At 41.7% G+C, this 288,358-nt stretch overlaps 1 long non-coding RNA gene across 1 annotated transcript; it reads right to left on the bottom strand.

Moving 5' to 3' along the window:
- Positions 1–106,087: 106,087 nt before the first annotated feature.
- Positions 106,088–230,630, bottom strand: LOC131406095 (uncharacterized). Its single transcript, XR_009220056.1, has 3 exons — positions 228,991–230,630; positions 149,459–149,646; positions 106,088–106,114 (listed from the first exon to the last, which is right to left on the bottom strand). It is a non-coding gene; the product is annotated as an uncharacterized LOC131406095 (long non-coding RNA).
- Between the last annotated feature and the right edge of the window lie 57,728 nt (positions 230,631–288,358).

Raw genomic sequence — 288,358 nt, 5'->3', positions numbered from 1 at the left:
ACTCAGGTTTAAAAAAATTAAAAATTTAGTTTGAGTTTTAAAACAAACATTGTAAATACTTCTAGTAGACTAGCTTCAATGCTAGAAGTCAATGCTAATTAGCCAGAGTCAACGCTAATTAAAAATGCATTAAAATGGAGGGAAAATTTAAAGAAGATGGAGAAGTAGAGAGAGGAATGAGTAGTTATACTATGCCAACACTGCCACCATATGCAAATAAAAAGATACGCATAACAAGGTTTTATTAGAGCAATGAAGAAGATGTAAATTTTCCTCTTTTTTTCTGTTTCTGATTTAAAATAGGACACTTTAGGGGCTGGCCTGGTGGCATAGTGGTTAAGTTTGCACGCTCCGCTTCGGCGGCCTGGTGTTCACGGGTTCGGATCCCAAGCGTGGACCTGTGCACCGCTTATCAAGCCATGTGGTCGCAGGTATCCCGCATATAAAGCAGAGGAAGATGGGCACGGATGTTAGCCCAGGGATGATCTTCCTCAGCAAAAAAAAGGAGGATTGGCAACGGACGTTAGCTCAGGGCTAACCTTCCTCACAAAAAATAAATAAATAAATAAATAAATAAATAAATAAATAAATAAATAAATAAATAAATAAAATAAAATAGGAGACTTTGTGACTGAAAGATTATTTTTGAAACCCAACTTGGAGAAAGAGATCTTCAGCCAAGGCAGACTTAGTAATAAGAGGTCCACGCTGAGAAATTAAGTCTGCCAAGGCAGCGCAGAGGAGGTGATGTCTAAGCTAGAATTTGAAGGATGAATGAGACATTTCCAGACAGAGAAGACAGAGGGGAACGAAGAGAAAGGCATCCCAAGAAGAGAGAATGACACGCGCAAGGCAAAGATGTGTGCAATCGCGTGGCGTATTTATGTCCTTGTATCATGCTGCTGATGTGAAGAAGAAAGGGACATGGGAGCCTTAAAAATAGGAGTGGGCCCCCATATGTCAAGTACTACAGAAAAGCTGACATAAGACAAGGACAGAATATTCCTCAGAGCATCTGGTGATGTGGAAGTCACCAGTGACCTTCGTCTGAAAAATGTCAGTGGCGAAGGTCAGGTTGCTGTGAGTTTAGTAAATGGGATATTGAGGCATAAAAAGAATGAGCTATGATGGGAAAAAAGACACTGTCTAAAACTCAAAAGCATCATAGAATAAAAGGAAGGTTTTGTTCTGGTTTTGTGTAGAATGGGAGAACTTGATCATAGGTTAGTCTAAGGGAAGGAGCAGAAGAGAGAAAGAAGCTGAAGACACAGTAGAAAAGGGAGTTTGTTGATAAAGCAAGGTCCAGATGAGAGAGGAGGAACAGAAAGAGAGAGGATAATGCCTCTTTTGGGTCTGGAGAATGGATACAGAGGTAAATAAGTTTGCAGACAAGACATTAAAGAGTTCCCAGTTAATCTCAAACTTCTCAAAAGCAGAAACCAAGGCTATTTATTCACATTTAAACACCATTATGTTTCATACATGATTTACGGTAGCTAAATGGGGTCAACCATCTACTAAGAGGGATTAGGACAGGCATTGGAGAGAGGACAGAGCTATTGAGGGAAATGGAAATGCTGACCAGAAAAGAAAGAAAGAGAAGTGCTAGGGAACCTTGATGCCCAAAGGATACTAGAAGCCATGAATTTGCACTGACACAAATATGCACAATTTGTGACTTTCTCCAACAGTATTCAACAGACTGGCTGTGCAGCTAGAATTGTGTAGGAGACTTGTCAAAAAGGTCAGCAGGAGAGAGCTATAAAGGGATTGGTGAGAGAGTAATCACGATGAAGAGCAGCAATTTAAGACTGGTGCAGAAAGAAGTCAGAAGAAGATTGACAAACTTGGAAGCTTGAGGAGTAGGTACTGTTGGAGAGACAGAGAGAGCAGGAAGGATGGGAAGTTGCCATCCTAAAGAAAGGTCATTGATCTTGAGATTTCAGGTATGGAACAGTCTGCATGATGGTAAGATGTTGCTATAGATGAGAACCGATGTGCAGATGAAAGACATTGACATTGAAGAGATCAAGGAATTAGAAAGAGGGTGCTAAATGCATTGCCTACCTGATGTAAGAATTCACTCAGGTGTTGATAGAAGTTGGAAAGGAGAACAGTCTCTCACAAGGAGAGGATCAGAGGGGGAAGAGGCTACAGAAACAGCATGGAGAGGAATATAGCAAGCTCAATGTGAGCTTTCAAACAAGGGGAATATTTGCTGAATCAAGAGAAATGATATCAAAGAAGCTGTGGTGAGTGAGAGATGCCATGAACAAGGAGAAGTGCAGAATCACCCAGAGGGCCACAAGTGATGTCTTCAGAGGAGAAATAGGTCATGGTTAGGGCCAGAAGATAGTAGTGTTGTGAGACAAGGCTGCAGTACCAGAGACACAGTGGAAAAGATGAAGAGGAGGGTCTGAGGTGTGAATAGGAGTCAAGGGAGAGGACACCTCAGGGAAACATGGAGGCAAAAGATTGAGGGAGGATTAGTAATAGAGAGTCAGCATATCTATGATGTCCAAGATCTTGGACTTGGATTAACTGGACTCAAGTTTTCCAGTTTCTGGGTAATGCAGTTAAGACCCAGAAAAGGTCAAGGGTCAGAGGGGTCTGGAGCCCTGCCTGCAGCAGCCCCCCACTCTAGCCCTGTGCAGAAACTGCACAAGAGCCCCTGGTAATATCTGGCCCAGTGGCCTGGGCATCTCAATTGCTCTGGTCAATTTCATTAAGGTTAGCTGTTACCAGTAAGTATCATGCAACTTTTTTTTCTCATTTAACTCTGGCATGTTGGTACATTTTCTGCTGAGTTGTAGTTTATCTTTCCCAGCTTTAGTGTAAACTCTGTAAAACTGTGATTGGTTTTACTGACCAATTTAGTTAGGTTACAACCCGGCTAGTAGTTCTTCTCTTTCGTAATCTGGGAAGGAAATAAGTTTTAGATACCAATTTCCCTTCTTCCACTATCTGCTTATGGTCAAGTGACCCAGGTAAACTGGGCCACTAATATTCACATCTTATGTGCAATGGCATCTAGATATTTGGTCCACAATTAAATAGAGTTATTAAAACTGGTACTATAAGTATTTATCATCTTAATTTCCCTGCCTATTCCAATGTAAGTTTACCTATTTTTGCCACTTGTGAACCAAATGTTTTCTATGGGTTTTCTTTCATTGCTTTATGGTTAACCGTCTCAATTACAATAAGACCAGATATTTATAGACTTCCTTGTTCTCTTCATTAATTTGATCTTTAATCCTTTAAACCTATCTGTCACAACTGTCATAGTAACCCAGAGAATATGTCATCTCCCCCATTCCGTAAAATGCCTAGATGAAAATTTCCACCATAATTATATTTATTCACATCTATTTTCCCTAACATATCCTCTGCCACATACACATTTTAAAAAAATAAATCAAGAGAAAGATTTGTCTCTCACATTTCCCACATACACAGCTTTAATTGGGTTTCTGTCCGCTTGTTCAGAACTATAATCACTGCTACCAGCAGACGTGGGTCTATGTACAGAAACTTTAGGCTTGCTGTGCTAGACGAAGGATTAAATTAAAAGACCAGCCAGCAATTGCAGATAGAAAGAAAGGTGTAGGACCCTACATGGCCCCCTCTCCACTCCTGACCTCTGTGTTCTTCATGAATACAAAGTCATCTTCATGTGAAGTAGTTTCTCAACCTCAGCACTATTGATATTTGAGGCTGGAATTTTGCTTGTAGGCAGCTTCCCTGTGCATTGAAGGATGTTTGGCAGTATCACTGGCCCCTACCCAGTGTCCTCTACTGGGGGATTCCTGGAGCACCATGCCCCATGCCTCGCCCCCGCCGAGTTGTGATAACCAAAAAGATCTCCAAACATTGCCAAATGTCCCTTGAGAGGTAAAATTGCCTCTAGATGAGAACCACTGATTTAAAAGACCATCCTCCCTCCACCACCAACCCCACTCCCCAGAAAAATTGCTAGAGAAGAAGGAAGGAAGGGAGGGAGGGCGGGAGGGAGGGAAGGAGGAAGGAAGGAAGGAAGGAAGGGAGGAAGAGAGGGAGGGAGGAAGGGAGGGAGGATGGAAGGAAGGAAGGAGGGAAAGAGGCAAAGAAAAAGGAAGAAGAGAGGTAAAGAAAACAAAATATGAGAAGAGAAAATAAAGGAACAAAAGAGGAGATGCTTAGGAAGAAATTTAGACCTTGAGTCCAAGAAGGAAGTGCATTTGTTTACGTTCCTCTAGGCCTAATCCTAATTTCAAAGATGAGTGTTTTATTGCAAAATCCTTAAACCCTATCCCTTCCCCCAAAAAAAGACTTGAGTTGTTGAATTTACATATATAAGGGAATTGGAGAGAGAGAATATGAATCAGATTCTGATAGGTTCATTAATTAGAAACCAACCTCGCTGAAAATATTCACCCCAAATAGCTGACTGGTAATTGTTGGGAGAAGGCTGGAGGTGCAGAGGGCTTTGCTCATCTGAATCAACTATTTCTCCTTTGTAAGTTTGCTTAGCTTTGTTTGTTTTCTGATCATTATTTTAATATTCAGTGCTATGGATAAAGAATTTGGAACTTAGTCCATTGTTCTTATCTGAGGTTAGGATGGGAGCCTGTGGTCAGAGGGAGCTGGTGTGAATGGCATTTGGAAGTGCTGGACAATGGCTGTAGACAGCTACTAGTGGATCTCTTAAGGAGTTTAGTACAGATGAATACTAAGGAAATCCAAAAGTCCATCCATAGCTTCAGCAAGTTCATTAATTAGCAGCATGTATATAGTTTTATGAGAATGTCATTCCTATGCTTTAATAAAATTGAGCTCCTCCTAAAATATTTAAGAATTTTCAAACTCACTCAATTTAGGAATATTGTGTGATGGCAAATAGGTAGAAATTATAAAATAAAGTAACCTCATTTGAGACTAACAAGTGATTTAAATTGTTCATAAACAACTATAACCTAATTTAACTAAATTGGCACTAGATAGCTCTCCATATATCACTAGCCTATTAGCTTACAGATACAAATGGGATCATGTGAATGATAATGCCCGTATGTCACTGGCTCTTGCTCCCAACATGTCACAAAGACCCAGCCTCCTGGCAAATGCCTCCTAAGTTTGACTGGAATCCCAGGAATTCTCCTAAGAATAGGTGCAATCAACCTGTTATCTTAATCAGGCCTCTTCTGCTGGCAATAGCCGATGCCCATGAGGACCAAAGAGCCACTGTGTTCCGAGGTTGAGAGGAGACAATAGCTGTCTCCTATCTACGTATTATGCTTTCTTGGAGAGAATTCAAAATACAGCTGCTTGAGTTTCAAACAGGCCTTTCCAATTTCACCTATGTCTTCTTCTCCAGTGGGGCCCTGACCTGACAATAAGCCATGCTGAAAGACTGTGAGTGAGTAACAGTCACCACACGGTTTGCCCCTCCAACGGCCCCACTTGGTCAGGTGTCACATGCTTGGCTCCCACTTACCTTAAGAGAAACTCCCTCTCTGGCGGCCCTTCAGGTCCTCATGCAAACAGATCTTTAGCTGCCCTTCCCTACCAGCCTGCCAGACATGTGGAAGGGCCAACTCAAGAGCCTTAGAGAGTTTTGCTCTTTATCAGACAGACTCTGAGGGACTGCCCTGTCTGTGTCTCTTCTCAGGGAATCTGATGCCACCTACAGCCTTTGCTAAGTGGGTGGTAGGTCATGCAGCTTCCTTCCCAGCCCGTAACACAGTCGATTGGACGAAGGGTGAACACCTGATCTGCAGAGGGGGCTGCCCAAGGCTAGTTATAGCAGCCTGTGGCTTGGAATAAAAAGGCCAGCTGGGCCAATTAGATTCCTGACCTGGAAACAAGTAGTGGCAGAAGAGAAACAAACAAACACGCAGTGGATTTATATTATTGGTGGTAAATCCACAGACTGCTGCTGCCCTTGTCTTAACTCTTGGAGGCCTACACATTCAATGCAGCCTCTCGGTATCATTATAACCAAACTTCCTTTAAGTTTGGCTGGTTAAACAGGATTTGTGCTCCGTGACACCAAATTCTGATTAAAACAACTATATAGAAATGCTATTCCCAAAATATGTAATTTTGGCCTCTAGTTAAGTCCTACCTGGGTCATCCAGAGAAAAGAAAGGTACTCTCTGAACACAATAGAGGCTAGCCCATCACATGCCTGCAGGGAAGAAGTGCACACAATTGTAAGTCATTCGGGAATATAAGATCTGGCATAGGACCTCTGAATTCAGGGGCACAAGCAACAGTCAGAAGTAAGCAAATGGGGAACTCAGGTCCCGGTCATCTTTGCTTCTCTGCGACACCTTCCAAGAAACAGGCTGCGCTATCTCTTGTAAGACACTGAAATGTTGTTCTGTATCTAGCCAATCTGTGAATATCATTCAATTTTAAAACCCGTGATCAAAGTTTCTAAGGGCAAAAAGTCAGTGGGATGATGCAAGAGAGCTCTCTCATTTCTGGCTGCCACTGATTTTGTTAACCTGTCTCCCCATTTTGGTAATTTTCTGCATTATGGATTATGCTTTTCCCAAGGAGAATCCAAAAACTTCTATTTCAAGCATCCCTTGCATGTGACTAGTTTCAACCAAGCAGACTCACCCTATAAGACTTGGAAGAGCAAGGTGGATTCTGTGAGGCCACAGCCACCTTCTGGCAAGCACGGTCCTGAAGGTACTGAGTTCATCTGCAGCAGCCGTAGCACGGGTTCTGCCATTCGGGTGGCGGTTTTATGAGTGTTGAGTGACGGGTGGAAGCAACAGTGGACTTTCTGCTGGAACAGCCCGGTGGAATGATTGAGCATTCCTCCCGGCTGCTCACTTCTGCTGTGTGGCATCCAAGCTTGGTTCTCTGACTGCCCCCAAAAATCTGTAAGCTGCCTGATACCCTGTAATAAATCCTTTTCTGCTTAATCTAACTTGACTGGGCTTTTGCAGACTGCAATTGAACCCTGGCTGATAGAAAGGCGGTGAGGAAAGCCTCGTCCATACCGGCAACGGAAGCTGCTCTAGCAGGGCTGAGCTGGACAAGAGATACAGAGAAAAAGAAAATGTGTCTGTGATGACCCACAAAGTCCCAAGTGGATAGTTTATGAGTGGAAACAGAGAAGAACATTGTCAATGAAATGCAACAGAGTTTGCCATATGATAGACAATTGCAGGATCTCATCCTTCCCTCTTCTCCTCCCCAAGCACTTATTTTGCTGTTTTTACATTCACTGGCTATTTGTGTGTCTGTCCCTCCACTAGGCTCTGAGCTCCTTAAGAATAGAAACGGTGTTTATCTTTTTGCCACCCACATCAGTGTCTGAGCACAGAGCTTTGGACTTAGTATGTGCTCTAACAATCCTTACTGGGTGTATGGTTGTTGGTTGCAAGAAGCTCTTTGTTCCTCCTCTCGTGGACAATGGAATAGACAGAAAAAAAGCGTCCCTTGATTCTTTTTACTTCAGGATATGGCCTCAAAAAGTCCATGTACGGGGTGAGGTCGAGTGGATCCCTCCAGCCAGGAGTCTTACTGACAGCTAGCGCCGGGCCTGGTGGTTTTTCAATTTGTATTTATATCTACACACGCCTCTTCCATCAAAATATGCCATACGCAACTAAAAGATATTGAATCAAATATTAATGTCCAAGATGCCCACGCATTTTTATAATGCCTTCAACCTTCTTTACAAAGGATTTTAATGCACTCTCGTAATTTTACTTTAGCACAGTGCAATCAGCAAATATCAATTTCTCTCTGGGACCACAAAGACTTGTTAACTGTAGCTCTACTCTGTACATCCTAGTCAGGGAGAGAGTTCCTGTGTCAGAATCTCAGAAATTATCTCATTTCTGTAGATCTTGGCATAAGAAAACCATAGAGCATGAGAAATAAGTTCATTCGCCAGGCTCCTGGTGGATTGTTCTTAAGAGGTGACTTGAAAGCATTCTGTCGTTAAGTGCCCACACCTTTTCTCCGCCCGTTAAATTCCTACCCATTCTGTGAGGCTAAGTTTAGACGAGATCGGGCGAGTTCAGGGTGGTATGGCCGTAGACTGAGGCTAAGTTTATTTTATTTATTTTATTTTTTTGTGTGTGAGGAAGGTCAGCCCTGCGCTAACATCTGCCAATCCTCCTCTTTTTTTTTTTTTTTTGTGCTAGGAAGACTGGCCCTGGGCTAACATCTGTGCCCATCTTCCTCTACTTTATATGGGACGCTGCTACAGCATGGCTTGCCAAGCAGTGCGTCGGTGCGTGCCCGGGATCCGAACCAGCGAACCCCGGGCCACCACAGTGGAGCGCACTCACTTAACCGCTCGCACCACCAGGCCGGCCCCCGAGGCTAAGTTTAAATGCCACCTCCACAAAGCCTTGATCATCCCAACCAGAAATGCTTGCAGTGTACTTTACTTCCATTTCACTTATCAAAAACTCCTTTGTCTACTAATTATTTACGTCTTATATGACATACCAGAAAAGAAGCTTGAGGGTAAGGACTAGATATTTTTCATCTTTGCATCCCAGGACGTTGCAAGTCATGAAATATTTGTTAACTGGACAAATGGTGAAATTTGTCACTTCTACTACCAGGGTTAAGATGGAGGGGTCCTGAGAGTTTAGGAAAATATTGCTGAAATAGCTTTTGTAGTCTAGCTTAGAGACGAATCACTTTTTAAAAACATTGTCTTGTGGGGAAAAAAATCTGATTTACAAGAAACTTACGTATGAATTAGGATTGATGAATGCATACTGACTTAGAAATAGCTTGCTGTAGCTTGAAATTCTGGATCCCTAAATGAAAAGTAAGGCCTTTTCTGAGTTTTCAATGACAGAATAATCAGAGTCCTTGTTCTTCATAAGCACTTCTTATGTCCAGGCAGAGGGAAAATAGAGCAGGCTGCTGGGGGGAGCTGTTTCTCTTTTCCTCTCACTCCAGCCCACTCTTCCTTGTCTTTTCCCATCTTCCTTGCAGAATCAGAATTAACTCTCAGCAAAATGAGTCACCAATATTCAGCAAGTAGTTCTATGGCATTGTCAAATTTCAACTCTATGCACCCAGAAATGTTCATGGAGTGTGAACATTTCATAAATACGTAGATACCCTGATAGACAGTGCTCATTTCTGCTCCACACAAGAAACTGGCATAGTTTCTCCAGGGATATTAGCAAAGATTTTCATGGCAATTTAAGGTTGAGGTTTTTAGTTTCAGATCTATAAAAACTCAGTATTTCCTCTTGGTTCTATGTCTACAAAACTGGCAGATTCCCCCCAGGAGGAAAGTGACGTCTTAGATCAACTTTTCCCAGTGTTTCAGGAATGTTAACAAGTGATATGTGGAATGCAGATCCTGTGGTCAAATAAATTTGGAAAATACTGAGTTTAACAAAATTAGACAAATTAATTTACTCAGGGACTTTGCAGAGCCTTTAACATGATAGCATACACTGTGAATCTCACAGGATTTCTCTAAGGACTTGTGTTTTGAACATACATTTGAGAAATGCTGCCTTATGTTCTGACTCTCTAGGCTTTCCTGCTAACCTACCAAACATCAGTGACAGAGAAAGCGAGGGTGAGGGATGCTGATACCATTTTAATGTTTTTTCTATAAATAATATCATAAAATGTAGTGACTCTCTCATTATAAACATTTATAGAACAAACTTTAACACTTCAAAAAGAAACAGACTCCTAGGCACTAAAAAAATTCTCTAACCACCATCAACTTTTGTTCATCAAGCTTAACCTAACTTTCTCCCTAAATCTTTTTTTAGAGTGAACAATAATTATTGTGTCTATCCTGTAGGGAGTTTTTAATATACGAGGGACTGTGCTAAATGCAGTTCTTCATTTAATCCTCAAACCTTACGTGCTGGGAATGATTACTAAAGAAACTGAGACTTAGAGAACTTAAATAACTCACTCAGGTAAGTGGCAGAGCCAAGATTCCAGGCCACATCTCCAGGCTCCAGGGTCCGTGCCATAGCCACTGGGGGCACGTCCTCATTGCTATGACTATCCAGATGTATGTGCTGCTCTCAGAGGCTGCCCCGTCTTGGCTGCCTCTGTTTTCATGTAAGCATTTTACCAACCAAAGCCCTCCAAGAGGCTAGATTCTGATTCCTTCTTTGACTACTTAGAGCTAATGAGAGGAGAAGGTGATAATTGGCTAATTAATTGTCCACTTCCCTCTCAGCCGATGTCTTTTACTATTTTCATGGACTCCTTCAAGCTCATTGGAATCAGAGAGAGGATTCTTCATGCTCTTTCAAAGAAAGACAATCTGGAATTTAGTCCCCAGTTTTAACTTTGCATCTCCTGCGTTCTCTCTTGTGAACAGCAGAGAGGAGGAGAAAAATTGCAGAGACAAAGTGCTGTGTTCCTGAGGTCAGATTCTCCACTGCATTCTCCCTGCTTGGGCTTCCGTCCCTATCCATCCCGACAGGTAAGCATCAGTCCCTAGTACAGGTCCATGTTCAATAGTTGCCCAAGTGCTGTGGCATTTTACCATCTGCTTTCACTAGCACCCTGTTTGTCTTTTTTGTTTTTTTTTTAGGAAGATCAGCCCTGAGCTAACATCCATGCTAATCCTCTTTTTTTTTTTCGCTAAGGAAGACCGGCTCTGAGCTAACATCTATTGCCAATCCTCCTCCTTTTTTTTTCCCCAAAGCCCCAGTAGATAGTTGTATGTCGTAGTTGCACATCCTTCTAGTTGCTGTACGTGGGACGTGGCCTCAGCATGGCCGGAGAAGCGGTGCTTCGGTGCGCGCCCGGGATCCGAACCCGAGCTGCCAGTAGCGGAGCACGCGCATTTAACTGCTAAGCCACCAGGCCGGCCCCACCCTGTTTGTCTTTTTTCCTGAACATTTTAAAGAGCATTTGAACAAAGAGGACAGTGTTTCTCTTGAGACACCTGGGCATTTCTCCACTGCTTTGTTTGCAGGTTATTCTTTAATCAACAAGGTTGTGGGACAGCCATGTCATCATCCTATTGTGCTTGTGAGGAGGTAAGGCACAGAAGGCCCCACAGGGGCCACGGTAGTGGTGATGTCTCAGGCCGTTCAAGCACAGGAAGTGGGGAATTAAATATCCACAGCCATGTTAGACCTGCCTCTTCTGTGTCCGCATGGTAGAGTCTCATTTTCAACTCGTAGGTGGATTTTTGCAACTGCCTGAGCCCCATTGAAAGATTACAGGCAGGACTTCGATACAAACTGTTTCTACAAAAACAAAGTGACTTTAACTCAGTGTTGACTAGGAGCTTTAGGTACATGAGCTAATAGCACAAACTTGAAAGAGTGAGTTAGCTTACATGTCTTTGGGATTAAACCACTTCCTTGAGCCCTGCTCCCCCCCCCTCCTGATTCCAGCAGCATGGTTCCACTAAATCTTCTTTGGAGAATTCCAGACATTGTGGTCCCCTATGAGGCAGAGAATAACAACATGGGTCTTCAATCCATGAGTCCTCACATCTCCATCTACCCAATACTGTCAGGGTCAAATATCTTGAGAGCTGAGTGCTCATAAGACAGTGGTGAGACAAACACTCTGAAGGATAAGACAAAGCATCTAAATGTGGATGGGATTCGCTCTTTCTCGTGGGCAACATAGTTGAGTGAAAACAGACCCACTTAGGAACAAAGCAGACCTGGTTACTTTTAACCCAACTCCACCACATACTAGCTCTGTGACCTTGAGCAAACTATTTAACCTTTCTGAGTCTTAGATTCCTCACCTAATATGCAACTGAAAGAGTTTTAAGAATAAAATTAAATAACACGTGAAAATTCCAGTCATATTGCCTGACATATAGGAGATATTCAATAAACATTCACTTCCTTCCTGCCGTTTGGCTTTTTGATTGTAAAGTAACTAAGTAATAATAATGTTTTGTCTCAAAGGAACTTTTGAGAAAATATTGTGGGAATATCAAAAACCTAGCAAATGGTCAATTATGATAAAAATAATAACGTTAGCAGCTACCGTCACCATCATTACCTGTAATTATTATTTTTATTAAAATGTCTTCAAGGCACAACAATCTGATGACCTGATTCAATTTTGTCTGTGACATGTGTGTCCCCACGTGTTTATGCGCAGGGGAGGGAATGGGCAGGCAGGTAAGGGGGCCACGGTTATCTCAACACCGCTTAAGTCTCAGGAGACTTTCCCTCCTAGAGCTTGTTCCACTCCCAGCCTAGTTTCTAATCAAGTAAATTGGAAAATCAGGATAAGGAATTTTTAAGCCTGATGTCTGAACACAAAAGCCTAGAGTGTTTTCTTTGCTTTGCTTCTAGAGATCATTAAGAATGGGAACACTCGATCTAGACGTGGAGGTTGTGACCCATCTCCCCCGCCCGCATTTCCTTAGGATAGTTTGGCCTTCTGGGGCTTGCACAACCAAAGGCCCTGGGGTCATGTGGCTTCCCTTAGGTCCCAAGATACTGTGCTTGATTTGATTCATCTGCTACACACAAGTGAGTTAATTTAGTCTCTGTCTTACTCTATACATACATGTTGTAATAGATAAAATTCATTTACACTGTTAATTTTAAAATTAATGTTTTCTCTGGTAGTTTATTTGTTAGCACAAGAAATGCATTTGCATGGACCAGTCATACTATATTTTTTTTGTAGATTTAGTCACAAAAGAGTAAAATATCTTAAATGTACATTCACCTGAAAAATTCACCACCTTACCCATAGATCCTATCATCGTTAGACAATTATTGTGTGTGCTAATGTCATCATGTATCTTTCTGTATGTTCTCTCTGCAACAGAACTACACACAGGACTCTCTTCTGGAGCTCAGATGAAAATGTAGCATTATTTTATCCAAGATTTTATATGCCTAGAGATATTGATCCAGCCTGCTAGCCTGCTCAGAAAGATGCCCCACTCGCTGCCTTGTGCTTAGAGACAATCTAATAAAAGCTTGCTGAATAATAAACAATGGGAGCCCACCAATTCTAAAAATTTAGATTGACAGGAATAATCCCCTCCCTGGAAAAGACAGACCAGCGGGCGCTTCCCATAAACCCATTACTGCCCACTCACCCATAAGCCAATAGAAGACGTTGGATTATTGGAACTTTAGCTTTAAGAGAAATTGCTTTCCTAAATTTGACCTCCCACACTAAATATAAAATATGGACCATCTGTAATGAAGGGATTGCAGCCCAAACAGCCATCATCTCTCTGAGGCAAAGGTTAGAAGGTTGATGCACATTGGTTCCAAAGGGATGGGGATGAAGATGACCTTTTGCCTTGAAAATGGTCACTCGGAGCTGTAATGCGAGAGAAAGGGGTCAGGTATTAGCCAGTAAAGAGTCTCTGAGGCTTCTGCCTTTTAGACTCTTACATAGGGTGGGGTGGAGGAAGCCACAAAAGCAATATGAGCAAACAGCATTAATTCTCATAAACATGAGAATATAATACAGAGAGAATGTGAAACTGGATATACTTCAGATGGGGAATATGTTTCCAAGGCTTTCAAAATAAACAAGTAACTGTATATAAAAGACGGGGTTTGGAAAGGAAAATATCTTCTTTTTACTTCCGACACAGTTTTGACCATTTCATTGACATGTCAGTGTTGCTACTTGCCCCATACCTATAGGCAAAGTACAATTTCTTCCAGACTGATTCTTTTAAGAAAAAATACTTTATAAAAATAACGTATGGAGTTCAGTGAAATTCCTGTTGTCCATGTCCTGAGTTTGGCTTAATTCTGACAAAAGACTCTGACAGCAACGGAAAGGTGGCCCCAAAATATTGGATGCTCTGTCTGCAGCAGCTTTTAGCCAAAAAAAAAAAAAAAAATAGGCTGCAGATCAAAGATTTCATCTGAGAGCAGAGTGCCCCACTCAAGGGGCGGCAACATTAAGCAAGCAACCGCACTGCATAGAGAAGAGTAGGACAAACAGACTGATGGGAAGAATCCAAAGATTCAAAGAGGCACACGTTGACGCTAGAACAGATCAGGAAGATGGTTCTAATAAACACGTAGGAACACGAACACCCGTCAGCCACATGGGGGCAATTAGCAGGTTTCTTGGTTATAGTTTCAACATACAAGTGAGAGGAAATGGAGGCCTGACTTTCGACTTTGCCATGATTGGTATTTTGGGAAGGTAAGATTCACCTGATGAATCAGGAATAAAAAATTAAATGTGATCCCGCTCTCTTTTATCTCAAAGAAGTCTTTCCCACTCAGCTCTCTTTCTCAGGCCATCTCTTCGAGGCCACTGTCTAGCAGAACCATTCTCAATGCATGGTAAACACATGGAAATTAAACTTCAAAGAAAGAAGAAACAATTAATAGCTGTTCCAGTTAGTAGTACCTTCATCAGCTTGGTATGAGAAAGAAAAATGACAGAGTAATATTGCCACTAGCAGTTCCTAAGTCATGTGATTTTTTTTTTTGGGGGACAGATCAATGTTGGTTGCCAAGCAACACACACACAAAAGAAAAGAAAAAGAAAAAGGAAGGGAAGCATTGTTATGTTTTGATAAATGTCTTTTTTTCTAGAAAATTCATGGATTTCATACTGATATTCTCATTATAATTATTTTCAAGCTCTATGTTACTTTATTTATTTTTTTTTTTGTGAGGAAGATCAGCCCTCAGCTAACATCCATGCTAATCCTCCTCTTTTTGCTGAGGAAGACCGGCTCTGAGCTAACATCCATTGCCGATCCTCCTCTTTTTTTTTCCCCAAAGCCCCCCAGTAGATAGCTGTACGTCATAGTTGCACATCCTTCTAGTTGCTGTATGTGGGACGCAGCCATAGCATGGCCGGAGAAGCGGTGCGTCGGTGCGCGCCCGGGATCTGAACCCGGGCCGCCAGTAGCGGAACGCGCGCACTTAACCGCCAAGCCACGGGGCCGGCCCCTCTATGTTACTTTAAAGGAAAGTCAGCCTCATTAATTGTGAATAACTTTTCTGAACAATGGGCAACACGCAAAATACACTTGGTAAATGAATAGTAAACTTTAGGAATAAGGGCTGAAAATTCATAGCTGCCATCTTGGAATGTTTTATTAATGACATGTGTGTGTTTATTAATGAGTTTATTGCCTGTGTGTCATACTTATGTCACCATCAAATATTAATGTTTTCTATATTATAATAATATCTATTGATATAACTGAAATTTGCTTCCCAGTAGGTGTCACCATGAATAATACTTCTGAAATACTAAAATCAATAACAAGAATATTAGGGGGGCATTATAGTATGTCAATAAAATGAATTCCACTTAAATGCTGCATGTAAAATAAACTGACTAAATATAACAAGTTATCATTTTAAATATATGAATATACAGTTATGGATCTTGTAATAAGCAAGAATATGTTGTCTAAAATAATAGAATAAAGATAGTAAACAAATGAAAAGAGGTCCTGTGGATTCTCTGATTTAAAGTCAAGATGCTACTCATTAATGGAATTAATAAGCATCAGTTTCTTTCAATGTGACACAAGATCATGTAGACAAGAGGTGGACAAAGTGGTTCAAATAAATCCTAAATTCATTTACCCTTGGATAAGATGGCTGCTGTTCTCCCTTCACTCCCTTCTCCTGTAATTGTAAGCTCTTGGTCAGGAGCCATTTTTTTCACTCCACATTGCTCGGGATTGGACAGTGTCTGTGCGAGCAAGAGACTTTCCTGGTGAATATCAAGGCAGCAGTGTTCGCCTGGCTCCTGGGCTCTGAGCGGAGGCGACTGTCAGGCCAGCTGGGATCCTGGCTGTGCTATGTGGAGATCAATAGAGGACTTCAGCCTAGTGCTGTATGGAGCTACTAATAGAGACAGAGGGACACAGACTTCCTTAACCAGGGAAGAAAAACCATGAGTTTTCAACAGGGACACAAACCCACCGAGATTCTGGTTAAATGTCAGAATACCTCTGTCACTGTTCTTTGATTTCTCTCATAGGCAAGGCTGGCTGGAGGAGGCAAAATAGAAAGCATGCTCCCCTCCTCACATCTTACTCCATGCATCGTTGGGCTGCCCACAGAGGTCCTCACCTTGGTGTGTCTGCTGAAACTTTCTTGAATTGCTCATACTCACGCTAATCTAAGGGTCCCTCTGGGCCTGGCTATCTCATCTGACAAAGCCAAAGAGTATCTCAATGTAATGGCTTCACATGTGCTCCTCCTGAATCATAGTCCACAATTCTAGAATTGCTATTATCTTAACCCAGAGTATCAACAGTAGTAATTCCAGGCCCCATTGTTACTCAGCAGGAGTGAGGCCTGGGGATCCCTCAAGCCCCACATCAAAGGCAGTTGCCTGTTTTACTATAGGCAGAGTAGGGTTAACCGAAATACATTCAGTAATAGTGCCAGGAGCTGTCCTAGGCACTTTACACATATTACTCTTCTGATCTTCATAACAACCCTGCAAGTTAGGTCTTCTCTTTATCTCCATTTTACAGGTGGGGAAACTGCTCAGTGTTCCACAGCTTGGAAGTTTGGGGCAGGACTGTGAACCCCAAGCAGTCTGGCTTCCAAGCGTAGACTCTCAACCACTGCTTTGCAGCCACCTCTTGTAAACCATCACAGTGTAAGGGGCTCTGGGTTCATATGCACGGAGAGTTTCCAGCAGGAAGCCAAGTGTGAAGCTGCCCCAAGGTGGACACTCCTGTAATGACTTTTTATTTTGGGGACCACCTAATTCAGAGATTATTGATTTACACTACCTGAAGGATATCTCTCACTCTGAATGTTGGAAAAGCCACAACATGAATTAGTGGGGAGAGTCTAAAACAATACTTAGGGTAACTCCATACATACATATGTGGGAAGAGGAGAGATCAAATTGCACATGATGTAGACACAGGGGGTCTTGTGCCAACGACGCCTTGCTGAGCTCTATAGTGCTCCAGCCATGGAAGCTACAGGCAGGATCTCAACTTGGCTGGCTGGCTGCAGGGTCCCTGAGGCCCTGGGACAGACTTACAGAACACATATTGCCACATCTTACTGCAGGAAGGAGCTAAGGCACCACTGGCATTGCTCTGCCCTCTATTTTCCATGACCCTGACCTAGGGTCTATCTCCCTTAGCCTCCCACCGGATGCTGGTCCCTGTCTTCACTCTCCATGTTAACTCCATATTACAACACTTCACCATCTCTTTAAAGATCATCTCCCAGAGCCAGGTCTCAGGCCCAGGACCTTCTAAGCAAGCTCCACCCTCCTTATCATTTGATCAGAATCCTCTAGGAACCCTCTTGAGAGTCAAAGGGGTCCTTCGTGTCCCTGGGCACCCTGGCCAGCCTAGCCTCATGACCTATACAGGGTACTTCCTAACCATTATCACTCTAGAAGGGGCTAGGGATTATGCCCATGTTTTCTGTAAGAAAGACTAATTTTTGTATGTGGTTTTTAAAAGATTGTGTTCAGGGAAATAGAATGTTTATATGTTTATCTCATAGAAGTGGTTCTTAAATTTCAGTGAGCATTGGAATTACCTCAGGTGCTTGTTAGAATTACAGATCCACCTCACTTCCATGCCCTCCTAGGAAGTTTTTCCTTCAAATGATAAGGCCTACGGATTTCCATTGTTTAAAAGATAGTCTAATGACTGTACTTCCAGAAAGACTGTTCTGTGGTTTTTCCTAGTTTCCAATTCAACACTTGCCCCCGACTAATGAGTCTGTGTCCTTGGGCCCAGAACAGACTAAAAAGACAAAACAAAACAACAAATTTTTAACTCAAACTTGTTCTTTACACATTATCTACTTGAACTGCCTTGGGGAAACTGAGGCCAGAGAAAGCAAGTGATTTGCTCAAGTTTTCAAAGTTGGTGGTAGATCTTAGACTAGAACACATTATCTCCCATATTCTAGTTCTTTCCTCTACCACACACCACCTTCCTCCTCTGAGGCATTTTGAATAAGACAATAGGTGGTCAGAACAATGAAACTTGTATATTTGCATATAAAAAGGCACCAGTTATTGAAAAATTAGAAAATATTATAAAAGGCAGGTTTTTACACAATTCAAAGAATCATAGCTTTTTTAAAAATATAACACAGAAGTAATAAAGGCATCTATTTGGTGGCTTAAAATTAGCTGTCTTGATATCTAAGCCTAGTTTTCCATTGTGTAGGAGGCCCCCCAGAATCATCTGTGCCTCATTTCCCTTATGTGTCATTAACCCAGATAAACATGGTAAAAACAATTAAAGATTATAATCAGCATTCAAAAAATTCAAAATACAAACATATTCTTACCTTCAACAAATGAAAATGAAAGGTATTCAGGAGACGTAAATTGAAGTGATTCTTTCCTTTACAAAAAGACTTAAATGTCCCCAGTATTATTTATCTTATAGAAATGTTCCTTTAGAGCAGCTAATCCCAGGATTACATTTTACATTATGGCAAACTAGAAAGTGACAGTATTCTTCTTGGCAATCTTAGCCACAAGAAAGGCACAGAGACTATCCTTATGTAATACGAAACAGCCAGATGAAAATTATAAAAATTCAGCCATGTATCCAAATAGTTGTTATACACTATATCATCACCTAATATTTTAAGAGAATTCAAAAATTCACTTATTTCATTCAGATTGAATTAGAAATAATCACTAAGTATTTTCTATGAACAAACCATTGTGCTAAGAAATTTGGTATTTGACATAGGATCTCACTCATAAATAGAAGATAAAAACAACAACAAACAGTCACATAGAGACAGAGATTGGATTGGTGGTTACCAGAGGGGAAGGGGGGAGGGAGGACGGCAAAAGGGGTGATTAGGCACATGTGTGTGGTGATGGGTGGTAATTAGTCTTTGGGTGGTGAACATGATGTAATCTACACAGAAATCAAAATATAATGATGTACATCTGAAATTACATAATGTTATAAACCAATGTTGCCTCAATTAAAAAATAAATAAATAAAATTAAAACTTAAAAAAAAAATTTAGTATTTGACAGACTCAGCAATTAAAGGCCAACCAGGAACCACACATTTTAAAGTTTGGTGAGTGGATGGGGAAGGAGAAAAATGGGAGTCAAACTATTTTTACCTAGAAACTAATGTGGTACTAGACCCAGAAAGACATAATCATTGCTTAAGAATTACATGACGAGAACGACATTCAATGACTAAAGAAAAAGAGAGACCAATGCATTATTAAATACAGAATTTTCTAGTTAGCATTTCTCTGCAGACAAGATGCAGAAGGGTCCATCCAGAAGATTAGGATCCCTCAGTAGATCTCAAAGTCTTCTTTAGTGGGTTGCTTAACAGTCCTCTTCATTGCCTCCTTGTCCTAATTCTGTCTCCATCACCTTTCTCCATCATCTCCCTCCCCCTTCACCCATTTATCATTCAGCCCCCGTAGGGATCTTAAAGTTTGGGAGAAGTATCAGCTTTTTACAGGAAGATTAGAAATCCCTGTGTAGGGCAATGCTCTCAGTTAAAAACAAAATAGATTTTGTTATTAAAAAGACAATCACAATTATAAAGTTGTTTCAATAACATTATAAATCATAACAATTATATTTGCAGAGATTTTTATTATGCTGTTTCTTGACCCTAAAAAAAAATTTTAAGGAAATTAAGATTTATTTGGTCAAAACATATGACATTTACTTCATTACTCAGTGCACTAAATTCACTCTAAATAAATCCCATACTGATCTGACTTTCCCCATGAAAATCTGTACAGTGAACTCCTAGTTTATTATGCCTACTTGAAAAGGGTAATTTAATAAGGCATCAGTACAAATACTTAATTGTGCAATGGCTATTGACAATGCCTTTAAACAGTTGCATATTTGCCAGATTTAGCTAATGGAAGTAGAATTGCCACTTAATGTCTCAGCTTGCACTGGTGGAAAATAAATTGTATCTGACATTCCTTTGGCTTTTAAAGGACATACTTAGATAATATTTACAGTCAAATTGATCTATTGTTGCATTTATGTTTTCTTGGGTTAAAAAAAGGGATCAAATGGGTTCTAAAGGATAATATTTCTTTGTATTTGCTCAGTTTGGAATGCTTTTGCACACACATGCCTCATTTAGTGGGTGTCTAACCAAAGTCTAAATATCTGAATGGAGAACAGACATTTCAATCAGGCAAATAGCTATTTTAGCTACAGCTCAAAGACCCAGATATGTGGAAGATCAGTTGGTCAGTGAGCTGGATTGTTCACTTTTCATGGAGGTCATGTAGACAGAACTTGCTTCATTAAACTGCTTGATACGTTAAGTATTGCAATATCTTCTTCAGTTGTCATGACTAGGAATAAGAAAGAGCTAGGAGAAGAGATCTAATATTTCCACATCCATTACTTGTCAGGCACTATGAAATTCACGAAAAGGCAAGTCTTATTTTGATGGTGTTAAAAAATCAAGACAGTGTTTACCTTGGGAGGTAGTAACTAGAAGCAAGAACAAGAAGATGGTTCAGATACACCACGATGTTCCATGTCCTGATTAGGGTGCTGGTTACATTGATGTCTTTACACATACACCTGTCTAACTCAAACCACTATCAAGATAGAGAACATGACCATCATCCCAGAAAGTTCCTTGTGCCCCTTCCTAGTTAATACCTGATCCTACCCACTCCCAGACCTCTGTTCTGATTTTTTTTTTTTACACCAGAGATTAGTTTCAACTGTTCTAGAATGGAATCATACAGTAGGTACTCTTTTGTATAAGACTTCTTTCATTCAGTACGTTTTCGTGTTGTGCGTGGTAGTTTCTTCATTTTTATGGCTGAGTAGTATTCCATTGTATTCGTATACTACATTGTGTTTATCCATTCTCCAATTAATGGGCACAGGGGTCGTTTCCAGTTTGGGGCTATTTTGAGTAAACCTTCTATGAACATTCTTGTACAAGTCTTTTAGTAGACATTTTTTCATTTCTCTTGGGTAAATACCTACAAGTGGAATTGCTGGGCCATGAATAGGTATAGGGTATTATTTTCTTGATTTTAGTATAATATATGATGGATTTTTATACATCCTATGAAAGATAAAGAGGTTAGGGATTATGACAGTATAGTTAGGAAAACTTATGTCTGAACAAACATCTTTGCCCAAAGTGGTGATCAGAATCAAAATCAACCAGGAAAGGAATCTTTAATGATATGAGTGGGGCCTAGGCCATGTCCTTCACCCTATTGTAATCAATATTTTTGTCATCAACATTGATGAAGACATTTTAGACATATTCAACTAATATTCATATTAGAAATACTCAACACGGTCTTGAACTTCATATAAATGGAATTACACATTATTTAGTCCTTTGCATCTAGCTCTTTTCACCTAGCAAAATGCTTTTGAGGTTATCCATATTGTTGAGTTTATCAGTAGTTTATGCTTATTCACACTGGGTGGTATTCATCACATTTTATCCATTCTGGATATTTAGATTCTGGTGCTGGATATTTAGATTACTTTCAATATTTGTGCATTATGGGTGGAAAACTGATATAAGTAAATACTTAGGAGAGTAATTAATAGGTCAAAAGTTGGGTGTACATTTAAGTTTATAAGATAATACCAAACTTTTTCCAAGTGATTGTAACATTTTACGGTATCTGAAAGTTCTACTTGCCTCAAATCTTCTCCAACATTTGGTATAGTCAGTCTTTATAATTTTAGCCACTCTAGTGGATGTGAAGTAGTATTTCAATGTAGTTTAAATTTGCATTTAAGATAACTACTGATATAAGCATCTTTTAATATGTGTATTTGTCATTCAAATATCTTCTTTCATAAAGTGACTTCAAAAAAAAAAAAAAAGAAATACTCAACAAATCTGTAACAGAATGAAAGGAATTGTCAATTCAGTCAATGCAGTAGCCATAGTGTTCCCTGAACACACCATGGACTCTCACCCACAAGCCTTCTTGCAGTCTTTTCTCTGCTTGAAAAATGTCCTTTCTAAGAGCCGAGGTAACTATAAGTGCAATGTGGGCCATTACTCTGGCATAGAAAAATTTTTTAAATGCCTAATGCATATTTAGAACTGCAGGAGATATATCAAAGTTGCAAATAGTTCCTCTGGTTTCTGCATCAAGTCACATCTACAATATTATGTCCCATATGGGACACCTCGCCCTAGGAGAAACATTAGCAAGCCATGGTGAATCTGGCAAAGAAAAGACTTCCAGAATAAAGAGGAAACTGGAGAAGTAAAATAAGAAGAGATTAAGAGATCCAGAATATCCATCCCTCCACCTGAGAAGAACCTGTGCAGACACATTACCTCTGGAATCCTTAAGTCTTACCCTTGTCCCTTCAGCCTTCCTCCATTATTTTTGGAACACACAACTACAACACAAGATATAAACCCTGAGTAGGAGAGGGGAGAAATTAAAAGATTAAAGATTAAACGATTGCATGACTTTATTGTACTCACAAGAAAATTTTGTGATTGATTGAATGTTTGTAAACTTTCTTTTTGCTTTATTTTGGGAAAAATATTTGTAAGTAAATGTCCTTTATATTTTAATTCTCTAAGATCCAAACGAGTTAATATTTATGAAAGCAATTTTAAAGCACTTTTAATTGTATGAAGAGGCATCCAAATGCAAGGAAAAATTGAGAGAAGGCATTTTAAGAATTTTCTCTGGAAAGAATATACAACGCAGAGTAGAATCTGAAATGTTTTTGGTAAATTCCCTTCACAAGCCCTGACCCGTGTAGTCCAATAGGACTCTTTACCACTGAGCTCCTAGGCCAAGAGCTGAGTGAGAAGAGAAAGGTTAGTCTTGCTCTGAACCTTTATGACCTCAAAATTCAGTTTTTTAACATTTAAGAATTGAAGCTATTTTTATTTCATCCTTATATTTGGGATCACATTTCTCCACAAGTCCAGCTAGCCTTTGCCAAGGCCTTGACGAAGAAAGGGAAAGTAGCAGATCTTTCTCCACACCATCCAGGCAGGGACACTTCTCACTCCTTTCACCCTCCCCTATGCCAGAATAACAAAGGGGAAGATGTGAAATACACAGGCTCAAAGTCTGTTCCTTTCAGGTAATTGTAAGAATATGTAAAATGTGTATCTAGAAATAGGTGTTTTGCTCACATGGGTTCACATTCTATATCCCCAATTAAGCAGTAAAATTTCAATTAAAAAAACTGATCGCCCTAGAGTTAAAAGGCAGTCTCAACAAAAGGCTTTGATAAGGCATTTCAAACTTAAAAATATTCCAGACAAAACCTCGGGAATCGGTTAGCCCAACTATCCCAAGTTAATATGGTAATGAAACTAATGCCTTAGGTTTAACTACCATGTCTGCCACCATCTTCAGAATGTTCTGGGGTCCCACATAGCTCACCTAACTCTAAGGAGCCTTCCTATCTAAAGCATGACACTGGACAACAAGGAATATCAAAGAAGACTCAACAAAGTTAATTACTGTTCCTGACAAATCAACTCACAGCACCTGCTTAGCATGATGGAGGATCTAAAGCCTTAGGTTCTCGTACGCAGTTTTATTTATTTGGGCTCAGAAATTGGAGGAGCAGCCCAAGGCCTATATTCATGCATTCATTCATTTCTTCATTCAATACTACAAATACTTTTTGAGTACTAACAATATGCCAACACATGCTCTACTAGACCCTGACTTACACATTTTCTTGTCAATTAGGACAAATCTTTGAGCAGCTAATTAAAAGCCATTTACTTTTATCCAATTTTATTTTGGGGAAAAGTTTTAGATAAATGGGCTCTTTGGTTTGCAAAATAATGCACTCAAATACTTCAGAAAAAGGAAGATTAACTCTAAGGATATACAGGGTGTGAAACTGACAAGTTGTTGAGAACCAAAGTGGCTCTGAGGACCAGCCGTTCTTGCCATCTCTCATTGGGAACATGATCCTCTGCTTCTTCATCAATATGATGCATTCCCCTCTCTCTTTTGGCCCAGTTCCTTTCCTTCCCCATAGTTCTTGCTCCCTCACAACTTTGCTATGTGACCACTGTGCTACATTGCATGATATCAATTTTGCTAAGCCTAAGAGAGACATTGCTCAGAACTTCCTTCCCTGTGTGGGTCTGAGTAAGATTTGGAAGGAAGAAGTGACATAGAAGCCATTACTCTTGGAGGCCCACCACAGTCAGACATCATGCAGAGGTGCCCAGTGTGATCCAGAATGTTCTTGCTCTCCTCTGTAACACATCTAACTCATCTTCCCAGCTGCTGGTCCTGCTGACCAACAGCAGCCCCAGAGTGTCCCATTACCAGGAACTTGGCTGAGGACTCACAGCTTCCCCAGAGTGGCCTTTCCATAGACCTCTCCACAGACTTCCCCATCACAGCCCACTCTACAGCCAGAGGGACTTACCCTCTCTGACTTCTCTGCAAGCCTTGGTTTGTCTGCCCTCACCAGTGCTTCAGGTCAACTACTTAGTGACTGTTTCTCTGACTATCCAACTTCTCCTTCCAAGCTTCACTTTCTCAGTTCCTCCCACACTTGTGTAAGGTCCAATTCCTATGATAGATCCCTTGTTTCGATAATATTTATGGAAGCTCTGCCTCAGTGTCCATGTTTTCTGGATCATGTTCCCAAGAACAAGAATTTAACTAATCCAACACATTTGTCATGTTGGGGCTATATCCTCAAGGCACAGCCTCACCCTAGAGTTTCCAATTCAGTACTTCTTTGGGAAGGTCTTACTATTTGTACTTTTTAAAATCTGCATATGTGAATCTGTTATACAATTCTATTGGGAACCACTAATTTAAAAGTCACAAGAAAGTAAATTAGAAGTTAAATCCAGGAGGATTTCAGAATTTAATATATGTCCTCATGGCTTAGAATATCTGCAAATGTAAAAAACAAAAAAACAAACAAAAAAACACCTGCATAACCAGGTGGCACATCTACATTGTGACTTTATAAATTCCCACAATAATAATAATAATGTCCAACCCCTTTAAGCATCCAGATTATAAAACAGAGATCAGGCATCAGGAAACAAGAATGGGTAAATTCAGACCCAGGCAGCAAAGGAAAAAAGCCAAGTGAGTGTAAGCCAGGTGTGTTTTGAAAAGGGCAATTTAAAGTCATTGAAAAAGAGAGACAATCTAAACTGCACTTCATTTCTCTTCCCTAAGGCTGCCCTAATGTCAAGGCTCATGGAAGAAGAATTAAGACATTTTGAGTCCTCAAGAACAAAGAGGAGGAATGGAGGACATTCTTGGCCACTGGAAACAAACTGGATGGCCTTCCTTCAGAAATGGAGGAAAACTACCTAAAACTATATTAGCTCTTTGTAGTGAAAAAATGATCAGGGATAAATTTATACAAAGGAGTCTGCATTTTTGGAACTCTTGTTTAGGCAGTGATTCTAAGTATTTAAGTCTATTCTTTCCATTTAAAAATTAATATTTTTGTAGGGAAAAAAATGCAAATAATGGACCATGTGCTTTGGCCCTCCTTCTCCTTATTTGGACTAAAGGACGTCAATATCTTTTATCTCAAGAACTGATGCCACAGTTTACCTAGTGACAAGTAACCACAGTGGCTGTTTAATTCACTCCTGCAGAGTGTACCCCCACCCATTAAAACAACTGATCGCAAGTTTTACAAATACCAAATACTATAGCCAACGTATGCAACAGCTTAGCAGACTTGACTTCGGCTAAATTGATTATTTTACACAATTACACACAATTGATACCTGAAGGTGAAAATTAGGTTGTTACATAACTCAAAGAAAAGGCTTTTTTCAACATATCTTATCTTCATATTATGTTTCTAGATAGGCAGACAGGATAAATTTTATCCTTAGTATGCTAAAGGGCATTCTTAAAATTCAATAATACACCAGAAGAATCAAAAGTGCCAAGTGTTTACATAATTGAGTTGAACAACCGTTATTAAATCAGTGGCAAAGGTTACCTTTTTCAATAGGAGGTAGTTTGGATACATAGTAAAACTATTTCAAATTCCCATGGAGTCTCCACCAATAGTTAAACTTCCATTCCCGTAACTAAGAAATGCCTGAGGGGATGACAACAATTTTCTCTTCCTCCTTCTGTTTTGTTAAAAACTAATAATAAAAAAAATCACAACAAGGAGTAATGAAAATCTACAGAATGAGGTCCCATGTACACACTGTAAGAAGGCAGGGTTTATGAGGATCTTGTTATTCCAATTGGGGATTGTTCAAAGTGGTGGATTCAGTGGTAAATCATATTGGAAAGAGACAGGTTTAGAGTAACAAAATTTCATCCTAATTCAAAAGATCAGATCATGAAATGAACAGGTCAGAAAAATCTGATGGAGGTTAAGGAAGGATAAAAAGAAAAGAGAAAGAAAAATACGTGTTATTAGGCCAAGTTTATGCTGTCAAAATAAATAAGGAAGAACAATTATTCTGGGGCATTCATTATTGTGGGTAATAAACACAATCAAGATAATTTAAATCAATCATTTTTCAACCCGAATTTATTTTAACCAGCTAACTGGACTAACTATCCTGATCACAAATTCACAAAGCGACTGATTCAAGAAGGCCATTTGGGATCATTTACTCCATTCTTTTTGTTTTACAAGACGAAACTACAACCCAGGAAAGTGGTTTCCCCAAGAATGCCCAGCTCCTGATGGGCAGAGCTGGGTCTGGAACCCAGACCTCCAGACTAACGCTCTTTATGCTACACTCCAGATCCTCTTCCCCAAAGAAAAACAACTAACAGTTATTGAGGACATCCTATGTACCAACAACTACTCCAAGGAGATTTCTGCAGATTCGCTCTTTTAATCCTCACAACAATAATAAGAGTTAGGATCTGTTACTGTCTCCATTTAATTGTACATTGCCCATAGTTTTTAACCTTGACATCCTGTTCAGACATCATAATTTTCACATCTGCTTAATCTTGGTTCTAAATTTTAAGCGGATTCAAAACTCACCTCTGAGATTTGCCCTCTTTTTGTCACTTCTGAGGTCGGATACATTAATTTGATGGGATTTTATCAAGATGTAGGGTTATTTTAAATCAAAGAGTCTATGGATGTTGGATTTCCTTCATTCATTGCTTGCTCTTACAGATGCAGCCACTTTCCAGGGTGGTTCCAATATCCACCACCTCTCAGACCCAGAACTCCATGCTACCTTCTCTCTCCATCTACCCATAGAAAAGCAGTTTAAAATTTTTTTATTGAGATATATTTTACCTATTATGAAATTCATCCACTTCAGCTATATAATTCAATGATTCTTAGTAACTCTTCAGTCATGCAACCATCACCATAAATCAGTTTTAGAACATTTTCATTCCCTCAATAAAATTCCTCATGCCCGTTTATAGCTAATACTTATTTATACCCCCAGACTCAGGCAACCACTCATCTACTTTCTATCTCTATAAATTTGCCTTTTCATGTAAATAGAAACATATAATACATGGTCTCTTGTGGCTGGCTTCTTTCACTTAGCACTTAGCATTTTCATCTATGGCGTAGCTTTTGTCAGTAGTCTTTTCTTTTTTTATTACTCAGTAGTGTTCCACTCTATGGGTATTCTGCATTTGGTTTATCCAGTCACCAGCTGGTGGATGTTTAGGTTGTTTTCAATGTTAGGTTCTCACCCAGTAATGCTGCTATGAACATTCATGTGCAAGTTTTTGTGTGGACATGTTTTCATTTCTCTTGAGTATATTCTCTTAATTTTACTAGGAGTAAAATTACTGAGCCACATGGTAGTTTTAGGTTTAACTTTTTAAGAAAATACCAAACTGTTATCAAAGTGTATGCATCATTTTACATTCTCATTAATAATGTATGAGGGTTCCTATTTCTCCACATCCTCACCAACATTTGTTATTCTTTTCTTATTTATTATAGCCATTCTAGTGGATGTGAATCATTTCCCTAATGATTAATGATAAGTAAGCTTTTCATGTGCTTATTGTTGTTGTTAGTGCCATCCAGGCAATTCCGACTTCTAGCAACCCAGTGTGCAGCAGAGCATAACCCTGCCCAGTCTGTTTTGCACCATCCTCTCACCTTCCAGCGCTATATTAGAGTTATATCAGATGATGCTCTGCTGCTATTCATAGAGTTTTCATGGCCAATTTTTTTGAAAGTGGGTGGCTATGTCCTTCTTTCTAGTCTGTCTTAGTCTGGAAGCTCTGCTAAAACCTGTCCACCATGGGTGACCCTGCTAGTATTTGAAATAGCAGTGGCATAGCTTTCAGCATCACAGCAACATGCAGCGATCACAGTATGAAAACTGACAGATGGTGGTGCAGTTCCTTGACTGGGAAATGAACTCAGGCTGTGGCAGTGACAGCGCCAAATCTTAACCACTAGACCACCAGGGCAGTCTTCCATGTGCTTATTAGGCATTCATATATCTTTGGTTAAATGTCTGTTCATATCTTTTGCCCATTTTTGTCTGGGTTATTTGTCTTCTTATTATTGAGTTCTAAGAGTTCTTTGTAAATTCTATATACAAGTTCTATATTATGTAAGTGTTTTGCAAATACCTTCTCCCAGTTTATTGCTTGTCTTTTCATTTTCTTAATGGTGTCTTTTGAAGAGCAAAAGTCTTTAATTTAATGAGGCCCACATTATCAACATTTTCTTTCATGGACGGTGCTTTTGGTGTTATATCTAAGAAATCTTTGCCTACCTCAAAGTCTCAAAGATTTTTTTTCTGTTTTCTTCCAAAAGTTTTTTGTTTCAACTTTTAAGTCTATGATCCACTTTGAGACAATTTTTTTGTATCATATGAGCTGAGGGTCCAAACTCATCTTTTCATATGTAAATATAAATGTAAATGAAATGGAGTCTGGCAGAGGTGCTGCTGGCTTCTACTTGCATGTCTCAAACCCAGACGAAAGAATGAGGGAAAATTTGAGAAATCCTGTAATTTTACTTTGCTAGATCAGCAGTCCAGTTGCCAGTCCAGAAAGGAGACAGAGAGCTATACTCCACCACTAGGTCAAAGAGTCTTCTCTGTGTTTGTCGAGGCAGCTTGAAGGTTGTTAATACAAGGTCCCCACTCTATACTGCCACGCCCACTCTCACTGGAGCCCTCAAGAAACGTCACTGCTTGATTCCCACCCCAGCAGGGCCAAATAGAACTGAATATACATGATCCAGTCCACAGTATCTCCACGCTGTTTGGACCCCAGGACATCATGCCTTTCTCTAAGATGTTCTTAAGATCAAGACCCCTAACAAATGCTTCCAGGCCCACCTTCACCTGCAGCCTCTGCCACTCTGAGATACATGTTCCAGTGGCATCTACTGGAGGATTCCTTCCAGTTGTTTCCCAGGCCAATCACAGATTAATCATATTTCTCCTCAATCCAGTAATACCAGCATGGCTTGAAGAAACTCCTTAAAGATTCCAGCCTTTCCTTTACTTCCAATGGTATTGACACACACACCTCCATTTTTGGATTCTTTTGGCCATTTTCATGGAAATTGGGATTGGAAGAGTTAAATAACAGACTTATGTCTTCATCTTAAACAGCTTGCTTTTTAATCATAATTTTAGAAGAGTGGTATGTAGAAAAAGAGACAAATAATGACATTGATATTGATCTAGTTTATAGGAACTACAGCCAAAAAAGTTGATTGTGGTTGTGTCATTGTGTAGCATTGCCTTTGCCTCAATCAAAATGATGTCCAAATTTCGCTTGGGGCAAATCATTTCCCTAAAGCAGGCTATCCGCTCACAGAGTCATGGTTGACTAAAAGCCAGCACATGGAGGCCAACTCCAATTTTTATCCTTTTTTCGGGAAATATACTGGTGTCTAAAAGCAAGCCATTGAGATGAACTGGTCAGCACCAGTAGGAACAGAAGCAGCTTTCTTCAAAGCCAAGCTAGGCCACCTGGCTATATGTTCCAGTAAATTGTTTGATTTGAACTGATCTGTTCCGTCATAAGGTAAGAGGTTTCTAGCTGATCTGTTTGCTGATCTGGTGAATTACTCTCATGGAACAATAGAAACACCATAGAGAGATATAGCTGTAGCTACCCCCTTACAAACACAACCTGCCTGTGACTACTGAGCATGCTCAGCCCAGACTGCATAAATATTTTATTAGAGAATTAAAAAGGCAAGTATGAGAAGAGAAGACAAGAGGGAGACTTTACAAAGTGATTGAGCCTGGAAAAGGAAAAGGCACATCAGAGAGCATGGCAGAGATGGAGGACCAGGACAGGGATGAAACATGAGGGCAGCAGCCGCAAAGATCAGATGTGTCCTAGGAGAACCCCATCCACCACCCCCCATTTTTTTTTTTTTTTGGTAAGGAAGATTGGCCCTGAGCTAACAACCTTGCCAGTCTTCCTCTATTTTGTATGTGGGACACCGCCACAGCATAGCTTGATGTGCAGTGTATAGGTCTGCACCCAGAATCCAAACCCATGTACGCCAGGTCACCAAAGCAGAGTGCTCAAACTTAACTACTATGCCACAAGCCAGCCCCAAGAACCCCTTTAATTTCTGATCAATCCTTCCAGTGTTTTCTCTGCAGGGTAAACTCACTTCTCTCCATGAAAGCCCGGAGAGTCTTGGAGTTCCTTTTCAAGTTAGTAAAAGTAAGCTGGTTGCTGCTAGGATGTCCCTTTCAAGTGGCTGAATTCTGACCATCCCATCGCTGAGACAGGCGACCCCCGCTCCATCAACCGTGTACCTGCTTTCTCAAAGTAGTTCGGTAGAGGTCACAAAGCCAACACCAACACAGTGGAAGATGACCCAGGGCAGGAACAAGGCAGGGGGACACTTTCACCATAGGTAGCCCTGGGCTCGGTCTCAGCTCAAATCGGATTTCCTATTGTGGGATCATGAAGGAAGACAGAAAAACTCAATGATAAAGCTCTTTGCTGGAGCCCAGACCTGGTCATTCAGGCATTAGCTCAGGTCCCACAGATACTTACAAAAGGAGCATGGGATTCAGAGTCAAATCTCCCCAGGCCAAGGCCACTCTCTGCCTCTTTAGAGATATGTGTGGCATCCAGGGAGCTACTCAGGCAGTAAATAACCCACAAAGCCCACTGGTATTAAGGGCATTGTGAGAGAGAGACTGATGATTCATGCCCCATCACCTTGTTTCAAAATTTCAATTGAAAGATGTTTATAGCTATAATTCTCCACTAAAGTGCAGCATAACTGGGTGAAAACCCTGGATTTCAATGTGCCTAGTTGTTATAACTGAACATGCTTAACTGGGCAAATGCATTCAGATCATAATACTAAGAAGCACATCACAGTACTTAAAAGAAATACTTTCCACAGACAGTGGAGTCTCATCATAAGTGTATTTAAATGAAATTATATTATATAAGTTAGGGAGAGAGAAATCATTATTTAAACGGTGTCATTCTGCTTGAAAACATGCTCCTGTTAGGAATGAGATGGGAGATGTAAACCCACTGTTCCTTCAGTTGACTAAGGGACAACATATGCATACATACACACACGCACGCACACACACACCCCCAACCATCCGCTCGTGGTATGTGGATGATTTTAGGGCCATTCATTTAGGGATAATTTTTTGGTTTTGTTTTTTTTTTTTGGTGAGGGAGATTGGCCATGAGCTAACATCCATGCCCATCTTCCTCTATTGTATATGTGGGACGCCGCCACAACATGGCTTGATAAGCAGTGTGTAGGTCCACATCTGGGATCCAAACCCGCGAACCCTGGGCCGCCGAAGCAGAGTGTGCGAACTTAACCACTATGCCACCAGGCTGGCTCTTAGGGATAATTTTGACCACTCACAATTGTCACCTCATGTGCAGACTCTACACCTAAACTCATTATAATAGGGTTTGAACGATTAGAAACTAGGTGCGGCATAGCTTATTGCAAAATGTCTCAAACTTGCACGAGCCTGCTAACCACCTGGGGATCTTGTTAAAATCTTGTTAAAATTCTGCTTCAGTAGGTCTGGCATGGGGCCCAAGATTCTGCATTTCTAACAAATTCCCAGGCAATGTCAATGCTGCTGAACCACAGACGACACTTTGAGAGCAAGGGCTTATTCTATGGATTCAGATATACAACAGTCAACATTCAGCAAATATTTATTGAGCATCTGCTACGTGCCAAGCACTATGCTATCTGTTGTTGATAGAGAGATGAAAGACACTAGTCCTCATTGTCAATGCATTCACAGTCTAGTTTGATATGAGTAACGATCTAAGCGCTGCATGAAATAGAAATGTGCCTCCAAAACAGTGTGCCTTAAAATAACTTTTAACTCTAACACGGATATAGTACCTTTTTTTAAACCTTGTCCCATTTAATGCCTCAAACACAGGATCTCGCCTTTCCCTCACTTGTAAGCATTTTTTATGTTGGCATTGCTGCGTATATACTCCCAGTGATAAGAAGGATTTCCTCACTACCCTATTTCACGGATCGTTGAATACTAAAATTAGGTTAAATAAAACCTATTCACTGATGAACCTATTGCATGCACACACATGTGCGATCTAATAAAGAAAGCAAATTTTGATTTTTTATATAACCTATGTAGAGTAGTGGAAAGCCCAGGAGGACACATCTCTTTTTCTAGTCCAGGGTCCTCTGCTGACTAGCTGTGTAACCACATGCATGTTAGTTAACCTCTGAGGACCTCAATTTCCTCATCCTTAAGAAAGGAGCTGGACAAGGCCACCTCTGAGGTCCTTTCCAGCTCTACAATCCTATGATTCTATGACCCGCCCACCTTGAATTAGCTGTAATCTGTGTTTTAGATCCCAAAGACAAACCTTTTCAACAGCATCAGTACAATCACTCCTCCCCTCGAGCCTTGGTTATGCTGGTTTGCACAGCAAAGCTTTGAAATTCCCAAATACTGTAAGCTCAGGCCTGCCAGAGCCTCGTGGAGCTGCTGCTTCACAATTCAAGTAGTCAGCTATTGACTCGTGGCAATCTATATCTGCATTAAAATGGGGAGTTTTGGATTAATGTGGAGCTGAAAGCCGGACTGAGGCTCTTTGCTGCCAGCCTGTCTTTGTAATTGCAGCATGGATTTCACCAACCACAAAGGGCAAAATGAATGGGATCATCTCCAGTAGTCGATGGCCCATCGATTTTTTCTTTTGACTGTATGATTCGCACAAATATCGAAGCTCATTTTTTAAGCAAGGAGGCTTATTAATCTACATTCTTCAAAACTAGTGGCCCCTTCAATGAGGTGAATTCTGAAGTTTACTTAACATGCAAGACATGGGTAGGTTAGTCACATTAAACTAACTTTTTCTTAATTCTTTTTCACATACACATTGCACACACACTCGTGTCCTCACTCTTATTTAAAATTGGCATTCCACATAGACATTAGAACTTCATGCTCATTATCACACCATTATGGGTCTGATTGTGCAAGAATGATTAGGAAGGAAATGTTGGCAAATCTCTTTCCGGTCCGCAGTTGCTGTTTCCTTGGTTAGGTTTGGCTTTTCACTCGCTCCTAAGGTTATAAACAAAATGTGTACAAGAACACCTGTGGTTCCTAAAATGGAGCAATGATCCAGTGCCATTTCTTCCCCGAAAGGAGTCTATTAATCTACAGTAACAAATACATGTTAAGGTAGAGACACGAAGGCAGCTCCTGCAGAGTTCAATTGTGGTTGCTCCAAACCATACCAGTTCTTTTAATTTCTTGTGATGCATTTTCCATTTTATGTTGCTTCTGGTTGTTATATCCTCTGATATTTCTTTAGTCTATTGCCTTCCTAATTTTGCTAGAAATTAGGACTCTGAATGGTTTGAAACCACATTTGTCAGATTTGTTTTTGTGTGGTTTGCTGTAAAATGTAGTGGCCTTCTCTCTTCCAATAATTCTAGCTTTTGAGAATAATCAATAATGATAAAAATTGGTCATCAAATTCCATCAGCTTTTTTCCTCAGGGAAATTACCCAAATTTGGTTCCTACTCTCAACCTCAATTTTTGGTTGCAAGGAACAGAATATAATTTGGTTTACTTCAGGCAAAGAGGATTTGGGGGATCACATGTAGAAAAAAAGATGATAAGAATCTTGATCGTGGAGATTTGGCCACACAGCAAGACTCAAAGTGATCAGAACTGGCTTGGGGAACTTGAAGTTCATTCAGGATCCAATAGGACTCTAGAGACCAAGATATCTTGCCATCAGAAGTGTATTGGTCACAGCCGTACTGTTCCACCACAGTGATTCTGCTTCACTCTGTGTCCTCTCAACTTTCACTCTGGCTTATGACTATTTAACTTTTTCTGTATTTGTCAGGTTCAAATACCTCAAGTCACAAGATCTAATTGTTCAGCCACCTCCCAGGCCATGGCTTTTGTGCCAGACTATCCCATTAGCCACTAGTCAAGTCTATAGATGGGCTGTTCTTAGATTAAGCACCCATTCTTTTTTTAAACCACTTTATTGAGTTTACTGACATATACAAAACTGTATATATTTAACATATGCAACTTGATGAATTTGGAGATAAGTATACATCTGTAAAACCATCATCACAATCTATGCCATAAACATACCCATCACTTTGAAAAGTGTTCTCTCACCTTCTTTATTTATGATTATTTGCGTGTAAGATAACACCTAACCTAGATCTACTCTCTTAGCAAATTTTTAAATATACAATACAGTATTATTAACTATAGACACTATGCTGTACAATAGATCTCTAGGACTTATTCATCTTGCATAACTGAAACTTTGTACCCTTTGACTAATACCTCTCCATTTTCCCTTCCCCCTAACCCCTGGCAACCACCATTCTACTCTCTGCTTCTCTCAGTTTGAGTATTTTAGATTCCTCTTATAAGCAGTGTCATGTAGCATTTGTCCTCTGTGTCTGGCCTATTTCACCTAACTTAATGTCCTCCGGGTTCATCCATGTTGTTGCAAATGTTAAGCATCCATTCTTGATCCAATAAATAACGGTCTGTATCAACACAATAATTTGTATGAAAGAGAATTGTAGCAGGAACCCTTTAAAAGGGAAACACAGGCAAGGCAGCATATTGAGGCTTGTTCTATCCATCATACCCATGGCATCTGCTGAATTCAAACCCACACCATTACCTACCTAGACCTTTGCAATAATTTCCATACTAGGACCGCAGTGCCTAATGTCTATCCCATTTAATTCATTCTTAATAGTGGTAATGACCTTGGGAAAGTCTCTAACCTCTCTGAGCCTTAGTTTCCTTATCTATCTCATCTATTAAATGGGTATAATTTTTGAGAGGACTTGAAGAGAGAATGCATGTAAAGTACTCGGTCGTTTTTATCACTGCCCTATGAATATCCTAACCTGGTTCTAAGGGTTACATTTGTTTATAATAATCTCTCTCCCACAAGTATGTGGGCTCCTTGATATCAGGGATCAAGTCTTATTTACCTCTTTAACCCCAGGTCCCTGGCACAGAGCCTAGCACAATTACCCACTCAAGATGTATTGAATGAATGAAAGCATCATTCAAGTCCTAGGAATTCCATAGCAAGCCTAAGATGAAAAAAATGAAACTTATGCCTCCTACAAATCAACTTTTCTTAATTTTCTTTAAAACAAAATGAATTTTCACCTCTTCATATAAGACAGTCTAGAACTGAGAACATTGGTTATGCATCTCTCCGTGCTGGGGAAATGGGATGGGACCCTTTATAAACAGACTACTCAGCTATAGGAAGTGTCTCATGTCCCCTAAAATCACAGAATGCCAAACCCAGAGGGGACCCCAGAAACAATATCTTCCAACTGTTTATCTTAAAAAGGAAGAGCCTGAGGCCCAGACAGGTAACATGACTCACATGGATTTACTCAACAAGGTTGAGCTAAGAACATGTTTGAAAGTAAAGTCATGTGTGTGGACTCCCGAGTGTGCACTTTACCAGAGACTGGGGCATTTCCCAGCATTCTCCAAGATGGCGTGCATCTGATACAGAGTAACCACTCACTCAACAAGTCTGAAATGGGCCTGAAGAACAATCTCTGGGCAAACATAATTCCACTCTATTCACATCCAGTGAAATAAAGATACCACATTTTCCCTCTCGGTAAGTGAGTCTAGAGTCTAGGCAGGTTTCCTCCTTCCATCACTGGCCTAGGAGTAAGAAAACCTAGGTTTGAGTTGTGGCTCACTTGCCTTCTTTGGATCCTAGTTTCTGCATCTGTAAAATGAGAGGGTTAGGCTTGGTCACTGGTTTTCACACTATGTTGCCCAGAGCCCTTGGGTTCATCAGGAATGTCACAGGGCCCACCTCAGGAGTGAGAGGAAGGAGGCCCAGTTAGGGTCCTCGTCTTTCCCATCTATTTTTAGCATTTTGGTCATTTTTCAAATTTGGACATTTAAAATTTCTAACTCTTTTTCAATCAAAGGTAGCTCTGCTGGCTTGGAAATGTCTTAATTGTATAACTCTTGTGTATGGCTAAAATTTAATTTCTCAATAGAAATAGGGCAAAAGAATGGTTCCAATGTTTCCAACTACTAGATCATATATTTAAAATTTTGCTGCACCCAAAAAGGATTTTAAATCTGCAACACAAAGTTGTAAGAATTCTTCAAAATTCACAAAACCGACCGACAACCCCTGAAAATTACTGAATATGAATTATAATGCTTAAAAGTATATGCAATATTGCAATATTATCTACATGGTGCACAAAATTTTGTCAATATGTAAAATTCCAATGAACTGACATTTTCTTTTTTTTGGACATGTGGTCAATTTTAACCAATTTGTTACTTTGTCCACTGTGTTTTCAACTAATCCATTTTTTACCAAATTGTCTGCTTCTGGAGAGCCAGAATCTTTTGCTTCTATCCCTACAGAAAAACTTACATGGAATTAATGGGAGCTGATCCAGGACTCAAAGATTCCTTCTCCCTTACAATTCTCACTCCATCACTAAGAAGCCATCAAGAAAGTCAGATTTAGCTGGTACGCTACCTTAGTTCATTCATTTATTCATTCAGGAACCTGAATGGACCAGCCTTCTAGGTACAGAGAAAAGAAGGCAAGGTCCTTGCTCTATAAGCAGACAGGCACATAAATCATTAAAATATCCTGGGATAAGTGCTAGTAGAGATATATTCTACCAGGGACCAAGGGTGAAGGAAATAGTATAACATAAAGAGAGGGTCAAAAAAAAGCTCAGAGGAGACAACCGTCAAGACTTCCAGGTTACATAGGAATTCACAGAGAGGGACAATGCCCCAGTGGGATCAGGTGAGGAAGGAATTTATGTCTGCAGAACAAAGGAAGAAGAGGGTCCTGGAAGTAATTCCAGGCAGATAGATAACCTGAAAGGGTATGGTGTTTGCAGGGAACCTCAAATAATTCAGAATGGCAGTAGTATGGTTCCCATTGAGAGAGGAGGGATGAGAAGGATCAGGCAATAAGGTGGAAATGTGGTCAGCAGTCAGGGAAATGCAGAGTTCCTGACAAGGTCATGAGAGAGGCCTTGTGAGAAGACTAAATGGAGAGAGAGAAGGAGGTGGTCTGGAGAATTATGTTCCACAGAAGAGGCAGGAAACTAGAGAAATTCTTTAAAGATAGATGATTCTATATATCAAAATAAAAGATGTCACTGTAAAGTGTGCAAGAATAAAAACCCAAACACAAGTAGGTCACTCTGGAATCAGAGTTATGAATGACAGAAGGAAGAGCTGGGAATGAAGGAAAGGGCAGGGAAATGTCAAGTCAGCGGATAGAGAGCGTGAACTCCCTCCAGAAGAAGACAGAGCTCAGAGTAGGTAACAAAATAACTCAAACTCTAAAATAAACTGACTATGCTCAGGGTGCTTTGCCAGCTGCTATCTTAGACCTAATCAAGTGCTCCTTGACCTGCCCCAGGAAACATCATGATCCCGGAAAAGACAAGGCATGCAAAAGCTGAAGATGGCTGGCTAAGGTAGGAGATTGAATGGGAAACGAAGAGTGGAGTCTTTCTTTGGTATTCCAGGAAGGAAAAAATAATCACAGGTACTAAAAAATGACTCCACCCTATACTTCCCATTCACTCCCTTACTTAGCCAGCAACAGGTCAAGAAATTTTAATTGCGAAGGATGAGAGGGCCATAAGAAAGCCAAACCATGATCCAAAAGGGAAACCCTCTTTTGTCAGAGAAAGTAGTCACCTACAGATTTAAATTCAGAAATTGCAGAAAGATTCCTTCTCTGGCTATCCTGTGCAGCTGTCTTTCCCACATTACATCCACACACCACCACCCCCAAAAGAAAAACATTGCTGATAGCTGAAATTCCCATAACTGTCACTCCATTCTGTGCGCCTGAATTTTCACCAATTAAAATGTGAATATCCTGGGGGAGGGGAAATTGGAGGAAGGTGGTCAAAAGGTACAAACCTCCAATTATAAGATAAATAAGTCCTGGGGATGTAATTTACAACATGGTGACTATAGTTAACACTGCTGTATGGTATATAGGAAAGTTGTTATGAGAGTAGATTCTAAGAGTTCTCATCACAAGGAGAATTTCTTTCTTTTTTTTTTATTATATCTGTGTGAGATGATGAATGTTAACTAAACCTATGTGGTAATCATTTTACAACATTTGTAAATCAAACCATCATGCTGTGCACCTTAAATTTATACAGTGATGTATGTCAATTATTTCTCAATAAAACTGGGGAAAAAATTTAAATGTGAACATCCTGAAGGAGGGAGGGGTGCATAAAGGAATTTTATCTGTCATTGTAGATCATTAGAAATAATGTATCTGCTTTTTCCTTAGGATAAGCAGAGATGGATAGAAAGGAGGTTGCAAAAGCACACTCCTCGTTGGAGAGAACTGTTCCCCTCACACAGCTAGGATAAACACTTCTGTTCTGGTGAGGAAGAGCTCCTTCAGGGATGGCTGGTCACTAGAGATGCAATGCAACACCATCATGTTTCTGTCTTAAAGTGTCCTTGGTCCTGTCTGTACACCAAGGATGACCAAGTGCCGCACTCTAAGCCAAATCTCCAGGTAGTGACCCCCAGCAAATGCGAGACATTAGGTCAGGCAATGTTGGTGAGATCAAAAGAGAAGAGTCTGTGCTCTTCAAGAGCTTGGAATCTAGCTGTGAAGATATGAATGTCTTGAGGGAAATCCACCAGGCCAAGCTGTCAACGTTAGGTGAGGGATGGAGACTTGAGCTCCAGGATCAGGAGAGGGAGCAGTCATTTCCTTCAAGGATGATGCCCCACTTCTCAAAAATAGGCCAGGCTCAGCTTTAGGATTTGTGGCCCTGGCTCAAGACCGGAGACTGAGTTGACCTAGAAAACAGCTGGAAATGTAGCTGAGAAATTCAAATGGCTGTTGCTCAGGTCAGTCAACCTTTAGACAGATGATGGAGAGAGAGAGAAGCAAGAGAAAGAGGAGCCGTAGAAGGAAGCACTGACAAATACTCCTTTTCTTCTCCAACAGAGGCAATGATTTTCACATGTTCGTTCATCCCCTGCTGTGACAGATGTGGAATCACTAGTGTAATTTGGGAGATTTTCAATGAAAGCCTATTGTGGAGGTTTATATCATTTTTGGATCTTTACAATGGTTCGCTTTTACTCGTACTTGCACTTTCATTTGGAGGACTGGGCTAATTATTCATCTTTTGCTGCTGTAGATATTCATTTGCTCTAGCATAGAGGTCTATATATGCTCTAGCATACAGGTCTATATATGCTCTAGCATAGAGGACAGAGGAGGTTTCCCCACACCACTAACAGCAGTGTTGAAATCTCACCACAGATGAAGCTGTGGGATGGTATAATTAGAGCAAGCTCCAGACTGGTAACCAGCAAAGCTTGTTTACAGTTTCTAGACGTTGATCTGCCTCTACCTCAATCATCTCAAAGGTTTCTCTAGGTTCTGTTCTATGATTGTATTCAATAGCCCTTTTCTGGTAATAATATAGAAAGCCACTGTTTACTGAACACCTACTATAGGCTGAGTAAGTGAGTCAAGCCCTTAACATACATTATCTCATATACATCTCATCATGACTTCATATGGTCACATAAGGAACTTGATACTCAGGTAGTGATGTCCAAGATCACAGAGCCAGTAAGGGGCAAAGACAGAATTCAGACCCAGAATTGTCTACTTTCAGAGCCTTGTACTTAACCACTGCATGATATTGCCTGCCTGGACAGCTGACCAACTACTAGGGGTTGGGGTGAGGCAAAGTGAGAAGCTACAGGCAGAAAAAGACCTGTAACTCTGCCTAGCCCATGGTCCCAAATTTGACCTGCCCTAAAACTAAGGAATACAGCCAAATTAAAGCCTCCTAAAGCCTTTTGTATAAGAATAAATTATAAAAAGAAGATAAATTCTATTTTTTAAAAAGAAAGAAAATGAGTGGACTGTAAAGCAATTCAAGTTACCTCCCTTCTCTGATGTACGTCAAATAGTGCTTCACAAAAGCCTAAGCAAATGAATGGATGAGTGAATTAATCAATGAACAAATGTACCTGGGGAGTGTGATTAGGAAGAAGGAAAGAAGCATCACAAGCAGCAATAATATTACCACAAATTAGATAGCTGTGTTAGACAATAGAAGCAACTGGTTTTTATTAATGGTCTCAACACTGTCTAACACTCGTGGTCCCAACCACAAAACTGCTCCCAACCCAAATTTCTGGTTTTCTGTACCCTGAGGCAGTGGATAGGCTTTCCTTCCACTCCAGCCAAATAAACTCCTCACTCTCCTTATACTGTATTTTCTCTGCATTTGGGCTTCATATATTTCCTATAAAGAGCTTGTCTTTTCCCTCCTTCTCCCTACTCAAAAACCCTACCTACCCTCCAAAGTCTAACTGAAATTCTCTTTCTTCCCTGCCACACAAAGAACAGGGCAGTGGGGCTTCCAGGATCCTGCCACTGGTTACAGCAGTCAATAGGGACCTTTGGCAAGAATTGCTCCCAGATGTAAACGAGTGGTTTCTGTTAATTTTTGATGCTGGGGCAAATGAGGGCCACCCATGAAGGCTCAATCTGTCTCACTAACTCATCTGGATTTAAAAGCGCTTTTGCATGTTCCTAATGAGATGTTAATGTCCTGGTCTCAGGCTAAGCATGATCCACGAGAGAAGATGAACACACCATTAATGATAAAAACAGATCTTCCCTGCTGCCAAGATGAGCTCACTTAACCCTCCACATCTTATAAGTCTTGCTCCAAAAACATCTTACATTCACTCTGTGCTGTTTTTGCCTTTTAGCCACTGCATTTGCTGCTCCCCTGTCTGCAATGCCCTTGTTTCTCTCCCTGCTACTTCCCCTTTCTTTCTCTGGATAACTCTTCTCATTCTTTATGACACACCACTCAGGTATCACTCCCTCCAGGAAACCATCTATGACCACCTTTCAGGATTATGTGTAACCCCCATGTGCTCCCATAATTTATTACATACACCTCTGTCACTGCCCTTATGATACTGATTTTTATTAATTTTTTTAGGTGTCTACCTCCCCCCAAAACTGCTACCTCCTGTTTAAAGGCTGTATTTCATTTATTGTTATATCTTTTGCAGCCAGGAGAGGGCCTGGCACATAGTGGAATTTAATAATTTTGCTGAATATGAATGAATGAATGAGCAAACAAATTGGAGAACTCTCTGTCAGGCCAGAAGATGTGGCTTCTTTCTTCTAGGGTGGAGCTTGAGAGTAATGAGAGTAATTATCTGAAGACAAGCCCTTGTCTTGTCTAAACAAGAAGTCTAATATAAAGCCTCTATAACAATCAGGAAGAGGATGGAGCTGCAGAGGGAACTGGCAAGAGACCTGCATCTAGGAGCTGTCCAGGGTACTGGGCTGGCTGGTCTGTCTCCATAACTAACCCAGAAAGGCTCTCTGCCCAGCGCATGTCTGGTCTGTCACCTCAGCCAGACTGGAGCTTTGCCCTCTGACAGTGACCCCCACCCCTGCACCAGCTGCCTCTGCTCACTTGACATTCCTGTCATTGCCATTCTGCAGTCACTGCCCTGACTTAACTGGCTTGATCTTAGCAGCTCCAGGCTAGCTCCCTGCCTCAGATTTTGCCTAATCTGACCACTAACACCTGTTGTATCTCCTTCTACTCCCTGATCCAAGAACCAGTTCCCTAGTAAGTTTCCCATCAGGCCCCTTACTGCCTGTGCTGGATAGCAGGGCCACAGCCTCAGCCTGGACAAGAGAACACATAGATAAGGGAATAGCAGCCTCCCTGCAAAGGACACCCTCATGCTGTACAAGGCAGAGTGTGACATAGGTGGCTTTTATGATGCTCCATCTTCCCTATTCCATCCCCACAACAGTTACATAGAGGACAGAGAATGAAAGGGAGCTCAGCACTCCTGGACCGTGATGTCAAAGGTAAAAGGAATCGAGCTGTTGTAGTTCAGGTGGGACCTCTTGCCTCTCGTTAGCTATGAGTGAGTCCAGGGGGTATCTTGTATATAGGATAAGCATTAAATTGCATCTGGTATCACAGCTAAATATAGATAACAATAAATTAACAATGAAAATAAGAAAAAAATTAAAAGATTGGTTGAACAATATTATTTTATATCTGTTATAGGAACCACCTACCACTTAAGCTAAATTACTCTCAGCAGATTAAGGATTTTGAAAATTCTAACTCATGTAAGTTTAAATGTTCCAGGCTTTATCTGATGACAATCCTAAACACCATTCACATTTGCTCACTAGGCATAGCTTCTTGATGACGTAATGTAGTTTTCCATAAACAATTTTCAAATAATGGACCACGCCCCATCCCACTATACTGAAGTTTTCCAAGTACCTTCCTTATCCACCATGTTGTTTCTATTGAGGAGTTCCCACTGACACAGACTTTCCAAGCCTGAATCTCCCCATCATTACCTCATGCCAAGTGGCTTGCGTGGGGAGCGGTGAGGGCAACACTTCTCCTCTCTCACCCACTGGAGTTGAAGCTCCACAAATGCTGGACCAGTGAATCCCCAGGAACTGAAACTCCTTTCAAAAGCAGATTGCAAGCCCACCTGCATTTCTTGGGCTCCTTGCTCTCACCAAGCCCTTAGATCCAGCCATAACAAAAGTCTCTCACAGAAAATCCTTCCCAGCTCAACAGTCCTCACTCTCACTCTAAGCATCCTTTGAACTAGGGCATTAGGCTTTCTCAGAAAAGTCCTGCTGCCACCTTAGAAGCTCCTAGCATATAAATACCATTCCCTTTTTCTATCTCATGAATATATACATATATTCATATATACACACACACTACACACACATACATGCACACACACACACACTGTGTGTATGTATGTATAAGTCATCTGGGAGCAACTACTGGTTTGTTGGTCAGAGAAGGTAAGAGAACCCTAAGTACTTAGCCTAAGGTCTTAACGGCCTGGTAATTGTATACTCAGGGGCCAGCAAAACTTGCAGTCTTCTCCCCTTCTCTGCTTATCTTTGGAAGTGTAACAACCACAGAGTTCAAAGGACACCCTGGCCACAGAGGAATTAAGGGATGCCGTTAGGAAGCTGATGACCTCAGCAGCTGTCAGAGCCGGAAATGGGCTGCCTTGAGCCTCTTGACCAGCCTCCATCACATCTGTGAAAGAAGCTGCTCACACTTGAATCACTCCTCTTTTGTCTTCATGGTTTTTAATCTTTCCTCCAAACCTTGGGGTGTTTAAAAGGATATCAGAGAAAGGGAAGGAAAATATGGTCGGTATCTCCTTGCCCACACATCTCACTCCCATGTTCTACTACCAAACAATTCAGCCAAGGCCGAAAGCTGGAATCAGATATTTTCTATGTCTAGAGTCTGTCACCCTCAAACATTGACTTACTGGTAAAAAGTTGTTGCTGCTAATAGCCAAGAACATTTCCAATCCAAAATTGAGAGCAGGTGGAGCCCATTTTAAGGAGAATGCTTTGTTTCACTGGATAATTCTGGGCATCTTCTCTTTCCTTATCCCCTCTTTCTGCAACCCCTGGACCCTGGTTCTCCCATGTAAACTACCCAGTCCTCCCTTCACCTGAATGGCCCAGGCCTCTCCTGAGCATTTTCTCACTACATCCACTCTCCTTCCAGTTCCTAACACCTGTTTCTTTCACCTCTTAAGCAGCTTCAGAAAACTCACCTCAAGCCTTCCCAGATGGATTAGGAAAGAGACTGAGCTCCCACACACCTGGTAGAGGAGAAGGAAACCTGGCAGAGGAGAAGGAGGCCACGACTCAAAAGAGAGTCTAGGAGTTGTCTCTGCCATTAACTATCTGTGCCTCCTCTGCAAGCCTCTCAGATGCCACCACCCACAAAACGAGAAACTTGAACCCCAAAGACCTTTCCAACTGCAAACCTTCATGCTCTACGGCCCCACTCTAAACATGTATTTTCCACTGACTATTCTACAAATTTGAAAAATCTCTACCTAGTGCTCATACCTAGTATACATACCCTTTGCCTTATTTTAGTGTTTATTTCTGTGGCCTTTTAAAATGCTATTGTTAATATAATTTTTTAATTAAAAAAGAATATGACTAAAGCAGTTGCCTCCACTTGCATCTATACGACATCCAGATGAATTCTGAACATTTTAGCCAAATAGCCTGTCTATAACACTGAGCACGTGGATATACTTAAATATATAGATATTTTACCATGAAGAAACAAAACATTCAGAGCATGACCCATTGGAGGTTTTGCCATCAGGCAGACACCCTAATTGAACTTTGAACATCCGCCTACCACAGTATTTGCTGCTGCTGAAATAATTTCCAATGGCAAATATTCTTGATTATAATAAATTGTCCCGTTGCCCTCAGAGATGGCTCAGTTTTGAAAATCCATCGAGACCCTAGTGAAATACAAAACTTAACGTTCCTATTATCTTTGTCTTCCAGACCCTGAAACTGAAATTTTCTAAGCTTTATTCTGTGATGTTAGCACATTCTTAAAATTGCCATTTTTTCCATAAATGCCAAGCTTACCTTTGCATGGTGAAAATTAACAAGATAATGATTAGCTGAGTTAAGGCAAGAAAGCAAACTGAGTACCAAGTAACAAAATGTTTAAGGGAGATATCTCCTTTTAGATCTCTAAAATTACATTTCTAATTTTTCTTTATGTTATCCTTTCTTACAGACAGAGATTTTAAGAAAATAATATTAACCAAAGTTATGTAATAAATTAGCTACCATGTGTGCTTTTAGAATCCAGAATCCATAACTCAGTTTTTAAAAATACTTGGCTTTTTCTACTATCCTGCCTTGTATCCCTGTAGGATAGGAAAAACTTTGGCAAGCATTCTGAAATCACCAGGTGGTAGGCAGCAGAATGTGCTTCCAACCACTGAAATACTCTCATTGTTCACGCACTAGCCACACCACAGAGAGAGTGACCTCTTTCCAACACTGACAAGTGAACATGAACAGCCCTGCCAACTTTGATTGGTGGTTCACTGGGTCTCTGACCTTGAATGACATTGCTGGCAGATTTTGATTGGCAGGCTGCAACACAGCAGACCACCTCCAGTACACATGCCCACTCTCCAGAAATTTGCCCTTATCTTTTCAAATACACTCTCGTGTTTGGACTAAACGTATTTGGACTAAACTAAACATACATGGACTAAACATGAACCAAAATGCGACTGCAGACTTCAAACACAGACTGAGAAAAAAAGCATGATTTTTAATTTACAACCCTCAGATCCCACTGCAATTGACACATCCAGTGATGCAGTTGGTCAGCCTTTGGCTGCATTTCCATGAGGCCAGACATCAAAATCAGATGAGAGACATTCAGGCAGTCATACAGATATGTTGTCTACAGGGCATCAAACATTCAGATACTTAGGCACCTCTGGATGGTTCTTGACATGCAGATAAAACATCTGGGTGACTGAGCAAAGGTTTCATTTTCTCTGGATGCTTAGGCATACTGATGGGAAATCTCAGTCTTGGCCAGGGGCCCTCATCCTGCATGTGCTTGGCTGAGACAGGGCTGGATGATGCCCTTCCCACTATTCGAGTGAATGAAAATATGCTGACATTAACCCAGTACTCCATATAGCATCCAAATTTTTCCCCTAATAAATAAAAATATTTTTTCAAATAAAATGCCATGTATGTCTTAAGAAACCATTGCCTTACTTTTAAAATAAAATCAAGATACTCCAAAGTTGGCAATAAACTGTAAACCTCCCATAATCCTGGTTAATCAGGGCATGTTTTACACCCATGCTCAACCCTGATTCCTCCAAATGCTTCACTGAAGTGAAAGTGAAAGAATGTAAAAATTACAAAACTTCAAGTGTAAAGAAAACGAGAAGGAGACAGTAGCAAGTGAGAGATAGCAAGAAATTTTTGGAAATCAGAAAATAGTTGAGGAATTAACAGAGCTGAAAATTTGATAACTAAATATCTGCAGAGAAGAATAAGAAAAAAACCAGTTCCCCAGCATCCTGGGAAGGCTCGGGAATTAGAGACCCCTAGTGCCATGAAGAAAGGGGAGGTGGGCCTGAAAACAGGACAAGTGGACAAACGTCAATATAAGAGGCGTTCAGATTCCCAGGCTCCCACCAAGCCGCCATGCAACCAGCCGTCTCTTATCCCACAGAGAGGTTTAGTCTATGGAGAAACTGAACCAAAGAACATCCAAACTTGTGAGACAGAGATGAGGCAAGATCACTGTCATGAAAACAGAGGAGAATAAGAAAGAGCCCACATCCTAAACGGTAAGCCCCCAGCCTCCTGCTACTCAACTGAGATACTGCTGGCAGCCAATGGTAGACCTCCTCGTCACAGGTCAGGCTCCCTGGGAAACAAATGCTGAAGGGAAGATTTGTGTGCAGAAAGCATATTGGAAGTGCTGGATGTTGAAAAGAGATACAGTGACAACAAAGGACTCTGTCAATCCCATGGGAAGCTCTGGAGCTGGGATGGCCCTTCAGAGTTGTCCTAAATTGAAGCAAGCAGCCAGACCTTTGTATGCCCACACTGACCAATCACTGGATGTGGGCTACTCTCTTCAGCTACAGGCAATTCAAGAAGAGGGACTCAGCTGAGAGCTGTCAATCACAACACCCCCTGCAAAGGGAGGAATGATTGACCTAGTCCTAGGAGGAGATCTGGAGTTGCAGTTCAGAGACGAGTCGGATGCCACCATTCTCCTTGGCAAACTCACACTCGTCAACAAGTCAGAATTAAAGATTTACTCTATCAGGAAGACAGGCTGGTAACTAAATGATAATACAATGAGTCACGTGCTCACCAAAGTTACAGGATGAAGATTTAGTCCTATGAGAGGGAAAATGAAAGTTTGGAGGTTCTGGGTGGTTTTTCCAGGTTAAAGACATAGGAAGTGGATGTGGAAGGATGCATTGAAATGTATCAGCTGGGATAGGCAGGGACGACTACACCAGAAGGAAGAAAGAGCACAAACCCAGAAATGGAAGTATGTACACAAAACTGAGTAAGTCCAATAGGGGTAGGTGGTGAAGCAGAAAGAGGTTAGGAGATATGTCTGTAAGAAGTCTTGACTGGAATTAATTTCTCTGTGCACTGGGGAGCCACTGAAGATTTTTGAACAGGGAAAGAAACTGACAAATGTCATGTTTCCAGATTTTACTGTCAATGATTATAAAAAAGATTGAAACTAGGAATGGTTCCAGGTAGAAAAATGAATTGGAAGAAAGTTCAAAGAAGCACTGTAAAAGGGTTTTTAAGAAAGCACACTGTGGACTCAGATAGGCCTGGGTTTTAATTCTCATTATGCTACTTACCGGCTAGGAAACCTTGTACAGATCACTTAACCTCTCTAAACCTCAGTTTCTCAACTGTAAAATTAGGATAATAATACCTGCTTTAAGAATTTTGGGGGAAAAATAAATGAGATAATATATGTAAAGTACTTAGTACAGCACCTAGCACAGAGGAAGTGCTTATTAAATGAAATCTGATCCAAAGCAGCAGCAATAGCCAAGTGCTGTGGGCTGGGATTATCATGTATGCAGGAGGAATGGGGAGGAACAGAGGAAGGGAGCGCTGTGAAAAAAGCTTTTAAAAAAGAACCAAGAGGAGTTGGTTCCTTTCTATGAAAAGGAAAGAAAATGGGTAGATTCAATGATTCCTTCACAGTTTTGAGCCTGGGTGCCTGGAACAATGGTGACACCATTGCATGAATTATGGACAACTAAAGGGTAGGAAATTTGGTACGATTTTGAGATGTTTGATTTTAATAGGACTAAGGTTTACTTCCTCAGTGTCAAGTTAGGGATGGAGATGGACCCAAGGATGTGTGAGGGAGGGAGAGTGTCGAGGAACGATTTCAAGAGGAAGAAGAGAGGGGGGTAACTTCAACTCTGAAGAATATCCACATTTAGGAATGAGAATAAAAATAAAGTTGTGGAGAAAAAAACAGAAAAGTAGCTAAGACAGAATGTGATTGTTAATTTTATGTGTCATCTTGAGTAGGCCACCCAGATATTTGGTCAAACATTATTCTGGATGGGTCTGTGAGGGTGTTTCTGGAAGAGATTAACATTTGAATTAGTAGACTGAGTAAAGCAGATTCCCCTTCCTAGGGTGGAGTCCCTCATTCAATTAATTGAAGGCTTGAATAGAAAAAAACACTGACCCTCCTGCAAGTAAAAGGGAGCTCCTCTTGCCTGATTGCCTTGAGCTGGGACATCAGTTCTTTCCTGCCTTCAGATAGGAACTGAAACATCAGCACTTTCTGGGTTTCCAGCATGCCAGTATCCAGACTGGAACTACACCATCAGCTCTGCCGGGTGTCCAGCTTACTGACTGCAGATCTTGGGATTTGTCAGCCTCTATAATCATGTGAGCCAATTTCTTATAATAAATGTGAATATTTATATCATATATATATAACTAAATTATATATATATTACTAAATTGTATAGATATATAGACTTGGAAGGGCAGCAATGAAAGAAAACATCATCAATGTAAGGAACTTTCATTAAAGACTAATGCCAAGATCATGCACACCCTCATATTCCCAATTACTATGTGCAGGTGTGAAAGCTGGACAGTGAAGAAGATTGACAGGAAAATAATTGATTCATTGGAAATATGGCATTGGAGGAGAACTCTACGGATACGCTGGACTGCCAGAAAGACGAACAAGTGGGTCCTAGAGCAAATTAAGCCTGAACTATCGCTGGAGGCAAAAATGACAAAACTGAGGCTGTCCTACTTTGGGCACATCATGAGAAGGCAGGACTCTTTGGAAAAGACAATAATGCTGGGAAAAGTAGAAGGCAGCAGGAAAAGAGGAAGACCAAATATGAGATGTATTAACTCCGTAAAGGAAGCCATAGACATGAATCTACAGAAGCTGAGTGAGGCTGTTGAGGACAGGACATTGTAGACATCACTCATTCATGGGGTCGCCAGGAGTGGGAGCTGACTTGATGCACATAACAACAAAACTAGATAGATAGATAGATAGATAGATAGATAGATAGATAGATAGATAGATAGAAAGATTAGATAGATAGATAGATAGATAGATAGATAGATAGATAGATAGATAGATAGACAGACAGATAGATATCCTATTGGTTCTGTTTCTCTGGAGAACACTGACTAATACAAAGAATGACGTTCCAAGAAAGGGGAGAATCTCAAGAGGGAGCAGGTAAGTGATGTTCTAAGTGTCCACATAGCTAAATGAAAATGAGGGTCAATAAGTAACCTCAGGGTTGGGTGACCTTGATATAGTTTTAACAGACCAAGGAAATGAGATTGCTGCATGGGAGGTTTATAAAGGCTCTCATTTAACTCAACAAATCTCATCAAATATTTTCAGACCATATCTCAGATGAAGGTTGAAGGTCAAAAATCACATTCAATATTATTCTTGAAAACACCAGTGTAGATAAATACATGAGGAATAGCATGGCTGGTATCAATCAATCTGCAAAGTATATTTCTCAGAACCATGGACCAGGGATGGTCATGTTTGATGCATAAGTTTTCCTGTGGCTGTTGTAATAAGTTACCTCAAATTTGATACAACAGAATTTATTCTCTCACAGCTCTGGAGGCCAGACGTCCACAATCAGTTTCACTGGACCCAAACCAAGTTGTCGCCAGGGCCACCACGCTCCCTCCAAAGGCTCTCAGGAAGAATCTGTTTTCTTGCCTTTTCCAGCTTATGGAGCTGCATTCCTCGGCTCACAACCTCTTTCTCCATCTTCAAACCCAGTGGCCAGCATCTTCTTTCTCTAACTCTTCCTTCTGTTTCCTTTACATGGTTTTCTTCTTTTTTGGGTCTGTATCAAATCTCCCTCTTATAAGGATACATGTGATTGCGGTTAGGGCCCACCTAGACAACCTAGGATAATCTCCCCATCTCAAGATCTTTAGGTTAATCACATCGTCAAAGTCCTTTTTTGCCATATAAGGTAATACTCACAGGTTCCAGAGATTAAGACATGAATATCTTTTGTGGGACCTTTATTCAGCCTGCCACAGTTGGTAATCCAAGGAGTGTGTCAAAATGTGCACCCTAGCCACCCAGCTAACTCATCACTCAGCATGGGTCCTAACCTCAAACACCCAAACTCAAGTACTTGAAAGAGAAATGCCCTAAAACCCAAGCCTAAGCATAACCAGAAAAAATACAGGCATTTTAAAGAGAGAACAGGAGATAAGATCCTTTTAAGAAAGATAATCCGCAGTTGTAGAAGGCCTGTCACTTAGCAAGAGCTGTGAGCCAATCAGATGCTCTGTCAGGAGGCAAAGCAAGAGAAAACCTGCCTAATTGGATTGGCTGCCTTAATGGGCCAGAAGTCAACAAGTCAGAATGAAAAATATACTCAATTCAGCCACCTGGAATTGGTTGTAAAAAGGATGCAATAAAATAGGTCAATTTTCCGGGACTAGTAGGAGGGTCCATACCCAAATGGACTGAATGCTTCTGTCTTTATGTGCCTGTTTGTCACTTTGTGACTATAGCCTTAAACCACTCAAGATGGGTGAATCTGTCTTGTTTTTAAAGTGTTAAAAACCAGTATAGAATTTATTCATTTTAAGCATCCTTCCCAACTACTGCCAGTCAACTAAATTTGTTATGAATTTGATCAATTACAATGGTTCTCTCCCTGCTCAATGACACAGTTCATCCTTTTTCATATGTTAATACTCCTTTAGTGCATGTTTTCACTAAGGTATATCTGGATGTCCCCTCTTCTCGGAATCCCACCACACTGCTTGCAATCCTGTTTTCATCTGCCTCCAACAGGGAAATTGGTTTTGTAGTGGGTTAAATATTTGTGATCCAAATGGTCCACCCAGCCACACAAGTGGACTCACACTTTTGATTATTCACAGAACATTAAAATGGTTGTGGAAAAGGTGGAAACTGATACTTCTAAGAATGGCTTTATCCTCAGGGTCCTTCTCTTGATCCTGATCTTCCATCCCTGATTTGCTCTTTCAGAAAATAACTACTGAGTACTTGCCATGCAAGCCTCTCGACACGAGTCCCTGCTCCTAAGGCTCTCACAGTACAATGGAACAGAGGCAGGAAGAGAGAGACTTATACTGCCCAGGTTCTGGATTTTCGTCTTATATTGGAGCTGTATCAAGCCTACTGGCCCTGTGTGCTGTAACAGGTTGAATAGCATCCCCCTAAATTCACGACCGCCCACGACATCAGAATGTGACCTTATTGGGAAATAGGGTCTTTGAAGATGTAATTAGTTAAGGATCTTGAGATGAAATCATTCTAGATTTAGGGTAGTCCCTAAAACAAATGACATATTGAGATTATTATCTCCTTTGCTAATATAAAGTAAGAGCATATCCCTTTGTCCACACCTTGTAGTAAACACATCTCCAGGATATTTTTCTAGTTCTCCGTTAGGTTTTTGCAAGTTGACAGTTTATTCCTGTTTTAGTGGTGTTGACCTTATTCCTACAAGCCTTTGCTTTGTCTTTCATTTTCTTCCCTAGCTGATGTCTTAGCGGCATTCCCACATGGGTGTCTGCTTATAAGACATGCATTCCTCTTACTTTTCTTTGGCCAATAGGTCTTTAGGTCTATTAAAGCTGAAGACCATGTTTACAGAAAACCACCATTTAGACAACTAACAAAACAGACTATATGGCATTTTCTTACACTCACACCTGATTGTGTGTTTGAGTGAAGACACAATGCTGAACAACTGTTTTGACATCAGTTTAATTCAATGCCTTCAGTTCCACATGAAACACAGCCTTGACCACCTAGCCAGGTTTAAATATGAAGGGTAAAAAAAAAAAGGACATTGGCCCATTACAGGCTGATACATCTGCTAACTCAGGGCGGTTAGCTGATTTGTCCTCCATAGGTCAGATCAAGGGAGCACCTGGCTGTTACTGAGCGGTGGATAGAGTAGGCGAGAAATGCCAACACTGGGAGCTAAACAAGGGCTGAGGAAAGAGATGCCTCAGCTGCGCTGCAGACAGAGGCAAGATACGGCCTCAGCAGTGCTAGACCCAAAGTCCTGCTGGCCAAGGAAAGGCAAGGGAAACTCTAGTCCGCAAAGCTGCTCAGAGACCCGACCCAGGTGTGGGAATGCCACCAGCATGTCACTGAGGGCAGATAACTAGAAGAAAGAGTGAAGGCTTGTAGGAATAAGGTCAACCTTATCTAAACAGGCAAGTGTTTACAAGGGGATAGTAAAAGCAGGTGCAGTTCAGACAGGTAATCAACAATGGGCATGAGCAAGGAAGGAGAAGTTAAGACAATCTAATTCCAACAGAGTGTAAAATTTTCTAGAGTCCAAGAAGGCAAATTGAATCAGGGAAGGGGATGGGAACTTTAGCATTTATGGAGCACATTCTAGGCATCAGGCACTGTGCTAAACACTTCGGATACATTATTCGTTCACCAGTCCATTTTACAGTTGAGGTTCAGAGGGATTAAATGACTTGCCCGTATAAATGTAGTGGATAAGCAAATTCAAACCAGATAAGCTCTTTCTACGTATCAACGTTTCTCACAGTGTAAACTGAGGCCACCTGCATCCAAGTCCCCTGAGATACCTGTAAAAACACAGGCCCAGCTCTCCTCAATCAAGTTCTCTGAGTGAGTCCATGTAGAACTGAAGTTCTAGAACCACTGTACCCACCACAGTGCTTCCTCTCTGAGGGAAGCCTGTCCTCTGAGCATGAAGTACATTTGCTTCAAGTTGAACGATAGTCCTAGGTTCTGGATAGGGCTGAGCCCGTGATGAGGATAAGTGCCCCAGCTACTCAAAGGCAGGGGTTGAAAATCCAGACTGATTCCCCACAGAGCATGGTGAGTCCAGCAGCCCCGCCAATCAGCAACCTCGGGTTTCACCCCAGAGCCTCCACACCCAAGACAACAAGGAACCAACCAAGCGGTCAAGGCCGCATGGTCAGAATTGTGGCAGCAATCAGGAGGCCAGCTGTGGCACTGGACCCAAAATCCCTAATACTGAAAGTCAGTTCTTTCTTCCTCTGTGTGAACTTCCCTGTGTTTCTTAACACTCCCCCGACACACACCAGTCTCAGCTTCCCTGTCTATAATCATAGAAATAGCTGACATTTACTGAGACTTTCCCATGTACCAGGCCCTGTTGTAGGACTTTTATACGTATTTATTCATGTGAACCTACAACCACTTGAAGAAATAGATACAATTTCTATCCCCATTTTACAGATGAGAAAACTAAAGAGCCAAGAAATTAGGCAACTTGTCCAGGGTCACCCAGCTGGCAAATGCTAAGGTTGGGATTCTAATATAGAAAGAAGCCATATTCTTAGTCATGACACTATTCTTTCTCTCTTACAATGGCTATGGTGCCACCTTCCATGCTGGTGCTCATTAGGAAGTTTTAGGTGCCATCTTGGGACTCAGATTAGGAGTTAAACACTGCCCTGAGCACATGTATCTGACCAGCTGAGATGAGGAGGCAGAGAGATCTCAGCAAATTTGATCCAGTCACACCAGATTCTGCTGTGACATTGTGGATGGACATGACCTGAGACTGTAAGCCAAATGGGCAGAGTGGCCAAACTCCAGGAGATGCATGCAATCCTGTTTTATTCACCATGAGTCCAGAAAGCATTATGACATCTCCAAAAGGCCTAATTTGGAATCCTAAAAAGAAGAGAAAAAAATACTCTGCCTTGGAAACAGAGAGATAAAATCAATAGGAAAGTGGATCTTTCAAGAGTTCCTGGGTACAAAAACAAAAGACAGCAGGACATGCTAGAGGGCTGTCTTCAGTGGCTGAAGTGTCTACAACTGCCCAACAAGGTAAATCAAATCTGCTGCCAATACATCCTTCTGCTGTCCAGATAAAACGGCAGACTAAGCTGGTGAACTTTCACCCTTCACCCGCGCTCTTCAAGCCAAAGTACAGATTAAAAAAAATCAATAACCCCAATCGATGGGAAAATATTTTTAGTCTCTAACTGAACGATATGTTTTGACAAGGCCAAAGAGGAGCACAAAAGAATGGCAAAAGATAAAAGACAGAAAATTAGGAATTTGCTTTATTGGGAGAGGTGGAATCACCAATCACTTTCTTTTTCCCTCGCTGACATTCGTCTAAATTATCTCACAGCAAGGAAATAAAGTGTAAGGAGAGGAATTTATAAAATGGCATGATTCACCGCCAAGCACCTTAAAACCTATTATTGCTACCATTCTTCGTTGCCATTTCCAAGAAAGCAATCTAGAGAAATGCTCGTGTTCAGAACAGGGTGGGAGGAAGGAGCATTTCCCCAAAGTGGAAAGAGCAAACAATAGGATGGAGCCTCCCACCCCCACCCCAACCTGGAAATCGCATCCAATACTAAACACGTCGGAAAGTGTTTAAAATCCACCCAATTTGGCTCCATTTTCTCTCAAAATAACCATTGTTTTTCATAACCCAATACCCTGGAGGTTCTTTCATAACTGAGCAAATTAAACACATAATATCACCTTGTCTTCTGGCCCCTTAAGCAGTAATTTATTTTTGTACATAGACCCAAGCCTGCTATATTTCCAAAAATTATTTCACATTTCTTCCTCTGTTTAATAAAGGTGATAAAGAAACATGAGACCCTGAATAAAATAAACAGAAATTATCCAGCACTTGTTTGCTTTTTTTGCCCAAGAAAATCTTGGACATAGAGAATTGTTTTATCAATCAATTAACATTTTCAATTGTTTATAGCAGTAACAACAATTGGTGAATAGATAGATTTATGGGATTCAAAAATCGATATAAATCCAGTAGACTGATAGTTGGAATGGCAGCAACCTATTTTACTTATTAATGTATTTCCTTTTCTTTTTTTTTCCCCAATATCAATGCCCCATCTGTTATTTGATAAGCCTTTGGTGTGAATTTAAGAATTATAGTTTTGCTACACTTACTTATTTGTCCCTCTACTGTAAGTTTAAATACAACACTTCTTATACAAATAAATACCCAAGTTGATGGCTACATCTATGTAATGGCAGCCAATTCAACCCACAAAAATCAGTCAATTAAGTAAAAAAGGTCGCCAAACCCATGGTTTGGCATCGTATATTTTGGCAGTCAAAACATCTTCAATATCTATCTGATCAGCCAACTTCTTACACTGTTAGTAAGTTGCTTTGTTGTTGAGATTGACGTAGACTATATAATGGCAATCATTCTGGCTGGATGCAGAGATTTGGATGGTCCAGTTCCCTGGGACTCTTCAGTAAGATCCCGGGATCACTCTTGTGCACTCAGGTTCTGTTTAAGCAAGTGGTAGAAAACATCACAGACTATTGCTATCCTCACTTCACAGATTTCGCAGTATTCTTTGATCTACTCACACTTTCATAATAGGAATGATGTACTTCTCTGTCTCTAGTAATAAAAATCATATAATACTTGCTTCTCTTTCCTGAGAATTTACTATACACCATGCTGTCTGTGCTTAACATTTTTTACAAACCTCATCTCGTTTATCCTCACAACAAACCTACGACATAGGTAGTATTATCCCCACATTACAGAAGAGAAAAAAGTTTAGGGAGATGAGATAATTGTGCAAGGCCACATCAGCTAAGTGGTAGAGCCAGGATATAAACCCATCTCTCTCCAATTCTGATACATACACCCTTGGCTCATTCAGTTGATGGTACCACCACCTAGATGGAATGGAGCTGATCAGATTCACTATTGGCAGTAGTTGGAATGACCAGAAAATTACACTCAATCGAGTCTTTAGTTCACAAACCATTCTATCATATTCAAACTGGCATGAAAGTCACTTTTAATTTATTAAGTCCTTAGTTACAATCCACTTATTAAGCATCTTTAATTATGGGATATTTATGTAGATACAGTTTGTTAATAAATGCCCAACAGGTCCCCTGGTTAAGGAATACTGCACAGTGAAATATCAATGCATTATAAGCACATTATAAATACATTATCATTACATCCTGTGTGTACTTCATAAGCAGGTGGTATGTCAAAACCAAGATATATGTCACCCATGAAGACTCATTTCCTTAGAATCTTCAAAGATAATTTTGCAATATCGAATTGCCTCATTTCACACATTTTCCCAAATGTCAATAAAATGTCATGCTTCAGGTTGCTCCTTTGTTTACCTTGTTTTCACAAAATGCCCAGAGAACTTAGGACAATGTGCTCCCTCTTTGTAAAATTTCCCAGAAATAGTTACCACGGTGGTTGATTGTTGAAGGACTAGTGATTGAAATCAGTAGGTAATTATGATGTTGAAGGCTTTCAACCCGCCCAGGGAAGTGTGATGACTACTTCAATTAGCTAACAAAAACATGTCAAGTCACTGCCAAAAGGTCTATCACAAAAATCCATTATTTGCAGTTGGAAAGTTACCAACAATGTGAAAAACTGTGATGACTGCTTATAACTGACTAGATGATCTGTCACTCCATCATTTGCAAGTGAAACTGGGTGTCCATGTGAACCCCAAAATGTTTTCAGAATTTGAAGACATGCAGGACTCAGTGACTCATTGGTCATTACAATGTTCAAAACATTCTATTTCAACTTTTCTTAGCAAAATTGATTTAGATAACTCCCTTTCTCTTTCCCATAAACCCCAAAGCTTGTCCCAGATTAATAAAACAACATTAATAGGAATAAAGCTGCTGACACTAAGGCTTACTGTGTACAAGGCACTTTACTAAGAGCTTTACATTTATTAACTGTATTTAATTCTCACCAAAAACCTATCAGTTAGCTAATATCATTCTCCTTATTTTAAAGATGAGCACTGAGATTAAGTAATTTGTCCAAAGGCATGAAGCTAGTAAGCAATATAGCCAGGGTTCATTTCCTTACACGTCACCCACGTACAGGCACCAGGGCCAGCCCTCTTGGAAAACCGTAACGACAGACTTCAACTCAACCAAATTTTGTATTAAGCCAATTTGACTATGCTTAACCTATACACTCAGGTCCCCCTGTTCGGGGGAAGATGACTGCTCCTTAGTAATCCTTGCCTCAGGGACTTCTGCAAAATCCCAAAATACAGGAAGACAATGGCTCTTCCCTTCTATGGCAAAATCCTCAACTCATCAAAGTGATAATGCACTGAGCCTTTGAGGGTAACCAAAGAAAAGAGAGATTTCCCTCCAGGAACAATGCTAGGAGGGGAGAACAGAGGCCCACATTCTGTGGGGAAGCATCCAAGGAAGGTAGCAAGATCTCAGTGGCCTTGAAGGCACATTTAAAGAGATGAAACCACACGGTTGGATACCCCAAATGTGGCAGCAAAGCAGAGCCACCTGACGTCAAGGCTTGCCCACTGAGGGTCTCAGTGGCAACAAGAATGGGCTGGACATAAAAGACCCTGGTCCCATTTTCCACAGAGCTTCCTGGGTTACTTAGAGAGGGGAGAGCTCCAGGTAATTATTAAGGCTGAATTTTCCAGCAGTCTATCAAGATGGAGGTTTTGAGTCTGATTCACTTGAGTTCAGGAAAATTAAGACGCGGACATTTTCTTTCACGCCTGAAAGTAGGGACTGAGGCTCCGACATGCTGCAAAGTCCTCCACTGATCAGTGTGGCCTGAGCCAGGAATGCCTCCAGCCTTCCTTTCATCTTTTTAAGGGAGAAACTGGCTGGGATAGTGTTCTTCAGCTTACTTTTTCCCGATGGAAAAGGAGAGTTTATAGATACACACAGGGTGCCACAAGCCTAGGAGTCAGATTCGAATCCTGGAGCTACGTGGCCTTGGACAACTCACCAAATCTCCCTGAGCCCCAAATTAACAAGATGCCATCACCTCACAGGGCTATGCAGAAGATGAAAGAAAGTCATGTGTATGAAAATGCTATGTGAAATGAAAAGTCCTAACATTAACACTTTCTTCCCGTGAAGGGGAGAAAAGAATCAAAAATAATTTCAATTTTATTTTCTAGCTCTGGCTATAAAATCAGCTCAGAGTGAGCCATAAAGATATCTGTTTATCAATGTATATGCTCAATATCATGCAGGGGATGAAAGCTCCTTCCCCTCATCCCTGTAGTTCTCATAGTAATGAAGCCAACTTGATGCAAAGCACCTGGGGCAAACCAGCTCCAAACTACATCCGCCATGCTCCCATTCCCATTTCTCCTTTATAGGTACTGTATTATGTACAGTAGGCCAACATCTGGGACACACCAATCCCAAACTTTTAGTGGATTAACACAGCAGAAGCTTATTTCTTGATCATGTAATCACCCAATGAGGGTCCAGGCAGGAGGAGAGTGGAGTGGATGGGTGCTACCTGTGCTCTAGGTAGTCATTCGGGGACCCAAGCTACCCGTGGCTCTGCCATCTTCAACATGTAGCTTCCAACTACACAGCATTGATATCCAGTTGGCAGATAAGAGAGTTAGAGAGAGGATAAGACACCTCTCAACCTGGAAGTGATACACACATCCCTTCTACTCACATTCTGTAGGTGACTCTTAAACATCTCAACCTGGAAGTGATATATACATCCCTTCTACTCATATTCTCTAGGTGAGATCTAGTGATATGGTCCCACCGAGATGGGCAAGGGGGTGGGTAGATCAAGATATGTAGTCCTTGATTTCCCAGCTACTTTCCAGGAACAAATTTATACTGTGAAAGGGGAGTATGGGAGCAAAAACTCTTGGTGGATAGCTAACCATCTCTGCCACTCACTCAAAAATCTCATCTACTGACGTGGCACTTTAGATTCTTCTTGGCATTCTCCAAATATACCATATCCTCCCTCCCATTTTCCCACTCCTGTGCCTTCGATTTTACTACTCCATCTATGTCGAGTACCTATCAGTACAACCCCTTAAAGCCCAGCTCAGTTCTGACCTCGTCCGTGAAGTCTTCCCTGAACCGTTCTGTGGGAAGTAATCTTTCCCACCTCTGACTTCCATGTGTTTCCATACCTTCCGTTATGGTACTGGTGGTATACTTGTCATTTTGTTCCTATTTATCCAAATCAACCCCCTTACTAGATCTTGGAGAGTTGTGCCCATGTCTCATCACCTGTGTGTCCTTTGCGGTATACAGTGTCAAGCGTGGCATGTAGCGGATGCTCAATACATGATGGCTAAAGTGAGCCTTCATGGGCATGAAACCACATTTATACCTTATTGCTTGAGGGAAGATCCTTGCCTGTGAAGAAATGAGGGGAACAATGGCTATCCCTTCACCACTCAAAAGAATTTAATAAAAACCTTGTAAATTCCATCTCAGCTATTTCTATTTTTTCCACTCAAAGCAGCAGGTGCTTCCTGCCATGCAATTCAACCCTGCTTTGTATGGGGTATAATGGGAGCATTTTGAGTGACTAGGCTTCTATTCTATTCTATCACAGATGCCCAGACCTCAAGACCTCAAGACAGCCTCAAGACCACCAAACAGTCAAACTCAGCGTCAGTAGCCTGTGCAGGAGGATTGCACGAGCCATCCTCTGGAGCACAGCTCCCAACACGTTTGTCCAGGAATATAAGATTTCTTTTATTTGTTCAGAAAAGTAATTTGTGAAGTCCTGATTGGCCATATTTTTAACATTTAAATAAATGCACTAAATCAACAGAGAATTTGATAAATAAGTTGTCGTATATCCCCAGGATAGAATATTCTGCTGTTATGTAAAAAGATGATGTATTTACACCTCAAGGAACTAGAAAAAGAAGAATAAACTAAACCCAAAGTGAGCAAATGGAAGAAAATAATAAAGATTAGAGCAGAAACAAATGAAATAGAGAATAGAAAAACAATAGAAAAAAATCAAACTTAAGAGTTGGTTTTTTGAAAAGATCAACAAAATTGACAAATCCTTAGCTACACTACCTAAGAAAAAAGAGAAGAGACTTAAATAATAAAAACCAGAAATGAGAGAGGAGACATTTTAACTGATGCCACAGAAATAAAAAGAATCATAAAGGACTACTATGAACATTTATCCACCAACAAATCGGACAACCTGGAAGAAATGGATAAGTTCCTAGAAACATACAACCTACCACGGCTGAATCATGAAGAAATAGAAAATCTGAACAGACCAATAATGAGTAAAGAGATGGAATCAGTAATCAAAAACTCCCCAAAAACAAAAGTTCAGGACCAGACTGCTTCACTGGTAAATTTTACCAAACATTTAAACAAGAATTAATACTAATCCTTCTCAAACTCTCTCATAAAATTGAAGAGAAGGGAACACTCTCAAAGTCATTTTAGAAGGCTAGCATTACCCTGATACGAAAGCCAAAGACACTACAAGAAAAGAAAATTACACGCCCATACCCCTGATGAACATAGATGTAAAAATCCTCAACAAAATACTAGCAAATCAAATTCAACAGCACATTAAAAGGGATTTATCCTTGGGATACAAGGATAGGTTAACTTACACAGATCAATAAATGTAAAACATCACATTAAAGGAATGGAGGACAAAAGCCACAGATCATCTCAGTTGATAGAGAATAAATATTTGACAAAATTCAACACTTTCATGGTTAAAAAAAAAAACTCAACAACCTAGGAATAGAAGGAAATTACCTCAACATAATAAAGTCCATATATGAAAAGCCCACACCTAACATCATACTAAATAGTGAAAAACTGAAAGCTTTCCTTCTAAGATCAGGAACAAGGCAAGAATGCCCACTCTCACCACTTCTGTGCAGCATAGTACTGCAAGTCCTAGTTAGAGCAATTAAGCAAGAAAAAGAAAGAAAAGGCATCCAAATTGGAAAGAAAGAAGTAAAATTCAGGATGCTTTGAGATTCCATATGAATTTTTCTCTGTTCACAGATGACATGATCTTATATGTAGAAAACCCTAAAGATACCACACACAAAAAAAACTATTAGAAATAATAAATGAATTCAGCAAAGTTGCAGGATTCAAAATCAGCACACAAAAATCATTTGCATTTCTGTACACTAACAATGAACATTCTGAGAGGGAAATTAAGAAAACAATCCCATTTACAGTGGCACCAAAAAGAATAAAATACCTAGAAATAAACTTAACCAAAGAGGTAAAAGACTTATATACCACAACCACAAAACATTCCTGAAAAAATTAAAGAGTACACAAATAAATTTTTAAAATCCTATATTCAGGGATTAGAAGACTCAATATTGTTAAAATATCCATATAACCCAAAGCAATCTATGGATTTAATACAATCCTTACCAAAATCCTAAAAGCATTTTTTGCAAAAGTAGAAAAAAAATCCTACAATTCATATGGAATCTCAAAGGACCCTGAATAGCCAAAACAATCTCGAGAAAGAAAAATTAAGCTGGTGGCCTCATGATTCCTGATTTAAAATGCATTATAAAGCTACAGTAATCAAAACAGGATAGTACAGGCATAAATAAAGACATATAGATCAATGGAACAGAGGAGATCCCAGAAATAAGTCCTCACATATGTGGTGAAATGATCTTTGACAGGGGTGCCTAGGATGCACAATGGGGAAAGGATAGTCTTTTCAAAAAATGGCGCTGGGAAAACTGGATATCCACATGCAAAAGAATAAAGCTGGACCCTTACCTTACATCATATACAAAAATTAACTCAAAATGAATTAAAGACCAAAACATAAGACCTAAAACTATAAAACACCCAGAAGAAAACATATGGAAAAAGCTCCATGACATTGGATTTGACAATTAGTTCTTGGATACAACACCAAAAGCACAGGCAATAAAAGCAAAAATAAACAAAAAGGACTACATCAAACTTACAAACGTCTCTGCAGAGAGGAAACATCAACAGAATTAAAAGGCACCCTACAGAATGAGAGAAATTATTTGCAAACTATGTATCTGATAAAGAGTTAATAGCAAGAATATATCAAGAACTCCCACAACTCAACAACAAAAAGCAAATAATACTTGAATAGACATTTCTCCAAGAAGATATAATTTTTATATTATATCTTCTATCTTCTATTATATCTTCTATTATGGCCCACAAGCATATGAAAACATGCTCAACATCACTAATTATCAGGAAAATGCAAATCAAAACCACAATTAAGATATGCTCTCACACCACATTAGGATGGCCATTATCAAAAACAAAACAAAACAGAAAACAACAAGTGTTGGCAGGAATGCAGAGAAATTGGAAACCTTGTGCACTGTTGATGAGAATGTAAAATGGTGTGGCTGCTATGGAAAACAGTATAGAGGTTCCTCAAAAAATTAAAAATACATTTATCAGATGAACTAGCAATCTCACTTCTTGTATATAGCCAAAAGAATTGAAGACAGGATCTCAAAGAGATATTTGCACTCCCATGTTCATTGCAGCACTACTCACAATACCCAAGAGGTGGAATGGATGCCCATTGACAGATGAACGGATGAAGAAAATATGGTATGAACATACAACGAAATATTATTCAGCCTTTAAAAAGAAGGAAATCCTGTCAGCTGCTGCAACATGGATGAATCTTGCGGACAGTATGTTAAGTGAAAGAAACCAATCACAAAAAGAAAAAGGCTGCATGATCCCTTTTAGATGAGGTATCTAAAATAGTCAAACTGTTAGAAACAGAGAGGAGAGTGATGGTTGCCAGAGGCTTGTGGGAGGGAGAAAAGGGTCTATGTTGTTTAATGGGTACAGAGTTTCAGTTTTGCGAGATGAAAATGTTCTAGAGATCTGTTGCACAAGGTGCATATAGTTACCACTACTTTACTCTACACTTAAAAATGGTTAAGATAGTAAGGAAAAAAAGGTGAGGTATATGTATACTTATTGATATTGATGTTGATATATTATTACAAAAAGAAAGTTACAAAATGGGATGTGTAATACCATATCACTTTTGTAAATATATGTATATGCTATATATATAATACATATATTGTATTTATATACATATATTGCTTATGTATTTGTATACATATATGTGTATATGTGCATTTTACATTGATATATTTCATACATATCTTTGTATATTATATACAATGGAATATCAACACAACCTGGCAGATTTCATGTGTATCTGATCTGTCATTTTATCCCTAGTGCTCAGCACATAGACGGTTAGGAATATCTGATAAATGACTAAGAATATGTGCCATGAAAAAAGACTGGAAAGTTATGCTCACCAAATATTAACAACAATCATCTCTGTGCTGTAAGATTTTTTGTATTTACTAATCCGTATTTCTAGAATCTTTTATAATGAACAGTATTGTTTGTACTCAAAAAAAAAAATTGAAGGTAATGGATGGAGAGGAAATGCTCTGAGTCTAGATGTATATGTGAAATGGTGAAATTTAGCCCAAATATGTTTTACTTAAAATTCCCTGATAAAGTACTTAAAATTCCCTTTTTACTTGGGGGGAGAAGGAGAGCCCTAGAGACACAAAGTATGATGATGAGAGAGAGGGGTAGTGCCTAGATGGTAAGGTCAGGAGAGCTTCAAGAAGAGATCTGCTGGAGACAGGTCTAGAAGGACGTGTGCACTTTCAATGAGTAAACACTAAGAAAAATTCGTTTCAAAGGGGAGACAAGACAAATAATGGCATGAACATTGGGGTGTATGAGGTGGGGTTTAGGTGACAATTAGTTAGGGTAGGCTTGGGCCTTCAAAAGAAATGAGATTAGAGAGAGGGTCTGGTCTGATTGCAGGTGGTTCTGCCTGTGGAAGGTTAGATGAGGGGACTTTGTCCCATGGGTGGTAGAGCGCCATCCTTATTTTGTTAGCAGAGGTGCGGCATGGCCAAAGTGCTGTTTTACCGAGATTTACCAGCCAGCTACTTGTACGTGGCCTCGAATTGGAGAGACTGGTTAGAAACTCAGGCAATATCCCAGGTTTGAGGTGATAGAGACCTAGACCAGGGGAGAGAGTGGCAGAGCAGAAAGAGACAGCAAAGACAGATGTAAGAGACTACGAAGAAAGAATCAATCGGACTTAGAGATCGACTGCAGCAGCCCAATGAGGCTGCAGGCCCACGGAAAGCGTGGTGTATCCTTGCTTTTTTTTTTTTCACTGAGGTGAAATCAAGTTAACATAAACATCCAGAGCATCTTTCAGGGGGGAATGCAATTTCAAAAGGAAGTCTGTGTAGACAGAAAGTTCAGCCAAGGACTTTGGGTTTTTGGTGGGGAAGTATTTTTTGTTTTCCAATTTTTTGGAGGGAGTGCTGTGGGGGATCTGAAGGTAGAAAAGAATTGGTCAATGGGGAGAGGAAGACTGAAGATGGAAAAGTGGGATGACTGAGATGGATCTCCCAGGAGGGAGGAGAGGAGGGGATCCAGAGTAAGGCAGAGGAAAGGAAAGACACCCCATCTCTGAGACTGAAAGAAAGAGGAGAGGGTACAATGTTCTGAGATACACAGAAGTGGGGACTGTGAGCTCACATGCCATCACATCATCTCTGGTTCTGCTGTAAAGGAGTTATAGGGATCGCCCACCTTGCAAGTAGCAGGGAAAGATTGAGCAGAAAAGAATACATCTGAAACACCAGTGTGGAAAGAGTCTCAGAGAAACAGAGGATGAATCAAGGGTCAGACAGCTAGATTTGGCTTTGAGTCAGGCTCACAGGGCTCAGCAACTGGTTCTGCTAATGTCATGGAGCCCAGTCCCTTAGCAAGGAGGGCTCAGGGCTGGGAAATAAATGCCTGACAAGCCAGTAGAAAGTCATGGTAGGCTCAGGACACAGAGAGGGCTGTTGAGGCCGAGATGGACACATGAGAGGGGATCCAAGGCTCAGATGAGGTGGGAGAGGAAGTCGGATCTGCTTTCAAATCCCAATCATAACCTTTGGTAATTTGGGGTGACAGTGTCTCGTGCACATGTCCTCGAGCGGGACCATGGGGGGGTGGGGGATAGGCCTTTGAGAAAATGATAAAGAGGCCCTGAGGAGGGCTGGCTAGGCACACTGAGGAGAGCAGTGGTCTCATCAGAAATAGGGAACAGCATCACTTGTTGGAGTGGATTCTCCTCTGCCTTCCAGGAGCCTCAGGAAGAACCAGTAAACATATATGACAGTGGGAACCCAGAGGGATGAAACATGTAGCGACCAGGAATATGTTTAGGCAAAGTTAATATAAAGTGTTGAAGAAAAAGAAGGCACTGGAGTGACTTACTAGCAAAGAGTTGAGGAAGAGTCAAGCCAGAGATCTGAGCATGCAGACTGACAGAGGCTCAGGACAAAAGAGAATCCTTATGTTTCACCCACTGTCCAAGAGTGGTCTCGGGAGGGACGTGTGAGGCATGTGTGATTCTTGGATCTCAAATTCATTAGATCTCAGGTCTAATGATAGCTAAGGTTAGACTATATGTTATATTAAACTCAAGTGGATATTATTATATTATTGATATTATTATATTATTATATATATTACCAAGTTGATATTATATTATAATATTATTATTAATGATAATGAGTTAACATCTCTTGAGTGTTTTCTATTTGCCAGGATCTTTAAAGGCATCATCTCCTTAAATTCTCACAACTATCCATTTTCAGGGTAAGGAAATTGCGATTTAGAAAAATTAAAATTAACTTTTGCAAGATCAGAGAGCTAATAAGTGGGAAGTCAGGATTTGATCCCAAGTCTCTGCAGAACCAGAGCCCAAACTCTAAGACAGTTGGCTTTTCTGGGGTGATTGCAAGAAGGAAGCACCAGGAAGAGGTGAGGGCTTTCCAGATAATTATGTGATAATTCAGGAGCCTTCTTGCCAGGGGCATCTGCAACAGTCAGGTTACCCAGATAGAGACCTAAAAGCAGTTTCTAAATCAGCTACAACTAAAAAGAAAAATCGAGCGAAAAGCCTATGCTTGGTAGAATAACTCTAGCAACACACCCAGCATCAAAGACAGCCCAGATCAAAAGGAGGCAACATGTAAAGGGCTTCCCAGACACCCCGGCAACCCCCACAAAGCCAGGTGGAACACGCTTCAAGGTGATTCCATTTATGACCTTTCTCAAGAGATCCTGGTGTAGACTTCCTAATATCATCACATCCTGGGGACTATAGGTTCCTAGGTCACCACCTTTAATATTGGTCATGACTGGGAGTTATTTGGAGCATGTAACACCTTGTATCAGCTGGGACTAGAGGACAGCAGGAGAGATAGATATGGGTTCAAATGGCATTTTCCAGCAGCTTCTTACATATGTATACTCTCCATCTGGCTGCTTCCACTTCCTGCTCTCCATGAGCAACGTAGAGTAGCTGTCCCCATCCACAGACCTCTTGTTAGGAGCAGGAGACCAGGATTTTAGGTAGGGACGCAAGCTGACATTTCATACCAGCGAACAGACTAAGAATATTGCACGCCAAGGTCTGACCTTAAGCCAGTGTGTCTCCGTCTGTATAGGTAAGGAGGTAAGTAGGGAGGGGCAGCCATAATGGGCTGAAACAAGGCAACGAGGCTCTGACATCTTTATGTAGATTTTTAGATGGATCAGCTCTGTATTTAGTGTACCTGGATCAAATATCCTCAATTATTTACATTTTTGAATACAACTTTTTTTCCTGAATTCAGTTAAATAGTTCTGTGAGGACAGAATCGTAGTCTGATTCATCTTTTCCTCCCTCACCTACCAAGCTCAATACCTGGCACACAGATATTGATAAATGAGAAACCTATTAGTGTTTCTAAATGCAGCCTGTTGCCTACTTCTTCCTTTTTTTTTTTTTTCTTCAACCAGAAATTGCAGTGTGGTCATCAAACCTCACATCTGAATCACACACAATCTAATCTACCATTGTCCTTCTCCACGGCCCCATGAGTTGTTTGGACTAGGACTCAGACCATCATCTTTAGGGCCATAGTAAGAAACCATGGTAAATAGCACTACCTAAGTGCTACCTAACTGTTTTCCTTATGGCTTGTTCCACTGAGATTGTAGAGCAACAACCACAACTCTGTATTCTTTTGGAAATAATTTGAATCACTCCTGAGAAAGCTATTTCTAACGGACTTAGCCTTCATGTAAATGGACCCTTTTAAAGAGTCATAATACTTCAGAGCCAAAAGCCTTCATATAAATTATCTAGTTCACCACCCTATTTGACAGATGGGAAAGCACGGGCCCAGGAAGACAGGGGTCTTGCCTGCAGTCACATGTCTGGTTGGTGACAGAACCGGGATGAGAGGCCCAGCCCGTGTCCCCACTTTTCTCCACTCTAACTCCTTCTCCTCCTTCAGCTCTTAACTTAAAGGCTTTGCTGACCTCCACCCCCATTTAAATCAGATCCCCCTCCTCACAGTCCTCTATACCTTTGTCCCATTGTTTATGGGACTCCATGCTGAATGTCTGCTCTTCACCAGGACTATCCATATCAGTACCTTGCCGGGCACAGAATAGTCACAAATACGCAGAGTAGTCAAATATGCATTTGTAGAATAAATGAGTAGATGAATGAATGAATGAATGAGTGAACAAATCCTCTCCAATGCATTTCCCATTTGCACCATACAGCCCTCATTTATTGATGTATCTAATATTATCATTTTGACTTTTTTTGCCTATCACAAAAAAATTGCCTTTTCTGTCTATCCGGAAACATTGATAAGGAAACCTTAAAGATTAAAAAAAAAAGTCTTTTTATAAAAATAAATAAGAGTTTCTAGACATACTAGAAACAGAAGTTTTATAAATCATTTTCAGGGACCCTTCATTTCTTAAGGGGTAGGACCATATTTTCTTGATCTCCCAACACATAGTGGGAACAGTTAGTAGTAGGAAATCAAAAAGCATTTATTGAATAAAAGAATAAAGAAATGAGTAAGAGATGTATACTGTACATGTGTCCAGATGTTGGTAAATTATCTGAATGATAAGCTGAAATACCACCCAGAATTTTTCTTTTTTTTTTTTTTTACATTTTCTCCAGGATGAGCATTTGTGTCTTCTGGACAGAGCCACATTGTAAGCACTAAGCAGGAGGTTGACGGCACAGCATTTGAACCCAAAGGGACTACTCAATGTCTGTTACAAGAGGTTAGGAGTCCTGTGTCCTCAAAAGTGAGAATAAGTTGGGGTCACAAAGAAGACAAGGAATACACCATCCCCTGCCCGCCACAGTAGCAGGGACTCTGGAGCCAGGCTGTCCCTTGCTCTTTATCGAAACCCAGCCAACGCTGCAGCCCGCTGGCCAAGCAGCAGCTGAAGAGAAGCCACCCACCGCTCCAATAGAGCCCCCACACAGCCAGGAGGGCAGCAGTGACCGCCCCCACACAACCAGGCTGGCCTGACCTAAATGCCCTTCAAACAGAAGCACTTTTCTGAATTTCAGAGAGACCAACTGCAGCCACCTCTGTGGTAGCCTCAGGTTAAGTCCACGAAAGCAAGGGTTAACACAGTGCTGTGCAGTGAAAGCATCGCCTGTATTATGTTAAACCCTCTTTATGTAAAAGGAAAAATCCAACTGTTGTGCAGAAAATCCCTACCCTTTCCGATCGATGCTTCCTACCACTAGGGCATCTAGTAATTTCTGATTCAGTCTCCTGTAGCCTTTACTTCAATGACAGGGCACAGCAGGCCAGGGGCAGACAGTGGCCAGGCTCGGCATGGCAAGCCATCAGCCCTGCCATGAGGTGTGAGTGTTGGGGAGTGATGCGCAAAGCACAGGGGTTGTCACTGTGGGTCGCGCTGGGACTGTTTTAAGCCCTGCCCAGGTCCTCAATCATAGACTCAGAGTTCAAAGGGCTGTTAGGCTCTTGGTCACTGATCTCATCTCAAGGTGATAGCCACCTCTGGCCTTTCGGCAGACAGTAAGCCCGCTGTCCATCCATCTTGGAGCAGCTTGACACTGGATTCTCTACCCATTTTACAGCCAGTGAACATTCCCTATTGATTTATTGATCCGTGTCTGCATGTGGAGGGAGCTCGGAACAGACTCTGTGTGCACTCACAGCCTCCCGCTTGGATTTTTTTCCCCTCTTTTCTTTTCTCCTTTTTATCAAGGCGTGTTAGCAGTCCGGGGTGCAGCAGGAATTAGAGCATGCAGGAACCCAATTTACCGGTTGTGAATGTGCCCAGCTCCCGTTGGTCAGTCGAGTCTGCTTATCTTTTCTTTCCTTTTCCCTTTTTTTAATTTTGTCCCAAACTCTCTGAAATACCCGTCCCTCACTCATTCTTGTTTTGTCCTGTGAGTCCCTCCTTTCCCTTACCTTTATTTGAGACAGTTCCTAAATCCAATACAGAACAAGCAGATAGAAGGGGGCGAGGACTGCTAACATAGTCCGCTTTTCCCTATTGTCTGCAGGCTGTCACATCCCATTACAGGCAGCGCCTCATTTCCAAAAACAAGAGTTCCTCCTCAACCTTGGTTTTGAATACTCAATATTCAATTGCTTTGAATCATTTATAACTCAATTCTGAGTCATTCTGATTGCACTGGTTTCCCTTCTAGAAAAATAAATTTTTTTCAGCACATTCATCCTTACTGGAATTTCATGAACGAGCATTCTAATGTCATGAAATCTGTGTGGTCCTTAAGCTTTTTAATCAGCAGAGCAAGGTTAAGAAAGTGCCTATGAAGCAAATCCCTTTCTTCAAGGGAGAGACAGAAAGTGCAAAATCCTTATAAACACCACACATCTACCAGCTATAAGGTGCAACAATAGAAATCATTGGAACAACAGCTAGTGTGTCTTATAAGCAGACCACATGGCTATGCTTAGTGGTAATTACTTCCAAGGCATCTCAGACGGGATCTACAAATCACACCTCCAGATCCCACGGTTCTTCACTGCCTTCGGAGTTTTCAGTGAAAGGAATCATTTATCTCTGATAGTAATTAGATGGAAAGATGACCATCATGTCTTATGAGTAAAATATTGCATTGATCTGGACATTGGATACCCAGATCACATTTTATTCACAAATATATTTTCTCAAAAAATAATAATTTGTTTTGCTTGAAATAAACAAATCATCCTTGCAAAAGCAAAATTTCCCAAATAGACACACTGGAGAGTAAGGCTGCTTCAAATGCCTACTATCCAGCCTCAGTGTTCTAAAAATTTCTGAAAGTATATGGAGTAATTGCAACCCCCAGTAGCTCCATTTTAATCCACACCCCCAAAATAAACCTACTTTTTCCACTTGGAGCTATCAGTTGTCCGAGAGACCTAACTTGATCAATATAAGTTAATTTTCTATGTTTCCATCTGCTTATTTAATCATACCTGTGTTACAGATTTTTAAGTGTTTTCTAATTGCCTGTATTTAATCTTTTTTTAATTTAATTCAACTTAAGTTTCCAGAGATAAACCAAGTAAGGAAAGACAATTACAAGCAAAATCAAAAAATGCAAATTAAAACAGGTTATCATTTCTTAGCTATTAATTATCAAAAAAAATTTAACAATAATTCATAAGACTGGTGAAATAAACATACTGTAGGCAGTTTAAGTTGGTAAAACCATTTTAAAAAATGATTGAACGGCATATATCAATAGTCTTTAGAATGAATACATCTTTTTGATCTAATCTAAAGAAATAATTTTACATAATAAAAAAGTATTCATGTTTAAAGAGATTCACAGCGGTATTACATGCAAATAGCACAAAAAAAGAAGAAACAATCTAAATTTCAAAAATATGGAATGATTAAGTTGTGGTATAGTTACTCAAGGTAATGAACCATTACAAAGCATGGACAGCTATGAAGAATACGTAATAAGGAGAAATTCCTCTACTGTAATACTAGGTGGAGGGGACTACCAAATATCATCAATAATATAATTATAACTAGATGGAGAGAAGTGGGTACAGAGAAAATATAACAGAAAGTTCTGTAAATACCAGTAATAATGTCAGGTTGGAACTATGAGATTATAAATAATCATTTTTTCCCATACCCAAATTTCTTTGGACTGGTACATATGTTTCTAATAAAAACAAACATTAAAACTTGGAAAAAGTGGAATAATAACTTGTTTTGAAATCATTTGGGATGGTTTTCAAACACGTAATGAAAGTTTCGTATTTTGATTTTCCTAACTGAGAAGTCACCTATGGAACAGAGGCAAGGAACTGAGCTCTTTGCTTTAGTAAAACAGTTTTGAAAGTAGCTGAACTTTTTTTCCTGTAAGGTGTTGAAAGCTTTTCAGCAGCAAAGAGCCAGCAAACCAACAATAAGACAGGAATGACTAGATATCTTGAGATTGTGTGGTGTGGTGGAAAAAGGCTTTTGGTCAAATGCTCTGGATTCAAGATCCAATACTGCCATTAACTAATGGGAAAAAAAGCCCACTGAACTCCTTCATACTTCAGTATTTTTTGCATTCAAACAGATAAAAATCACTTTTTTTTTTTTTTTTGGTGAGGAAGATTGGCCCTGAGCTAACATCTGTTGCCAATCTTCTTCTACTTTGTATCTGGGACGCTGCCACAGTGTGGTTTGATGAGCGGTGTGCAGGTCTGTGCCAGGGATCTGAACCTGCAAACCCCAGGCCACTGAACTGGAGCACACGAACTTAACCACTATGCCACTGGGCCGGCCCCCAGATAAAGTCACTTTTAACCAATAAAACTAAAAAGTAATGATGGTCCATTGGACAAAATACCTGACATTGGGCAAAATACCTGACATCAGTTCTAGCTCTCAGTTATCCCTCTAGCATAATGATTATTTAATTTTTTTTCACCCTTCTTCTAGTTGGACTGGCCACTTTAAATGCAGCCGCACAGTTTCGTCATCTAGAATGGTGTCAATGTAGATGTCACTCACCCCTGTAGAAGGATGATTGTCCTGATTTCCACTGCATACACCTAGGCTGATAGTGAGCCCCCTCCTTCTGAGGGAAGTACTGACCAATAGCACAGGCTCCTAGCGGGGTGTGGCAGGAGGACAGGCTAAGCGAGTCCATTGACCTGCATATATCCCGGAGCTGGGCTGCAAGAACAAACAAAAGCGAACCGTAAGCCCAGATGTCCCAGCAAGAGAACAAAGGTTGAAGCTAGGCATACCTTTAACAAGAGTAAGTCAACAGTTGGACAGAATTTTCTACCTGGGTTTCTTTTATGATGGAGAGTCACAGGCATCAGATCCAAGCATTACGTGAACACATTCTCCACAAAAATGGCCAGAAGTCTAAGCGACCATCTTCCTTGCTAAGAACAAATACCAATGCTTTTCCCTGAGCTACTAGAAGAGTCTAGATGGTCAAGTCATTTGTAAGACCTACAGAGGCAGGTCTTGAAATGATTCCTTTATTCAACTAGCATCGATCAAGCTCCACAATGTACAAAGCAAAGAGGACGGAAAAAAGAATAGGCACAATTCTGCTCTCTGAGGGGTTTGCAGTCCGCTGGAAATCATAAGCAAATGTTACACACTTAGCATCCTGTACAAGATCTGGTGCTTTCCATGCAGTGTTGCATTTAGCCTCCCAGCAGCCCTGTTATTCTCGCTATGCAAAAATGTAGCGGTCCATGATGGGCATAGGCTGCCAGACCTGTGCCAGAAAGGACACAATTATGATTAAAAGAGCCTCCTGTGTCCATGTTTGGGATAGGCAAATGCCCAAAGAGCAAGGAGAAAATGGGCACGGAATGCAGCAGGCCCACAAAATTGAAAGAGTATGTAAGAATTAGAATGGATCAACCACAGCATGCCATTCTCTTGTGCAAAGGAGCAAAGAAACACCTTTGCATGTTCTCCACCACAGTGTGCCCTGAGGGTCCCAGGTAGGAGTGTTAAGGAGAAGCAAAATTCCTTGGGACCCTCCATTCAGAAGGTAGGGACCCAGTAATTCCCACGTGTACTTCTTGCCCAACTCCTCTGACTGTGGCCATCAGTCCCCATCCTGAGGTCCAGAGAACTGGGAGTTAGTAAGAGGAAGCTCCAGGGAAGAGCCGTGGAGTTGACCCACCCAGCTACAAGTTTGGTGCTTATTTTTCCCATCAAGTAGTCCAGAATTCACACACCAGGAAACTATTTTCCCAGGAGGCAGAGAGCCCTTCACCACCTCCCTTCTGCTCAAACCAATCCCCTATCTTGCTGCCTCAATCTTCCTGCCCCTGAGTAAAACGTATGGGAAAAAAAGCATACTATGTCAGAACTGGAATGAACCTTGGAAATCATTTTGTCCTGTCTTTCTTTTTATAAGTAGAAAAATGGGAGCCCATACTTTGCCTAAGAGCTCACATCTTGCCTAAGACCACTCAGCCAACCTCCAAACTTTTTGTGACATGGGCCAAGGAAGACCTATCTACTCATATATCTCCATGTATCCGTTCATACATGCAATCCTAGAGCAAGCGAGTAGCACACATAGAAGCCACTTGCCTAGACTACGTATTTGTCATGTTTAGGACCACCTGTACTAGGTGTAACTATAGTTTGTACTGCAAAGGAAATACAGTTGGGTAGATGCTTCTTTCCCATCTCTGTATTGTGAATATGAACTTGGGGATAAAAGCAAACACAAATGTAGACACTAAAGTTATCTTAAAATGGTTTCACCAATGTTGGTATTGGTATTCTTCCTTAATTAGAACCTGCTTTTGACCTATGCATAGCTCAATGTTGCTCATTAAAGAAAATAAATCAGACTCCTAACCATCCAACACACCTGAGGTGTGATACTTGCCACTTTCAACATGTACTGGTTAGATAAGCTGACAATGATACAAGATCATTCCTTCTTGCCACCTTTCTGCCAGACTATTCCTGTGCACATACACCCCAGCCCTCTGGCCCCCTCTACCCTGCAACTTGCTGATGCTATTTGCCAGAGAGTGAAGGTGTCTGTGAGCTCTGAAAATTGGATCACAGGGACAGCTCCACGCTGGCCCCAGTCATGCTGGCGGCAAGACTGATCAATCAATACCCTGCGTGACACTTTCAGAATTCATTGGAAATGATGCCCTTTTCAAATGACACCCACATTTTATTGAGGGCAGCTCTAGTGGGGGAAAAACACCACACAAATGTGTTTTTCTTAGATAGACTTGGTTCCAGTAATCTTTGCTGGTTAGGACCAATGATTCTGTATCTCCAAGCTCCCCTCTCCCATCTCAAAGCCTTTGAACAGGAAGAGATACAACATTGAGGCCGCATTGCAAGCTGACATTTTTCTGAGCCCCCAAATCTCGTATATAGCACATAAGATGGTCACACTTCTTTCAATGCAATGGGTCTTTAAAGTTCTAGGTTTGTTGTTGACTTCCAGAACACAAGGCACATAGAGAAAACAAATGGAAATTTTCTTCCAGAGTGAAAGCTTAAAATTTCCTGGCTGCTGTTCTAAATAGTTTGAGGGGTTTGACCCTCACCTCTCCCCTATGATGCCAGGGTGACACAAAGCTAATAGTCTGCTTTCTTTGCAGTAAGTAAGGCCAGCCCAGAAGGTTAGCAGTGCTGCTTAACCAAACCAGAGGGGAAGCTCTGGTTTAATTGCTAAGTTCTAATGAGTTGACAGGTGGAGTGTTCCCAGCACATCCTAACATCAGGCAGCCCACCCAGGCCCCCGGACTACAGGTTTCAAAGAGCCTTAAGGGACTGAGGAACCAGAGAAGTGACTTTGACCCTGGAAGACTTGGGAGGAGAGGGTGAGAGAAGTGAGCAGACAGAATTATGATCCCAGCAGCCACCGTCTGAATAAAACCCCAGACGCTGAGTTAACAGCAGTGATTCCCAGCTTGAGTAGCATCAGGGTCACCTGGAGGGCTTGTTCAAACACAGGTTGCTGGGCTGCACCCCCAGAGTTTCGGGTTCAGTTGGTCTAGGGAGGGGCCCCAGCCTGCATTTCTAGCAAGTTGGCATGTGGTGCTGCCGCTGCTGCTCTGGGAACCACATTTTGAGGACTACTGGTTTAGAGCATCTTTAAATTATATACAAACAAAATAAACCCAGTGGTGTAAATAGTACTAGAATTTTTCTTATTTTATTGTGCTTATCAGGGTAGATATGATGAAGCATCTCTTTAATGGAACCAATTTCTCAAAACATTGTGGGGTTTTTGTTTTTCATTTCTGTTTTTTGTTTTGTTTGTTTTTTCTGCCTGGTACCATGAAAGAACAAAGGTGGACTGTGAGTTTTCTCCTCGGACAATGACACTTCTGCAAACAAGCAAGCATGTGACTAGCCTTTGGCAGTTCAAGCTCCCCTTCAGGATCAGGGAGCAATCGCTGGAGCCTTGGGTATCCAGGTCAACTGAGCTAACCAGACGCTGGTCAGTCAGGGGCTTGGGGCTGTCACAATGAATGGGCAATCAATGGGCCATCCCGTTCTGTTGTTGAAACGCAAAATCTAATGGCTGACCATTTCGGCATCTGGTTATCCTGAAATCCGAGTGAGCTATCTTTAAATGGCCAAGTTCTCAAATAGGAAGCAATTTGATTGGTCTCTCAGCAATTTTCTCCCTCAGCCAATCAGGTTAATTATCAAGAACTGCCAAAAAGTCCCTAAAATAAAGCAATTGAGATAAACTTTACCTTTCTAACAGGAGTTCAAGAAGATTTTATGAGGAGCTGCTATCGTCTTTGTTTAGGATTTCAATTGGAGGCAAATCTATGAGCACACGAATATTAAAATTGGGTATCGAGTATCCCTCTCCAGCCCTGAGCATACTATACAGAATTCCAGTATCTGTGGATTTGCTTCCGGGCTGCTTTGCAGAAACTAGGAGAATTTCAGTTCCAGTGTATGAGATTTATGCATCCTTCTGACTGGGGATAATTAGAAAAAGAGAAAGTGGTGTAGGGAACAGAGAAAGGAGGGGAAAAAAAGACAGCAGAACATGCATGGGAGTTTTGGCAATGTTTCTCTCTGTCTCTCCCAGGACACTGAGAGAAGGTAAAACCTGGCCTCAGACTTGCACTCCTGTGCCTGTTCGAAGGCAGGAAGCAGAAAGATGAGTGTGGGGGCTGAGCACGCTTTGTCATGAAGCTAGCTGAGCAGAGAGAGGTTCCAAATCTCTGTGTGTTAGAGATAAGAGGTGAGAAATACCTACTCAGTGAGAACAAATAGGTTAAACAAAATTTTCCCAGAGGCTTAGGGTTTGTTTATTTGTTAGTTTTTAAATCTCTGTCTGTCTTTTTTTTCCCCATCTTTAACATCCAAGTCACTCTGCATTTCTGAATACAAGTAAGACTTGAGAGGCAGCAACTCTAATCCATGACATTGGAAAAGGCACTAAATATTTGAATAGTGGAGAAGACGCAAAGAAAACCCCTTTCAACATGAATATCATCTGGAAGAAAGACGAAAGAGATGAACTCATTTTTTAAAAAGTGTTAAAACAATGGCAGAAGGAATCCTAAAATATTTTGCAGTTACCAAAGAGTAGCAAATAGAAATTAACTATGATGTAACTTTTATAACCAACTAATAATGAGTAATATGTCACTGGTGTTCTCTTTATTTAGTGGATTACTCTTACTCTTTTATTTTCATCTCATTAAATACTTAAAATGATTTTTTGTGTGCCCATCCTCTTCATCAGTCCCCAACTCTTTTGCCTATAAGATCATCTGATTCTCAACCATGAATCCTCCTATCTGGGTACTTTCAATAACCTAATGCTTATGGATTTAGAAGCAACTCCTATGCTGTAGACGCAAGTCAATAAGCTCAAATCAATTACTAGAGCTGTGCACAGCAACATATGCAGCAGGAGGTAGGGGAACAGGAAAGGACAGGAAAAATAGTTAAGACATGTTCCTTGACCTTAAAGAGCTCACAATCTACTGGTGGGGCAGATGAACAAACAACAAAGTATAATATAAGTGGGAAGTAAAGAAAGTGTCCACAGTGTTTCAGGACCACTGCAAGAAGGAAGGTTCTAGAAATTTTCACAATGGAAAACACATTTAAATTGAACTTTGAAAAACACACAAGACTTTGCCATGCTGGAAATGAGGTAAGGAGAAGGGAGTGTTCTGGTCAAAGTCTGTGGCCTATTCAAAAAACCTCCCTGTATCAGTCAGGGTTCACAGCCACCATGCGTATTATGGAAATAAGGGATTTATCTTAGGAATTAAACCTTACACAAATGTGGGAGGACTTGGAGAAGTGAAGCTCTGGTGGGGAGAGTCAGGAGATTGAGGAAAAGTCATTAAGCAGTCGACCTGGAGCACTGGCAAGGGAGGACAAGTCATCGTTTACCGGGAAAAGCAAGAAACAAATCCAGCCAGCCACCAGACTGAAACCACAGAGGAGGAGTTTGTGGGGGGACTAAGGGAAGCTACTGCCTCTTAAAGAGCCAACACATCTGCACATCCATAGGAAAGAGTCTGATAGTGGGCTTGAGTCCATTGTGGGTCAACAGAGCTGCAATTGGGAAGACGAGCTAGACACAGAATGGCAGACAGCAAGGACCAGTTAGAACCCATCAGGCTCTGCATCTGACCAAGACAAACTTCCAAGAGAAATACCTGCTGCTTCTCTCCTACCTCCCAAATATCATTCAAGTTCTTCTTCTGAACAACTCTAGCTGGGAACCATATATGAAGGGATTTCTGAGAAATATAGTTCCTAGCTTAACCAAGTTGGTGTAGCCTAATCCCAAAACACAGTAGTAAGAAGGAAAACTGGAAAGAGTGCTTTAAGACCACATAATTTGTCCTCTGTTCTGAAAAACTGGGGAGTCATTAAAGGTTGTAACTGCCGATCGCGTATCCAGTTTCTCTTTATAAAAAATAAGTTGAGTGGCTGTATGCCACATATCACAGATGGGGAATGAAGAGAAGTTTCTTTCATATCTCCCTGACTTTACTCAAGTTAGTTCTTCTCACTGAATTGCAACTCTTCTTGTCCATCCAGTGAAAAACTCTTCCTCCCCACAGATTCCACTCAAACATCACAACATTCACTCCTCTGTGAAGCCTTCCCTGACTTCCCACCCAGAATTCTTCATTTCCCTCTCTGGGCTCCCATGATATCTTGTACCTACTTCTTTTGAAGCACTTTTCATGTTATGCTATAATTTTCTGGTTTCATGTTTCTTCCTCTTCAGTTAACCATAAGGTCCTTGAGAAGAGGCACCATGTTTTACTAATCATTGAATACCCAAGATCTGGCTCATGGTAAGTGCTCAGTAAACAGGGAGTGAATAAATGAATGAATAAATGAAACCCAGTGAGGAGAGTAATGCGATAGTCCAGGCTAAAGACCCAGAAGGCTTGGAGTAGAAGAGTGGCAAGAGGGAGGCAGAGAGTGGGGAATATCCAAATAACATTTTTAGAACAGAATGGCTAGAATTTGGTACCAACTGTGGAGGATGTAGGAGACAGATTCTGATAAATGCTATGAGTGAAATAAAGTGTAAGCTTGTAGAGGGGTTATGGTTAAGTTTCATCAAAGACATGGAATTATTATAACATTAAAAAAATGATATGCCTATAAAGAAAAATACAGTCAAAGCACTATCCAACAAATGGCCCCAATTTATCAGGTAGTCAGACAACTAAGAGAGGTAAATAGTATTATATATCAGAATTTTGTATAGGAAATCTTAATTTCTATATTTCCACCTCTATTTTCAGTTTGTTTCACTTGGCAGTTCTCACCAGGCAACTTTAATGGAATCAAAAGAACTATAAAACACATAATGACTTTTAATGCAATTTTAGCATGAAGCATCTGGCATTGTTGGCTCATTACAGATTTCCAAAATGGCCCCACATTCAGCTAAACAAGCCAGCAAGAGCCTTTTTTATTTTATTTTATGTGTTTATTTTTCAGTAGGCTGAATCTCCTTTCACCCAGGCTTGGGACTGATTTTCAGCTCTACTCCATGTTAGCTGAATGATCTCAAACAAGTCTCTTCACGTTCTAAGTCTTTTTTCATATCTGTAAAACTATCTAGCCTGTGGAGTGGAGTGATTCTTGTTTGTTTGTGTTTTCAATATTTTATTTTATTTAAAAATTTTGAGACTAAGTAATACATATATACAGTGAAAAATTCAAAATGTATATAAAGGGGTATTCACTGAAAAGAAATTCTTCTTCCCTCCCTGTCTTCTAGCCACATAGTTCTCTCTCCAAAGGAAATCACTGTTATTAGTTTTAGAAATATACAATGCATTTTTCCTACACACAAATATTGCACTCTATATACTATTCTGGACCCTGTTTTTTTCATTCACTTAACTTTGAAGAGCTTTCCAGATAAGTATATATTGCACTGTACATTCCTTTTTTAACAGCTGTTTTATATTTTATTGTATGGATCCTTCATAAATTATTTAACTGGTCTCTATTAAAAAACATTTCAATTGGTTCTAATCTTTTGATATTGCAAATAATGTTGCAAAGAGTGTGCTAAGACATACATTATTTCACTCACATACAATTGTATCTGTGAAATAAATAACTAAAAGTGGAAATGTTGGGTGAAAGGATATACATATATATTTTTTCTTTCTTAATCATTTTCAAAAATGTGCACAAAATAAAATTGCACATCTCAATAAATTATCACAATGACATACCATGCAATCACTGCCCCAGCCAAGAAACAGAACAATGCCAAAATCCCAGAAGCCCCCTCTTCCTAATCACCAACAATTATATCCCCTCAAAGACAACCTCTATCCTGGTTTCCTCGGAAATCTCTTCTTACAAGACTCACCACCAAGAATGCTTCACCAAACACCACAGCCCACGCTTGCCTGTTCTTTGAACTCTGCGCAAATGCTGTCACAATGCAGGTATGCTTTCAAATCCAGCTTCATTCACTGAAAATTATACTTACAAGTGGCATCCACGTTGTTACACTTCCACGTAGTTCATTCATTTTCATAGCTGCATGATATTTCATTAAATGAATATACTACAATTTATGTATCCATTCTAGATAGGACATCTGGGTTGTTTTCAGTTTTGGCTACTGGAATAACACTGCTATGAACATTCTTGTATCTGTCTCCCGGTGTACATATGCTCACATTAATATGGGTATATATCTAGGACTATAATTGCTGAGCCATAGAATACATGTATCTTTGACTTTAATAGATAATACCAAATGGTTTTCCAAAGTGATCATACCAATATACACTTCAGTGTATGTGAGTTCCCCTTGCTCCATATCTCCAACAACACTAGGCATTTGTCAGTCCTATTAATTTTAGCCATTCAGAAAAATGATGAGTAGTATTTTCTTATGGTTTTAATTTGCTTTTCCCTGACTACTAAGGAAATTAAGAATATTTCATATATGTTTTGGCCATTTGAATTTTATATTTTGTAGACTGCCTGTCCAAGCCTCTTACTTATATTTATTAGGTTATTTTAAAGTGTCTTTTTCTTACATTTTAAATATAAGTTCTTCATAAGTAATATTTGTTGCAAATACTTTCTTGCCATTTAACCCTCTTATAATGAAAAGAAGTTCTGAATTTTAATGTGGCCATATTTGTCTTTTTCTTCTATAGTTAGTGCTTTTCCTACTCTGGACCATAAAGACATTCTCCTATGTTATCTCCTAGAATGTTATTGTTTACCTCCTACATGTGCATCTACAATCTACCAGGAACTGATTTTTGTGTATGGTGTAATGTAAGAGTGAAGTATCCTTTATTCCATGTCTTTTTAATCCATCTGTCCCAGTATAATTTATTGATAAGACTGAGCTCCCCAACTATTTGGGGGTGCCATCTTTGTTATAAATTTAATGTTCATATACGTGTGGTCTATTTCTGAACTTTCTGTTATATCCCACCATTCTATGTGCTTATACCACATTGACTTCTGACTTCTTCCTCAAGAGTGCCTCGACTATTCTTGACCCTTTGAATTTTCATGTAAACTGTAGAATCAGCTTATTTCCACCAAAAAAAATGGACTTTTTATTGAGATTGGGATTTTTATTTGGGAATGAATTCAAAAGATGAATTTGAGGAGCATTAACATCTTTATTTATATTGAGTCTTCCAATCTATACACATAGTTTTTCCTCTATTTGTATATTCTTTTTAATTTTGATCACACGTTTTATAGTTTTCTACATAGATGTCTTACACATCGTTTCTTAGATTTGTTCCTTGAAAATTGACATTTTTGATGCCATTGTAAATGATACATTTTTATTCATTTTCTAGCTGCTTATTGCAGGTATATATAGACATACAACTGATATTTCAGTATTGACCTTACAACCAGTAGCCTCGCTAAATTATTTATTAACTATAATAATTTATGTAGATCTTTCTGGACTTTTTACATACAATCAAATCATCTTTGAATAACACCTTTATTTCTCCCTTTCCAATCTGTATATTTTTTTTTCCTTATTTTTCCTGACTTTTTGCACTGGATAGCATTTCCAATACAATGTTGAAAGAAGTGGTGATGCTAGGGATCTTTATATTATTCCTGATCTCAAAGGGAGAGCTTCTAACCATGAAGTGTACTTTTATAGCTACCCTTGATAATATTAAGGAAGTCTTCATCTAGTTCCAATTTGCTAAGAGTTTTTCTTATGAACCAGTATTAAATTTTATCAGATGTAATTTCTAAATCTATTGAGGTGGTCACATTTTCTATCACTTATTCTAAGTGAACTACATTGATTTCAAATGTTAAACTGATATTTCATTCCTTTTTATATATTTCTAAGTTTGATTTGCTAATATTTTGATTAGATCATTTTAAAATTTCTATGCATGAGTGAGATAGGCCTTATACTCAACTTAAAAATTGTGTTGATCTCTCTTTTGTGTAAGATTGGAGTTATTGCCTTCCTAAATGTTTGATATAATTTACTGACTAACAATCTGATCTGGAGTTTTCTTTGTGAGAAAAGTTTTTACTATGGATCTGATTTCCTCAGCAGTTAATAAACTATCCAGATTTTCTCTTTCTTCTGAAGTCTTTTTTAACAAATTGTATTTCTTTAAGAATGTATCCATTTCACCTAAAGTTTCTAATGTATTGCTGTAATGTTATTTATAATAGCTTCTTCTTATTGTTTTTGTGTGTGTGAGGAAGATCGGCCCTGAGCTCACATCTGCCAATCCTCCTCTTTTTGCTGAGGAAGACTGGCCCTGGGCTAACATCCATGCCCATCTTCCTCCACTTTATATGGGACGCCGCCACAGCATGGCTTGACAAGCAGCGCATCGGTGCGCCCCCGGGATCCGAACCATCAAACCCCGGGCTGCCGCAGCAAAGCGCGTGCACTTAACCACTTGTGCCACCGGGCCGGCCCCTTATTATTGTTTTAATATCTGTGGGATCTGAGATAATCACTTTTTTATTCTTGACATTGATATCTCTGTCTTTCTCTCTCTCTCTCTCTGTGCCTCAGTAGGGACTTCTCAGTTCTGTTAGACTTTTCTAAAACCAACTTTTAGCTGTGTTGATCCTCTCTGTTATGTGTTTGTTTTTTGTTTTCCTCTTCATTACTTTCTACTCTTATCTTTATTATATCCTTCCTTCTGTTTTCTTTGGTTTAAGCTGCTGTTATTTCTCAACTTCTAAGATAGATGCTTAGCTCATTGATTTCAGCCTCCCGTCTTTTCTAACATACGCACTTAAGGCTACAAATTTCCTGACAAGCAAAGCTTTGGTTATATTCCACAAGTTTTTTTTTATTGAAGTATAATTGACATACAATATTTTATTAATTTCAGATGTACATCATAGTGATTCAATATTTATATACATTATCAAATGATCACCAAGATAAGTCTAGCTACCATCTGTCACCATACAAAGTCATTACAATATTATTGACTACATTCCCTATGTTGTACATCACACCCCATGACTTATTTATTTTATAACTGGAAGTTTGTACCTCTTAATCCCCTTCACCTATTTTGCCCAACCCCATACCCCTCTCCCATATCGGTAACCACCAGTTTGTTTCCTGTATCTGTGAGTTTGTCTCTGTTTTGTTTTGTTTTGTCTTTGTGATTTTTTTTTTTTTTTTTTTTTTGGTGAGGGAGACTGGCCATGAGCTAACATTCATTGCCAATCTCCCCCTTTTCGCTGAGGAAGATTGGCCCTGAGCTAATATCTGTGCCCATCTTCCTCTATTTTCTACATGGGACGCTGCCACAGCATGACTTGGTGAGCGGTGCATAGGTCCACGCTGGGATCCAAACCCACAAACCCTGGGCCTCCAAAGCGGAGTGTGTGAACTTAACCACTATGCCACAGGGCCAGCCTCTGTTTGTTATGTTTTCTAGATTTCACATATAAGTGAAATCATAGGGTATTTGTCTTTCTCTGTTTGACTTATTTCATTTAGCATAATACCCTCTAGGTCCATCCATGTTGTTGCGAATGGCAAGATTTCATTCTCTTTTATGGCTGAGTAATATTCCATTGTATATATATATACCACATCTTCTTTATCTACTCATCTGTTGATGGACACTTAGGTTCTTCTATACCTTGGCTATTGTAAATAATGCTGCAATGAACATAGGGGTGCTTATATCTCTTTGAATTAGTGTTTTCATTTTCTTTGGATAAATACACAGAAGTGGAACTGATGAATTGTATGGTAGTTCTATTTTTTTTTTACTGTGGTAACATTGGTTTATAACATTGTATAAATTTCAGGTGTACATCATTACACTTCTATTTCTTCATAGAAGTAGTTCTATTTTTAACTTTTTGAGGAACCCCTATATTGTTTTTCATTGTGGCTGCACCAATTTACGTTCCTACCCACAGTGTATGAGGGTTCTCTTTTTTCCACATCCTCACCAACACTTGTTATAGTTTGTCTTTTTGACAATAGCCATTCTGACAGGTGTGAGGTGGCATCTCATTGTGGTTTTGATTTGCATTTCCCTGATGGTTAGTGATGCTGAGCATCTTTCCATGTACTTGTTGGCCATCTGTATGTCTTCTTTGGAAAAATGTTTTTTTAAGTGTTTTGCCCATTTTTTAATTGGGTTATTTGTTGTTTTGATATTGAGTTGTGTATGTTATTTATATATTTTGGATATTAACCCCTTATCAGATGTATGATTTGCAAATATCTTCTCCCATTCAGTAGGTTGCCTTTTTGTTTTGTTGATGGTGCCCTTTGCTGTGCAAAAGTTTTTAGTTTGATGCAATCCTGTTTGTTTATTTTTGCTTTTGTTGCCCTTGCCTGAGGTAACTGGTCCAAAAATATATTCCTAAGACTGATATCAAAGAGCTGACTGCCTATGTTTTCTTCTAGGAGTTTTATGGTTTCAGGTCTTACATTCAAGTCTTTAATCCATTTTGAATTTATTTTTGTGTATGGTGTAAGATAGTGGTCCAGTTTCATTCTTTTGCATGTAGCTGTCCAGTTTTCTCAACACCATTTATTGAAAAGACTGTCTTTCCCCATTGTATATTCTTGCCTCCTTTGCCATAGATTCATGTATCCCAGTTTTGATATGTAAAATTTCCAAAGTCAATCAATTCAAAATACTTTCAAATTTCCACCACAATTTCTTCTTTAACTCATGGGTTCTTCAGAAGCATATGTCTTAACTTTCCAAATATTTGGAAATTTTCTAGCTCCATTTTTGGTATTGATTTCTAGCTGTGATTTTTTTCTTGTTTCACTTAGTGAATTGTTTCCAGTTCAGAACAAGTTTTTGTACTTCCTGACTCACTGTCCAAATAATTCATGGGTAGAGCCAAGTCACAGGTAAAATTCAACTTTTGAGTCACATTTCAAAGCTGGCACTGAAGCCAGCATACTTCCCTACCTCAGAGTTACCCTAATAAATGGCAACCCCCATTATGTACAGGCTTCTGTTGTTCAGAACAGAAACTATCTCTCCTACTCTAACTCCACCCACAAATGATTTCCTGGAACTAGACCAAAAACTCCAACAACCTCTTGTTTCAAACCAGTCACAGAGGTCCCTCTGTGAATGGTCTCAAACACTGCCTAGGCCTCAATATGATGGCCTTGCTAAAGTTGACCTGCTTTCACCAGCAGCGTCTCCTCCTTCAGAACAGCTAAGACACAATGAGTTGAGACCCAAAGTCACTCACTCTCCATGAATGTGGTCATTAGAGCTATATCATCCGTCACCTTTGGGTGGTAATTAGAAAAGGGAAGTCAATAACAATAGTACATAACACTACTTTACCAAGATTTAAGCAAGTTGTAATATGTTGAACATCTATTGATGAGTCCAAATGTGCCACAGGCTATTGAGCACAAGAAGGGCTTCGATGGGAGGCTTTTCATTATTAATTTGATGGGGTGAGGTTTACAGACATCACAGCATACATTTTTGTTTGTTACATGAGCTCCAGCCTCCCCTAGTCATCAGATCTAATCAGCGTCTTGTGGGGTGAGGGGAGGGAATGCCTCAGAGGTCTGAATCTGGGACTTGCAACCCCATGAAGGAAAAGAGCCAAGCTTTGTTGACTTTATAAGGCTCTTTCCTCAGTGCAGGAAATACCCTAGGGAAGCAAAAAAGGGATCACTTTTTACCTGTGATCCTTGGCAAAAAGAACCTCTGGGCTGGGAATCAAAAAGACTAGGTTTAAGTTAAAGCCTGCTAATAACTAGTTCTGTGCCCTTAGGTACAGGCCTAATGTCACTTTACCTCTCTGGGTTGGAGTTTCTTCATCTATTAAATGATAATCTCTTAAAGTGAATTTCAAGCCCAATATTCTATGATTTTTCTATCTTGGGTTATCTCTTCCAGTCTTACGGTTTAAATATGCTGGTACTTCCTATTTTTATCTCCATCCCCAAGCTCTCTCCTCAACTCCAGACTTATATATACAACAGCCTCCTTGAAAAATTCTCTTGGATTGCATCTCAAACTTCACATATTCAAAACCACTCTTGCCTTCTTCCTAAAGCCTGCTTCTCCCCACCCTACACTGTCCATACCCCAGTCTTCTCATCACAGTAAATGGCAACTGCATTTTGGAGCTTTCCTTTGAATCTTCTTCCTCTCACACTGCAAATCCAATCCTTCAGCAAATTTTGTTAGTCCTATCTTTGAAATATGTCCATAATCTGGGTGCCCTCCACCACAACATCCTAGTCCAAATGTCCATCTTCTCTCAACCTAACTGGTGCCTCCTCCTTTGTTTGTGCCCATCCCTGGACTATTCTCCACACATCAACAAGAATAATCTCTCCTCTGTTCTTCCCTTAGATATCCTTATAATTTGCTCCTCACTTCCTTCAAGTCTACAATCAAACTCACTAAAGAGAGGACTTTCCTAACCATCCCATTTAAAACAGTATTTTTATTAGTTTTTTATGCTGTGTAACAAATTACCACAAACATAGTGGCTTAAAACAGCATGGATTTATTTTATCACAGTTTCTGTGGGTCAGAAATCTGGGTACAGCTTATTCTCTCAAGGCTGCAATCAAAGTGTTGCCTGGGCTGTGTTCTCATCTGAAGGCCTGATTAGGGAAGAATTTGCTTCCAAACTCATTCATGTTTTTGACAAAATTCATTTCCTTATGGCTGTATGACTGAGATTCATATTTTCTTACCAGTTGAAAGCTGGGGGCTGCTCTCAGCTCTTAGAGATTGCCCTCAAGTCCTTGCTATGTGGTCCCTTCCATAGGCAGTTCACAACATGGCTGCCTGCTTCTTCAAGGCCAACAGGAGAATTTCTCTCTAACCTCAGGTAGGGTCCAGTTCCTCTTTTAAGGGTTTTTATCTGATTAAGTCAGGCCCACCCAGGATAATCACCCTTTTGATTAATTAGAATCAACTGATTTGGGACTTTAGTTACATCTTCAAAATCCCTCCACCTTTGCCGTATAACATAACCTAATCACAGAAGTGGCATTCCATGATATTCACAGGTCCCATTCCCACTTAAGTTGGAGGAGTGGGTGAGGGGTGATTATACAGGGAGTGTAACCAGGAACAGGAATCTTAGGGCCCATATTAGAATTCTGCCTATCACAGCATTCCACCATAACATTTACCCCATTTCTTTTTATATCCTTTGTCCCCAACATGTGATTTGTTTGTTTATTTATTATTCTACTTCCCCTGAGTAGAATGAAAGATTCCTGAGAGCAAGAACTTTATATTGCTCACTATCATTTCTCAGGCAACTAGAACAGTGTCTGGCATATAATCAAAGCTCAATATATATTTGTTGAATGAACAAATGATTGAATGAATTTAAACATAAGTCTCTTTGACCCCTTCTCATCCCAGGAAGTCCAATATATTATCTCCCATAGTTTATTATTCCTCTATCAGACCCTGGTCACATGCAAGTCAGCTTCAGTGAATATTTATTGAGCACTTACTCTTTACCAGCCTCTTGAACACACTGTAGTTAATCCTCACAATAATCCTCTCTAAATCTCACAATCTCTTCTGAGCCTGGCTGGTGGGAAATTGAATTTCAGGCATACTTTTGGGAGCCCTATACTCCTGTAGTGGGTACTAAATATTTATCTGTTCTCTCCTTCTTCTGTTTAGTAATAAAACTCTTTAGTTTTAGCTGGGCAAATGGCCACCCGATTATAGAACCCCTAACGCAATTTCTCTAGAAGTTAGTTGTGGCCATAAGACTAGATTCCAAGCCAGTGGAATGTGAGAAGTGATGGGCACAACTTCATCTCCATAAAGACAAGATCACTTGCCCTGGACTTCTCTTTTTCTCTTTTGTTAGGGCTGGAGCAAGAGATGCAGGTGAGCCAGCTTCAACACACCAGAACAGGGTCTTTAACCTAGGACTGACAAATCTTCAAAGGGTCCATGGACAGAATTCAGGGGGTCCAGAAACTTGGATGGGAAGTTACATGTTTATTTTCAGTAACCTCTAATTGAAATTCAGCATTTTCTTTCATTGAAAGTAGGCAACAAACCACAGTGGTATTCACAGTATCTGTGGCCTTGTCACCATCAGAAACCATAGATATTTTCATATCACACTACATTTATACAGTTATCATGAAATAACAGTTTATGCTCACCACTATTTTGAAACTAAAATATTTTATTGGGCACATCAACGGATCTTGCTAATAATTAATAAAGAATCATATGCATTAGTAAATCACAAATTGTCTTTTTAATATTGCAATAGTTATATTTCATTATAACTTACATCCTTTATAATCCTCCTATGTATTTTTTTTTCATTTAAAACCATTTTTTTGAGACAGAGTCCACACACTTCACCAGATTTCCCAAAAGAGCCAGGGCATAAGATTTTAAAATCCCATTCTAGGAGATGGTAAGGTACCCAGATAAAGGAACATGGAATCCTAAATGTCCTTGTGGTGCAGAGCTCCTTACCAGACCTGGACAGCTCACTTATTTCCACACTGTTAGAAGAGAGAGAAAAAAACTTCTAACTTGTTTGAGCCTCTGTGTTTTGACGTCTCTGTGTTACAGCAGCTAAGCTTATTCCCTAGTTAACATCCCTTCCCTAAAGTCAAGCCAGAGTCCTGGGGGGGCCCTATGCCGTACACAGCACTTTGTAGGGGAAGGACTCTCCAGTCTTCAGACTGCCCTGTTACAACTGATGAGCTCATTGTCCAAACCTGCATGGTTCCCAGAAGACAGGCAACAGTGGGCACTGGGACTTTTTTTTTTAATTTATTTTTTTCCCCCAAAGCCCCAGTAGATAGTTGTACATCATAGCTGCACATCCTTCTAGTTGCTGTATGTGGGACGTGGCCTCAGCATGGCCGGAGAAGCGGTGCGTCTGTTCGCGCCTGGGATCTGAACCAGGGCCACCAGCAGCGGAGCGTGTTCACCTAACTGCTAAGCCATGGGGCCGGTGCGGCACTAGGACTTTTTAATGACTGCTGGTCCTAGGGCAATTGCTTCTAATGTTTGGCCCATCCATCACCCCAGCCTTACCCATCAGAAGTCCCAGTAACTCCACTGTAAGGGAGCACAGTGATGTTCCTGACTCCATGAAACTTACCAAACCCCACTCTCTTCCTTATCTCATAAGGAATTCTCCAAAAAACCTCCCTCCTCTTTAGCTTGGCCCACTTCTTCCTCCCAAATTTAATCATTCACTTCTATCTCCCCTACCCCTAGGAATAATCCAAAATAATTCTCCTCAGTGAGCTTAGGCTTTTGCAAACAAAATCCTAGTTGGATGTTATCTGAAAACTTCTCTTCTTGCCATATCTACTCCCCTTCACAAAATTTCCAGAGGCAGAGAATATAAAAACTAGGTTGCCATCTTGTTATGGGAGAAAGAACAACTCCTGTAGCAGTGAGGAAAACGTTATTATCTCAGCAGGTTATGTTATAGCTATGGCAACAAAACAAATATGAGGTCGTAAGAGCCAATTTTGAAAGGTAGTGAGAGTGGAAAGTGAAAGGAGAGTGGAGATTATAGAGAATTTATGGAGGTAGAATAAAAACAAATAGTGACTGGTTAGATATGGGAAGACCATGGAAAAAGAACAACCAAAGTTGGCTGCAAGATTGAAGTTTAAGTAAGCAAAAGAATGATAAATGAAAGAAAAACATAGGGAGGAAAATCATTTTGGAGAAGACAACAGCTTTTAGGTAAGTTGAGTTTGAAAATCCAAATGGAAATTCCCAAGAGGTATGGAATGAGCGCTCTGAGATCAGTATCGAGAGAGAGATGTTGAGAGAGGCCAGGAGAATGAAGGAGGGGCCGGCCCGGTGGCGCAAGTGGTTAAGTGTGCGCACTCCGCTGTGGCGGCCCGGAGTTGGCCGGTTCCGATCCCCAGAACGCACCAACGCACCGCTTGTCAGGCCATGCTGTGGCGGCGTCCCATATAAAGTGGAGGAAGATGGGCATGGATGTTAGCCCAGGGCCAGTCTTCCTCAGCAAAAAGAGGAGGATTGGCAGATGTTAGCTCAGGGCCAAACTTCCTCACAAAAAAAAAAAAAAAAGAGAGAGAGAGAATGAAGGAGCTCACTGAGGCAGAGAATTAAGAAGGGAAAAGGCAGAAGAAGGCCTCCTCTGATCCTTGAGGAATGCTCACATTTAGTGAACAGAAGAAACCATCAAAGGAGACAGAGAAGAAATGATTAAAAAAAGAGGAATAAAGTTAGGATAATGCAATGTCACGGAAAGCATGGGCTTCAAGCAAAATGCATTGAGAAACTAAGGATAAGAACTGAGCAAAGGCTAGCAGATTATGCAATGAAAAGATAGTTGGTTAGTAGATAGCTTACTAATAATAGGTATCCACATAAATAAGACACCCTGAGGTACAGATATTACCAGAGACAGAGGCTGTCCAGATTCTTTTCAGGACTATAATAGAGCCACAATCTTCTCTTAACAACTTTTTCACAATTTCTAGCAAACTCACTACAAAAAAATATGTCTACTTTCCATTTACAATCATAAAATGTTCCTGGTTTGAAAAATATCTATATCCCAGATGTCATCATTCAAAAGCAAATGAGTTTGGAATTATCAAATGTATTCCATTGGATCAATATCATGGAGAATACTTATTTTCATTTCACTTATCAGAAAACTACATATATTACATGTAGCAGCTCTTAATATGTGAAACATTTTCCCCCAAGCTGTTCAGATGAAGATATTTCCCTCCATTTTTATCCTATATTGAAGGAATAATGTAAGTCCTATTTAGGACACTCGCTAGTGCTTGCCTAAGCCCTGCAAATGTTCACCCACGATGGAATCAATAGACAGAATACAGAATTCATCTCACAGATGAATGACGCCTAATGGACCCTAGATTTTAATTCTGAGACATGAGCCCAAACTGAAGAGCTAAAAGAAAAGAAAAGAAAGAACAAGTTCTTCTCCAAGTCAGAAATAAACAGAAGTGTATGTATTTAGACAAAGGAAAAATTATGCAATTAACAATGGCCTCATAACCTCTCTGGTGAGCATGAATAAAACATTAACAGGAATTATACAGGTCAAATATTGAGGTGCTGGATGCTGGCACTAACCACAAGTAATAAGAGCTTTTACACTGATCAGTTATTTACTTATTAAAAGATCTGTGAAACTCAGAAAGAACCGTGATCAGAGAGAAATTAAAGAAGGGTCTTTTCCCTACCATTAGCCCTGAAAGAAAAGGAAAATGACAAATTTAGGTTATGCTCAACTTGCCTAACATTTGATAATTTAAAGCATTCTCATGGTTGCGTGAATTTTTCAATTTCCCTTCAGACATCTGACAGCATGTGGATGCAGGCTTGTGTTTGGTCTCCACGTTCTGTTTTCATTCAAATCAATTGTGTTGTTGCTGGCTACGGGGTCAGACCATCAGCAGTAGATGGCACTGGGCAGGCTCTGATCTGATTCAAGTTTCAAGAAGCTGAAATGAAGGGATCTTGGTGACGTCTCTAATGATGGTTCCCCTAGTGGTTATTGTACATTCTTCTCCCACACCCAATCGCAGGATCTCCTCCACCCTCTTGGCCACTGATCTACTTTGCTGAAATTGGGATTCCTAGCGCACATTTCCTCACCAACCCTTGCCTCCATCTGTCTTTGTACCCATCCTCCCCTCCAGTCTCATGAAAAAATGTGCCTCCCTCTCCCCCATGGTAAATCCTCCCACCATTCAGCTTCTCTTTTTCCCTTTGTCCATTCTAGGAGACGGCAATCGTGGAATCATCAATCCTTTTCAAGCATCTCCACTCCATCGCCTTACCCTCAGCCACAAATATCCATTGGCTTCTCCCATTTTGGTTTTGGGGAAGGAAAGACTCACCTTCATTTGCAGGGAGGCCTCATTATCAATGCATATTTCCATAGACCTCCTTTTCTTCTCTGTCAACCTTTTCTAATAAGTCATCTACAGTGAGAAGCAAAATAAATCTGCAGCAGTTAACAGAAAATAAAAAGGAAAAAAAAATGCCATTCACAAAATCAAAAAAAAAAATTAAATATAAGGAAAAATTTAACAAGAAAATGTGCCTTTAGGAAGAACATCACAATACTGACAGACATAAATTTTTAATGAATGAACAGTGTTCTGCATAGGAAAACTGACTATCAAAAAATGTCCCCAAAAAATGATGGAATATAAATTGGAGCAGTTGTCCTGGAGTACCTTTTGTTTATGCCCATCAAGAACCTTAAAAAATTGACCATGTCTTTTCAATTCAGTAATACTATTTCTAGGAATCTACCTGACAGAATTACAGATCAAAATGTATGCACATTTTGTATGTTTATGTATATGGTCATTTCAGTTTTATTTATGATGGTGGAACCTTTTGTTCCAACAACAGATGAACGATTAAAAAATTTATGGCACATCTAAACAATAAAATGTTTGCCACTATTAAAGTTCAGGTTGACTAAGTGCACAGGGAAATGATTATTTTGTACCATTAAGGCAAACGCTGATATGAACTAGCGAAAATTCAACTATGTGAAACACCGTACAAGATATTAGGGGAACATAGGCCAACATTTTAACAAGAATGGCCTCTGAAGAATGGATTTATGATAAATTTTTTTCTGTTCCTTATACTTTTCTATACCTTCAACTTGTCTAAAATGAGCATGTTATTTTTAGAATATGAAGTTAAGAAGTTGGATGAAAAATTCAAAGGAGGGGGTGAGGAGCTCCCAAAACAGTAGAGCTTTGTGTTAGGTACATGGTTTTGGCATCAAGCAAACTTAGTTTCAAGTGCTAGTTCTGTCCTTTGTAGTTTTGTGACTTTGGGTAAGACACTTCACCCTCTGGAGCTCAGTTTCCTCCTTGGAAAAGGGACGATAACAGTACTAATCCACAGGGTTACTGGAATGATTAAATTATATCATTCATACCCTGGCTGCATATAGTAAGCCTCAAAATAGGCTATTATTACTGCTAATCCTCTAATTCCCCTGCTGTAAGAACAGTCTCTTTCCTGCAAGGATCTGTCCCCTTTCCCCCCTGCCAAACCCCCACCACTCCTCTTCCAGAAAAAAACTCTCGTAAAGAGCAAGAGAGCAGATCACCTTTACAGAAGGAAAAAGACAGATGCCCTCCCCATATTGACAGGAGGTAGGCTTCTGGGGTTTGAGCAGCAGGTAGAAAAGAACTGAGAAGGCAAGCAAAGAGGCCTGAACTGTGAGCTTCACCACCATTTCACACGGCTGCATAGGGCTGACCCTTCAAGGGAGAATGTACAGACAGACTCTATAGTCAGCCTGGACAGGAATCCAGATTGACTGTGGCTGAAACAGTCGTGGGCCCACACTCTCATTTTCCAAAGAGAAAATTAGTTCCCATTCGTATGACCTACCATAGTCCTTCCACTCTCTGAGTGTTTGTTCACAGACTTCCTCCTGCTAGGGGCACCCCCCTTAGTCTCTACCTGATGCCATCACCCTTTAGGGACCAGCTCCAGAACCGCTTTCCCTGGAGATCCTTCCCAGTCACCCAATTCACTGGACTCCCACTTCCTTCACCTCTTGCTGTAGGCACTGTGGCCCCACCCTTGGACCATGGCTTGCTCCCTGCTCTTGCTTACCAATGAACTACTCCTCATGGCCTTGTCTCATCTCCCTGCTGGATCACAAGAAGTGGTCTTCACTGTCCTATTGTAACTTTGTGACACACAAAACAGGTGTTCAGGAAGACTTTGAATGAATAAATTAGTTTCCTGTTCAGGCTGGGATTAATAAAACCTGTTCCATGGGTAACTTCTCTTTTCTTCAATTTCCCAGTTATAAGAGAACACAGGAGTAAGCCACCTTCTCCTCTGTTTTTCATTCCAACAAAGAATCAGGACACTGGTGCAGGTAGTATGCTCCTTTTTGTGACCTACAGCCCTGCAGTGGCCGTCTTGAATTGTGGCTGACTGTATGGATTTTTAGTTTTGAATCTGCAGTACATACAGTCTCATCTCTCAGAAATCAGATATTGATCCTTGTCTCACTCGGTCTGCACAAACTGGATTGCCTGAATTCAGAGATTGTTTTTTAAGGAACAAATTCAGTAAATTAAATGGAGTGGGGTTTTTTCCCTACACTGTGCCAAATAGCAAGTTCAACTGTCTTTTGCATTTTATCTAGCTTTTCTGGTGACACAGAAATCTACAACACAGAATGGTTATAGGGAAGCCATTTTTTCACGGCTTATCAAAAAATGAACCATGGGTATAATTTTTGCCAACTTTGCCATAGGAGTAATTGTGCCCCAATCAAGCCCCAGAATCAAGGGACACATATACCAATAGAAGAGTTAAAGAGGACAAAGGCCAATCCAGTGGCTGATTCACAGATCACAACAAAACAACACAGATGTTGCCTCCATGGTGAGCCAGTCATAGAGTCTGCAAATATTTATTGTGCACCGCATGATGTGTCAGACACCGGAAACAAGGTGGACATGGTACCTGTCCTCAGAGGCTTTCAGTCTAGTGGGAAAGACAGACCTTAAACTAGTTACTACAGCTATGATGGCAGGAGCCTAGAAGAAGTAAAAAGTGCTGTAAACACTTGGCCAGATCTAACCTAGCCTGAAAAGTAGTCCTTAAGGACTTATCACTTAAACAGAACCCTGAAATATGGGTAGAAGTTGACTAGGTTAATTGGGGCCTGAAGGTGGGTGGGGGTTCAAAGGGAGAAAGGTCATTCCAGACAGAAGGAGCAGCATGCACCAGGGTCCTGGGATAAAAGAAAGCATGGCCTGTTTGAGAAACTGAGAGATGTCCTCGATGGCCAAAGGTACAAAAACAAGAGGGAAGCCATGAGAGTTGATGTTGGAAACATAAGTGATTCAGAGCCTAGAAGGCCAGGTAAAGATTCTGAACTTCTTCCTACACACAATGAGAAGATATTTATGAGTTTTTAGTTTGGTTGCTTTGGTTGCAATAAAGAGAACTGTTTGGAAAGGCAAGGATAGAGTGAGGGAGAGGATTTAGGAGGCTGCAGCTACAGCCCAAACAAGAGAAGGTGATGGCCTGGGTAGCATAGTGACAGTGGGCATGGAAAAGAGGACAGATTGGAGGAAGAGTTTCAAAACAGAGTCAGTCCTCAGAATCACACTGCTGCCTCCTTTTATTGAGTCACCACTCAACTCATCCCCCACTGCCAACCTCCTGTATCCAACCATCCACTCATATCCTGAGAATATGAAAGCAGGGAGACAAAGTGCCCTTCTCTTCAGCCAAGAAGCGTTTTTGAGAACTTATCTATCACATTTCCAATATCAATTGAAAAGAGGCCCTTTGCCACTAAAAGTGCATATCCCCATTTCCATCTCAAATTAACCAATGGTGACCGCCAGTTTTTTAAAAGGGAAGATATCAGTCCCAGTATAGTCACTAGGAACCAGAAGTGAGCCTAAAATTGAATCTTCCATCTCCTCCCCACCCAGGATTCTGTCCACTTGACTGTCCAAAAAGATGGTGATCAGCATCAGGCTGCCCTGAGGAGGCAGGAGACTAACTGCCCTTCCCTTCTGCTTTCATAAGGCTCCCACCACTTCAGGACTGAAATGGATGTTGATCACGGATTAAGAGGATTTTTAAAAGGAAACAAGTAATATGTTCCCTCCTCTATTGTGTATTTTCCCTAGAAACCTCCTATGAAAGGTTTTTATTATCCAAGGTTGCTTTTTAGATGTCGCTCCAGCCCTAAGTGTATTTGCATTAAGATGCAGCTTATTTCTTGCGTCTCCCAGAACATTGCCCTCTCGCTATTAGTACATTCACAACCCCTCACACTCACAACAGAACAAGAGAAGTCAAAGTAGATGAAAGGGACCAGATCCATTTGCTCCTAACCAGGTCCCTTAAGAGGCTCTTAGAGGATCCCAGGTTACAAATATGTTCATCTTTTCCATTCACGAATACCTTTTTGAAGGCAAAGATGGGTCTATAAAATGGGACAAGAGTAAAGTCTCTTTTTCCCACTGCCCCTTCTAGCATCCTTTCTTTAAAATGTTTTTATCTGCTCTCCACAAGACTGGCTTTAGATGTAAACCATTTGGTCCCAAATATGTTTTAAACATACACCTCTTTCCTCGAGATTATGGGTGTCTGTGGCAATCAACCTCCTGAAAGGTGTGAACAGGGAAAGAACTTGACACTCTTGTTTTGAAGGACAGAGAAACCGGGGCTTTATGACCACATCTCTGCCAGCAGAATTGCGTGCACTTTAACAGAAACTTTCTATCGACTTCAAAACCTTCGCAGGGACAACTGCTGGTTTCCATGACAACCATGTCTATAGCATCTAGCTTTCCCCCTGCATATTGGTGACACAAGACAGAGGAAGCCACATGTGACAGGTTCAGTTATGCATCAGTTGCAGCCGTGGATGTTCAAGAAAGACCACAATATACCGCATACCCAGAGAGTTTAAGATATTATGGAGCCGACATGATGCTGTGGCCAAAGCACGAGGGCATGTAAAAATATAGATCTGCTATATGCTTGGCTCTGAGCCTTGAATGTGGCTCGATTTGTGTCTCACATCAGAATGCGTTTTTCAGTGAGCCCTGGTGCCTGGATGCAAAATACACGAGAGCTTAATTTCCTTTGATTTTTTTTTCCCTTCTTTTTCTCAAAGGCATTTTTCACTTTTAGAATGGAGCAATGATGAAAAATACATTAAATATGAGCATGAGAATCCTAATCTGAACTATCCTTCCAGCCATCCTACTTGAGATGCTTACACTATGAATTAGAGCATTTCTCACGAAAAACATCTTTATGAGAAAGATAAAATAGGTTCTAGGAAAATTATTCTCTCCCAGGGATTTGACTGTTGATGTTTGTCCTGGTCATACAGAAAGTGCTGCTCAGTGGTTAGACACAGACACTCTTGAGTCGGGCAGAGCTGTGCTTCCTCTGGCTCTGTCATATACAGCTATGAAGCCTTTGCAAGTTGCTTAACATATAAGTTCCAGTTTCTTTTACTAAAAACTGGGAATAATAACTACTTCATAGGATTGTTGGGCTTAAGATAATGTGCAGAAACAGCTTAGCATTGTGCCTGACAGATGTATTATTCATATTCATGTTAACTATTATTGTATTTATAGTACTTCAGTTCAGTACAAGGAGTCATCTTCATGTTCTTTTAGGCTAGTATGATGAAATGTTAAGGTATAACTAGCATACCCATAATCCAGGACCTAATTTTTTATGATACCCTATTAGTAAGTGAATAAAATATTTTTCTTAAATTCAATCCAAAAATATTATTTTAATTAAATTTCCTGGATAATCTCTCAAAATCATATTTCACTTAAATAATCCAAACAATGGCTTCGGTTATCCACATTCCATTTCAAGAGATTTTATATGTGTCAATGGCATTCTAAACTCTTGCTCTAAATTAGTATTTTTAAAAACTGGTCTATTTGGACAAACTTTGACAGAGCCATACTGAGACCTCTACTAGTCCTGGGGAAATTTTGACTATCCACCCCCTGAAATCCCTTTAGACTTCCTTCATGAATTTAAAAATATTTTTTAATGCCATAAAAGTAAAATAAGGATCTGATTCAAAAATGTCGTTCCTTAAAACATAAACCTGTTATTGAAAGAGAATCACGCCCTCCCTCCGAAACACTATGAACTGTCATTTGCTCAATTCAATTACTGAGAAGATTTCACTAGACTAAATCTGAATGCAAACTCAACAGCATTAACTGTGACCTCTCCCCTCTGGCCAGAGTTAAGACTGAGCAGCTAGGCAGTCAAACCAGATTTATCACTAGATCTCAACCTTTGTTGAAAGCAGTACCTACCACCAAACCAGTTGTTTGTTTGTTTAGAATAATCTGGGCTTCAATTGATTTGCTTTGACCACCAAAACTGTCTTTCAATGCCTGCTGGATGCCCTCTGCCTGCCAAGGCTCAGCTGATAGACAGCATGCAAGCCCTCCCTCAACTCTGCCGTTTGGTTGCCGTGGAATATACTGAAGTCCCTTCTGCCCTGTGTCTAGAGCACTTAGGTGCTCTGTCCTTGCTGAGAAAATCACCTTTTCCTTTTCTATCAGTCAAAACGGGGGAACTGAAAGACTTGAAGGAAGGAACTGTTTATAAGAGTGTGGGCAACTTAAGGAAATCATCAGGGGATAGACCATTAATAGCCCAAGGCCTGACAGAGCAAGGAAAGGAGGCCAATTCCAGAACAGGAGCTATAGCTGTAGCTTTGAAATGCTCCCTGATAGGCGATATGGACTTCAATAAAGACAAACCAGGGCTGTCAACCCAATGCCCCAACAATAAGAGAGCAGAGTAATAATACCCCAACCTTTCTCTCTCTCCTCCTACTCTTTCCTCTTTTGATAGTGTCTTTCATTGACCAAATTCAACCAGAAGCCACAGGGCAAGAGAACCAGACGGATGCAACTCACGGAGGTCAGGTTTTTGGAGCAAAGTCCAAGGTAAAGAAAATTGATCTGGAAGGGAAAATGGAAAATATCCAGCACAAACCTCTTAGGATCCTCTCTAGCTGTCCACTTTCCCATGAGAACATCATTTGCGAGCAAGCCAAGTTTTCAGAATCCAAACCAATTTTGCAAGCATCTATAAAGGTGATATAATAGGCCACAGTTGCCCTGCCCCCACGTCTGTGATGATGACCTTCCCTAATTTAGTGCTTGAAACAAAGTACAGAGACCTTAGAGGTATCCCCTTCATGCCTCAGTCCAATTACTCAAATAGGAGAAATGGAATTCAGGCAGGTGTACGGGGCAGGGGCAGGGGTAGTGATGAAACTGAGGAACCACGCAGGTAGATTGCTGAGAGTGGATAAAAGAAGCCAAAGAGGAAACTGCACGTTTCTAGCAGCAAAAGGGGACAGAGACGCATGTAATCTGCCAGGTGTCCAGGAAACATGGGTGAATCTAGCAGTAGAGGACATCCAGGACTGGGACAGGCCACATGGGCAGGGGTCCAAGACGAAGACCTGGGAAGATGAGCTGGCTCAGTGAGCAATAATCAAGTAGTTTGGGGGGAAAAATTCTTCTTTATGTATAGCTGGCCAGTATTTTTCATAGATCAAGTGATGAATATAATCACGCCTTTTAAATATGCCATGGGAAACAACATTTGCTGTCAATTTTTGAGTGCCCACTATGTGTCATTTGCTATATTGGACAAGTTAAACACATTATCTCATTTGCCCCTCACAAGTCTCACACGAGATTATCTTAACTTTAGAGATGACAATGCAGGATCCCAAAGATTAAGTAACACGTTCAAGGATATGCAGCTAATAAATAGTGACACTTGGATTCCGTCTCAGCTTTGTTGACTCCAAGCCATGTGCCCTTTCTATTATGCTTTCAACAATCTTAATAAGATGTATTACTCTATATTACCTTCCTGTACTCTCCGTATGGCAAGTTCCTTCCCTTTAAATTTGATATGAAAAGAGATTATCTTTTATAATAAAAATACCATGATCAGGGCCGGCACCGTGGCTTAGCGGTTAAGAGCACGCGCTCCGCTGCTGGCGGCCCGGGGTTCAGATCCTGGGCGTGCACCTACGCACCACTTGTCTGGCCATGCTGAGACCGCGTCCCACATACAGCAACTAGAAGGATGTGCAGCTATGACATACAACTATCTACTGGGGCTTTGGGGGAAAGATAAATAAATAAATAAAATTATAAAAATACCATGATCATTAGCAACTAGTCCTTTAGAATAGACATCCACAGCAAGAGAAAGTAATTAATTTACTAATTGTGCTTTTACTTGTATAATTACACTCAAAGTTAATTATTTCTTTAATTAACATACCTTCCCACTCTCTACATTAATTAGACATATTAGCACATGGAAATGCATCGATGCAGGAGAAATTGTCTCATCTGATGAGAGATTAAGCAACTTTCTGCAGAGATCTCTCTATTTCTGCCTCCCTAAGAAGTGTGTAGAAACTATTCATGTCTTCCAAGAAATTCTGAGTCAGTAGCTCAAACCCTTATTCCATTTCATAAGGAAGTTTAGAAAGTACTTAGGAAATCAATATGCATATGCCACTAGACTTCAGGAAGATATATTGTTGTGCAGAATTAAATGCAATGAAAGATTTAGGACAAAATTCAAAAAGGAAAATAGAATAAAACCTTCGTGTATGGATCCCCCCAAGGAACACTTGGACCTGATCTGAAGAGGAATGAGACCACTATGCACGAGCAAAATGATTTATAAGAGAGAACACAGGCATCATTCATATTAAGAGAGACAAACCGATGTGACCTTTTATTTTTTCCTTGGAACTAGGTTTTAACTGGTTTCCACTTCAAACTAACCCACTGGATATGTGTGAAATGATTGACAGGTAAGACCAATCATGCCCCAGTAGCCCCTTATAAAGAGAATCAATGACTATTCAAATATAGTTCAAATTTTATTTGTATCTAGCTCCAAGCCCAGAACCATCTCTCTCCATCCTGCTCCCACCCCACCCAGATTGTTTCTTGAGGTATCATTGCTTAAACCAGGGCCCTGAAAAGCATGAGACCTAAATTAAATATTTGCAACTCATAGTTGTTTCCTCTAGTTTTAAAAACTGTGTTTTGTGCCTGAAAATGTATCCCTGTGAGATGAGGGCCAAAGAAAGACTTTAGTTGAAAAGAGAGAGTGAATATGTCAATGTAGACTTAATACGAGAGGCCATTTATAATTTAATTTTTTCCTTTCAATTAGAATCATGGCTACATCATCATTACACCACCTCCATGTAGAATTAGAAGACTTGCCAGTCGTGTGAGCATTTTTTGGTTAGGCTATACAATGCTCATGGAAGAAAGTAGATCTAACATCTGCTCAGTTGATCTTTAAGCATATGAATTCTTCCTTAATCAGCAACTCACAGTATATGCACACCAAGTTTCAGCCAAAGCATATAACTGTGAACTTCCAACCAATAAACTTTTATGACAAGCCCAATTATGAGACATTGCGCTTCCTTCGCTTTTAGCATTGTGTCACCTCCACTGAATTATAAGCCATCCCACCATGAATCTAGCTATTCAGGATTGCATCCTTGGGTTAAGCCACACTATCTAAAAGTTACTTTTCTTAACTTCTTAGCCTCTCACAGAATTGCTTTCACTGAATTTTGCTACAGCCTTTGCCTTTGGCTTAAATAAAGACATATTATAAAAAACAAGTTTATGAAATATATTACTTTTTTCCCAGAAAGTCATTGAAGACATTATCTATTTAATCACTCTGTGACTCCTATATGTAGACAAGAATGAGAACTATCTTGGAGACATAAATAAGAAAAAGCTTTGTTTCCTCTAAGGAACAAATGTGTTCTACCCTCCCCACTCTCAATCTTTCCTCTCCATGGGCAATGTGAGCATGTAACTGATGAAGTATCTCTTTGCCACAGCTTCTAGGAAGCTTAATGTCAGCTTCAGTGAGCAAGTACAATATTTATATATAACTCTAAGATCTACATGTTTGTACACTAACTTTCACTCACTCTTTATTTTCCATTGTATTAATATATAGGGTAATTTTATTAAATTTTTTGTAAGCCACATCAAATCTCAGAAAAGTGAAGTAAAAAGTAAGAAAGTTAGGAAGAAATGAAAAATTAACCAATATTTATCAAACACCTTTAGTGTAAAGGTAAGTGTTACGAATTTATACCAACAGAAGACTTGTCATTCTGGTTCTCCACAGCCTGTCCACATAACCCTGAAAGTGAGAACACTCTGAAGCTGTGACTATTCAACTCTTCCTATATCTTAAACTTTACAGTTGTAAAGGCATACACTAATCTTTACTGGCAGACACCTTCATCCAGCAACACTTACTGAGCACAAGCTATTTGCAGTGCAAGTATTGCAAAGAACAGAAAGCAAGCAGAGTGTTTCAAAGCACAGACTCTGGAGCCAAACTGCCTGGGTGTGAATCCTGGATCTACCACTAACAAGCTCTGTGACCTTGAGCAAGTTATTCACCCTCTCTGTGCTTCATTTCCTCATCTGTATAATGAGCTTAATAATAGCACTCATTTCACAGTGTTGTTATGAGAATCAAGTGAGCTGATAACTGTACATCAGTGCCTGGCAATAGCAGATACTCTGTTAGTTACTATTGCGATCAAGAACAAAAAAGAAGACACAGTTCTTGGTCCCAAGAATCTCAGTGTCTCATAAGAAGACAGATACATAAACAGTTTTTTTTTTTAAGAGAAATAAGTGCTACACAAAGAGAAGTACAAACTCTCAAGGGTGCAAAGGATAGTGTCATTGCTACTGTGTTTGACAACCAGCTCATTCAAAAATACTGCACTGCCCATATATTTACATTCTTGTCGTTTTCTATATGTAATGTGCATCCAAGAGAATTCTCTTCCTCAAATTCCCATCTAACAACATGTGGTAGTTAATACTTCACTGACATTTAATCTAATTGCCCATACATAATAGCAACGATTATAGTATTTTGTCCCTGACATTCATGTTGCCCGAACACTATGGCTTAAATTGGCCCACAAGCTGTAACTGTCTTCAATTGCTGTCTGTCTTCAATTTTCCCAAGTTGAAAACATAATTTTAGCAAAATAGTACACATTCTTTCACATGCAAACAAACCACACGCACAAGCACATATGTACACACAAAGGAAGTGCTTGGTGCCATAACTGAATCCACCCCAGCCCAGTCAATCTGCAATTATTTTTCATCATTTCAATCGACTGTGCAGCAATCGACTGGACTGATCATGTGGCAACCCAACCTGGTCATTAAGACAGCTGTGATAATCAGATCAGCTGGGAGACAGTTACTTTGTTCATCTGGAGATGCCAGGATTCTCCACGTCAACAAATTTTGCAACCCTCCAGGTGGATTTATTGTGTTAAACCAGCATTTGTTTTTCAGGCCACTCACATAATTGCGATTTAATTATCAAGTTTATTTAAAGCATCACTTTTTGAAATGAGCACACAGGATATGCAATAGAAACTTGGACTGTATGTGCTACGTCAACAGAGACTCTCCTGTTAAATAATACTGTTAGAAAGAGGCGCCACTGAGACAAGAAGGCTTTTTGGCTCTTGCGTAAAGGGCTGAATTCTTATAGTGCTTAATTTCCCAATTCATAATTCCAAAGTCTGTGCAGCGGCAATGTCTAGTTAGCTACGTCTTCATGTCCTGCAGGGTGGTGGGTGCAGCTGGAGAGCAGCAGACTGCTGGCTCAGTTTGATTGTGTGGCCCAGCCTGAAGAGCCTCCTGGGACCAGCAGTGTTCTGCAAATTAAAGTCGGCCTGGCCTGAAGGTCAGCAGCCATCCCCCAGCAGTCACTGGCTGTCCCAGCCCACTGCCCTTGAGAAATTGGTGCACTGCAAAACATATTTGCTCAGATACGGAGAGAAAGCGATTCTTCCCCTAATTACATCCATTTGGCTCTGAACAGATAGATCAGGTCTCTTTGAGGGAGGAACAAAGCAAGAAGGAAAGGAATGTTTATGTTTATCTGTTTGTTAAATCTCTTCAAAATTTTTGTAGGGAAGCTATATAGCTAAAATTAGATAATGAATGTTTATGCTTTGTGAATTGTACACACTATGTAAAAGAGGGAAAGAGAGAGCCGGAGAAGGATGGGGAGAGAGAGGGTGAGAGTATGCAACCCACTGTCGGACCATCTTACAGAAATGGCCACAGTAAATCCCCATCGACAAAGAGCTCCCAACCACAGATGCCTTCTCTCTAGTCTCTGGCAAAATGACAGTCATTCTCTAGCATTCAAGGGCCTCTCTGAGCGCTGCTATCCAATCTTTCTCGGCCCTTGCAATGTCTTTACTCATTTGCAAAGAGAGCTGAGTTTTAGCCAGGCGTATAACGTGTAAGCTGCTTTGCTAACTAAGGGTTAAATCAAGGGACAGAGAAGCCCAGAGGAATGTTCCAAAAGTACCCATGCAGCAGCTTGAGAACCACCCAACACTGGTGTGCTAGCCCATGGAGGCAGGGCTGATTGACCCCAAGTCTATTTGGGCAAAATTGCAAAGTAGGGTACATTCTCTTTGACCAAAGAGGCTTCCAGAGCCTTTACCCACTATCTTCTCTCTCAGCTGGTGTTCAGAATGAGTTCCCTCATTCTTTATCTATTCCTTCCCCATCTCCACCCTCACTATCGTCACTCCCTTAATTTTGTCCTCTTAGACCATTTATTCACACTAAAATATATGACAGTTCTCCTGAGTTCAGTTCTATTTTAATTGGGGTCAACATCAAAGAGATGAAACTCTGAATGGAATCTCAGGCCTTGATCAGGGAAGGATTTAGGGTCATGTGCGCCTTTCTGACATCCCTAAACATCCCACCCTGCTGGAGGTCACTACGTTCCCTGTTTTTTGCTGTGCCCCCAGAATCATCCCCTCATGGCTGAAGAATTTTCTGCATTTTCAGTCAGGCAGAGGGCTGACTTGCAAATTATCTTGAGCACAATATTTGGCCCAGGAGCCCTGTGAAAACATGGCCCTGGAGAAATAAGGCAGGTAAAAGAGCTGGGGTGAGAGCCAACTTTCACTCCCAACTCCACCAAACTCATCTGAAAAATGAGGATGTTCATTACCAACACTTTATCACGCAGGCCCCTGCAGAAGGCAGTGGAAGCTTGCCTCACAAAGGCTTTGAAACCCTCAGATTACAGGGATTGTACAGTTTAAGAACACAGGGATACAAAGCCCTAATGTACAGTTTAAAACATTGTTACCGTCCTGGTTTCTAGTCTTTGAGAGAAAGCCACAGCTTTTCTAGTTATTTTATCTTAATTTGCAAGCAGTCCTGGCTGAATTGTTCATTTATTTCCAAGATCATGCTGTTAGTCACAAGGTTAAGATTCAAATGGGCAGGGGAAAAGAAAAAGAAACAAGGTGGTGGTAAGAAAAATGGACCTCTTGATCTTTAGTAAGTATTTTGTTGGCAAAGCACGCGTTTCATTCCAGCTAATGGTGAAAACAAACAGACGTAGGGAATGATCTCTTCACTTTCAGCTGTTCAGCATCCCAACGTTTAGGGTCTGTCCAACTTTCCTACCCTGGCTTGGGCTGAACACCTTTGGGGTCCTGTTCTGGAAGCACTCTCTCTGTTAGACTGACCATGTGGAATGCCCTATTCTTGGTGAATCCATGGGAAACCCTGAAAATGGACGTTTGTCTTGGAGATTTACAAATTTTGCCTTAAGAAAAAAACAAAATTTGATTCAAAAAACAAACCATAGTTATATTCAGCTCAGAAAACTCCACACTAAGAGAGGAAGAAATAAGGAAAGAAGTAAAAAAGACAAACAATGTGAAAGTGTGTCATGAAGATCAACAGTTAATATACTTAGTTGAAGTATATTAACCAGTCTTCTTTTCCATCTCCTATTGGTGGATCCATAGCTCAATCCAAAATTGTATTCAATTTCTAAAAAGAAAAGAGAAAGAAAAGAACACGACTGACTTTTTTGATTCTGTCATTAACTGTGGTAAAGGGATGGTTTTTCAGCCTCTAGATAGCTAAGGGCACTTCATAATAGAATCCATCGCCTTTCACCCCTAAATCACTGATTTGAATCCAACCTAGGTCACTATTGACAGAATGTTATTACCTCTAGGTGCTGTCTGGTGGCCCATGTGAAATGAGTTGATGGTCTCTGTCCTGTTCCATATGGACAGTTGCCCACATCACCTCATTGTCAGTTTCAAACGAGAAGCCAAGGAGTTAATGGATGTGGAGCCCAAACCCCACCCCGATCACCACGCCATGAGGTGGTGCCCTCCAGGTCGGAGTGAAGGGCGCTGACTGCGACTTGTGAAGCCGGGCCCCGATCTCCCTCATCGCTTTCCGGGACATCAGTCCATCTCGTTCTTCCACAGTCACCTTTGCTAGGGACAAAGAATAAAAAACATGGCTGGGGTTTTAGCCAGGATTTGTTTCCATTTTTCCTGGCACAGAAGGCTCCCAGTGATGAAAGCCACCTCTATCAACTTTCAGTTCTCAACTTTTCGGTTCAGAAAAACAGGAATTTGTAACACCAAAGCAAAGCCATATGAATATTCAGTTTGCAAATCAAATGTTATTGAATTACGTTTCCTTCTTGCTTGGATGTAATAGATTTTGCTGCAGAATAAATGATCGAATTCAACCAGAGCCACAGGCACAATACTGGAATATCTATTCAAGAGGACAAAGCCATACACGTTTGAGAAAGAATGGCCGTGTGTACTCCATACTCTGACTGTATATATTCCTACCCAGATGAAACTTTAGAGATCGTATCATTCAACCCCCTCTTTTATTTTCAATGAGAAAACTGACACCCACATCGGCGAAGTGTCTTGTTCAAGGTCACACAGTAAGAAAATAATGTGACTAAGATTGATGAGGAAGTCCCTGGACCTGTACTGCAGTGCTCTTTCACAGAGGCATTCCATTTCTCTTCATTTAGCAGGTGTTTGCAGAGCACTTCCTGTGAGCCAGGCGCTCTGCCAGGCCCTGTGGTGGTGTTAGCAGTAGTGGTGGTAATGGAAGCGGGGGAGTGGGTGCAAGGAAAAGAAAGAGAAACTCTCCCAGCTCAGCATCTAGCATAGAGCCTGGTATAGTGAGATGCCAATAAACAAGAATGGATGTATGAACAAAAGTTTACATATAAGGGTTATTTTCTGTGTGGTTTTGCCAGAGACATCCTAGAAAAAGATTTGAGAGTAGTTTATTTGGGAGGTGATGCCAGAAGCAGTGATAGAGAAGGGAAGTGAGAGAGGGAAGGGAAAGAATGGCATGCAGAGTGCGCTAGTGAGCAGGTTGCTCACTGGGGCTCAGTCTCACTGGGGACGTGTGGAAGATGGTGAGAACACATCTCAGGGTTGTTCCACTAAGAGGTGAGGAAGCTGAGGTATCCAGCTGCCAACTCCCATCCATCACTGGTTGAGAGCCACACAAGCAGCATCTCTGGCCTGCTCGTGTGGCAACCAAGCACACTCCTGCAGCCATAGATGGCCCTCAGATAGAGGGTCACAGGTGCTGGCAGCAGGAAACCATCAGCCTTTCCAGAAACTGTGAGTGTGGAGAGGGAGGGAGTGGGGCACCGACAGCCTCTGCCATAAGGGTTTATGATCTTGTTAAGAACAAATCTAACATTAGAATATGGTCAATAACACAGAACAAAGATGGTGGGTTTAGAGAAGAAATACACCATGGGACGTGTTTGCTGTGTGTACTCAATACAGGCGCAGGTACAGAAGAATGTGCTGCTCCCTGTGCCGATGGCCTTAGCTCTCAGCACTCTCTGTTCCCCTGTTTCCCATTCACAGTCAGCAACTCAATATGCTCTACCCCCTCCACCCCTTAGCCTCTCTGTTCTGCCACCTTCTTAGGTTGCCTCCTCCCTAATGGCTCCTCTGCAGAATTTCTTTCTTCCAAAGTCCCTCCCTGGCCCTTAATGCCCACCTTCCAACCCCCATCAAAGCAGCTCACTCCATCTTATTGTCTCATTCTCAGAGCTCCCAAAACTGGAGTTCCTGTCTCATAGCCCATCCTCCAAATATCTTCCTATTTTTCCATCTCCTCCCCAACATCCATGGTAATAACTTGGGATTTGTGTCTGAATAACAACAGAGAACAGTTGCTTGAGAGATTCAGTGAACCAATGAATCACCACATGACTAAGTCAAGCTGCCGGAAGTGCTCATAGGAGAACAGGCCAGACACCGAACTGAGAATTTCCTAGCAACTTTCAGTCCATTTCCTCAGGAAAATTAAGACAGACACCACAGCCCTCAGGAATCAGCTGAGTTCCAACAATGTTTGCTGTTAAAACTAGAGAAAAAGCCCCTTGGAATTCTCATGCCCAAGCACTGTGCAGTTCCCAGAACCTTCCTCCAGCTCCAATTTCCCGCAAAGAAACTATCTCAGTAATGTACACAGGGCAGCAAGATTGCTTCAGTGCACAGTTGCGCAGACATTGAAATAAGGTGCTGGGGAGGAAATCTGTCTCCAAAGATGTCAGGGGAAATGAGAAATCATCTTCCATTTCCCTCTTGGGCAGACTGTAAGGATTTTGGAAGGGAGAGGTCATGCAGAAATGGTTATAAGAATTTTTTTAATTATCTTTTCTTTTGGGGGGGCTGCCTAATAGTTAAGAAGTGCCTGTTGTGTACAAAGAGCTATGCCAAGTGCTTTATACAGTATCTCATTTAATTCTAATAAAACCTCATGAATAATAATAATAACAAGTGGCAATATTTATTGAGGCAGTACTCTGGGCACTGTGCTAACAACTTTAATATACTATCTCGCTCAATCCTCACAACACCTTGTGGGTTGGGTACAATTATTGTCCTCATTTTACTCACGCATAAACTGAGGCTTAGAAATGTTCTATATCTGCCCAGTGGCGCAGCTCACTTGGAACTGCTGGATCTTGGATCCACCTACCACTTGTCTGACTGTATAAGCCATTCTGTTTCTACTGCACCACACTGTCATGGGAGCAGCCCAGTGATCTTCCACCCAGAATCTTCCTTATCTGGTGGCTCCAATGTCATGAGGTAAGGGGGCATACGGTTACCCTCAAAAATGTCCACTTCAAAAAGTTTGAGACACATGTCTACAAGGCCTCACTCCTATATTAATCCATGGATCTGGCACCCATGAATATCTAAGGCTTTGAGACTGTACACACAGGAAAGCCACCTCTTGTCTTCACTGTCACTTTTGCAATCCCACCAGGGCCAAGAATCAGTGAGAAGAAATAATTTCCTCCACTTCTGCAAACCACAATCTCCTGCTGGAGGCAGGCTGAGGTCTGTAGAATCAGGACTAACTTTGTGCCTAGCTCCCAACACTGGGCCCAAGTCAGCAGAGACTGGGAAAAAAGAGCAGCACGAGAAGGCCAAGGTGCACATCCATCTTAGGAGAGACATACTCATTTGAGGGACCGATGGCTAAGGCTGCTTTGTATTGACCCCTGAGAAAGCCCTGACTCTAATCGGTAGAGCCCACAAATGCCAGAAGGTAAGCAGGTGGCACACAACTTAAGAAAGAATCGTCCAAAGAGCATTATTGGGTCAAAAATTCAAAAACAAAGCTTTCTGGCTCCTTACTAGACTCATGGCCTCGATCATGGTGGTCATCACCAGCTTACGACCCTAGTCGTTTGAACCATTCTCTTGGTTGTAATTTAATGCAGACCCCAAGTTGCAATCTGGCTGGACTTAAAAGGGCCTCAAGAGGTGATTCAGAACTTGCATTTCCTGGGGACACAGAGTTAAGAGGAAAGGTCTCCAGGGCAGCCCATGAAAGCCACTTTAACCCATCGTGTATTGTACTTCCATTGGGGATGATGAGCACCTGCCTTCCACTGACCCTTCTCCCAGAACAGAAATGCACTGAACAGACGCAGGGTCAGGTTTTGGGGGTGGCCCTGAGGGAAGTGGGATGGGACTTGGGCACTATGGTTAGAAGTCCCATGCGATACCACCCCAAGGAGATCTGACCCTGGACTGAGGTTCACCAGTGGGTCCATCAGCGGCACCTTCTGCGAGAACAAACACTGGAAGCAGAGCAGGGCGTGGGGAGCAACTGCCCCTGGCACATGGTAAGGAGGCACTTGAGGGGCCATAAAAAGAGTCCTGAATTGGGAGACGCATGACAGGAGCTGGGTAACTTCAACTCTCATCCACAAACCATGGGCAATGACTAATATCTCACCCACAGGCTGCTGTGAGGTTTCAATGAGAAAGTAGAGCTGAGAGTGCCTAGCATGGCGTGTGGCACTTGGTATACACAAACACATGTTTGATAAGAGCATATTTGCATTGTAAAAGGAAAACTTTGTATTATAATCATGATCATAACACTTTAGATATGCACATGATTTCTCATTTCATAAAGCAGTTTTGAATATCTGAACTCTGATCCTTGCAACAGTCTGAAGGTGAGTATAAATATTGTTCTCATTTTGCAAACGAGAAACAGGCTCAAGACAATTCAATGGCGTACCCACAGTCACACACAGAGAAAGTGGTAGAGTGAGGCCTTCTGACTCTACTCTATAGGGGAGTCAGTCATAGACTTCTTGGCTCACTATTCAATATCTGGAAACAGTGACATGGAACCTCACAGCGTCAAAGCGAGGATGGGGTGGGCCATCACCATCCTCCTGAGTCCCACAAATTTACCTTGTGGACAAAGCAGACATAAGTAAGAACAATGACAAAGTGGAACAAAGACATCTGCGAGACCCTGGCCCTCTGACTTCTGTTTTTCATCTACCCCAATTCTCTACATAGGGGTCAAGACAACTAGCTCTGACACGCCCCTCACTGGCCTCCTGTTTGCTCCCAGGAACAACCCAACTCATTATCTGAGAACCCTCACCCCTTCCTTCCATTTCCCAGCAAGCTAAATCTTCAGAAAAGGGACCATTGGCTAGTCCAATCCTTCCCCACTTTCTGAAAGTCAGCAAAGCCTGCCAAATTTCTCCAAGAGCAAACTCTCATCTTACTTTTTCCAGTGGCACAGGGCAGACGTGGTTGAGGAGGGGGTCAGGGATGAGCACAGCCTGCGGTCGTCATTCCAGCCCACACTCCACAGCCTGGCCATTGCCTCTAGTCGTGCACACATTTTAAAGCCCAGGCTCTTTTTTATCTGTTTGACCTTTCTTTTCCCAACAGCCTCTGACATTACCACCCCTAGACACACATTTACAGAAGAGAGAAGCAGGAGCCTCTTTTGTCTGTTTGTTTTATCAAACTGCAGTCACAAAAAGTCCACTCAGAACAAAGATGTTCTCTGTATCCTTCACCTGGCACACAGCCTTCGCAAGAAAAAGTGTATTTAATGGTGAGACAGGAAGAAAGAGAGCAGGAAGGTGTAGCCCTGCATGAACGCCATGCCACTTCCCTTTCCAGCTCCTTCCCACAGCTGCCCTGTAACAATGGACAACACGTTCAACAGGGAAAAATTATTTCAGGGGCTAAACATTAAAACAAAGGCAGCCCAGAGCTAGTTAATTCTTCGAATGGGACAAACATAAATGGTGCGTGGATGTGCAATAAGGTGTAAAAGAGGAAGTGAGATGCATTAGAACCAGGAGTGCATAATGTATTATCAACAGCTCTGCGGCTTTGATGGGCGAAGGCTTTTATATAGACGCCGTATTGATAGGTATTTCAACCAGTAGTAAAAAACCGTTCTTGACATTCATCTATAGGGAAAAATATCCATGTACTCTTGGCTGTAGGACCAATTAGTCTGTGAAAGCAGCGGGGAGGGGGCACAGAATATAAATGCAGGATGCATCCGCACTTGATTACTCTAATGAAATGTCCATTGATTCCTATAGATTAATGTGAGAAGAACAGCAGCTGCAGAGTGGCTAACACCTCCAGGTCAGCAGCTGTGTGTGGCGGGGGGTGTGCGCGTGTGTATGTGTGCACACACCCCCGAGTCTTGTGCTGAGGAAAAGAGAAATGAGAGGATCATGTGTGTGTGTGTGTCGGGGTGAGAATGATTATGCTGGACAGAATCGAGGAAAGGAAGGGTCTGGCGCCTTTAGGGATTGAGGGGTGGCTGTGCGCAGCAGTGGACAATAGGAATTCAGCTCAGCCACTTGCAGGGACCAGGACTGAGCACTCCATTTCCCTTTCCTCTCCCCTCTCCCTGCTCACATTTGACCTTGCTGTGAGGGGGACAGAGAGCTCACAGGTCACCTAGTTTGGTTCAATTAATTTCATACAGCCTTTAACCACCCAGAGCAAATGTGGAGCTCACAGATGGCTCTCTGCCCACTCACTGGTGCCCAGCCTCCCCCCTCCCACCCCAAAGTTGATGTTGCTTGCCCAAGCCAGTATTGTGCCTTAGGTAAATGTGCCAAACCAAGTGGTACTCTCCTAAGCTTAAAGAACCCACGCACACTGTGAAATTACCAGGGAACTATTCTAGCCCTCCTGGACCTGGCATCAACTTAAATTCTCCATCTCAAGAGGAAGAGTGTTTAAAGGACGCTCTCTTCATTGCCAAGTAAACAACTCTCCCATGGCTGCAAGGGCCTCTTTTAGCAAATGCTATCTACACAGCCCTGCAACAGAAGGCCTGGGGTCTGCTCAGGGTTTTACCTAAAATTTCTACTATTGGTATGAGTGCACAAAAAATCATTTCTATGAAAATTTCAATTAGCTAGTATATCTTTGCTCCACCTGGTTCACAACAATTTCTACTTACAGGAAAGGAAGTGGGGGAACAGTCTGGGAAACAGGAGTGCCTGCAAGAGAGCATACAGGCATCCAGCAGCTGCAGAGGTGCTCTGAGAAAGAGCGAGTCCACTGCACCTGCCCCAGAAAGGAGAACTCAGAGGTTCCTGGGGATATCTGCAGAGGTGTCTGCAGAGGAGCAAAGACAGGAAAGCTAGTGAGAAGCAGCCAGCTCTGGAAATCTTTTCACACTCAGAGAAGAACTTATGCTCCAGCAGGAGAACTCAGCACCCAACAAACATGAACCCCAGCTAAGCCCAATAAGATAGGAAACAACAGCCTTTAGTGTTCAAAGCCATTTCCTTCTTACTTCCTCAGAGGACCCCAATGGCTAATCAAAACATGCTGATCACTCTTAGTTCTTTGTCTCTGAATCACTGTTTGTTAAAGACCAGCAGGAAAGGTACCCTTCACTGGAGAGTCAAGAAAATGGATGATCAGGACAGAATGCATTAGTAATGCTGCTAGTTATGTATTTAGCACGGTGAGAGAACCCTGCACACTTTACTGAAAAATACATACATTCAGCCATCCATGTATTTGCTCAGCTCATTATCATTAACTTGGTTTTAGATATGGTTCGAGACAGAACCATCAACCAGAATTTTTTGGAAATATATATGCATTTCTAAATATACTGATACTATATGCACCAAACCTGATAGATAGATAGATAGATAGATAGATAGATAGATAGATAGATAGATAGATAGATAGATACCTAATTTTAAATGTAAATAGACCATATTCCTGATTTCTCTCCAATTAAGACAAGGCTTTCCAAGTCTCCTTCGCTTGTTGGCACCATATAAGTCTGTGTTTTAAGGAGTATAGGCCCAACGCTCTTTTTTTATTGAGAAGCTGCAGAACTCTAACCGGTGGTTCAATAAATTGTATTACATCTCCCTCGCACTGAATGCCCTACACGCTTTGGCTTTCCATGTGTAATTGCAAGCTGTTATTAGCCCTGAGCTGTGTCCGTTACTGGCCACACTCTTGCTGAGCGGTCAATTTTTTCCCCTGCCATTTCCTTTGCTCACACCATGCTGACCACGTTGGCCAGAGGCGGCCCGAGGTTTATAGTGCAGCATTGATTTTTCTTTTCTCTCAATACTGACAGAATCATAGATCCAAGGCAAATAAAGAAATGCATTCTGGGGTGATGAAATGTCTTTCATTCAGACTGGATTGAATCAAAGCCCATCTCAGAAATGTAGGGCTCTGAAATGCTAGGGAAGCTCATGCCTCAAATTGTGGAAAAATAAATTTTATGTTTTCTCCACTTTGCTTTGGATTCGTAAATCACTGGGGACTGGGAAAGTCCAGCCAGTGACCAACTTGGGCAATGGGGCCATTGTAAACCAAGAGCGGCTGTTACCACCTTCATTAATTGGGGCATTGCTTGTAATTCTGCTTGAAGGATAGTCATTTATTAGCTTAAGTAACACCCAGAGTCTTCCAAAGAACTGTCCTACTGTAAAAATATTGACTGAGGCTCAGCCTTTGCTAAGAAATGCAAGACAGCAATTCACACAGACTTGTGAAACTCAAGCACATTGCCTATTACCGAGGGGCAGCCCTGACTGACCGTAATAAATTGTGGAAATCTTCACTCAAACAAATAGCTCGAGTTGACACTCAGTGAAGGGTAAATATGACCTTCACTAATTAATTTGGTGATATTCATACCTTGTTTATAGACATTAATCCAAGTTTGATCTTTGGCACACACAAGAGTACATGTTCACAGAGACAGTAGGATATTCAGTGGAGACACTCCCGGAGTGGGAAGTCAGGAAATCTGAATTTTCATCCTCGCTCTTCCATTAACAACAAACCATTAGCCCTGAACACATTACTACACAGCTCTTGGTCTTGTTTCCTTATCTGCAAACTGGTGATGATAATATCTACCATGGGTGGTTTTGATGGTTCCATGGTATAATGCATGTAACGTGTCTGGCACAGAGCCTGGAACATGTCATTGCTTTGTGCAACATGAGTTGTTGAGCATTTACCTACTATGTGGAGGCCACCAGGTAGGCACTAAGGACGCAGCAGTAATCCAACAGCTGGTTCCTGCCTTTGTGGAGACTACAGCCTGGTGCACGTCACACAAGTAGCAAATGCTCAAGATGACTGCTATATTATGATTATTATCATTAATTGTAGTAGTATGTTTTAGAAATGGAAGGATTGGGCTGCATGAATTTAAGTCCTTTCCAGCTTTCAGACTCTTTAATCTGTGATCAATAATATCTATCTGCGTGTGTATGTTTGCATGTGTATCTGATTATAAGTATAATTAGTATGCAGTAGAGGTTTGCACTTAAGCAGATCTGTCTGCCAAACAGCTCATTTTCTATGTCCAAGCCTGTGACCATTCAAAACTCATGTGTATGTTTATTTGTTTTCAACTTGGCCTAATTCCAAAAAATAATTTGAAATACTATGTCATTTTAAATGTAAATTTAAGGAATGCACAAAAAATAACTCACATTGATCTTTGTCTGACACATCAAATCCAGGTCCCCAAAGCCTGAAAATATTACAAGTACAGCCAATAACTTTGACTTATTATAAGTACATGGAGATACCAAGTAGCACAAGGACATCTCTTCAATTTCTGGTGATCTTAAAGACTAGACACCTCTCTACCGCTACGACATTTAAGTTTCTGGAAAGGAGAAACTTCTCTTATTTTTCATTCATCCCAAGTGCTTGGCACATAGCAGGTGCTTAACGAATGTAGGTCAACCAGTCAATTAGCACCCCAGCCAGTGAGGCAGTCAGCTCTGCCCCAGGTCCTTCCATAAGCAAACAGCAAAGGCATCTGTTTTCCTTTGTGAATGATCATAGCTAAGAACTAGGTCAGTCATGACACATTTGGGTTTACAGTGGTCAAGGGTATCTACAATTTGAAATTCATAGGCTCTTACCTGGAACCCAGGCAAAATTTCTACAGCTCCCAGAGCTTTGGAAAATGAATGCAGAAACCCACGGGAGAGGAGTAATTCTACAACTCAGAGATGCCTGGTATCTTCTTCCTGTACCAACTGAGAGTGGAGAAGGAAGCACGGCTTTTCATCTGTGCTTCTCACTGAGCCTGTCTCAAATTATCCTCTAGGAAGGATGGTCTCTTTATTTTGTTCGACTTTTTTTTGTTTTTTTGAATCTCAAGAGAATATTTCTTTCAATGTTTACTGACACTTAAGTTGGTTTTGAATGGCCCTTACCATTTTTCTGCATTTGGGCAGTGAGTCACTCTTTTGAACTTCTGTTTAGCTTTTGGCATATGACATAATTCCAACAGCTGAGCCAGAATTATAAGTTTCAATGGAAATACTTAAAAAATGCTAATATGTATAAAATGCACTCCTGCTGTTTTTCAGAAAAGGGTCTAGTCAATTTCTAAAAGCCATTACTCACACAGGAACATTTGTCAATTTAGATTGTTCTTAATTCCAGAGTCTACTATTCTTAGGTAATTCATGTATAATGGGCGTTATAATCACTTGGGGCAGAAAATACTCTGCTCAGTTCTACCTTTGGCCCTGAGGAATGTGCATTCAACAACATTTTCTAAGCATCCATGATATATCAGAGATAGGGTCTTTGCATTCCTGGAGACCCTTGCAGAAACAAATGCAAGCAAATGGTTGAGATTTGGCCGACAGGGGCCATGATAGAGACTGTGCCTGGTGCTAGAGTATGGTTTGCATTTGGGGTAAGAGGGATGGGCCAGAAAATGTTTCCCAGGCATTTCTGGGCTGAGTTTTGAAGGAAGCATAAGACTAAGGGCAAAGGAAGTTGACGCCAAGAAAGCAGCATATGCAAAGGCCTCTGAGAGTCAAGGAAGTTTGTTCCTAAATTTCCAGACAGATATCTCTTGTGTTTATTCCCTAGATTGTCCCTGAGCTGTTCAGAGGAACATCCAAAAATATCACAGTGGTAGGAGGGGGAACTCTCCAGGCCCAGGAGTTGGGGAGGGGCGGTGAGAAAAAAGGCCACACACTTTGTGCGTTTTCCCCAGCTCTACACAGCACGAAGCTGTGAGTGGTTCCCTGCAACACTTGCACATGGGTGTCACACACCCACAGGCTGGAATCTCAGGTTCTAAACCCCTATGAGATGTCCACACAGACTCAGCCTCCCTCAGCAGGCTTTGGGGATTTTGACTATGGCCCAATGCGGCATCTAGAAAGACAAAGCCCATCAGTGACTGCTCAGGGTCACCTAGACTCGAGGTTAGCACAGCAGAGCTCAGCCTCTGCCTCAGTGACTGGAGGTGGGAATGGGGTGGGAGATGAGACAGAGGGAGATAAGGTCAGCTTTGGTGAGGAGAAAAAAGCAGAGCTAGAGTCAGCCTGAGGCCAGGAGGACAAAGAAAATTCACCCTGAAAACTCACCCAGGTGGCTCCCAGGAGGCAGTCTGGCACTGCACGTTTATCATTCACCTTAATTCAGATCAATTCTGATTTACAGGAACATCAGCTGTTTGAAGAGATAGGTGACTTCACCAATACATTCTTGCTTATCTTTCTCACTGACTAAATTAGTAAATTTAACAACAACAAAAAATCTTCAGGGACTTGGTGAGAAAAAAATGTTTGGGTGGAATCACGTAGATCAAAAAGGGTTGATTGAAATGTCCACTGTGTATATGAATGTGTCTACGGCCACACAGATAGAGCATATTCTGACTTTACAGGAGAGTTCAAGTCATTTAAAGAATGAATCATGCTAGGCATATTAGGTGCCAAAATGTAATACATTAAAAGTGAATAAAGGAGGCTGGCCCAGTGGCACAGCGGTTAGGTGCGCGCGCTCCGCTGCAGCAGCCTGGAGTTTGGATCCTGGGCACGCACCGACGCACCGCTTGTCAAGCCATCCTGTGGCAGCGTCCCATATAAAGTGGGGGAAGATGGGCATGGATGTTAGCCCAGGGGCAATCTTCCTCAGCAAAATGAGGAGGATTGGCAGATGTTAGCTCAGGGCTTATCTTCCTCACAAAAAAATAAATAAAATAAAATAAAAGTGAATAAAGGATTATCATTAATATTATTACAACTTAAGTATTTTGGAGCAAGACAGATGTAAGTTTTTTAATGGTGCAGTACTATTCCTGTACTGGTTACTTTTAGAAAACTTCGGAGGTAAGAATTGCCCTGATGCTACCCAGCATCTAGAAGGGCAAGCACACCCAGGTTTGGGGGGATTTTATATGAACTTAACAGGCTCAATTCTCTCCCTAGGATCTAAGAGGTTCATTTAAGAAAAGAGCATCTGGTGCCTGCCTCTGACATCGAGAATTCCACATACAGGTGAAACCAAGCCTTGAGGGACAAACCAGTGTGTAAATGATGTGTACATTGCTGTATCTCTAAACACCTAGAATAGTGCCTGGCACATAGAGCTACTCAATAAATATCTGTTGAATGAATGAGTGAATGAAAGAATGAATGAACAAAAGCCTTGTTTCTGATAAACTCATACATCACCAACATAGAACACTGGACAGTGCCCTCCAAACTCACGTGATGTTTCCTCTGCCTAGAACACTCTTTTCCCAGATTTCCACTTGGCTGGCTCCTCCTCATTTAGGTTTCTGCCAATTATCACCTCCTCAGAGTGGCCCTCCCTGATCACAGTATTAAGGGGAAAAAATTCCATCCGACTAGCAGTCACCAGCTATCTCCTTCTCCTGCATTATCTTCTTCAGATTAATCATTACCCTCATAAAATACATTTGTATAATGTATTAGATTTCTATGGCTGCTGTAACAAATTACCACAGTCTTAGTGGCTTAAAACAATACAAATTTATTACCTTATAATTCTGTAGGTCAGAAGTTCCGCATGGGTCTCACTGGCTAAAATCAAGATGTCGACAGGGCTGCATTCCTTTCTGGAGACTCTAGGGGGAAATCTGTTTTCTCATCTTTTCCAGCTTCTAGAGCCCACCTACATTCCTTGAAGCCTGCCCCCTTCCTCTAACTTCAAAACCAGCAACATTGCCTCTCTCTGACCATTCTTCCATAGTCACATCTCTTGACCACAGCCAGGAAACATTTTCTACTTTTAAGAACCTCTGTGATTAGATTGGGCCTAACCAAATAATGTAAGATAATCTCCCCATCGCAAGGTCCTTAACTTAATCACATTTGTAAAGTCTCTTTTGCTATGTAAGGCAATATATTCACAGGTTCCAGGAATTAGGATGAGGACATCTTTGGGGAGAGGGGAGCCATTATTCTGCCTACTACATTTGACAGTCATTTATTTTTTCTTGTTTATTATCTGATTCCCACAAGCTGTAAGCTCCATGGCGGCCAGGGCTTTGTCTCATTTGCTACAGTATCTGTAGCACCTAGAACAGTGCCCACACATGTTGGGCACTTAGTATACATCTGTCGAATAAACAAATAAATGAATGTCCCCCCATGTATGGAGTAAGCTGTTGGGTCTAATCTTTTGCTGCCCTTACTGTATAGTATTTAGGATCCACCTAAATCATCCTCTCTCTATATATATATATGTAGTAATGCCATAATTGCTCAAAATTCTCCAAGAGCTAAAATAGAGCAAGAGCATTTTTGTTAATGTTTGAATGTCTTACATCCATTTATTTACTCTCAATGAAAAAGCAGTTGTAGAATTTATTGGAATCAAACTTTACTAGTATCCCCCTTCCTTTAGCAATTTCTTGCTACATAGAAAAAGATTGGTTTAAGCAAGATCTCATGTACATTGTGAAAGATGGAAAGATTTACATCTATAACCCTTTCTTTCTAATTAAGGATTTCATGCAATTTGGTCCAAAGAGAGATGGATTAATAAATTGCAGTGCTTCCAGCTCACTGAGGGCAGTGTGGTATCATATAAAGAAGATCAGAATCAAAGAGACCTCGCTTTGAGTCCTGGTTCCACCGCTTCCTATTGTGTTCTTTTGGGCAATCTCCTTAATTACCAGCCTCAGCATTCTCATCCACAAAAATGGGGGAAACAGTACCTCTCAGAGTGCTGTCTTCAGGGACTAGATGAGATGATATATGTCAAACACACATATGGCACACATAAAGCCCTCGGTAAACATCAGTTTCTTTTCCCTCCTCCTCACTGAGCTCGTATCCTGAAAGTTTGGACGATGGGAGAAAGGAAGCAGAGAACAAGCAGGAAAGGAAAGAAAGCCAGTTGGGCAGAATGGAGGAATGAGAGCCTATAAGCAGCAGAGGTTGCTCTTTCAGATGGAAAAAAAAAAATCACCTGGATGTAAATACCAAGGAAAGCATGTGGGTCTTTCTCATTGTGTCAGAGAAGGATAACTTCAGCATGGTATTCGAGTCTTCCATTTTAACCTTCCCTAATCCCATTGAAAATGATGTGCTTACATTCTCTCTGCAAGCAGAATTCAGGATGACTGTCCATCCAAACAAATGAAGCACTGAAATGATTCAATGTTTGTTGAAAGATTCATTGCGTGACACGGCACATGGACTGTTATTCCAGTTTGTCCAACTAGAAAATAAATATTTGGCAATAGAGAGTTGAAGCATCTGCCCTCCAAGCACTTTATAAAGAGAAGACTTAGTTCATTTTTAAGAGAAAAGAAAAGTAAAGGAACTACTATTTTGCTAGGACTCTTTCCCTATCATTTGTGACATCTCCCCCATCCCGAATGTCCTGTTTACTTCTCCCTATCCCAATCTTATCCATCTTTCAAGGCCCAGCTCAAATTCTTCTATTAAACCTTTCCTGATCACTGGCAGCTCTAGATGATCTTTTCACTCCCTAATTCTTCAGCATTTATTATCTCTTCTGCTGATTCCCAAACCTGGTCGATCATCAAAATCCCCTGGTTAAGGATAGGCTAGATTATGCTACAATAACAAACACTCCAACATTTCAATGGTTTAACACAACAAAGGTTTATATATTGCTGTTGCAAAACCCAATGCAGGTCTGGGCAACTTTCTAGCACCATTTTCTTCCATGCAGTGACTCAAAGATCCAGGCTAATGAAGACTCAACCATCCTGTAACTGGCCTCTCTGATTGGCACAGCAATGGAAGAGAATGCTGTAGGTTCTGATACTGGCAATTAAATGCTTTAACCCAGAAGTGATATATGTAATTTCTACTCTCAACCCACTGGCCAGAATTAGTCATATGGTGTACCCAACTGGAAGGGGCTGGAGAAGGTATAATCTTTTCAAGTAGCAAGAAGAAGAAGAAAACAGGATATGGATGAGTCTCGTCCACACCAAAAGTCCTTCCTAAAATTACAGAGTCCCAGGAATACGTCGCAGACCTATCAAATCCAAACCTCTGGGAGGGGGTCCCAAAAATCTCACTTTGAGACCCCACTTTAAGAACCTTCATTAATACCACTCATTCTGGCCTACTATTTATTTCCCAGTATTTTATCTTTTCGTATTCATATATGCAAGGTCCTTGAAGATAAGAACTATATCTCATTTGTCTGGCATTCAAAAAATATGGATACTTGCCACATTTCTGCCACTGGGTAAGTCACTGGTAAAACCTTTTTTATTTTTAATTGAGATATAATTCACATACCATACAATTCACTTTTAAAATGTACAATTCAATGGTTTTTAGTATATTTGCGAGGTTGTACAACCATCACCACTATCTAATTCTGGAACATTTTCATCACCCTAAAAAGAAACTCCATACCTGTTATCAGTCATTCCTAATTCCCCACCCCCACCCTCACCCCCAGCCCCTGTCAATCACTAATATATATACTGCCTGTCTCTATGGATTTGCCTATTCTATATATTTCATATAAATGGAATCACACAATGGGTGGCCTTTTGTGTCTGTATTCTTTCACTTAGAACGTTTTCAAAGTTCATCCTTGTTGCAGCATGTATCAGTTATTCATTCTTTTTTATTACTATATATTCCATTGTATGGATATACCGCATTTTGTTTATCCATTCACCCATTGATGGTCATTTGGTTGTTTCCATTTTTAGGCTATTATGTATAATGCTGCTATGAACATGTATGTACCAGTTTTTGTGTAAACATATGTTTTCAATTCTCTTGGGTATATCCCTAGAAGCGGAATTGCTGGGTCATACGGCAACTCTATGTTTCACAGAACTTGGTTAAGTTTATTTATCTGTAAAATACGGTGAGTAGTCCCTTGACTTGTGAATTCCAGGAGGATGTTATGAGCATCAAATATAAAAGTATTTTGTAAACTCTAATATACTAATAAGCTCTAGGTATTATCATCCTACTTTAGAAGCACTATGCACAACATCTTACACATAGTAGATGCTCCGTAAAGACATGTGTGCTGATTGATTTGTGTAACTAACAAACAAGGAGAAAAAAGTAGATCGTTAGGTGGTATGAAATCCTGAGTATCGTCCCAAACAAGCAGAAGCATGAATACTGTGAGTCTGCGTTTGATTTGTTTTCCTGAAGCAGAATAATGAATGTGTTCTTGAAATAAAATAAAATCGACCTGATGTCTTTAAAGGGTTTCCACACTGGCGATATGTTTCTTTAGACAGGCTCTAGAGTGAACTGCCCGTGCATACCACAGTGGTGTCCACCGGGGACGTGCAATATTTGGGAAAGCTGCTCCACCTCAGCTCCTTGGAAGAAGAGCTCCGCCAACTCGCATTTTTTTTCCGGAGTTAAATGTGGAGTCACACCCCTCCCCAACAACTCTAAGGAGGAAGCAGCATTTCTTCAATAAACTGCAAATTGGCACCCATTCATAGCAAACATGTCACTACCATTTCAGCAGTGTGTTCATTCAGGTGTTCTGTCTGAATTGAGACTTTTAGGCACTAATAATAATTAACTACTTTCTTAGCAATGAAAAAAGTCTTAAATGCCTATTTACTTAATGGTCCCCTAGGGTGTCTTTGTTTTGAATGGGATAAAAAAAATTCTTAGCTGCAAAATAAGCAGGTGATTCTAATCAATAAAGCCAGAGGACTATATTGATTACAAGAACTCCATTCTTTAGTCATTAACCCTGTGAATTCTCTACCAGAGCCAAGTAGGACTATTTCTACCCAGTAGAACATAGAAAGGCTCATTGAGAAACTGGAATCTCATTTCACTTTCCTGCCTTCCACTTAGCCTACAGGGCCCACTTTAGGGAGTCCATTCCACAGGCTGCACATGTGGGAAGATCACTCTCGTGACCCTCTCTCAGTAGGGTGTGTGCTTGGAGGTGTTTGGGGCTTTTTCCCCCATTGGTGGCGATGGATTTGATGTCAAAGCATTAAGCCTAGCCTGGGAATTTCTTCCACAGGGGCAGGAAGTTTCCTCTCCTCTTTGGAGATTGCCAACATATCTGCATTTCAAAGAGAGTGTAGGGATGAGACAGCATTGATTTTATTAGCGAGAAACAGCAGTTAATGTGATCCACGGAATGTACAACAGGCTACACAGGCTGGATCCCTCAATCTGGCTTGAGTTGCAAAGTTTAGGTTCAATGGAATATGCTGTAATTGAACTGAGCATAGTTTCCAACCATTGCTTTTCTCTGAAGTCCCATAGCACCTCATAACAAGGGGTGACACACTGTACACATACCCCACCAAGAATGAGGGGCTGTGGGTTCAAGTCCTGACTCTCCCACTAAACAGCCAAGTCATTTCATCCTTCAGGGCCTACTTATTCGCCTGTGAAATGATGTAGTTGGACCGGATCTGTGCTTCTCAAGTTTTAATGGGAAGATGAATCACCTGGGGATCTGGTTAAAAAACGGATTCTGATTCAGTGGGTCTAAAATAGGGCTCGAGATTCTACCCAGGTGAAGCTGATGAGGCTGGCTCATGGACACATTTTGAGAAGCAGGGATCAGATGAAGTCTGAGGTTACCTCACTCTAACACAGTGGGTCTATAATCTGTGTGTTTCTGATGACATCAATACGTTTCTACTTTGTGCTATGGATATTTATGTAAATCCATAATTAAACTTCAAGCTCCATGATGGCAGAATAATTGTTTCTTGAACTCTGTGCCTTCTCTGTGTCCCATAGGCTGCACAATGTTTGTTATACAATAGGTGCTCAATAAATATTTGCTAATAAATGAATGAATAATGAAATGTGGTATCTTTGTTCATTCTTTCTAGAACATTCCATTTAGATTCAGAGAGCTGGAAGGATGGTTTGACACAATCTAATCTAACACTCATTTTATCCAGAAATCTGACCTAAATTATTCAGGATTGCTTAGCTAGTCAATCCAGAGAATATGAAAAAATTTAACCCCAGTTTAACTGTAATGTGTAAACGTATCTTGCTTCTACCGCAAAGGAAGTGATAGAGACATTTAGGGAGGAAGTTACAATTAAGAAATGAGGTTAGTAAGGAGCTATTTATGCTCTCAGTTCCCTCCTGTTGTGAAAGAGAGTTTGAAGGCGGAATCTAGAAAATATTTAGGTTGACAAATTTTCAGTACAGTAAATCAGCTTCTGGATATAACTAAATTGCCAGACTGGCACCATGTAGCCTCAGTAGACTGACAATCTCCCCATCCTTCAATCCCTTGTTTACTCCTTTTCATCTTAGCTAGATGGACATGGTACTAATCTACTTCCTTTTTTTTTTTTTTTTTTTGCTGAGGAAGTTTAGCCCTGCGCTAACATCTATTGCCAATCCCCCTCTTTTTTAGCTTGAGGAAGATTAGCCCTGAGCTAACATCCATGCCAATATTTCTCTATTTTTTATGTGGGTTGCTGTCACAGCATGGCTGGTGAGTGGTGTAGGTCCATGCCCGGGATCCGAACCCACGAACTCAGGCCACCAAAGCAGAGCACAAGAAACTTTAACCACTTGGCCACGGGGCCGCCCTAATCTACTTTTTGATAAAGGAAATTTGCTAAATTCCCATGCTACTGTGTGCAAAAATTACTGCTGCAGTGAAAATTATATTTATATTATTATTCAGTCAACAAAATTTGCAAAAGTATGAAGTGCATGAAAGGGAGCTTATGTTAAGACTAGAGCCATAAGTAAGAGCGGATCATCACAGCTTGGTCTGCCCACAGAGAGAGGGGAGTCATGGCAGGGTTTTAAGAATGGAAGCATCCTGCTTAAATCTGAGCTCTCAGGAGAGAACTCCAGTGGAATGGATCGAGAGGAGACAAGGCAGGAGGCTGAGACCTCAGATGGGAGGCTGCGCAGAAACTCTGCTGAGAGATATGAGAACCTGAGTTCAGATATTGCTAGTTTGGATAGAAAGACAGGAATTTCACAAAAGATTTGAGACTATGCCCTATGAAAATATAGCAACATGTTATAGGAAAAAAATTTAAAAATCCAGACCAGAAAGAAAATACAAAAAACAGTAGGAAGCAAGACTGAGGATGGGGAATGGATACCAACATGCAAGCCACAAGGATCTATATGTTGTTACAGGTTGAATCTCAAATTTGGCTCTGAGCATCCTGGAAACCAAAGGGAAAATAGAAACATGGGTAGTTCTTATTGTCTAAATAGACCAAAAACATAAAATACCTAAAAACTGCTCTTTAAAAGAAGCAAAGCCTTTCTAAGCACTCAGTGAAAAGAAAAACAAATTTCACATGAGATTTCACCCAGGAGGCACTGCAGGGTGTCATCACAACGCTCTCAGCAGCATCCTTAGTGTAAGTGTGGGAGCAACTTTAACCAGGGCCTTTCTGGTGGAGGGCCTCAATGGAATAAATCCACAGTCAGCATAGAGAGACCTTGTCAAGGCAATGTCATATCAACAGTTAAGAAGGAAAAGAACAATCCAATTGACTCACCTCAAAGATCTTAACTAAGTGGCTGCCATTTCTTGGTTATAGATTCTGCTCAAATTCCTGACTATGAATCTAAGTGATTTTTGTTGTTTTTGTTGATGATTTTCTCTGACCACTTAACAAGGGGCCACTAAGACAGCCCCAATTGCTATAACCAGTTTTGCTCTCATGAATGGTCCATTTCTGGGGGGGGAGGTAAGCATATACATGTCTTAGCTTTAAATAGGCATTGGTCTGGTTTAAAGCAACATAGGAGCATTTATCAGGTCTTTCTCAAGGCATCAGTGGTCTGTTTTCTATTTAGAAAAGCAGATAGGATGCGCAGGTCCCTTCACGTCAAGGCTGCCTTGGCTTTGTTTCTTGGGAGTCTTTAGAAAAGTTATCTTTTAAATCCCCAATGGGGACCTTAATTTATCACAGATCCTTGTAATCGTTTTCTACTTAATTGAAGGAGGAGGAGGAGGTGGAGGAAGAAGAGGAGAAGGAAAAGGGAAAAAGGAAAAAGAGGCTAGAAAGAAGGAAGAGATAACTGTTCCCAAAGTATTTCAAAGGCAAAGTCCTCAAGTAAAATCAGGGCACCTTAAGCAAGAGTGAGGACAAGCTATTTTCACCAAGGAAAGACATTTTGCCAAGCTTGCCTACAAAGGAGCGAAAGGACATCCTTCAGACAGAATCAGCCATAAATGTAACACTACTGATTTCTCTGTGATTTGACCAGTTACAGCTTACAGTTGTGGTTACCCACATGGCCATTTTATCCCTCAGCCTGACCCATCTGTCTGCCACCACACGGCTCCATGTGAAAATACTGCCCGGACCTGATGCTAGCGGTCCATCTGTGAATGGTGGCATCCTGTAAACACCATCAAAAGCAAACCAGCTCACAAGCTGATGTCTCAGAAACTCCCAGTCAACCTCACCCGTAAGCCCAGATAAGTTCATGTTGACCTTTCAAAATATTTCCTTTTCATTCCTGTATGCCACTTTCCCTAATACTTATGTGGCTCCCTATGGAGTATCCGAGTTCATTTATCCATTAAACAAGGAGGAAAGATTATCTCTGATGGGACTCTGTGAGCTCAGTGAGGGCAAAGATTTTATCTGTTTTGCTTACTGCTCAACCACCAGTGCCTGGAACAATGCCTGGTACTCTGTAGGCCTTCCATAAACATACATTGAATGAATTAACAAATGCTGGCCATGAGAACACCATGCCTGACTGTGGAGGGTGCTGCTTCTATGAAAACAAGCACGCCTGTTTATAGGAATGTTTCTAGGCCTACAGAAGGATAGAATTGGAAAAAAACTTACAGGGGTTCTAGTCTACCCTGAGGTTTAGAAAATACCGATAATGATGATAATAGTAGGAGTAGTCATAATAATAATAATAATAAATATTTGCTGAGCACAACAAAGTTAAGTGACTTCCTCAAGACACACAGTGAATCTGCGACAAAGCCCCATCCCAGCCTCCTGACTTCTAAGTCGCTGTCCTCTCCACTGCCCCACACAGTCCCCAGGCAATTCACAAGTCCACATCCGGGTTCCTAGCTTGACCAGGAGGCTCATGAAGCTGAGTGGTCTCAAAAGGAAATGGGCAGAAAGTCCAAATTTGATTCTGGATCCTGCGCATCACAGAGGGTAGAGCTAGAAAAATCTATGGGAAAAGGGATGGGGATGAAAAAGGATTGTCCTTAGGGACACCACCATCCCCCATCCTGTACCCTGAAAGGCCTGGAATAATAACCCTCATGCATGTCCAGCACTTTAACACATTTACAGTACTTTTGCAGCCATTCTTCATTGAATGTCACAAACTAGCATCCTGCTGGCCTAATCTAGTCCACAGACATGCTGTGCACTGGCCCACAGATTTATGCCCCGATCCTTATTTGGGGCTTTTGTTCATTCCTGAAAAACTGACTGTAAAGTGAAAACCATTAAATAAAAAACAATTTCCATCCGTTTGAATGGGAAAAATTGTGACGTGCTCTATCCCAAATCAAGATGCCCAAATTATTTTCTCAGGTTAAAAAAAAAAAAGAGATAGCAATTGAACAATGAAAACAAGGTAATAAACAACGATTTTAAAGTGAATAAATACAGTTTCCACATAAAATATAATGTGAGTGTGATGAAGGTTTATTGTACTCATTTTTTTCCTTCTTTCTGCATCATTTTCTTCATTAATTTTTCAACCTTTTGGGGACTCATGGTCATCTTGCACTCAAACTGCACTTGAAAATAAAGTTATAACACAGAGAAACACCCTCCAGGCAAAATAAAAGCTAAATAAGAGAGCAGTTCAAAATGTGGAAATAGAGAGACGAAGTCAACCTGGCGGCGTAGGCAGACTCTGAACTCACCTCCTCCTGCGGACACAGCCAATTTACAACTACTCATGGAAAAATTACCCCTGAGACAGAACTGAAAACTAGATAAGAGGAACTCCTGCAACAAAGAACAATCCTAATTGAGGTGGAAGAGGCAGAAACTCCCTTCTGGAGAGGAAATACGCCGCCTTCACAAGCCGCAGCACCTCACGGCCGCCAGGCAGCGGCACACAGGTACGCAGCCTCCCTGGAGGTGCAGGGCCCTGAGCCGGGGAACGCCCCCGCTGTGGGCATTTTGTGGACCCAGCACAATCAAGATGAGTGGCATAATATCTGACTTTGCCTGCTACTAAAACAGTGGGGAGCACCCCCAGAAAGGCTGGTTCACAAAGAAATTAAAACCGGCTCTTAAGGGGCCCACATGCACACTCACCCATTTCAGAAAGCAACCTAAAATCACCAGAAAGAAAGGTGCACAATTCTTTGGTGAAAAAAGACTCATCTAATAGGCCCTGAGTGCATCTCGGTGAGAAGTGAGACCTCTCCAGGGACTGGGACATTGGCGGCGGCCATTGTTGTGGCCTGTGGTGTGGGCGTGCTGACACAGACACCCTTGGAGTTCTCCCTGAGGCCTGCTGGCCCAGGGTAGGCCCCACCCGCTAGAGCACTGATTTGGTCCAGCTCGGCCAGGGCAGGCAGCCCACCCTAGAGACTGGACCCACCCAACAACAAGCCCTCAGGCAACTTGTGGGCCTGCATAGATTGGTGAGTAGATTCTCTGCAGCCTGGCAACTGAGCCAACTTCGGTGGGGCAGGGCGTGCACAAGGGGCGGGTGGAGAGTCAGGGGGCGGTGGTGGAGTGTGGGGCTCGCCCCATGGAGAGACTGGGTCCACTTCGGGGGGTCGGGGCGCACACACAGGGCAGGACTGTGTTGACTGTGTGTGTGGACCTGTGGACAGCAGGGCTTGTCAGCTGCAGAAGACTTGTGCTTCTCAAAGACCCACATAGGGGGTTTGCCCCACCTTCCAAAGCCTGAAACAATTGGGCGCTCCTGTGCCTGAGGCCAGCCCCACCCAGCTGCAATCCTCAGAGAGCTGACAAGAGACCTAAAGGCTGGACGCTTATAGCAATTGTAAGCCCCTGAGCCTAACAACCTCCCACGCTGGGTGCCTACTCACTTAAAAGAAATACTGAAACACAAATGTGGTGTTAGAACTTACAGCCAACTGTGCTGGGGCTCCCCACACCTGATAAAGAGACTGAAGGGCCTACAACAACTACAAGCAGCTGAGCATTACAACAGCTGGCCAGGAGCATAACTCAGCCTCCCTGGGCACCTACAGGGAGAGCAAACAGGCCACAACAGAAGGACACACGTAGCCCACATAGGGGTCACCCCTGGAACATTGAGAACTGAGGGAAGAACACTGCAGCCCTCCTAAGGCATCACTTACATAAGTTCACCTATCCAAGAACAGGAGACATAGCTGACCTCCCTAATACGTAAACACAAGCACAAGGAAAGAGGCAAAATGAGGAGGCAAAGAAATACATTCCAAGTAAGGGAACAGGACAAAACCCAGAAAAGGAACTAAGTGAAACAGAAATGAGCAACCTACCCGACAGAGAGTTCAAACAAAGAGTGTTAAGGATGCTCACTGATCTGGGGAGAAGAATAGATGAACTCAGTGAGAATGTCAACAAAGAAATGGAAGATATAAAAAAGAACCAATCAGAAATGAAGAATACAATACTGGAAATGAGAAATTCACTAGAGGGACTCAAAAGCAGAGTAGAGGATACAGAAGAGCGGATCTGCGAGCTGGATGAAAGACTAGAGGGAATTACCCAAGCTGAACAGGTAAAAGAGAAAAGAATTAAAAAGAGTGAGGACAGTCTAAGGGACCTCTGGGACAACATCAAGCACACTAACATCCGTGTTATAGGTGTCCGGGAAGGAGAAGAGCGAGACAAAGGGGCAGAGAATCTATTTCAAGAAATAATCGATGAACACTTCCCTAACCTAAGGAAGGAAACAGACATCCAGGTACAGGAAGCACAGAGAGCACCAAACAAGATAAACCCAAAGAGGCCCACACCAAGACACATCATAATCAAAATGTCCAGAATTAAAGATAAAGAGAGAATCCTAAAGCTGTAAGAGAAAGTCAAGTTAAATACAAAGGAAACCCCATAAGGCTATCAGCTGACTTCTCAGCAGAAACCTTACAGGCCAGAAGACAGTGGCACGATATATTTAAAGTGCTAAAAGGAAAAAACTTACAGCCAAGAATACTCTACCTGGTAAGGTTATCATTCAAAATGGAAGGAGAGATCAAAAATTTCCCAGACAAGCAAAAATTAAAGGAGTTTGTCACCAAGAAACTAGTGCTACAAGAAATGTTAAAGGGACTGATTTAAGGGGAAAAGAGAAGACCACAAATAGGAAAAATTATCTATTTCCATGATAAGAGAGTCATGGATACACATGCACAAAAAAGAGGTTAGATATGATATCAAAAACATAAAAGGAGGGAGGAGGGGAGTTAAAGAGTACAGCTTTCAGACAGAGGTCAAACTAAAGAGACCATCAATTCTGGATAGAAGAAGAAAGGAACAGAGAAGGACTACTAAAACACTGAGAAAAGAAAATAGTTAAAAAATGGCAGTAAGTACATGCTTATCAATAGCTACTTTAAACGTCAATGGACTAAATGCTCCAATTAAAAGGCAGAGAGTGGCTGAGTGGATACAAAAACAAGACCCATATATATGCTGCATACAAGAGACACACTTCAGACCTAAAGATGCTCACAAACTGAAAGTGAAGGGATGGAAAAAGATACTCCACACAAACGGCAATGAAAAGAAAGCTGGGGTAGCAGTACTCATATCAGACAAAATAGACTTTAAAACAAAAACTGTAAAAAGAGACAAAGAAGGGCATTACATAATGATCAAGGGAACAATCCAACAAGAGGATATAACACTTGTAAATATCTACACACCCAATATAGGTGCACCTAAAAACATAAAGCAATTATTAAGAGACATAAAAAGAGAAATAGACAGTAACACAGTAATAGTAGGGGACTTTAACACTCCACTTACACCAATGGATAGATGATCCAAACGGGAGATCAATAAGGAAACATTGGCCTTAAATGACACACTAGAACAGATGGACCTAGTAGATATATACAGAGCATTCCATCCAAAAACCAAAGTATACACGTTCTTTTCAAATGCACATGGAACATTCTCCAGGATTGATCACATATTAGGCCACAAAACAAGTCTACATAAATTTAAGAAGATTGAAATAATACCAAGCATCTTTTCTGACCACGACAGTATGAAACTAGAAATTAACTATAGGAAGAAAATCAGAAAAGCCACAAATACGTGGAGATTAAACAAAATGCTACTGAACAACGATTGGGTCAATGAAGAAATCAAAGAAGAAATAAAAAAATACCTGGAGACCAATGAAAATGAAAATACGACATGCCAGAATTTATGGGATACAGCAAAAGCGGTTCTAAGAGGGAAGTTTATAGCAATACAGGCCTATCTCAACAAACAAGAAAAATCTCAAATAAACCATCTAACAATGCACCTAAAGGAACTGGAAAAAGAAGAACAAACAAAGCCCAAAATCAGTAGAAGAAGGGAAATAATAAAAATCAGAGCAGAAATAAATGAAATAGAGACCAAAAAAAAATAGAAAAAATTAATAAAACCAAAAGCTGGTTCTTTGAAAAGATAAACAAAATTGATGAACCTTTAGCTAGACTCACCAAGAAAAAAAGAGAGAAGGCACAAATAAGTAAAATCAGAAATGAAAGAGGAGAAATTACAACAGACACCTCAGAAATACAAAAGATTATAAGAGAATACTATGAAAAGCTATATGCCAACCAATTCGACAATCTGGAAGAAATGGATAAATTCTTAGAATCATACAACCTTCCAAAACTGGATCAAGAAGAAGTAGAGAATTTGAATAGACCAATCACCAGTAAGGAGATCGAAACAGTAATCAAAAACCTCCCCAAAAATAAAAGTCCAGGACCAGACAGCTTCCCTGGTGAATTCTACCAAACATTCAATGAAGACTTAATACCTGTCCTTCGCAGACTCTTCCAAAAAATTGAGGAGGTGGGGGAGGCTCCCTAACTCATTCTACAAAGCCGACATTACCCTGATACCAAAACCAGACAAAACAACACAAAAAAAGAAAATTACAGGCCAATATCACTGATGAACATCGATGCAAAAATCCTCAACAAAATACTAGCAAATCGCATACAACAATACGTTAAAAAGATTATACACCATGATGAAGTGGGATTTATTCCAGGTATGCAGGGATGGTTCAACAGTTGCAAATCAATCAACGTGATACACCACATTAATAAAATGAAGAATAAAAATCACATGATCATCTCAACAGATGCAGAGAAAGCATTTGACAAGATACAGCATCCATTTATGATAAAAACTCTGAATAAAATGGGTATAGAAGAAAAGTACCTCAACATAATAAAGGCCATATATGAGAAACCCACAGCTAATATCATCCTCAATGGTGAAAAACTGAAAGCTATCCCTCTAAGAACAGGAACCAGACAAGGATACCCACTCTCACCACTCCTATTTAACATAGTACTGGAAGTCCTAGCCAGAGCAATCAGGCAAGAGAAAGAAATAAAAGGGATCCAAATTGGAAAGGAAGAAGTGAAACTCTCACTATTTGCAGATGACATGATTTTATATATAGAAAACCCTGAAGAATCCACCAAAAAACTTTTAGGACTAATAAACGAACACGGTAAAAGTTCCAGGATACAAAATCAACATACAAAAAGCAGTTGCATTTCTGTACACTAACAACAAAGTAGCAGGAAGAGAAATTAAGAATACAATCCCATTTACAATTGCAACCAAAAGAATAAAATACCTAGGAATAAACTTAACCAAAGAGGTGAAAGATCTGTACACCGAAAACTATAAAACATTGCTGAAAGAAATTGAAGAAGACACAAAGAAATGGAAAAATATTCCGTGCTCTTGGACTGGAAGAATTAATAGTTAAGAAGTCCATACTTCCTAAAGCAATCTATAGATTCAATGCAATCCCTATCAAAGTTCCAACAACATTTTTCACAGAAATAGAACAAAGAATCCTAAAATTTATATGGAACAACAAAAGACCCCGAATAGCTAAAGGAATCCTGAGAAAAAAGAACAAAGCTGGAGGTATCACACTCCCTGATTTCAAAATATACTACAAAGCTATAGTAACCAAAACAGCATGGTACTGGCACAAAAACAGATACACAGATCAATGGAATAGAATCAAAAGCCCAGAAATAAACCCACACATCTACGGACAGCTAATCTTTGACAAAGGAGCCAAGAACATACAATGGAGAAAAGAAAATCTCTTCAACAAATGCTGTTGGGAAAACTGGACAGCCACATGCAAAAAAATGAACGTAGACCCTTACCTTACACCATACACAAAAAGTAACTCCAAATGGATTAAAGACTTGAATGTAAGACCTGAAACTATGAAACTTCTAGAAGAAAACATAGGCAGTACATTCTTCGACATCGGTCTTAGCAAAATATTTTCAAGCACCATGTCTGACCGGGGAAGAGAAACAATAGAAAAAATAAACAAATGGGACTACATCAAACTAAAAAGCTTCTGCACAGCAAAGGAAACCATCAACAAAACGAAAAGACAACCTAACAATTGGGAGAAGATATTTGCAAACCATACATCTGATAAGCACTTAATCTCCAAAATATATAAAGAACTCATGCATCTCAACAACAAAAAAACTAAGAACCCAATTAAAAAATGGGCAAAAGACCTGGACAGACATTTCTCCAAAGAAGATATACAAATGGCCAACAGACACATGAAAAGATGTTCAAAATCATCAACTCTCAGGGAAATGCAAATCAAAACTACAATGAGCTATCACCTCAAGCCCGTCAGAATGGCTATAATTAACAAGACAGGAAACAACATGTGTTGGAGAGGATGTGGAGAGAGGGGAACTCTCATACACTGCTGGTGGGAGTGCAAACTGGTGCAGCCACTATGGAAAACAGTATGCAGATTCCTCAAAAAATCAAGGATAGAACTACCATATGATCCAGCTATTCCACTGTTGGGTATTTATCCAAAGAACTTGAAAACACCAATGCGTAAAGATACATGCACCCCTGTGTTCATTGCAGCATTATTCACAATAGCCAAGACTTGGAAGCAACCTAAGTGCCCATCAAGGGATGAATGGATAAAGAAGCTGTGGTATATATACACAATGGAATACTACTCAGCCATAAGAAATGATGAAATCCAGCCATTTGTGACAACATGGATGGACGTTGAGGGTATTATGCAAAGTGAAACAAGTCAGAGGGAGAAGGTCAAATACCGTATGATTTCCTTCATTAAGTAGTAGATAATAACAACAATAAACAAACACATAGAGACAGAGATTGGATTGGTGGTTACCAGAGGGGAAGGGGGGAGGGAGGAGGGCAAAAGGGATAATTCGGCACATGTGTGTGGTGATGGGTTGTAACTAGTATTGGGTGGTGAACATGATGTAATCTATGCAGAAATAGAAGTATAATGATGTACACCTGAAATTTATACAATGTTATAAACCAATGTTACTGCAATAAACAAAAAATTTTTTTAAAAATCCATGAACCAACCCAAGACCATAAAAAAAAAAAAAATGTGGAAATAGCACACATATGCAGTTGTTGGAGAGTCATGAGAAGGTGCTACCTCTTCATACCTGACTCTTGGCATCCACACACAGAGCAAAACATTGTGGGTTTATCCAAACATCGTGTGCAACTCACATTCCCTTGATATGATACTCTCTGACTGGAAACTACTATGTTCAATACATTGGTAAGTGTATTTCTCTCTAGAATCATAATATAAAAATATCACTTCTTATAAACGCATTTATGTAGTGTGTATACAGGTGGAAAAGTCATTACACACACACCAAAAAAGGGAGGAGACCAAAAGGAGGTATAATTTTTCAAAAGCCATTAAGGGTAAAAAGCCTTTAACTAAGGAAGTATTATATGTCTGATTTTAAAATCAGAATTATTTGGAAACATTTAAAAATAAAGACTACCACACAAGAATATAGAATTCTGGCTTCTGAGAAAGCAGACAATCTGAGCACACTGGTCTCAACATTCTTGCACAGCAACAACTGACCAGGGTAGTGGCTGCCCATTCAGAGGGCCCTACACACTCCAGTACAACACAGTCCCCACCTGGCCCACTTCACTCATTTCTATTTCTTGCCTGGCCACTGTAGACATCCTCAGTCTGGGGATCCTATTTCGTTTGAGCATTTATTACAACACTCCTACATGTGCAGGCTACCTTCCCGTGTAACCTGCTTTGCACAGAGAGACTCGGGCTCCAATAACAGTGAGCTCTTCCAGAATAAAATGCCTTGCAGTACACCGCGCCCAAGGGAGAGAAAACCGGGCAGTTTGGGGGCAGCTATGATGACAGGCTATGCCTGGGCTGGGTGAACATGGAAGATTTGGAGTCTAAAAGCTCTACATGCCCCTGTTCCTGTCATCGCTCTATACCTTGTTCTGTGAATAGTCTACTGCATGCCTTTTCTCCTCTGTTAAACTCTAGGTTTCTTTTATATCTATTCTCTCCCCTCAACCACCACACACGCACACAGAGCTCCTCCTGGTACAGTGCTACGGGTTCAAGATGGGAGTAGGGTAATCCTATCATTAACCCTTCTCCTTCAGTGTTCCCTCCTGGAGAAGCTATAATGCAGGAACAGTAGCTAAATGGGAAACAAAGTACTCCAAAGTTGTGGCAAACCGTGCTGAGAACCTGCTTCAATTACTGCCCATCATGTAGAGCTGTCAGGGCTAGAGAGAGGTCCACCCTCTCTGCTGGCCACAGAGGCAGAGCCTATGCAGAAGTGCTTCCCACATGGGAGCAGAAAGTGCTCAAGAACAGGTGAAGTGTAGGTTTCTGTCTCTATAGCACAGCCCTCCCCCAGGAAAACACAGCCCAGTGAAAGCCCTAGACTCTGATCCATCGTGGTATTAGCTCCTTCTCCTGGGGGCAGATTCTAGGAAGTGGGTAACGGAAGGATGGGCCTATCCACCACCCAGTGATAGATAATCAAGAAACCTGACTAATATTTGTTTACGTAGCCCAGGCATTGTTATTCCCATCATGCTGGAGAGACTGAGGCCCCAAGATGTCATGTGATATGTTCAAGCTTGGAAATGTAGAACTAGACTAAAATCTAGGTCTGTTTTTGTGTGTGTGTGTGTGAGGCAGATCAGCCCTGAGCTAACATCCGATGCCAATCCTCCTCTCTTTGCCCAGGAAGATTGGCCCTGAGCTAACATCTGTGCTCGTCTTCCTCTACTTTATAGGGGACGCTGCCACAGCATGGCTTGACAAGCGGTGCATCGGTGCACACCCTGTATCCGAACCTGTGAACCCTCAGGCCGCAGAAGCGGAGCCCACGCACTTAACGGCCACACCACCAGGCTGGCCCCTAGGTATTTTTATTCAAATTCTCCATCCAGAGCATAGCATTACTAAGTGGTGTCACTGCTACAAGATCTGTCCACAAGCTTCGGAGTATCTCACTAAACATACTGGGAGGGCCTAAGTGGAAACGAGTCTCATTCTCTTCACCAGCCTCTCTGACCCCTGCGCTTTCCAGGTGTGTTGTGCTCGTTTTTCCTGAAGGACAGCATCTGGGATCATCTTTCAGTCACGCGAATGTTCTCAACTGCATTGACTGCACCTTGGATTCACCTGGGGAGTTTAATGCATACTGACGCCATGGCTGCACCCTAGGGAGTCTGATTTAACCATCTGTGCGCAGCCAGGCAGCAGGAGTTTTCGAAGCTTCCCAGGTAATCCTAATGTGGAGCCAGCCCTGAGCAGCACGGCCGCAAAGTCTCCCTCAGGCTGAGCCTGCACAGTTTGCTGAGAAAGTCCTGGCGTTCCCAGGGGCAAGGAGAGCTAATGCCCCTTTCCTACCACCCAGGCCACACAGGGAACTTTGAGCTGATTCCTCTTCCTGGATGTTAAGGCTTCACTTGCCAAATCCAAGGACTCTATTGGTAATAATAATCATTATTATTTAGGGAGCCCTTTCTTTGTGCCAAGCACTGTGCTAACGCTTTGTGTACATTATCTCATGTAAACCTCAGCAGCACCCTGTGAGGCAGGCACTATTATTTTCTTCCCCATTTCCAAGATGAAGACTCAGAGTTTACATAACTTAGCCAAGTTCATCCAGTTCCCAAGAGGCAGAGCTGGGTTCCACCGGGGCCTGACCCCAACGCCTGAGCTCTTAAAGAATCATGCCACACTGTCCAACCCAGAACTTGCCAGCAGCCCAAGCATGTTTTTATTTCTGTAAAACAGGTAATATAATTTCAATGCTGCTGGAAAAATAGGGTTATGTTGACTAGTGGTTAAGAGCAAGGGCTCTGGAGCCACAGTCAGGGTTCCAGTCGCAGCCGCTTCACTCAGGGCCTCGGTGACTTTGGGCAGGCACTTGACCTTCATCAATCTCAAACTTTCTCCTGAAGGCGGCTAATAATAGTCCCTAGACCACAGAGTTGTGAGGAGGAGTGAATGATATTAGCAGATTGAAAACACATAGCACAATGTTTGACTCAGTATTTAATAAATAGCATATTAAATTTTATTTTTTCATCATCATAATTATCATTACTATGCAACATCTAGGAAGACAGGGGCTTGGTCCTTAGACCTGTTGGCACAGATGAGTATATGCCTAGTTTCCCACTTTTGTTTGTGTTACTTAATAACCCATTTGGTTCCATGATATATCTGATATATGCTATTAAATATGGGCCTCCAATTCAATATATATACAGCCATACGTTGCTTAACAACAGGGATATGTTTTGAGAAATGCCTCATTAGGTGATTTTGTTGTTGTGCAAACATCACAGAGTGTACTTACACAAACCTTGGTGATATAGCCTACTACACACCTAGGCTATACGATACTACTTTTATGGGACTGCCTTCATATATGCAGTCCTTTGACCCAAATGTCGTCATTATGCAGCACATGACTGTACAGAGAATGAGGACGAGTATCAAGGGAAAGAAGCTATGATAAGATGGATCTAAAGGATCCTCTTTTCTGATGGGTCAGTAATTTGCCATCAAATTTGCACATGCCCTACAGCATCAGAAAGCACCAAGCCAAGGGAGCTAATTCTATTCTCTTGCTAACTAGAGAGTTGAGCTCTTGGAGTAAATTTACTTTGGAGGAATTTATAATCCAGATCAAATAGCTACCCAAGATACGCAAACCACCAAACCACCAAAGGCTCAATAAAGAGTCTCACCCTCCACGAGAATAAATGAACATGGTATTACAACTTTGTACTAATGAGGAGTAAACATACTCTCTGAAAGGGGAAAGGAAGGTAATAGGTTGTTTGAAATTCCAGGGATGAGGGCAGTCTTTCTAGAAGACACATAACATCTGGCACATTGACAAGGGCAAGTAGGCACTTCATAAGTGTTTTATTATCATAGTAATTAGAATTCAGAACTACTTACTTGTAGTTTAACCTTCTGAATTATTGTTTTGAGGGCCTTTCTCCAAAGGCTTTCTTATTATAATCTCACCTCTAAGTATAATTTCAACTCCAAAAAGAGAGTGGGGAAGGCTAAGAAAATGTTTTGAATGTTTAAAACATTCAAGAGCCCAGATATTCTACCTGGGGTGCTCTGATCTGCTCATTCTAAATTGGCTGTTGGAGCAAGCTTTGTTCCCCGTGGTCTGTCAGTTGTACTCCCAGTTTGCTGCTTAATCAATCTACACCTGTAGATATGTGTCTGAGTGTTAGGATACTTTGCATTTTAGAAAAAAAAAGACCAGAGGTCTTAGCAATGTGTCTGATCCAATTATAGGAGCCCACAGAAAAGCACAGAAAGATTCAATGGATCCCACAGTGGGAGAAGAGTCCAGAATAACTTTATTGGTGGTCTTGAAGAGCTGGGCTAATACACCTCAATGAGCCATTAAAGGAGGAAGGGGAAAGAAAGAGGGTGATAAAGATGCATCTTAGTCCCAAATGTACTCATCACAAAAAAAAGCCTGCTTTTTCCATATGGACTATACTCAACTGCCTTTCATTTTTAAGGTGTGATGAGAGCTACTGAAGCAGACAGGACCCTTACCTGGAACACCATTAACAAAAACTCTTAACCAGAGGTGGGCAAGGGCTTCTGACCACACATATATCTTTTCAGCTAAATGCATATGCTGAGGAAGAAATTCTGTTCAAGGATTATCTTCAAAAAACAAATATACGCATTCCACTCTTAAGCTAAATACATGGTACAAGATGCATCTACATGACAAAGCCCACATGCAAAAACAGCCCTTTTTCAAAGAAGCTGGCCTTTCTGAAACTCTGTGGGCAGAACTCACCCAAGCATGAAGAAATATTTTATTCAGGATGAAATTAAAAGTTAATATTTTAGCACTTTTACTGCATTGAAAAATCAACAAGTTCTTTTAATGAAGTGAATTCTTAATTGTATTTAATAGCTGACTTTTAATTAAACAAGATTTTTACAAAGTTAAGTTTCAACTTCTCAGTCATTTTTCTCTCTTCTTTAGGCATTTGGGATTGTCAAGGAAGTTGTTCCTCCTCTGTCCCTCCTCTTCCAACAAAGGACTCCAGAAGTTTATTCAAAGCCACAAGTCAAAGAATTATATACGGGCTGGCCTTAAAACTCTAAGATTCTTGAGAACATCACCCACAGTCAATGAGAGCACCAAAGAAGTCCATATTAGATGTCTTCGTCTGTTTGGGCTGCTGTAACAAAATGCTGTAGACTGGGTGGCTTATAAACAATGGAAATTTATTTCTCACAGTTCTGGAGGCTGGGAAGTCTACGATCAAGATGCTGGCATATTTGGTGTCTGCTGAGAGCCCACTTCCTAGTTCATAGATGATGGTCTTTTTTGCTGTGTCCTCTCATGATGGAAGGGGCAAGGGAGCCCTGAGGAACCTCTTTTATAAGGGCATTAACCCCATTAAGAGGGCTCCACCCTCAGACCTAATCACCTCCCAATGGCCCCACCTCCTAATACCATCACATTGGGGATTAGGTTTCCACATATGAATTTTGAGGCGACATATTCAGTCTATAGCATTCCGCTCCTGTTCCCCCAAAATTCTTGTCCTTCTCACATGCAAAATACATTCATTCCATCCCAACAGCCCCGAAAGTCTTAACTGTTCCAGCATCGACTTTAAAGTCTAAGTCCAAAGTCTCATCTAGAGATTACATAAATCTGACACGGGTGAGACTCAAGGTAGGATTCATCCCGAGACAAATTGCACTCCAGCTGTGAACCTGTGAAACTAGTATGTTATGTGCTTCCAAAGTACAGTGGTGAGGCAGGCATAGGATACACATTCCCACTCCAAAAAGGAGAAACAGGAAAGAAGAAAGGGGTAACAGATCTCAAGTAAGTCCAAACCATAAGGCAAATTCCATGACATCTTAAGGCTGAAGAATAACCCTCTGTGGGTTGATGCTCTGTCCTCCAGGCCCACTAGGGCAGAGGTCCTGCCTTGTGGACCCACTGAGACAGTGCTCCTGCCCCTGCAGTTTTGCCTGGCAGGAGCTGGGCCCTCACAGCTTAGGGCAGCCCCACCTTGAGGCAACTCTGTTGCCTGGGCCCCATCCTACAGCAGTTCTTTGCCTGGCTGCACAGCTTCCAGGACTGGAGCCCAGAGCCCAAGGCTCTGTCAGCAGACCTCATCCTTTGAAATCTAGATGAAGGGAGCCACGCCCCCACAGCTCTGCTAGGCACAGCCCACACGGCACTGGGGCCCACCAGAGAGGTGCACGGGGGTGGCCAAGGAGAGCAGAGGAGTGTGGGGGCGGAGACTGTGATGGGAAGCACTGGGCAGCCTGCAGAGGTCCCACAGGCACTGGCTGCCCCTCCTTTGCATTCTTCCATTATCTTGAACAATAGCTCCTGGCTTATCAAAAGGTAGTTGGGCCACACCCTTAGTGTGCTCTCCCAACCACCCTTTCTCATTTTTTACAATGTGGATAGGCTGGGAATTTTCCAAATCTTTAAGTTCTGCTTCCTTTTTGATTAACAATTCCCTCTTTAAGTTGTTTTTCTCTTCTCGCATTTTACTATAGGTAGTCAGGAAAAACCAAGTCTCATCTTCAACACTTTGCTTAGAAATAGCTTCAGCTAAATACACATCCAATTTAATTGCTCACAAGTTCTACCTCCCACAGAACACTAGAACATAAACACAATTCAGCCAAGTTCTTTGCCACTTTAAACAAGGATAACCTTTCCTCCAGTTTCCAGTAACATTTCCTCATCTCTGTCTGAGACCTCATCAGAATGGCCTTTACCATCCCTATTTCTGCCAACATTCTGTTCAGGATTACTCAGGTATTCTCTAAAAACACTGAGGCTTTCTCTACAGCTCTCCTCTTTTCTTTCCAAGCCCTCACTAGAACTGCCTTTAACGGTCCATTCACAGCAATGTGGGCTTTTTCTATCATGAACCTCAAAACTCTTCCAGCCTCTACCGGTTACCCAGTTCCAAAGCCACTTCCACATTTTTAGTTGTCACAGCAGCACTCTCCTTTCAGTACCAATTTCTGTCTTGGTCCATTTATTTCTCACAGTTCTGGAGGCTGGGAAGTCCAAGATCAAGTGGACTTGACTGAATCAAGTCCAGATTTAGTGTTTGGTGAAAATCCACTTGCTGGTTCACAGACAGCTGTGCCCTTATATGGTAGAAGGGATGAGGGAGCTCTCTGGGGTCTCTTTTACAAGAGCATCTATTTCATTTATAAGCGTTCTACCCTCATGACCTAATTGCCTCCCAAAGGCCCAACCTCCAAATACCATCATGCTGGGGATTAGATTTCAATATATGAATTTGGGGGGACACATTCAGTCTATAGCAGAAGAAAATAAAACTAGAACCAGGATTAAAGATGTCTGAGTTCTGGTCCCAGATGCTTCCTGACTTTGGTCAAGTCCTATAAAATCAATAAGTTGGACTGAGATCTCTTCTAGGTCTTTACAAAGTCAGACAATTATAGGAGCTAAAACCAATGTTGAGGTGGGGGAAAGGGCATATAGAGTCAGCAGCAGGCCTGTAACAGAGCTACAAAGTGGTAAGTAAGAGCAGAGAGGATGTGACTAACTCCGACTTGAGGACAGCAAAGTCCTCAGAAGATCTGAGCTTCAGTGAATTGGTGTCCAGGGTCATCAAAGAAATGGGGCATCATTTTCTAGCTATTACAGAAGGTCTCTTTAAATATGTCCAAGAGATTAGGACCGCCTCATTAAAAGAGCCTGGAGGTTATATTTGGAACTAGTCTTCATTTCAGGGTCCAGAGTCTATTCTAAGGCTTGATTAGATCATTGATTTTTTCACTCTTGACAGAACCCCAGTTCCTGTTCAGAACCCAGACTCAAATTCAAAGATACAACCACAGAAGCTGAGCTTCTGAAAATGAAGACAGTACTATTCCTTATAAGCTTGCCTCACAATTACACCCAGGATCAACTCTGCAATGGCTCTAAGGCTTCCAGGTCTTATTAACATCCAATCAAGAGTAGAAGATGTGCTCAACCATCTGACAGGGATACCAAAGGATCTCACCAGATCCTTGGATCCTGACTATCTTTATTCATTCATTTCTTAATTCATTCTGACAAATATTGAGTGTCCACTATGTATAAAACACTATGAAGAAGAAAAACATTAAGAAGCTGTCCCTTTTCTCAAGGAGTTCTGATCCATTGGGAAAAAGATTAAGTTGCAGCTGAAATGTCTAGTTACTGAGGCACAAAATGCTATGGCACCACAAAGATTGTGGTCCCATGTAGTAGGATTGAGAGGGTCCTCAAGTGGGTCTGCATTCTCACTAGTCTAACTGAGCCTCTCGATGCTCTCATCCCCTTAGCCTACCCGGAGCCCTATTGACCCAATCTGTGAGACCAAGCTATTGCTTGACCTTAGACAATCCTTACACCTGGCAGGTAACATCTCCCTCGGTCATTGCCCAAGAGAGTGTTGGGGATTTTCACCACCTGGGCAACCTCGTCACATTGTCAAATTGCCTGCAGCCCATGGGGAAGGAGGGTAGTCCTAGCATCTCCAATCAGATTACCAATGTGGAATACTAGGAAAAGCTTCCCAGAGTAAGTGGATTTTGAGGTAGCTGTTGAAAAAATAAATACCATTTTAATGACTGTATATCTCTGTTGGAGGCCAGAGGAAAGGAGAGGAAAAGGGTGTTCCAGACAAAAAGAGATGGTAAGAAAAAAGGCACTAAGATGGTACATATATTCTCTCAGGTACACAGCCGGGACAGAGGTTAACCCTATGCCAGTGGAGAATACAGAGCAGGATACATCAAGCTTCAGGTGGCTTTTGAGCTCCTTTGCCAAATGGGAATATTCGTGGATACTAAAGTTCCTACCACAGTGCTAAACACATATAATAGGCAAATAAAACAAAAACTTGTGGATTAATTTAATTACCTCAGCAATTGAGATATATCACCTAAATGCTGTCGACTTAAAGTACTGGAGACTCATGGCTTGTTAAAATATTTTTGGGACAAAACTTTTGACTACTTATGTACACAGTGAAAAGATATTGGTTAAACTAGCCTTGAACAATATCCTCTTGTTATCATATGTCAAGAACAAATTTAACTGATGAGTAACAGTACAATGAGCCCGACAAAGCTCTGGAAACTAGTCTACAAAGTCTCAAGAACAGACCTTGTCAGGTTTTAGGGATGGAGGCAAAAGAGAGAATAAGATGGCCAGCACCTACTCATCATCAATCCTTGTGTAAGGATGCTGAGGAAGCCTCACTGTGTCTGAGGCCCCACATCCCAGCTCAGCCTGTCTGGGTGGGCTGGGGAGTCTGGGTACACTGCAGCTCCCCACCCTCAAGGCTTCCTCAACAGCTTTTAGAGCCACTTAGTCAGCCCAGTGGCCTGGCAGCTGTGGAAGCCACCAGCTAAGAACTGAGTGATTATCTCCCGGAACCAGGCAGAGAGTGAGAAAGGAGGACAGAACTGGGGCGATTCCTTGTCATCCATAGCTCTGTCAGGTACGAATGGCAGAGAGATGAAGTAACTTTCTCTTTGCAAAGCTGCTTTCCATCCTGCTTTTATTTGTTTCCACTCCCTTCAAGCTATCCCTGGGGCTTCAGTTCCTCTCCATCAACCACCCAGCTTGGTGTGCAGTGCATAGGGAAAATTGTCAGGAATGGTATTTGCTACTTGACATTTTCTACCAGAATGACAAAAAAAAAAAAAAGTACAAAAAACATGTACAATAAGAAAGAAGGTAAATCATTCATCTTCTGCAGATGCTGCTGGTATGTGAAGACTAAGACTAATCTGACACTCAATTCTGCTTTCCATGACGTCCACCTCTAAAATTAACTGCACAAAGGGCTTAACCCAACAATAATTCTGCACCAGTCTGCTCAACGCTACTCATCCATATTCAGAGGGATCCCAGGCCAAAAGCCAGGCAGAGTGTATGCCAACATCATTTGAATTCAAGCTTTCTAATGCCAAACACTGTGCACCAGATGTACCCTTCTATTGATGTAAAACTTGGGCTCTATTGAATTATTTTACATTCACTGAACCCATACAGTCAAAGTCATTCAATTAATTCAACAAATACTAATTAAGTACTGCTGTGTGTCAGGCACTGTTCTAGATGCATGGGGTATGGCAGTTTACAAGGGAGACAAAACCCTGTTTTTATAAAACTTGACTTTAGTGGAGGAAGCTGTACAATAAAGGAAGAGGGGAAGGAGGGAGGGAGGGAGGAAAGGTGGTGATAAATTAAATGAAGAAAAATAAAATAAATAAGATAGACAGTGACAGGGTGATGGGAATGAGGAGCTGCTATTCTAAATAAGGTGATCCAGGAAGACTCTGATATGGAAATATTTGAGCCAAACCCTAAATGAAGTGAGGGAGCAAGCCATGCAGATATCTAGGAGAACGGCACAGCAGAAAGAAGAGTTGTCAGTGCAGAGGTCAGTGCAGAGGCAGTGAGGAGTGTGCTTGGGGCGTACAATAAACAGCAAGGGACCATTGTGCTGAAACACAACAAACAAGGGGAGAATGGTCAGAGACAAAGTTGGAGCAGTAGGATGTAAGGGAGGGTTTCCCCTAGATCATGTAGGGCTTTGTAGACCATTGTCAAACCCCAACTCTTATTCTGAGGAAGCCATTGCAGGGTTTTGAGCAGAGACAAAGCATCATCAGACTTGTGGTTTGGAAGGATCATTCTGGCTGCTGTGTAGAAAGCAGCATGTAAGGGGGACAATCAGCTTCAACAGTAACTTCCAAGTCTCCCAGTGGAGCAGACGTGAGTCAGGGAGCCTCTTGCCTCCCTCAGCTCTCACCCCATTGGCATTGCTCTCTTTACACCATAAAATAGTTCTAAAATATTCATTATACAGCTTTAGAGAAGCATTTGATTTTTTTTTCCTGAGGAAGATTTGTCCCAAGCTAACATCTGTGCCAATCTTCCTCTATTTTGTATGTTAGTCCCTGCCACGGCATGGCTGCCAACAAGTGGTGTAGGTCTGCACCCAGGAACCGAAACCCGGACACCGAAGCGGAGCAAGCCAAACTTAACCACTAGGCCACTGGGGCTGGCCACTGAGAAGCATTTGATTTCTTAATGCACTTCTCCCTCGAGGTTATTGTTCAGGGATGAGCAAGAAAAGCCGCAATTCAGATCCTTAGAGGAGGCCAGTTCTGCCAATAGACAATTCCCACCATCTTCCTTTCTCCAGTTACCTAGGCAATAAGAGACCCAGCCTCTTTGGATACAGCCTAAATTGCACTAGGTGCTACTCTGTGCATGTGTAAGGCATGGACCCCATTCCAAGTAAATTTCTTGAAAGGGAAATGTAAGAAAGAACCCTTAAATCAGAAAAGTTATTTCTGGTCCTAACTCTGCCACCAACTCACTCTCTGTCTTTAGGAAAGTCTTAGTGTCCTCATGTGAAAATATGAGGACACTAAGGCCCATCCATCCATTCTTTCATTCTACCCACATTTAATGAGCATGTTTCATGGTCCGGGCCCCTGTCCAAAGTGCTGAAGGTAAAAAGATAAGATTTTGGTCCCTGCTCTCAAGGAGCTTGCAATAAAGTGGGAGAGATGGCTTGTTAATTACATATGATATGATAATTACAATAATAGAGATGAAAACAAAAGCTGTGGAGGGCACAAAAGAGGAAAACTTACCTAGGTATCTTTGCAGCTCTAGCACTCTATGACCCCTGAATCCACTCTGCAAGATCTGCCATGCAATGGCCTTAGGAAAGCCTTCCCCTAAATAATAATATCCCAACTTTGGCTCACTGAAGTTGGTTCTTCAATAAAATGCTCACTTCACTTTTAGCAGCCAATAGGAAAGAGTCATCAAGAAAGTCAGCCTTTTCTACCAAATTTAGAAAAACTGGCATTCATCCCAATTTTTAAAAAATACACATCTCTGAAAAATCATCATCTGAATCATGAGGAAGTGCCTCAAAGTGGCTGCCCTCGGGGCCTGTAGACCTTGGCTTGGCAGTCTGAGGAGAGGGCAGCCCCTTAGAATAATGTGGGGGGCTGGCACCAGTGGCTCCTCCACCTGACTGGCACCAATCTTCGGAGCCACACCTTGACAACTTCATTCATTAGCCCCCTGACTGATGATAGGCCCAACATCTGAAGCACAGAGGGACTATGACCTGGACAGCTTTTTTTATTCACCCAAATATCCATTCTAGAAGAATGTCTGTAGTAGTTGATATATGCTTATCTCTACACCATGTATGTCAGAATCCCCCTGTTCTTTGGAAAGCCAACTAAACTTGACCCAGCCTCAGTCCCTGGCCTCCTGATGGCCTGAACCCTCCTGTGGCCTTGGGGAGCTCCCAGAACTTTCTGCGGAAGCATCAGTCTGTCTCATGGACCAGCACCAGCACATGCTGCCTCAGTTCCCATTTCATGTTGATTTTAGTGCAAATCTCAGCCCACAAATAAGTTTTCGCAAAGACAATTGACATACACACACAAACACACAAAAAAATATTCACTCAAACCCAAGCATTTAGCAAATTAATCTTACTGAAGATTTTGGAGTAGGGTCAGTGGAAGGGACATGACGGCCTGTAACATCGGAGAACTTACAGCCTTATGGCCTGCCTCTCACGACTTCCACCCTGCTTTCCTTTCCTTTTCTTCTTCCATTATCTCCCCAAAGCAACAGACAGGATATTCCTCTCTTCTCATGCAGAACACACGTGCCCACCTTCAGAGCCCCTCCTGGACATCTCTTTTTTACCCCAAGCTGCCATCAAAGCGTTTCCCTCAAACAAATATGGCATCTTTCCTAAGAAGAATTCTGGTTAATAAGATGTTCCCCTCTTGTTGCATAAAGAATTATGCAAATAAAGAACTTCTAGAAGAGCAGACAGATGTCACCCAGACCAATGTTATTTGAAAATGACAACAGAAGAGAATATATGGAAATTCTTAAAGGTTAACTAATAACTAGGTACAACCTAGTCGCAAGTACTTGAAGTCATTTTAAACAACCTTATTCTTTTAACAAATGTGTACTGAGTGTCAACTCTGTGCTAGGCACTATTCTAGGTTATGATACTTTTAAAACAATTCTTAACTACCAGTCCCTGCTTCACTGAACTCCATATTTGATAAAGGAAGATTGATAGATGAAGAATATAATGTCAGAGAGTAATAAGTGCTGGGGAAAAAAGTAAATCTTAATGAACTTTTCTAAGGAGCTTGTATAACCCACTTAAGTGTAGGTATGCAAATGTTAAAAAGGAACCCACAGCAAGAAATTCCAAAGCCACTGTGAGAGACTATGCTGTGCAACACTTCTTTTCCCTCTTAAAGCCAAGAAAATCTATAAAACCCCTCATCCCTAGTCCTTGAAGAGATTCACCAACAACTGCTCATTAACATTGAAGGAAAGTCACACCTCTCATATTTACATGGATTTTATAGTTAACAATTAAGCACATAAATAGCTTGGAATCTAAGAACGCAGTTTATAAGCTTGTGTAGCAGAAGCCAAAAATCTGTCCCTTAGAGACTAAACTTGGAATAATTACCAATGTAGACACTGAGTGTTCTGCATCATTGGTATGCTAGTTCTGATACAAGAAGTGACCAGTATAACACGGACCATGGGTGGCTAAGGTCATCTGGATCAGGGAAAGGCCATGGTCAGCCTGAGACATTAAGATACATAAACGCAAGAACAAAAACTAGACTAAACAGCAGTTCCCTGGATACTCCTGACTAAAATCCCCACTAATATCCTGGAGAGATGGCATGAGAATCAACACCAAAGCACAGCAAGGTTTCACTTGTATTCAGTATTTAGTGTTCCATGCACGTGCACATAGAGTAGAAGCCTTCTACCATTACAATAATCCCATAGCTGATTAGCAAACTGAAGGAGTAGGTTGGGAAGGAAATAAAAATAGCAATGGATTCATGCTTTAAACTTTGTTATTTAATCTTAAAGCATATGGATATATTCATTTGTTAATCTTTTGAAGCAGGGCCAAAACCTGAGTGTAGGTCCTCTGACTGGGGCTCTGTAGTCTTGCTTATGTTCACTACACTCATAATGCCTTGACTACAATTTCTAGTTTCCATTTCTTTAAAGGAGAACAATAACCTAAAAGCATTTACAAAGCATCTGATTCATAGGTTTTTATGATTTCTTCCAATTATTCATAGTCATCTCATCCACACCTTAGACAACAGCAAAAAATTTAAAGACTTGATTTTATCAAGCCTTTCCAAAGCATTCAGATTAGTTCTGGTAGGAATAATTCTTTCATTTTTATACTCACACTTCACTGATTTACATAATATTTATGTAATATTTAATTAAACTATACAATTACAATAATAAGTATAAGTGGCAGAAACACCTTTGGAGCAAACACAACTGCCTCTTGGTAAGCATTAATTCACCTAGTGTGAATGTCCTGACTGTCAGCCTACTGGCTGCGGGTGTTCAACGTGCCCTGGGCTCAGTCAGTACGTTCTCCAGAGGGAATGGAGAAGCAGGCTAAGTGGAGGTTGGATGAAAGAGATTCTACAGTACGTGTGGTATATGTGTGTGCATGTACACACATATTAGAAGTCAAAATAATCCCTTCCTGGGGCCTGCCTGGTGACATAGCGGTTAAGTGCGGGTGCTCAGCTGCAGCGGCCCGGGGTTCAGATCCCAGGCACGCATGGATGCACTGCTTGTCAGGTCATGCTGTGGCAGCGTCCCATATAAAGTGGAGGAAGATGGGCACGGATGTTAGCCCAGGGCCAGTCTTCCTCAGCAAAAAAAAAAGAGGAAGATTGGCAGACGTTATCTCAGGGCTGATCTTCCTCACAAAAAACAAAAAAAAAAATCCCTCCCTGTTTGAGTGGTCCATCCCTTATCCTTTCAACTCAGAAAGAATGCCTTCTCATTCCCTTCTTGACTGAACTTCATGCATATGGAGGAAAGGGTCATAGGATATTCCACTGTCTCCTTGCTGTAATTCCTAAATCTTCCGTTAAATAAAAGAGAGAGGTAAGAAATGCGATGGGAATAGCTTAGATATTGAAGGGGCAGCAGCAGGGACCAGCTTTCAGCTCAGTGGAATAGGATACTTACCACAAGGCTCTGCTGCCTCAAAATATCACCTCCACAAGTATTGAAATCATTTATATCCATGTCTATTGACTGAGGCTTATTGTAAAACAAAGAGAAGGATAATTTGCTCTACATAATAAAGTAACCGAGCTTTCTTTTCCAATTTCCTGGAGCATCTTCAAGAGACAGAGGGGCTGCCAGCCCTGGACCTGAGAAAAGAGGAGAGAAGAGATAAGTGGCCTGGAATGGAAAGTCATCTAGCAGCAGGAGGGGAATGAAAGGAAAGATGGCCAAGGAGTTCTGGTTACAGAGAAGACGGGAAAACTTCAGGTCAGTTATGCTGACCATACTTATTTAATGTGTTTGCTTGTCTGTGCAGTGATGTACCACTCCTCAGATTCCCCAAAACCTCCTGTCAAAGCCTATGACTTATAATGCCTTTTATTGGTGGCACTTTGGGCACAGCGCCTCTGTTCCCTGGTTACAGCAACGTGGGCTTGACAGAAAATAGAAGCTTCAGGATGCAAAACATTGGATGGGGACAGTGTGTCAAGCAGAGGGAGGAATTTGAAGCAAGAGGTGATAGAAGTCCTTTGGGATAGAGATAGGAACATGGGACACTGTTCAAGATACTATAAGCATTCTATGCCATCAAGAAGCTTATAATCTTATCAAGGAAACTGTATGTGTCCACATGAAATATTAACATAAGAAGAGAAGGTACCATGTACTAATGTGAATGAATGTCAAGTCGCCTGTGTGGTAGAAGTTACACACTAAGCAGATGGCAGTACTGACTGAAAAGAATTTAACAGGTTAGAAAAGAGAGGATATGCTTTGATCTCATGATATTCTTATCAGAAACTATTGTTTACATCTGGAAGAAAACAACAGCACTGAAAAAACAGGATGCTTCCTCAGACCCCATCCCCACTATTGTTCATCTCTCTATGAGAAGCATGAAGTTCATGGATAATTTTCACTGTCACAAATTTGGACACATTTTCACATTTATTTTTGCTCTAAAACTTTAGTTTACCAATATTTGAAATGGACTTGCATAAAGAAATTGAACTTTTCTATGTCAATAGGCAAATGTTCCAAAATGTATAGATGGAGAACACTTAAATCCCCGGGCCCAAGAGGCACATGGTCATTACTCATATTCCTCGGGTCCTATGATGCATGTCCTGACAAGGAGTACAGCTTCCTTTGTCACTGTCCACTCTCTCTGCAGTGGCCCATGGTGGCCCTTTCCATGGTGCTATGGCTGCAGTGCCCAGCAGGGCAGAGATACATATAAAATGAATACATGTAGAGCCTGCCTGGGTCTAGGGCAGTCCAGCTGAGATACTCCCAGAAAAACAGCTGAAAACATCTGTGGAATTGAATGGTTGCCAAGCCTCATAGATTTCTAAAAAGATAAAATTTAAACATTTTTATTGTGCACAAGTATATTGACAAGGAATAAAATGGGAGAGTCAAAGGAAGTTTCCAATATGGGTCCTTGGGTAAGTCTGCCCACTACATCGTTGTCACATGCTTTAAGTAATTATTACTTACTGCAGGAAAGGAAAATGGTTTTCTCAAACCATTTTTCCCCCACCCATCTGCTGTCAGAAAGGTCATTATGATGGAAGACGTGTCTGCAGAATTGCACAGGACAAATGAAACACAGCATTGCTACCAAAAGGCAATAATACATTCACATAAGAGAATGTGAGGTCCCTGTTCTCCATCTCTGTAGTACGCCCTAGGTTATTATGCACCCGTTTGTAAAATGGAATGAGAGAAAAACTGTACAGGCACATGGTGTGCCCTTCACGTACATCTGCATATTTGATTTTAAATGAAAAAGTCCTAACGTCATGGTTTAGCCCATATTTCCCTACACCCTTCATAATCCTGGTTTTGAACTTTACCTTCAACATGCTGTGTTTATTATTCTTAAAAGGTAGGGGATATAGAGCTGGCAATAACACTCAGTCATTTGGAGCATGCATTATAAGTTACAGAGAAAACAGAGGTTCTGGTTTATTATGCTGAAGCTGTAAAGCCACAAATACAAAATATGGCTGGCAGTCACCTTGCTTTATTCTTCTTTTAACAACTTACTAACAGTGTGTAAATATCAAAGCAAACTTTGATTTTTCCATCAGAGCTCTCTGAAATGGGTACTGGAGTGCATTTAACATTGTGACCAGAAATATTGAAATTTGACAGCTGAGAGGTTAAAGGTCTCAAATTTATACATCGAGGTGTTCTGTTCCTGTCATCATCCCGGCAGCTTGCTCAGAATAACCCCTTTTGCTTACTGAACCTTTGAGAAACAGAGAACATTAAGTAATACATCTTGGCAGTCGTCCTGGGATTCTACTCCCACCGGGAAGCAAGCCATCCCACTCTCACTGAAAGAATTCTAGGGATACGACAGGATATCTGTGCAACCTTTAATTATATTGTGTAGAAAAATATCCTATTGTTTGGGCCCCCACTCTAAATATGTTAGCCCACAATTCTGGACTCTGCGCTTGTTTTCTATATACCTCTCATCTGACACTTCCTTCTGCTGAAATTATATTTGCTGATAACATAGAAAATGACTGCTTGAACTCTTCCTGAAAAGGTGGAAATACCACCTTACCCAGGCAAAATTTATCTTCAGCACCAACACTCCCTTCCATTTCACTGCCCATTTCAGCGCCTACTCCCCTTTCAGGCAACATCCCGTCCTCGGCCCCCACTCCCCAGGTACCCAGACTGCCCTGTCCTGCCCACTGCCCATTAAAACTAGCCGGCTCAGATCAGAATCCACACTGCTGATATTGAGAAGATCTGGCTCTACCTCAAACTCTTGACTCTTCAGATGTATAAATTCAGTAGCCAATTCGCAAAATATATAGCAATAATTTCTTCGAATAGAACAGTAGTAAACCATCACAAGAATTAATACTAAAGGAACAAGGAGACGATTTTCATAATATCTCATACGTGTTAAGTATTTGTCTGGTCTTATTCTAAATGGATCGCATGTATTAACTCATTTAAACTTCGTAACAATCCCATTAGGCTTGTTATTTTATCCCCTGTCCTTTTTTTTTTTTTTTCCCTACAGAAAACAACAAAATGGCAGAGATTTTTTTTTAAGCTGCCTTAAGATAATGATTCTGGGTAGTCTGCTAGGTTCACCCACTGAGGAGGGATGTGACTGGCTCCCACTGCAAATGTACACTTACTAAATGTCATGAAACTTCAAGATCACTTGCAAATCGTAGAAGCTTAGAATGGTAAATCCTGGAACACCAGGGTTCTGCCACAAACCCATTCTTAATAAAAAATATGTCATTAAGCAGTTAAGGTGTTATCCCTCCTAGGGATGTTTGTTATCTAACAATATCTTAAACCAGAGGGATTAATAGTCAAAGACTGAACATTAGGCATCATCTTTCTGCAAAAAAGGAGAGATGTTTTTGTATCCTTTCAAATTATGCCAGACAAATAACCATTTCCCCATCTACGTACAAAGCCTTACTTGGTGGAAGTAGGACAAAACACACAGGCCAGACTCGACACTGCCGTACCCCTCCAGGTTTTTCAGAAGGAAAGGACATAAAAACTGTAATTGAACAGTTAGAAAATAAAACATAATTATTTATTTTTCATGCATAGATGATGCTTGGGAATTGCCCCATTAATGCTGTGCTGACAAGAAAAAACTTGAAACGTTCCCTTCAACATTCCCTGAATCAGAATGGTCTGGAAGGATTGTTAAAACACAGATTGCTGAGCCCCAAATCAGAGTTTCTGATTCTACATTTCTAACAAGTTATGCTTGTTAGAAATGCTGATGCTACTGGTCCAGGGACCGCACTTTGGAAACAAATGTTTTTTGCCATGGCAGGGAAAGAATGTGTTGGATTTCCCTAGGTGTTTTGGGATGAATGAGGGAGCTAACAGAGGTTTATTTCCAGCAGCGATTCTCAGGGTAGCTCTCACCATCAATTATGTGCTGAGTTCCTGTAATGTGCCAAACACTATGCTAGGCATCAGGGGAGACGTAGTGAGGGAGATAGATATCAGTGCAGCATGCTCAGGGAGGTGAGCAGGTGAGGCAGGAGCTGAGATCTGCAGGATGGATGAAAGTCAGTGCAGCCCAGTGGCCTCGGGAAGAGCTTTCCACTAGGAAAGGATCAGACCAACAAACACTGCAGAGTCAGACTGGGCGAGCCTCACTAGGGAGGCTGAGCTGGAGGTCCCCAGGGATGCGGACAGTCAGATCAGCATTAGGACAGGGAGAGAACTCTACCGCTCAGAAACATGTCCTCCACTGGGGCACCCAAGACTGCGTGGAGGAGGCAGTGCACACAGACACACACACACCTCCCTCAAAAACTGCACAGAACACAGGAAGAAGATGGAAATGATCCCTTTGGGTAAGGGGACCCAGACCAACGGTGGTCAGTTCATTTCCCTCCAAAGAAATTGGTATTGATATGAAGCATAGAGTAAACAGGGAAAAAAACGCTACAAATAAATAGATATTTTATGTGTCTGCCATGAAACACCTGCATAAAAAAGAAAAAGGAGGAAAATCTGTTTTACACCTCAAATCTAAAGATTTTAAATTCTCTTCAAGTTTTTATATTAAGGCCTGGACTTGGCGTTTTATACGTATAGCCCGCTCTTTATAGCTCTCTGATAAAATAAACACGAGGGGGAAAAGCAGTCTAGACGAGTTACCACATTGCCTCTTCCTCATACTTTGTGAAAGTTATCTTTTCTCAGACTCACAAAAGCCTCAAACTCTGCATGATTTACTAGGAAGGCTTTAGAAGCCAAAGGTTTTGTAGACCATTCAGCCATGGTGTATGGGCTCAAGTTTATCTTAGCTCATCTACAGGTACCAGATTTATCACTCCTCACAGTCAGAAAAACACAGCTATGCTATGTGAAGTTTTGAATGATCTGGAATCACCCCCTTGCCCTCATTTTGTCCTCTAAAGTTTGAATAAAACTGTTTCACAGCAGCCATGAAATCTACTTCCTAGTTCCCATCTAAGAACAATAAGCTAATAAGCTAATTGATGTCTTCACATCAGCTGTTCCTGATTCCTGGAATGAAAGACCATCTGCTAAGCCCAGCATCCCTTCCTGAAAAGGCACACTCTCTGTTGATGCCCATACATTGCAGCTTCTTTGGTTAACTCATTTTCTCTCAAGCCTTAAAACTTGTTATTAAGGCATCTACAGCACCATTCAGTGTGCTTGGAAGCAAGCCTCTCACTAATGAATTTTAAATCTCTTGGGTCAATGAGGTCCTTCAGTTTCCCTGGCAGATAGAGTAAGAAAAGATGCCATTTTTTCCTTGGCTACCTAATGAATCACTAACTGCTGATTTGTTTCCCTTTTCAGTCTGGCAGGAACAAAAAGGCTTGCAGCCCCCTTCCGTGGTCGCCTGAGCTCACCAGGAACCATGCGAAGGCAGCAATTTTTCATTATTGATAAAATGTAACGTCATAATGTCATGGCCTTTCAGGTCATCATCTTGGTAAGTCAGCAATGACATTATCACGTTTTATAATGATAACAAATGGCCATAATGTTTGCATGTAATTTTCATTGGCTCCTTCAGAATTCTAATACAACCTCATTAATAGATGGAACTCAATAGCAACTTCAAATGTCTAATTCCTTAGATCTGCTCAAGGCTAATAGTAAAATCTGTATGAATCGAAGCTCATTAAAGGTACAAGGGCCATTTTCCCCCTTTGAATGAAAGTTTTACTTTTAGAAAGAAGAATTTTTGCAGAATGTATTCGTACTGTTAAATATGAGCACGTAAATGCATTAAGTATATCTGCTTGCGATTCATTCATGAACTCTCACTAACCCCTTTCTGTCCTGTGCCTGCCTGTGCTTCTCCAATCTGTCTAGTGAGTTCTGAGTACTGTGTTCTGCCTGTTTCACGGTAATCATAGACCACTAATTGGTCTAAATGATAAGAATCATTCATGGAGCACTTGTTTCCATATATTAGCCTTCTGACTCCCCTCCTACCTGAGAAAGTGGAAATATTTCATTGTCTAAGCCCAGAACTAAAAGAATGCATTCTTTAGAAGGCCTTTTTTTCCTGACTCATTGATAAGAGAGAGTAACAGAGTAGAGCTAGAACAAATTCTCATGTCAGTCCTAAATACATTAAGTCTAAAATACACTTGGATGATCTCAAAAAACATTTTACAACTCATTTAGCACTTCATGAAGAAGGAAGGAAAGGAGGAAAATTAGCATTCACTGAGCTCTGGGCTCAGTGGGTATACTTATGTGTATCATCTCATCTAATCTTCACAACAACCCCTAAAAGATAAGAATCATTGTCTCCTTTAATATATGAGGAAACTGAGGTTCAGGGAGACTACACAGCTAACAAATCAGAAAACCAGCACTCAGACTTAGCAGTTGTGATTCCAAAACCCATGAAAGTTCCATTCCATAAAACTCGCAAAGCAGGTATTCCACTACAGAACGAAGAATCAAATCTTCCAGCCAGCCCCAAATAAAACCATCATATATTCAGAGAACCAAGAGGTATGAGTAGATTTCAGATGTAGAAACTATCTTACCATTGATATATCTATATAGACTGTATTGGTACCACATTCTTAGAGCAGACACATCTTAATTGAGTTAATGGATTCAATGCATCTGTGTGATTCCTCATTGATGTCCTTTCCACGTTATTCAGTAGATTTCACTATTGTCATTGAGAACTGAGCCAAATTAGGTAGTTTCATCAGATTTGTAAATCAGCAGCCCTCTAGCTGACACAATAAAACCATGTAAAAGAGTATATAATGGTATTGGTATGAGAGCTTCCCAAGCCTGCTCTGGTCAATCAGAGGAGGCGCTCATTACCAATTCCACTTCAAATAACAAAGATTTCCAAAGATTTTACTGCTCACAAAGTACTATGCATTAAACTATTGCATTTATCTATTCTATCCAATAAATTGTAAGTACATGTTGGAGAAGGGGAAAGGCTTTCCTTCATTCCTCTTCATTCATTCACCAGATCCTTGGGGTTTCCTCTGCATTCATTCATTTGTTCATTCATTCAATAGACATACTAAGCACCTCCTCCAAGCCAACACTATGCCAAGCACCGAGGATACAATGGTGAGTGAGACACACATACAGCTGCCCTCGTGGAGCTCAAATTTGTGCAGATGAGTTAAACAACTAATGTCATGACAAATCATCTCACTACTATTGATATAAGTGAAGACCAGTTTTGAGGCCTGAGTGTTACAAGAGGATTCGACCAATCCCAAGGAGTTAAGGAAGACCTCTCTAAGGATGAGACATTTAAATTGAGATCTGAACCATGAGCGAACAAGAATCACAAGGCAAAAAACATCAGGGAACCAAGAGAATTCCCCATTCTTGCCTCTATCCTTAAGGCTCTTTCCTGCTTGGTTTTTCTTCATTTATTAGCCAAATGTCATGGCTACCGTAATGGTTACTGGCTGAACCTTAATTCAGCACTTACCTAGTCTAATTCATTGACAATTTAGAGACCTGTATATGTGTAACTTTGGCAGGTCAGAGGCAGCCTGACTGACATGGCTGAGGATTTTCTGCCAAGTCTGATTTTAAATTATAGCTAGTGCGGCAATTGCTACATTGATCATCCCTCGTTCGCTTTCCTCTCTCTTTGTATGGCTCCTCACCCTGAGCCAGACATGCCCCTCTGCACACTAAGCCATGCAAAACTCCACATTCCCTTCCTTCTGCGTCCTCTCTTTCCTTTTACTATTTTACTGAACGTGGATTGCTATGGACCGAGTTGTGTCATAATTTATATGATGAAGCTCTAAGCCCCAATGTGACTGTATTTGGAGATAGGGCCTTTAGGGAGGTAATTAAGGTTAAATGAGGTCATAAGGTTGAGCCTTAATCCTATAGGACTGGTGTCCTTATGAGAAGAGGAAGAGACACCAGAGAGCTCTCTCTATGTCTCTCTCCACCCACAGAGGAAAGGCCATGTGAGGACACAGTGAGAAGACAGCCATCCACAAGCCAGGAAGACAGGCCTCACCAGAAACCAACCGTGCTGGCACTTTGATCTTGGACTTCAGCCTCCAGAACTGTGAGAAAATAAATTTCTGTTGTTTAAGCCACCCAATCTGTGGTATTTTGTTAGGGCAGCCCAGGTGACTAATGAAGATGTGAAAACAGAAATTTGTGAGGTGTAGCACATGCATAAGAAGTGTTAATGAGGCTGTATATGTGTACTGCAAAGATAGTAACTGCACAACTTGTGCTCTTAGCTCTGGTATCGAGGAGGAGGAAATGCGAGTGGCCTGGGGAAAGAAAGAAAATTGTGCAGATTATCCAGATAGGAAGGCTATGAACTTGCACAGGCACCACTGCATCATTGCAGGTAAATGACAACGATTTCAGATGTCTGTTCTAAAACCTTGTTTTCGAATTATCTTCACCATATTCTGTAATTGTGTATTCCAAGGGGATACAGACACTTCCTGAAAGAATTTTGGAATGGTTTATATCAGAAAAACCTGACAGCTGTCTAGTTACTAGGAGCAAACTCCTTGCCTAAAGACAAAGATCGTAAAGTCCTTCTTCTCCAATGAGGGATTGATCTGGAAAGGAGGGAAGCTTTAAAGAAAAGTAAAGATTTTGATAAGGCTTTTTAGATTTGGCAAACCAAATCTCATGGAACTTCATATTCTTGCTGGCCATACAGGTACCAGATGTAACTATTTTCCCTTCTTAAGTTGTAGGCACATCAGAGGGAAAGAATCTAAATTTTCCCAGTTGATCTGTAGTTCTAGAAAGGAAATTGGAGTCTTTCCTTGGGTTAAGTTGGAAGCAGACAGAATGCTTCCCTTAGGATTAATTAGTCATTTTCCAGGATTTCTGACACTGAGTAACCTTAAGGAAAATGCATTGTCTCAGTCAGTTATAGCCAATAGCACTGTGTAACAGGCCACCCTAAAACTTAGTGACAGTCAACAATCAAGATTTATTGCTTGCTCATGAATTAGGGGGTCAGCTGCAGTTTGGCTGATCTAAGCTGGACTTGACTGCAGGTTGGGTTCAGGTCTGCTCCACCTGTCTCATCCTCCTTGGACCAGTAGCTACTCAGACATATTATTCTCATAGCACAAGTCAGAAGCATAAGAAGGCAAGCACTGTTCCAGAAGGACATCTTAAGCCTTTTCTTTAAGCCTTGGTCAAAGCAAATCATATAACCAAGCCCAAAATCAAAGTACGTGAAGTACACTCCACCCACCATGAGGCCCAAACAAGTTATATGGCCAAGCCCAACATCAATGGGGTGGGAAAGTATAGTCCTCCCATGGGGGGAGGGGAAGGAAGAGGAGAGCAAATATTTGTTTAACTATAATATAATTAACCACAGGAATGTTATCTGTATTTTACAAGCAAGAAAACTGAGGTCACTTGCCCAAAATAAAAAGCTAGGATTTGAATCCTAGCCTATAGTTTTCCAAAGTTCACATTCTTTTCACTCATCTGCTACCCTCCAGATAGTAGAAGGGACAATATAAGGAAACATTGTCATAGTGGCAATAAACTGCCATAGATTAAAGAGACATGGTTATAAACTAGGACCGAGGGATGCCCGGAGAGAGAAACAGATAGAAGTTAGTCTAGCAAACACACATTCATTCCGTCATTCCAAAAGTATTTATTGAGTGCCCACAATGCACCAAACACTGTGGTAGGAACTGGAGAAAGACAGGCTTGCCATGCTGGATAGGCATCTGTCAGTTTTAGGTGACACCTGGTTAAATGAAGCCAAGCTGTACAGGCTGTGTCTTCCTAGATCTTTTTGAGGGCTTCTTCTTTTATGCACTCCTTGCCATCTAACTGCCCCACCCAGCCAGACCTGACCACCTAGACTACCGTTCCCCCAAGAACTCCTCCACTGCCAGCCAGCTCAGCACCTTAAAGCAGCTGAAGCCTCCATCAGCCAAGATCAAACACCGCAAGACCCTTCTGACATGTAGCCAACACTGGAATAACTTCCTAAATCATCCAGCACTTTCTACCCCGTTTATCTTGACTCTCTCTACTACAATTTTCTTGCTATCTCTCCTATCACCACATTCTCACCTTATATGTGTACCCAACCCCAGCTCTACTGACTACATTCTCTGCTGGTCCAACAACAAATACTGTCTCTCCATCACAATAATAAATTCTTGGATTACTTCCTGTAACCCATATAACGCTCAGGTACCTTGCAGTTCAGTCCTGCATGAAGCAATTTAAACATTTCCTGAAGTTACCCGAAGAGTCCACCCATAACACACAGTGAAGCTTTTTAAAATCTCTTTCATCATCATCTCTCTTTATCCCACAAACATGGCACCTATCCCTAAAATTTCTTTCCTTTCTTTCACCCTAAATTCCTCCCAAAGTTCTCAGGTATCCAGCCCCACTGACTCCTTTTTCTTATCTTTCCTTTCCCTCTATCCTTCTGTTCTGTCACTGCTCTAGGGCCCATTCAATGAGCCAGGTGCCCTCCAGCCTCAGGGTCTTGGCCTGGCTGTTGTCTCTGCCCAAAAACACTCTTTACCTCAATGTCCACCTGGTCCACTCTTGCTCCTCCCTCAGGCCTCTGCTCACATGCCACCTTCACTGTGAGGCCTTCTCAGACCACGCCAGGTAAAATGGCATGCTCCCACTGCAAACTCCCAACCCCCGTCCTCCTCCCTTGCTTTCTCTATTTCCATAGCACTTATCACCATCTGACACACTATATCTTTTACTTCTTCGTCTCCTGTTTCCCCTCACCAGGGTGCAAGCTCTATAAAGGCAAGGATTGTTGTATGTTTTGTTCACTGCTATATCCCCAGCACAATGCCTGGTACATAGTGGCCCTTCAAAAATATGTGTCCACCATTATTCTTACTCTGCAAAATAAAGGACCAAAAAGAAATTGGCAAAATTGAGGGTGGTGGGGGAGATGAAGTGGAGGGAAGCTGTGAGTACTCAGCATTTAATATATATTTTTTTTTCACTCTGTCACACTGCAGTGTTGTCCCTGGTCTGACTCAGCCCCCAAGATCCTCCTACCTGTACAGGCATCTGCCCACTCCCCCACCCCGGGCCACCCTATAACCATTTTGGGTTCCCTCATTCCCTCACATTCTCTCTAGTGATCTGAACATGTTCTATTACCCTCTTAGAAAGAGTTAACCCTTTTGTCCGCTTTTAATATGCTCAGTCTACAGTTCCAATGATTCCTTATAGTGCAATGCGGTATTGTCTGGGGTTATTCTTAAAGGACTTCCCACAGAGTTAAAGACTTATCCTATAGGAGTAACTCTCTAGGGCCAGCCCCACGGCTTAGTGGTTAAGTGCACGTGCTCCGCTGCTGGCGGCCTGGGTTGGGATCCTGGGCGTGCACCGACGCACCGCTTCTCCGGCCATGCTGGGGCTGCGTCCCACATACAGCAACTAGAAGGATGTGCAACTATGACATACAACTATCTACTGGGGCTTTGGGGGAAAAATAAATAAATTAAAAAAAAAATAATTTAAAAAAAAAAAAAGGAGTAACTCTCTAACGGTTAGAGATTATAGAGATTAGGCCTGCGAGCCAAGCATGTACACCTGAGACACCATCAGCCATAGTTCCTCTGGAGAAAAGCAGCTCATCTACATGCCATATGAGACGATTTTTTTTCTGTCATAAAAACAAGGTCACCCAAACAGACTGTAGGATCACTGATCTCTGTGGTGTGACCATGGAGAGACACCTAAAGTGCTCTGCCCTCACAATGTAATGCCATTAGAATGTTTCTGAGCACAGACATGTCCTGAAATGTGATTGGGAGATTATTAGCAGATGTATATCTTCTCCTTCTACTACTACTAGGAAGATGTATATCTTCCTAGTTCCCTCTCCTTCTACTACTACTTCTATCTACTACTAGGAAGATGTGTATCTTCCTAGTTCCCATTTACCATAGTTAATTAGGAACAGACCAAATCAGATGGACAGTAAATAGGTTGGCAATTTATTTCTAATAAAATCAAATCATCAACTGCTTATACTCCTCTCTTTCCCCATCCACTCCTTTACACTGTTAAGACAAAATATGACATATATAACATATATGTAAATATACCACTTAAACAGCCAGAAGTATAAAATTAAATCATAAAGCAACAAGAAAATACGAATAAATACTTATCTGATCTATGTAAAAGGAGGAATATTTAATCATGAAAAGAAAGAAAGAACAAAGGAAAAGATATTTTATTTTATAAAATATAAATCTGTAACCATTATTTTCATCAAACGAAGAAAAAGGTTTAACATATCTTATATATAAAGAGCACCTGCAAATCAGTAAGAGAAATATGAGCACCCTGTAGAAAAAAATAAATGAAATCATGAATAGCCAATGAACAAAAAAAGAAAATAAAAAATCATGAATAAACATATGAAAAAATGTTTAACCTCACCAATAATCAAGAAAGTATATACAAAAGCAAGATGATGTTTTTCTGCCTATAAATTTGTGAAGATTTTTTTTAATCACTGTCTTCAATGTTGATGAAGATGCAGAAAAATAAACACTTCTATGTATTGCTGCTGGAAAACTGGTGTAACCTTTCTGGAGGGCAATTTGGCAATTTATGCATATTCTTATTTTTTATATAATAATTTCATCCTTAGTAATTTATCCCAAGGAAATAACCAGAGATTTACACAAATACTTATTTATAGTAATGTTTGTTCTCTATAGGGTTTTTTATATTGGAAACACCCTATATGCTTAACAATAAAGAAAGGGTAAGCAAATGGTGACTGTCATTCAGTAAAATTCTATGCAACCACTGAAATTATTTAATTGTGGCAGATTGTATTTTCGAAAAATGACTACAACAATGTTTCTGGTCACGTGTGCTTTTCCAGAGCCATTTCCCACTGTGGCAGGCTGAATAACGGTGCCCCCAAAAATAATGGTCCACGTCCTAATCCCTGTTGTGAATATGTTACCTTACATGATAAAAGGAACTTCGTAGATGTGATTAAACTAAGGATCTTGAGATGGGGAGATTATCCTAGATTATACAGGTGAGCCCAATATAATCACAAGAGTTCTTATAAGAGGGAGGCAGAGGGATTGGAGTCAGAAGAAGAAAAGGTAATAATGAGAGCATAGGGTCACAGTCAGAGAGAGATTTGAAGATTCTAGGCTGCTGGCCTTAAACAAGGAGGAAGGGGCCGTTAGCCAAGGAATGCAGGCAGCCTCTTAAAGCTGGAAAAGGCAGGGAAACATATTGTCCCCTAGAGCCTCCTAGGAATGCAGCCCTGACGATCCCTTGATTTTGGCCCAGTGAAACCCATTTAGCCTTCTGACCTCCAAAACTGTAAGATAATAAATCTGCATTGTTTTGAATTTGTGGCATCAGTGATAGAAAACTAACAAGCCATTCAAGAGGTCTATGTCTCAAGGGGAGAGCTTCTGTGGGCTTTTGTTTGGGCTTTTGTGACTGCCTTGGTGAATGGCATGTGGGAGAAGGAATGCTGTGTGACCTCCAAGATGAGGTCCTAAAAGGTGAGTTGGCTTCAGCCTGACGTGTCTCTATGAACATGCGCTTGTGGAGCCCTGAGCTGCCATGTAAGGAGCATGGCTATGCTGGCACCACCATGCAAGAGAGACCACATTGGAGATGGGAGAAACGTCCAAGAAACCCAGCTGTTTGCGTCTTTCCAGGCTAGGCACCAGACTGTGAGTGAGTGAGCAAATCTCCGACAATTAGCCCAAGCCACCGCCTGACTACAACTGCGTGAAAGACCCTGAGCAAGAAGGACTTAGCTGAGCCTTGTCATCTCCCAGAACCCTGAAAGATAACAATAAAATTATTCTGTTGTTTTATGCCATTAGGATTTGGGGTGATTTATTATGCATCAGTAAGTAACTAATACATTAATTATAAAGAGAAATGCTCAGAACATAATATTACATGAAAAAGCAGTCTATAGACTAAATGTGTGCTTGTATATAGAGAAACTTGGAGTCACTAAAATATGCTGCATAAAGTGGTTATCTCTGTGTGCTGGGTAAGGAAATTAAAATCTTCTTCTTTATATTTTTCTATATTTCCAAAGTCTATACAATATACATGCATTACTTTTGTAATCAGGGAAAATATTTTTAAGCTCTTTAGATACTATTACTTGTAAATAAATCATGATTGCAAAAGATATCTGAATGCATCCAGTGTGGGAACACATGCACACAGGCATGTATGTGCATATTAAAGATAAAATGAAGAGAACAGAGGAAGGGGGTCACTTGGTTAATCTGAGTGAAAAGATGAACCTCTAAATCCTACTTTTATTCCTCCCTTTCCTACAGTCGAGATGGCAGCAAGTACCTTATAATAGGGGGTCAAATACCTAATCCTTTTAGCCACTCCCAACTCAACTGTAATTGACTGATGCAACTGGGTTTGGATTCTTTTCTGTGACACAGATAAAAGATTATCTATGGCTTTTCCTGGAAGGAGGAAAGTAAACTATCCCTTTTAAAATTACCCTTATTTGGGGGCATAGTACCTAAAATTCACCCCATTTTTGCTGTTCCCTCTCAGTACCTCTGAAAGATGGGCACCTGAAGAACAGTCAGGGGTGAGATGAGAGAGTGGAAAGGAGGTGGAGATCCTTGGTCCCAGGACTCTGTAGCATCCTATTTAATTCTCGTGAGAACCCTGGGGTGGAATTAACAATCCCCATTTCACAGATGAGAACATTTAGGCTCAGAAAGATTAAGCAATTTGCCCAAGTCAAAGAGCTAATAAGTGGCAGAACTGATGATACAAAGTTTCTTATCCTGGTAAGACTGCATTTATCTTCTCTTTGCCTCAGTTTCCTGGTTCCTACCTTCAGAGTTGTAGTGTGAATTAAATTTTTGAGTATACGTATAATAGTACATGGAACAATGCCTACCGCTTGAGAATACCATATTACTAATGTCAGCTGCCATTGTAATTGTATGACTTCAGGTCACATCAGAAAGTGCGGGCAGGCACTGGAGACCCACAATTGTGCTCCTTTCAGAAATCTGGAGAGAAGTCAAGATGGTGGCGTAAGCAGACTCTGAACTCACCTCCTCCCTCGGACACAGCCAATTTACAACTACTCGTGGAAAAATCACCCCTGAGAGAGAACTGAAACTGGATTAGAGGAACTCCTGCAACAAAAGACAATGCTAATTGAGGTGGAAGAGGCAGAAACTCCCTTCTGGAGAGAAAAAACGCCGCCTTCACAAGCCGCCAAGTCACGGCCACCCGGGAGCAGCACACAGGTCCACAGCCCTCCCTGGAGGCGCGGGGCCCTGAGCTGGGGAGCGCCCCCACTGTAGGCATTTTGTGGACCCAGCACAATCAAGACAAGTGGCATAATATGTGACTTTTCCTGCTACTAAAACATTGGGGAGCACCCCCAGAAAAGCTGGTTCACAAAGAAATTAAAACCGGCTCTTAAAGGGCCCACCTGCAAACTCACCCATTTCAGAAAGCAACCTAAAATCACCAGAAAGAAAGGTGCACAGGGCCTTGGTGAAAAGAGACTCACCTGATAGGCTCTGAGTGCATTGCAGTGAGAGGTGAGACCTCTCCAGGGACTGGACATTGGCAGCGGCCATTGTTGTGGCCTGGTGTGGGTGTGCTGACACAGACGCCACTGGAGTTCTCCCTGGGGCCTGCTAGCCCAGATCTGCCCCACCGCCTAGAGCACCGATTTAATCCAGCTCAGCTAGGGCAGGCAGCCCATCCTAGGGACTGGCCCCACCCAACAACAAGCCCTCAGGCAACTTGTGGCCCTGCATATATTGATGACTGGTTTCTCTGCAGCCTGGTGACTGAGCCCACTTTGGTGGGGCAGGGTGTGCACAAGGAGCGGGTGGAGAGTGTGGGGCAGTGGTGGAGTGTGTGGGGCTCCCGCCGTGGTGAGACCGGGTCCACTTCAGGAGGTCAGGGCACGCACATGGGGCAGGACTGTGTTGACTGTGTGTGTGGACCTGTGGGCAGCAGGGCTTGTCAGCTGCAGAAGACTTGTGCTTCTCAAAGACCCACATAGGGGGTTTGCCCCACCTTCCAAAGCCTGAAACAATTGGGCGCTCCTGTGCCTGAGGCCAGCCCCACCCAGCTGCAATCCTCAGAGAGCTGACAAGAGACCTAAAGGCTGGACGCTTATAGCAATTGTAAGCCTAACAACCAGCCATGCTGGGGGCCTACTCACTTAAAAGAAATACTGAAACACAAATGTGGTGTTAGAACTTGCAGCCAACTGTGCTGGGGCTCCCCACACCTGATAAAGAGACTGAAGGGCCCACAACAACTACAAGCAGCTGAGCATTACAACAGCTGGCCAGGAGCATAACTCAGCCTCCCTGGGCACCTACAGGGAGAGCAAACAGGCCACAACAGAAGGACACACGTAGCCCACATAGGGGTCACCCCTGCAACATTGAGAACTGAGGGAAGCACACTGCAGGCCCCCTAAGGCATCACTTACATAAGGTCACCTATCCAAGAGCAGGAGACGTAGCTGACCTACCTAATACATAGACACAAGAACAGGGAAAGAGGCAAAATGAGGAGGCAGAGGAATACACTCCAAGTAAGGGAACAGGACAAAACCCAGAAAAGGAACTAAGTGAAACAGAAATGAGCAACCTACCTGACAGAGAGTTCAAATAAGAGTGTTAAGGATGCTCACTGATCTGGGGAGAAGAATGGATGAACTCAGTGAGAATGTCAACAAAGAAATGGAAGATATAAAAAAGAACCAATCAGAAATGAAGAATACAATACTGGAAATGAAAAATTCATTAGAGGGACTCAAAAGCAGAGTAGAGGATACAGAAAAACGGATCTGGATGAAAGACTAGAATAAATTACCCAAGCTGAACAGGTAAAAGAAAAAAGAATTAAAAAGAGTGAGGACAGCCTAAGGGACCTCTGGGACAACATCAAGCACACTAACATCCGTGTTGTGGGTGTCCCAGAAAGAGAAGAGCGACACAAAGGGGCAGAGAATCTATTTCAAGAAATAATCGATGAAAACTTCCCTAACCTAAGGAAGGAAACAGACATCCAGGTACAGGAAGCACAGAGAGCACCAAGCAAGATAAACCCAAAGAGGCCCACAACAAGACACATCATAATCAAAATGTCCAGAATTAAAGATAAAGAGAGAAAGACAAGTTACATACAAAGGAAACCCCATAAGGCTATCAGCTGACTTCTCAGCAGAAACCTTACAGACCAGAAGAGAGTGGCACAATATATTTAAAGTGCTAAAAGGAAAAAACTTACAGCCAAGAATACTCTACCTGGTAAGGTTATCATTCAAAATGGAAGGAGAGATCAAAAGTTTCCCAGACAAGGAAAAATTAAAGGAGTTTATCACCAAGAAACCAGTGCTACAAGAAATGGTAAAGGGACTGATTTAAGGGGAAAAGAGAAGACCACAAATAGGAAAAATTATCTATTTCCATGATAAGAGGGTAATGGATACAAATGCACAAAAAAAAACGGTTAGATATGATATCAAAAACATAAATTGAGGGAGGAGGGGAGTTAAATAGTAGAGCTTTCAGACAGAGGTCAAACTAAAGAGACCATCAATTCTGGATAGAAGGAGAAAGGAACAGAGAAGGACTACTAAAACACTGAGAAAAAAAAAAGTTAAAACATGGCAGTAAGTACATACTTATCAATAGCTACTTTAAACATATATGGACTAAATGCTCCAATTAAAAGGCATAAGGTGGCTGATTGGATAAAACACCAAGACCCATATATATGCTGCATACAAGAGACACACTTCAGACCTAAAGACACTCACAAACTGAAAGTGAAGGGATGGAAAAGATACTCCACGCAAATGGCAATGAAAAGAAAGCTGGGGTAGCAGTACTCATCATATCAGACAAAATAGACTTTAAAACAAAAACTGTAAAAAGAGACAAAGAAGGGCATTACATAATGATCAAGGGAACAATCCAACAAGAGGATATAGCACTTGTAAATATCTACACACCCAATGTAGGAGCACCTAAATAAAGCAATTATTAAGAGACATAAAAAGAGAAATAGACAGTAACACAATAATAGTAGGGGACTTTAACACTCCACTTACACCAACAGATAGATCATCCAAACAGAAGATCAATAAGGAAACATTGGCCTTAAATGACACACTAGAACAGATGGACCTAGTAGATATATACAGAGCATTCCATCCAAAAACCGAAGAATACACGTTCTTTTCAAATGCACATGGAACATTCTCCAGGATTGATCACATATTAGGCCACAAAACAAGTCTCCATAAATTTAAGAAGATTGAAATAATAGCAAGTATCTTTTCTGACCACAACGGTATGAAACTAGAAATCAACTATAGGAAGAAAATCAGAAAAGCCACAAATACGTGGAGATTAAATAAAATGCTACTGAACAACGACTGGGTTAATGAAGAAATCAAAGAAGAAATCAAAAAATACCTGGAGACAAATGAAAATGAAAATACGACATGCCAGAATTTATGGGATACAGCAAAAGCGGTTCTAAGAGGGAAGTTTATAGCAATATAGGCCTATCTCAACAAACAAGAAAAATCTTAAACAATCTAACAATGCACCTAAAGGAACTGGAAAAAGAAGAACAAACAAAGCCCAAAATCAGTAGAAGAAGGGAAATCATAAAAAATCAGAGCAGAAATAAATGAAATAGAGACCAAAAAAACAACAGAAAAAATTAATAAAACCAAGAGCTGGTTCTTTGAAAAGATAAACAAAATTGACGAACCTTTAGCTAGACTTACCAAGAAAAAAAAAGAGAAGGCTCAAATAAGTAAAATCAGAAATGAAAGAGGAGAAATTACAACAGACACCTCAGAAATACAAAAGATTATAAGAGAATACTATGAAAAGCTATATGCCAACTAATTCGACAAACTGGAAGAAATGGATAAATTCTTAGAATCATACAATCTTCCAAAACTGGATTAAGAAGATGTAGAGAATTTTAATAGACCAATCACCAGCAAGGAAATCAAAACAGTAATCAAAAACCTCTCCCAAAATAAAAGTCCAGGACCAGATGGCTTCCCTGGTGAATTCTACCAAACATTCAAAGAAGACTTAATACCTATCCTTCTCAAAATCTTCCAAAAAATTGAGGCAGAGGAGAAGCTCCCTAACTCATTCTACGAAGCCGACATTACCCTGATACCAAAACCAGATAAAACAATACAAAAAAAGAAAATTACAGGCCAATATCACTGACGAACATCGATGCAAAAATCCTCAACAAAATACTAGCAAATCACATACAACAATACGTTAAAACGATTATACCATGATCAAGTGGGATTTATTCCAAGTATGCAGGGATGGTTCAACATTCGCAAATCAATCAACGTGATACGCCACATTAATAAAATGAAGAATAAAAATCACATGATCATCTCAATAGATGCAGAGAAAGCATTTGACAAGATACAGTATCCAATTATGATAAAAACTCTGAATAAAATGGGTATAGAAGGAAAATACCTCAACATAATAAAGGCCATACATGACAAACCCACAGCTAATATCATCCTCAATGGTGAAAAACTGAAACCTGTCCCTTTAAGAACAGGAACAAGACAAGGATGCCCACTCTCACCACTTCTATTTAACATAGTGCTGGAAGTCCTAGCCAGAGCAATCAGGCAAGAAAAAGAAATAAAAGAGATCCAAATTGGAAAGGAAGAAGTGAAACTCTCACTATTTGCAGATGACATGATTTTATATATAGAAAACCCTAAAGAATCCACCAAAAAATGTTTAGAAGTAATAAACGAATACGGTAAAGTTGCAGGATACAAAATCAACATACAAAAATCAGTTGCATTTCTGTACACTAACAACAAAGTAGCAGGAAGAGAAATTAAGAATACAATCCCATTTACAATTGCAACCAAAAGAATAAAATACCTAGGAATAAACTTAACCAAAGAGGTGAAAGATCTGTACACCGAAAACTATAAAACATTGCTGAAAGAAATTGAAGAAGACACAAAGAAATGGAAAAATATTCCGTGCTCTTGGACTGGAAGAATTAATAGTTAAGAAGTCCATACTTCCTAAAGCAATCTATAGATTCAATGCAATCCCTATCAAAGTTCCAACAACATTTTTCACAGAAATAGAACAAAGAATCCTAAAATTTATATGGAACAACAAAAGACCCCGAATAGCTAAAGGAATCCTGAGAAAAACGAACAAAGCTGGAGGTATCACACTCCCTGATTTCAAAATATACTACAAAGCTATAGTAACCAAAACAGCATGGTACTGGCACAAAACCAGACACAAAGATCAATGGAATAGAATCGAAACCCACACACCTATGGACAGCTAATCTTCGACAAAGGAGCCAAGAACATACAATGGAGAAAAGAAAATCTCTTCAACAAATGGTGTTGGGAAAACTGGACTGCCACATGCAAAAAAATGAAAGTAGAACCTTACCTTACACCATACACAAAAATTAGCTCCAAATGGATTAAACACTTGAATGTAAGACCTGAAACTATGAAACTTCTAGAAGAAAACATAGGCAGTACGCTCTTTGACATCTGTCTTAGCAACATATGTTCAAGCACCATGTCTGACCAGGCAAGAGAAACAATAGAAAAAATAAACAAATGGGACTACATCAAACTAAAAAGCTTCTGCACAGCAAAGGAAACCATCAACAAAACGAAAAGACAACCTAACGATTGGGAGAAGATATTTGCAAACCATACATCTGATAAGGGCTTAATCTCCAAAATATATAAAGAACTGATGCATCTCAACAACAAAAAAACTAAGAACCCAATTAAAAAATGGGCAAAAGACCTGACAGACATTTCTCCAAAGAAGGTATACAGATGGCCAACAGGCACATGAAAAGATGTTCAACATCATTAACTATCAGGTAAATACAAATCAAAACTACAATGAGATATCACCTCACGCCCATCAGAATGGCTATAATTAACAAGACAGGAAACAACATGTGTTGGAGAGGATGTGGAGAGAGGGGAACTTTCACACACTGCTGGTGGGAGTGCAAACTGGTGCAGCCACTATGGAAAACAGTATGCAGATTCTTCAAAAACTCAAGGATAGAACTACCATATGATCCAGCTATTCCACTGCTGGGTATTTATCCAAAGAACTTGAAAACACCAATGCGTAAAGATACATGCACCCCTGTGTTCATTGCAGCATTATTCACAATAGCCAAGACTTGGAAGCAACCTAAGTGCCCATCAAGGGACGAATGGATAAAGATGTGGTATATATACACAATGGAATACTACTCAGCCATAAGAAACGATGAAACCCAGCCATTTGTGACAACATGGATGGACATTGAGGGTATTATGCAAAGTGAAATAAGTCAGAGGAAGAAGGTCAAATACTGTATGATCTCCCTCATTAAGTAGTAGATAATAACAACAACAAAAAAACGCATAAAGACAGAGATTGGATTGGTGGTTACCAGAGGGGAAGAGGGGAGGGGGGGAGGGCGAAAGGGATAATTCGGCACATGTGTGTGGTGATAGGTTGTAATTAGTATTTGGGTGGTGAACATGATGTAATCTATGCAGAAATAGAAGTATATTGATGTACACCTGAAATTCATGCAATGTTATAAACCAATGTTACTGCAGTAAACAAAAAATTAAAAAAAGAAAAAAAAATAGAAATCTGTACTCACTATTTTAGGGTGGGACAGCAACCTACCCAGCAATGGTTGTTTTTCCATGAAAACTAAAGCCGGATCTGGAGCCCACAAAGTGGTGACCTAGTGACCCACCTCAGACACACATTTTCCTTGCTCTTTTTCGAATTGCACAATAGCTCTCACAGAGTCCAAGGGCTATCATTAAAAGTCAGCCGCTCTCCGAACGTGTCGATTCTGGTGGCACTGATAAGTGAGAGCCGGAGGCCGGGGCCTCCCCCCGCATAAACCGGTGGCTTCTATAAAATAAATGAGGGGGGAAATGGTGTTGGGGTGGGATCTGCCTTCTAAATGCACTGAGAACTGAGGCCCTGTCTTTTGGCATTTCCTGAAAGGCCTCTTGAGCTTTCTTTGGCAAGCCTTGAGATGGAGGGTACTTTTAGCTGTTTAAGTCTTCCTCTTCTAACAGGGGTCAAAGGGCTGGAAAGATCTTCTCAAAAGGATAGAGAAGGAATCATTAAAAGGGAAGAGAAGGGAAGCGACAGAAGGTCAGCCTTTTTTTTCCTAATGGGTGTGTTCCTGAGGGTCAGGGTCAGTGGCTGAGTGCTTCACACAGGCACCTAGCTTCCAGAAACCTGCGGTAATTCCATTCACACTTCCCTGAGCAGGAGACCTGAGGAAGCTCCAAGGAGCCTCCTGCAGAGGATGTGGAGATGAAAACAGACACAATAGAAACCGGATTGTGATAAGGAAATTTCACTGATCAAATTAACTTAAAACAATGACTGTGTTTCAATAAGCCAGAGAGAGCAAATGCTTGAAATCTTTATGTGTTTTGAGTCTGCCATAAAGCTTATTTGCTTCGAATATAAATTTACCCTAAAAATGTCACTTATTGCATAGCTCAAAGCTTTATCTAAGGACGGGTTTGAGATAAAAATTCACCTTTACATGCAACACAAGCGCACAAATGGAGAAGGTTTTCACTGATTGTTAGTCAACAAGCAATAAACTGCGTTTGCACCCACACACCTACTCCTAACACCCCATCTGGTAACATTTCCACGTTTCAAGGAAAGAAATCAATAGCAATAATCCATGAGGCACTCCTAGGGTGTATATTTTTTTATCACACTGCAATTTGGAAAAAAAAAATTTCCCTACCTACTTAGAGCAAAAGATTGTTCTTTTTGTATGTTCACATGGAAATCGCAACATTATTATTGCAGGAAAAGAGGTTAGAAGGGTTAGGGAGATGAGTCAATCAAAACAAATGTGAGAAAATCTAAATACATGTTTTTAGCAATACAGGTTCTATTTGAACAACCCAAACAATAATCAGCACACAAGCTGAAACGTCCCCAATCAACCTGTAAAATTCAAAATTACATTTTGACTCTGTTTCTAAGGAAAGGATGGCTAAAACGCATGTGGATATAACTTCTCCAAGAGGAGAGCCATCCTGCTTTCAACTTGCAGTGCAGGGAGGAGACACGGTGCCCGAACCCTGAAATTTAGAACTATGTCATTGCTGATTTTCTGTGCGAGAAGGAAATATGATTCTTCGTTGCTGCTCTTATTTATTGCAGACCTTGTCTGGAATCTGGTATTGAAGCTGTGCTTGATGAGTGGCCGCCTTGAACTTTCCACTGATCAATGCCGACGTTGTTGCTGCATGAAAGAGTAGCTTTCCCGAGGAGCCACTATCACATGGGAAACCTAGCAAGCTTTTTAAAAAATGGGCCAGAGTCTTGTCTTAAGCTTCGGAACATGGCCCCTCCCAAAAAAAGATGGCAAATGGTGACCAACCATTTGAAAATTGGGATGTTACAACAGCAAGAGGTAAGGTCAAAGCAGAAATCCTCCTTTCTATGAAATGACCGGACACCATGGGATGAAAACGTGTAGGAAAAAGGAAGGCTAATATGAAACGAGAGGACAGGACTCATATTTCTTCTCAGCGGGGTGACAACTAAAAAGTTGCCTTTATTTTTCTGTGCAAATAAACTTCACTTTAGGAATTGTGGCAGCAGACTGGTCTCCCATAAAATAGGTTTTATCTGCTGTGGTGACAACCTAAGGCGGTGGGGGGTTAGAGGCAGGGTAATTGCCATCTTTTCTATTATTTTTGTCAATATTTTTGTTATTTTGTGGCGAGAGTGCAGGAGAAGTCTAGACAAAGGCTATTAAGAATGAGGTCCAAGAGAAAGGGTTTAATCCAATTCTTCGGCAGTTTGCATGGAAAGCATGTGTCACTGGATTAGGCCAGGTGGGTCTCTGTGTAAAAACCCCAGCCTGTCCACAAGTTCTACACTTTAGGGGCTTCCCTGAGTGGGATACCCATGGTAAAAGCACCCACTGGGAAGAGAGTAACCTTTGAGAAAGAAGTACAACAAGCCATCAGTAGCTGTTGGAAGCCAATGCCTTCTGGAAGGTCCCAACCAATAACCAAAAGCCATGAGAAATTAAGACAAACCATGAACCTTCATCAAGTTTAAGAAATGAAACAAGAATGAGATCTGAGCTTCAGTAGCTACCTTCACGCACCGACTGTCCATCTTCCTGGGCTTTTCGTGGGAAATACGTCTTTTAAATGATTACTCATCCTACTGTGAGTCACTTATATGTTTCTTTTAATCTCTTCTCCCTCCTCCAGACACTCCTAACACTTTCTAGTTCCTATGGTCATGATTTGTGTGCATGCCACACCTTCCACTTCCACTCTCAGCTGCTTGGTCTAGGTCTTTCCTTCCTTATACTCTCTGTGGTTCCTGGCTCTGTGCTTCGCATATAGTAGACCTCCACATTTTGTTGAATGACTGATTGATTGAATGAATATATGAGGGCCTCATCCCTAAGTATTGCCATCAAAAATTCACAGCAGAAAATCTCCTCCAGCTCCCATTCTTATTCCAGTCTTTTTGTCCCATATCTGGGCCTCTAGACCAACCATCACACCCACACTCAGGCACTTAGCACCCAGCAGGAAGATGCTTTGGGCTTCCGTCCCTATTCACCAAAACCATCTGGGAGTTTCTTGCTCCTCCACCTTTCCTGGCTCCTCCTCAAGCCCTGTTTCCTGGCTCTGACACTGGAATAATATTGCCAGAGCTGTCCCAGCTCCCAGCCCCAAGACAGAATGGACTGTCTGATTTTGCAGCTCCAGTCTTACCCTGAGCACAATTTTGTACTTACCTCTTGGAATTACAATGCCCCTAGATCCACTTCAGGCAGCAGCCCCCTTGACTGATACTTTCCAGGTCAGACCTGGTCCTCCACAGCAGTGAGTGCTGCCACACCAGACCTCCCGCTCATACTCACTCCCTGGTCTCACCACCCACCCTGGACCACTGGGAGTGTCACAGCCAGTCAGAGAGAACTACTACACCCCAGTTCTTACTCCAAGGATGGGAAAGCAGGTTCTCGGGCTGTTTGAAGGAAAGGAGATGCCCCTGGATGCTTTAAGAGCAAAGGTAGAGACCCGTGTAACTTACAGAAAGACCAAGGTCCTGTTTTCCTTACAAAGACACCATAATCAGCATTTGCTGGAAGTGGTCAGACTTGGCACCAGCCCACATGGTGCCCAGTACTGAAGAGAATGCATCCATGATGCAGTCCTTGATTTCAATGCATAACATGGTTCTTCTGCTTACAAAGTTCCATCACAAATATTTCCACATTTGATCCCAAGCCCTATGGGGTGGGTAGGATGGCTTTAGTTGTGGTCCCATGTTACCCCTTAGAATGTGAGGTACTTCCCAGAGAGTACCATGTATTACACACACGCACGCACACACACATTTGCCCATGCACACACAAATGCTTGCATACACCCATGTTTAGACCGAGACCAACTTCTATGTGCAGACAGTGGGATAGCTGGATAAATACTGTTGAATGAATGAACCTGTTGAGTGAGTTCTCAGGTTCAGACTGAGGCAGTCAGCCCATTTCGTGCCAAATCATTGTAACCTCAGAGAAAGTAATTAAGAACCACTGCTCCCTCTATGCCATTTGGCAATGTCTGGAGACATTTTTGGTTGTCACAACCACGGGAGGTGATACTGGCATCTAGTGGGTAGAGGCCAGAGATGCTGCTAATATCCTACATGACAGGATAGCCCCACTCCCTCACAACAAAGAATCATCCTCCCCCACAAGAAAGCATCATCCTACATTCAAGCAGTCACCTCTGATGGATCTGAAGATTCCCCACCAATACACAAAGAGAAGGCTCCAGCCACCTTTAGGAAATAACCTGAAATTTGTGAATAGTGTCTTTCTTACCCTCAGATTATTTTTCCCTTGCCCTCTCCCCCATCTCCAGAGACATAAAAAAGTGGCACACGTCAGTCCCTTTCATTTCCAAGAAAGTAGCCAGAGGACTAAGCAGAAAGTCTTCAATGCCTGATGAGGAGAAGGAAGAGGAGAGCCTCAGAAAAGGACTGAGAATTAAGAGTGGCAGCCCAGAGTCTCTGTGCAGAGAGAAATGTGCTCCCTCACACTCACAGACTTTCTCTTGCCCTGGAGACAATGCGTTCTGGTTCCTTTCCAAACTTTGGCAAGACAGAGTCAGGTCACCAAGAGCAGGAGACACCGGCCTTTAGGCCTGCCTTTATCAATGCAGAAGTGTGGATCCACTCGTGAAGACACAGAGAGGGACTGTCACTTCACCGCTCCACCTCACACCCTCGCACACTGCTCTGGGAGCTTGGTTGTGCCTGCGCCCTCACACCTTCTCCTGACCACCGTCTATAAGCCCCAGCTTCTAGGAGCAAGGGCTCTATGGAGCCAGCCCAGGGGGAGAACAAGTAAATGGCAAATGGTGTTCTGGACAAGACAGACAGCAGCACAAAAAAAAACGGAAAAATATTTACCCTTCTTTCACTCCACTTCAGGTGTACAGTGCACTCTCTCAGTCCACATCAACCCAAAGACTGATCCAGTGTCAATCATCCGGAATTTAGTATAAGTAGATTTCCGGGTCCGATTGCAACTGCTGGTGGCCAATCTCAGAAGCTGTCTTCCTCAACCTTATGGTGCACTACTTTAGCAGGAGCTAACATTTATTGGGTATGTCCCACAGACGAGGTTCTTGGCACTTCACAATTATTCTCTCACTCAAAGCTCTCTATTATCTTAAGATAAAATTATTACTCTTATCATCTGCATTTCACAGGAAAGTAAACTGAAGCACAAAAAGTTTAAGTGAATTTCCCAGCAAGTAAGTAGCTAAGACAAGACTTTGATCCAGGCAATCGGGCTCCAAAGTCTAAGCTCTTAGCTGCTGCTATTGGCCTTAAGCTGTTCCTTACCCAGGAGACCTGAGGCAAGGGTACCCTACAAGGGATCAGTGTGCATGCTCTAAGCCTTCTTCTCCCCATCTGTAAAATGGGGATAATAAAAGTGCCCACCTCATAAAGTAATTGTGAGGAATAAATTACATAATATGTGAAACACTTATCCCAGTGCCTGGCACATAGCAAGCTCTCTAAGAATGTTAGCCATTGTTATGATTATTATTATTATCACAAAGCTAGTGAATGGTGGAGCCAGGAAGCAAACTCAGTTTTCTCTAGCTTCAAAGTCTAGACTGGAGAACTATCAAAGGAAAAAAAGAAATACTTCAAAAATTAGTTTAACTGTTTAGAAGTGTGCCTCTTCCCAGTCCAAGATAACTGCCCAATGCACAAAGAATTGAACATATAACAATAATTTAGTGGTCTTACTCTTTTTAATACTAAACTGTGTTCCTCCTGCTGCCTTCATGGGCTTATCGCTGTGGCTCAGGTAGAAAGACTGTCGGCACTTTAAGAATTCGAAGAAGGAATGATAATGACTCCTTAAGTCTGGGCTAAATTTAAAACTAATGTTGGAGGCTTACAGTCTGAACATTATGTGAGTTTGGTCCTGAGCCAAAGAATCATTAAACCATGGAGTTTAACCAAAGGGACTTCCAGAGGTCACACAAGCCATCCCTCTGGATCCGGAGGGATAGAAGCCCGTTTTACTTCACTTAGCAACTTGGCATCTTCTGAAAAAAGAAAGCGTTACACTGCAGCTTAATATCTTCTTCAGCACATGTTGAGAAGATAAACAGAAAATGTGCTGCTTAAGAAATTAATTTTCATATATATAAATGAAGCTTTTTCAAATTCAATTCTTATATTTCAATGCAATTCTTATATTTTTCTGATCATTCTTCTATTACAGTTTTCCAAATCCATGAAGCTTCTTATAGGTTCAGTACAGCATTACTTCAGTGAGAAAGCTGAGTGCCTGACACAGCATTTGGCACTTAGCATATAATCACTGAATAAGTAATAAAGGCCATGACACCTGGCTGTCCATTCTAGGTCAGCCTTGAGGGTAATTTCCTGTCCTCCTCATTTGAATTAATAAGGAACACCCACATTAAGCTGATTGTAGGTCCTTGAAACCCCTCTACAAGGCAATTAAAAGCTTATAAGCAGTTATCATGATCTGAACTTTGTCTTACTGTTACATTCAGCAGCCCATCACTAAAAAGTTTATCCTCCATTTGAATCTCCATTCCATACCTTTTGCTAGGCCACCATGTTGCATAATTCCAGGGGTACCATAAACATCACGGTCTATGTAGTTCAACCATGGACTTGTTCAACCCTCTTCACGATGTTCAATGTACAACCTGCACAGTTGTACACAATAGCTTATTACAGTTCAGGAGACATTTTAACAAAAGGAGTCAACCATTTTGTGAGAAGTACCCAGTTGCATTTCCCTAAACTACTTGGGCAGAAAGAAGAAGTTATTTTTGGTGAAATTCCTAATAGACGTGGAAAAATGAAAGGTAAGTCTTGCTCCCTGCAAAGACTCCAGCAAATCTCACAGAGGTGATGTAGTAGAAACCGTGAATTTGAAGCCCTACTAGTTTTAGCAAGAAGATCTATTCATGGTTCTAGTATTCTGGTTGGGGAGCCCTCTCCTGAGACCTTGGTCCTGGCAACAGCAATTCTGATGCTGAAAAACAGAAAATGATGCTTCTTCAAAGCCCAAAGAGCATTGCTTTTTATTGGAAAGCACTCCAAGCAAACAGCTTTCACTTTTCCCTTTAGCTTCACATTATCATTTAGCCAAATGCAAATTCTATTTATTTCCTTGTGTGTACTTCTACCGTCAACATTAATTAACTTATAAGAGTTTCAGTTTTCAAGTTCTTTAATTTAATCGTGTAATTGCAAATGTCTTAAACCCACAACACTTCTGTTAAACCACATATGTCTACAGAATAATGATTTCCAGTTGAATTAGGTGTCAATCTCTTTTGAATGTCTAATTTAGGCACAATGTTCTCACTATAAAATTAGATCAACAGAAAGGTTTTGATTTTTAGAAATTTCATATTTTAATATACGTGATGACCATTTGTTGCCACCTAGGTTGGAGTTTGTTCTTAAAAGTCATTTTATATCCACATGTCTCTCTGAACTTCATAAGCATATTCGTATCACTTAACCATGAGGTTTAAACATCCTTGAGAGGTTATTTAGTTCAGTAACTTGTCTTCACTCAGGTAAATATCTTGACTAGATGAGATCTCCTGTTTCTCAGTGAAGAGTGATTACTCTAGAAGAAGCAAGTCTTTCCAGGAGTCTGACTGGAGAGGGGGCTGAGGAGAGATAGGGCATGGAGGAGAACAGAAGATCCAAGATGACTGGGCCTTTGTTTTAAAGGTGGGAGAAATTTGAACATGTCTGAATTTGAGAGAAAAGAGCCAATAGAGATGAAGAGATTGTAGAGTGGGCAGTCAGTAGAGAACATCCCTGAGGAGACCGCAGGGAATAGAACCCAGGAAACAGTGGAGGGATTCATATTTCACAGGAGAAGAAATGTTGTATCTGGTGAAAGTTTGTTGTGTGTGGGGAGAAGCTGAAGGAGTTCCAACAAGTTGGTCTCTGTTTCCTCTGACCACGGTATTATTCCAGGTCAAACCACCATAAAATGGAGAAAATGCTTGGGTTTAACGTACCTCTAGATACCATTTTGATCTTTGCACTATATTTCACTTTACTCTAACCAGCAGAGCATGTTCCCTTCTTCCACAATTATGCATTAGTATTAATTTGCAAATATTTTTACTTAATTGCTCATAACATATCAAAAAATTTTATGTTCTCTGTTTCTAAGATTTTAAGAGAAATTTGAAATCCATTAGTATTTTTAACTGCTGCACTTTCCAAATCGAGGTGATTAGTTTTGCTTAAGTACAAAGATTGCAGTGAGATGATTCAAAGTGATAACCACATCTCTGTGGTTTCCAAAACCCTTCAACCAGAACAAAACCAGAATTTCAAAATAGTCTCTATCACTGTCCTGAAACCGCTCCCTTGAAAGTCACTATTCACTTATTTCTTGTCAAACCCAAGTCTTTTTCCCTTGATCCGTTGCCAGATATGTCAGTTTTAAATTCAACTCCACAAGCATTGCTGAGCATAGATGGTGTGCAAAACTCTATGTGAGTCAATGGTGAAAGACAGTGAATAAGACATAGCCCAAGGCTTCAAGTCATTTACAAAATAAAAAGCCAACAGACACACTCTCACATACCCCACTAACTATAATGTAATATAATAAGTGCTGCACAAAGAGTACGCACAAAGGGCCTGGGGAACCAAGAGGAGAACAAATAAGTCTGTCCAGAGCAGATCAGGAAAGCCAGTACAGGAAGGATTCTCCTGGGCCTTGAAGGATGAAGAGGAGTCTGAGGTATTAGCTGCTGTGTAGCCACCACAGCACTGTCTCCTTCACCAGTAACTCCTCTTCCCCTTTCTAAGGGTAGCCCTCTTGTTCTGCTCCAACCCCAACCAAGTCTGTCCTCACTTCTTCATTTTTCTCTATATATACTTGCTCTTTCTGTCAGCTCACCTCCTCTCATTGCTTTAATTATCAATTTTCTGATGACAATGCCAGCCCAACCTCTCTCCTGTAGTCTTTCCCTCTGCACAGGACATTTCTACCTGTGAGATGCTCCACAACCCAGAACTCAATAGTCTCAGAACTGACGTCACTTTCTTGGCCATGCCTGGTCTTCTGGGCCCTCTTCCTGAGTGAACGTGCCTTCCAGGATCACTGAAGCCCACAAGGACCTCTCCCTTTCCCAAAATCTATCATCGTCCTATACCTGCACGGTTTAAACTTTTACTGTATACTGTCTGCAACTGTTTCACCAGCTCACGTCATTCCTCTCCAACTAAACTGCAAGTTCCTTTGGTTAAGAACTATATCTACTGTTTCTCTAGAGAAACTTCTCACCCCCTCACCCCTACTCTCCCCATTTCCTTAGGGCCTAATCAGGGAAAGCAGATATATGCCATGAAAACTCCCTTTGGCCATCCTGTGCTTATGGCAGACATGAGCAATCAGACATAAAATTCAAATTTGTCTCACAAGCCTTTTCAACACAACATTTCAGGCAACTGATCCAGTGGAAAATGGCTCTCAGGTGAAAATCTACTACCTAATAATTTAATAGACACAGATTTGCTCTTTAATCCATATTTGTCGGTTGATTGAATTTTAGCCTTCTTAGTAAAGTGGCCACAAAATTCTTAAAAACTATTGGATAGTAAGTATAAGTAACCAGCATTCTGTGGGGGCTATATAGGAGAGAGTGTGAAGTTTCATTGATAATACATGCTGAATTCTAGCTTCCACTTAAGATGTAGAAAGTGGAAAGAATATTGCCCCCACCCTTACAATGAGAGAAAAGCCAGATAATATTCAAAATCGTAATTTTTCTTGAACCCACGCAAGAGCTGAGGTTGCAGGACAAATAAGAAGCCTGAAATCTAAGGAAAGACCAGTGTCATCAAGAAGAAACCGGACACAAGCACTGATTCACTGTATAGACAATGGTCACCATACATGCTGGTAAGGAGAATTCAGCTAAAATTATTAACCAATTGCTAGAGGCTGAGAGTGGGTCAGCATGAGATCATAGAACCTCTGGAAACCAGAGACAAATCCATACCCATTCACAGCTTCTTCACAGACCTCACTGGGTGCTCACAAGAAAGACTAGGGTAGAGGTCTGGAAAAGCGGAGCAGCTGCCACCACAGGAAAGACACAAAGTCCTGCCCACAGTCTTCCCTAAAGGAACAAAAACTTTAAGCTGTTGGGGAAAGGGAAACAAGCCCAGTCACTCTTAGGGCACAGGTGAAGACTCATTGCAGCTGGGAAAAAGAAAGACAAAAAACCTCTATCTCTCGGGGAGAGCCAGGAAACAAGACAGGCACAAACCGTTAGAGATCCCTAACATTGGGAAGGGATAAGATTACTGAGAAGACCCACCATCAAGACCTAAGAGCACAGAGCCTGCCAAAGACTGAAGCGAAAGCATGAAAACAGAACATTTCTTATCCCATCTCTCCAACACCAGGCTAGCAAGAATCAAGTAGCAAGCAACAGCGGAGAAACAAGAGCATAAGAGAGAAAGTCTCCGAAGTGCAGGCTCACTGGATGGCATAAGGCTGAGGATGCAACAAAAGCATTGGGAAAAAACTTCCAGAAGCTTTGCCCCAATCTAAACACAAATTCATACTAGAGAAATTTGAAGCCTGTGATGCACTGCAGGTAAACACAGCAACAACAAACCCTGATCAACTCCTGACTAGATTGACTTACACCCACATACACACACACGCACACACACACACACTAAGGGCCTAGGAAAAAGAAAAGAGGTACGCCCATTTTGGCCATACATATATTTACTTCAGTCTCTAATGTCCTACACAAGATGTCCAGCTTTCAACCAAAAATTATGAGACACATAAGGAAGCAAGAAAAAACAGCACAGTGTCTAGAGAAAAAGCAACCAACAGAACCATACTCAGATATGACCCATATGTTGGAACTATCAGACATGGAATTTGAAATAAATATGATTAAAACATTAAAGGTTCAAGTATAAAAGGTGGAAAGCATGCATGAACAGATGGAGGACTTCAGCAGAAAGAGAACTACTAACTGATATCCCTCACTGAACATAGATAGAAAAATACTCAACAACATTCTTAAAATTGAATCCAACAATATATAAAAAGAAGAATACATCATGACCAAGTGGGATTTATCTCAGGGATTGCAAGGCTGATTCAACATTTGAAAATCAATTGACCTAGTTTACCATATCAACAGATTAAAGGAGAAAACCATACAATCATCTCAACTGTTGCAGAAAACCCATTGACAAAATCCAACATCTGTTCCTGATTTAAACAGCAAAAAACTCAGAAAACTAGGAATAAAAAGGAACATTCATAACCTGACAAAGAGCATCTACAAAAAATCTACAGCTAAGATCATACTTAGTGATGAATGACTAAATGCTTTCCCCTTAAGATCGAGAACAAAGCAAGGTTGTCAACTCTCTCCACTTATATTCAACACCATACTGGAGGTTCTAGCCACTGCAGTAAAACAATAGAAAGAAATAAAAACATACATACTGTAAAAAGAAGAAATAAAACTTTCTCCTCATAGTTGACATGACTCTCTACATAGAAAAATCCTAAAGAATCTTCCAAAAAGGCTACTACAACTCCACTACATGCCCATTAGAATGGCCAAAATCTGGAACACTGACACACCAAATGCTGGTGAACATGTGGAGCAACAGGAACTCTCATGCATTGCTGGTGGGAATGCAAGATGGTACAGCCTCTTTGGAAGATAGTTTGGCAGTTTCCTACAAAATTAAACATACTCTTATCATACAATCCAGCAATCATGCTCCTTGGTATTTACCCAAAGGAGTTGAAAATTTATGTCCATGCAAAAACCCGCACATAGATGTTTAAGACAGCCTTACTCATAATGGCCAAACTTGGAAGAAACCAAGATGTCCTTCAGTAGGTGAATGGACAAATAAAATGAGTACATCCGGATAATGGAATATTATTCAGCACAAAAAAAAAAATGAGCTAGCAAACCATGAAAAGACATGGAGGAAACTGAAATGCGTATTACCAAATGAAAGAAGCCAATCTGAAAAGGCTGCACAGTTTACGGTTCCAACTATATCACATTCTGGAAAAGGCAAAACTATAGAGACAGTAAAAAGATCAGTGGTTGCCAGGGGTTGGGGAGAGGGAGGGATGAATAGGCAGAGCATAGAGAATTTTTAGGACAGTGAAACTACTCTGTATGATAGTCTAATGGTGGATTGTATATCATTATTCATTTGTCCAAACCCATAGAATGTACAACACCAAGAGAGAAACCTAATATAAGCTATGGACTTTGGGTGATGATGATGCATCAAAGTAGATTCTTCAATTATAACAAATGTAACACTCTGGTGGAGGATGTTGATAATGGGAGAGGCTATGCATGTGTGGGGACAGGGATTATATGAGATACTCTGTACTTTTCTCTCAATTTTGCTGTGAAACTAAAAATGATCTAAAAAAATAAAGTCTATTTTTTAAAAAGGCAACTAGAACTAATAAATGAGTTGAGCAATATCAATACACAAAAAAAATTGCATTTCTTTATAATAGTAATGAGCACTGGAAATTGAAAGTCAAAACATAATATCATTTAAAATAGCACAAAAAAAAACATGAAATACCTAAGCATAAATCTAACAAAATTTGTGCAAGATCTGTGTACTGAAAACTACTGAACACTGATAAAAGAAATAAAAAGAGACCAAATAAGTGGAGAGATCCTAGGTTTGTGGGTTGAAAATCTCAATATTATTAAGATGTTAATTTTCCTCAAACTGATCTATAGGTTCAACACAAGTTCAGTAAAAGTCCCAGCGGATATTTTGTAGAAATTGACAAGCTGATTCTAAAATTTAAATGGAAAGGCAAAGGAACTAGAATGGATAAAATAATCTTGATAAAAAAGAATAATGTTGGAAAACTCACACTACCTGATTCCAAGATATACTATCAAGCTACAGTAACCCAGATAGAGTGGTACTGGCAGAAGGGTAAACATATAGATCAATGGAACAGGATGGAGAATTTACAAAAATATGGTCAATTGATTATGAACAACGTGCAAAGGCAACTCAATGGAGAAAACATAGTCTTTGTGACAAATTGTGCTGGACCATTTGAGTATCCATATGCAAAAATACAAACTTCAATTTACACTCCTACCACATGTAAAAATTAACTCAAAATGAATCAGACCTAGTTATGAAACCTAAAACTAAAAAACTTCTAGAAGAAAGCACGGGAGGAAATCTATGTGACCTTGACTTAGGCAAAGATACAACAGCAAAACCACAATCCATAAAAGAAAAAGATTGATAAATTGAACAGCTTAGAAATCAAGAATTTTGGCTCTTCAAAAGACACTGTTACTCATATGTGGAAGATAAACACATAGGATAAGGAGAACAGATTAGTGGTTACCAGAGGGGAAAGAGGTAGGAGGAGGGAGAAAGGAATACAGAGGTACATATGTATGGTGACAGATAAAAATTAGACTATTGATGGTGAGCATGATGAAGTCTATACAGAAACTGAAATATAATAATGTACACTTGAAATTTATACAATGTTATAAGCTAATATGACCTCAATAAAATAATTAAATTAAATAAATAAATAAAAACAAAAAGACAGTATTACAAGAATGAAAGGATAAGCCACAAACTGGGAAAAAGTACTAGCAAATCTCATATTTGATATAGGATGTTGTATACAGAAAATACAGAAAGGTCTCAAAACTTAATAAGAATAAGAAAATAAACAACTTGATTTAAAAATGAGCAAAAGAGCCAGCCCTATGACCTAGTGGTTAAAGTTTGGTGCTCTCACCACTTTGGTGACCTGGGTTCAGTTCCCGATCGTGGAACCACACTATTTGTCTGTCAGTAGCCATGCTGTGGCAGTGGCTCACATAGAAGAACTAGAAGGACTTACAACTAAAATATACAACTGTGTACTGGGGTTTTGGGGAGGGAAAAAAAAAAGAGAGAGAGGGGCAGATTGGCAACAGATGTTACCTCAGGGCAAATCTTTCCCAGCCAAAAAAAAAAAAATGAGCAAAAGATTTGAACAGCACTTTACCAAATATAATATATGGGTGGCAAATAAGCACACTAAAAGAGGACCAATATCATTAGTCATTAGGGAAATGCAAATTAAAATCACAATGAGACACCATTACTTGCCTATCAGAATAGCAAAAAAAAAAATTTTTTTTAATTGATAATGCCAAATGCTGATAAGGATTCAGAATAAATGCAACCCTTACACATTCCCGATATGAATGCAAAATGGTGCAACAATTCTGGAAAACAGTTTTGTAGTTTCTTATAAAGTTAAATATACCTTACCATACAAGACAGCAATCCCACTGTTTCATTTACCCATGTGAAGTGAAAACGTATGATTACAAAGAAAAAACAAACTGTACTTGAATAGTTATAGCAGCTTTATTCATAATCGCCACAAACTAGAAATTTGACTTCTGAATGGATAGACAAACTGGTATATCATGAAATGGAATGCTACATAGCAATAAAAAGGAAAGAATTACTGATACACTCAGCAACATGAGTGAATATCAAATGCAATATGCTAAATGAAAGAAGGCTACATACTGTATGATTCTATTTGCATGACATTCTCAAAAAGGCAAAACATAAGGTCAAAAGAACAGATCAGTGTTTACCAGGGCCTGGGGATGGGGGGAGAGTTTGATCATAAAGAGGCAAAGGAAATTATTTGGAATGGTGGAACTGTTTTATATCTTGATTGTGGTGGTAGTAACATGACTTATGCATTAGTCAAAACTTGTAGAATTATATATTAAAAGGGGAGAATTTTACTGTTTGTAAATTATACCTTAATAAAAAAGTGGGATAGGGAAAATGTAAGCTTGTGATCATAGATTTGAAATTCCTGCAACATTCTCTGTTGCCATAGGTTGGCATAGATAGCTCTCAAATCCATCCATAAGGAATTTATAATCAAGGTCTTTGTACCCATATCATTCTGAGGACACACTACATCAGGCAGCCCCTTAAAACTAGTATGAAAAAAAGAAGAGTAGAGGTATCCAACTCTGCCTCTTTGTTAGTAGGAATAGAGGGAGGGAGGAAGGAAGAAAAGCAACTGACATACCATGTCTGTAGACAAACTTTTTGGCCATTAAGGCATCTAAGAAATCCATGCTAGCCTTAAAGTTTGTTCAACATGGTACCTGGGAAAATCCGTGTTAGTTTTGGTAATCTCTAATTTACTAATCCAAACAAACAGTCATGTCAATGAGGGATTTATTCTAGGCAGCCAAGGCACCATGTCATGCGTTAGGGTCAATAAACATGAAAATATACATAATGCATTCTTTGTAATCTAAGTGATTCTAAATGGAGAATCCTGAAAGCTTGGCAAATTTCCAAAGTAGCCCAAGTCACATTGACTTGCTTCATCAATTGGAGAAATGAAGACAAATAGCTCTTATGCCAAGGAGACTTTATATGTATAATTTCCACTGTAAAGAAATTCGTCCCAGAGTTTGCTTTTTCCCAGGATTCACAATAAAACTTCGCTAGTCTACAAATTTCACATACAACGCTTATTCTCATGACTTGGGACTATTTATTATGGCCCCACAAGCAAATGGCACTGTGAAACAAGTCAACCACTACTCTTGCACTAAAGAGATTACAATCTGAATAGACTGCATTCACATGGATAAATGGCGCGCAATGGTACAATGGACAACTGCAAATAATAATTTAACTAAATTACTAATTCAATACCTTCTGTATGTAGGGGTATTATGTGACAAGTATTGGAGGTTAGTTTAGCAGCCGCGATAGATTCAGCAGGCTTTATCAACACTACACAAGAACCTGCCTGTTGAGTGGACTAGACTGTCGGGTATTAGATAACGGAGGCAGCAAGGTAGCTGAGACGGGAATGAATTGAGGGATCAAGGGAAGAAGGAGAAATTATGTAGACTGTCTATGAGAGGTAATTATTTAAAAGAAATTTTATTTTGCAGATGAGAAACTGTTAATAGTTTTTGGATCAAGATAATATTCTTGATCACCATCATGTGATTAAGATGGTGCCAGAGGAAAATTACTTTGCAAGAGTGTGTTTGGCAGATAATAAAGGGCAAAGGCCAGAGGCAATGAGATCAGGCTACAGATCAGATGGAATAGATGGAGGCAGAGTTCCAGGAAAGAGCAGATGGAGCAGAGGATGGCAAGAAGTGGAGAGTGTAGAGATCTGCTGTAAGACATAGTACCTATAGTTAACAAGAGGGTGTGGCGCACTTGAAAATATGTCAAGAGGACAGATCTCATCTTAAGTGTTCTTACCAACACACACACACACACACACAAGAACACAAGGAGATTTTTGGAGGTGATGGATGCGTTTAGTACCTTGGTTGTGGTGATGGTATCATAGATATATGCATGTGTCCAAACTCATCAAGATGTATACATTAAATGTGTGCAATTTTTTGTATACCAAATATATCTCAATAAAGCAAAAAAAAAGAACTACTTATATGTTAAGAATAAAATATTACACTTAAAAAAAAAACGTAGAGGATGAATGGGGCCGGCCCTGTGGCATAGTGGTTAAGTTGGGCACACTCTGCTTCGGCAGCCCAGGTTTGTGGGTTCAGATCATGGACTTGGACGTACACCATTTGCCAGCCATGCTGTGGCAACGATGCACATATAAAATAGAGGAAGATTGGCACAGATGTTAGCTCAAGGCTAATCTTCCTCAGCAAATAAAAAAAAATGTAAAGCGTGAATCCAGGTAATTTACATGTTTTGCTATAAAGGAAAACGAGATGAATCCAGGGCACAGACTAAAGGAACCCCATGATTGTGAAAATCATAGAGACACTGAAGATGCTCATGAGACGAGATCTCACAGACCAAAGAACAGAGAGAGCAGAGATTCCTAGAGCTGGAAAAAGATAAGAAGGGAGGATAGAGAGACAACTATTCCCTTTAGTGCAAGCTTACCCATGGCAAAATTGGTGGAGTCTGTTTTTGCAAAATAAAAAGAAGAAAGATGAAAATAACCACCCCAGGCAAGGGATTGCCTAAGTCAGGTATTTTCAGCTTCTTTTTTTTTAGGCTCAGAACCTATCTTACATGAATATGCAAGCAAATCCAGTAAATGTAAGTGAGTCTGCTCTGGCTGAGGAAGAGTGTAGGAGCCCCCAGAGCCCCACCTGGTACATGCTCTCCACCCTCCCACCCTAGCAGTGGCTCATGGAGGGACTCTGTAAGATCTCAGGAGGTCCCTCTAGCAAAGTTTAAAACCACTAGAAGTCACCCCAAAGAGATGTTTCCTCTCTCCCTTTTGTAAAACATTTCCAAGAGTGCTGCTCAAATTAACCCACAAGGGCAAATATTCTTAAAACACTGCCTCCTCAGACACACAGGGCTCTGGCTTATCCATCAACAAAAATCCTAGTCATTCTTCTTTAATTAAATTCTTCAAACATACAGAGAATCATGAAGGGAACATCAAGGTACCTGCCACTTACATTTAATGGATGTAAACATTTTGCCATATTTGATTACATCATTTTTCAAGAAATAAAACATTACAGAAGCAGTTGAAAACCCATTTTTTCTCTTCCCTAATCCCATTCTCCTCTGCCTCTCCCACCCCAGATAACCAATATACTGAGGTTGGTGTTTATTCTCGCTATCAACAACTGCCTTCTTTTACCCTACATGTATATATCCCTAAACCCATGGTATTATGTTCTATGTTTTTATAACGACATATATTATACTATATTCATCCTTCTGCAGCTTGCTTTTTTCACTCAATATGATGTTTTCAAGATCTAGCCATAACAATACACATATATCTGGCGTGCTTATTTTAAGGGCTAAATATTACTCCATTACCTGGCTATACCACATTTATTCATTTCCCTGTTGTGGGCATTTAGTTTGCTTCCAAGTTTTCGCTATTACAAACAATGCTGCAATGAACATCCTGTGCTTGTCTTATTGTGTGCATGTTCAAGACTTGCTTTAGGATATAACTGAAGTGGAATTACTGAGTATAGACAAGCTTTGATCTTCAAAGCCTCAGTTCAGTTGTCACCTCCTTCAAGAGGCCTCTCCCGGCCTGGTTGAGCAGAGTTAAGTGCTTTCCCTTTTGTGGTCCCAAAAAACCTTGCAAACACTTCTATCTTGTTCTTCATTCATCACAGGGGTGTAACCATCTATTTGCATGTCTGTCTCCCCAAGTGAGCCATGATCCTCCAGAGGGCAGGGATCCTGTGCCTAGCACACAGTAGGTTTTTAATCAGTGCTTGCTGAATAAAAATTGACGTTAACTGACAAAAGAAGGCTCTTGGTTGTGTCAGAAGTTATGGGAATGGCAATGTAAACTCCAGGCACAGATTCCATCCAGGCAGCTGTGCATAAGCCCAGGAGGGGGCCCAAATCAAGAAGTTAGCAGAAAAGAGATTGTATAAAATCTGGAGAGAACATGAAAATGAAGCCAGGCCACTTCTGGGTCACACTGCAAAGGAAAACTAGCTGAGCCCAACACCTTGGAGAACACAATTACTGGTAAAATAAGAAAACAGTCCTAAAAATAATGAAGACATTTGCCTGAAGCAAAAACTAAGGCATAAGGTAATAGATAATAAAGAGAGGAAAGACCAGAGATCACAATAGTTAAGGCTAAGAAAGATATTGAAGTAGTTATAGGTCTGTAAGTCTTAATTTTGCCCCAAATGTGTCTATTTTTCAATTGTGTGGCTTTGCGGGTAAACATACACTCTCAGATCTTCTTAGGAGGTGTGTGAATTGGTGTACCCTTATTTGACAATGCCTAGCACAATGATAATTGTGAGCATCTTTTGACCCATCAACACCACTGCTAAAATTTGTCTTGTGAATAAATACATTTATAAAATCATAAAACAATTACAGTGGCAAAAGCTGTAAACAACCTAAATGCTCAACAACAGAGGACTATAGAAATTATCAAGCATCCACTGAGTGGAATGTTATATGGCAGTTAAAAAGAATAAGAGTTACTCCTGAAAAGGAGATTCCACAACGTAAGTTGGGAAAATACGCTGTTGAATCAAAAAAAAAAAAAAAAAAAAAAAAACAAGGAATAAAGCAGTGTAAATAAGTATGATTTCATTTCTATAAAATGTATATATGCTGCAAAAGACACTAAAATATCAACAGTGGTATCTTTGGGTTTTGAAGAGTATAGGGAGCAGAATTAGTTCTTACTGTTCATTTATGCTTTTGGTATTATTTGAATTTATGTGTGTGTGCTGTATTACCTTTTTTGTGTGTGTGTGAGGAAGACCAGCCATGAGCTAACATCCAATGCCAATCCTCCTCTTTTTTGCTGAGGAAGACTGGCCCTGGGCTAACATCCGTGCCCATTTTCCTCTACTTTATATGAGACGCCACCACAGCTTGGCTTAATCAGCGTTGCGACGGTGCGCGCCCGGGATCCGAAAGAGCGAACCCTGGGCCACACAGCGGAGCGCACACACTTAACCCCTTGCGCCAACGGGCTGGCCCCTAACTTTTTTTTTATATATTTGTAAATGTCAAAAAAGGAATTACTTGAGGTACTTTGTGATGTTTATGTATCTTAACACTTATGATTGTTGTTACATTTTGAGAAGAGGATGAGGTGAAAAATCGTGTAACTCTCTTACAGTCGACAAGGAATGCAGCAGCCTAAGTGCTCGTCCAGACTCCAGCTCATTTCCTAGGCTCCACATTGACTTAAAACAGCACATCCTGACAAGGAATAACAAGAGGAAGACGAGCAGTCTCTTGCTGGAAGAAACCGAGTTTCTCTGCATTTGAATAAGCCCTGAGAATTCCTTGCAGCTTTTCTAGGCTAATCAGAACTCTCCCCAACCCAGGTATCACTTCAACCCGTTTTTTAAAATCAACACTAATGGAAAAATACAAAGCAATTAAGTTCAGGGCTACATTCCTTTAATATTTAGGTAAATGGCCTAGTACAAACAACAGTTATAGTCTTTGACTATTCGAATTCTCATACTTTCAAGTTGGGGTGGCCCACTTGGGTTTTACCTTGTGTACAAAGAGCACAGAGCCTGTTTGACTCGAATCTAATGTCCTTCTGAGAGCTTCTCCCTCTTCCCTTGTGTACAAGCCCATCCTAGCAGGGGCTGATATATCCCTACGGGATTCGGTGCAATATTTTGTCGTTCTGATTGAAATGTGTGCTGTCTGGTCCCTATAGTTTAATTTAGAACAATTAAGGTTCAGGGTACATGAGCTGGCAAAGCACATTATAAACAATGGCTGCAGAATAAACTGCAAATCAATCCACACTAAATCACCCTGAAAATCCCCTCCAGCGCCGCAAAGCCAGCCCGACCCCAGCCCTTCCTCCTCTCTCCCTCCATCTTTGCCACAAAAAGGAAGTCTCCATTGTTCAGTTTTGTAATGATTTCCAGAAGCATTCATCCTTCCAGACATAAAACTTCACAATCTTGGTCTGGGGTCAAGGGCAGATAGGAAAAGGATGCTGAGGGGTTGTGTCTCAGTTGCCCCCCAAATGGGGAATACTTTTTCTGTTTCTCAGCTCTGATATTGACACATTATGGAAACGTGGCACCACACCCAGCTGTCTCACCTTATAGAAAATATTTGCTCTTTGTTCATCTTCTTGTTTATTTAGTCACCTGAGAGGCAACTCCTTCCTTCCTCACCCCTCTGTATGCATCTGCCCGGTAAAGCTACCTGGTCCAAGAGGATGAACTGCCAATAAAAGAATCTTCTTCAGCTACAATCTACAAACATCCTGTGAACCCACCTTCAGCATCCTTTATTATTGTAAAAATGGAAGAGGGCTAGGATAAGCAGCTCATCCTGTTGTTCCAGGTAGGGACACTGCAGGGCTGGCACAGACCACATTTCCAAATTCAAAGGAAGTTATGAAAGCAAATTGCTTGACATCAAAATTTTAAATGTGCACATCCTTCCATCTAGAAATTCCACTATTAGGATTTTTTTCCCATAGAACTCTTTCTACAAAAAGGCAAAGATAAACATGTGACCATTTCTTGAAATATCATATAGTATAGAGAAAAAATTATAACCAATCTAAATTTCCACCAAGAGGTGAATGGATAAATAAATGATGCAATCATGTGATAGAAACTCTGCAACCCTTAAAAAGAAACGTACATCTATATGAACTGACTCAGAAAAATTTCGTAAGACACAGCTAAATTTACAAATAAATTATAGAACAGATTAAACAGTCTGAACCCATTTTTATAAAATGCATATATGTTAGTATATGCATTTTTTAAATCAGGGAAAATAAATATAAAATCTTTAACAATAGTTATCTCTGGGGGTGTAATTTCAAAGGAATTTTTTCTTTATATATTTTGGTATTTAGTTTTTTATAAGAAGCATATACTACTTTTGTAATCAGCAAATATATACACATAAATATAAATATATATGTAGTAAAGCATGATGTAAACAATGGAATTACCTGCCATTTTGCCTCATTTCTCTACCCATTCATCCATTCAACAGACAGATATCAAAAGCCTGTTGATCTGTTGAGTGCCACTGTGGTAGATTCCGAGAACACAAAAACAAGCCTTTATAGAGGTTATAATCTAGTGGTAGGAAACACCACTCCTCTGTATACTTCCATTAGAGCCCATAATCTTGGGTTGGCTTCCCAACCAAACAAGATAAAGAATTCAAATAATGACTTTGATCAATTAAAGTTCTTTGTCTTCCCCCAAACTCACCTATTATGAATAGATATAAGAGTGATAACTGTCACTCTACAACTCAGGGGCTGGTCACTTGAGATCCCTCCAGCCTCTGGATGCTCAAGTTTTCTTGGGGCTTACTAATGGTGGAACTATAATCACTAGCATTTATTCAGCACTTACTGAATGTCAGACACTGCACCAAATTCTTTACGCAAGGTATCTCATGTCATCCTCACAGCAGCCTTACGAAATAGTTACCATCACATATACTATCTTTTTTTTTTTACAGATATGACAGCAGAGATCTGCCAAGGCCATCCAGCTAATGCATGGCAGAGCCAAGGCTGCATACAGCCCAAATCTTCAGACCCCTACAGCAAAGCTGGGCGTACAGTAGGTGCTCACACCAGAAGTGGTCACTCCGGTAGCTAGTAATTCTAGTAACATTTGCTAAGCTGTCAGCCTGAGAAAGGAAACTGATGAAGCAAGGGAAAAACAAAACACAATTATGAGATTTGGAAAGTCTATGCCAGTAACCTGTCAAACTCATGATTTATGAAAAGCGTTAATGAAGTATAAACAATTCCAGGTGGGTCATTCAATCAAGCTCTTGACGGCGAGCTTTCACTGCTTGGAATCTGGGTGGCTACGGAATAGAATACTAATTCCTTATGGGAGAAAACTCCAGATTGAATTATGTTGTAATTATGAACTCAGGAGGGGGCTGGCATATAAGTGTGTCTGTGTGCTGAGTGTGTGTGTTGCCTACAAGACCAGGTCCCATTGCATCAAGCCCTCATGGAATGCAGGATGCTCTGGATTCAAGTCTAAACTATGATTATAGGATTGAGATGTGAACCTACCTCACCTTCTAGTTTCCTCCCGAGCCAATGAGGATACTGGAGCTGCCCATCTCACAGTGAGACAATGTGTGGAAGCCAATGCAACAGGCAATCCTTGCTGGGCTTCCATCTCTTAACCCTTCAGGCTTAACTTCCTCCCCAATTTCATCGGATAAATAATCTTCTAGCATCCAGCATACACCAGAAACTGTGCTTCAACACAAAGTCAAAAAGGGAAATCTCTACCCCTGAGTAGTTCAAAATCTGGTCAGAGAGCTCAATTCTGGTAGGGAGCTGACAGATAATTTCCAAGATAGTACACTTTTAACATGCTACTCCCTTCTTAAGAATCGTAAAGGCTGCCTACCTATTCTTAGATCAAATATAAAATCTACCTACCTTCTAGCCCAAAACATGACCTCTCTCCCTTACAAAACTCTTCAGTTCACAGCTGTCTTTCCTCAACTCTGAACGACTTCAGCACCAGTACTTAAAATCTGTTTTAGATCTCAGAGTATTTCCCAACCCCATGCTGGGCACACAACTGGGCTTTAAAGATATTTTGATCAAAATAATAAAGAAAATGCAATTACAAATGGGCAAGAGGGGAAATTAGTACTAAAATATTCTACCTATTCTCATAATGAAGTTAGGCTCCTTTTACTTACTATCAAATTGCCAGTTTCTTATATGCTCCTGGTATTTTTAGAACCAACAGGTCCTTAAAAGTCATCTAATTCAACCTCTCATTTTCCATATGAGAAAATTGTGGTCCCGAGAGAGAAAATGATCTGTGGATTGCAAATACATCTATTTATTTATCTGATAAATATTTATTGAACATCTATTGCACGCCAGCACTATCCTGAGCCCTGGAGAAATTGACAAAGTCCCAACCCTCATGGAGTTTACATTGTAATGGGAAAGACAATAAACAAGTAAACAAATGAATATATGCTATAACTTCAAGTAGAGATGAGTGTCATAAAGGAAAAAGGGAGTAAAGAGATGGCGGGGTTGGCATGTTACTTTTGATAATATGTCAGAGGAAGGAAACAGCAAGCGCAAGGTTCTCTAGGCAAGAGTGAGCTTAATGTGCTTAGGGACTGAGAGAAGACTGGTGTCATTGGAGCGTGGTGAATGAGGAGTAAGAGAGTTTAAAGAAGTAGAAAAGGGCCATATTTTTAGGGCCCTGAAAGCTGTGATAGACTTTCGGTTTCACTCTGTGTGTGTTAGGAAACCATTTGTAGAATCTTAAGTAGAGGAGTGACATGATTTTATTACATTTTTAAAGACCGTTCTGTGTGGAGCAATAGGAACTCGCATTCATTGCTAATGGGAACACAAAATGGTACAGCCACTTTGGAAAAAAACTAAACATTTTATCATACGATCCAACAATAGCGCTCCTTGGTATTTACCCAAAGGAGTTGAAAACTTACATTCACACAAAAAACTGCACAGATATCTATAACAGCTTTATTCATAATGGCCAAACTTGGAGGCAACCAAGATGTCCTTCAGTAGGTGAATGGATAAATACACTGTGGTATATCCAGATAATGGAATATTATTCAGCACTGAAAATAAATGAGCTAGCAAACTATGAAAAGACATGGAGGAAACCGAAATGCATGTTACCAAGTGAAAGAAGCCCATCTGAAAAAGTTGCATACTGTATACTTCCAACTATATGACATTCTGGGAAAGGGAAAACTATGGAGACAGTAAAAAGATCAGTGGTTGCTAGGGATTGGGGAGAGGGAGGAATGAATAGGCAGAGCACAGAGGATTTTTAGGACAGTGAAACTATACTCTGTATGATACTATAATGGTAGATACATGACATTATACATTTATCCAAACCCATAGAACGTATGACACCAAGAGTGAGCCCTAATATAAACTATGGACTTTGGGTTATAATGATGTGTCAATGTAGGTTCATCAGTTGTAACAAATGTACTGCTCTGGTGGGGGATGTTGATAATGGGGAAGGCTATGCATGAGAGCAAGGAGTGTACAGAAAAATCTCTGTACCTTCCACTCAATTTTGCTGTGAACCTAAAACTGCTCTAAAAAACAAAGTCTATTAAAAAAAAAATCATCCTGGCAGGTGTATGGAAAATAAAATAGAGATCAATGAATGTAGAAGTAGGGAAATCAGTGAAGAGGCTACAGTTAGTAGATAAGGGATAAAGGAAGCCTGGACTAAGATGGCAGTGGGGGAGGTAGTGAGACAGGGTTCGAATTGGAGTATATTTTGAAGGTAGAATTGATAGACTTGTTGATGAACTGGATGTGAAATGTGAAGGAAAAACAGATCTTTGGGGCCGGCCCTGTGGCTTAGCAGTTAATTGCGTGCGCTCTGCTGCTGGCGGCCCCGGTTCGGATCCTGGGTGCTCACCGACGCACCGCTTGTCGGGCCATGCTGAGGCGGCGTCCCACATAAAGCAACTAGAAGGATGTGCAACTATGACATGCAACTATCTACTGGGGCTTTGGGGAGAAAAAGGGGGAAAAAAAAGGAGGAGGACTGGCAATGGATGTTAGCTCAGGGCCGGTCTTCCTCAGCAAAAAGAGGAGGATTGGCATGGATGTTAGCTCAGGGCTGATCTTCCTCACCAAAAAAAAAAAAAAAAAAACAGATCTTTGACCTGATGATGCTGAGAACAGAAGACTGAGGAAGAAACAGATTTGGAGCGAAATCAAAGTCTCCACTGTGGGCATTTTAAGTCTCAATGCTATGTTGGACACCTGGGTGGAAACACTGAGCAGTAGTTGAATGTAAATATCTGAGATTCAGGGCTGGCAAAAGAAAATTGGGAATCATCAGCTTATACATAGCATTGAGAGCTATGGGACTAGATGAGGTGACCAGTGAGAGTAGATAGTAAAGCAAAGAGAAGTGAACTGAACAGTGTGCCCAGGAGCATGCCAAACTTTAGAGTCCAATAACAAGATATCGACTAGAAGTCACATACCAACGTGGAAGCAGCAGGGATTTAAAGAGACAGATAAGAACTCAGATCCTCACCAGCCAGAATCTTGAACCATGAACCCAGAATCTTGAACCAGAACACTGAAATGGTACAGCCTCTATCCCTTTCTTGCGGATATCAGGAGGCAAGGACCATGGGAGGGGGCACAGATCCACCTGCCTGTGCTTTCTCAGTTGAGGTAAGCTGAGTGTACTTGTACGCCCTTGATACAGCCTCCTGTCCAAGAGGAAAGAAATCTCTTAACTATGGCAGCAAGAAAGTTGCCTAAGCCTTCAGCATGAATACAGAGTGCCAGATCATGGGCAGCAGACAAGGTCAAGGAAAAGAACTCACTAAGTGGAGAATAAGGCAATGCCTTTTGCCTTGGGAAAGTTGAGACTTTCCACAAGTAAAATGGCTCCAACTATCATGATATGCTATGGGCCAAGCCCCGTGTTGGGTATTACAGGGCAGCTGCAGAAACATGTAAGACAAATCCCAGATCTTCAAAGGGATGCCAGCCAAGTGGACTGAGAAGAAAGTGGCTAGAAGCTGGACACCTAATCCTGAAATGTGGGAGAAGAAGCCTCACCCCACATCACCCTCCACCCTCACCTTCTTGGAATCCTGCTGTGAAAAGTAAGTTGGGTTTTCCAATGTACCGTGTTAAAAGACATCTTGGAGGTGTGCGCCTGAGAAAGTCCTGGGGCAAGCTCCCATCTCCACCTCCTGTGTCTAACAGTCCTAGTCTCCTACTGCAAGAGTGCACAGTAGCATGCCCATCAAAGCTCTCTTGACAACAAGGAGGATAACGGAGTTTGTAAAGAGACCGTCCCAGTAAGAAATAAGAGAGATTTTCACATCTATTTGATTGGCATCCTTCAAAAGCCCAGTGGTCTAAAGCTCTCTACCCCTTCTTAAGGGGACTTGGGTTCTGCTCCTGACTCTTCTGACCTACAAGGAGGTTCTGTTATTGACTATTTTTTAAATAAAATGAGCAATATTACATTGTGCATTGTAGCATTTACATGGGGCAAATACCTGTCTTGTGTACCTTCTCTCTCTGATTCTTCACTCATGGCAGGCATCACTAATCAATGATGGTAGACTTCTTCACTACATCAGGATGCAACCCCAGAATCCTTTTCATCATAGACTGTTAATCAAAATTACCATCTGAGGTGAAACCTATTTCCCATCTCTGGCATAGTAGTTTCTGGCAGAGCGTTTAGAATCGAACACAGTTCTGAATCCTGTTTCTGTCATTACTGGCCTTGAGACCCTGTGTCCTAGTTCCACTGCTTATTAGCTGTTTAATTTTGGACACATTAACTAAATCTCTCTATGCCTCAATTTCTTCATTTGTTCTTCAGGGGAAAAGTCCATGTTCCTGTGAGAGCTTAAGATGAGGGGACATATTTGGACTGAGAGGAGTCAGGCAAGGCTTCCCTGACAAGGGAACACTTGGGTTGAGATGTGAGGGAGGATGAAAGCACTCTCACCGCAGGGCAGGAGCATGCTGCACGAGAGAATGTCCATGAGGACGGACAACGGAGATCAAGGGCTCATCAGCCAAGGGCCAGATTACATAAGGCTTTTAGAACATATTAAGAATTTGGGTCATTATCCAAAATGCCATGGTTGACTATACAAAGGATTAAGCAGGGCAGGTGATGTGATCAATTTCCAATCCACAAGACATTTCCACTGTCTCTCCTATGGGGAAAACACATCAGAGGGAGACAACGGGTGAGATGAGAAGACCAGTTGGAAGACTTCCACAGTGCTCCAGGGGAAGTTGCCGTAACTCAGACTAGGGAGGGAGCTTTGGAGACTGGGAGAAGTGGACAAAATTCAGAGATCTGCAAAAGGTTAAAAAATTGAGGAGGACTTGGTGATGAATTCAGGGAGAGATCAAGGATAATGTCTGGGTTTTTGGCTTAGCCTTCCAGGTGGATGGTGGCGGCATTCACTAAGACAGTGAACATCAAAGAAAACAAGGTATTTTGGGTGTTTTGTTTCATATTTTTGTGGGGGAAGATTTGCAGATCCAAGTAAAAGTGTTAAACAGTCAGATGGATACGCAAGAAGGATCCAAATTAGAGATGAAATAATGGAGTCCAAAATCAGTCTTGCTGGCATATTTAATCAATGCATGAACTCTCAAATAGTCCCAAAAGTCCCCCTCCCCAAGATCACTGAGAAAAGAGGAGACCAGCTGATTCTCCCAGCCCAGCCTGGACAGACAACACGTACGGCAGTGCTGACATCTACCGAAATGCCTACTTACACTAAGAATACTTGTCCTTGCTGCTTTTGACCAGAATCTGGATGCTGAGGAATCCTGGAATCACAGAAGGTTAGCTCTAGAAGCAGACGTAGAGATCACCCAATGCTGCTACATGTCCGTGTAGAGTTGTGCTGTGATGCAGCCAGCCGGCTGGAGAGGATGCTGGCCTCAGAGAAAGGACACTGGATAGTTGCCCTGTCCACTAACACTCTGCTGACCTCATGTTACAGATTTGAAAACTGAGGCCCTTCAAAGTGAAATGATTTGCCCAAGGTTATAAAAGGAATTAGTTGCAGGGCTGCCGAAATCCACATACTCCCAAAACTTGCAGCATTTCCAATTTTTCAAAAATTTTTAAATCCACAATTATGATAATGAGTACATGGAAGAGATATTAGCAAATCCATGTATTTAATCCCTATCCAGACTTCTAGTTTCACCCGTTCATTCAACAAATGCACACTGAGAACTTCTAAGTGTCAGACACAGGGCCAAAGAGAAGTGTTGGTATAAACTCAGACCTTAGTTAATCCAAGGACTGGGCAAATGGGCCAACTGTACAGGTGAAATACAAAGTCGTGAAAAGTCAATCATATTTGCAGAAATTCAAAAACATTTTCCAGCTCTCTAAAGCTAGTTGCCAAAGACCCACACAAGAAATGACTTTCATCAAATGACTTGCCATCATGAAGTCAGAGGGATAGAAGCTCAAATAGCCATAAGGATTTGATTTTAACACAGGACAAGAGCACATAAAAGGTGTGACTCCTACCTGCTTTCTGCAAAGAACACGCTTCCTCACATGGGATCAGAAAGATTGTGTTCCATAAGTAACAATGGCCTGTTTCATGAGGGTCGTAGATTTAGTTCGGTGAGGCCCCCAAAAGTTCAGATCTCTGTCAGGAACAGCCCGACGTATCTGAGCCCCTTTGATATCTGGTTATCGGGATGAAAACAGGACTTCTGGCACTAGATACTGCTGATGAGCCACAGTGGGCAAGGAGTCTTTATTGCTATTCTGCTTGGAGTCAGCTTAAAAAAGCTGAATAGAAGAGAAGAGGAAAGGAAAAGATAAACTGGGGCTTTCCAAACCTTAAACTTGCCATTATAGTTCATGTTTTGCACAAACTTCAGACTCCTTGTTCTTTTCACCCACCATGTGGGACATTGGACTGCTTATTTACCATTATTTAAGTTGTGACTAAAGGCAAATTAGAGTATCTGCCCACACAAGTGTTTTTAACATTCTCACTGCCTACACAAATTTGAGACCTAAAAGGGTAAGTCTGATAATACAAAATGGATGGGACATTTTGGAATCATGAAAATTAAAATTATGAAGATTACACAGAAACCTGAATAATGTTTATGATGTAACATTAATAAAAAAATGCAAACGGGGCCAGCCCGATGGCGCAAGTGGTTGGGTGCACGCGCTCCACTTCAGCGGCCCGGGGTTCGCAGGTTCGGATCCCGGGCGCGCACTGATGTGCTGCTCGTCACACCATGCTGTGGCGGCGTCCCATATAAAGTAGAGGAAGATGGGCACAGATGTTAGCTCAGGGCCAATCTTCCTCAGCAAAAAAGAGGAGGATCGGCATCGGATGTTAGCTCAGGGCTGATCTTCCTCACAAAAAAAACAAAAAAGAATGCAAACTGTCACATATGTTCTGATGGTGACTTGTGAAAACAGGTTTGTGTTCAGTATGACTAGATATGTATGTAAATGGCATATTGTTGTTTGTAAATGACAGTGTTGTATTAAGATGAAAGGATTAAGGATTAATAGGGGAAAAGGAATATTTTTCAGTTTTCTGTAGTGTGGTTTGCTTGAGGGTTATTTTAAATTATTTTTTTGACAGAGTGTGAACCCCATGCGGTATAGAGAAATAGTCCCCACAAGAAGTAGGTGATAGAATGGGATGCTCTCACTTCTTCCCTTTGTCTGTGTGTCTGTAATCAATACTTGTCCAATTTCAGCTGGTAAGAAAGCAGAAGACACGTATTTGAAGTCTTGATGAAAATTTCACAGGGAGTAACTAACATCCTTGGGTCCATGTACACAGGGAGCATCTGTGGAGTTTTAAAACATCTGGATTCAAATCCCAATCTGGCCATTTCCTTCATTTCCTTGCCTGTTAAGTGGCAAGAAGGATAAGAAAGGAATGTTTGATGAGTGCTTGCTATGTACCAAGCTCTGGGCTTGGCAATTTTTCATACATCTTTTCATCTAATCTTCACATCAGCCCCATGAAACAAGTATTAGCCTCCAGTTTACTAATGATACACTGAGGCTTCAAGACATTAAATAACGTGTTTGCAGCCACACAGCTAGTAAGTGGCCAAGCCAGGATCCAAACCAAGGACTGTCTGTCCCCAGAATCTGCTCCTTTCATTCTCCAGATGCATCCTCCCGGGGTTATTGTGGGATTGAATTAGCTAATGGGTCAGGCTCACAGTGGGGGCCTGATAAATATTTGTTGAATTAGAACCTGTCACCATTGAAACCCTACGAGCCTCCACTCTAGTTTCTTCAGCTCCCTTGAGCAGCCCAGGAAAGAGAAGTTTCTCCTTTGCCACTGAGTGAGCCTCTGCCCACCCATCCCATGGGTGGGAGGCAGGCCTCTCTCCACGCTGGCAAAACAGCAGCCTGGAGGGGTCCTGTTGGTGGAGGCGTCGAGGCAGGGCAGCACCTGGACACCCAGCAGCTTCCCTAGGGCATGGATCCTGAGCACCCTCCAGGCCCAACAGTGTGCTGATGCGCAGCCTTAGATGAGAAATTCTGCACTTTCTGGTTAGAGCAGAAAGAGGAGTCAGGGAGGAGAAGGAAGAGGGAGCACTGGGGCAGTAGAGGAGGTGCCGAAGGGCTCCCTCTTTCTCCCCATCATAGCCTCCTCAGCCACAGGCTTCAACACAGTCCAAAGGGACATGGCAGCCAGGGTCTGGTTCTTCTTTAAAACAGACTCCTAATCCCAATTCAACATTGCTCCACAGAAAGCACATAAAGGTATTTATTTCCTTAGATCCACCATAATCACATAAACAGAGCTTGCCTTTCCTTTTCTCCTTTTGTTCACAGTGAGGTGCGGATAATTTCCCCCTTTTTAATATGATCCAGACTATTATTTTCCTTCAAATGCAAGAAAAGAGTAGAAATATTAACAATCCCAAACGGTTCCAGAATATAATCTTTTCACTGGCCTTTTCACATTACAATACACTTAAAGGCTCAGACAGAGAGCAGAATTAAAGATAGACACTTCCCTAGTATTTTGAAATCATTATGAGTTACAATCCTTTTGATGCAAAGGGCTTCTTTTTTTAACCACGATGTCTTTTATGTGAATAGCAAAAAAATGTTCACGGTAACAGTTAATGCACGGAAAAAAAAGGTTTGGAAAAAAATAGAAATCCTGTTTGTGTCCATAGGTGAATCGCTGCTGTGAGGCAGTGGCAATTTGACTTTGTACAGAAAGGGTCACTGAACAGAAGGTCGGGCAGCTGGCCATTTCCATTTCAAAGATGCTATCAAAAGGCCAAGAGGCAGTTCACCCAGCAGCCTTTAGCAAACAAGATTTTCTCCTCTCTCATTTATGATATTTTTTTATGCCAAAATAGTTTAGTGAGAAAGTCCCTTTTTCATTTCTCCCCGAACACAAGTGGCTTGTGTGAGGTTTGGGGAGGACTTTAAGGAATTGGAAGTGTTTTGAGTAATGAGGAGCTGTTTGGCGGCCACTTATCAAAGGTTTTGCAGCAAGGTAATAAATCACGGCAGAGCCCCTTCACTCCAGGCTGAGTCAAGTGGGAAAAGGTAGTTCCGTTATTACGAATTATGGCTTGTCACGTCTGCAATGAGAGAACTCGGTTTTACAAACACCTCGCTGATTAATTAAGAGCCCCTTGCAAAAATCATGGGAGGAAGGCACAAAATTGGGGGAGATTATGATTTTGGTTGAGTTGATGTCTTAGTAGTTAGATGTGACCTAGTCGCTACTGCCAGGCAAAATGATTCTGGGAGAGCTAGAAATTACAGTCTCCTAAATTTCATGCACCTATGTGATATAAACACAACTAGAATATGGGAGAGCAGTCACCCAGCTCAGTAATGCTTACTGTTGAAATCCCTTGTGGATGTTACTATGAGCAGGTCTCTAGTCTCTACAGAGAAAGAAATGCGATGGTTAACATTAAAACACGACTCTTTGGCCTTCCCATCAGGGAGACCAGGGCAGGCTGGACCAATGCTAAGAGATCTTAGGCCGACTTGTGATCAGAACCACCAGCATGAGGCCAACCCAGTCCTAGAGGACAAGCCAGTCCTAGCAGTGCCAAAGGTCAAGACCAGGGAAGTCCCATCCACTGACTGATCCTAAAAACGTGAAAGAAAGCTCAGAAAAGGTTAGGAGCTGCACAAATGTAGGAATAGGGTAACACAAGAGCAAGGGTGGAGGAAAAATACAATGTCTACAATAATTACTTTGAACGAGGTGGTTAACAGAACGGGGCTTTATCGTGAGAGGAGGGATGGTATCTAGTGAGGTCTCAAGGCATAGGCCGGGTCAGATATGTATGGGCTGTAACATTCCCCTAGATGTCTTTAAGAAGCCCTCATATTTTTGCCATCTTTAACCCTTTTCTCTGTAAAATGATACAAATGTCTTCCCAGCTGGTTTTTTCACCCCCACAATAGCATGAGACTTGATTGACCCGTCCCTGGATGACCAGCCATTAAGGGCACAGAGCAGCCATGGAAATCTCACAGAGGTCAAGGTGGGGTCTGGAAACAGCCCCCTGGGAGAGTATGCCAGTGATTTCTTTGCTGCTTTGGCCATGCTAGTGAGCGCTGTGCCCAATGACAAAAATAATTCTAACAATCTTGAGGAATACATGAAAAGAGTATGACTAATAATTGCTCTGTTTTGAAGACATACTTAATAGTATGAAGGACAAGTGTGATTACTCCCAATATTCCAGTAGTTTTAATTGAGTGATGTCTAAAATCTAATATAATGAATGATCTTGCATTTTCTTATCATTACATCTTTAAAAGAAACCCTTATTTAAGTCATTTTATGCTCACAGAGGCAAATAGGATATCCCCTCTTGCTCTTTACATTTTTTCCAGAAATTTTCTGTCTCCAGTGCTTAGAAGAAGTGTCTGCTGATGGGAAGGGAGGGGCATGGTAGAAGGGAGAGAGAAAAGGAAGGAAGGAAGAAAGGAGGGAGGGAAGGAAGGAATGAAGGGATGAAGGAAGGAAGGAGGGAAGGAGGGAAGGAGGGAAGGAGTGAGGGAGGGAGAAGGAAGGGAGGAAAGAAAGGATAAAGGGAAGAAGAGGGTAGAGAGAGAGAGAAATCCGTCACTGCACTGGCTGCTGCTCCAAGAAGCAATCACTGGCATCTGTAAGAACTCCCAATAAATGAGGGCCAGTCTTATCAGGTGTTTGCTCTGCTCCTGTACACCTAATTGTGTGGCCTTGACTATGATGGAATTTGTTCCTTAAGGAAAAGGGGAAACATGAGCCTTGGTGCTTTAATAGCAAGATATCTTCTGAAGTAATAAATGACCCAGAGGTTGGATTTGGCAGCAAGAAAGGCTACTTCCTATAATCTCCCCAGAGGTGTCACGAGCAGCTGTGATCATTAGAGAGAGAAAGGAGTTTGGGAGGAAGACGGTGAGTCGAAAGGATGGGAGGGAAAGTGTGAGGTGATGGCATGGAGGACAGAAATGTCTTGCTGGATTCTCTGCCCATAACAGCCAGGCGTTTACCCTTTTGGAACAATACACTTTAAATAGAGTGACCTGCAGCTCTTTAGTCATTGGGAAAATTCATTAATAAGAACCTATAAGAGCCGCAGCCTGGTAGTTCCCCAATAGCAGCTGGTGGGCTTCTAGAACAAGAGAGACTAAGAGCAGACTCAGTGATGTTGCCTCTGTCCTTAACGTTATCTCTGAGCTATTCTGCAGGCAGTTTCTCCTTGCACTCCAGCCCTGCATCCTACGGCCCCTGTTGCAGAGTCCCTGCAAGCCCAAGAGAATGCCATGTTCAGATCCCCAGGGCAGGCTCCCCTGGCCGGCCTCCTGCATGAGCCTCAGCTCAGACAGCAACCAGCAGAGCACACGTGTGTCTGTGACTGGATTTTCACATTCCCACTGAATACAGCAGGTGATCCTATGATCCCCCTCAGAACTCCTGTGGGGAGAAAAGAATGTCAGCATCCAAGAATGTGGGCCAGAAATCCTCTGACCAAAATTTATCCTCTAGGCATGAGAAGAATTGAGGGAGCTTGCAATGGCCCATAATATTAATGCCCTCCTTTTCTTCAATGTGAGAGCCTTTTCATCTACCTGCTTTCTTTATTCATATAGAATAAAAATCCTGTCAAGTTGTTATTATCCTTCCCATTTAATGTATGAGGAAAATTGAGGCTCAGACAGGCTAAATGGCTGCTCCAAGGTGGTGAATGGTAGAGCCAGGACAGACATTCTGATCCCCCGACTCCAAATCTAGTCGTCCCAGAGCCAGGACTGGGTCTGCTTGAGGGGTGTGAAAAGCTCTTTCAATCTAAACAATAAATCCCTGACCGACCTGAGATGGTGCTGGTGATTCCCACTGTTTGACACTGCTTTGGGTTAGAGAACAGAATCTCCAGTGTCTTCTCTGGACTGGGCAAATCAGACAGCATCTCCCAGCCCCAGGTGAGGCAACGAGACAAGAGGAACATGGAACCAGCTCCTCCTGCCCCAAGTCCTGGTGGGTGGAGGGCTTCCGGGGGAAGTTAGGACTCTCAGGAAGCGGTTGGAAGGTCCCTGATACCAGGTAAAGAGCAGGGAGGATGGAGGCAAAGAGGTGGGAAAAAAGAAAAGAAAAACAGACTGTCCCCTCACAGAGAGAGGAGCCACCGGGAATCGTATGGTGGCTACAGGAGGCAACAAATTTGCCTCTCTTCTGGATAAGACTGATGCAGGCTCCGGGTGGAGGGAGGGAGGGAGACAGCCCAGGGGTATTAACTTGGAGGAGTGGCCTGGCCTGGTCCACATCCCCTCCCAAGCCTTCTGGACCTCAATCTAAAAATCTCAGATAATACCCTTTACTCTGGGTTACTTGCAAACGGAACAGATTTCCAGCTGAGAGGAATCACCCTGCCATGCCACACTTGGGCTTGTGGGAGAACTATTTATATAACCAGCGCCTCAAAACTCAGAGTGATTGTCAAGACAGGGATAGCTGGCTATAGTGAAAAGAGCACTGGCCCCATCTGGAACAGGAGAGGAAAGAACCAACATCTATTACGTTCCCACCATGTACCAGCTACTGTGCCAGGTACTGTATACGTATTGCTCATTTAATCCTCCCTACAGCCCTATAAGGTAGGCATGATTATCCCCATTTTACAGCTGAGGAAACTGAGGCTCAGAGATTAAGTACCCTGTCCAAGTTCACACAGCTAGCTAAGCAGCAAAGGCAGCATTCGAGCAATCCAGCACAGATTATGCTCTTTCCGTTACACTAAGAAGCATCAGTAAATTTCACAGAATTATTTCAAGAATCAAATAAATGTTAATAAAACTTTGAATAAACCCAAAGCACTATGCAAATATTAGATCTATGCGTGCGTATGTGTACAAACAATACTCGCATATAGGCAAGTGTTCAGATCTACAGTTCCTTGTGCAGAATAGCCATATGAATTAGTATCAGTGGCATGTTTCTCTCCGCAAAGCAAATATCTGTACCTTACACAATTCCCCTGTGAACCCCCGTCATCACCACGGCCATTAAGTGTGGTCCCCAGATGAAGTATGAGCATGCTGGTCAAAAATGGATATTCACAGGCTGAAAGCACTTTATGATTACCAAGGGACAAAAAATGAATTAAAATCACACCCTGCTAAGTGCCGCAGAAGTATTTTCAAATTAGCATCGTAGCTGCTATCTCCCAAGTCCCTGGCATGTGGGTTGTACCTGCTGACACGTCCCTCAGGAAAACTAATATGTTCAAATCGGACCCGAGACAGCTGATTACAGTTTATTTTCCATACCAATGACAACAGAAACAGGCCCGCTTTGTCACAGGGGTACAGTGCCGTGGGCTCTCTCCCTGTCCTAATGAAATGTGTGTGTTTTCTGAGGGTCGTTTCTGTGATATACAAATTCCTAGCAAGGCTGGGACTAGGGTGGGGCAAGCAAGCCTCAAAATTTAAGGAAGAACTCCTTCTCTGGGTTGTGCAAGTGCCGACCCTGTACTTGCAGGTCCCTGAGAGTGAGCGCCACATCAAAGCTTGCACCTCGGACACCTCAACTGCTCGCCCTAATGCAGGTCCTGAATTTCCTAACACTAGCACAGGCACCTTACTATGAAAGAGAGCAAGAGTCTCTCAGAAGAGAGAGGCTGCCCTCAGAGAATGCTGTTGATGCTTCCCCGAGTCCAGTGATATATTTTTCTAAACTACAAGGCAAGAGAAACCAATATATGGAAATGCATAAGGGCCACACAACGCTATTGCCCCGGCGCTTGGAAACCATCATATACACCCTACTGCTCAGGTCCCCACGCTTCCATTATCCCAAATTCTGAGCCACGGGAAGAAGGGAGAGCAGGGCTAACTATTGTGTCTCTGCAGCCTGCCTTTCTTCCTCCCCACCCCTGAGCTCCAATGCACCTCAGAGGCAGGAGTGAGGGCATGACAAAGGGCTTTCCTGCCTGCCCAGCTTCCAACATAGAGCACACAGTTGGAAGCCCCAGGCAAATGCAACACCAAGTCACAAGTAAGAACCGGCTATACAGTCAAACGTGCTTCGTGAACTCAGGAAATGATCAGACATGGGTTCAGGTTAGACAATAATCCTTTCTACATCACCCCCATGTGGATCAGGTTACCCTAGCTCTGTCATTGAAGGGAGCCGAGGTAAGAAATATTTCAGCGTTCAGATAATCCAGGTCGCATTTTTAGCAAATGGAATCAATGGATACAAACAAACAATCCAGGTGGGGCCTGAACACCTCAGATGGTGTGAACTAACTGAGCATAGGCCGGACACTGCATTCTGTGGAGCCTGGTAACAGCCGTGTCTGTCAGTGACGCCATGGGAGAATGGAGTCAGGGTTCCATTGTGTTCCCAGGAACACAGTGCCCACACAAGCAGTGAGACGGGGGCTCCCTCATCCACCTGCCAGGCAGTGGGACTGAAAATCCACCTCCCCCAGCTCCGAAACAATGGTTCCCGGGGTAGGGAATGAGAGGAAAGCTGAGAGAATGTGAGGGGTCTCCAGAGGGTGAAGGGTGGAGGAGATAAGGCTGCCTCCTCATGCTGCAGCTCTAAGCGCTCACATGAACAGCTGTTCACCCTCTTTCTGTAATTCTTTGGACTCCAGAGAGTGTCCGTTTCCATTGTCACCACCCACAACTTCCAAACAGGGTCTCTCCCCTAAAAGAGATGGAAGACAGACATCACTTACCAGCTGTGGGACCTCAGGAAAGTCAACTTTTCTGAGCCTCAGTTTCCTCACCCATAAAAGGGCAATAAAGCCCCAGCACAATGATTAGTTCTCGCTAAATATTAGCTGCTTCCCTCATAGTGCTGGTTCAAATAGAGATTATTTCCTAATTAGACATATTATGTTAAAGCACAAAGCCGAGCCTAGCTTAAAACCCATGCGTAATAAATCCATTCCTCTTGCTCCTCCCTCCCCTCCCCTGCCAAGTCCACACACAAACACATCCTTTTTTTCATCTGGTCCAGATAGGTCCAGACAGAGGTACAATCTCTGTGTGCTCAAAGGGTTGAGGGATCGCCCAGATTTAAACTTTCATGAGTATTTCATCATCATAGAAGCTCAGCCTGGCGCAGAGGGGGAGACCCTGGAGTAAACCCCAAGTGGGACCTGGTTGCGGCAGAGCCTTCGAGGAGAAGGGATGAAACTGAGAACCCGAGACAACCCGCCTCAGCAGTGGAGGAGTGGCAGGAGAGCCACCTTCTCATTACCTTTCCTTCTTCCCACCTATCATGCCATTCACACCCTGGAGGATGGGAGATGCAGAAATGGTGGGAATGAGATGAGAGACCATTCTAGTCTGCCACATGCTGGGGGGCAGGTGAATGAGGAAGGAAGAATTCTGTGGCCATCATGCCATGCAACCCAGGCCGCTGTTTCTAAGAGACATTCCAGCTCGAGAGATCAATGTTGGGAACTGATGGTGTTTCCATCTCCAGTGTGTGTGTTTGGTTAATAACCACCCTCCCTAGGCCCCAGGACCCCACAAGACAAGTTATTACACCAACCTTCATTAAGCGAAGAAGTCCAATCAGCCAGAAACTCCAGATCCAAAAGAAAATCACTGAAACCCAAATGATGTAGATGTTTTTTTACCTGAATTATCCTGATAATAACGTAAATTGTCTACTCAACTTCACGGGTGTAGGACGAACCTGGTCCTCTGCTGAGCAAAGGCCCCATCTTATTGAATGGACCATTCTCTCTTTGTTTACTTTCTAAAAGACATAATCCATATTAGCATATAAAATCCTGTGTATCTGCAGATTTTCTTGAGATTAGTCATCCTAATATTTCACCTCACTTAACAAGAGATCATTTCTCCCTTTATATTTTCCATTTTTTAATTCTAGAAAAGGTAAAACTCTAGTGACAGAAGCAGATCAGTGTTTGCCTGGAACTGGGGGTCAGGAGAGGGGATTGACTGCAAAGAGGCAGGAGGAAAGTTTTTAGGATTTGATGTGGGGGAGATTCAACAAACTGTACACATAGAATTACTAAATTTTATTACATGTAAATTGTAACTCAATGGAGCTGAAAAATGTCATTTTTTTCACAGCAGAGCAGCATAACTTAAGAATGTCAGGGAAAATGTTTCTGTTACACAGAGATGGAAATATTAGGTCTGCCAAAATGTCTCAATAACAGGGTACTTCATCAGAATATGTCAATATTTTGTGGTATAAATCACCATCTGTCAGCTGCCTGAGGTGGAGCGTGTAACATTGAACATGCCCAGAGTGTATGTTTCTCCACCACATCCTCCAGGAGCATTAGCTAACCCGTTAGGAGTTAAAGGCACTAGCGCTCCTCGGGTGGACAATCAGTAGGGCTGTCTGGTACACTAGAAAGAGAAGGCAAGTGTTTTGAGTCGACATGGAAAGCTGTCTTTCCATAGCCCAAATGTGTGGTAACGCCAGAGCCTTTTCCTAACACCACTGTAATATTTATCTGGCAAATCAAAAACTTGAGGCCAAATGTTTTGCCTTACGCATTTGATATACCAAGGGCAGCCTGGTGGCACCCTAAATGCTCTGGGAATCTATAAGATTGGAGACTACAGAGACTGGTTTTAGTAGAAGAAATTTCTCCTACCCTGTTATCCCCAGGCGTGAGGCATCTAGGGCCACGTAGATAAAAGTATTGCTCCACCCTTTGTAAAGATCTGCTGGAGTGCCCCCCTCTCAGACCCACCCAGAAGTGCCTGGAGAGAGGAGGTCCATGGGGACACCTGCATACTCCTTTTGGAATCCCACACAGCCAGCCCTGAGAGGAAGGGATAGACGAGGTCTTAGTTCAGGGGCCTGGCACTCAGACCCCTGGTTCAAACCTCAGGCTTGGAATAGAAAGAGGAAACCAACAGTCTACTGATATCTCTCACTCGACACACCTTCAAGTCACAATTTCGAGAAGGACAACCATTGTCATTTTCAGTTCATTAATTCTTTGTCGATGACATCTGATGGGAAACTGGATCTGGGAGCTAGGATGAGCACTCATTAATATATGTGATTTGTTTCAACATTTTGTAAGCTTGTGCTGGGTACAAGGCGCTGAGGGAGTTGTCTTCAGCATTGTCTGTCCTGTCTTCCTCTCCCTGGGCCATCTCATCCACCCCTCAGCTTTGATTGCTGGACTCTCTGATGATGTCTGAAACCTTCCAGCTCAGCTCCCTGCCCTGAGCTATAGCAGTGGATTTCCACCTGTCCATTGATCATCGCTCCATGGATGTTTGGCAAGAAACCCCAATTTGACAAGAGCAAATCCAAACTTAGCATCATTACTCACAAATCTGCCCCTCACCTGGACCCCTAAGTCAGAGACTAGCACCCAGACAATAGGCACCCAGTCACTCAAGCCCCAAACTGAGAAAGTACCTGGAATCCTCTCTCCTCCCCAACCACAATCATATCCAATTTGTTACCAAGTTCCATCAATTCTCCCTCATAGATATCTCTTAAATCCACCCCCCTCTCTCTCTCTATTGCCACATATCACACTTTTCCTGACAACTCCTTGTTGTTGCTCCACTTCCAGCAGGATGATCCTCTGACTTATCCTCATCCTCTTAGAGCCCCATCCAGGTCCCCTTTGCCACCTGATGCACTCAGCCGCAAAATGCTACAGGTTTAGGGTACTAACAGCTCACACCTAGACTCTTTTCTGGAAGACCATCCACAGTTGATAGAGCCATCTTACCTGGAGATGCCTGGCATGCCATCCTGCCCTTGGAGGCAGCAGGACAACCTCTGAGATGAAGTTCATGCTCCAGAGCCCCCTCGAGATCAAACTGAAGCTAGATTCTTCCTGCAACCATGTCTTTGCCCAGCTTCTTCCCCTGCCCTGTCCCACTTCCTTCACTCCCTTAAGGTATTTTTTTTTCCTCTGAGAGCACCCCTTCAATAATTACACAAGAATCCCCATCTCAGACTCTGCTTCTAAAGAGTCCGACCTAAGACATCTTTTACATTGGCACTGAATAATGTATTTTTAAAGGCATAGTTGATCATGTAACTCTTTGGCATACATTTTTAAAATTTATACCTCATTATGTACATATAATCCAAAAACCTTAGTGTATCATATAAGATCTTGCCTGTTTCTCCAGACACTTCTCCCACCTATCCCTTGTCCCAAGTTCCCCACTCCAATCAGGCCTTCTATCCTTCCTCTCTACTAAACCGCTCCACTTCCTCCAAAAGCCATGCTCTTTCACACCTCTATATAAGCTCATGTTCTTCTCTTTGCCTGAAATTCATTTCACCACCTTGTCTAAACTCTGTTCATCCTTTAAGACTCAGCTTAAACATCACTCCCTCCTTGAACTTTTCCTGAGCCTTCCCACTCTCTTAGGCAGAGTCAGATACCCAATCCTTCATAATCAAGTTGTGTCGCGTATGCACCACTATTACCACATTTGCCCTGGTGTGTTGTATTTCCATGTTACCATCAAGATAATTCAGTGCATGTTACTGTGAGTTTTACCAGGACAGGGACTGTGTCCTGGACATCTTTGTATCCCCAGTGCCTAGCACAGTGCCAGCACAGAGTAGGTGCTCAACAAATATTTGTTGAATACATGTATAGCCAAGCAGTCTTCCATTCTCTAGCCCTGGGAATGCCCTTTCCTTTTGTTTCCATTGTTTTTAAAACAATGGTGTGGGATCCTTGTTCCACCTTATCCTGCTTCCTGTAAAGTCCAGTCTTTACCCTGATTTCCATCCCTGGGTATTTCTGAGGTGTCTAAAGAATACATTCGTATACCAGGGGTCATCTTGGCTGCCACTTGTCACATGTAGATCTGGAATACTACTCTAGGCTTCTCTGTGGTCCATTGCTTGGCATAGCCAGCTTCTCCAGTTCACCTGAGAACTCTCAGTACTTTCCAAGTAAGGACGCTGACTCTCTCTTAATTTCCCAGCACACAGTCTTAGGCAGGCTGTGGTGTTCAGCAGACCTTTACTGAAGGCTTAGGGGTACCAGAAGGGAGTTACAACCCAGAGAAGACCCTCAAAACTTGGGATAAGCAATCACTGTTCCCAGAGTCCATGGAGTTATGCCTCTGAAGGCATCTTTCTCCTTAGCCCTCCAATACACATGCCGCCATGTTTCAAAGCCAACCTACTCGCTCCATGGACAGAGGCTTTCCACCTAGAAACCAATGTCTGACACCTTCTTCACTCCAGCTGGAGGAGGAACTCTCTCCTTCCTCTCCCAGTCAATATTAAAACAATCTCTGCCAAGATGCAACTCTGTCACAATGAGCAACATATTACATCATTTTGAGTTTGGCTTCTTTCTCATGGTCTCAAACTGTTCTTTCCAAGCAGGATCTGCACTCGACATTTGCATTACCAAAGGCATAGTGAAATGTCAGAATCCCAGGACCAAAAGAAAAAGAAAGAGAGAGAATAGCCCTCCTGTCCTCCACAATATAAAATCTCCACCTCTGAAAAACAAAACTGCTATTATCTTTGCAACAGAAAATTTCACTAACCATCGAGCTTTCACAAACATTGTATTCTGGGCTCAGAATATTGCCCCCTACTGAAATGAATAAATAAATAAATGAATGACAGAGTATACCCAAAACATCCACATGAAGGGATTAAGTAAGGCTTTAGGAAAGAGACTTGAGAAAAGGGATCACTTAAACCTACAGAGAAAAAGGAAAATCATTCCAGGCGAAAGAAACCATGGAGCAAAGGTCAAAGCCCAACAAACTGAAACTTGACAGCACTTTCTAGGGAAATCGTGGGAGATTCATGCATCAGTTAGGAGCAGTCAGACTGGAAGGTGACTAAGATCCCTTCCAGTGCTGACATCTACTCCTTCTATAAGGGAAGTGATTTGAATTAAAATGTGTATTTAAAGTGATAAGCAATGGCAAATCTTTCAAGGTTTTCGCTGTAGTCTTATATCACTTTGTAGGTTGCCAGGTTTTGGTGAAATGGTTGCATTGAACCACATTATCAGATTAGAAAAAACATGTAAGAAAAAAATACCAAAATGTTAAGAGCGCCTTCCTCTTGATGGCGAAATTATGGATGAGTTGTTGTTATTGCTGCTTCTTTATGCATTTCTACGTCTCAAATTTTTTGCAAGGAACATTTACCATTGCATGATAAGTTGAAAGAAAAGCTTTGCTACAATATTCTTAATTCTTAAAACAAACTCGAAGGAAGATCCTGGGAAGCAAATTAAAAGAAAGAATCTTCATTTAGCAAACTTAGTCCTCTCTAATGGCACATTAACTAAGAAGGTAATTCAGCCCCAAAAGCATTACCTCTCAAAAACTACAGAGTGGCAATGACTAAGTCAGCATTAAAATCTGAAGAGTTGTGGGCTGGCCCTGTGGCTTGGTGGTTAAGTGCGCGCGCTGCGATGCTGGTGGCCCGGGTTCGGATCCCGGGTGCGCATCGGGGCACCACTTCTCCGTTCATCCTGGGGCCGAGTCCCACGTGCAGCGGCTGGAGGGATGTGCAGCTACGGCATGCGGCTATCCACTGGGGCTTTGGGGGGAAAAAATAAAATAAATAAAATCTTTAAAAAAAAAAAATCTGAAGAGTTGTATCTCCTTGGTCTATGCTCAAACCACCTTGTGTTGATGAGGGTACAGAGGCATAAATATTCCTTTGAGAAAATCTTAGCAAGGGCCAGAGACAAGCAGCATGACATGGAGGGTTTTGTTTCATCCCAGAAACACATCCTCTAGGAGCTGAATCAAGAAAGAAGTGGTATTCATGTGCAAAGAGCAAGCAACCTCACCTGCAGGCTAGTTACTGAGAGTACTGAAAAAGAAATTGGAGATTCCAAACAATTGAAGCTCACACTGGAGGAGGAATGAAAGAGTTCAAAATGATGTGCTTCTCAGGAAGAAAGCTTTCAAAGAGGTATGAAAAAGGAGGCCATAGAGTTAGAATGTGGCCTTGCCCACGGGGTGAAAGAAATCCTTCATGGACATGGGAATCATCACCAAGATTAATGCCAACTCACATGGAGAGCATGAGGCATTGTTTGGAAAATGGAAGCAACATCATGAAATACCTGAATGAGCCTAAAAAGTGACAAAACAATGCCTGGAAATGAAAAGACAATGGAGGCGCCATGTGATCATTCAAAGTGAACACGTGAGGAAGGCAAAGGTTGATGGTGAGATGGGAAGAGCTGCCAGTGGGAAGAGCTGGATGAAGGATGAAGTGAGCACAGGGGCAGAGGAAAAGGAGTATCAAAGGAAGAGGTCATCAGACCATGTGCGACCTTCTTTGTGAAGTGACTCGGCCACCCAGCCAACAAATCTTCAGGATAGAGAAGAAATTATCTGCCAGTTTTGAGCCTCTGTGACTGTGATCATTCATAGCTAAGCTTTTGACTGGGTGCTCCAGACCAGCACACTTCAAGAAATTTTAAAATAAAGTAAGTCAGTGGATTCAGGCCATATGTCTGAGTCTTAAAGCAAAAAGAAGTAGTAAACATTCAGGGAAACATTAGCTTGGAAACACAGATTAGCAATCCAAAGGGTTTTCTAGGTCAGAGGAGGGGTCATACTACAGCTTTGGGCTTGGCACTGTGGAATTGCCCTGTCCAAACTGATGGAAAATCCCTGAAAAGGATATTAAGGGAATCCCAATTCTACAGAGAGGGCTGAAAAAGAGGTCTGCAAACGGAAGACAGGAAGCGAAGGAAGAACTCATATTTTCTTATTACCCTTAGGGAAGAGAGAGGGAGGCTGATCAGCCCTGCGACACTGACAAAGAGAAAGGCTGGATTTAATGAAAGATAAAACAAAGGCCATACCACAGCCTCATAGAGACTCACAAGGCAAATAAAAGTTCATTTTTCATGGGCAGAGGATATGAACAGACATCTTCCCAAAGAAGATACGCAGATGGCCAACAGGCACGTGAAAAGATGTTCAACATCACCAATTATTAGGGAAATGCAAATCAGAACTACAATGAGATATCACCTTACACCCATCAGAATGGCTATAATTAACAAGACAAAAATAACAAATGTTGGAGAGGATGCGGAGAAAAGGGAACCCTCATACACTGCTGGTGAGAATGCAAACTGGTGCAGCCACATGGAAAACAGTATGGAGATTTCTCAAAAAATTAAAAATAGGAATATCATATGATCCAGCTATCCCACTACTAGGTATTTATCCAAAGAACATGAAATCAACAATTCAAAGATATTTATGCACCGTTATGTTTATCACAGCATTATTCACGGTAGCCAAAATGTAGATGGAACTAAAGTGCCCATCAACAGATGAATGGGTAAAGAAGATGTGGTATATATATGCAATGGAATACTACTCAGCCATAAAAAAAAGACAAAATCACGCCATTTGCAACAACATGGATGGACCCCGAGGGTATTACACTAAGTGAAACAAGCCTGACCGAGAAAAACAAACACCGTATGATTTCACTCATATGTGGAAGATAAACAAATACATGGATAAGGGGAACAGATTAGTGGTTACCAGAGGGGAAGGGGGTGGCGGGAAGGGCAAAAGGGGTAAAAGGGCACATATGTATTGTGACGGATAGAAACTAGACTATTGGTGGTGAACACAATGCAATGTATACAGAAATTGATATATAATAATGTACACCTGAAATTATACAATGTTATAAGTCAATGTGACCTCAATAAAATAATTAAATTTAAAGAAAAGTTCATTTTTCTTTTAATTGATTTTATACCCTCAAATGACATTTGTAATCTATTTGCACTAAAGTGGGGTCTATTCACTCTCTATCACCCATGGACTAATATATGCAAAAGAAGTTACATAATAATATACATTGAAGAAGTAAGAACGATGTCCGGCCCCACGACTGGTACTCGATAGACAGCATATAGTCACTCACCAATTTATTCGTTTATCAATATTTATTGACTGTCTACTATACCCAAGGCACTGTTCTAGGCACTGAGAATTCAGCATTAAAAAAAAAGACAAACCCCCATGGAGCTTACATTCCAGTGGAAGAGAGTGGCAAATATGCAGATATCCACATAGCAAAAGCAGAGTGTAATAAGTGCTATGAAGAAAAAGAAGCAGATTAAGGAGACGGAGAGTGACTAGGGGTTTCTTTTAGATAGGGCAGTCAGGGAGGTCTCTCTGAGGAGGTGGTATTCAAGCAGACACCTGGATGAAATGAGGGACCCAGCCACACGGATATCTGAGGAAGCCCCAAGCAGAAAGAAAGTGCACGCAGAGGCCTGAGTCAAGGAGCAGCAAGAAGATAAATGAGGCCAGATCAGAGTGAGGGAGGAGAGAAGGGGTGGGAAATGGGCTGAAGAGGGAGGTGAGGGCCAGGTTGCGGTGACATTTGTGGGCCATGGGAAGGACTTTGGATAGTATTACAGACGTGGGGGGATGCCATTGGAGGGTCCACGCAGGAGAGCCACATTATCTGACTTCCAGTTTAAAATAGTCACTCTGACAAGTTTGTAGAGAGTAGACTGCAGGGCATGGGAAAGCAAGAGTAGAGGCAGGGAGACAGCTGGGTCAAGGAGTGAGGAGATGATGACAGCTTGGAGATGAAATAGAAGGTGATCTCCCTTCCCCAAATGGAACGTCCCCAAAGAGTATTTCGGCCCACTTGAAAATACGATTTCTGGAATGTGTATGAAATAGTCAAGTTTCTACTTAGAACATTACTACTTTAATTTCATTCACACACATGTTTAAATTACATCTACAGAAACAATGTAGAAATATAAATTTATAAACATTTCTTCCTTGTCCATCTCACGTTACATGAGGTAATTTTACTCAAACTCATCACAAGCATATCTGACATCAGCGTCTTTCTAGAGCCACTTTTTGGGTCACTTCACACAAATGTCCAGGGCATGCCATCTTCACTTCCATCTAGGCCTGTTTTGAATCCATGTGTAATGTTGAAGCGAATGTTTATCCCAAGCCACAGGTACCCACTGGCAAGGATTCGGACTTTAAAGTAGTACTTACATCAGAATGTAGGTTCCTTGAAGGCAGGGATGTTGTTTTGTTAACTTCTGTATCCCAGTGCCTAGAGCAGAGATCATCAAATATGGCCTGTGGGCCAAATTTGTGAATGAAGATTTTGTGAACAAAGTTTTATTGGAACACAGCCAAACCAATTCATTTGAATACCAACTATGGCTGCTTTTGCTTTGTAAACGCAGAGTTGAACGGTTATGACAGAGACCACATGGCTTGTAAAGCCTAAAATATTTACTATCTGGCCCTTTACAGAAACAGTTTGCTGACCCCTGGTCTGGAGCATTGCCTAGCACATAGTAGGCACTCAACAAAAATTTAGTAGTGACTAAATGGCTGTAAGACAACACCTTATTTTCTGAAGGATAGTTTAGAGAAAGGAAAAAAACCAAAACTTTATATTCTGCAGTATTTGTTGAATTCGTCCTCAAGCGCCCTCCACACTGGCCCCTTCTAGTGGTTCTTTTCAAGCACTAAGTGGTATAAAGCCTTTCTGTCTAATTCTTAAGGGAGCTTTTTCTGAGGCAGCTCTCCTTCCCTCCGTGCCATGAATAACTCTAAAGACATCACTTCTCTGTTCTGTGCCTCCATTTTCCACAACTAGAAAACAGAGTGTTTGTGGAACTCATGGGTCAAGTGTTTTCAGAGAAAAGGTACCGCAGTGGAAGTGTTTGACTTTTATATCTGGAAAAAGCAAAAGGGCAGGAGTGTGGGAAGCCCACATACATCGAGGGTAGAGAGGCCAGTTGGCAGCGGGAGCCAGAGGGGAGAGAGGCCTGTGGGAAGAGAGCACCTTTTGAAAAGAGACTTCTTCCTCCATGTGTTCAAGCCACTCTCAGAAGAGCATGCTTTTAAGGGCTCCTGAAACTCTGTTCCATTGTGTTCAAAAGCTATGTACACAATTTTCTGATCTTTATGGAGTATGCAGGCTCTCTCTGAAAAGAGTTCCCTCCAACGCTCCTGTGGAGGTACTTTGGAAATATTTGCAGGTAGCTCAGCCTAGCTGAGTCTCTGTCAACAGCAGCACTGCTGGATATAAAATCACCTGAAAGAACTCCAAGCTAGAAAACTGACAGAACGGTGATTGCTTTATTTCTTCTTGAAGAGCAAAGTGGAAATTACCTCCCTCTGTTGAGAAAAAAATCTAGTCTTAGGAGGCAGAGAGCCTACTTTTTTGGCATTGTAAGGGCTCAAAAATGTTCTGCTTCACCCTCTCTCTTTTGTCTTCTGCCACCTCGAAAGGAACAGAGAGGAGCTCTGAGAGAAGTGAGCTGAACCATTTTAAAGTATTTTAGCAGCAATTTGTACAAGAGGACCAGCCTAGGAGTGATTTTTTTATAGCCCGAAATACCCTCAGGGGCAGCAAAGAGAAGGTGTGAGGGCCTTTGTGGCCAAGGCTGAAGACCTGGAGGCAAGACCCTGCCTGGGAGTGCCCAGGAGACTTCAGAGTGAGTCAGCGAGGAGCCTTCGATGGAAACCAAGCTGGTAACTGAGCCCTGCTTTCCTCATTAAACACTATTACGTGATGGTACTGAAAGAATTAACTCATAACAAATGTGAGAGCACCTGTGGCAAATAGGTCACCTTAGTGTGGGACCCCCCCTGAGGCAGACCCAGAGTGAGGCACATATCATATATTTGACAGGCACAGGAAACACCAATAGGTGAGTGAGGAAGTGAGACCAGGAAAAGAAGAAAGCAACAAAGGATTTGAGATCAAGCCAGCTACCACTGTGGGTGACTGGGGCTTAGTCCCAGTGAGAAACTCTGGGACACGATGTTAAACAAGAACCTCTGGGTTATCCCACCCAAGGGACAAGGGAGCTGGGCTCAGTGACTGATTGACAGCTGCCCAGAGTGGTATTAATTCCCCAGCACTCCTGCCCTGGGCAAAGAGATGCAGATACTGGCAGCTGGAAGTGGCTGGAACACCTTAATATGGTGAGTTCCAATGGATGCTGGTGGCAGCCCCACAACGTCTGCTATAGAGACTCTCACTAAAAGTTTCCTCTTGTCTTTCCTTGCCCACATGCCACTCCTTCATGTCCTTGGAAACAAGAATATGCCTGGGCTACAGTAGTGACATCTGCCACATTCACAGGGCCCATTTTCTTTTGGGAACATCCACACATTATGAATCCAACCTTGCCAAAGTAGAACGCAAATGCCCAGCCTCCCTGCAGCTAGAACACAGGCATGAGGTTTAAGATCTGCCAGTCAGGCACACGAAGGTGACACTGTGTTTTGGAAGTGTGCAATGCATGAGACGGGCTGAGGGGGACATCCCTTGTTCCTGGGGAGGAGTGGCAAATGCATGCAGTTTTCGGTGGTGGAGGCAGCAATGCCGATGGAGGTTTACCAGTAGTTCAGGGTAGAATTTCTGGCACAAAGGTGGCAGCAGAGCTGATGGCTTTAGCACATGCAGTGACATTAGTTTTCTAGCATCTGGTGCTCAACAGCTTCAGGGCTTTCCCATCAGGCCGGTTTCTGCAGCCAGGTGTGAAAGATCCTCCTAGAAGCCTGACCGCAAGTGTGTTTCTCCCAGATTTAATATCCTTATGTCAACCCCTTTTTTTGCTTACACTAGCCAGAGTGGACTCTGTTCTTCTTGACTAACCCCATCACTGATAAATGGTAAAGGACACAGTATGACATGTGTATCATTTTATAAAAGCATAAAGAAACACAAAGGGGCTATTTGGTCTCCCCTGTTTCTCATAAAGAGAGTTACCTATAAACCATCTCAAACGAGAAACTAGTTTTCAAGTCTCCAGGGAGAAAATTCTGCACAACCTAAAGAAGTACATAATTCCGGGAACCTACAACACCCAATGCCAGAAAGTTCTACCTTAGTATTCAAGGAGATACAAGAACTTTTCTTAGTCATTTAAAAGAAAATGTATTTAAATCACCCATTTTCTCACTGAATTTACCTTTAATGGTTTTAATTTTATTATACAAGGAGCTGCCAACTGCCAAACATTAGGGAATTATCATCTCCATTTTTTCCAGTTTAATGTGAGTCAGATGAAAACTTGAGAAGAGATGAAGACATCAATATTACATTTAATATAAAATAAAACTGTTTCCATGTCACATGGGCATGAAAAGCACTTGTTTTCAAAAAAGAGCTTACTTCCAGTTTCCCCTCTACTCCTAGTCTTTTTAGGCCAAAGGAGGAAGTCAGGAACACTTCCTCAAATCTCTAGATCAAAAGTCAACACGAGGCAGTCCGCCTGAATGCCTTCCTTCCCCTGTGAAAATGACAGTCCTCTTTCAGGGGAATAAATTCATCTTCCTCCAGATCTGGAAGGACGTCTGTCCTCTGATGTTTGCACCTAATGGCAAGAGTTATGATGATGATTACGCTTCTATCAGTGGTTTTCAGAAGTCATTTGGGGGCACTGGGTCTCAGTAGTATTGCATTAATATTTTACCTTAAATGTTTTACTCCTCGACCTTCAAATATTTCAAAATTCATACTTTTCTTAAAAATTACTGGAAAATGTTATAACATAGCAAGCATGGTGCTTCATGAACAAATCAGGTTATACTACATAGGGAGGAAGACTTGGAATCAGACAAGCCTAGGCTCCGAGGAAGGACCCTCCCCTAATTATAACCTGATCTTCCATAGTTAACTACATACCTTGGGCAAGTCACTTAACATTTCTTAGACTTAGTTTCTTCATCTGTAAAATGGAGTCACAATACCTACCACATAGGAGTGGTGTGAGGATTAAATTAGATAATATGTAAAGTAAGTAAAACATGCCCAGCATATAATAAAAATTCAGTAAATGGTAGCTGTTGTTTTTCTTTTCTTTTTTAATTTAACCACACATCTTTACATCTGTACATGATTATTTTCAAATAAATATTGCATATATTTCAATGCAGATGAAATTTTCCTTTTATCTCTTGGCTTCAAAATTTCACAAAGTTTTGCATGTCTCATCTTCTGTGATCTGAGCTGCTGTCATCACTTTATTAAACTCTGTGTTGATGACAATTTCCTCCCTCATACCTTCTGACTGCTGCCAATATTCTTTTTTTCAATGATGTGATGAACACACCAGCCCACTATTTAATGTGCCAGAGTGGTTTCTCATTGCTCTGCAGATACAATTCAAGCTCTTTATCACTGGAAGCACTATTTCCATCTCCCTCCTATGGCCCTTATCCCATTCCCCAGCTGCGTATCACAGAGTCTGGGAGGCTTAAAATAACATTTCTCAGACTCCCTTGCTTAATAAATCATACCCCGAGGAAGTAAAGCTGTAGAATCCTTTGTGATACCAGTGCCCCAACGCCAAGGGCCACCAATGTCCCCCATCCCAGATCTAATACCTCTATGCTCTTAAAAATTGTTCCTCCACTCTCATTCCAACTTCAAATTTTTCTCCTGGATACTTCAGCTCAAACTCAACGTCCCCTCTATATTTCTTCTCACTCCCTTGAATTCTTTGAGCCCATGTTGGTGTCCCTTAGATTGCAAGCTGCTTAAGGGGGGAGAAGGTATCTTGTTCATGGCAGTAAACTACCCCCTTCCCCTCCCCACACATATACATGCTCTTGGCAAACTGCTTTGGCACACTGTAGGTCCTTTAAAACAGTGTTTTTTTGCATATCTTTTTAAAGTTAAGCAATCTTCTCTTTGTATTTAGAACACAATGGGTTATTTTGTGCTGAATTCCTTGTTCCCTCCAAACTCAGAACATCAAAAGTGGCCAGTAAAAAATCTTAGAAAGATGTATTTTCAGAACCAGAGGCAAGCATACCTTAAACACTACCCACCAACCTGGTCCCATAAAGCCCACAATTGTCTCCAGAGAATTGAGCACACGTCCCAGAAACTGGTTTGCCGAGAATTCCATAGAGTCCCAAGATATTGGAGATAGGAAGGACCTCAGGGGTCATATTGCCCAATTTCTTCAATGGGTAGGTGAAGAAACAGGACAAGAAAGGAGAAAGTGACTTGCCCAAGGGCATCCAGATGTTCTGCCCAGGAAGAGCCTGGAGCCCCTAGCCTCTCTCCTCTTAATCCCACTCTACGTGCATTGCATGTCCTGAGGAGGTCAAACCACTCTTGGTGGTGTCTGGAAAGACCTTCCATCCTCTTCAGGGCCACTGAGAAACCAAAAGTGAACCAGGCAGCAGACTTTCCCCAGCATTCCTGGGTGTCGGTCGGGACAACGACCTCAGTGACAGGTCCCTGAGCACTCCCTCAGCATCCCCATATCCTGTCCTCCCCACAATCAATCCTTTCTAACTCTTCATTTATCACCCCAGAACTTGAGAGTGAAGCCAGAAGAAGAAAAGACCGCCATTACTGTGCATCCTCCACACTGCTCCTCCTGCACGTACTCTCTGGGTAATGATTCCTTTTGCCAGAAGCCCAGCTCCCGAAATAGTGTGGTGCATTGGCAGAGGTCCAAGAGCTAATGAGGATGGCAGCATTGTGTCTTATGACCTGTTTTAACCGAGCTAATTTAGAATTTACCTGACCAAGGGTACCATAAAACTTACTCCTCAAGATGAGATTGTTAATTACCACAGGCTGACTCACCTGTGATTGGCGGCTGGAAGAGTGCTAGAGGGGAAAGGCTGGTTTCCAGAAATAATCCTTCCCTCCTCACCAAATAGGAATTAAATTTGGGAAAGGGCAAAGGGGATGGACAGAGAGATTCACCCACAGGAACTAAATAGGGTTATAATTAGTTTGTGTGTTTGCAGGTGTCATCTTTCACCCTCTGCACGCGGAGGAGACTGTGGGTAAGCTCAGAATACTTTGTGTCTCTTGGAGAAGGGCACTGAGATCCTTGGGGTGTTCAAAAAAGAGCTGGAAGCAAGACGACTGCTAGGAGCAACGCAAACAAAGTCTCTGCAGTGCAGAGAGACGCCCAATGCAATGACCCCCGGAATATAACACTGTTTCCTGACAGCAGCTCCCCGCAGCTATAACAGCGCTGCCTGAGAGCATCCTAATTAGAGAGGGTTGTCAGCACTCTCATTATAATCCCCAGCTGAGTGAGCTCAGTGTTTATCTCAGCCACTTCAAGTCACAGCCTCTGAAACACAGCCTTGAGTGGCCAGTCTCAATTTGTTTTTACCCCATGACTTATTCTAACCATCTTCATCTTTCACATGCATCTCAAATGTATTTTTAAGCAGAACCGTCTCATACAAAGGGGATTCCCACAGCTGTCTCACTGCTGAGGAATCTGTCATTTTACAAAAGTGTTTTCTCTAAGCACTTTCTTGCCAAATGTTTCCCAGATATGAGATATAAGTTAGATTCTAAGCATCGTCTTCCACCATTTCAGTTCACTGTTTTCTCTCATGCTTACCCTATACACTGGGTCTTGACCTCACCACAGGGGTTCTGAGTAAGCAGAAATTTGTTCCTGCTTTTGGCTATATTAGACTATAGTCTTGCATATTAATCAGTCGGTGATTGTGTTCTGAGAATTCATCCTAAGCGTACTCTCCTTAATATTCGTTAATTCCTGAAACCCATGTGGAATTTGGACTGTGTTAGATATTTAATCTTACTGCTATGCCATAAACCTTTACATGACATGATCTGCCTTGATGTATAGACCAGTCATATTAAAAGTAATGGGTGTCTTGTATTCTGAATCGAGAGAGCATTTTGAAGAACAGGAATAAAACTCAAATGGGATGATATATATGTAAAAACATAATTCATGTAGATGCAGTCTTGTGGACACTGCCTCCCTTCTCGGCAAGCCCCTTCTCCATAGCCACAATTGTCAAGAGAATTCCAGAGTGAAGGGGTGGGGCGGAAGCCTTATTTTCCTGAAGTAACAGACAATACCCTAGGTAAGTATATCAAATGTCAGGCTTCCCTTAGGCAGTGTGGAGCTGATCTAAGCTCAAGTCTGACTCCCAAACCAGTGGTTCTGTGAAACAAGAGGAGTCCAAAATGTACTAAGAAAATACAGCCCACATTGAATCCTTTTTGAGACCCAAGTAAAATTAACATTAAAGACACTTGATGTGAATTCATCTATTAAACGATGCAAGATCATTAACTATAGTCAAATCCAGTGTCATTTCAATTCACAAAGCCATAATCCAAGATTTCATGAAATTTAATAGCATTTTTATCTTTGTATTATGGAGATTTTCAAACATATACAAAGGCAGAAAGAATCGTTTAATGAGCCCCATATATCCATCACCCAGCTTCAATACTACAACTCCTGGCAAATCTTATTTCATCTCTACTCACTATTAACACCTCTGCCCACCCACCCCCAGATTATTTTAAAGCTAAATTCAGACTATTTTAAGGAATTTACACAGGCGTTTCACTGCCTTAGAGAGTCCACTCTGCGATGGATTGCCACCTCCAGTTAGTGCGTTGGACCTGCCCCTGCTACACTCTCACACCCCTACCACCCTCAAGAAGGCCTCAAAACTGACCACAGCCACCAGAGATGTCTCTCAGGGGTGTCTTCAAATGTACTATGAACCCCATCCATGGCCCAGAATTCAAGGAAGTGACTGGGTGCCCCACGTACGAGCAATTGCCAGATGAGTCTTACAGCCTGAGGGGCAGCACTACCCGTGGCCTGAGAACGGCCCACGTGAGCCAGCATAGGACAGCGTTTCCCAGTCACTAAGGCAAAAACATCAAGTGCTCTATTATCAAAGAATTAAAAACAAGAAAGCCTCATCCTTACCATAGAAAAGCTCAGTTTCCTTAAAAACAAAAGCAAAGATAAACACACACGTGTGGTTTGTGAACAATTATAGCCTTCATTCTACAGAAATGCATATGGCGAGTGGTATCATTGCAACGACCCCCCCCTAAAAAAAAATTAAAGTAGAGCTTGCAATATGATACCAAAAGCTGGAGACTCCCATGTCCTCACCACTATTTATATATTGGACATTATTCTTTCTGGAATTGCACTAGAAAAACATGCAAGGAAAAAACCACATTTGCATCCCCTGGAAAGCTACTTAACTTACTCCTAGAGTGTATATGAGCTTGAGGTTGTTGACAAATGTACAAAATAAATATCTCAGGTGGTAATGACCAGTGAGAATTTCAGGAGTCAGTAAATATTTTTAAAATCAGCAAACCCCCTGATCTTGGCACATAAGCAGCTAATAGTATACTAAAATGATCCACCTGAAAGGCAAGGAAAAATCAAAGACATTCTCCACCGGGAAGCAAACAAGCTTGATTAGCAAAATGAGCCTGTACTAAACTTCTGATCTTCCCCATCAGAGCAATGGTAAATCGAGCCTTTAATGAGCAAATATACGTTTTTAGATGACATTTTAGAAATACACAACAGAGAGAATGTGCGTCTGCAGAATAGCTAACTTAGAAAGAAGGCACACATTTGAGATAGTGGTTAGTAGGAAAAAAGAAAGAAGATCTTTTTAATCAGCCTTTGTCAATCACCACCTGAAACACAAGGAGAGTGGCAACACCAGTTACCAGGCCTTGTCAGGGAGGAAGGCAGAGCTGGAGGAGCCCCAAGAGTTAAAACTCTGTTTACGATGTCTGGGGGTAGTGCAATCTATATACCAATCACTGAAGTCATTTGAGGCTTGCCTGTTGCTGACAAATGTAGATGGACAGATATGTAAAGATGATGCTTCATGAACTACAGCTGATGAATTTCCTGCAGAAGCCCCTGTACTCACATCAGAAGTGTCAAGAGGTGACAGAGCTACATCACACCAAGTCTGGCAGTTTAATTTGGTGTCGGCTATTAGTGTTGACTCTCTGCGCTATTGCCATTCAGTGTTTCTGCTGGCAAGGTGACATAGCCTCCGAGATTGCTAAATTTCTTTGTTGAGTGCAAGAGAGGTTGCCTGGTTTGCACAGTAAGCCCTTGCTGAACAATGGGATTGCAGAGGAGCAGGGGGAAGAAACAGAGAGAAAAGGAACTCGTTTCACAGGGTTCCCCTAAAACTTCCCTTGCATAATTTCAGGTAAGAATCTGATGGCTTTGTTGGGTAAAAAACAAATGTCTGGGGCAAGGATGATTTATGTCGAAGGTTTGGCTTGACTGAATTAGAAGCTACTGAGTGCACTAGCATCACGGAAGTACTCTCCCTACATCAGTCCCGGTGAAACCACCACATTCACTCAGGAAGGAGGACTTGGTGCATTGCTCTGACCTCTGGGTGTCACCCAATGAGTCCAGTTCCCCTCTCCTGGCCCCATGCTTGTGGCAGAGGCAGACTTTGGCAGTGTACCCATGGACACTTCAACCTTCCTTGGTTACCCTTTCTCCAGAGAAAAGAGAAAGAGTGCCTGTACCCTACATCCCTACCCTGCCCCAAGACACTGCTGGCAGGGTGGGAAGGCATGGGGTACAGGCCAGGGAGGCCTGGCAGTGCCACACCGCCTAAGGGAAGCCTGACATTGACTGAAGGGAATTTGGTCAAAGACTAATAATAGATACTGTCTCTTCCACTCTGCCCGGGACAGCACTGCCATAGAGGGATGCCCCAGTCCTCATATTATGAAGGCCACAGGAAAGTGATAAAGATTACCAGCTCCTAGGATACACCCTTCCAGAACTGTCTATGAGACTGGGGGAGGGGTTGGAAAAAACACAGAGAGGGAGTTATAGTCATTAGTAAAATAATCTCTGTAGTAACAAGAAAAACATGGCTCAATGTTTAAACAGCTTGTCCGGTTAGGATCAGAGTAGCGCAAAGAGGAAACACTGTAGGAGCTCTAAATTATAAGCAGCAGAGCAGATTGCAACGCTTCTTAGCACCTGCCCTACCACATTGGACAAGAGCAAGCTCACAATACTGGGGTCCTTATATTTTCATGGAATTTCATACCTGTCTGTAGCTTTTACTACCATTATCTCATTGATCCTCATTCATTCCATGGCTTCCTGAAGCCAATCCCAGAAGCCACCCTCTGGTTCTGAGCTCTCCCAATACTCCAACTTCTACCCACATCCTTCCCCTATGTAGAAGAAAGCTGCATATTCCAGGAGAATTTCACCTAATGCCATGGACCTGACCAATCCGAAACCATCACAAGAGGATAACCCAGACTTTCCGTGGTGGAAGAGTTGGGTAAATTTCTAAGAGGAAAATATATAAGTTAGTCCAAGGAATTTCTGGGATAACTAAACATTTTAAAAGAACATCCTCAGGATGATTTTCCAATCTAAAAGTCCTTGGAGATACAAATTCACAATTATAGTGTTCTTATGGGGATTTTTTTCCTGTGGAAATTTCTCCAGTTGAAGGATCCTAGCACCAATATTCTAAGGGTCCTAAGTCCCTGATTTCTGCTTCTGAAACCATCTTCTTTCCGTAGACTTCTTTATAAAAGTTTCAGAAAGATCCTGTAAGGGATATCAGGCTATATACCTGGATAGAACGTACAGAATAAATTCAGTGAGAGTCCCCGCTCCATGCCAGTGACCCACCTGGCATATCGTGTCCAGTTGTGGGAGCCACACTTTACGAGAGGTGTTGACCAGTGGAGTGCATCCACAGGAAAGCAGCTAGGGCAGAGAGGAGCTGACCAAACCACAGTGTGTGGTTGAAGGTGCTTGGCCAAAGAAGACAAGAACAAGTACAGTCTAAGTCTTCAATCAGTTGGAGAGCTGTCCTGTGAAAGCTAAGAGACGTTTATAACACACAGAGCAAGGCCTTTCTGTGCTACCCATAGAGGGGTCCATATGCATTGTTCTGGGTTCCTGTCATAACTTAAAGGGAAATTTCTACAAGGTCTGGAGCCCTTGATGTTCTGCAAATTAAGGAGGAGAATGTCCTCAAATTCCTTGCAGCAGGAATTCACTTAGGTGGCATCAACCTTGACTTCCAAATGAAACAGTACATCTACAAAAGGAAAAGTGATGGCGTCTACACCATAAACCTGAAGAGAATCTGGGAGAAGCTTCGGCTGGCAGCTCATGACATTGTCACCATTGAAAACCCAGCTGATGTCAGAGTCATACCCTCCAGGAATACTGGTCAGTGGGCCATGCTGAAGTTTGCTGCCACCACTAGAGCCACTTCTATTGCAAGCTGCTTCACTCCTGGAAGCTTCACTCACCAGATCCAGGCAGCCTTCCAGGAGCCACCACTTCCACTGGTTACGGATCCCAGGCAGTTTGCTACTGGGACTGGAGCACTCAGCCCACCACTGAGGACTGGTCCGTGGCTCCCAAACAGGTAGGCACAACCACTGAGTGGCCTTAATCTGTCCTTCCACAGACTGTTAAACAGAAAATGGAAATAAGGTTGACAGAAAATAAACAGTTTCTAAAAAAACAGAAAACAGAACAAGGCCCAAACAGCAAGAAGTGAGAGTTTCAGAAGGGAAAATCTCGGGCAAGGAAGCCTTCTCGAGTGGCTAGCCTAAATTGGAAGGGGCTGCCTCAGGAGGCCATGAGTTGCCTCCACAGGGAGGTAAGTGCTTTGGGGAATGTTGTAAAAGGATCTTTTCACCATATAAGGAGTTGGAATAAATTATTGCTCAGGTTCCTTCCCATTCTAATGTTCCATGGTCCTGGAAACTTCTCCATTTAAACCTTAATGAATTATAGAATTATGAAAGGACTTCAGACATTGTATGTCCTGTCCATGGGCGAGAAATAAACTGTTGTGGTCAATGAAGCAGAAAAGTTTGAGATAAGGAAAACAACTCAGTGGCCCACTTACAACACCTGTTCAGGCCTCCAGATTTCTTCCTTTTTCAGAGCGACTTCAAGTCAGAAGACAGTGCTGGTGAGGAAGGTCCGCTTGCTTCCAAATCTGACTGGATTTGGCTGGTTGGTTGTTTTTTACAGGCTCAGAAATAGAAACAATACCTACCTTGTAGGAGGTTGAGAGGTTGAGGGTCCAGAACATACAGAGAATAGCAGCCATTTCTGTCCTGTTTCCTCTGCTGTTTAAGAAGGGGCCTCACAGACCACCGGTCAAAACTCTTCATTTTTCAGATAAGGAAACTGAGACGCAGAAAGCTCAACTGTGTATCCCAAGGTCATACTGATAATTGCTAGCAGAGCTGGGCCTTGGGAATGGGTCTCCTGGTCTGCTATCCAGTGGTCTTTCTTCCAACAAAGACCATTTTTATCCAGTGGGGGTGCGAATACCAGTTTCTCCAGCAAATCAATGGCACAGAAAGTGAATAGATTAAAAGAGATTTAAGAGAATTGACTGAATGCACGGGTTGGAAATTGTTTGAATTCTCATTCGAGAAAACCAACTGGAAAAAGACATTTTGGAAATGATTAGCACAACCAAATATGAACTAGGTATTAAATAATATTATTTATTGGAATTTTTAATAGATGTGATAATAGCATCAGGTGTATGTAACATTTTTTTAAGTTCTTATCAGTTTGAATGCATATTGAAATATTGACAAGTTACAAAACGTGATGTCTTGGATTTGCTTTAAAATACTTCAGAAAAATAAAGGGAGTTGGTCATGGATGAAGTAAGATTGGCAAATGTTGATAATTACCAAAGCTGGGTAATACGTACATGTGGGCTTGTTAAGCTACCCTATCTTTGTGTATACTTGAAAATGTCCATTTTAAAAATGTTTAAAAGAAAAAAATACTAATCTAGACTTAAGGCTGGGCAGGTTGAATGCACGACCTCTCCCTTGTCTCCAGCTGAGCAGCTCTGGGAGTGGGAGTAGGGGAGGGGGCCTGGGCCTCTTCACTCACCCCCCAATCTTCTCCTCACTGAAGATGCCAGGTAGGGGCCAGGGCAGGAAATCATATTGTGCTTTATACGTATTTATCCGTGTGTTATTTAACAGCAAACTGGGAACTTAGTAGGCCTGTGCTGTGGTTTTCCAGACTCTAATGCTTTGGCAAAATTTTAAAAATAAAAAAATTAAATTAAAAAACCTTCACACTCATCCCATGCACAATACCCTGTTAAATCAGATACAGTCTTAGGCTCATCAATAGTTTACTCATGTCACCACTTCTCACCCTCTCTTTGTGGTGTGTCTTCCTTTACACACACACACGTGTGTACATACACACACACACACAATGGTTCCATTGACTGTGCAGGAACCCAGTTTTTTTATATATTAATCACAGGGATCATTGGATCTGAATGGAAACTTGCCTGCAATATGGATTCAGAGTGTGGTTTTGCCTTGGACTGCGTCTCTTCCCCTGGTAATGGGGACTTGAATAAGTTGGGCTTTCATAATTAAAGAAATTGTGTCTTTGTGGGAACATTTGAAATAACTTTGGACTTGAATCTATTTACCAGTGGAATCTCAATCTAATAGCTTGTAATAGTGAATCCAAAGGCATTCACAGGCCTCCACCCAGTGACATGATGAAATAGAATTAGAGATGGAGGAGGGCAAAGGGAAAAAAACCACAACCCAGCCTTGGAAAATTTCTTAAAATGATCAGAACTACATAAATTACCTTCAACCAAAAAGAATCTACCTTGATCCTATCACATCTGCTCCTTTCCTGGTCCTAACCATCCCTACCTTCTTTTATTCCTGTTATCTCTCTAGTCCATGATTTTTCAACCTCAATGATGCTGTCAGTCATCACAGAGATCCCTTTGAGAAGTCCGAAACTTGCCAAATATTATTGTGGCCAATGTTATTGAGGAGGAACAGGAAGAAAAGCATGATTCTCTGTACCAAGGTTTGGACTCCTGGAAATAAAGCATGGAAGCATGAAGTCATGGTGTTTGATTCTAGGCTCCCATATACTGAAAGAAAGCAGTCATTAATAATTGCAAAGGACGTACCTCCAGCCCCCCTACTTCCCTGTAATGTAGACCCTGTGTGAGTAGGAGTTAATACGAGTGCAGGGACCATATCTCATCTTTCTTTGTGTCTCCCACAAAGCTCAGCACAGTGCTTGGCACCTCATAAGAACTCAATAAGTGATTAATAGTTTGAAGTGGAGAATTGATGTCAGCAATCTCACACCAAGCACAAAATTCCCAAGACTCACCATTGCTGGTGCTTGTGGAAATTCATCCTGTTCACAACTATACACAAATACAATGGTTTTGTAGCCCTAAAGTTTCAAAAGCATTGATATTTCCAATCTGGAGAAATTAAGGTATTTTATCCCATTGCATCTTTCAGTTTAAGACAGTGTATTAGACTGGAATAGAGATTATAACTTTTACTCAAGAGATATCTCTTCTAGTCTCATTCTCTTAGTTACACCAAGGCCCCATCATTAAAGACTTTACTCCCTTGCTGAGTGAGAACTTGTGATGAGTGACTGACTTCCCCAATTGGCTGAGGGAACCAGCCTCATTCACTGAATCAAAGAAAAAGGACATCAAGGTAAGAAGAGATTGTCAAAGAATAATTCTCTAGGCTCACTTTTTTTTTTCTTTTCTTGATTCAGACCACTAGCAGCTTTCTTGGAAATGAGGTAACACTTAGAAGGTGGATCAGAGTGCTCAACTGACTTCAGTGGGCCTGTAGTATTCATCAAGCCCTGACTGTATACAAATCCTTCAATGGGATAGCTGTGGCTGGAGAACCCACTGCAGACCTGACCCATGCAGGCTCTGCCTGAGAAGCTTATTGTCTCATTAAGAAGACCTAAAACAGAGGAGAGGCATTTTTCAAACTAAATAAAAAACAGCATAAAAACTAGTGGAAAATAATAAAATGCAAATGAAATATCAAAGGGCCAGGGAAAGTTGGATTAAGGCCACAATTAACTCAACATAGGCAATAACAAATAATTCCTTCCATTTGTACAATACTCCAGTTTTCTAAATATTCACACCCCTTACCTCTTTTAATCTTCAAACAATTTTATGAAGCAGACTTTATCTTCCTCAGTTTCTCGGTGAGAAAACTGAGTCCCCTGTAGATGAGGTGCCATGTCCAAGGCCCCAGAGCTAGTAAGTGGCAGAGCCAAACAGAAAATAATTCAGGGCCCTAATCTGCTGACTTCTAGCCATTGCTTTTTGCACTTCCCCACATTATAACTCAACACTATATACCTGTGCAGAGCTTTACTTTTGCAAAGTATTTTCACAGACATTTTATCATTTGATCCTCTCAGCAGCCGATGAGAGAGGGAGAGCAGAAATTCCACAGAAGCGCAAACTAAAACCTTGGTGAGTTTTCCTGCCTGAAGTCGCCCAATCTGAGATTGTCAGTGCATCCTGACTCCCAACACAGGGACCATTCCTTCACACCTAACTGTGATTTCACCACAGGGCTGCACAGGAGAAAGGACCAGTGCAGAATGGAGATGCACTTTCATTTCTTCCTGGATCTGTACCTGTCAGGTAATGGTTCAAACCATGAGACTAGGAAAGGGTCTGAGACACATACCAGCCTATTCTCCCAGCAGCCTCCTTGCTTTTCAGAACATGAGGAATGGTGGAGGTTCCTCACATCTCCCTCATGCCCTCAAATCGCGCTGGACCCCTTTGCTTGGATCAAGGCAATCGAGTTGGACGGTGAATTTAAATTACTTCCCCAGCTCCCAGTGCTAACCTGTCTAGCCTGTCAAGGGAACTGCCACAGCCTCCTCTGTTTTGCATGCCACCTGCAAAGAAGGAGAACGAGAGAAAGATAACCCCAGGGTGAGCAGGAGAACCACTTTGGGAAATGTATTCCCGCAGCACCCGGGAAGGAGCTGGCTAATTGGCTCCAGAGGCGGCGCTGGCAGGTAGGATTGCGCCGTCCTTTATTGACTGGTGCAGTCACTTGTTGGGAACCCGTGTTCATTAGCTGTGTGTAAAGTGATATTAGAGGAGAGACGCTGGCTCCTGTGCTGAATGATTGAGCGTCCCACCTGATGGGAGGTGCATTATGTAAAAGCGCCTGCGAGAGTAATCGAGTTACTTAAGTGGATGTGTTGAGCGTATGTGAGAGGGTGCCGCTGCGAGAATGCAAGATCACGGGCACTGAAATGTGAAAGGCAACTCTACTTGGACTATAATAAGCCCTCAGCCTTTTGATATCTATTCTCCGCATCTCTCTCTAGTTATTCTCTGAAACTAAAGGGTCTTGCCACTTGGCCTGTGCTAATTCTTCAGGTTTCTGGGGTAAATGTGGGTAAGCGAGCTGCCAGGATCTGTTTTTCCAGCAGACCCAGGAGGAAAGCAGGGAGGCCAGCTCTTCTTCCTTCAAATCTTCCTTAGTCCTCTTTGTGACATGAGGAAGCTCCTTGGCTAATGCCTAGGCTTTAAAAGATTCAAGAAATTTTTTAAAAAGCTACTAGACCAACGGTGTCTCCTAGGGTGTTGCTGTTCAAGTCAAAAGTGGCAAAGAGTGCGCAGACCCATGCACTGCTTGTCAAGCCATGCTGTGGCAGGCGTCCCACATATAAAGTGGAGGAAGATGGGCACGGATGTTAGCCCAGGGCCAATCTTCCTCAGCAAAAAGAGGAGGATTGGCAACGGATGTTATCTCAGAGATAATCTTCCTCACCAAAAAAAAAAAAAGTAGCAAAGAGCTCACTGTATTTGCCCCCATGCCCCCCAAGCCTGGAGGCATAGAAAGAAAAAGAGTCTGGTTAGATCAACCTCATGCTGAGCGCAAATGAGTACATCAAGCCCCACAATGGGATGTGTCTAAGGGCCGCGTCTCCATCACTGTGGCTCCACAAAGTCTCAGTCATCAGTCCCCTTCTATTCTCCCTTGTCCACTGCCCTCCGAACCACCCTCCTCTTCTCTTAACCACAGGTCCCCAGTGAGACAGTGACATTCACACAAAAACACTTCTCTGGCTCTACCCCCACCCACTCTGCAGGACCTGCAGACCCCCTCAGTTCATCCCAAGAATCCCCAGAGGCATTTCCTAGGTGCTCCAAAACCAAACTTCTGGGCTACCAATGTCTCCTGTTCTGTAGTTACAGGGTTATAGGAGGCATCTCCCATTAGAGCTGGCACCAAAAGTAGCACCTAAGTGCCTCCTGGATCCAGAGTCCTGGATCCACTCTGGATCCCTTATGCAAATAGACCCTGGCTGGGTCTATACTCCCTACCCCAGTCCTTCAAATCTGCCACCTGCTAGGGAGAACCCAACTTCAGCTCATGCCAGGACCCAGCCCCCCCACCCTTTTTTTCTGTGTGTGAGGAAGATCAGCCCTGAGCTAACATCCATGCCAATCCTCCTCCTTTTTTCCCCTTTTTTCTCCCCAAAGCGCCAGTAAATAGTTGTATGTCATAGTTGCCACCCAGCCCACTTTCAATGGTTCCCAACTACCTGTGCAACACAGCCAAGATTCTTCAGCACAGTATTGAAAGCCCCAGTCACTGCTTGCACTGCAGCTCATCTTCTCCCCATCCTATCCTCACACCCAATGCATCGCCCACCTCCCAGACTACTTGCCTTTCACTAAACACACTCTGAATGCTCCGTGCCATGGGTTTTATCCTAAAAGTATCCTACAACTGACCTGCCCTCCCCTCCACCCACTGCTGCCTTTCAAAATCCAGCCTGTCAACCAGCAAGACCCAGCTCAACACAATGCCTTTCCTTCTCTCCTCGAAGACCAGCTTACATCACAGTTGGTGGTGTGTGTCCCTCCCTAAAGTGTGCACTCTGGAGGCAGGGACCACATCTTATTTATCTAAATCCCTATTGTCAATAACAGAGTGCTTTGCACATAGTGGGTGCTCAATAAGTGGTTATTGGATTGAAGAGGCTATAGGCACCTAAAAAATGATGCCTGGGGAAAATAAATCATTTATGCCTAATTTTGAAATCATTTATCCATTTTGTTCCTTTCACCTGAAAGTGCCCCAGGGAATAGAAGCCAGAACTGACAAGGTTTGATAGACAATGTCAGAAATGGGAAATGCCTGAAGCATAATCCATGGGACACCCACATGTAAGGTCCTTACCACCGGTGGGAACCAGAGAAAACAGAGTAAATGGAGAAACAGAGTGGGAGAAAGGTGACAGTCAAAGCAAAGGAGCACATCACCGACTCTCTCAGGTCTGACCCCACCACCAATGCATGCTAGTTGATATCCTTCAACCTTTTTGTTTCAACTTTTTTTCACAGAGCTAAGAGAAGTTGGGATCATCACATATTAAAATTGCATGGTCTAGCCCCTTCTTTTTACAGAGTCAGAAATGGAGGCTCACAGAGGTCAAATGACTTCCCCAAGGTCACACAGCCAATTAGTGGTAACGTCAGAACTAAAACTCAGGTCTCCTGACTACATGTGCATATGTTTTACTAATATTATAGTCTTTTCTTCCCATCTCTTTATCATTCATTTTCATAAGAGAAATAGGAATGAAAGGATGAGAAAGAAGGATGAAGAGGCAGAGAAACGGGAACTAAAAAGGAATATTCCTTCATAAATCTTTGTCGTATTTCCAATGATCCTCCAACATAATCAGTAGAAGGATTTCGTAAATTCCCACGTTTTCATGAAAAGAGACAAGAAGACATGGAATTCACGAGTGACTGTGTATCCAGATGCTGAATGCTAGGCTTCCCCTGCTACATATGGGCCCCTAGCGCTCCTTGCTAGGATCTAGATGGGCTGAGCATGCTAGTGGGAGGCCAGATTCTTGACATTATTGTCTTTAGCACTAGTCCCTAATCCTGCCAGGCTGTCCTCTCTGATTTATTAGCACAAACCCAGCATTCTAAAAATATAATTACTGCATTTAGAGTGTGTTTCCTGTCTATAGGCTGCAGAGGCTTAAGCAGCACATTAACTCTTCTGACACTAAATTGTGCCCTGGAAAACCAAGACTGCGCACTTTTGCAAAGCCAACCTGACAGCTAGATGATCCAATGGGCTGCAGACACAGGGTGACACTCATCAGCAGCTGCCACGTGAATGATGGCAGTAATCATTTTTAACATAAAGTACATAATTTACAGCAAGTGAGGCCGCCTTATGGATCTTCCTTGATTATCTTAATATGGACTATTTCCTGAGTTTTATAATTTTATTTATTTATTTTTTCCCCCAAAGCCCCAGTAGATAGGTGTATGTCATAGCTGCACATCCTTCTAGTTGCGGTATGTGGGACATGGCCTGAGCATGGCCGGAGAAGCGGTGCGTCGGTGCGCGCCCAGGATCCGAACCTGGGCCACCAGCAGCAGAGCGCACGCACTTAACCGCTAAGCCATGGGGCCGGCCCTATTTCCTGAGTTTTAAAATATCCTTCCAGATTCTCACCCTTGATCTAGAGAGAAACTGAAGAGTTTCTTTGTGATGTTACTAATATGACAGGTAAAAGAGACGACTTAGGTGGCGTGTTTGAATGAAAGGAGTGTCTGGGAGACACAGTGAGCCTTAAGCATGAGTCGCTTAAGCTCCTCCTCCTACCACCCCTTTATATCACGTTTAAAATCCCAAGTGGACTAATGCCTTCTGCTCCTCACAGTCTCCAGGCCCCTCTGGGACCCTGAGAAGGCCTTGAGGTGTAGTGATTTAGGGCTCATCCCACCTCTGCCATGAGTTTGCTGTATGATCATGGGAAAATGGCTCTCTGTGCCTTGGTCACCATGGCTACAAAATGGGGATAACATCCTTCATGTATCAGTTTGCTGGGCCACCATAACAAAATACCACAGACAGGGCAGCTTAAACAACAGTATTGTTTTCCTCACAGTTCTGGAGGCTATAAGTCCAAGATCAAGGTGTTGGCACAGTTCATTTTATTCTGAGGCCTCTCTCCTTGGCTTGCAGGCAGCCACCCTCTCCCTGTGTCCCCATATGGTCTTTTCTCTGTGCTCGCACACCCCTAGCATCTCTCTGTGTGTCCAAATTTCCTTTTCTTATAAGGACACCAGTCAGATCAAATTAGGGTTCACCCTAATGGCCCACTTTAACTTAATCACCTCTTTAAAAACCTTATCTCCAAATGTGATTACATTCTGAGATACTGGGTGTTAGGGCTTCAAGAAATGAATTTGGAGGAGACACAAGTCAGTCCATAACACGCCCACACTGTGATGTGATGGTAAGAATCAAATGCAGTAATGAACATAAAGTGGCTAACATAGGCTCTCTACAGAGTAAATGCACAATAAATGTCAACTATTACTATCATCATTATTGTCTCTTTTTAATAACGTAATTTTGAGTTTTAAATAAAATTCAGAGCTCATCATGTATATTCCCTATTTAGAAAGTTTGCAATGTCGTTGGAAGCTTTTGGCCAGAATAAAGTTCTAAACATCTTAGCATTACTTACAAAACTCTTCAGAACCTGGGTTTGACCTATCCTTTCTACCTTAGTCACTCTTTCACATCCCTGATGCTCTCTGTCACTCCAGACTTCCTGCTGTTCTCCCGACTTGCTGGCTCCATTACAGGTAACAGATACCTCTTCCTTTCACTACTCCTTGGTGAACTCCTACACATCCTTCAAGACCCACACTAAATTTTACCTCTTTTGTGAAACCTTTCCCTTAACCCTGAGTCAAAGTCACTTTCTCTTGTTGTTATGCAACTAAATTACTTTGCAGTAAATATACAGTAGCATATATTGCTTTGTATTTTAACTATTTTTCTATATATGACTGTCCGTGGCTTATTTACCATTTTTCACATAGTAGGTGAAATTGTACTGCAATACAAAACAAAAATTGTATTGGAATTGAATAAAATTGTATTGGAAGGAAGGGAGGGAGTGAGGAAGGAAGGGAGGGAGATAAAAGAAGAGAGAGTCAGAGAATAAAAGACAGAAAAAAGAAAAGAGGGAAAGAAAGAGAGAAAATCCAGCAAACCAAACCTATGAAAAAGTTAAAAACAGCAGAGGCAATGGAAGCCAGAGGTCAAGCCAAAAGACTAAGCTCATCATGTCCCCATGGATGCAGTGCCCGAGAGAAGACCAAGATCATCAAACAGATAGAAAAGCAGACGTCACTGAAGACACAAATCTTTCTCAAGAACATCCATACTTCCATTGGTAAAGTGGTGCCTTTTGACTTCAAAGCTGGTGGAAGGCAGAGACCTTGTCACCTACTCCCCCCAGAGGATCCAGCCCAATGCACGTTAAATAAATATGAAATTGGGAGTGCTCCTACCACTTCTGCTTTGGCGCTGCCTGATTCGAATTGATTTTTGCTCAAATAAACTCTTAAAAATTTTAATATGCCTCAGTGTATATTTTAACAGTTCTGGTGTCAGAAGAGGGAACCGAAGGAGACCCCAATGGCTCCCAGGAGCAATGAGGAGCAACCAGCTGTAGGTACCCACTGAGCCATTGAGCTCGCTGCTTTCTCCCTGTTTCTGGAGGTCATAGTTAAGTCCGTCTTGGATCCTGGATCCTGGCTCTGCAGCTTTTGCATTATGAGCTTTCAGACTTTATTTGAGCATTTCTGTTTTCGGACTAGGTCTGGAAGCCTGCTGGAGTCAGACTGGTTCCAACTGAAAAACCAGTCTGGGTCCTGTGTCAGATTGGTTCTGACTTTGAAATCAGACTGGGTCCGGGGTCAGACTGGGTCTGACTTAAACTTGATCGCATCCAGTGTGAGGCCTCAGGTGAATAAATTTTGTCTTAAGGCTGAACAAGTATGTTAACCTCACCAAAGATAATCTTGAATTACAGAGGCCACAGTGGAGAACTTTTAACCATCTTGGACAAGCTTATCCATTTGTGAGGTGCTCTAGAGAATAAGAGGTCTCAGCCAGGCGTATACTATAAAGGGCAGAGAGAAAATTATTCTTCCTCCTCTATGGTTTCTGGTAACCAGGATGAAACCTGCCGGGAAGGGAACAACTGGGAATTTCAAAAACTGAAGTGGAGCCAACTCAGTCGGCCTGACTGAGCCCAGTCAAGGCTCTGCCCAGCCAAGCGCTGCCCTCTGAGTCCACTGGCCACAGATGGTGTCTGTGCCTCCTGTTCCAGTGCTGGTCCAGCTGCCAAAGAAAGGAGAGGAGGAACTGCTGCCCACTTGCTGTGAGTGGGCCCAAGATAATCAAGGGCTGCAAGGGACTCAAAATGTGAAGTCAGGACAGGAAATTTGGGCTGGAAATCAAAGGAGTAAAACATTCTGGAAGTTCTTTCTGTAGAAATTTTTTAATTATTTCAGATAAAATGTTTTGTGCTGGTCACATATTACATGAGCACACAAAAATGCGTATCTACACTACGATTGTAACTATATAAAAAGTATAATCATGATAGTATTATAATAGCTAACATCTATACCGTATAGTATGTGAGTAATGCACTGTACTAAACCCTTTGCAAGCATTATCCCAATTAACACTCACAAAAGTCAGTTGATATGTGTAGTAGTATTTTTATTATTCTTACTTTACAGATTCAAAAACAAAAGTGTGCAAATTTAGGCAGTTTGCCTAAGATCCCCCAGTAAGTGGCTGCACCAGGATTTGAATCTAGACCTATCTCATGCTAGAGGTATTGCCTTTGACTGTTCTTCAACACTCTTGCTCTATGAATAAGTATGTAAAGGGACTGGGAGGGAGCAAGAAAAAAAATTAAAGTAGACAAGCTGGAAAAGGTAGGAAAACTATGGATTACTTTAATTTTATTTTTGTTTTAATAGTATTTGCCAAATATATATCAAAAACTTATCTACATAATATACATATTGTCTCATATAGATATCATTACATATTGTATATATTACATTATATATATGTTACATTTAGGGTAAGTCATTTATATATTGCACCTCAGAGTTTCTTACTCTGAGATTTCTGAGATCTGTCCTTTTTAAAGGTTTGACATAAAAGCATCCACAAGATCGAAAGCCTTGCCCACTGAGGAAGCCTAGCAGCTCCCCATCTCCTGCAGCAAAGGTTCAAAAGACGGGCCGTAATGAGTAGTTGCTGCCACTTGTGACTGGCCTCCAAAACAGAGAACGCACTCAGGGTTGCCAAAGGAAAGCGGTGTCAGATGTTGCAGAATTGAAAAAGCACCTTCAAACATTTGCTCAAGAGATCCAGTCCATGAGTGGGATTGCCCACATAACATGGAGCCTCGGCCTTTGCAGAAGTGAGCTTCTGACACAGCTCTGTCCGCAACTGTCTGTGTGACCTCTGGAAAGTCACCTAAGCTCTCTGGGCCTCAGCTTAAAAAAAGAGAGAGAGATAAATTATTGAACTACTGAAGACCAGGGGCCGACCAAGAAAAATTTGAGGTCCTCTCCATCCGCTGATGTTGGATTTCTCTTGTTTCCCACCAGCTTCAGATGCCTTTAAGCACTGCAACGTGTGTACGAGTCGGAGTGTTTGGAAATACGCTCAATCGGGAAATAAAGTAAAGGGAAGGCTCATCTGTTTCAATCCAGATAAATTCTCAGGAGTCGGAAGTATCTGAAGATTAGAAGTATCACAGGAAACAGAATCTGTTCTTTCCTGCTAGAGATGAATGAGAAAGAACATGGCCCTGGGGGCTGCTGCAGCCATCCTACAACCACCAAAGGAGAGTCAGCCTGAGAATGGAGGAATGAGGAAGGAGGGCAGAGAAATGGTGAGAAGTCGGGTCTCTCCTTTTGAGCCCAAGATCAAACCCTACCTGAAGGTTTTTTTCCATGAACCAAAAAAATCCCTTTGTTGTTACAAAATTTAAAAGAAAGCAGCAGCAGAGGGGCCGGCCCAGCGGTGCAAGCGGTTAAGTGCTCGCGCTCCGCTGTGGCGGCCTGGGGTTCGCCGGTTCGGATCCCGGGCGCGCACAGACGCACCGCTTGTCAAGCCGTGCTATGGCGGCGTCCCATATCAAGTGGAGGAAGACGGGCATGGATGTTAGCCCAGGGCCAGTCTTCCTCAGGAAAAAGAGGAGGATTGGCAGATGTTAGCTCAGGGCCGATCCTCCTCACAAAAAAAAAAAGAAAGAAGCAGAAACTGCTAAGGATAGGTCTGAAAAGGTGCTGAAAGCTTATTTTGACCAGTTGGAGGTCCTTCTCTTTCTGGACCAGGTGAACACCAGCTGTTTCTGAAGACCTTCCCCAAGGCCTTCCTCAGAGCCCTCACGTCATATGAGAGATGAGTCACAACCATTTAAGAGGCCCCCTGACTAGGCAGAGAATACGTCAAGAAGAGAAAAGGAAACAGAAGACACTGGCGCAAGTCCTATGAGAAAAACTTGGAAGTATTCAGGACATTCACCCCAAAAAAGAGAAGTCCAAGGACAGAAAGGGCTCCCTTCAAATATTTGAAAGGCGGGTAGGTAGAAAATGAAGGAGGTTTATTCTATGTTACACCAAAGTTGTGTTTACAAGAGGGTTCTATGGAACACCAGACCTGCAAGATGCGTGATCACAAAGAGTTCCCTGGTCAAACTAGTTTAGGAAACACTACAAACCATCCCCCTGCTTGGAAAATCATAATGCACATTAGCGTGTATTAAAGAATCTGAGAAGGTCTGCAGTAGAAAACTAAGTTTTGCACTGTTTACTACAGTGCATTCGTCAAGGTTCTCCAGAGAAACAGAACCAATGGGATAGAGAGAGAGAAAGATATTTATTATAAGGAATTGGCTCACACAGGTATGGAGGCTGAGAAGCCCCAAGATCTGCCTTGGCAAGCTGGAGACCCAGAAGAGCCAATGGTGTAGTTCTAGACGAAATCTGCAGGCCTGAGAAGCTGGGGAGCCAATGGTGTAAGGTCTAGTCCAAAAGTCAGCAGGCTCAAAAAGAGGTCAAGTTTTCAGTTCAAGTCCAAAGGCAGGAAATGACTGGTGTCCCAGCTCAAGCAGTCAGGCGGGAGGAGTTCCCTCTTACTCAGCCTTTTTGTTCTATTCAGATCTTCAATTGATTGGCTGAGGCCCACTGAGTTAGGGAGGACAATACGCTTTACTCAGTCTACCTATTCAAATGTTAATCTCTTCCAGAAACACCCTCACAGACACACCCAGAAATAAGGTTTGACCAAATGTCTGGGCATCCCACGGCCCAGTCAAGTTGACACATAAAATTAACCATCACACACAGTGTTGCCCAAAGCTTCCTCCACCCCAGGATGCCTCTCTAGAACAGTGTTTCTCAGACACTGGTGGTCCTTGGGTTACCTGTCTCAGCATCACCTGGGCTGTTCTCTTAGAGATTCTGATTCAGAGGTCTGGCTTGGACCCACGAATCAGTACTTTCCAGACCATAACACCTGAACCCCTGGATCAATCTCAGCACCACTAACAGTGGGACTCCTCCTGCTGTGACACACTAGGAAGCACACAGCACCACCCATCTTGTATTCTTGCCCCTCAAAAGGAACTAAATCTAAACAAGTCTAGATCTAAGTGACTACTGTTAACAGGAAATAGTGGCAAACTAATTAAAATTCACTATGAGGATACAATCAGCCAAATCCAGAATGTGGCACATTCTATAGGATGAATGATTCGGTTTCTTCAACAAATAAGTGGTATTTTCTAAAATGGATGGGGGACTGTCATAGATTAAAAAGACACGAAATATAAAATCCAATGCATGTATAATGTATAGAAACCACCTTTAAAAGACATTTTGGAGACAATCAGGACAATATGAATATGGACTGGGTACTAGCTAATATTAGGAAATTATTGCTAATTTTGTTATATGTGATAATGGCATTGTGCATGCGTAGAAAAAAGTTGTCATCTGGCAGAGATGCATATTGAAGTACATGCAGATGCAATTATATGATAACTGAGTTTTGCTTTAAATTACTGTGTTAAAAAAGCAGGAGAGATAAATGAAATAATGTTTTCAAAATAGTTGATAACTGTTGAAAGTGAGTGATAAGGACATATTTTTTTATTCAGTTTTATCTACCATTATATTGTGTATAAAATTTTCCACAATAAAATTATTAAGAGAAAAGGAAAAACACCCCCAGGTGATTCTTATACATCCTAAAGTTCTGCTCTCCAGGTAGTGCTAGGACAAACAGGTCATAAAGAGGCAGAAATCAACTCAATATTTCAGAAGCCTTCTAACAATTAGACATATCTGACTCTGAGGGTGTTCAGGGGACGGTAAGGTAAAGAAAGCTGCAGAGTGACTTTCTGTATTGTTCTGGAGGCTGGGCAATGACCCGTGTAGCCAACAGCTTGTCCACTCCAATGCCTTCCCCTCTCCACTCCTGGCCACCCTCATCTCCAAGGGACATGAAGTTTGCCCGGTTCCAGCCACTTGTCCTCACTCAACATAGTCATGACACCCATGTTACAGAATCTCTAATCCCCAGCCCTGAGCGTGGCGAGGACTCACGGAACCTCTAGTGTGACTCACCATCCGCTTTCAACTTTTAAAGTGGCTTGTGCCACACAAAGGTCGTGGATCACTCACCTGAGCGTCTCTCCAGCCAGCCATTTGAAATATTTGACAGGCCTTGCAAATAGCCACTTGCTCAGGGCAAGAAACTATTTATTAGGGGCACATAGAAAAGGATATTAATTTCACTTACTGTGCTACATGTATTTGTCCCTGGAGGTCAAGGAGAGATCTGGCTTTAAAAAAAAAAAAAGAAAAAGCTATTGTGGAGTAAGCGGAATCTATAATTTTTTAAGTATGCTGTTTTAAGGGTCTAGTCGATTTGAATTTCACAGACACATTCATGTGCTAATTGTCTAGCTTCCCCATTTCCTAATAGAGAACACTTGGAATTGTGAGAGATCCCAAATAATGAGAAAAAACAAGTAATGTCCATTTGTCACTATGGTGCTCATGCTAGAGACAGGCTAATGAAGTTGGCTTGCAAGGTGTCATTTATACTTTGCTCTTAAGGTTATCTGGAGCATTTTATTTTCCTTCGTTTTTTGCCCTTTAAAGGTTTTCTAGCACTTCTGCTTGTCAAAATCACCTTTACTAGTAAAAGTGTGGGATTCAATTCAGAATCCCACACACACAATTATTCAGTGACTTTTCCAATCAGCCATGTCCATGATAGCTACGTGGCAAGTGGTGCCACCCCACAGTTATTGTTGTTCTGCAAATTAACGGTGTTACATGTCTCTGTTAAAATAAGTGTGTTTGACTTTTCTATTAAGGTGTATTATCCTAAATGGGTTGTCAGTCAGATTGTCCTCATTAGGAATTCAAAACTCTAAGTTCACCAGGGAATAGATTTAGAATGGCTAATGATGTTACAAAGCTGCCAACCCTTATTCATAAGAAAAATTAGCTCTGTGATGTCTCAGGAATTCATCTCTTCCCTTCTCCTCCCACAAAACTTGCTCTAATTCAGGCCTTCTCTACATCTGGCCTATACGAAAGCCTTCCCTTCTCCATCTCCACCCACTTCTCTGGGTCTCCATAAACACACACACACACACACACACACAGCTTTGCTCTTCACTCTGACATTCAAAGCACCAAACCATCTTTCCAGCTTTATCCCCTCTCCCATCCTCCCACCAACCAAACTGATGTCCCAACCAAACCACATCCCAGGGTTATCAGGCCCTGAACAGGTTGAGCATGCATCCCTTTCCACTCTTCCCTGCCTGGATGTCCTTAGTGCACATCTACACCTGTCAGATCTTGTTCAAATGCCTTGTTCAAATCTTCCGCTTCCAGGAGGCCTTCTCATGTCTTCCTAATAGAATTAATCTCTTCCTCCTAGCTTCATTCTTTTAACTCTGCTTATACCATTTTATAATGACCCAGGAACATACCTTCTCCTCCACCGCAACATGAGCCCTGGGAGACAGAGGTCTGCCATGTTCATCGTCACTTCCCAGGCAACACCCAGCACATGGTACATTTTGGGGTGTTCCATACATTTTGGGGTCACAGTGAAATGATACGCAGTCATTCAAAAACTATACGAAACTATGGACAACATATAACATTAAGTAAAAAGCAAAGGCAGGAAAGTGTGTATACTATGCTGCCATTTATGTAAAATAAAATCAGATATAGATAGACATATATAGAGATATAGATTGATCTCTGCCATATCTCTCATAGGATACACACACACACACACACACACACACACACAACTCTGATAACAGTGGTTGCTGTTGGGGAGCAGGCAGATACGCAGGGTCAGTGGCGGGACAGAGCCTTACTTTCTCTGTGTACCATTTTATACCGTTTGAATTTTATTACCATTGCATATATTACCTTGTGCATATACTACCCACATTACCAATTCAAAGATAACAATTCAATTCAATTCAATTGAAAGTAATAAAATAAATGTTTGATTTTAATTGAAGCTGAACTGAACAACCTTGAAATTAATAATAGAACTGGCTGGAGTAGTCACATTACCCATTCTCAATGAGTTCAGCATTCAGAGAGAGAATTTTATTCCTCTAATTATATGGCGATCCCATGCCAAGTTGAATTCATTAGTTTTAATAATAGTAATAATAATGAATATGCTTATAAAATTAATAGATGAGATATAATTTTTTTATATTGAGAAATTTTATCCAAGTGTTTAAATTCTAACAGCTTAGAAAATCAGTTCACTAACAATGTGAGCTCTCAGCAGTCATTTTTTTTACCCAGTATTATTATTGGAAAGTGTTGCCAATTAGCAAAAGCTGAAACATTGCAATAAATATACCATTAAATCTTACAATTGCGTAAATTGTATCGGTAAATCCTTGCTAGAAATGTGTGCATAGAGAGAATAAAAACTGTCCTTAGAGTTCAAGGCATGATATAGCCTGAGAAAGCCCTGTCCATGAAGAACATGGTATTTGTAGCTAAGAGGTTCCCAGACGGGGCTCTGTGGCCAGGTTTGCACAGGTCTGTGGAGAAGGTCAGCCCTCGTCTAGTTTCCTCCGTACAATGAAAGCACTCACTTTATCAGACCAACTCAAAATACCATAGTTGCCTGTTTAGCTGCTTCTATATCCTTCCTTCCCTTATAACCTGTTAGCAAATAAATGAACATTCAAAGGAAGATCAAAAAAACTAAAAGAAACCCTTCCACAGCGTGCATGGACTGCCAGGTGCCTCCTTCACCCTATCCGGTAAAAAGATCCTGCTCTGGACCCCAAGGTTTCATTGCTTTCATCATTATCTTAGCCTCTGGAGCTACAAATGTTACACGTGGCCAGTAAATTATCCTGCCATCTCTAAGATCCCTTTTTAAAGAGTCACCTATGATGTATGAGCAGCACTGAAGCCCCACTCCTGGAGGCTCTCAGTGGAATGTCGAGGGCAGAATGGAGACACATGCTGCAGCAGCAGATCCCACGGACGCTAATGAGGGGCAGGGCCAGTGCTCGAGGGAAGCACTACTTATTATTAACACATTAGCCCCTCAGGGCACTGTGCCAGTTTTAATAAGCAACCAATCTGGCATGCCTGCTCAGCGATGAAACATCTGGAAACTCAGGAAAAATATCTGCCTATACTGTAACACCTCATTTCCAGCAGTGCTCGGAAAAACACTTTTCAAAGCAACAAATTCTCAGGCACTGCTAGTCACTATAATAATCTTAAGTATTATTGCTAATAATAGACATGACTGTTATTACTCTCTACAACCAGTATGGTTATTATAGACCGTATATACTAGATATACTACCATAGATTCACGCTAACAATAATAAACTTTCACAATATATTTTGTTCACCATTGTATCCCCAGAGACTAGCCTGGGCTATGGCAGGTGCCTAATATTTGTTGAATCTAATTGAGTATTATAGACAATATGATAGATAATATACTATCTTATTTCCAAGAAAAAAACTCGTTGTCTTAAAAAGTGATTTCTGACTCCTATATGTTTTTATCTGCAGATAATATCATTTACTTGAAAATTTAAAAAAAAAAAGGGGAGGGGACACAAAAGAAGTCAGAGATGGGCTCCACCAGGAAAAAGACACTAAGGAGAGGAAGAGGCCTTCTGAGCAGCTGTCCAAGGTCTGCTGGGAGCTGCCTTACCCCTCCTTCCTGCAGTCATTCCTCCCTGGTAAAGCACGAGGAGCAGTCCTCTCCTTTAGACAAGAAACCTTGTGATGTGTAAGCCTCTGACCCTTCTCTTTAGTGCCCATCACTTCTCTGTGTCCTCTGGTCCAGGACAGACTCTGAATTGCTTATAGAAAGTATTTGGAACCACTCTCCCCAGAATCAGGAAAAGACATCAGCAATGCCCTTCAAGTTCCAGGTTCCAACTGTATACTGCTGGTTGGCAAGAATATTGGTACAAGGCTTTGAAGAGCAATTTGGCAATGTACGAGCAAGAGCTCTAGAATCCTGCATCCCATTTGGCCCAATAATTCATCTTCTGGAAAGCCAACCTAAGGAAATCATCCAAAACACATAAAAGGCTTTCCAGTCAAATTCATTCAGAGCCTCATCTATAATAGTGAAAATCTGGGTGCAAGCTGAATTTCTAATAATAGCAGAACGTTTTATTCCACTCACATATTAAAACATTGTATGGCCATTAAAAATTATTTATGAAAAGCATGTGACAAGGAGGAATCCTTATGTTTTAATTATAGGTGGAAAAATATGTGTATATACAATGATCTTAACTATACAAAAATGTATGCATAAAAATAAGAGGCTCAATTTCACTAAAGGAAATGCAAATAAAAATTACAGTGCGATACCATTTCACGCCATCCAATCATCAGAATTAAAAGTCTAACAACAGTAAGTGTGGGTGAGGCCATGGAATAATGGCAATATCTAATAAAATTGAAGAATTTCCTTTCCTAGTATACAGCCGAGAGAAACTTTCTGCATGTGCATAAAGAGGCAACCACAGAAATTTTCACTGTTTGTAACAGTGAACTGTGAAAACAACTTAATTATTAAGAGAATGAATGAATAAATGGTAGTCAAGTCATGCAACAGAATACTATACAGCAATGAAAATGGAGGAACTGAGCTACATTAATGAGGCTAACTCTCACAAACATATTAAGCATCAAATGCAAATTGCCAAAAAATAGTTATATATAAATCTTAAAAACATATAAAGAAATATTTTACATTACTTAATGATAGATGCATATAAACATTAAAATATAAAGAGATGCAGTATAACAGTTATCTCTTAGGGACAGGGAAAGAGACATGACAGGAAAAGGGCACAAAGGGAGATTTGATAGAGTGAATGCATGTTTTATTTCTTAAGCAGGATGGCGGGTACCTGGGTGTTGGCTTTACTATTCTCTATATCTTTTAGTATATCTTAAAATTGTTCATAACAATTTTAAATTATGTGATAAATAAATACATGACACAAAAGAGAAGGGAATTAACTACATGTAGACAATACAATGGCTACCTCTCTATGGTGGGATAGAGATGAGATTCTTCTTCTTTCTACTTTTCACTATTTGCTAAGCAAGTATAACCTGGAAATATGACATTTATTTACAAAAAAGAAGGCACAAGTCAGAGCCAGGAACTATAGAGACTGGGCATTTAGGAAAGTGTGACCAAAGTGACGATGAGAGGGCATCCTTCCTGGATCCCAACTGGTGAGTCCTTTTCCTCTGAGTAATCCCTGTGCTCAGTAAGCTTGGATTGACTGAGCCTAGAACACCACAGCCATCTCCTGCAGCTCCTGTGAGCTCAATTCAGTGGGTCAGACATATGTAGAAGGCCTGCAATGACCTGGCACAGTAGAAAAGCCTTGGCTGGTCTCTCCCCTGTACCACCCACCCTAGACTAAAGGCTCTGCTCTGGCCGCTACCAACCTGCCCCAAGTGCCTTCCAAAACTAACCCGGCCAGCCCTGTCCTGAGATAGAACCTAGTGAATGGAGATGTACTTGACTCTACCTAGTGGAGTAGTGCATGGATAGAGGCTCCACCTCATATTACTCCACCCTGGGATCTTTTGCAAACTAAATGAATATAAAACTCCAGAGCACCAGCTGTTCATCTCCACTGGCATCCACGTTTAGACTTCATCAATTCTACTCAACTGTTTCTTGTCACTTATGAGCTTACAAAGAGAGAGCGCTGAGAATAGCCCAAGGGCCTTTGAAGAACAGAAGGAAAAAATAAAAAGTGTGTACTTACAAACTTGCTTAAAGGAAAAAAACGCTCACCAACTGGCTCATTTATCTCATTGAACAAGCATTTATATGCTGTTTACCATGTGCCAGGTTAGTTCTTAGCACTTTACAGATATTAACATGTTTTGGACTGCAGAACAATCCTACGGGGTAGGCATGATTAATATCTCATATTATGGATGAGGAAACTGAGGCACAAGATCATATAGCTGCCAGGTAGTGGAACCAGGGGTCAAACTTAAGCAGCCAGGCTTCAGAATCCAGGCTACTCATCAGTGCTGGACTGCTGCCCCATGCACATGAGCTTGTAGGGAATGGGAATATAAATCTATGTTCTGTCAATAGCCAGATAGAAGTAAGTCTCTATGTTCCATTGTTTATACTGGGGCCTCACTGCTTCTCATAGGCCCAGAGTTTACCAACCTGAACCCAATAATATGACCCTTCTCCACTTCCCATTGAGTAACCAAAGATCGTGAACCTTACTCAACCTAAAACCACTTACTCACCCGCCCAGGACCCAGCCCCCACCACCCCACCAATCATTACCATTTGTTCAAGTGGCTTATTTGGGGGGATAAGGTTGAGAGAGGAGACCAGTCCTCAGTTCAGGGGTCTCTAGTCAACCCCAGAGGAGGAAGGGACTCTTGCTGGGAGCTGCAAGTGCTTAATGAAGAAAGCCTTCAAGATTGAAAGTCAAAATAACAACAAAATACTTGCCTTTGAAGTTTTGCCAGAATGTTTTTTTACTGAATATACACATATATTTTATGATGGGTGGGGAAATGGGCATTCTCATACACTGTTAGAAAGGATAAATCAGTACATTTTGGGTGGAGACATTTTGGTAAATCTGTTTTAAAAAATTTCAGTGTGTGTGCTCTTTAACCCTGCAATTCCACTGCTAGGAATACACACACACACACACACACACACAAGGCTATGAGCAGCAATAATGCTTGCTATAGCAAAAAAAAATCAGAAAAAAACTAAATACCCATCAACTAATTATAATTAAATAAATTATAGCATATCTATACAATGGAATACCTCACAGCTCTGACAAAAAAATTAGGTTGATCTTGTTGAAATGGAACAGAAATGTGTTTGAAATGTATTATCAAATGAAACCAAAAAAAATTTAAACTACTAGGTGTAGTATGCTCCATTTGTGTAAATGTTTTAAAAGCACTTGCCTGCATACACATGGAGAAATTTAAAATTTTTTTAATGTACAAAAGATTACATGAGGGGCCAGTTTGGTGGTGTAGCGGTTAAGCTTGCGCACTCCACTTAGGCAGCCTGGGGTTCACAGGTTCGGCTCCCAGGCGCAGACCGACGCACCACCTGTCAAGCCATGCTGTGGCAGCGTCCCATATAAAGTAGAGGAAGATGGGCATGGATGTTAGCCCAGGGCCAATCTTCCTCAGCAAAAAGAGGAGGATTGGCATCGAATGTTAGCTCAGGGCTAATTTTCCTCACCAAAAAAAAAGACTACATGAGAAACTGCTGACGGTGATTCCTGGGAGTGAGGAGAATATGGAGAAAGAGTTTTACTTTTCATTTCATACCCTACTGTGTTTTGAATTTTTAACATATGTATTATTAACTTCAGCTATATTGTTTTTATTTTAAATGTTTCTCTGATTTGTTTAGAAATAAGTAGCTATAATTGTATTTATTCAAATACATGTATAGATATATTTATATATATGTGCATACATATGTATGTGTGTGTATATATATGATAAAGAAACAGACAAAATAAGCTTCACTGGATCTGCACTAATAGAGACCTACAAATATTACACAGCGTTATTGTGGATGTTAAATGATATTCACTTTTAAAACTTGAAAATATAATTCTATTTCTTACACTCTTTCCACTTCCCTTCCTGCCACCTCCATACATTGTGTCTGTGCTTTTAGTTAGAATGACAAAATATTTCTAATGGATAATACAAAGCCAAATCCAACAATTACAAGTTTCAAATAAATAGTCCAAATTAATCACATCTTAGAACGTTTCCTTTGTGACCCCACAAGATACCTATTGTTATGGAGGGTTCTTGAAGAATCTGAGGATTCAGAACAATTGATGACTAAGTGGGAGGGCAGTCATAGGAGGAAGAGAGAATATTTAGGCATGAAGGTGAAAAACTGAAAAGAAAAAACTGGACAAGACAAGAAAATATTTCTGTGTCAGTTGGGGATATATGTGAGAAGTAAATGTGATTACAAGGGAAGGGGTGTTTCTTTGTAACTGAAACTTGGCAGGAAGGACATTAAGATATGACAGAATTTGAATAGACTAGCTTTGGAAAGGTAAAATCATTAAGCTGTAAGAAACTCCAAGAGATCTCCCACAGTCTTGAAAAGACTACCAATTATTTGATGATATAAGATACTGAAAACATGTGAGACAAAATTCAACATCGTAAGAATATAAATCTATACCCTGGGTAGATAAGTAAAAGCCATCTTAGTTAAAAGTGGACAAAAACAGATGCTTGTCTGCTGTGTTTTTAAAGATCTCTTGGAATAGGGATCATATGCTTATGCACACACGTATATAAAGTGCGATAACTGATCATCCTAATGTGCCTGGAACTAAGGGGTTCCTGGGTTGCAGAACTTCCAGTGCTAAAACCAGGACAGTCTCAGGCAAACTGGGGGAAAATTGGTCACCCTAACACAGAGATAGATAGACAGACATAAAGATGGATGGATGGATAGATAGATAGATAGATAGATAGATAGATAGATAGATAGATAGATAGATAGATAGATAGATTAGATAGATAGATAGAGATACTCTTACATACAGGTCTCTGATACAGGTTGTAGAGCATTACAAAAAAATTAAGATTATTGCTATGGCTCCTATTATTTTTTAAGAATTTATTTTTTAGAGCAGTTTTAGGTTCACAACAAAATTGAGAGGAAAGTTTAGAGACACAGCAAAATTGAACGGAAGTTATACAGCTTTCCAATATACCCCCTGCCTCCACACAAGCACAGTCTCCACCATTATCAACATCCCCAACCAGGGTAGTACATTTGTTACAATTGAAGAACCTACATTGATGCATCATTATCATCCAAAGTCCATAGTCTACATTAGGGTTCACTCTAGGTGGTAAACATTTTACAGGTTAGGACAAATGTGTAATGACGTGTATCCACAATTATAGGATCATACAAAGTAGTTTCACTGCCCAAAAACCCTCTGTGCTCCACCAATTTATCCCTTCCTCCCCCCTTAATCCCTGGTCCTCTTACTGCCTCCATAGTTTTGCCTTTTCCAGAATGTCATACAGTTGGAATCATACAGTATGTAGCCTTTTCGTATTGGCTTCTTTCACTTGGGAATATGCATTTCAGATTCCTCCATGTCTTTTAACAGTTTGATAGCTCATTTCTTTTTAGTGCTGAATAATATTCCATTGTCTGGATGTACCATGGTTTATCCATTCACCTACTAAATGACATCTTGGTTGCTTCCAAGTTTTGGCCATTATGAACAAAGCTGCTATAAACATCCATGTGCAGATTTTGTGTGGACATAAGTTTTCAATTCCTTTGGATAACAAGGAGAGCAATTGCTGGATTGTATAAGAGTATGTTTAGTTTTGTAAAAACCTTCCAGGGCCGGCCCCATGGCTTAGCGGTTAAGTGCACGCACTCTGCTGCTGGCGGCCCGGGTTCGGATCCCGGGCGTGCACCGATGCACTGCTTCTCCAGCCATGCTGAGGCCGCGTCCCACATACAGCAACTAGAAGGACGTGCAGCTATGACATACAACTATCTACTGGGGTTTTGGGGGGAAAAATAAATAAATAAATAAAATTATAAAAAAAAAAAAAACTGCCAAACTGTCTTCCAAAGTGGCTGTACCATTCTGCATTCCCATTAGCAATGAATGACAGTTGCCATTGCTCCACACCCTTGCCAGCATTTGGTTTTGTCAGTGTTCCAGATTTTGACCATTCTAACAAGCATATAGTGGTATCTCATTGTTGTTTTAATTTGCATTTCCTTGATGACACACGACGTGGAATATATTTTCATATGCTTATTTGCCATCTGTAAATCTTCTTTGGTGAGGCGTCTGTTAAGGGCTTTAGCCCATTTTTTAATTAGGTTGTTTGTTTTTTTATGGTTGAGTTTTAAAAGTTCTTTGAGAATTTTGGATAATAGCCCTTTATCAGATGTGCCTTTTGCAAATATTTTCTCCCAGTCTGTGTCTTATCTTCTCATAATCTTGACATTGTCTTTCACAGAGCAGAAGTTTTTAATTTTAATGAAGTCCTGCTTATCAATTATTTGTTTCATGGATCGTGCCTTTTGTGTTGCATCTAAAAAGGCATTACCATACCCAAAGTCATCTAGGTTTTCTCCTATGTTGTCTTCTAGGAGTTTTATAGTTTTGTGGTTTACATTTAGGTCCATGATACATTTTCAGTTAATTTTTGTGAAGGATGTAAAGTCTGTGTCTAGACTCATTTTTTTGCATGTGGACATCTGGTTGTTTCAGAACCATTTGTTGAAAAGACTATCTTTGCTCCATCGTGTTGCTTTTGCTCCTTTGTCAAACATCATTGACTGTATTTATGGGAGTCTATTTCTGGACTCTCTATTCTGTCACATTGATCTATTTGTTATTCTTCACCAATACTACACTGTCTTTATAGTTAAGTTTTGAAGTCGAGTAGTGTCAAGTCCTCCAACTTTGTTCTTCTCCTTCAATATTGTGTGGGCTATTCTCAATCTTTTGCCTCTCCATATAAACTTTAGAATCAGTTTGTCATTATCCACAAAATAACTTGCTGGAATTTTTATTGTAATTGCATTGAATCTATAGATCAAGTTGAGAAGAACTGACATCTTGAAAATAAGTCTTTCTATCCATGAACATGGACTATCTCTCCATTTATTTAGGGTTTTTTTTCATTTCATTCATCAAAGTTTTGTAGTTTTCCTCCTATAGGTCTTGCACATATGTGTACATTTGTTAGATTTATGTCTAAGTGTTTCATTTGGGGGGACTCCAAATTAAATCTTTAATAAAAACAACATAAGTTCAACTCAGCCACTGTTTAGGCCACCTCCATATTCTGTCCCTTGAAGCAAAATGGCATGGTTTAGTGCAATTCTGCATACTCTGCACCTAGAAGAATACTCCTAACTTGCCAGTCAAGATGATTATAGTTGAGTTAATTTAAGATCTATTTCCATCCAACTTGATAACAGGATAGAGCTGATACTTCATAACATTCTTAGATTTTCTTTTTAACTAAGTAGGGCAATTTCCGGTATATGAGAATTAGCAGAGTCCATTCCCTTATTCACAAATATTTACTGAGCATCTAGTTTGTGTTACACTGTTAATATAATGCAACCAAAATTGTAGGAGTGTTCACAGCCTTTTCTCCAACCTCGTCCTACCAAAGAAAATACTATATTTTCCAGCCCAATTTCACCTCCTCCCCATTCCAAAAGAGGAAAGATTCCATAGTAAAGATTTTGGAAGTGAGGTGAGAGGGAAGAGCAACATCAAGCAGGACGTAGAAGGAGATTTGAGGTGAATTGTGGAGCAAAATGTCCTATTTCAGCTGGGGATTGTGAAAGAAGTGAGTAGGAAAGGAAATATTTTAAGAAGTGTTTCAGTGGACTATATATTGAATCTTTTCCACATTTTTGAGAAATACAAGTAAAGGATTTGAGCTATTCTGAACAGGTTTTTGATTACTGGACTATGTTTAATTGTCAAACTCCAAGAATGAGCCACATGGGTGCTTGCTCTATGGGGATTACATCGAAAACAAATACACTGTGATTCTCAGGGGAACTAAAGCAGTTGAGTTATGTACGGTTATTCCCATAGGTAAAAATTGTCCCATCTGAAGCCTTGGTGCCCACTTAAGCTCCTCACCTCCGTGAGTTCCATAATATCTTCTGCCAAATTATTTCCATGTTGTAAACAGTGAGAGCAAATAAAGCAAGTATTACTTGTTTGCATTTTATTGCTGGTTTTCATAAAAGACATTCCATAAGATGGTTGAAGCCCAGATGTTCTTCAGACCACAGTGGACACGTGTGTGTTTTGGCAGATTAGTTTATCAATCTAAGTACCAAGCCACAGGTACACAGGGATTTCAAATAAATAATTTCCACTCAAGTCCAAGGGGTGAAGAAAACAAAAATAACATGATTTGGCTTAGTTAAAATGTAAATGGTGAGTTTTACAGATTTTGTATTGAATTGTCAAATTTTGCAGGAACAATAGACAATACAAACATTAGCAAAATAATGGTGTTTAGAACAGGAAAACGCGCTACAGTGTAAAAAAAACTGTTTACAACTTTTTCACATCAGCATATTAAATACTACATTGGAGAAAGACAAATATGCTCAAATTTTCGACATCATTTATACTTGCAAGCTTAAGGACTTAACAGTACACATCTACGTAGATTTAAAGAAAATTTAGAGATTGTTTGGTATAACTCCTTCCTTTTACAAAGGAAAAATTCAGGTCCATGGAAATTAAGCAACTTTTCTAAAGCCACACAACTCCAGAGGGATTATAGTACCTAAACCCAGGTCTTTTGACTCGAAATCTATGTCTCACCATAATATGCTGCAGCTCTCACAACATTTGTAATATAGTTTTCTAAATGATTACCTACATTGGCCTTAGATATTTTTATTATAAGAGTAATTTCTTCATGATGGAACTTAAAACTAACTCCAATTTTTTTTACGCTGACAGAAAAAGATGAAGACATAACTGAAAGTGCATGTTGTCAAAGACATTCTAACTGTGTCTAGGAAGACCAATTGATGAGGCATTGACAGAGGTCTAAAAAGAAATTAAATCTTAAGAGGATCTGATAACATGTAAAAAAAAATCATAAATTTGGAATAAGGAAAGCTTTTTGGAAATGCTATAAATTCCAAAATCCATAAAGAAAAAGACAGATGGATTTGCTTACATAAAAATGTGAAAAAGACTGATAATGAGACACTATTTTTTACATATCAGACTGATAAAGACCATTAAGATCAAAGAAATATAGTGTTGGAAAGAATATAGGGCAACATTTTCAGTCATTCTTGGTAGGAATATAAACTGAAGCAACCTCTTTTCAGTGAAAATTGACAATATCTTAAATTAAATGTATTTATAACATTTAAGACAACAAAATTTCTTTTAACTTCAACTTGATAAAGAGCATCTATAAAAAGTACAGCTATGTCATATTTACTGGTAAAAGACTGAGTCCTTTCTCTCTAAGATGAGGAACAAAGCAAGGATGTCCACTCCCACTACTCGTCTTCAACTAGTACTGGCAGTACAACAAGGTAAAAAAAGAAACATATAGATTAGAAAAGGAGAAATAAATCTGTTCTTATTTGTACCTGACATGATTGCCTAAGTAGAAAATTCCAGACAATATATATTTTAAAAAAAAAGAAAACCTTCGAAAACTAATAAGAGAGTTCAGCAAGGTCGCAGGATTCAAGATCAACATGTGAAAATCAAGTGCGTATCTATATACTCACAACGAACATGTGGAAACCAAAATTTAAAACACAATACCATTTATAATCACCAAAGAAAACAAAATATTTAGGTATAAACTTACACATATACAGGATCTCTATATTAAAAATTACAAAATTCTGATAAGAGAAATCAAAGGAGATCTAAATAAACGGAAAGAAATACCATGTTTGGAAACCGTCAACAAAATGAAAAGGCAAGGGGCCAGCCCACTGGCGTAGCAGTTAAGTTCACACACTCCTGGGGTTCACAAGTTCGAATCCCAGGTGCAAACTTACACACAGCTCGTCAAGCCAAGCTGTGGCAGCATCCAACATACAAAAATAGAGGAAGATGGGCACAGATGTTAGCTCAGGGCCAACCTTCCTCAGCAAAAAGAGGAAGATTGGCAACGGATGTTAGCTAAGGGCCAGTCTTCCTCACCAACAAAAAAAAGAAAAGGCAAACTACAGAATGGGAGAAAATATTTGCAAATCATATATCTGATAAGAGGTTAATATCCAAAATATATAAAGAACCCACACAACTCAATAGCAAGAAAATAAACAATCTGATTAAAAAACGGGCAGAAGAACTGAATAAATATTTTCCAAAGAAGACATACCAATGGCCAACATGTACATGAAAAGGTGCTCAACATCACTAATAATCAGGGAGACGCAAATCAAAACAGCAATAAGATAGTACCTCACACCGGTTACAATGACTATCATCAAAAAGACAAGCAGGGGCAGCCTGGTAGCCTAGTGGTTAAGTTTGGCACACTCTGCTTCAGGGGCCCAGCTTCAGTTCCCAAGTGCAGAACCACACCACTCGTTAGTGGCCATGCTGTGGCAGTGACCCACATATAAAATAGAAGAAGATTGGCACAGATGTCAGCTCAGGGGAAATCTTCCTCAGCAAAAAAAAAAAAAAAAAAAAAAAGACAAGCATTAACAAGTGTCGGTGAGAACGTGGAGAAAAGGGAACCCTCGTGCGCTGTTGGTAGGAATGTAAATTGGTGCAGCCACTATGGAAAACAGTATGAAGGGTCCTCAAAAAATTAAAAATAGAACTACCATATGATCCAGCAACCTCACTTCTGGGTATATATCCACAGGAAGTGAAAACAAGATATTGAAGAGATATCTGCACTCCCATGCTCATTGCAGCATTATTCACAGTAGCAAATGGAAACAACCTAAGCGTCCTTCAACTAATGAATGGATAAAGAAGATGTGCTGTGGAAATACATATAGTGGAATATTATTCAGCCACAAGAAAGAAGGAAATCCTGTCATTTGTGACAATACGGATGGACCTTGGAGCATTATGCTAACTGAAATAAGCCAGACAGAGAAAGACAAATACTGCATGGTATCGCTCATATGTGGAATCTGAAAAAAAAAAAAAAAAAGTCAAACTCACAGAAACAGAGAGTAGAAAAGTAGAAAAGTGGTTGCCAGGGCCTGGGAGGTGACAGGTAGGGGAAATAGAGAGAGGTTGGTAAAAGTGTACAAACTTTCAGCTATATGATGAAGAAGGTCTGAGGATCTAATGTATAAACTGGTGACTATAGTTGATAACACTGTATTGTTTAATTGAAATTTGTGAAGAGATTAGAACTTAAATGTTATCACCAAAAAAATAATAAACGTGTGTGTGTGTGTGTGTGTGTGTGTGTGTGGTGGATGTGTTAATTGACTATATGAGAGGAATCCTTTCACAATGTATACATATATCAAAGCATCACGATGTACACTTTAAATATCTTACAATTATACTTGTCAATTATATCTCAATAAAGTTGAAAAAAAAAATGCCATATTCGTGAATTGGAAGACTCCACAAAGTAAAGACGTCAGTTCTCCCCAAGTTGATATACAGGTTTAATGCAATTCCTATCAAAATCCCGTCAAGATTTTGTAGATAAAGACAAGCTTATTCTAAAATTTATGTGGAAAAACACAGGCCTTAAAATAGCTAAAACTATCTTGACAAAGAAGAATAATGTGGGAGGAACTATTCTACCCAATATTAAGGCTTGCTATAGAGCTACAGTTACCAAAACAACATGGTATTAGCTGAGCGATAGACACATAGATGATTGAAACAGAAAAAAGAGCTCAGAAACAGACCCAGACAAATATGCCCAACTGATTTTTTAAATATTTCTAACTTTGGCATATTTAACTATCTGCAAAATACATATCATGAATTCTTTTTAAATTTTTTATTGAAAATTCATATCCCATAAAATTCATCTTTACAAAGTGCACAAATCAGTGATTTTTACTATGTTCAGAAGTTATGCAACCATCACCACTATCTAATTACAGAATATTTTCATCACCCTAAAAGAAACGCCATACCCGTTAGCAGTTACTCCCCACTCCCTCTTACTCCCAGCCCCTGGAACCACTAATCTATATTCTGTCTCTATGGATTTGTCTGTTCTGGACATTCCATAGAAACGGAATCATATAAGATGTGGCCTTTTGTATTTAGCTTCTTTCACTTAATGTTTTCAAGATTCATCCATGTTGTGACATTCGTCTGTACTTCATTCCTTTTTATTGCTGAATAATAAACCATTGTATGGATATTTTATTTATCCATTGATAAGTTGACAGACATTTGAGTTATTTCCACTTTTTTGTCGTGAGGAAGATTGGCCCTGAGCTAACATCTGTACCAATCTTCCTCTATTTTGTATGTGGGATGCTGCCTCAGCATCGCTTGAGGAGCAGTGTGTAGGTTCGCACCCAGGATCCAAACCTGTGAACGCTGGGCCACGGGATTGAAGCGCACAGACTTAACCACTATGCCACCGGGTCGGCCCCTCCACTTTTTTGCTATTACAAATAACGCTGCTGAAAACATTTATGTATAGATTTTTTGTGTGAACATGTGTTTTCAGTTTTCTCAGATATATACCTTGAATCAGAATTGCTGGGTCATATGATAATTCCATGATTCACTTTTTCAGGAAATGCCAAACTGTTTTCCAGAGCAGCTGCATCTTTTTGCATTCCCACCAGCAATGTATGAGGGTTCCAATTTCTCCACATCCTCTCCCACACTTGTTATCGTCCATCTTTTTGATTATAGCCAGCCTAGTGCATGAAGTGGTATCTCTTTGTGGTTTGAATTTACATTTCCCTAATGACTAATAATGTTGAGCATCTTTTCACGTGCTTATTGGCTATTTGTATATCTTCTTTGGCAAAATATCTATTCAAGTCCTTTGCCCATTTATTTCAGGAGTAGAATAACCCAAACTTGAAGACCAATTAATGTCAGAAGAAAAGGAAAGGAAGGTATTTAAGATGTATCTGAACCCTCTATTAGGTTGAGTAATATGAAATTGCCATTTTTTGTAGGTCAAAAATTATTGAAGTTCACCAATTTAAAATGTTTCAAATGAGAGACTCAGCAAACAGTAATTCTATAAAAGCAAAATATGACAAAAAGGCAGAAGCGCTTATTTGGGAGTGAGGACATGATTTTTATTAAACAAAAGAATCGAAGGGTTAATTTCCAATTTTCCAAAGGCAGGCTTAGACAGACACTTTGTCAAATATAAGGGGAGTGTTCTCTACCTCCTTTCCTTTGAATCAAAGATGGCTTCAGCAAAGGGTAAAGGATGAACTGCGAACTCAAGAACAGGGTCTTTCAGAACCAAGAGACCTGTATCCAATGCTCACCATTGCTGCCTTTCCTCCTGGACACAAAGCTAACCTCCATTCCTCATCATCCCTTGCAGTTGGATGTGGCTGACCAATAGAATGTAGGTGGAAGTGATAGGCACTACTGGACCTGGCCCATAAGACCTCCCAGGGGTGGCCTTCATGTTCTTTCCTACCTTCCAAGCCAGTGCAGAGGCTCCATCAGAGGACGTCAAGCTGGAAGGGCCCTGCATCCCTGAGTGACCACAGTGAAGGCTGTCCATCAACCAGAAATATACATGTTAGACTTTCTTGAAGAAGAAATAAACATTTATTGGGATAAGTCATTGAAATTTTTGAGGTTAGTTTGTTATAGCAGATAGTCTACCCTAATAAAAGATCTTTAACAAATAGCCAAGGAGTTTGGGCAACCATTTCTTTGCCACTGTGCAGCGGTATTGCCTCCTTCAGAGTCATAGAGGTAAGAGTAAATCCATGGTTATGTTCCAGCAGCAATTTCTCATGATGAGTATCCTCCTACTCTTTTTAAACTGCAGGCCACTCTCCTCTTTGTAACAGTCTGATCAAGTTGGCACATTACAGCACTTCAACAAAATCCCTAAAAACAATAAACAAATCATTTAAATGTAGGTTCACCAGGAAAACAATTAGATACAGCACACTCTACAATGATTTCAAAATTCAATACGTACATCAGTTTCACTGGTTTCATAGCATTAAACAGACCCATGATGGCTTCACTGTATTTTATCATCTCTCAAAGGAAGAAAGGAGGATGTATAAAAGTTTCCTCAAATGTAAAATATAAAGTGGAAACTCTATTTCCTTCTCCCTCCACTATCTCCAAAAAAACCTGCTCTTGGCCTAGACTCCTCATCTCAGGAAATGGTACCACCATCCATCTGGTTGCTAAGCAAAACACCTAATAGCTATCTTTTAAACTCCTTTCCCTTGCTACCATCTCCCCACTTCCAATTCATCTGCAATTGCTATCAGCTCCACTTCAGAATCTTATTCCAAAAGTCTCCATTTTTCTTTTTATTTTATACATTTTTGTAATTTTATTGTGGTAAGTACACTTATCATGAGATTTACCCTCTTAATGTATTTTAAAGTATTTTTAAGTGTGCAATACAGTATTGTTATCTATAGGTACAATGTTGTACGGTAGATTCTGGAACTTATTCATCTTACGTTACAGAAATTTTATACCCTTTGATTAGCAACTCCTTGTTTCCCCCTCCCCCCAGCCCCTGGCAACCACAATTCCATTCTTTGCTTCCATGAGTTTAATCTTTTTTCCCCCCTGAGGGAGATTCGCCCTGAGCTTACATCTGTGCCAATCTTCACCTATTTTTTTTGTATGTGGGACACCATCACAGCATGGCTGGTGAATGGAGTAGGTCTGCGCCTGGGATCCAAACCCAGGAACCTGGGCTGCTGAAGCAGAGCACATGGAACTTTTAACCACTTGGCCACGGGGTTGAGCCCAAGTTTAACTATTTTAGATACATCAAATAAGTAGAATCATGCAATATTTTTCCTTCTGTGACTGTTTTATTTCACTTAGCATAATGTCCTCTAGGTTCATTCATGTTGTTGCATAAGACAGGATTTCCTTTCTTTTTATGGCTGAATAATAGTCCGTTGTATATATATACCACATTTTCTTTATCCATTCATCTGTCAACAGACATCGACATTTTTTCCACTCCTTGGCTATTGTGAATAATGCTGCAACATACACACAAGTGCAAATATCTCTTCAAGACCCTGATTTCAATTCCTTGGGATATATACCCAGAAGTGGGATTGCTGGATCAGATGGGAATTCTATTTTTAACTTTTTGAGGAACCTCCGTGCTGTTTTCCATAGCGGCTACACCATTTTACATTCCCATCAACAGTGTACAAGGGTTTCAACTTCTCTACATCCTCTCCAACATTTGTTGTCTTTTATTTTTTTGATAATAGCTATCCTAACAGGTATAAAGTGATATCTCATGGTTTTGATTTGCATTTCCCTGATTATTAGCAATTTTGAGCATCTTTTCCTATAGTTGTTGGCCATTTGCATGTCTTCTTTGGAGAAATGTCTATTTAAGTCCTTAGCCCATTTTTAATAGGGTTGTTATTTATTTTAGTATTGAGTTGTAGCAATTCTTTACATATTTTAGAAATTAACCTGTTATCAGATATATGGTTTGCAAATATTTTCTCCTATTTCATAGGTTGCCTTTTCACTCTATGGATTGTCTTTTTTTTCTATGCAGATGCTTTTTATTTTATTTTATTTTTTTTTGTGAGAAAGATCAGCCCTGAGCCAACATTCATGCCAATCCTCCTCTTTTTGCTGAGGAAGACCGGCTCTGGGCTAACATCTATTGCCAATCCTCCTCTTTTTTTTTTTCCCCAAAGCCCCAGTAGATAGTTGTATGTCATAGTTGCACATCCTTCTAGTTGCTGTATGTGGGACGCTGCCTCAGTATGGCCGGAGAAGCGGTGCATCAGTGAGCGCCCAGGATCCGAACCTGGGCCACCAGTAGCGGAGCGTGTGCGCTTAACCGCTAAGCCACGGGGGCCGGCCCAGTGCAGATGCTTTTTAGTTTGATGTAGTTCCATTTGTACATTTTTGCTTTTGTTGCCTGTGCTTTTGGTGTCATATCCATGAAATCATTGCTAAGACCAATGTCATGAAGATTTCCCCTATGTTCTCTTCTAAGAGTTTTACAGCTTCGGGTGTTAAATTTAAGTCTTTAATCCATTTTGAGGTAATTTTTTTGTTAGGTATAAGATAAGAGTCCAACTTCATTCTTTTGCATGTGGCTATCCAGTTCTGCCAGCACAATTTGTTAAAGAAACTATCCTTTACCTATTCTTGGCACTCTTGTCGGATACTGGTTGACCATAAACGTGTGGATTTATTTCTGGGCTCTGTATCATGTTCCATTGATCTATGTGTCTGTCTTTATGCCACTACCATACTGTTTTGATTACTATAGCTTTGTAACATATATTGAAATCGGGAAATGTGATGCTTCCAATTTTGACTTCTTTTTCAGGATTTATTTGGTTATTCAGGGTCTTTTGTGGTTCCATATGAATTCTAGAATTGTTTTTTCTATTTCTGCAAAAAATGCCATTGGGATTTTGATAGAGATTGCATTGAATCTGTAGATTGCTTTGGCTAATATGGACATTTTAAGAATATTAAGTCTTCCTATCCATGAACAGGGAATGTCTTTCCATTTGTTTGTATCTTCATTAATTTCCTTCATGAATGTTTTCAGTATACAAGTCCTTCATTTCCTTAGTTAAGTTTATTCCTAAGTATTTTATTCTTTTTGATGCTATTGTAAATGGGATTGATTTACTAATTTTAGTCCTTTTCAGTTAGTTTGTTATTAGCGTATAGAAACACAACAGATTTTTGTACGTTGATTTTGTATCCTACAACTTTCCTGAATTTGCTTATTAGTTCTAACAGGTTTTTATTTGGTGAAGTCTATAGGGGTTTCTACATACAAGATAAGGTCATCTGCAAACAATTTAGGGACAATTTTACTTCTTCCATTCCAATTTAGATGCCTTTTTTTCTTGACCAATTTTTCTGGCTAGGACTTCCAATACCCTGTTGAATAGAAGTGGTGGGAGTGGGCATCTTTGTCTTGTTTCTGATCTTAATGGAAAGGTTTTCAGTTTTTCACCCTTGAATATGATGTTAGCTATGGGCTTTTCATATGTGGCCTTTATTATGTTAAGGTAATTCCCCTCTACTTCTAGTGTGTTGAGAGTTTTTATCATAAAACAGTGTTGAATATTATCGAATGCTTTTTCTGCATCTTTTGAGATAATCATGTGATTTTTATCCCTTATTCTGACAACATATTAATTGATTTTCATATGTTGAACCATCCTTGCATCCCAGGGATAAAGCCCACTTGGTCATGGTATATAATTCTTTTAATGTGCCTTTGAATTTGGGTTGCTAGTATTTTGTTGAAGATTTTAATATCTGTGTTTAAAAGGTGTCTGGTCACTAGTTACAATGTGTGGGGTTGGGGGTCCTCCAACACGTCCAACAAGCAACTCTATGACATCAGCTGGGTGTCCTACAATTCAACTCAATTCTGACACTATCTTCCTGGAGATAGCATCATATTCCACAGGTTAAGGGTTCAGTCCTACAAGACTCCCCCCTCCCCAACTTCAGATGCCAGTCGCAAGCCCAGGTTATCAACCAGCTGTAGTTGGGAGGTTCCCACAAGCCCCTCCTCGGACTTTTCAATGCCAGTTGCAAGTCCAGGTTGTTACCTGTACTTCTGACCAATTGGTTATAAATGAGAGGTTCCCACAACCTCCTCCTTTAATTTGCTAAAAATTAATTTGCTAAAGTGGTTCACAGAACTCAGAGAAACATATTACTTACTAGGTCAGTGGTTTACTATAAAAGGGTATAACAGGAATAGCCAGATGGTAGATACACATAGGACAAGGTGTAGGGGGAGGGTGTGGAGCTTCCATTTCCCCTCTGAGCACACCACTCTTCCCAAATCTCCACATGTTCACCAACTTGGAAGCTCTCCAAACCCCATCCTTTTGGGTTTCTATGGAGGCTTCATTACATACACATGATTGATTAAATCATTGGCTATTGGTGATTGATTCAACCTCCAGCCCCTCTCCCTTCCTCAGAGGTCAGGAGATGGGACTACAAGTTCCAACTCTCTAATCACATGGTTGATTCTCCTGGCAACCAGCCCCCATCATTTGGTGGGGTCCAAAAGTAACTTTATTAACATAACAAAAGACATCTTTATCGCTCTCATCACTTAGGAAATTCCAAGGGTTTTAGGAGCTCTGTGCCAGAAATGGGGACAAAGACCAAATATATATTTCTTATTATAAATCACAATATCACAATGTTCATCAGGGATATTGGCCTGTAGCTTTCTTTTCTTGGGTGTCTTTGCCTGGTTTTGGTATCAGGGTAATGTTGACCTCATAAAATGAGTTGGGAAGTATTTCCTTCTCTTCAATTTTTTGGAAGAGTTTGAGAAAGATTGGCATTCAGAAGTTCCATTTTTCTCCCTCTCCACAGCCACCACCTTAGTCCAAACCATCATCTCTCACCTGAAATTGCAATAGCCCCCTAAACATTCCCACTTCCACTCTTGAACCTCTACTATTCTTTCCCCATAGAACAGCCAGAGGAATCTTTTAAAACATGAATTAGATCATGCCACTCTGTTAAAAATTCTTCAATGGCTTCCCATTGCATTTGGAATACAATGCAGACATCTTTATCATGACCTACAAGGCCCTATGTGGTCCAGTCCCTGTCCAAGTCTCCAGTCTTTTGCCACTGTAGCGCTCAACTACTATTTTTTAACTATCATATTAGTCCATCTTAACAGACACATTTATTGATTTGAGCAAATATATCTCAACTTCGTTGGAGTCAACAGAAGGAAGGTGGCATACCATCTATATCGCCAAACAAAATAAATCATTATCCTAACACATCCATCTTTGTCCTTTTTAAAAAAAATCTAATATTTGCATTGCCTTATTTGTTCCTCTTAAATAAATTTGAAATAAGTAGGAAGATATTGTTCTTTTTCGACAATTGAAAAACTGAAACACACAGAGAAGTCATAATGCATGAAATAGCCATATCTACTTCAACTTAAATGTAAATTAAATGTTAATGGAACTTCAGACTATAATTCATCCTGCAGAGTAATATTAAGTCAGTATCAAATATACACCCTATTGCAAAATTCTTAAGAACTGTAATGTTATATCTCTTACATTCATTTTTAAAGAACCATGTTTTAGACATCTGCATCATTCTTTATCTCTGAAAATTGTGATATTATTCCAATTCAGATTATCTCTATAAAGCAAAATTGCATTTATATTGTCATTATGGAAAAAAAAAGTCTTGAAATGCATAAACCACCCATGTTAATAGGGGACTATCATTAATTTTCTAATGTCAAAAAATCTAGTTAGGGATCTTTGACATTTCAAAAAAAACTAAAAACTCAGGAAAACAAGTGGAATATTTTTATCAATATGGGTCAAAATTTATTTTTATTTGAATGCTAAAATTAATTTTAAAAAGAGAGTTTTCCATTGTATTTTCTCATTTGTTAGTAATCACAGATTTTCCTAAAAATGGGAACTAAATTACCCAGAGGTGCTGAAAATACTGATAACATATGCCTACTTAAGGTCAACAAAAAGCGTAGGAAACAATGCTTTCCCATAGCTTTTGGAGATAAATTCTTTACCCAAACTACCCAAATTCATACCCAAAATATTTTATAAAATGGAGCTATTCTGGTTTGAGTGGGGATAAAAACCCAGAGCTCCACCTGCAGAGCCATCCTCTCACCCCAGTTTTCCTAAGCAGAACCTAGGGTTTATAAGATTCCTGCTTTATAATCCACAGAAGTCGCTGAAATTTTACTTTTGGTCCTATTGAAAATGATGAATTTTATAACACAAATTTAAGAAGCATCATAGCTTGATTTTGGCTTAAACTATTATTTCTATTTCTATTCCTATTTCCAATTGCCTATCGTTCGCTCTCTCCTTATACGATTCACTCTGTTTTTATTCTGTTTCCAGACCTACATTTGCAGTGACTATGAGTTTTGAATTTCTAAAACACCGAGAGAAAGGAACATATATTTCAAGGAATAGATTCAGCATTTTCATGTATCAATATTTTGTTTTAGGAGCTTTAGATCAAGTGAGCCATAAGACACTGGCCATTGTAATGCGTAACCGGGCACCGTGCTTGGTAATAACAACAAAATTCAGTAGTTTGAAGCCAAATGCTCTGGTATTAAAACAAAAACAATAACAGAAAAAGGCATGTGAACACTGATTTCTACAGATTTGGGGATTTTGCTATTTGTATCAATAAATCTGAATGGAAGAGTGTGTATCACAACAGAAAAAAAAATAATAATGCTATAAATTTCAAAGGAGATGGGAATAGATAAATCAAACTCAAGGGAAACCCTTAATTGTAGCCTTGTGGACAAGGTCATTGAGGGCATCCTCTCACTAACCAATGTTTCCTTCTTTTCGGTAGATGCATAATAGTCTCCATCACTTTGAGCCCCGCCTGGATGCAGGCCTGCCGCAGGGACCAGCCCATGGCAGCCTGGTAAGCAAGACATTTTGTGTAGCATGGGTCTGGAAGAGCATTGCTCAACCCAGTCAGACTCAATACCCCCTTTAGTAACAAATATTTTGTTATGTCTCCTTTACTATCCTAAAGTAAAATTAATTATTAATAATATAATCTATTGATGCACACATTTATAAGGCTCCAATAGTGACATAAAGAAGAAATAAAAATAAAGCAATTTATCATTTAAGAATATATATTTCAAAATATAAATGCTCAGACATGGGTTCATTGAAGATCTAATGAAGTAATTGGAAGCTTACAGCTATCAATAATGAATAAGTTTGGTTTAAGAAATATAAGAAAATCAAAAGCCATTTCATTTGAGAAACAGAGATAAATAAAAGAAGACATATGAATGGAAGGACATAGAATAAAAACTGGTGTTAAGATAAGTAACAAAAAATCAAAATGTACCTGCATGCAGTAAGACAAAAAGGGAAATAACCAATATGCCATGACAAGTTACAGACTGCCAACGAGAAGAAAATGAGGAAATACAATATTCTTTTGATTAATTAATAATGTTAATACACCCCTGCCAGGAGTACCAGATTTTAGAATCTACTTTCAAAATCTGTGGAGCTTGTATCACTTAGAAATACATTTAGCTGCTAGTAACACATCTGAAATAACCTTGACTTTAATACAATAAAGGCCTATTTCTCTCTCACAAAAAAAATCCAGCGGTATACAATTAAGGGTTGAAATGATGGCTCCATGATCATCAGGAACCAGGCTCCTTCTATCTTTCTGCTGTGCCGTCTTTAACACATAGCTTTTATCCTCAAAATTGCCTCATAGTTGCAGGATGATCACTGCAGCTCCAACCATCAAGTCTATGATCCAGGCACCAGGAAAAAGAAAGGGGCAACGACCAAAGGTCACACATCCCAGCTGATTCAGCCTCCTTTAAAGTACTTTTCTGGAAGTCTCACCACAAGACACCTGCTTACCTCTCATGGACCACTACCCTTTTCTGCAAGAGAGATTGGGAGATACAGTTGCATATCTGGGCACATTGCTACCCAACAATATAGGAATTTCATTACTAAGGAAGAAGGGGAGAAACGGGGGGAAGAATAAAGAGATGTTTAAAGATGAACTTTAGAAAGTTTAATGTGTGGAGTGCCATATGAGAAAGGGCAGTGCAAGTTTTAAGACACTTTCAAGAAGACAGATAGTGAAGATCCACTCTATTCTTCAAGGCTTTTTGAGTTGCTTTGTGTTTCATTTGATTATGACCAACTCGCACTGCCACTGAAGACAAGCTTCCAATCCAGGGACAATGGTTGTCCATCCTAAACAAGCATATCAGGTTCAACAGAGAACAACAAAATTCAAAGGCAAGCTATGGGGTACTTATTGTAATAGAAGAGAAAATTAACCAAAAGTAATAGTAAACAGAAAAAATCACACTCATTCTCCTCAGATAAATTTGACACAATGATTTCTCTGTGCTTAAATAAGAAAAATGGAGATTTGGACAATCATTTGATGAATTAGGGCTTTATATAGTATGATAGTATGGATTCCAGTTGTGTTCTGGTTTGCTGTTTTTGTCGTTTTTATACTGGCCTTCCTGTCCCCAATCTCCTCATTCTGCCACCAGTTATTTTCCTAAGCAATATGTCTGATCATCTCACTTGCCTGCTTGAAAACTTCTGTTGGTTCCCTGTTGAGTAAATGATAAAATCCAAACCCAGCTTGGCAACAAGGCCCTTCACAGGCCCCAGCTGACTTTCTTCTTGAGCTGTACTCCCTCACACCTGCCAGGTTGAACACTCAGACTGTGGTTCCTTTGCACATATTATTCATTCTCTTTGCCTCTATGTCCTTCCCCCATCCTCATCATCACCTGCCCAACTGCATCTCTCCTCCTCATTTTGAGGGGCTGCCTCCTTGGGTAAAGCTTTTGATGACAAACTCCCTGCCCCAGGCAGGTACCCATCCTCCCTACTCTCACAGCTTTCTTCAATCTCTGAAATAGCATCTAAATATCTGTCACTTCCCTCAGATCAGTAACAGGGACCACTTCTTCTTAACCCCTGTGCCCAGCAGGGTGCCTGGCACACAGCGGGCAGTGGATGGCTTAGCAAACGTGAAGTTTTCCATACTGCAAATCACTTTCCACCCTGTTTCTAAGATCTTCAGGGTCAACTCCCCATAGCTTAACTCCAAGAGGCCCATTGCACTCACACAGGAGACCCAAGAAGTAGGCAATGAGAGCTCTCTAAGCCCACACCAAGCATTCCCATAGAAGGAATGGTGTCCTCAGGAAGTAACATTCTGAGACACAGCCTTTGGAGCCACTTGTCAAAAACATTCCCCATGGGTATCTCAAAACAAAATGTTGGGGCAGGGGTGTGGGGCATGCAAAAACGTTTCCCCTCCTATTTAATGTATCATCACAAAGGAGAAAGAGGAAATGAGAGAGGAAGGGGCAGAGAGCAGGAGAGTGGACGAGCAGCACAGGGAAGAGAGAGGGAGCTATCCCGTGCCATTTGCTTTTGCTACCTGTCTGCCTATACCTCCTACCACCCTCTGCTACACGGGAAATTGTCCCAGCCAATCCCTTGCCCCTTTCCCATTGATCTTTCTATCTGAGCCTTTCTACTGTTAACCAAAAATAAAGAGGAAAATTCGATTTGTACAAAAAAGCAAAATGATGTGATTTTACTCGGATATTTACTGCATCTAGATAAATATCTATCTTGTCAATATTAATGCTTATATTACATTAAGTAATATTTATTTTGTGCTGGGAAATAAGAATAATTCAGGGTTTCTATTGTCTCTGTAATCAGCAACATCCAACAAGTCAATTCAATTTTTTCCTCAAATTCTTTGAGAAATTGTCTCAGAATAAGATGGTTTGTCTTTGCAACATTTTAAATTTAAATTGTGTGAAGCTTCTTTTCCTTTCTTCAGCTGTTTACTCTAATGTTCGGCATCTGCAGATTCTGGTCCCGGAGTTAGATCAGCCTGGAGAGTTTCTAATTTCTTGAACTCTCCATTCTGGCCTGATTCCTGCCCCCTGGGAAATATAATGCTGCTTCTGGAATCTTTCTAAACCACACAAGGACTGTTGTGTAAGGACATTTCAGTGATCAGTGTTTATGACTCAGAGCTTTTGAAAGTCTAAATTCTAGTACCTGTTCTTATACCGTCTCTTAGTCAGGGTTGAGGCCTCTCCGTTTCTCCCCACTTCATGTTATAGAATCTAGATCCAAGAATTGTTGAGACAAACAACATTTGCAAATATATTGTTATATTATGATAACAGGCTATTTCAGAGAAGACAGGAATAAATATCAGGGAGAGAAAGGTTAATGAATATTTGGCAGGCATTTAGGAATTAACCTAATATTAATTATCTACTGTACACCAAGCAATTTCACATATATTCTCCCATTTGGTCTTTAAAGTAACCTTGTGGCATAGACATTAATTATCTCCATATTAGAAGAGAAAACTGAGGCTCAGCAGGGTTAAATCCCTTGCCCAAGGGTCTCACTGCTAGTAAGTGTCACAGGATTTGAACTTAGGTCCTTTGACTCCTAGTTCAGAAATCTTTTCACTGCACCACTCTGTTGAAAAGACTAGTACATTCCATGGTTGGAAATTTGTCATCCATTATCTATGATCCACTTTTTAACATAAGCCTTACTAAAATAAATTCATTTTCATTCTAGTACAACCTCAAAAGATTGCCTTGTCTAGAAAAATGAAATTGAGAGGTTGCCCCTATTCTTAGGATAGTCTCACTTAAGCAAGAACTGGGAAAGGTGGAATTTGTAGAGACTTGACACTGTTCCCAGCATCCTTTACAAACAGGAATAAACCCCTATCTAATGCAGACTACTCAATGCCCCCCTCTTTTTGAACTAAATGGGGCCCTTTTACCGAGGAAGCTGCTAACATGGCATCAGGCTATTAATGGGAAAAGCATTTACTTTAGATTAAGAACAGTGTAAAGTAGAGTGGGGGCCCTCTACGACTGGCTATTAGGGATGTTAATTAAATATTTATAATGTCTAAATTAGCATAGTGAAAGCTCAATTCATCAATTTGTTCTGTTCTGTTTGTAAGGGGGAAAAAATAACTCCAAATGCCCCTGAAGAAAGATGCTACGTGAGTCAATAGGAAGATGACTGAACAATTTATTAGGATTGTGGTAAACTTTTTGATTTTATTTAAAGGCAGTACTTGTTGAAGCACCTTACCTTAAAGACCATTTACCACAGTCAATATACTGGAGGGCCATGCATTATTCATTGTTATCCAACGAAAAATTTGCGAAGGTGCATCAATGCTGAATGCCTGATTGATTAATTGATTTCTTGATAGTTACTTCCAAAAAGTAGGGACTAGGTTTAATGTTGAGAACTGGGGCTGGAAGCCAGAAACCTTGGGTCCTTCCCTCTTTTACTGACTAGCCTGCTGAAGGACCTAGTTTTCCAAGCCTTGAAATGATATCTTGCTAACAGAGTTGTTTTCAGGCTTCATGGTTAATAATTGAGAGGAATAGTTGGATCTTCCACTGAAAACTGCTATGTGGCTGCTTCTCCCTGTCTAGTGTAGGGAAGCCAAGAATAATAACACCTAAATGCCCACAGCGGCTGGATGCTTAATGAATGTATTTTATGAATTCCATTAGTTAAAATTATTTTTTTACCTCTTTTTATTAGGGGGAAAGACCCAAAAGGAAAAGGCCCACTGTCCAACCTATTTTCAACTGTAGATGACACTGGCTGCAATGGAGACTTTTCATCACCAACACTTTAAATGGCGTTGTCTATCTCTGGCTGAGGCCCATCACTGCTCACACACGTTTGGGTAAACACAATTATGGGAGAGAAGTTTGGAATTTTTTACAAAGCCATTCTCCCCACACTAGCCCAGTAGTTCCATACCATATTTAATGAATGTACTTCTTCCCCAAAACTAAAAATTAAAAAATAAAACTTTATGAAGACCTTTTAGTCTGTATTAGCTATAATGAACTGTTTTTCTTCTATCTTGTAGGTTTTCTTCTCCTACAGAGAAGTGATCAAAAATATAGTTGACCTCTCTTTACATGGGTGCATCTGATCTCCCTCTCTTTCTTTCCTCCTTCAGACAAGCTGGCCTTCCCCAGAGGGAGGGCTGGCGTGAAAGGGTTAAAGGTTCTCTGGTCAAAATGACCCAACAGAAGGAGCCCAGCCCAGAGCTGAAATCTAAGTGCTAATGACCACTGCCCTTCACCCCTCTGCTGTCCACCGGCCGGACCTGCGGCCGGGTGGGGGCCCGGACTGGGAGAGGACACAATGTTCTGCATTTAACATTTGAACTTCTCCTATCCGAGGCAGCAGGCCGTTTTGTCCTGAGGTCGCTGACCCTGGCTCCCCGATCAGCTGCCCTGAAACCTTAATTGAATGACAGATGGTCATCTTCGGGGGCGCCAGAAGCTGCGGGCTGCCAGCCGCGCAGGGGCTGCGGCCCCAGGCCCCAGCGGTCCTGCCCCGGCTCTGCCAGCAAGAGGCGGGCGGCAGAGGCAGCAGGCGGCCTGCAGGACAAGCCGGGCCTGCGGGCGCAGCGAGGTGCTTGGGCCTCGGCCAAACGCGCGCCCCGCGCTCCCGGAGGATACCAGGGCCTAAGGGGCCGCGCCGGCGAAAGACGGCTGGATACCAGCGCCGCTGCCAGCCTCGCAGGCCGAGCGCCGGACGCACAGCAGGCCCAGCTAGGCCTGCAGCATGGCTTCCGCCCGGCCCGGCCTCGGGCGCTGGAAGGCGGCCGAAGAGGGACAAAACTTCTCGCCTTCTATGCCGGAAGGCCGAGGTTCCGGCATCCTCAGTCCGGAGCGTCGAGGTCTGGAGCCTGTGCGGCCTCCAAGCCCAAGACGCCCCTCCCCCGGCCTGGCCTGCACGAGAAAGGCCGGACCCCGCGCCGCACGCCCTGCAGCACGCGGCCTGCCCTGAGCCGCCGAGAGCGCCTTCGCGCGAGCGCCATTCCCGGCCGGAAGCCCCGCGAACCTCACGGTCCCGGCGGCCCCGGGCCGGCCCGGCTAAGGCCCGCGCGCTGGAATCCCCACACCACTGCGGGGAACTCGCAGGGCTCTAGGGTAAAAGATGGGCGCCCTTTGGGGCGCCCGGAGGCACCGCGGCCCCGCCGCGCTGCTTCAGCCGCCCGCCCGCGCTCTAGTGTCCTATTTCTTTAAAATAAAAGCTGCGAGCCCTACAATTACTGGGATTACAGTGAGCGGGTATTGATCTGCAGCCGGCATTGTAGGATCAAGCAGGCGGGCGGAGGCAGACATCGCCGCCCCCACCCCTCGCCCCCGCCTCGTCCTGCAAAGCGCTAAAAAACCGTTTCTAAATGTTTGATTTCAGACGTAACATCAACACCTGCTGCAAAAGAATGACCCACCCCCGCACTCCCCCGCCCGAGCGGTCGCACCTCCTCCCCTCCGCCGCCGGTCTCCCGGGCCCGAGCCAGCTACGCCGCTACCTTCAGCCCTTTTTTCTTTTTTTTTCCCTTCCTTTTTTTAATTACTGAGGGAAAACATACACATAAGAAAAAAAAAAAAGGCTCCCCGGCAGGCGCGAGCGGGGGTGGTGAGGAGGCCGGCGAAGGCGGTAATGCAACCCTAATGCACAGATAGCTGACATCAACTTCCGTCAGGCAGCTTCTGGAGATCGAACCTTTCGATTGTAACTGGGACAATTTGCATAGTGATTCCCTTTCAGAGCTTTCCCGGGTCCATAACAAGCCCAGGCAGCTATTCAAATGCAAGTTGCAACCCCAAATGAGAGGCTGGCCTGACCAAAAAGAGCCATCCGGCGCCCGGCAGAAACGAGACCGGTGCTCCGGTTCTCAACCGTCTCTCTTCTTTCTTCTCTCTTTCTCTTCTCCGGTTCCTGATTTAGCTGGGAGCTGTTTATTTATGGCTGCAAATGTGTGTGTGCAAGAGAAAGGGAGAATTGATCTTTGCCTGGACTTAAAGATGGAGCCGAAGGCGCTGGAGGGAATTTGGGTTTGTGCGTCTGGCTCAGACCCTGGGCGCCGAAGGGGGCCGCTTGGCACGGAGCCCGAGGTCTGTCTTTCCCGCACCCCTCACCTCGCGACCTTGCAGCAATCCGCGGGCCCAGGAGCGGCCTGACTGACCCATCGGCCCGGGCCGGCTGCCGAGAAAGGCTTCATCGAGGGGGCCATCCCGTCCCTGTCTTTAAAATGAGCGCAATAGAAGGTATCAGCTGCGACGTGTGCGATTACAATTACTGTGCATTGCCGTGGGAGTAGGGTGGGGTGGGGGGCTTATAGGTTCCAGGGGAGGGGGGAACTAGGGGGCTTGAAATTAGGCTCCCCCGTTTCCCGATTTCTTTCTCATTTGAAATTATGCAGATTGACTCTCGTTTCCCTCCTTCCTAGGGGGCAAATCCTCAAACGCAAACCTGATCTCTTGTCACAGAAGCAACTTGCCATGAAATCCGCTAATGCACCGCGACTCGCCCACCGGGGTAAGCCAGTCTCACAGGCGCATGGTGGCGGGGGGCGGGGGGCGGGGGCGGGTAGGCCGGGCCAGGGGCTCCAGGGGCCCAGCCACGCTGGTCCACTGCTGAGCCTGTGGCCACGCAAACAGGGTGGGAGCCAAGGGCGGAGGACAGCAGCCGCGTCACGGCCGGGGAGCCGAGGGGGGGCGCCCCCCTCCCAGCCTCCGCGGCTAACAGGTCCTCCTGGCGAGTTGAAAGTAGCAAATGAAGGCGGGGAGGAGGCCTCCCGAACAGGGTGTAAATATCCGGGCGTGCCCAGCGCGGTAGCCGGTACACGAGCTCGCGTCTGAGGTTTATGCGCGGTTCTCCTGGGAAGCAGCGTACCGCGGCAGAACCGCACCTGCGTTCGGGCGCGTGGTAGAAATGGAGCCAGCCAGATGCGTTCGCCTGGAGAAATCCCCAAATTGGAACTTGTCTGCACTTCCCTAGGCTAGATCCCGCTTTCTGTCTCCCAGGTCCCTAGGCTGTCTCTCCAAATCCAGCACAAACCTGCTAAAGATGATCACAGGCCACTGTACTTGCAGCACCGACCGTTATCTCCGTGACACAATCGGGTCCTCTGGTCAGAGGGCATAAAGCGGCGGCTAAATTCGTGTCTTTTTTTTTTTTTAAGTGGTGAGAAAATGTAGGCTTCTTAAACCCACAGAAGCAGCCAAACACGCATTTCCCGATGTTCTTTGCTTGTGTTGGTTGGGGTGCTGGAAGCTGTCTGGCTGTGAGCTTTTCGTTGCGTCTGTTGTACGCAGAGCACTCGGGATATTTTTCTCATGTTTTAAGTCTTGGTATCTTAAAAAATATATAGAATGCTTTCCCGACCGTTTCACAATAGGTTTCTTAAGGACTGGATATGTAGGAGAGCGTTTGGGATTGAATGGTGAGACAAGCAGACTGGAGGGTGCATATAAACCCAATGCAAATAGAAAACCAATTAAACAGACGAAAGAGTGTGGAAGAAGATGAAGGAATTAGCTAGTCTGGAAAAAGTGAGTTTAAGGTCTGAATTTTCCAGATTTATTGGCCACCTATTACAAATCAAAAGAAATTAAATCTATTCCTTTGCCTGTGCATGCACAGCCAAACAACACAGGCCCTCCTAGGTATCTTGGTCAAATGCACATTTTGAGGCATTTCAAAGGACAATGCAGCTTTGGGATGCCTTCCTACTTTTCTGGTAAACTCAGCCAGTTAGGTGACCTTCAGTCCTGATGGAAAACAATTTAAAATTTATTTCTGGCTGTAGAAAAAAAAAAAATTTAAACCCTGATGGTTAAATTATTACAGGTTTCTAAGGGGTTAATATGATGTAAATAACCTACAAGCCCATGAACACAGAAGGAGGAAGGTAGAGGCCCTGGCAGCAAGAAGCCTGTCTGGTGGTGACAGAGCTTTGTGGGTCTGAGGGGGTTGTGGGGAGGCTCTGAACCTAGCTTTGGGTTTGTTGCATCCCTCTCGCTCCCTTAAAACAGTAACTCAAGATGTAAGTAAAAGTGTTTTCATTTTTTATTGATCCTGCTAACATCTTTCATTATCCAGCATGTAGCCACAGCAAATTATTGCTCATTTGATACCGAGAATTCTATTGACTATCGCTTTCGTTGGAGAGAGAATTCTAACTACTGGGCTGCTCTGTAGTCAGTCAGAGCTGAGGCTGAGGAGGTTCCTCGGCTAAAACCCAAGTAAATTGAGCCCTCTGCCTCAAGGAATTGATGGAGATGTGTTCATTACATTGGGCCACGTGAACATGCATAGAAATCTGCTTTTTACTCTGCCGGCATTGCCCCCACTCATGTGAAAGGTCGGCCCCTTTGGAACAGATCTGCCTCCTTGGAAAGCTGGGCATTCATTTGCCTCTCCTGGATTCCTTCTGGCGTCTTCTTTCCAGTTCTGGCCAAGGTTGGGGCACCAGAAACGACACAATGGAAGCCTCCTCCTGTGGTCAATCCTGTGCTCAAAACACCCCAATTTGGACACCTACAGAAATCATTAACCCCCCTCCCCCCAAAAAAACCCTAAAATATCCAGATGAGTGACTTTATGGTCTTGATATAATTTCCTGAATTAAACTGCCCCCCTCCCCCAAGACCTCACATCATCAAAGACGCTGAGTAGGGGAGGAGAGAGCTCTGAGATCAACATCTGTTCTCTCTTTGGTTTGCAATGGGTGTCCTGACGGAATGACAGGCCTGGTGACTCCCTCGCTCACGCTCACGCTCACCGCCAGTGACTGTGCCGGGAGGAAACCCAGGCCGGTGAAGACCTAACCTTTGACCCTCTGCCGGCACCTCCTGGCACTCGAGGCTGGAGAGGGAGGCCAGTTGGGAAAAGAAGCTGGAGAGAGGGACTGGGAAGGGGAAAAGAGAGGCCGTGTTTGTTCCCAGAGAAGCTGGTGGCTGAATCTGCCTTCACGAAGAAAGGGGCCCAAGCTGCCTCCCAACCCTCTGGCTGCCTTCCCCTCCCCAAGGCGGCCTCCTCAGGCCTGCCTCTCAAGACCCACGCACCCTCGCCGCTTCCCTTCCGTGGTCTGTGGGAAAGGTGACCCGACTCGAGGGTGTGCTGGTCCAGCATGACAGGGGTGAAGAGGGAGACGTGGAGCCTCACAGCAGGTGGCAGCTGAGCTGATGGGGCCCCACCACTGTTAGCCCGGCGTGGGCACCCAGCTGGGCCTGTCTGATGTCCAAGTAACAAATAATCCACTACTGCTTTACCAGGAGGCCAGGATGACCTTGGAGGATCCAGGCCCCAAGGGACTCCGTGGAAGAGAAGGTTTGGTTGGGTTTCATTTCTGTAACCACCAGGAGATAAGCCCTGCCATTCCAGAACAAAAGGAGGACCAATTAACTACTTTAACAAATGAGTCCTCGGCGGTGTGCAGCCCTCTAAACTGTGCCAGCTCCAAATCGGAATGCACATTTGGGGCTCTAAGGGACCCAGCTTGGTAGTTATTTTCCTAATGGTGCTAAGTGTGTGTGAAGCTATTCGCACTCTCTCTCGGGCCGCATTCCATGAACCCTCGCGCTTTTGGGAACCACTTCGTTCTAGAACTGGGCAGTGAACAGTTGGGAGAGTGCTCTGTGCACGCTGGACTCTCACCCAAGAGCGGCAGCCAAGAGATGGGGGTAGATACTAACACGCCTTTGGGGAGTCAGGGAATAGGGGAGAGGAGTTTAAGCTGAGATTCACACGGTGGATTTTTTTGGTTTTTCTCTTTGTTTTTGACGTAGATAAATAACCCCCGGCGTTGGTGTAACCAGCGCACACCCAGTGCAGTCATATTCCTCGAATGTGGGCACCGCCCACCACACTTGGAGAATCCAGCCCACAGAGTTTTCGGAAACCCCATTTTCATGATTGCAGCCCAGACTCTGGAACCCTGCGAGCCTTCCGGGGAAGGGAGCCTGATCCAGGCCCAGCAACGGATCACACACACACGCACACGCACACATGTACACGGGGACAGAGGCAGTGCTTCGTAGGATCAAAGATCCAGGGTGGCTGGATAGGGATCTGGAAGGCCACAGCTGAGCGAGCCAGGAAGGCTCTGGCGCTGCCGAGGTCGTGCAACCATTAAAGCATCGTCATCCTGAGAGTTATTTTGGGGAAAAAGACCTGGGACCTGGGTTTGAGTTAAAGACGTTAGGGACAAGGGACAGATGGCCCAGCATTTCTTTGGAACGAGGCAGAACTGAGAACTACCCAGCTGGACTGGCATTGCCGAAAACGGGAGATTAGGAAATGTATTCTCCTCGAACACACAGCAGCACACATCTCCTGCGATGGCGTGCTCACCCCTGCGCAAGGGGCCTCTGGCTCTGCCACTGCACTTCCCAGCTGCCCTTTTGGTCTCCTCCAGGTTTTGCCAGGCAAATGAAACGAGCAGAACTCGATAGTAAATTATTTTGTTCAGCCTTCCGTTTTTTTATAAAAATAAAAGGCAACACTTTGTCATTTTTTATCATATAGGCAGACAATAAACCTAATTTCGATATTGATTTTTTTCCAGAATCAAGTGATTTTGTGCAGTGCCTGTTGTGTTTCCTTTCCGAGGAAGGGCCATTTGCTGGTAGATTGTGTGGCTATAAGACAGCGTCTATGACAGCCGGCGCTTATCTAAAACACATAGTTGATTGTAGACTTTGAAGCCGAATAGTTAAGAGGGGGCTCTTCCTGGGTGGCAGGAAGTTGGGTTTTTGTCTAATTATCTAGATAATGGTTTCAACTGGGCCATCCCTGGTACCCCAGGATAGATTTAAGGCTTGGCTGGAGCTTTTAGGAGTTATGGCCTCGGAGATTCACTTGTTTAATTTTTCTTTTTCAAAATAAAATCAAATAAATAAAAATAAAAACAATGACCCAAAAATCTTGCTGATGTCAGGGGCCCAGATGGCACCATGGGGAGCGTTAGCAAGAGGAGCACACCCTCGGATGCCGAGCCCCAAGCTCGGGTAAGGGGTGCGACCCTGAGCCGGCCTGGGACATGGATCCTGCAAAGGCCCAGCTGGGAAGTGTCAGGGGAGGCCACAGTGAAAGGCTCGGAGGTGCCGGCGCTCCCTCCGCATGCTGGTGCTCACTCACCCCTTTCCTTTTTCCAATGAGATTATTTGATGTCCATGCAGAATGGAGTTAGCGCGTTTCATGTGAAAGTCTCAAGGTGCAGAGGTGGGCCGGGCCTCCACCTAGCTATAGAAAAAAGAGAAGGAGGGAGGGAACGAGGGGAAAAAGCTGCGGAAAAGAAAAGAATAAGAAAGAGGAAAAAAGAAAGGAAGGAAGAAAAAGAAAGAAAGAAAGGAGAGAGGGAGGGAAGGAAGGAGAGAAAGAAAGAGAAGGAAGAAAGAGAAGGAAGAAGGGAAAGGAGGAGAAAATAAGAAAGGAGAGGTAGGAAAGAACAACTGGAAGGAAGGGGGAAAGATAGAAATAAAAGAATAAAAGACAGGGAAAAGGAGAAGTGAAAAGGATGGTGAAGGAGAGGAAGGAAGGAAAGGAAGGAGGAAAAACAGATTTTAAAAGACCTAATAAAGAAAAAATACAGGGGCCTGCCGGTGGCGCAGCAGTGAAGTGCGCGGTGCTCCATTTTGGCGGTCCAGGGCTCGGCGGTTCGGATCCGGCCGCGCACCGATGCACCGCTTGTCAAGCCATGCTGTGGTGGCGTCCCATATAAAGTAGAGGAAGATAGGTACGGATGTTAGCCCAGGGCCAATCTTCCTCAGCAAAAAAGAGGAGGATTGGCATGGGATGTTAGCTCAGGGCTAATCTTCCTCACAAAAAAAAAAAAATACAAAATTACCCCATCCTTGGGTGGGAAACTGCGATTGCCCTAGTGGACTACGTGGGACTATTCCTGCAGCTTCGAGTGGCTTCTCCTCCCTCTTGAAACTCAGAACAAATGATAGTCCCGAGCATAAATTAACCCCCCCCCCAACTTGCTACTCCAATCCAAAAAACTAGACTCAGGACGCGCGGGACCGCGATGTCAGACGGGGACCCACCCGCTACCCGCTACCCTAAGATCCGCGGACCAGGGCCATGGCTGGTAGGGGTCACCCTCCCTGCTCTCCCCTCGCCGATTCTATGGGCGAAGACCCTGGGTGGGGGAGGGGACCTGGCGGCTCTATCTATACCGGGCAAAGAGAGATGAAACCTCGGGCCTGCGAATGACCCTCGGGCTCTGACCTTTCCCGCCGTCCTCCAGGGTCAGTATTTAACCTTTCGCTCCCTGCCGCCCAGCCCCCACCTCTGCCACTCAGTGGCCCTCTGCTAGAGAGAAAGGGAGAGTGGGTCGATATTTGGGACCAGCGGGGGACGGGGAGGGCGCCTAGGCCAAATTGCGCGGCGATAGGGCCCAAACCAGCACGCTCATTCCCCTTCTCACGCCCAGAAAACCGAGCCTCGAGGATCCCACGCTTGCCTGGCGCTGGATGCCAACGCCCAGTGAACCCCGTGCCTGGTAAAGAACCCTCTGGGGCACGGAAGAGACTGTGCGACTTTCCCAGTTTCTGTGCCCTGTTTAGGACAGTTTCTTTCCATCCAAAGCCCCCTCCCCCCCCCCCGCCACCCCAGACACCAGCCACCCGTTTGCATTTGGGGGATCTCGAGAGCCTTGGCCAGATGGGCAGGTGGCGGCAGTGCAAAGTCAGACTTGTGCCCTCCTCAAGCCCGAAGCATTTGGCCCCTCCGGGAGCGGGTGCCAAGAGAACCAGTGAAGAAATCCGGCCAAAGTCCAGGCTGCCCGGCCCGGCTAACCACCTCACCGTTCCCGCCGGGACAACAGGGACCGGCCTTGCGCCTGCCCCATTCTACTAAATTCCAAAAGCACCTGTGACCGGCGCCCCAGGGGCTCTCCCAGCGGGGACTGGGGAAGGTGGGCGGCAAACCGGAGGCTGCCAAGGCGGGCGCAGCGCCCCCGCCCCTCAGCTCCCCGCGGCTTGGGGTTTTCGCGGTCTCCCCAGCTGGAGCCGGGGCCGCCAGGAGCCGAGAGCGTTAGGTTCAAATGCATCAAGGCTCTGAAGTCATTTATCCGGTTTCATAAATAATTTTCTTATTACACTTAAGCCCGATTCATGCCCCCTTCCCGTTTTTATTGCGGGGTTTCAGTGACTAAAAAGTTTCTAAGTCGGGTGGGCCGTTGTTTTCCTTTTTCCATCATTAACATCATTAATATAAGCTATCAATAACCCTGTCGTTCTGAGCCGAGTTTCACGGTATTGATCCACGTGGCTATTCATCTCTGCCATGCAAGACACGGAATAATTTTCGCATTACAGTAGCTTGGATTTGCTTTTAATTCATATTTAAAGCTGCAACCGACTCGGTGGAGCGCTCTGCAAAAGACTAGAGGCGCCTAATTAATAATAAGTTAGAAACGAAGGAAGGCACCGGCGAATAAATAATTAATACAGACATCTATGTCTCTTTGAATATTGCTCCTTTAAAAATTTAGACTTACCAGGACCATACTGTAAGTCTGCAATTTATATTATGAGGATGATTTAAGAAAGCTATTTTTTTTCCTTGAAATACAATACTAAATTATTTACAGTGTTTTGCAAACCTAAGTTCCTTCATTAGCCAGCCCCTCCGGTTTGTTCCTTCCAGGTGGAAAACACCAATTTTTAAAAGTAATCCTAATAAAAATCATAATAAACTCCCAATAAGAACCACCGGCTGCGATTAGCGGCGGGTGGCAAGAGTGGGGAAGGATTAGAGAGGTGAGTGTGCCGTCTCCAGCCCTCCCAGAGGTTGGGGGCTGCTGTACCTGCGGAATTTTGTTAAGCAGGGAAAACAACAAAATCTAAAGTCTTGGGCAGTGACTTTAGGCATTCGCTGGTGCCAGAAGGGACTGAGTTTGAGGTAAACTCCAAATCCTCAAAGGGCCTTGGGAAGGGAGGAGACTGGGATTTGGAGGGTCCCAGGTGCCCCCTCACAAAAAAAAAAAAAAAAAAAAACAGGATTTTTAGAGAAAGGCTATTGAAAGCCAGGACTGAATTCTAGGCTAGCCAGGACCTACCACTTGGCTAGAAATAACAAAATTCAAGTGAGTAGGAGTGACTGAAAATCACACAATGTTTTTGTGTGAGACACTCGGATTTGTTTGCAATATTGTTAGCAATATTGATTTTTTTGTTACTTGGATTAATGTATGTTAAACAGGAAAATACAGGCATTAGTCAAGTACATTATGATCATCTATTGTTGAGAGTGAAATTTCTCAGGTGAGTGCCGGAGACTCGGGACTGTGAGGCAGTTGGGGGGGGGGGGGTGACAAGACCATCCAGGCTCTGCTTGGAGCAGTCTGGGCCCTCAGGGGCTGGCAGTGTGGGAAGAGGCCGGCTGCTTCACCTCCAGCTCACTCTTCCTCCCCTCTTTTAGAATTACAGCCCGTATTTAACGCCCCCATTACCCAGGTGTGTCAGGCTCGCCCTCTCGGCTGGGTTAAATGATGACTGGAGAAATTGAGAGGTGGAGGTGTTCTTGGCCACCAGGGTCCCCCCAAATTCTTCACCGTGCCCGCCCATCTTCCCCACAGCCTCCTAGCCCTGCCTGCAGGTCTCCTGGACCCGGTGACCATCCCTAGAACCCTCTTGGGTCTCCACCCAGGGCTGAGGGCTCCCACATCCCAGCGTTGGTGGCCTGGCGCCAGGCGGGGCGCACAGCCGGCGCCCCCGCACAAAAACAAGCACACAGACACATGCGTGCACCCACACCCGTTAGGCCTGAAAAAAAGACATGAGGTGGGGAGGGAGACACAGGAGCAGCTATTCATAAGCGCCTGGAGACCCTCCCGGCCCGACTCCTGGACCTTGGGCGCTGGCCCGACCCAGAGAAGCGTACCTCGGGTACTACACACATCCCCACACACATCGGTCCCCAGGGACGCCACACACACACACCCCCCACCCCAACCGCCACCCGCAAGCCCTGCCTCCTCGCCCCACAGGTTGGGGGCCAAAGCCGCACTCTCAGCTTTTCTTCATGTCCCTGCTCCTGCACCCTAGGTCACCGCATTTCGGGGGCAAGACCCCGCGAGGCACGCAGGCCCCACTGCGCCGGTGAAGGTCTTTTCCGAGCTCCACTGAAGTTAAAGGGCACGCAAAGAACCCCTTGGGCCTTGGACGGTCCAAGAGGGGGCGAGAGGGTGAGCTTCAGGGTTAGAGGGCGAGGGTCCGGGAAAAGACTTTTGGGCCCTTGACGACTCCATAATCCCGCGCCCGGACGGCGCTCGGGCCAAAGGGCAGGCGCGCTCGCCGAGAGCCCAAAGGGTCTCACGCCCGGAGGCTGGTTCTCATGCCAGCCACGGAGTGGGAAGGGATGAGGAGGCGGAGACGTGCAAAGCAGGAGGACAGGCCGGATCGGCAAGAAAAGAAGGAAAAGCTTGAATGGGAAAGGAGAGACGAAGGGAAGGAGGGAAAAAAGAGGCTCCGCCTGGAGAAAACAAAAGGCCCAGTGGGGGCCGAGCAGGCCTGGAGGGAGGCTCAGGCAAGGGGTGGGGAGCCGAGAACACCGGCGTTTCATTTTTAAATCTTCTAGGTGTCTGCGGGTCAAATAAAGACAAGGGCGGGTAACGATTATTCTGTTAAATCTATGGTACTTGACTGCGAAAACACTAATTGATTAGACACCAAAATGATTTGTTTAAAGAGTTTTCCTTCCCAACTGCACCTGCTCTCGGGCCAGGGTCGGCGTTATCCTCCGAGGCTGCGGAGAAGCTCGCCAACTGGGCCGCGCGCCCGGCCGCAGAGCCCGCAACCGGCCCGGCTGGGGGTGGCTGGTCCACGCCCCGCCGGCCTGAGGCTCCCGGCCCGGCGGCGACCCGCGACTTCCGCCCTTCCTGTCCTCCAGCGTGGGAGGACCGTGCACCTGGACACCGTCGTGAGCCGACTTTGCCCTCCGCTCTGAGTTTTCCTCACTTCGGGTCACTCTGACCTGCACTAGCGCGAAGGCTCTTTCTCCCTTTCTGTCCTCTCCACCCCCGGCCCTGGCGTCCTCTACCCCCGTGGCTAATCCAGAGCAGGGCCCCAGATGCTGAGGCACCGGAAGAGAAGCCTTAACCACCGCCCCAAATCTGGAAAATTCGTTGCCGGCCGTGGCCCACACAGGTCTCCTTTGTAATACATTTCAACGATATGAAGATAAGACCAAGAAAGAAAATCCACTGAAGGATTGGCTAGAGAAGGCCAGCTCCCCGGGAATAGAGGTGGCCGCGTCCAACGCGGGTTTCTGCTGCCGGAGCGTCATCCTTGGACCCCTCACGCCTTGGACCACTCCTGCGGCCCCCCGGCACCAGAACACCCCCTTCTTCTTTCAACGCTTTCGGCTTGAGGTCTTGAAAAGCCCTCGCTGAAGTGGGCGACCGCCGGAACGGATTTAAACCCAGAAGAAGCCGCCTCTGGTTTATCCGATGGCCCAGGAGAGGAAGTAACCGGAAATGCTCGCAGCGGGGTCCTATGTTCTGGGACCGCTGCCCTGGCCGCCCTCAGCATCTCCTAGAACCCAGAGTCAGCTGGGGTTGGCACGAGCTGTCAAGAGCCCTTCACCAGAGCATCTTCTCTTTGGGATTTGGAAGGGGTGGGTAGGAGATGGAACAAAGGAGAGTGCAAAAATACAGAGTAAAAATAATATATTGTCATGGGCAAAAACTGTAATTTAAGAAGGAAAAAAGTTAACCAAACAGATGAATAAAAACTATATGCTAAATAGAAGATCAAAGATTGACGAAGGCTGGAATAATTGGTTACCAGTTCCTTGGTCTCCAGAGAGTGAAGTCATTGACTAATTTTAAAAAATAGTTTTCAACAGTGAATCACCAGGCTACCCCCTTCTGAATTTCTTGGTGTTCTATTTTAAGCCAACAACAATTTTCTGAATAAAATTTCTGCCATGGTGGGAGGGAGACAGGAAGCCTGGCAGGAAGCACCCAGAACCAAATCCTTCACCCCACAGTTATCAAGTGCCCTACTGTTGCCAGACACCAAAGAAATGGTTCCTCACAAGGAGTTTAATTCTAGACTTGCTGCAGACATCAGAAATGCCGGTGAAATACCTTCTGAGGCTCTGACTAAGGAGTCAGCCTCTACCTAGAGCTCTTGGTGGAGGAATCTGCCCTGACACCCAGTCTTGCTGTTTGTGTGGTCAACAAATGGAAAGTAAACATTTGATGGCTCAGAGAGGCTAGAAACATTTCTTTGGAATGGTCTTGAAAACTGAGACTGGGCCATATGTTACATCTCCACTCACAAAGAGAACTAAAGCAGTAACTCTGAAACTGATGCAAGGTTCTCAGAGAACCTTGTGTGGCCAGCATTTGGAGGAATGGCCACATTCTCATTCTCTTTCTAAGCCTGGTGGGGTCACTTGGCAAGCTCTAGTCCACCCAGCGCTGTCCAAGCACCACCACCACCACCCTGACATTTACAAAATAAGCAGTCTGAAATCCTTGTTTCCACACTGAAAATATTGCCAGCAACAAGCATCCAGTGGATAGTCTTATTTCCCTTTTTCTTAAATATATACATGTATGTAATATAGTGGTGATAATTGACGCTATTTTTTTTTCTTTAAGTTCCCGGCAGCAACTCAAAATCTAACCAGCTGACAATAGGCCCTTCCTCAAAGTTCTTGGCTGTTATAACAAGTTGTGCAGCATCCTGTAATTGCATACACTTGACCAACCAAGTAGTTTCAAGGGCTCCTTCCTTGGTCTCTAATTCTTTCATCCCCCACAGTGCACCTGATGGATGCCAGGCATTGTGCTGGGCACTGGAAGGGGGAAGGGAGGAGAGGGACAAAATGACAAAAGGCTATCCCAGCCTTCCAGCAGTTGCAATCTGCCTCGTGTCCCTCCAACACACAGGCACACTCACCTTAACTAGACCTAAGAGCATCCTTCCCACTCATCACACATCCTTAGTAATAGGAAAATTTTCCAAGAGGTCGAGTAAGAATAAGATGTTTCTGAGAAATCACTGCAATTCAGTCAACTACAAGAAAACAATGGTTAAATAAAAGGCGTGAATAGCCAAGAAAGATTAGGGAGATTTGCAACCAAAGCAAGTCCTGCACACGCGTTAGCCCAACATATATAATACTTATCCAGATCTTTCCGTTGACTGACTTTTCCTTTAGAAACCAACACTGAACCAGGACCCCTTTTCATAAGGGGGAGATGGGTAGGGGGTGCTGAGCTCACCTGATCCCAGCCATCTTCAGGTAGCCTCCAGGGGCTCAGCTGGGAGCCTCCCATGAAGGAGAGTTTCCAGGATCAAGTCCCTAATTAGTTACACAAAGAGAAAACCATGAACAATTTGTGCACTTGGTGGTATTTACTTCTTTCTTCCTTTTAACAAACTGCCTTTTGGGAAGAGAGTTGTCATAAGGGCAAATCAATCATTTCGGGAGGATTACAATATGGGGGGACAACAGTTTGGCTCAAGGGCTGCCTGCTACTTTAACCCATTGTTTGGTCTCATATGAGAGCCACATGCTCAATCCTGTAAGAAAAGAGAACAGAAACAATAAGGAACCAAGGATGTAGCTTCCCATCAACATATTGTGATCCACTGGGCAGAAAATATGTTTTATGCTTGTGTGTATGTGTGTGTGAATAGATAGATGTAGATATAAGTTTAAATAGAATAATTTTGTTTTCTGAGTTCCTTTGTGTCAGTGTATTTGTCCCAAAGACCTTTTCCTCTCTGGGGGCCTTAAATTCCTAAACATTCACTGTGTAGGTAGATGCTAAGCCCATTGAGATGGACTCCCATATCCAGGGCCTCCATAGGCATTGTTTGCACAAGATAGGAGTGTCTCTGGTGATGAAACCAGCCAGATTAAACAATCCCGGGACATGACCACTTTCAAGAAAGTCATGTTGACTGTACCCACTGGCCTTGACCTACCTGGATGACAATGTTGCCCTGGTGGTGGCAGGGACTGGGGCAAAGAGATGGGCCTGCTCATGCCTTAGCTGGTGGGAAGTTTCACTCAAGGGTTGGCTGGCCCAAGCTTTTACCTAGGGGACCCAGCCACCACTACTACCACCACCCCAACCCTGGCCTCTCCTAGGGTCTGGGAACATTTCCAGTAGGGA

This window comes from Diceros bicornis, chromosome 5, assembly GCF_020826845.1.
Source record: "Diceros bicornis minor isolate mBicDic1 chromosome 5, mDicBic1.mat.cur, whole genome shotgun sequence".
NCBI lineage: Eukaryota > Metazoa > Chordata > Mammalia > Perissodactyla > Rhinocerotidae > Diceros > Diceros bicornis.
The sequence above is the reverse complement of the archived record's forward strand: the minus strand, read 5'-3'. Positions and strand labels throughout refer to the sequence as shown.